Source organism: Hyperoodon ampullatus, assembly GCF_949752795.1.
Source record: "Hyperoodon ampullatus genome assembly, chromosome: 18".
In the NCBI taxonomy this organism is placed as follows: domain Eukaryota; kingdom Metazoa; phylum Chordata; class Mammalia; order Artiodactyla; family Ziphiidae; genus Hyperoodon; species Hyperoodon ampullatus.
In genome coordinates this window covers 18,827,339-19,058,336 of record NC_136931.1, presented here as the reverse complement: position 1 = coordinate 19,058,336, position 230,998 = coordinate 18,827,339, and the positions used below count along the sequence as shown (strand labels likewise).

The 230,998-nt window shown below is 44.1% G+C and overlaps 5 protein-coding genes across 8 annotated transcripts; 3 read left to right on the top strand and 2 right to left on the bottom strand.

Annotated features, from left to right (window-relative positions):
• Positions 1 to 6,075: 6,075 nt before the first annotated feature.
• DDX28 (DEAD-box helicase 28) lies at positions 6,076 to 7,913 on the bottom strand (the record flags this gene model as incomplete). Its single annotated transcript, XM_079723877.1, has 1 exon — positions 6,076 to 7,913. One exon carries the CDS (start codon positions 7,911 to 7,913, stop codon positions 6,270 to 6,272), a length of 1,644 nt encoding a protein of 547 aa, XP_079580003.1. The 3' UTR covers positions 6,076 to 6,269.
• A 7,340-nt stretch (positions 7,914 to 15,253) lies between these two features.
• On the top strand, positions 15,254 to 50,624 carry DUS2 (dihydrouridine synthase 2; the record flags this gene model as incomplete). 3 transcript variants are annotated; one of them, XM_079723879.1, is made up of 16 exons in its annotated part: positions 15,356 to 15,381; positions 18,746 to 18,860; positions 26,313 to 26,358; positions 30,424 to 30,515; positions 31,336 to 31,379; positions 32,555 to 32,615; positions 35,818 to 35,865; positions 39,602 to 39,667; positions 39,844 to 39,914; positions 41,907 to 41,993; positions 43,328 to 43,496; positions 45,935 to 46,056; positions 47,332 to 47,481; positions 48,629 to 48,716; positions 49,777 to 49,850; positions 50,085 to 50,624. In XM_079723879.1, the coding sequence occupies 16 exons, from the start codon at positions 15,356 to 15,358 to the stop codon at positions 50,320 to 50,322; spliced, it is 1,497 nt and encodes a 498-aa protein (XP_079580005.1). In that variant the 3' UTR covers positions 50,323 to 50,624. The 3 variants fall into 3 exon arrangements, with proteins under 3 accessions (XP_079580004.1, XP_079580006.1, XP_079580005.1); XM_079723878.1 differs by lacking the exon at positions 18,746 to 18,860 and having other exon boundaries at positions 15,254 to 15,381; XM_079723880.1 differs by lacking the exons at positions 18,746 to 18,860; positions 31,336 to 31,379; positions 32,555 to 32,615 and having other exon boundaries at positions 15,256 to 15,381.
• A 5,637-nt stretch (positions 50,625 to 56,261) lies between these two features.
• Positions 56,262 to 190,710, top strand: NFATC3 (nuclear factor of activated T cells 3; the record flags this gene model as incomplete). 2 transcript variants are annotated; one of them, XM_079723712.1, is made up of 10 exons in its annotated part: positions 56,262 to 56,364; positions 100,984 to 102,118; positions 103,806 to 103,968; positions 136,084 to 136,283; positions 142,678 to 142,850; positions 147,014 to 147,154; positions 152,999 to 153,054; positions 154,368 to 154,494; positions 161,350 to 162,348; positions 190,550 to 190,710. In XM_079723712.1, 10 exons carry the CDS (start codon positions 56,262 to 56,264, stop codon positions 190,669 to 190,671), a joined length of 3,219 nt encoding a protein of 1,072 aa, XP_079579838.1. The 2 variants fall into 2 exon arrangements, with proteins under 2 accessions (XP_079579838.1, XP_079579839.1); XM_079723713.1 differs by lacking the exon at positions 190,550 to 190,710 and adding an exon at positions 179,971 to 180,071.
• ESRP2 (epithelial splicing regulatory protein 2) lies at positions 185,903 to 200,177 on the bottom strand (the record flags this gene model as incomplete). Its single annotated transcript, XM_079723714.1, has 16 exons — positions 185,903 to 186,079; positions 194,532 to 194,706; positions 194,782 to 194,947; positions 195,264 to 195,450; positions 195,601 to 195,799; positions 195,906 to 196,118; positions 196,233 to 196,534; positions 196,696 to 196,738; positions 196,817 to 196,949; positions 197,025 to 197,135; positions 197,202 to 197,256; positions 197,478 to 197,576; positions 197,917 to 198,031; positions 198,147 to 198,260; positions 199,763 to 199,891; positions 199,980 to 200,177. 15 exons carry the CDS (start codon positions 200,175 to 200,177, stop codon positions 194,617 to 194,619), a joined length of 2,154 nt encoding a protein of 717 aa, XP_079579840.1. The 3' UTR covers positions 185,903 to 186,079; positions 194,532 to 194,616.
• A 6,630-nt stretch (positions 200,178 to 206,807) lies between these two features.
• On the top strand, positions 206,808 to 216,462 carry PLA2G15 (phospholipase A2 group XV; the record flags this gene model as incomplete). Its single annotated transcript, XM_079723794.1, has 6 exons — positions 206,808 to 206,922; positions 210,419 to 210,575; positions 212,842 to 212,960; positions 213,211 to 213,309; positions 213,665 to 213,889; positions 215,951 to 216,462. The coding sequence occupies 6 exons, from the start codon at positions 206,808 to 206,810 to the stop codon at positions 216,460 to 216,462; spliced, it is 1,227 nt and encodes a 408-aa protein (XP_079579920.1).
• Positions 216,463 to 230,998: the final 14,536 nt, after the last annotated feature.

The window sequence follows — 230,998 nt, the reverse complement described above, 5'->3', positions numbered from 1 at the left end:
CAGAGGGCCACCTTCAGCCCGAGGCCTCCCGGGAGCACACCTCGTCCCCATCTGCCTGCAGCCGGCCCCGCCCACCCCGAGGGCTGCGTGCGAGTGTCTCTGTGGCCACAAGTGCTCTGGGCTCCCGGTTTCCCGGTACTGGGCCATGGGGGCTGGTGTGGGGGAAGAGAGAGTTTCTGGAAATGGGGTGGTAACCTTGTGAGCTCTGGATTCAGGACGGGGCCCTCTGCCCCCGACCTGCTCTCTCCACCTACTTGACTCCCCAACCTGCAGGACCATTCTCTGGGGACTTGAACCGGCAGCTGGGAACTATCAGGAACCTCCCCCACTTCTGGCAGCCAGCCTCAGGAAAGAGCGCCCTCAGGAGTCGCTACACCTCTCCAGGGCCTGAATGGAGGGACTTCGGGGATGTGAACTGAACAACCTTCTGGGGAGAGTCATCGACCCTTTTACTCAACAGAGCAGGAACCCGGTCAGCAGGCTATTTGAGTGGAAGAAAATGAAGTCATTTCCGTGGCAGCAGAGCCCCCACCGCAGTAACCTTCCTCCCAGAGCTGCTGGCTGACCTTCTGGCCAGGATCCCTCCTACCTCAGCGTGAAAGGCCCGGCCTCGTGGAGAAGTATAGGCTCTGAGGAAAGACCTGGCACCTGGGTTCTGCTGCTACACTTGCCTTATCTCGTGGCCCCTGTGGCTCTAGCTTTCCCAGAAACCTCAAGGGCTAAGTGCCTGTGCTTGCTCAGAGGCCGCACGCCATTCCCCATTTCCAGCCTCAGGCCCTCCCCCTAGCTGCCTCCTCTAGGGAACCCTCCCCCCCAACACACACACACACACACACGCACACGCACCCACACTGGGGATGTGCCTTCTCACAGAAGCTCAACCACTGAGATGCTTTAGGGACTGTGCCCAAACTCCTTCATCCCCAGCCTCTCAAGTTTTTGCTCTGATCCCTGGCACCCCCTGGAGCTGTTCCACCTTTGGAACCTTTCCAGGGTGGCAGGAGTGCCTAGCACAGGGGGAGTGACCTAAGTCTGAGCACTGGCGACCCTAGAAATCTGTTACACAAAAACATTTTATTGAGCGGTAAGGGACCCCACTGGGGACAGAAAGGGCTGGCAATAAAGGAGCATGTGAATCTCAGGGCAGGGTGCATGCTGCTTGACTCTCCATCCTGTTCTTGCTTCAGGGAGCAGGTCTTCCTGGGTCTCTCTATCCTGCCTCCTGAGACCCCAGGCAGGAGGCTCTTTGGGAAGCCACAGATTTCTGCTTTCAGTTTCAAAAAGCCCAGCTCCCCCCTGGTTTGTGGTGGTGGCCGCTGACAATGGCTCAGGGCGGGAGCCCATGTGGTAGACTGCTAAGGCTTCTCTGCACCCTGTCTCTGCTCCTGCATCCTCCTCGGCTCGCAGAGTGTAGACTTTTCTTCAGCTCACAAAGGGGCCCCTGAGGATTGAGCAGAGGAACGTCAGGTTTTCTTCCGGGCCAGCTTCAGCCCTGGGATGTTCAGGGCAGACTCTCATTTCAAACCTCAGTTTCTGAGGCTCCTGGCTTATGGCCATTTAGTGTGGAAGGAGGCTCCTGGCTGGGGAAGGCTCAGACAGAACGACGCAGGTTCTAATCTGCGGCAGTGGGCAGTGGGGGGGCGGGGGGTTCACTGCAGGAAGAGGCATTCACTGCCTTAGGCAGTTAAACCATTGCCCTCTCTTCAGGATGGCTCAGCCAGCAAGATTCTGTGGAGTCCGCCTCCTGGCACCATGCTACAATCGCCAGATTTTGGGTCTGGAGCAACCCAGATCTTCATCAGACTCTTCCAGAGCATGCTTTCTCTTGGGAGCACGTCTGGGGACTGGCTTCTCTGCTTCCACCTTTGCTGGCGTGGCCAAAGCAACATCCCTGTAGGCCCGGTAGGTACCAACCAGGCAGTGTGTCTCCCCATGCCAGCCCAAGTGCATTTCTCCACACCCTCGGTAGAGGACATGGTAGTGACCAGGTGTAGGAGGAGAAACGGGAGCCACTGCTGCTACAAAGAAAATCAGAACTGATCAGTCACTTCTGCTGTACACAGTCTCCTGCCAGAATTTCCCTCTCTCATGTCTCTCCCAGTTTCTGGCTGAAGACCTTTTTTTTTTTTTTTTTTTTGTGATACGCGGGCCTCTCACTGCTGTGGCCTCTCCCGCTGCGGAGCATAGGCTCCAGACACGCAGGCTCAGTGGCCATGGCTCACGGGCCCAGCCGCTCCACGGCATGTGGGATCTTCCCTGACCGGGGCATGAACCCATGTCCTCTGCATCGGCAGGCGGACTCTCAACCACTGCGCCACCAGGGAAGCCCTGGCTGAAGACCTTTAATCTACTTGACATCCAAAACACAGCCTTGGCCCATCACCTCTATGAGTCCCTAGAGAAGGGACACTGGCTGCAAAAGCAATTCCTAGAGCCTATGGCTGCAGCAGATGAGGAAGATTCTTCACCGTTTCCAGAGAAAACAGTAGAACCCGAAAGTAATTGCAATCATGATCCTCTCCATCTCTCCCTTCCACAACAGAGAAAACATTTCTTGAAGTCTGTCACTTATGAGGCTTTAATGGAAATGCCTTTCAAGGTTTGGAAAAGAATAATCTAATATAAATTGGTTAAGAACCCCTCCCACCTTCGCGACCCCTCTTGGGCCCCATTTATACTGCCTGTTTCAACCACACGGAACTCTAGCCCTCTGATACTTTTATGTAGATTAGAACAAGGCCAAATACTGAGGCAGAGTGATCAGGAGACTCAGAACCGGGTTCTGGGTACCAAGTCTAGGCTCACATCAACCCAGCCTCCTGGGACACCATCTCCTCGGCCCTCCAGTCTCACTAGCACTTCATCACCCCCCTTGGTTCTTCCGGTCTTCCCATGAATATGGCACCACCCTCTCCCCTACTACTCAGCAGCTCAGTATGGGATGTGTCTGAGGGGACCGATATAGATGTCTACATGACAGCACAGAGGTGCCTGGGTTTGAAGGTGCGGTTCAAGAGTGGCCCTCTTCCTCAAACTGCTCCATTTACCATTTGCCAACAAAAATGCACTTGTCTTTTGCTAAGAGGCCAATCAGGAAAGGGTCTGAATGGAAGCATTCTGTAGCCCAAAGGGGAAGGCTACGTTATAGAGATTAGAACCATCCTGCACACTTGCCCAGGGGTGACCTTTCATTTGTCCTCAGCAGTGAGCACTGTGGGTCCCTGAAGGTGTCCCAGGTCACTGGTATTACTTACAGCTGGGAAAGTGCTCAGGTGTACGTGGTGAGCAAGCCCCACAGGAACATGTGGCAGCCAGGTGAGGTTGTGTGCACACGATACCGCTTGTAGAGATGCCCGGTCTGGGTGTACCTGCTGCACTGCCCACCCAGGGAACAGAGCACAGGTTAGAGTAAACACAGACGATCCAGTCAGAGGTTCTCTCTCAGACAACCAAGGAGATTGATACCTCGTGGAGAGCTGGTAGGAGGCTTCTCTGCAGCACGTTTTCACAGTTGCCCTGCCATTTATCCTGTGAGAAGGCCTGTGAGGTCATCACTACCCAGTGAGGTCGTAATAAGGAACCTGTGACATGGGGGGCAGGCTTCAGGAGGGGGGGCAGTTTTGTGGAGGAGAGCAGGGTGGACGCAGAGGTACTCTGCCTGGCCCCTCGCACCTGGGCCTTCCCGCCCATGCCCTAGTCTAGTAGACACCCCAGGTGGGGCGTGCCAGTGGGCTGGCACAACCCCAGGGGCCACAGGACGGCAAGAGAGACCCACATTCTGAGATTGGCTTGAGAGGCAAGATTAATGTAAGAGACAGCTAGGTTGTATGGCACTGACCCTAAGAGGCAGAGATTTGTGTGGACTGGGGAATCAGGGAAGGCTTCTTGGTAGTGGGCCTGAAGGACAAGTGAGATTTGGACCCATGGGGAAGAGAGGGAAGACATTCCAGTTTGGAAGAATAAAAGCAAAGACACAGTCTTCTCGACCTTGTCCTGCCCCAAATATAAATTCATAGCACCCTCACATTTTTACACCTGAGGACTTAAAAAAACCAAGAGGTTTTGGGCCCTACCCAGTGTTACACAGGTAGTGGAGAGGTGTTCTGCTCAATGGTTAGGTTCATGTCGGGGCTCCGGATTTACAGCCGATAGGAATGTGAGGACAAGCTCATGCCATTTCAGACATTTCCAAGTGATACTGAGAGAGATGTTAAAGGTGCAAAATGAGGCTGCTGAATGACCTCACAAAGTGGGAATGGTGGTCCCATTTTAATATCAAACTCAAAACAAATTCATGACAAAAGGACATAATACAAAACGACAACATGATCATTCCACTCCCCTCTCCCCTAGAAGTAAAAATCATTATAATCCTCTCTCTCTCCACCTTTGCTCAGCAGAAGCCCCCGTGAAAAACACGGTCAATAGTGTGGAGAGGTGTTACTAAGACGATTTGGTCCGACTCAGAGAAGGAAAGAGACAACTCTGCCCTTAGCCTGATCAGGCCCACAGGAAGGAACCACATTTGGGGCAGCCTTTGATAGTGTGGCAATGAGAGAGAACCTTCTTTAGGAGGGGACTCCCTGTTGCCGACCTTGAAAAGCAAAGATGGGACATTCGTTTACTGGGGCTGTTGCAGAGGGGATGTGCCCAGAGGTTGGGCCACCCTGCTTGAGAACCAAAGCACCTTGTATTCCTAAACTGCTTGAATCGGCGGGTGCACATTAGGACAGACGAAGTCAGGCCTCATTGGAGCGGACTGCCTTTGGGGGTGGTAGAAGGTAAAATGTGAAGGGAGATGCTCTGGAGGAGGTTTGTCATGGCAGGTGGGCCAGCGTGAGACCATTCAGATTCTCCAAGGCTCCAGAGACTACGTGGCTGGGAGCGTCCCTCTGATGTGGTGCGGGGACTCCTACCTTAACTGGACCTGGCTGGGCCTCTGGGGGAGGCAGAATAAGTGGTTTATTAACTTAAGAGAGCGAGAGACTCACCTGGGGGGTTCCACAAAAGCACTTAAAAAGACTTGTACCTGGATTCTTGAGCCAACCCTCAGAAAACTTATCTAGATCTGGAGTAGGGCTCAGGAAGCTGCACTTTTCATAAGCTTCCTCGGCAGTCCCACCACAGTGGTCCATGGATAGAGTGACCAAATTATTGTGTATTCTCGGTTGCTTTGGGGAGTCAAAGTGGGCAATATTAAAAACTGCAGCAGGCATACGTATAAACAGGGAATATTCAGGGCAAACAGAGGTGTATAGTTATTCTATGCATGAATCAGATTTGAGAAAAGCTAGCCTGGTGGTTAAAGAACACAACCCTCAGGACAGACAGACCAGATTCTGTCCTACTTACCTGTGTGATTTTGACCAAGTTCTTTTATCCTTCTGACTGTTTCTTCATATGGAAAAGAGCTGTGACTGTACATTTAGCACAGTACTCTCTTTTGGCAAAGGTTGCTCTGGGTCCATTTGTGTTCTCTGCAACTTAATCCCTTCGTGTGCAAGCATTTTTAAGTTGTTTGGTGAAGTATTACATTTGACTTTCAACTGTTCATTACTTTGGGTAAAGCTTATGTAGTGCTGCAGAGACTAGAACCTATACAGAGATAGTGAAAGGATGTTATAAGCTTATTCTGCCGGTTTATAAAAAGTTTAACCTTTTCTCCTCTTCCTCCACCTGCCACCAAGAGATGAGAAAGAAAGCAGAGCCTGGAAGTGCACACCAAGCAATACTTCTGTGTCAGTTTGCCTTTTATTCCTCTGCCAGTACTTCCCAGAGAGATTTCACCAAAAGTGCCTAAGCTTGCCATGGCCATTGTTGTGAAGAAAGTTTCTCTCTATTGCTAGTCACATCCCCTTTTCCTTCTCCTGGGGGCTTAATGGATGTTTGGGGGCAGGAAATAAAATTTAAATTAAAACATCAATTGAAAGAGCCTTCGTCCTAAGTGTGGTAGTTTGGAGTGTGAATCTTCTCAGAGTCTAGTGAATTCTGCCCCAGTGGAAGGAAACTGTTATTAAGGGACACCCATAGAAACATCGCTTATTGTTAGAAACCACGACACAATACAGAGTCAAGATCGACTTTATTCTTCATGTGAAAGACTACACAGAGCCATGCTCAGTAGTTCACCCTCCAGTGTTGGCCAGCAGCTTACCTTTTGAAGGCAGACAGCAGCCCGGGCCTTCAGAAGGTGACTAGGCAGCCCAGAGCACCCTACTGACAAGTGTGCTCACCCATCCAGCACAGAGGGAAAGGTCCCTGTTATGGCATCATATATAAGCCTGCTGCAATAAGGTTTGCTGGTGCAAAGGCTGTCTCACTGAGGACCCTAGTCCCGGAAGACTTCTCCTCCGGCGAGCTGCCAGCTCAATCTTCTGAACCAGGCTCACGTCCCAGGGATGGGTCACAAAGCTGACGACGGTGCCTGGCACCTCGCTCCCCACCCGGCCCACCCTCCCTGCTCTGTGGATGTAGTCTTGCAGGGTGAGAGGGAAATCATAATTGATGACTAGCTCCACCTGGGTGCTGTCCAGGCCCCGAGAGGCGATGTCTGTGCAGAGAAGTATGTCTCGGGAGCCCTTCTGGAAGGACTGGAAGATGCCTGCTCTCATTGAGGCTGGCATCTGTCCCTGCAGTCTTAAGTGTTGGATTTTGTGGTCATCCAGAATATACCCCAGCCAGTTCACAGTGCTGGAGCAATTACAGAACACCAGAACAGTTCCTGCGGGGCCAGTCCTATATGCTCTGTCATGCTGCTTGAGGATCTGCACCAACCCAGTCACCTTCTCTGTTCCCTTCAGTCTCATGAATGTATGTCTGACATGAGGCATGATACAGTGGAGCTTGTCACTGGTAACAGTGGTTAGAGAGTCTAAGCTGGCAACTTTACTCAGCAGCTGGCCTACACCTTCGGGAAATGTGGCCCCCACCAGCACTAACTGAGCTTTGGGATTGAAGGGGTCTTTTAAGTCAGCTGGGCCTTCTGCTATGTGGCTCCCCTCCAAGATGTAATCCACCAGTTCCAGGAAGCTTTCATCCAACAGCGTGTCTGCCTCATCCAACACCAAGAAGGAGAGCTGCTCCAGGCTGATCAGTTTAATTTTCAGGGCCTTCCACAGAGCCCCCGGAGTGGCCACTAGTATATCTGCTGGAGGATGTTTGGACAGTTGCAGCCTGATCCTACTCATGCCATGGCCTCCCCCTAACTCCCGCACCTGGAGGCCCAAGGAGCTGCCCAAGGGCTGGGCCACGGCCCGCACCTGTTCGGCTAATTCTCGAGAAGGCACAAGAACCAGGCCTCGAGGAGCAGGGATACGACAGGGGTCCAGGCTTGGCTGGCCCAAGAGCCGTTGAAGGAGAGGTAGCATGTAGCCGAGAGTTTTGCCACTGCCGGTTTCTGCGATGCAGAGGATGTGGCGGCCGCGAAGGAGTGGGGGAATGGTACTCGACTGCACGGTTGTGGGCCGAACAACTTCGGGAGCAGCCTCTTGTAGTGCGCTCAGAACGCGGCGCTCCAGACCCAGATCGGTGAAGCTGACCTTGGGCGAGAGGTTCCGCAGCGCTGGAGCCTCATGTTGCGCGCGCTCGATGGAGAAATGGTCCCCGTGGGCGCGCCGATTCCTCCAGCCGCGCGAAGCGAGTGGCGCGGGCTCCCAAGGGCCCAGCGTGAGGCGTGCCGGCTGGTTCAACTCCGGTCGCCGCGCTGAGATCAGCAGCGGCCCAGGTCGCACCAGCACCGGCCGCGGGGGGCTCCGCTGCCTGCTCTGCCGCTCTTCCTGCCGCCGCTGTAGAGCCCGCGGAATGCGCACCACGGGCAGGGGCTCGTTGGGACCGCGGACCGTCAGGTCCCGGCGAGGCGCCAGAAGCAACCGAGCCGCGAGCGACAACAGCCGCAGCCGCCGTGCTAGAGCCATACTCCCCTCACTGCGGGAGAGGCGCACGACAGTGACGTCACGGGCGCGCCAAGGCCTCGCGGACGGTGGCTGGCGTGGCTCAGTAAGGCCCGCGGAATTAGCGAACTGTGTGGAAGGAGCGGGATCTGTAGAGCTCAGCAGCGGCGAGGTCTGTAGGTCCGAACAGGGGATGGTGACTCCAGGCCCCGGCCAACCTTGGGGAAGGGTGCGCGATGGAGGCAGGACCGGGGTCCGGCGATACGCGGCGATGGGGCCCTGGCATTACGAACCAGGAGGGTGGAGGGCTTGTGGCGATCCGATGTCCGATCCCTGCAATGCTCTTTTGTCGCCCTCACAGCTCCTGTCATGGCTTGGCCAGTTCGGGTCTCCCCCTGTAACTTTACAAGTATTTATTGAGAGTCTGAGTGAATGGTCAGGCCTGGGGGCCGAGACCAGGAGTCCGGAGTCGTAGATCCAGGCTCACCCTTCCCTTAGAGCTCCCCAGAGAGCTGAGGGCCCCGAGGGCAAGCTGATGGCCCTCAGCGCATCTTCTCTTCAGTCAAGAGAACTCATCGCATGGTACTTTCCCCCTTTCTTTTCAGCTGAGGTTCATTCTCCCCTCCCTTGTCACCCTTTCCAACTTCTCATCCTGAACCCACTGCTTTCTTGGCTAGTTCACCTCCACCGGCTTTCCAGTCAGATACCTCAATTCCGTAAATAGCAGCGAGGAGGGTCCTGCTACAGGTTTGTGGCTTGTCTCACAAAACCATGGTCAGGCAGAATATTTTACTTGAATTCAGTTGTTCAGGTTGCCAAAAAGCCTTACACTACTGGTACTTCTTGAACGGATCCCGAAAATGGGCGTCAGATCATTTCTGTAATTTCCAGGGCCTGGGGTAGGAGATAAGGTAAATGTGGATTAACCACCTGGGAGGTTCTTAACATCTGGAGAAAGAGTTTTACTTTCATTAGATACCGTTATAGAGATAAATACTATTAAATTTCAAATAGCATTTTGATACACGATAGTCTTTCTGGAGAGTTACCTGTTAAGCCAACAGAGGAGAGAGTTTTGAGTACTCTTGGGTGAACAGAGTCATTGGATAGAGCAGTGGCTCTTGAGTGAGGGTGATTTTGCCCTCACCCTTCCCCCAGGACGTTTGACAATGGCTGGAGACATTTTTCTTTGTCACATCCGGGGGGGTGGTGGTGGTGCTGCAGGCCTCTAGTGGGTAGAGGCCAGGATGCTACTACATATCGTACAAGGCATAGGACAGCCCTCCCCACCACCCCAAAAGAATTATCTGGCCCCAAATGTCAATAGTGTGCTATGGAGAAACCTTGGATAGAGGCTGAGGACTGAAGAGAGGCTGAGGTTGTCACATGTACTCTCACTTCAGGTGGTCGGTCACATTTGCCAGACCCTCGTGTGGCCCTGCCCCTTTCCCAGAATCTGTAGCAGGCACACTGATGCCGTTGCTTGTCATGTCCTTGGGATGAGAAAACCTTGGGGGTTCCTGAAAGTCATAAACACAGGAAGGAGTGATTTAGGAGGGTGACGTGGGAAAAGAGAACTTTAGGAAGAACAAAATTGTCCTCATGTGTTTGGGAAATGTGCCAGATGGAAAAGAGATGAGGTGTGCCATGGGGTGTACCATTCCAGAAGGGAGACTGGGACTGATGCGTGACAGGGAGTCAGATTCTGAATTTGATATAGACTGCTGTAGCAACTAAAAATGCCTAGATCTGTCTAGAGAGTGCTGGGTTTTCTGTCACTGCAAAGTTCATGTATAGGCTGGTGACCACTGATTGGTGATATGATAGAGGGGAGTTGATATAAAGGATGCTCTAAGATACTGTGATTCTACACTACTTTTACTATTCTTTCCCAGAACTCAGCTCCTCGTTCGTTAGCTGAAGAGCTCCTTGGATGTCTGCTCTGACATGTTTCATCCATTTACATGTGCCACTCATTTTTCAGGTACAAAACAAAGAATCGCTTTGCACAAAGCCAGAAGGGATACACTGAAAGAATTATCAGAAAAGGATAATACATAGGTATGTATTTGCATTGACTTTCACCAAATATTTGAGGCAGGGTAGCTGGTTCGTGGCTGCTTTCTCATGCTCGAGCCCTTACAATGTGATCACCTCAGAATGTCATAGGGATTGGAGCCTGTCTGAGCCTGTCTGTCTCTGCCCATGGCCCCTAGTTTCTTCTTGTCATTGCTTTAGATACTGTGTAAGGCCCTTCTCTTCCTCCTGCTCACAGCAGACATTGAGTAACCTCTAGTTGTGACTGAGATGCATATTTCACAGTATAGTACTTTAGAAATGAGAAAGGTTTACTTATTGTGGAAACAAATGTAGGCTCCTGGGAGTGTTGGTGTCACTTGGTAATGTTTTTCCCAGGGCTGCCATGGTAACTGACGTTACCTGGTTACTCCCTAAGGTTTGAGAAGAATTCTTCCTTGGATCTCAGGTGATAGTGGTACATTCCTTCGTTCATTTATTCATTCAGTAAATATTTTCTGAGCACCATGTATGTGCCAGGTACTTTTCATATGGACAGTGAACAAAACAGACAAAATTCCTGCCTTAGTGAACTGTATATTCTGATTTAATTGGCTTGGGGTGAGGCCTGGCCATTGGTAGTTTTTAAAATCTCTCCAGATGATTCTAATGTATAGCTAGGTTTGAGAATCACAGTTATAAATGAAGCACTTTGGGAATTGCAAAGGCATTGCAGAAATAAAAAGTGGCTATTGGTATTCCTTCACTATTCCTGCATTTTCCTGCCTGCATCAGGACTGTTGTACAAGTGCTGATCATTTTCTTTTCAGCCCTTTTTGCTGTTTGCCTAGACTCTTTATCCCTCTTTCTAACCTAACACCTACCTCCTTCTTGTGTTTCAACCTCCAGTCCATCATCTGTTTGGGATTTATCCTAAACTTGGTGGGAAGCCATTGCAGGGTATAAACAGAGAAGTGGTGTTAGCAGAGATGCCTTTTTCAGACACCATACTGGCTATTGTAAGAGAATGGATAGGAGGGGGCAGGAGTAGATTTGGGGAGACGCATTAGGAGACTGGCTTTGTGCACAGTGGTGGCCTTGCAGATGGAGTAAAGCAGGCAGGTTAGAGTCATATTTGGAAGGTTAGTGATGGCTTGGAAGTGAATAGGAGATAGTGATGAATTGGATGTGGGGAATGTGGGTTAAGGATGTGTAATTGGGTAAATGGAGGTGCTGCTTACTGAAATGGGAAAAATTTTCTCCCCACATATTGGCCTGACAAACACCTCACCCTTTAGACCTTGAATCAGAGATTTTTTCTTGTTTTCTTTTATTATATTTTATTTTATTTCATTTTTATTTGGGCTGCAATGCCAGCTTGCAGGATCTTAGTTCCCCAACCAGGGATTGAACCCAGGCCCCCTGAACTGGATGGAGGCACAGGGTCCTAACCACTGGACCACCGGGGAATTCCCAGCAGAGATTTTTTCTTTCTTTTCTTTCTTTTTTTAATATAAGTTTTAATTAATTGATTAATTTATTTATTTATTTATTTTTGGTTGCATTGGGTCTTTGTTGCCCCGCGTGGGCTTTCTGTAGTTGCGGCGAACAGGGGCTACTCTTCGTTGTGGTGCACGGGCTTCTCACTGCAGTGACTTCTCTTGTTGTGGAGCACGGGTTCTATGAGCGCAGGCGTCAGTAGCTGTGGCGCATGGGCTCAGTAGTTGTGGCGCATGGGCTGAGTAGTGGTGGCTCGCAGGCTTAGTTGCTCTGCGGCATGTGGGATCTTCCCGGATCAGGGAGCAAACCCGTGTCCCCTGCATTGGCAGGCGGATTCTTTGTTTATTTTTTTAAACATCTTTATTGGAGTATAATTGCTTTACAATGGTGTGTTAGTTTCTGCTGTGTAACAAAGTGAATCAGCTGTATACATACGTATATCCCCATATCCCCTCCCTCTTGCGTCTCCCTCCCACACTCCTGATCCCACCCCTCTAGGTGGTCGCAAAGCACCGAGCTGATCTCCCTGTGCTATGCAGCTGCTTCCCACTAGCTAGCTATTTTACATTTGTTATTGTATATATGTCAGTGCAACTCTCTTACTTCGTCCCAGCTTGCCCTTCCCCCTTCCCGTGTCCTCAAGTCCATTCTCTATGTCTGCGTCTTTATTCCTGTCCTGCCCCTAGGTTCATCAGAACCAGTTTTTTTTTTAGATTCCATGTATATGTGTTAGCATACGGTATTTGTTTTTCTCTTTCTGACTTACTTCACTCTGTGTGACAGACTCTAGGTCTATCCACCTCGCTACAAATAACTCAATTTCATTTCTTTTTACGGCTGAATAATATTCCATTGTATATATGTGCCACATCTTCTTTATCTATTCATCTGTTGATGGACACTTAGGTTGCTTCCATGTCCTGGGTATTGTGAATAGTGCTGGCAGGCGGATTCTGAACCACTGCGCCACCAGGGAAGTCCCCAGAGAGTATTTCTTTTTTTTTCTTTTTTTTTTTTTTGGCGGTATGCAGGCCTCTCACTGTTGTGGCCTCTCCCGTTGTGGAGCACAGGCTCCGGACGCGCAGGCTCAGTGGCTATGGCTCACGGGCCTAGCTGCTCCATGGCATGTGGGATCTTCCCGGACCGGGGCACGAACCCATGTCCCCTGCATTGGCAGGCGGACTCTCAACCACTGTGCCACCAGGGAAGCCCCCCAGAGAGTATTTCTTAAGGGAGGCCCTCCTCAACCCCCATCAGTCTCTTCCCTGCTGACATAGGCTCCCACAGCCTTACGTAACTGCTCCTTCATAGCACCATACACAGTTTTAATTTCACACATATTTGTAAGTTCCCTTTCTATAACCCTCTGTTCTATTGAACCTTTCCCTCCTGCCTCATCATTTTATCTCTAGTGCCTACCAGTGCTTGGCATATCTTAGGGGCTCAGTAAGTGTCTGTTGAATAAATAATTGGAGACAGAAGACAAGGCTTAGGAGGGGAGATCAAGGCTTTGTTTTCTACATGTTGAGTAGAAGATGCCCTTAAGACATCCGAGTGGGGATGTGTTTTGAGCAGTTGGTGTGAGGTTGGGATGCCTTTGGAGATGATCATGGCCACTATTTTAAACCATGAGAGTGAATAAATTTGTGAGGGAGGATGTGTGAAATTAGAAGGGAAGAAGGCCCACGACTAAGGAGCAACCTCAACCTGTGAGGAGAGGAGGTGAAACCAGCAAAAGAGACTGAAAAGCAGGGGTAGAGAGAAAAACTGGGAGAGTGTGCGGTCGACGAACCCAGGGATGAGAGAGATCAAGGAAGAGGGGAGGCTCAACCATGCCATGTGCTGCTAGCAAAACAATTTGAGGAGAGGTCAGTGTCTCGTAGATTGAGCAACTTCGAGGTAATTGGTGACTTTAATCAGAGCAGTTTGGGGAGAGTGGCAGAGCGGGAGGCCAGGCCGGAGTAGGCTGAGGAGTAAAAAGTTAGTATCTCTGAGAAGCGCATCCTTGGCAAGATTTGTGGTTTTTAGAGGGGACCATGTTTACTTAGAATAAATAAATTAACAGTTATCTCTGGGACACGGGATTTTGATTTTCTTCGATTTACTCCTGTTGCTCTACCTTCAAAATATTTTTAGAATGTGACCACTTCTCACCACCTCCCCTACTATCTCTCCGTCCTGAGCCACCATCATCTCTGACATCGGTGACTGAAGAGCCTTCTAACTGACCTGCCTGTGTCTACCGTGGCCCCCACAGTCTGTTTTTCATACAGCAGTCACCGTGATCATGGGGAATGTGATCAGTCATGCCACTCCTCTCCTTAAAACCCTTCACTGGCTCCTATTGTGAAGAGCTAACAAAGCCTGCAGAGCGTCCTATAAGGCCATTCGGGGTCTGACCGCTGTGTCCTATCTGCTTACTGCTCTCCATCCATCGTGTATCTGACTTCCATTACTCTCTTCTCCTTTCCGTGCTGCAACCACAGTGGCCTCCTTCCTGTTCTTCTAACACACCAGACAAGCTCCTGCCCCAGGGTCTTTGCACTGGCCCTTTCTTCTCCTGTGCACTCTTCCACCAGATACCAACTTGGCTAACTCAAATCTCTGCTCAGATGTCATCTTCTCATTGAAGCTTATCTTGGCTTCTCTATTTAAAATTTTAACCTATGGGGATGAGGTTGGGGGGGAATGGGTGAAGGTGGTCAGAGGATACAAACTTCCAGTTACAAGACAGATAAATTCTGGGATGTAATGTACAGCATGGCAGCTATGGTTAACAATACTGTATTGTATATTTTTTCTTTTTTAATTTAATTAATATATTTGTTTATTTTTGGCTGCGTTGGGTCTTCGTTGCTGCACGTGGGCTTTCTCTAGTTGGGGTGAGCGGGGGCTCCTCTTCGTTGTGGTGCACAGTCTTCTCATTGTGGTGGCTTCTCTTGTTGCGGAGCACCTGCTCTGGGCACGCGGGTTTCAGTAGTTGCGGCACGTGGGCTCAGTAGTTGTGGCTCACGGGCTCTAGAGTGCAGGCTCAGTAGTTGTGGCGCACGGGCTTAGTTGCTCCGCAGCATGTGATATCTTCCCGGACTAGGGGTCGATTCTGTGTCCCCTGCACTGGCAGGCAGATTCTTAACCACTGTGCCACTGCGGAAGTATTGTATCCTAAAAGTTGCAAAGACAAAGAGGAAAGCTTGTTCCAGAAGGAACTGTCTGAGGGATCATAAGAATTTCTAAACAAGGCAAAGGAGGGAATAAATTACTGGTTGAAAATGAAAAAAAAAAAAGTTGCAAAGACAGTAGATCTTAAAGGTTCTCATGATAAGAAAAAAATTATGTGAGGTGATAGATATTGTCTAAACTTATTGTGGTAATCATTTGGTGATATATACATATGTGAAATCTTTGTGTTGTACACCTTAAACTAATACACTATCATATGTTAATTTTATCTCAATGAAACTGGAAAAAATTCTTAACCCATCTGCAGTGTTTTCAATCTCCTTTCTCCCTGCTCTTTTTACTCTATAGCACTATCAATTTACCATCATACTATGTAATTTATTTATTATGCTTATTGTTTTTGCCTTTTTCCCCACTGGAATGAAAGCTCTACCAGAGTAGGAATCTTTGTCTGTTTTCTTTTCTTATGTATCCCCAAAGACTAGGACAGTGACTGGTTCAGAGTAGACACTTAATAAATATTTGTTGGATGCATAAATGAGCATGCATTGTTTTTATGATAAGAGAAAAGGAAAACCAAATACTATGTGTTGGAAAGAAGAAGGAAAGCCTTCTCTGGATAACAGAAAAGATTTTCTCCATTTGAATTTCTGACTCTCTTTCTTCAGGAATGATTGTGAACAGCCTCTCTCTGTGCTACCACAACAAACTCATCTTAGCCCCTATGGTTCGGGTAGGGACTCTCCCAATGCGGCTGCTGGCCCTGGACTATGGAGCGGACATTGTATACTGTGAGGTAAGGGGCTCCTGATCTTCCCAGAGAGCTCTTCCACAGGTGCAGCCTCCCCATCTGTGGGTGGGAGTGGTCAGGAGTTAGAGGAGGCAGAATGGGCTCTCCCTTCACAGGTGCTCACTGAAGGCAGCAGAAGACAAACACACAGGAGTCCTGTGAGCCCTGCTGAGGACCAGGAGCCTGGGCAGCACGGAGGCATTGTGGGACACCTGGGCCAGATGGCTAGATGAGCATCGTGTCAGGTCACTGCTGTGGCCCCCATAGGAGTTAATACACATTCAGTACATGAATGAGTGAACTCAAGATCAGGAAGAGCAGGAAAAGGACCAGATTCAGGCCAGGGAAGCTGGAGGGGGTTGGTTTTGGGAACCATAGGATTTTCTGGTGGCAGTAGCTAGTGCACCAGCTACTGGCCGGCTGCTGTGGAGAATATTAAGACTTCAGACCCAGGTTTAGAAAGCATCTTCTAGGAAAAATAGACTTACAGGAGTAGCTGATATTGGATAGGGACTGGGAGCAGTGGTTCTCAGTTGGGCATGCATCAGAATTATCTGGGCAGCTTCCCCCGCAATCCCCAATCCTGATATGTCCCTCTAGTCGGTGTGAGAGGTTAGAGAAACTACCCCAGTGCTTCTAATATTTCCATCTTTAAGTGCCACCTGCGGTGGGGTGAGGACTGTGGTTATAAAAGGGAAACACAAGGAATCCTTGTGGTGGTGGAACTATTCTGCGTCAACATCCTGGTTGCGATATTGTACTACGGTTTTGCAAGGTGTTACCATGAGGAGAAATTAGGCAATGGGTACATAGAATCTCACATTCTTACAATTGCATGTGAACCTCCAATTATCTCAAAATAAAAAGTTTAATTGAAAAGAAAGCCACTGGTGTAGGGTCTTCCCTGGTAGTCCTGTGGTTAAGACTCTGCGCTCCCAATGCAGGGGGGCCGGGTTCAATCCCTGGTCGGTGAACTTGATCCCACATGCATGCCTCAACTAAGAGTTTGCATGCTGAATTAAGAAGCCTGCATGCCACAACTAAGAGCCCGCATGCTGCAGCTAAACATACCGCATGCTGCAACTAAACACACCGAAACAAAGATCCCACATGCCGCAAATGAGACCTGGCGCAGCCAAAATAAATAAATAAATATTTTAAAAAAAGTTTAATTGAGGGCTTCCCTGGTGGTGCAGTGGTTGGGAGTCCGCCTGCCAATGCAGGGGACACGGGTTCGTGCCCCAGTCCGGGAGGATCCCGCATGCTGCGGAGCGGCTGGGCCCGTGAGCCATGGCGCTGAGCCTGCGCGTCCGGAGCCTGTGCTCCGCAGCGGTAGAGGCCGCAGCAGTGAGAGGCCCGCATACCACAAAAAAAAAAAAAAAAAAAAAAAGTTTAATTGAAAAGAAAGACACTGGTGTAGGGACTTCCCTGGTGGTCCAGTGGGTAAGACTCCACACTCCCAATGCAGGGGGCCTGGGTTTGATCCCTGGTCAGGGAACTAGATCCCGCAGGCATGCCACAACTAAGAGTCTACATGCCGCAACTAAGAAGGCTGCATGCTGCGACGAAGACCCCATGTGCCGCAGCTAAGACCCAGCACAGCCTAAATAAATAAATAAATTTAAAAAAAGAAAATTACCTGATTAGGGGACAGCTGTGGCACATAGATGTGAACACTTGAGGGGTTAGTGGATTGAGGAGTAAGCAGCAAAGTGAGAAAGTAGAAATAAGGCTGCTGACTACCTCCCAGAAATTCAAGAGGTGAAGGGAGGAAGTGTATAGCTGGAGGTGAAGGAAGATGGATGAATGGAGTTGTTTGTTGGTAACTTGCTTGTTTGTAGCGTAGGAAGAAGGACTTAACAATGAGGGGAAGCCTGAAGATTTGGAGCATTAGGGGGATTTGTAGGGCCAGGTCTTGGAGGGGACAGGATTCTTGACGAGGTGGTAGGACCTGCCTTCCTCTGAGATAGGGCAAGGAGGAGAGGACGAAGATGATGAAAGGGAGGGAAACTGAGGGGTTTTGCCTGAGAGACTTGTTTTACAAGATGTAGGAAGTCAGTCTTCTGTTGGAAATGAGGGTGACAAGTGTGGGCTAGGGACCTGAGGAAAGGAAGTGAAGGTGTTTTGGTCCTATTCCCCTGGGGAATGGGCACTGGGAGATGTGCCTGGCAGGCAGGTGTGCACAGTGATACTGGTTTGCAGCTTTATAGGAAGGAGAGCTTGAGAAGCCTGGCAGGGGGATGCCCATGGCAGGGATTGGCATGCCAGTATCTACAGCAGGACAGGGGCAGGGGCATCTAGGGTGGTGACGAGGTGAAATGGGAAGGAGGGAGTATGTGTTGTCCAAAGGTGGGAGTCAGAAAGGGATTTTCCAGAGTTCAGGGTCACAGAGACCCAAGACCTGACTTTTTTTTTTTTTTTTTTTTTTTTTTTGCGGTATGTGGGCCTCTCACTGTTGTGGCCTCTCCCGCTGCGGAGCACAGGCTCCGGACGCGCAGGCTCAGCAGCCATGGCTCACGGGCCCAGCCACTCCGCGGCACGTGGGATCCTCCCGGACCGGGGCACGAACCCGTGTCCCCTGCATCGGCAGGCGGACTCTCAACCACTGCGCCACCTGGGAAGCCCCCCAAGACCTGACTTTTAAGTGGTTTGTCGAAGTAGAGGTGAGGAGGTCCCAAACATGTGAGCTGGGCTGTTAGTGTACATCCATAAATCTTCCAGGCTGGCAGAACGTGCCTACGGCTGGGAGGAGCCTGTTCCCAGGGGCCAGTCCCAGGGGAATGTGGTAGTGTGCTGAGCATATTCATCTGGTCACTCAACCCTTGAGCCTACTACACTCTGGCCCCAGGGTGGTCAGCCATGGGTTAGGTATAGCCTTTCCTGGCCAGCACTCTCCTTGGCCTCCAGAAAAAACCTCTTGGATTTGGAAGGGGATTGGGAGGAGGAACTATGAAGAATTGGGGACTCAGATTCTGAGGTCTGGGGAACCAAAAAGATGAAATCCCAGAGAACAGCTGTTACCTTTCATTACTTGTGATTCTCCTCCACCCCAGGACAGAGGGCGCATGCTAGCTCTTCATCCACTTAGTCCATGTTTACCAATAGGGTCCTGTGGGATGACTCAGACTCAAGGATGAAGCCCCCTGCTTCTTCCCTGCTGCCCCAACTCCATCTCTGTCCAGCTGTAGCCCCATGGTTGCTTCAAGGCCCGGGATGTATAGTGTCCCTCTCCTCTCTACCCGTGCTTTGCATACTGTCTCCATCAATTATTTGCTTACTCTGATGACCCTTCATGTCCCTACTCTCCCTAATCTTGTGCTGTCACGAAAAGCAAGAGTGGGTCCATTGAGTGCTAATCCTTTATTTTCAGATTCATTTATGTCTCTGCGGTGGCCATCCTGCTGGTTTCTTCTGTTAGACCAAGTGGTGGTCAGGGCTTCAGGCCTTTAAAGCACCAGCTCACCTGGGCTCAAACTTATTCTGGGGCAAGATTCTGAGGGTTGCTAAAATTGAGGAAAAGGCAGTAGTGCCTACATTGACGTATTCAGCCTCCTTGGCCTTCGCTTTTCCTGTGTGAGCAGCATTTTTCTGGGACCCCAGAGGGTGGAGTTATATTCACTTGGAGATAAGGTGGAGTGAAACACCAGGATGGAAGTGAGTGAGTGTATGACAGCACGGTGTCTGCTCTAGACAGCCACTATGTGTTTATAGCCCTGGGGGAATCAGTCTGTGATGAGGTCACGGAAGCTGGGTAGTGAGAAACAGAGCTGACCCGCAGATTCCGGATGCTTCATCAGCTACTTTGTTGAGAATTCTTAGGGTTGTTTTCAAGCACTTGGGAAGTCATGGTCCCAGGATTTATGTGGTGACTTCAGAATGTGACTCTCCTAATTGGTCAAAGCTTGGTTTTCCTCATGATTGTGACTAATCCATTCTTCCAGGGCTCTGCTTGAGTTTGGAGCAGAGTAAATACTGATTAAAACCCTTTGTATGTTTGATGAGCACTTGCTCTGGGAGAGTCAGTATAGCTTATGAACAAATTAAGGGACCTCTGCCAGAAGAGACCTAGGCCCTTTACCCAGACCTAGCTGCTGTGGAGCAGAGGCCGGTGGGCAGGCCAACTGACCCCTACCTGTGGTGAGTAGGTCTCTGGGAACTGGGCCCTGAGTACTGGGAAAGGCACAGCATGGTGCCTGGTGCCCCCTGGTGGATCCAGAGTTGCTCTGCAGGCGTGTGGATGATCTTACTGTGTTCCCCTGAGGTGACTCATCTGTGGGTTAGATCGTCAAACCACACCATCTACCTCTCAGGACCTAGTGTAGGACCTAGGGCATACCAGGCATACAGGCACCTCCTTAAAACGCCTGCAGAACCCTCAGCAGTTGGAGGTGAAGAAAGGATGAACCAGCTCAGCAAAGGTTAAGGGAGCAGTAGTCTGATTCCCTACCAAGGTCTGCCCTATTGACGGAGTTTTCTAGGGTTTCATCAGATGTCACTTAATTATTCGTTTTTAAAAAAAATTTATTTATTTTATTTGTTTTATTTTGGGCTGTGTTGGGTCTTCGTTGCTGCCTGCGGGCTTTCTCTAGTTGTGGAGAGCGGGGGCTACTCTTCGTTGCAGTGCATGGGCTTCTCATTGCGGTGGTATTGTTGCAGAGCACGGGCTCTAGGCCTGCGGGCTTCAGTAGTTGTGGCTTGTGGGTTCTGGAGTGCAGGCTTAGTAGTTGTGGCTCACGGGCTTAGTTGCTTCGTGGCATGTGGGATCTTCCTGGACCAGGGCTCGAACCCGTGTCCCCTGCACTGGCAGGTGGATTCTTAACCACTGCGCTACCAGGGAAGCCCCCTATTCCTTTTTATAAGAACAATGGATGGACAGACCATGGATTGTCATACTGAGTGAAGTAAATCAGACAGAGAAAGACAAACATCATATGATATCACTTATATGTGGAATCTAAAAAAATGGTACAAATGAACTTATTTACAAAACAGAAATAGAGTCACAGATGTACAAAACAAATTTATGGTTACCTGGGAGAAAGAGAGGGGGATAAATTGGGAGATTGGGATTGACATATACACACTACTATATATAAAATAGATAACTAATAAGAACCTACTGTATAGCACAGGGAACTCTACTCAATACTCTGTAATGACCTATATGTGAAAAGAATCTAAAAAATAGTGGATATATGTATATGTATAACTGATTCACTTTGCTGTACAGCAGGAACTAACGCAACATTGTAAATCAATTACACTCAAATAAAAATTAAATAAAAACAAAAAACAAAAAACAACAGGACTCCAGTGGCCCAGACATGAGAGGACACCTACCTTTTAATAGGCAGGATGAAGGGAGAAGGCAATATTCTTAAGAGACTTTGATTACCAAAATGTGTACTTAAGTTTTTTTGTGTGGTAAAAAACACATAACATAAATTTTACCATATTAACCGTTTTTAAGTGTACAGTTCAGTAGTTGTGAAACAGATCTCCAGAACCTTTTCATCTTGCAAACCTGAAACTCTATGCCCGTTAAACAACAACTCCCCTCTCCACAGCCCCTAGTAACCACCATTCTACTTTCTGTTTCTATGAATTTGAATACTTTAGCTACCTTATGTAAGTGGAAATATGCAATATTTGTCTTTTTGTGACTGGCTTATTTCACTTAGCATAATATCCTCAAGGTTCAACCATGTTGTACTATGTAACAGGATTTCTTTCCATTTTTAGGCTGAATAATATTATATTATGTAATATGTATACTACCTTTTGCTTATCCATTCATCTGACGATGGACATTTGGGTTGCTTCTATCTCTTGGCTATTTTGAATAGTGTTGTGAATGTAGGTGTGCAGATACTCCTTTGAGATCCATCTTTCAATTCTTTGGGATATATATATATATATACCCAGAAGTAGGATTTGCTGGATCATGTGGTAGTTTTATTTTTCATTTTTTGAGGAACTTCCATACTGTTTTCCCTGTCTTTTGCACCATTTTACAATCCCACCAGCAGTCCACAGTTTCTAAAATCTTTGCCAACGCTTGCAATTTTCTCTCTTTTTTTGATAGTAGCCATGCTAATGGGTATGAGGTGATAGCTCATTGTGGTTTTGATTTGCATTTCTCTGATGATTAGTGATGTTGAGCATGTTTTTATATGCTTCTTGGCCATCAGTATATCTTTTTTTTTAACATCTTTATTGGAGTATAATTGCTTTACAATGGTGTGTTAGTTTCTGCTGTATAACACAGTGAATCAGCTATATGTATACATATATCCCCATATCTCCTCCCTCTTGTGTCTCCCTCCCACACTCCCTATCCCACCCCTCTAGGTGGTCACAAAGCACCGAGCTGATCTCCCTGTGCTATGCGGCTGCTTCCCACTAGCTAGCTGTTTTACATTTGGTAGTGTATATATGTCCATGCCACTCTCTCACTTCGTCCCAGCTTACCCTTCGCCCTCCCCATGTCCTGAAGTCCATTCTCTACGCCTGCATCTTTATTCCTGTCCTGCCCCTAGGTTCTTCATAACAATTTTTTTTTTTTTAGATTCCATATATATGTGTTAGCATACAGTATATCATCTTTGAAGAAGTTTCTATTCAAGTCTTTGCCCAGAATGGGTAATTTTTTAAAACTTAGAAAAAAAATTATTTATGGAAAAAGTTGCAGGAATGGACAAAGAACATCCATATACCCTTTACCCAAACTGACCTACTGTCAACATTTTGCTTGATTTGTTTTATAATTTGAGTTCTCTCTTTAATATATGTATTTTCTCCTGAACTATTTGAGAGTAAGTTTCATACACTATGATATCTTACTTCTCAAATACTTCATTGATATTTTCTAAGAATAAAGTCATTCTTCTATACAATTGTTATACAGCCATCATCTTCAGTAAATTTAATACTGATACTTTTTTTCTGATCTATCTTCCATATTCTAGTTTTGCCAATCGACCCAAAATTGTTCCTCTCAGCACTTTTTTTTTTTTTTTTTTTTTGTGGTACGCGGGCCTCTCACTGTTGTGGCCTCTCCCATTGCAGAGCACAGGCTCCGGACGCGCAGGCCCAGCGGCCACGGCTCACGGGCCCAGCGGCTCCGCGGCACCGGGGCACGAACCCGTGTCCCTTGCATCGGCAGGTGGACTCTCAACCATTGCGCCACCAGGGAAGCCCCCTCCTCTCAGCATTTTTTAACATCTTTTTTTTTTTTTTTGCGGTACGCGGGCCTCTCACTGCTGTGGCCTCTCCCACCGTGGAGCACAGGCTCCAGACGCGCAGGCCCAGCGGCCATGGCTCACGGGCCCAGCCGCTCCGCGGCATGTGGGATCCTCCCAGACCGGGGCACGAACCCATATCCCCTGCATCGGCAGGCGGACTCTCAACCACTGCGCCACCAGGGAAGCCCCTCCTTTAATTTCTTTAAACAATATTTTATAGTTTTTAGTGTACAAGTCTTTCACCTCCTTGGTTTCTGGCTGTCATTGTTTTTCATGAAAAATCAGTTGTTAGTCTTATTGAGAATCCCTTGTACATGGTAAGTCACTTCTTTCTTGCTGCTTTCAAGATTATCTCTTTGTCTTTGATTTTCAGCTGTTTGATTGTGATGTGTCTAGGTGTGGATCTCTTTTAAGTTTATTCTACTTGGAGTTTGTTGAGCTTCTTGGATGTGTAGATTAATGTTTTTCATCAAAATTGGGAATTTTTCTGCCATTATTTCTTCAAATATTTATTCTATCCCTTCTCTCCTTCTGGACCTCCAATTATTCATTTTGGCAGTGATTTTTTTTTTTTTTTGAGCGGGCAATCACACAGTTTGTCAATCTGAGTTTATTTGTGTTTCTGAAAACAGAGATATACCAAAGATTCTTTAACCAAACTGGAGGTTAAAAGACTATGAAGATAGGCCAGAGATGGGGATGGAAAGGTAGCATGGAGAGACACTGGTGATAAGCAAGATCAGCTCAGATAGAGAAAGCAAGCCAAGTGGAATGGCGGAGATGAAGGTAGCAGGATGTATTAGGAACACAACATGTGACAGACAAGAATAAGCCCATATATAATAAGGCACTTTAAAATTAAATGCTGTTCAAACATTGGGTAGCCATATGAATAAAAAGTGACTTAGAAAGGGCCTTAATTTTCAGATAAGTTAAAAAGCAAATTAGTTTTAAAAGGAAGAGAAAAACCAATCAAAGTTATATTCTTTTTCTTAAATAAATTTATTTATTTATTTATTTAATTTATTTTTGGCTGCATTGGGTCTTCGTTGCTGCACACGGGCTTTTCTCTAGTTGTGGTGAGCAGGGGCTAGTCTTCATTGTGGTGTGTGGGGTTATTGCTGTGGCTTCTCTTGTTGTGGAGCATGGGCTCTAGGCACGTGGGCTGCAGTAGTTGTGGCACATGGTTCAGTAGTTGTGGCTCGTGGGCTCTAGAGCGCAGGCTCAGTAGTTGTGGCACACAGGCTTAGTTGCTCCGCGGCATGTGGGATCTTCCCGGACCAGGGCTCAAACCCATGTCTCCTGCATTGGCAGGTGGATTCGTAACCACTGTGCCACCAGGGGAGCCCTATAATTATATTCTTAACTATGATGGAGATAGATTTGGGAACTAGAAGGCATTGTTTGTGGCAAAATTGGAGTTGTCTCTTCTATAGAAATAAAATACGTATGATAAAAATTGAGGAAGTGATATTGATAAAGGAAAAATATTTGTGATAATTGAGACAGAAAAATAACATCCAATTTGACAAAAGATAGTTTTTTTTCTGCACAACTTGTATGGATGTAAAAGGCAGTTTGGTAGGAAGATGCATGGATGATACACTCTACCACATGAAAAAACAATGTTTGTTTTCACCAATTAAGGAAATGCAGTGGAAAAAAACCTATGAGGTTCTACTCTATAACCAAAGAGCTAACTAAAATGAATAAAATTGGTAAACAATACTGTTGGTGTGTGGGTAAGCAGGCACACGTGTGGTTTTATTGATGACAATTTAAATTAATTTCTCCACTTAACAACCAGGTGAGCATCTGCTTGCACGTAAGGCATTGAAGTGGCTCCAGCAGATGTTCAGTGAGCACTAGCAACGTGCTAGGTGCTAGTGATGCAAAGATGAATGAGACTGTGTCCAGGTCCCAAAGGCTCTTTCGGTGTAGTGGGGAGACAGAAAAGAAAATAAGACCATTCAGGGGCCATTTTGCCTCAACTCCTCCTCTTGGGGCCCTGAGGAGGACCTGGTCAGCGTCCTCAAAGCCCACTTTTGTGTGAAGTGAGAACCTTCCTCAGGGCGTTTGTTGTCTAATGGTAAAGGTACGACAGGTGCATCTGTAACTAGCATACAAAGAGGAAGTGGTCAGGCTGTGAAGTTAGACTGGGCAGGGGGTTTGAGGAATCCTGAGGAGGACAAGTTACTGCTGGCAGGGGTGGGGGCCCAGCAAGGTTTTGCCTCACTTTCTCCTGCTTGTTCTTAGCCAAAGCTCAGCCTGGCTGCAAACCTTCTTTTTATAAGCACAGGCCACTCAGTGCTGCCCACTTGTCCACCTGCCTTCTTGCCTGCCCCTGCAACCAGGATCACTGCCTACAGGGGCTCTGTGTTGGGGTCTGTCCATCCCTTGGGACACCACACTGATTCTTGGGGCTTGGATGCCAACCGTGCATCCATACTGCTTGGTGGTGGTGATTTGTATGGTCAGGCCTGGTGAGCGCCAGATACTTGATGACCCGGATGCAGCATAGAGAGAATAGCCACAGAAATACCCAGAGCATGTTTTTTTTTTTAATTCTTTTTAAAAATATATATTATTTATTTATTTATTTGGTTGAGCCAGGTCTTAGTTGTGGCAGGCGGGCTCCTTAGTTGTGGCTTGCCGGGCCCCCTGCATTGGGAGCTTGGAGTCTTAACCACTGCGCCACCAGGGAAGTCCCATAAAGCACGTATTAACCTGGATGGTGGATATGCTGGGGGGAGCCCCATGGATGCCATAGGACACCTTTGGCCACTTTAGCCCTAAATGCTCCCATGAGGGAGCAAAGGCCATTGTGCTCACCCGACTGGGGTTGTGACTTGCTGAGGCTTATAGGGAGTCAGTATGGCAATGAGTTCCAGGGCTGAGAGTTTCTTTCTATCTTCTTCTGGTCTCCCAGAACCCCTGAGCAGGAGCTTCTGGGCAGTGTGACAGGTTCCTGGCTCTTCAGATCTGTCGTCCACATCTATTGAAATGATCACTGAACAAAGCAGAGCAGCCTTGTCTCCCACCAAGAGGTAGAGGATGTCAACCCTTTAGGAAACTTAAATTTCCTTTCGTTTTTTATGATCCTGGTTTTGAAGAACTCCCTTTTTCCTTTCTTTCCTTAGTCTTTGAATATCTCCAGAGCTGAGGAGCTCACCCCTTTCATTTCCACAAGTGTGACCCAGGTTGAATAGGGGTTTTAGACTTTTCTTTCCTGTGTCAATCTCAAATCTTCCTCCCTGTGCTTCTGTTCACTGGCCCCACTTTTGTCCTTGGACGTTTCCTGGGAGCCCTTCACCTTGCCGTTTGCATATGGATGAGGTGGGAGGTTCTTTGAGGGGATAGACTGGAGCTGAGACTAGTAGGTGAGAAAAGTCCAGGTGTCCACATCCTACGCTATTGTCTGATCTCTGATTCCCTGAGTGGCTCAACCCTTCTAGGCCCGAGACTCTGCAAGGTCCCTGGGAAGAGCAGCTGATGGAGGGGAGCTCACTTAGGCCCATGCTTGCCATGCTTGGTTGGGGAGGACAGCACTACGTGTCCCCAAAGCCATGATTTGATGTTGATAGTAGGGTGACAGGCCAAGTAGCCCCCATCAGGTGTGTGATGAAGGTCTTCCCCACTATGCCCAGGACCTGTGTGTCCAGGACTGACATGTACCTTCTGATTCCTCTGCAGGAGCTGATTGACCTCAAGATGCTTCAGTGCAAGAGAGTCGTCAATGGTGAGTGCAGCTGTGGTCCCAGGACTGTGTGTATGCCTGGTCATGCCCAAACTGTGCTACCACTGCCCTTGCCTGGGTATCAGTTACCTCCAGGGTGCTCCTTGCCTGTGTAATTTTGTGGATCACATGCTCTCTTTTTTTTAAAGATACATTGATTATAAGCCACTTTTTAAAAATTAATTAATTAATTAATTTTTGGCTGCATTGGGTCTTCATTGCTGCGCGTGGGCTTCCTCTAGTTGCAGCGAGTGGGGGCTACTCTTCGTTGCAGCGTGCAGGCTTCTCATTGCGGTGGCTTCTCTTGTTGCAGAGCACAGGCTCTAGGCGCACCGGCTTCAGTAGTTGCAGCACGCGGGCTCAGTAGTTGTGGCACACGGGCTTAGTTGCTCTGCGGCATGTGGGATCTTCCCGGACCAGGGTGCGAACCCATGTCCCCTGCATTGGCAGGCAGATTCTTAACCACTGCGCCACCAGGGAAGACCCCACATGCTCTCTTGAGGGTAGTCACTGCTCTCCAGAGACCATGACAAATAGCCAGATGTGAAACAGGCTGAGAATGCCTTCTACCCACAGGCTTGCTGGCATATAAATAACCAGGTTTCATAGTACAGGAGGGACCTTTGGGGTCAGGATGGCTTTGGCACTGATCCTGGCTCTGCCACTTGCTAACTGTGACCTTGGGCAAGTCACTTGACCTCTCTGCCTCAGTTCCTTTAGCTGTAAAGGGAAAATCATAATCCCTGCTTTACTTAAATTACAGGGTTGGAGTGAGGATCAAATAAGATAAGGGACATGTAAGACCTTTGCAAATGGAAGTGGTTGTGCTGAGTTGTGGTTTTGCTTATACTTTATTGATGAGGCTGATTCTGCTTTGATGAGAGTTGTAGTATTGTTTGAGGTTTTTGAAAAGTATACACACTTGTGAAATCTTAATATAAGTTCACTAGAACTTTTGTCAATTTTGTCTTTTAATTTTTTTAGATTTATATTTCCTTTGTGTTATGAAAAATTCAATGTTATAGATGTATATAACCTATGAAAATCCCCCATAATCCCATACTTGAAGAGTAATCACAAGGAGAATTAACATGTACTTTTTACACATTTCGTAAAGTGTGTGTATAAAAATATGACATGTTGGGCTTCCCTGGTGGCACAGTGGTTGGGGGTCCGCCTGCCGATGCAGGGGACATGGGTTCATGCCCCGGTCTGGGAAGATCCCACATGCCGCGGAGCGACTGGGCCCGTGAGCCATGGCCGCTGAGCCTGCGCGTCCGGAGCTTGTGCTCCACAACGGGAGAGGCCACAACAGTGAGAGGCCGGCGTACCGCAAAAAAAAAAAAAAAAAAATGACATGTTTATATATACTCTCACCCCTATACACACACACACTTGGGATCATGATACACATTTTGCCACTTACTTTTCTCTTCTTTTTTTTGGCCGCACTGCGTGGTACACGGGATCCTAGTTCCCTGACCAGGGATTGAACCCATGCCCCCTGCAGTGGAAGTGCAGAGTCCCAACCAGTGGACTGCCCTGGAAGTCCCTGCCACTTACTTTTCTATTAGGACATTTTCCCATGTCAATACCTATAGATGACTGTGTCAGAATTGATTTTGCCAGTGCTTTAACAGGGGTTTCAGTATTTTGATGTTAAACAGAAAAGTACAGTATAAACACACTCAGTTTTTGTCGTTCTTCTCTCAGACTGCTTACTTCCAGTCATGAGAAGTCTCTACTGTTGGTGATCACTTCGATTACCTCTCCCAACATGTCACTGCCGTTACCCCACCTTTTTAACCTTCTAATCTGTTTGTTGCTGGGATGATAATAACAGCTTCCCTTTATGGAAGTGCTTTACGTGCATTAAAGATCCCATTTATTTCTCAGAATAGCCTTTAAGATAGGCATATTCTCCCATCTGCCACATTGGACCCTTCCATGTGGTAGTCATCTTTGAAAGCTAATAATGTTAGTACCTATTGTAGAACTTCATTATGAAGAGCCTGAGAGATTCTTGTTGTTTGCAATAGTTATGTTCTATAAAGTTGCTAAGAACACTAAATTAGCGAATAGGGAACCATTGCTCCTAGGGGAAATACAGAGTTAGATTCCTGTAAGCCTCTGGTCACGCTCTTTCATTATGTATTTCAGATCAATATATAACCTTGTTTTATGTGTCTTTCTGTTTAAAGACACATTATTTAACATATACTGTTAATTCATTAACATCGAACTCACAGCCAACAGTACTATGATTTCATGCCTGAATAAAGCTTGTCTAACACATGTATTTTCTCCGTAAGGCACACCACAGCTTTCTTATGCTTAGGAACACTAGATAGCACTTCAGCAGTACGATTGGGGCCATTTTAAACATTGAGATCACCAACAAAAAGCACAAAAATGCAAAAAAAAAAAAGTGGCATTAAATATACCACCATAAAGACACTTGTTTGGAGGATGAGAGCTGAAACAAGAAGGCAGACTGTTGCCTTGTTTGACCTCAGCTGAGAATGTGTGCATTGGTGACAGAAATTTTTTGCAGTCTGTGAATGACCACGAAAACACCACAAGTGTTGATTTGGGGGTTACAAATAAATTTAACAAGCAGGCAAATTTGCAAATACACAACTGCAAATAATGAGGGTTGACTGTAATATCGTAAATCTCCACTCACAGTACTTAGCACATGATAGATAAGTAATTAAGAACAGCAACTTTGCTGAACTTCAGAGTGACATCTTCTGGGAAAATCTGGGCAAAATCTGAAGCAAAGATAAGGTTCCTCTTATCTTTGTACATCTTTTTTTTCAACATTAAAAACATTGCAGGGCTTCCCTGGTGGCGCAGTGGTTGAGAGTCCGCCTGCCGATGCAGGGGACGCGGGTTCGTGTCCCGGTCCGGGAAGATCCCACATGTCGTGGAGCGGCTGGGCCCATGAGCCATGGCTGCTGAGCCTGTGCGTCCAGAGCCTGTGCTCTGCAACGGGAGAGGCCACAGCAGTGAGAGGCCCGCGTACCGCAAAAAAAAAATTGCAAAATGTCATTTGCAGCAACATGGGTGGGCCAAGAGATTGTCATACTAAGTGAAGTAAGTCAGACAGAGAAAGACAAATATCATATGTCATCACTTATATGATATCATATGATATCACTTATATGTGGAATCTAAAAAAATGATACAAATGAACTTATTTACCAAACAGAAATAGAGTCACAGATGTAGAAAACAGACTTATGGTTACCAGGGGGGAAAGGGGTGGGGGAGGGATAAATTGGGAGATTGGGATTGACGTAGACACACTACTATATATAAAATAGATAACTAATAAGGACCTACTCTATAGCACAGGAAACTCTACTCAGTACTCTGTAGTGACCTATATGGGAAAAGAATCTAAAGAAAGAGTGGCTATATGTATATGTATAACTGATTTACTTTGCTGTACAGCAGAAACTAATGCAACATTGTAAACCAACTATACTCCAATAAAATTTTTTTTTTTTAAATGTGAAGTACAGATGATTCCAAAGATTCATGAGGTCACTTCTAGCTGAGCAGAAAATTTTCTTCTAAAAAAGCTCATTTCTGGGTTTATAGACTGAAGGAAATGTGGGAAAAAACTCAATTATATATGAGAAAGATATTCACAATATATTGTATCTTGTGTTATTTTGAGGGTTCCATAATAAAGTAAACATTGCAGAAAGAAGGAATCCAAAGCAATGAATAATTCATTAAAAAATCTTTTTCTCAAAAAAAAAAGTGCAAAATGTAAACACCATGCAGATAAAGTGCCTAAAACACAAGCACACGGTTTAATAAATAACTGTAAAGCAAGGGACCATGTAACTCACCATCCTTAGGTCAGGGAATAGACCATCATTAGCACCTCAGAGGTCTCCCACGTATACTCTGATTTCTTTCAAGTATAGTGTACTTTTGGCATCCCATTTTTCCCTTCAAGGTGATATTTTTGTTGTGTTTTCTTCTAGGGGTTAGGTGAGGTTGAACCTGCTTCTTCACTGCGTGGCCATGTATGTTTGTCTTTTCTTGCAGAGGCGCTCAGCACAGTCGACTTTGTTGCTCCTGACGACCGAGTAGTCTTCCGCACCTGCGAAAGAGAGCAGAGCAGGGTCGTCTTCCAGATGGTACCATATCCCGGGACAGAGCAAATTTCCCGTCTCGTGCCTTGTGCCGGGCCAGTGTTACACGCCTGGGCTCCATTGCACAGTGGTCTTCAGTCTTCCTGAAGACCCTGCTTTAAACGGTTTTCAGAGATCTGCTCATGAGCGATTACACTGTTGGAGATGGTTTAAGCTATTAGCAGTCTGTTACGTGCCTCCAGTCTCAAATTTAATTTAATTTAATTTAATTTCCTTCATTGTAGGGGCTGTCTATTTGGCATGACTTATATATTTTTATTCCCAAGCATTGGTTGTTCAGATCATGGTCTTTGTTTTGTGTAATCTGTATATATTTCCCATAAAAAGAAATTAAGTTTCTTGAAGAGTAGTTAAGATTTGTGTTAGAATTGTAGTGATTCTCTAGTTCTCTTCTCTCGCTTTGGGCATTTCTCGGTATTTTTTCAGAAATACTTCCTGAATGATGTTTAGGTTTGTAAAAAATTGATAACAATGAGTAGCCTTATGATAAAGCAAATATAGCAAAATGTTAATTGTAGAATCTAAGTGGTGGGTATATGAATGTTCACTATAAAATTTTTCCAACTTTTTTGTATGTTTGAAAGTATTCCCAGCATTGATGACATTTTCTCAGCCTTCCCTGTCCACTTTTGGCCTCCAACAGTGAGCTAGTCCCATAGGCTAGCTGTTTGAGAGAATGCCAGCTGGACTTTACTTGCTGATGTGTGTGTGTGTCTGTGTGTGTGCATGGCGTGCCTGAGTGTGTTTGTCTATGCATATGGACCTGTATCAGGGCAGTGGTTGATATAGCCTCTTGTGTTCCCAGGGGACTTCAGACGCAGAGCGAGCTCTTGCTGTGGCCAGGCTTGTGTAAGTTCTTCCATGTTTGGTACTGTCTTTGCCTCTCTTGTGGGCTGTGAGGTCTTACTGTTCCTGGGGACTTTGGAGGTGACCACCCTCCTGCTTCCTAGTCCACTACTTTCTGTTTCCAGGTTAAAAGGCTCAGGTTCCCTTCTCTATTTGTTGTGTCGAAGGGCTGCCCTGGGACTCACGTGAATGCACTGTGTCTGGACCCCAGAGAACCTCTGGGTGGGAGCCTATTTTTTAGTGTTTATTTGTGAGATTTCCTTTGCAGAGACTCTCATGACTGTGAACTCTGAGGTTTTAAATCTCATGAAGTGTAGGTAAGACGTACTGTTTCCTAAATTAATGAAGGCAGGAGAGTAATGTGGTTAATGACCTTAATGGCTTTAGACTTAGACCTGGGTTGGAATTCTGGCTTTGCTACCTGCTGACTATGTGACCTTAGGTAAGTTACTTAACCTCACTGAGAACTTAGTTTCCTCATGTATAAAATGATACCAATAGTACCACCTCCCTCTGGCATTATAGGGAAAGGCAAATGAAATGATGCATGTAAATGTCTTTGCAGTACGTGGCATGTAGTGAGTGTTTAGTAAGTTGTTAGCTATTGTTATTAATTACAACAAGGGTGAGAAGGAACTCGGGCAGTAGTTGCTGCTGGTCACACACTGGTAACTGTGTATGTAGCAGATGATGAGGAAAGGGTCCTTTCTACATCTGAGACTTGTTTGGAAGAAGCCAGCTGTGCAGCCTAGCATGCAAAGACAGTCCTCCACTTCCTCTAGAACCAGTGCTCTGGGAAAGGGCTCTTGTGCTTATGTCACTTTTGTGCATTATGGCTTTCACTACCCAGTTAGAACTGGAACTCTGGGATGGAGTGCAGTGTGGCTGTCATTCAATATTCGAGTTATCTGACACAACTCAGAACTAGCAAAATCCTCTACAACTAGTCCTTCCTACATGTGTGAGCACGTTATGTTCTTCCTCTTTAGCTCTGCCCAGGAGGAGAGGCGGTTGCACATTTTAGAGACAGGATTTTTCAGCTTCTGTCTCTGAGGGTTGGTGTGTTTTAGAGGGCCAGGGAACATTAAGAATTTCATGAGCACAGACGCATACCTTTGACTTTATGTCCTACCCTCAAGTTGAATATTTATTACCTTTCCTCCTTCATGTTTTTCCAGAGAAAATGATGTGGCTGGTATCGACGTCAACATGGGCTGTCCTAAAGAGTATTCCACCAAGGTAAACTGATTTCGTTATACTCTTCACAAATATAGGGTGCAGATTAAAGGAGACTGACAAGAGGTGACGACTAAGTACAGTACCTGAGTCTGGACTAGATCCTGTACTAACGGGAAAAATGCTCAAAAGGATATTATTAGATCAACTGGCAAAATTGCAATATAGACCATGGTAGGTTAGCTAAACATACTGTATCAGTGAAAATATATGAAGTTGATAACTTCTGTGGTTATGTAAGAATATCCATATTCTTAGAAAATACACACTGAAATATTTAGGGGCCAAGGGCTATGATATATGTAATTACCCTCAAATGGTTCAGGAAAAATTTTAAATGTGTACCCAAACATATACATATATACATAAATAAATACACACACACACATACACACAGCACTCGTGCCCAAGTAATAAAAAAAATGATGTCAATGTTAAAAGAAAGAATAATGTGAACAGGGCTTTGTTTTTTCATGAATAAAAATAGGGGATGCAATACATGTGTCCCCACTGTCATACCAGAAGAGACCAGACAGGACTGCTACGGAAGCTCAGAGAAAGCAGCAGAAGGGCAGCCCTTAAACTCAGGATCCTGTGGGGAAATGTAGTCCTTGATGAGGAGGTTTGGGACTCTGCAGGCAGAGGGAGTGACACAAGCAGGGACCCAGAGGCCAATGTGAAGCAGAGGCAGGGAACCTTGATTTGACCAGAGGCTTGGGAAGTGGGTGGTGAAGAGGAAGCAGAGGAACACAGGGTTGAAAATCTTGGTTGGGCCCAGATTAGCTGAACTTTGAGTTTAGATACCTCTGATCTTTTTCGAACAGAGAAGGCTTGTGATCAGAAACTTAGTTTCTTCCCCCCAGGGGAAACCAATGTTACTAGTTTCTTGTGTGTCTTTGCAAATATATTCTATAAATAGAAATACTAATCTGAAAGCCATGTGTCTAGTGGATTCAAGTGGAAAAGGGCCAGAGGTCAGGATACAGATGTCGGAGATGAGTGTTTTGGGTCCACAGGAGAGACCAGGGATGGAGACAAGAGAAGCCAAATTGGAGCAGAATTTGATAGCACTTGGCTGGCAAATGATTGGACTGGGAGTGGGAGGCAGGGTGAGTGGTGGGGGTAGAGGGAGGAAAGACTGGCAGCCAGGAAGACGGTAGGTCTTCAGTGTCATCAGGACTGCTGGAGGAAGAGGATGTTTGGAGCGGATAACAAGGACAGCTTGGGGTTGGCTGAGTGTGAGGCACCAGGGGGATTCCTGCAGGGCCGCCCCTGGGAACCTTATCACAGGGTGCGAGGGTCTGCAGTGTAGACATCACAGATGTCCCCATAGCCCACTGCCCAGAGTTAGCCACTCTGCTCTCAGGAGTTACTTGGCCTGCGGACCTTTGATTTAGGCCAGGAGGCTGAAGACTGCCTGAGGGAAAGGCCCTTTGGATGCTTGAAAACCAGAGGGCCTTGTGGACAGCTGCTTCAAGGAATCGTGGAGGTTTGAAACTGTCTATGAGGAGTTGAAAACATCAGGCTCTGTTTTGCTACCTTCTCATTACTCCTTTGTGTGCCTGAGTTATGTACGGAGCAGAGTTGGAGTTGAAATTGTTGGAATACTCTCCCTGAGATCGTGGAGTGAAAAAAGCAAGGAGCAGAATTGTATAGGGTGTATCACCATTTATATATGGGGGATGGGGAATGAAAATATATATTTACTTTTCTTTTTATATAATATATTTGGAAAGACACACAAGAAACTGGTGACACTGGTTTCCCCTGGGGAAGGAAACTAAGCTTTTATTTGGTTTTGCACAGGGAATAAATTCCCCTTGCAGGGGTACTATTCAAAATAATTAACAACAGTCACAGCACAGGCACTGACCAGTCAGAACAGATACCTCCCAGTGTGCCGTACCAGTACCTGCCAGCTGAATATCTGCTCTCTTCTTATGGTTCAAAAACTGAAGTCATATTAAAAAAATTAATTGAATAGTTTTCCCTCCTTCTAAGGAGGGAGAGTTCTTACTCTTTATCCTTTTGAACCTTTAAGATTTTTAATATGTTGCCTATTCTAAAAAGCGAGTTAAGAAGTTAAGTAGAAAGGGAGGAAGGAAGGAAATACCAATTGGAAAAGCCATTGTTGTCGAAGGGGCAGTGAGACTGGATTTTAGATCCTGTGATTCAGCAAGGAAGGGCCGGATCATGTGTTAGGTGAAGGACAGTCGGAGTCAGGGTGAATGGCCAGGGCTTCCTGAAGGCCTGTAAGGTTTGTATCTGGAGGTAATCCAGGGCTAGTAGCTCTGTTCTTTTAGTTCTCCTCTGAAATGTAGGCTCAGTCTGCGCTGGTTCTCTCTGGTTCTAATGTATAGTTCTTAAACATGAAATTAAACTGTATAACTGAATTTAAACCCTCTGAGCACATTCCTTGAGCATTCATTAGTACGTAGTCTATATACTTGACAGCATATATTTATTGGATTTGTTTTTCTCCCCTTCACCTCACTCTTAATGGGTTCAGATTTTTAACATTCTCCCCTCCTCCACTTATTAAAGTAATTCATACCATTGCCCAGGACTTGGATAATATAGAAAAGTACAAAAAAGAACAATAAAATCACCAGTAATCACACCGTTAAGAGACAGCCCCTGGTGTTAATGATGAGATTTCAGTGACTCCAGGGGTTGTTGATTCCATTAGCTAGGGCTTTTGTTAGAGTTTGACATTGGTCTGGGTGCTCAAGACTGGGCCGGCCATTGTTGCTGGCAGGGGATCAGGGCCTGGACAAGGTTTGGAGGTTGTGTGCCTCTGAGTGGCTTTGCTGGTGGAGGTGGTATCCAAGCAAGTGACGGTAGGATAGGAAGAAGTTGCATTTGATCTCATTTCAAAGGAAGAATGACCCATTGTTTTTTTAAGGGCTTGGCAGATGGTGGGGTTTAGTTTATTAAGGCACTGAGACCCTGGGTAGGAAATGGGCAGTCCTAAAAAATGATTTTTTAGAACCCACTTCTAGATAGATCTGTGGGTCTTGCTAAGGGGATCAGAGTGCTGGGTTTTAGAATTCATCAAACTGATCCCTGATGTTGTGGGCACAGGCGATTGCCAGTGGACCTTGGTTCCTTGGAGGCAAGTGCTGGGGTACTGCCAGATTGCCATACCACAGGGAGGAGCCACCCTCCTCCAGCTGTAAGAGCCCCTCTGTGTGCTTTTCCTTAGGGAGGAATGGGAGCTGCCCTGCTATCAGATCCTGACAAGATTGAGAAGGTAAGTCCTGCATGAGTGAAAGCGGAGGTCCTTAAACAAGCCTATGAACTAGAGTTGCCTGGAACACCTCCCCTACCCTTCCCCCAGATTTAGAGAATCAGTCACTCCACCTGGGGTCTGGAAATTTTTTCAAAGGCTTTCCAGTGATTTTGACATATAGCCACGTTCAGAAACCCCTGAGCCAGCCTGCAGTAGCCTTGGAGTTCCTTAAAAGCCCAGGGCTAGGGACATGTCAGTAGAGAGCCAGGGGTCCTGAGGACTCATTTAGAGCCGCCTCTGTATTGCCTCTCTCCCTTCTGAGAAGATCATGAGAGCATATGCCAGGCTACCTGTGGGTGGTGGGCAGGCTCAGTGGCTGTGTGTGTCAGGATGTAGGGGATTGGCCTCTCCCCGGGGGCTTGATGAGAGCATCAGTGGGTGCCCTGCACACTGATAGAGTCCACCATCAGCATGAGAGCATGCCAGGCCAGGGCCATACAAGGTAAGCTGAAGTTAGTCTCCTCTGATCTCCTTCCCTTGGTGATTCTGGTGGCCATGTTTATGAGGCCTTAGGGTCAGGTTGATGTTTGCCACCAGTGTTGTGAGCTGCCAGTACATGTGGGAGTGACATTTTCTGCCATACCACACGCACCTTTTACTTTCCTCTCGCAGTTCACCAGCTTTCTCCTTGCTGCTCCCCTTAGCTCCTTTGATTTCGTTTTCATTCTCCATTCCCACTTCCACCTCTGGGCTTTAAGCCTCCTAGTGCCTCCCATAGGCTAGAGCAACTTGGGATAAGGCACCACCATTAAGAGCTGCCACTGTTGTGTCAGCAGCTCAACCCTGTTATTCTTCCAGCCCCACTGTGTCTGGGATCTAGGAAAATTCGCGTGTTTATGGGCTAGATGCCTCCTCATTTTTCCCGTGTGTGGACAGGAACAGATAATGACCTCCAGTCAGACACCTCTATGCAGGCTGGAGTGGATGTGGACTACTGTGGATTCCACACTTAGAGAAGGGGCCTCAGTAGCGGGTGGTTTGCTTCACAGCACATACATACAGGCATTTCTGTTATCCTCTGGCATCCTGGCTTCTCCCATCCACGCTGTTGGCTCTGTCCTCGCCACTGCCCTTCTTTGGGCACATTTCACACATGAGGCAGCAGAGTTAACACCCTCCCTCAGAAGCTCAGTTCATTTCGTTAATTCTCTGGTTGGCAGGGTGGTCGGTTGAGCCAGGTCGGGCTAGTGGACAGGGTTTGCCTCGTGAAAGAGAGGTTGCAGGCTTCTACAGTAAAGCCAAATGAAACTCAGGAAGAGTGGGATGGATTAGATTCAGGCTCAAATTGTGCTGGCAAACTGGGTGAGCTGGAGGAGAGCTTTGCAGGTCCTTCCAGGCTTGGTGTTTTAGGTGCATGGTTCCATCTGTGGGAGCATCTCAGGACCACCTTAGAGATTTTTCTCAAAATAAGACTGCTTGTTTGGGGGCAATGAAAGTTTTTGGAAATAGATAGTGGTGATGGTTGTATGACATCTTGAGCTAATGCCACTAAATTATACACTTAGAAATGGTTAAGACAGACAATTGTAAGTTATATATGTTTTACCACAATAATAATTTTTTAAAAAGGATGCTATCTATTGAGAATTCTGCATATTCTTGGGGTAGACAGAGGCAGGGAGGGGGTATCAGTCTTTTGAAAAAGCTTCCCAGGTGACTCTGGTGTACCCTCCCTGGATTAAGAACCTCAGTTTAAGACTCTATATCAGTAATAGCCTCTCTCTGACCCCTGCCCCAGATTCCCTGGGCCCGGTGCTGCTCAGGGCATCCCCTTGTGTGCACTGCAGTTGGGCCATGGCTAACAATCAGCAGGGCCAGGACTTGAGCTCAGTCCTCACTGATTCCCAGGCCTGTGCTTTCCTGTCCTCCTCCCTGTCCCCTCCCCAACAACCAGGGGAGCCAAAGTCTGCTTTTCCTGAGTCAGCCAGTGGATCTGGGGAAATGTGCCTGCCCATGGGTAGATGTGCCCAGATACGGGCCCGTCTCAGGTCCTTTTCCCCCACAGACTTTTCACGCCACAGAGACATGGGGTGTGGCTTGGATCTGGAAGAGTTGGGTCCAGGAGAGGTTCTGCTAGAGTCTGACCAAAAGACAGACTCTATATGCCCTTTCCTCTCAGTGTGACTCTTGCAAAGGGCTAGGACTTTTCGTTACTAATTTCCTTCCTGGTCCTGAGCATGCACGTGAAATGAACAGAAAATGAACTGAAGAAGGTGCTTAGAGTTGCTTGGATAAAATACACCAAGAGGAAGTTCTGCAAAACAGAGAACTGGGTCAAACCAGCTGATGTTGCTTAAATCACCAGACATCAGAGGATTCTGAGTCAACATTTGCAAAGGAACCCTCCAGAGATTGTATTGTCAGCTTGAAGGACAGGACTGGAGTGAGAAATTTTATTGTGTATCTTGATGGATCTGGCAGTCCTTCTTCCTCCCTTAAGGGTAGGTGCCCCTTTAAGCCCTGCCAGAGTCACCCTAGGACCTCAGGCCCAGTCAGCCTCCTGGGGCAGCGCCTGGGGACTGTTCCTTCCTGTCAGTCTCTGGCAGTTGTGCCTGGGGCAGCAGGCCCTGTCTTGCCCATCATCTGTCCTATCAGTCCAGGCTCTTGGTCTAATGTCTTCTGGAGGGGCCTGCCTTAGCCTGTCCCTGAGAGAAAGGCCTCCTTCACTGGTTCTTGTGATCTGGCTCTCTGCTGCCCCCACCTGCCTAGAACCAGACTGGCAGCTGCTGCCTGGATGTCCCCCTCTGCTCTGCTGGACAGGGATCCAGTTTCTTGGAAGAGGGCTCTTGGCATCACCTTCCCCCTAGCTTGCCTCGCCCAAAATTTTTGATGAGGGAAGAAGATAAACATAGCAAGGTCACAGACATGCAGTGTCATCTACACCTTTCTTGATGTCTGACTCTTTGTCTGGACTTGCTACTTCCCTGACACTTTCCTGTGTGACTTTCTTGATCTTTATTTGGAGTCCTTTGCAATCACTATGCAAAATAAACACTTTTAAATATGTTGACTATGTTGTCTTTTCCTTTGCCAGTTTCATTCCTGTATATCTGACTCCCCTAAAGAGAGGGGGTACCTGAGGACAGGGCCCAGGACCTGCTCAAACTTTCCTGCTCACTCACTTGGCAGATCCTGGAACAGCACTCAGGAAACATGCCTTCAATCAGGAATGGAGCTGTGAGCCATGTGTTCTTAACCAGGGATAGGCCTCAGAATCATTTTGAGGAGGGAATGTGTTGGGCAGAGTCTTTTGAAATCCCATATTCCTAAGCCCTGTCCCTAGAGACTCATTCAGGAAAGATGAGGTGGAATCTAAGATTCTGTATTTCTTAGGCTCTCCAGGTGATTCTGATGTTTGCCCTGGCAAAGGATCACTGTGTTCTGTACAAGCATGCATGCAGATCCATTCATGCATTCATTCACTCACTCATTCATTCATTTACCAAATATATGTATACTGCTATGTATCAGGCAAGGGGCTGCTGGTGCTGGGGCTCTAGCAGAGAAAAAGATGAACTCCTTCCCTTATGGAGCTTCCATGTATATGCGTGCAACAGACGCATTCACGGACACGTACATGGACATAAACATGTCCATGCCACTGGGCCGCACAGGTCTGCTGCAGAATTCATTAGTACAAGCAGTTGTGGTGTTTGTTCCAGAAAAGGCAGATGCTCTTGTATTCTCCTCGCTGCAGATCCTCAGCACTCTTGTTAAAGGGACACAGAGACCTGTGACCTGCAAGATTCGCATCCTGCCATCGGTAAAGATCTTACATCTGAAGGTCCATTTCTCTGGGGATGCTGATTTGGGGGTGTGAATGATTCTTGAGGGGCTGAGTTAGGTTTGGAGGAGGGGGTAGAGCTGAGCCCGCTTTAGGAGCTGGCAGCTGCTCCCTCTGTGGCTTCAGTAAACACCCTGTGTGGTCCTGTCCCTCAGCTGGAAGATACCCTGAGCCTTGTTAAGCGGATAGAGAGGACCGGCATTGCAGCCATCGCGGTTCATGGCAGGTGAGTGGTTGCCTTACTAGTGACTGACTTGCAAGGAGGTCCCTAGCCACCTTAATGACTCTTCACCAGACCCCAGGTGACTACCAGCTTCTCTTCTGCATACACAGCCTAGCTCTGCTTAGCTCATCGATATCCCCTAAGTTCAGAGGGCAGTCAAACTCTTTATGGGGGTTGCATTTTTCTTTGTTTCATTCATTGAGCATCTACTGGTGGTAGGCACTACACTGAGCTTTAGAGATACAGAGAGACCAATGGGAAGGAGAAACACCCCTACCCTCAAGATGTGTAAATGGTAGAGAATGAGTGATTTGCTCAAAATTATATCACATAGCCAGGAAGTGGTGGAATTAGAACTCTGACTCTGAATCTCATTTTCTTTACACTACATTCAGCAATAGCTCCTCCCTTGAATGACCCCAGGCAGATTGCTGTTCTTTCAAAGGCACTGCCTCTTTTGTCTGCCCTTGTTGGACTGCCAGCTGTCACAGTGACTACTTTAAACAGTCCTTGAATCTGCTGTCTACTGAGAGCTGAGGTATTGCTGAAGGCTACCCTTGGTTTCCCAGTCGAACTCGCTCCCCGTGTCCAGGATATACTTTTGTACAGAATCCCAGGTCAGCAAACTTTGGCCAGGGTGACCTCTCTTTTGAGTGGTGTTCCTTTTGAGTTCAGGGGTCTTGTAGGAACAGTGCATTTTTTGCTGGTTGTATCTATTACAGCATTTTCAGAAGGGAACCCAGAACTCCAACACATAAAAACAGAAAAGCAGAGCTGTGCTTGTTGAAGCCAGCAGGGGGTGGTGAAAGGCCACACATGTGTACACACAGGCCCCTCCTGGAGGCAGCAGGCTCTGGGCTCAGACTGCCTGGTTTCAAATCCCAGGTCTGGGTTCAAATCCCAGGTCTGCTGCTTGTTGGCTGTGTATCCTTGGACAAGTCATTTAACCTCTCTGAGCACCACAGTCCTCATTTGGAAATTAAGATAATTTCTGCTTGATAGGGTTGTCACGAGGCTTTTATGAGATTGTGAATATACAGCCTTGGCATAGTGCCTGGCATAGAGTGTTTTCTGAATAAATAAAGCTATTCCTTTTTCCCAGTAGTTGGAAACACTAGGAAGACAGATTTGGGCGAGTTTAAAGAGAGACTTTCTAGCCATCAAAGCTGTTAAGGATGGGCTAGAATTGGGCTGCTGGGGGTGCAGGGAGGTGGAGGTGGAAGCTGGGTTGATAGGGCTTTCTAAGGCCCTGTGGCCCCTGACACTTTTGTTGAGGAGTATAGCAGAGGGACACATGCAGATAGGACCTGGGCAAGGGCTTTCTAGTCAACCACCTCTCTGGCTTGTCCCTGTGCACAGCTCAAGTTAGGGCTTACCTTAGCATCCCTAAGACTCACTCACTCATACACAAGAGCTTCTTGCAGTTGACCTTGGGTGCAGGGGCCCTGGGTTGTGGTCTTGCCTCCCCTGCAGCTCTTTGTGACAGCCATGGTCTGTGGCCTGCTCTGGTTGCCGGGCCTACCCTGTGCCAGGTGCCTCTCCCCAGGATCAGCTGCCCAACTTGGCCTCAGCACACGCAGCTGTGTGGGAGTGGCCAGTCTGAGTGGTGGCAGCTGTTTCCAGTCCCTCTGGGAGGGCAAGACCGGGACAGTAGGGGTAGCATTCTTAAGGCACCGTCCCTCATCTCTGGCAGAGGCGAGGGGAAGCTGGGGAGTGGCGGTGTGACCACCCACATCGGCTTCCTGCAGCCATGCCTCACCTGCAGACCTTTGAGAGCTGGACTTGCCTTCTCAGCCTGGACCTGTGCTGCCGCTGCCCGGCACAGCAGAGGTCAGGGAGAGCCGTCCCCTGTAGCCCAGAGCCCTGTCCCTGCTGGCTACATGGCCTTCCTGAGGTTCAGCAAGGAGGACAGTAGGATTTGGCTGACATAACCCGGTGCTAAGTGTGACGTGACCTTTGGCACTCAGTCCCCAGCCCCATCTCTTTATCTCCAAGGAAGCGGGAGGAGCGACCTCAGCACCCTGTCAGCTGTGAAGCCATCAAAGCCGTCGCCGAAACCCTCTCCATTCCTGTCATAGCCAAGTAAGCCTCCCTTCTTCCTCGTTTATTTTTTTATGCCTCACTTCACTCAGAAGGGATTTGAACTGACAAATAGAAAATGGAATGCGATAGCATCAAAAAATGACTGTAAGAGAAAAGAAAAAAAGGGTGTGACAAAAATGAACTTGGCAGTGAGGCTGAGAAGGGCCCATTGTGTCCCTTGGTCTCTGGTGAGTGGCCGATGTAGGTATGCAGTCGACAGGGGCCCAGGACATTCTGATGCACGGGTTGAGGTGGGAGTGTTTAGGGAGAGCAAGAGAGTGGCTGCTGAAACAGGCCCAGGGGAAGGTGACCTCACACCCAGAGTTAGGTGTGTAGGGTGTAGGGTGAGGCGTCTCAAGCCAGAGCACAGAGAGCCATGGCTCAGGAGCATGAGGCAGGTCACAGACCAAAGCCCAGATGAGCATCCTGGACAGTGACAGGACCAGAACCTAGACTGGCAGGTGTGAGGTACCGATGACCAGCCCAAAGGCTTAGCAGTAAGACAGCAGTGTCCTGTCACCACTGGGGAGCTGGCCTGTGTGGGCCAGTCGGAAGTCCAGCACAACCCTGTACCTGCCTGATGGCAGGTTGGGAACAGAGAAGCTCTGAAGCCCTAAAGCCCTGACGAAAGGCATGCCTGACTGGAGGGAGGGATGGGGGAGCTAAGGGTGGGGTGGTCCCCAGGCCAAGGGGTGTTAGGGGTGGCTTGGAGAGAGGGTAGGGCTACTCAAGACCCTGGACCCTGTTGCTGCTGTTGCCACCTGAGGGGTGTTCCCCCACCCCCATCCTCACACACAGTGCTGTCTCTGGGCTGAGGCTGCTGCCTGGCTCCTAATGGAACAGACAAAGAGCAGTTTCCGAGGGGCTGCAGGGTGGCTGAAAGGGAAATTGCAACCAAACCGGGCCTCCTTCCTTCCTCTCATGACCACCACTGCGTCTGTTCCCTCTCTAGGGTTTTGACCCAGCCGTCAGTGGGCATATAGGTGCCCCAGCCTGGGGGTTTTCCTGTGATCCCTATATCCACATACAGACCCCGCCCTTCGGATGTGGGGCAGCTTTAGCCACTGTTCGGGATGAGGGGGAAGGAAGGTAAACACTCCGGAGTACCTCTTAAGTGCCAGGCACGGTTTGGACTGCTTTATTTTGTTATCTCACTTGGTGCTCCTGACCCCACAGTGGGGTGTGTATTATAATCTCCAGTGTCCTGAAGCTCTCGTAGCTGAAGGACTTGGCCAAAGCCACACACTGAATAAGTGGCAGATTTAGGAGTTGCCTTTTTCTGAAATTGCTTGTACAAGGATGGGGATACCCCTCACCCCACTGTTGCTTTTCAGTGGAGGATCTCACGACCACATCCAAGGATATTTGGATATAGAGGACTTTCGACAAGCCACGGCAGCCTCTTCAGTGATGGTGGCCCGAGCGGCCATGTGGAACCCATCCATCTTCCTCAAGGAGGGTCCACGACCCTTGGAGGAGGTCATGCAGAAGTACATCAGATACGTATGTCTATGCACTTTTTCAAAGCAAACATGTCTCACTGTCTGCCACATTCCTGCAGAAAGTGCTTTGGGTGAGCCCCCAGCCCCCAGCAGCTCTCTTTTGCTTTTCTTTTTTCAAAAATTTATTTATTTATTTATTTATTTTTGGCTGCATTGGGTCTTCGTTGCTGTGCGCAGGCTTTCTCTAGTTGCGGTGAGCGGGGGCTACTCTTCGTTGTGGTACGTGGGCTTCTCATTGCGGTGGCTTCCCTTGTTGCGGAGCATGGGCTCTAGGCGCATGGGCTTCAGTAGTTGTGGCTCATGGACTCAGTAGTTGTGGCTTGCAGGCTCTAGAGCACAGGTTCAGTAGTTGTGGCACACGGGCTTAGTTGCTCCGTGGCATGTGGGATCTTCCCGGACCAGGGCTCGAACCCGTGTCCCCTGCATTGGCAGGCGGATTCTTAACCACTGCGCCACCAGGGAAGTCCCTCTCCTTTTCTTTTTAGTGTAGCATTGGGTCTCCCTGGCTGCAATGTGAAGAGCAGGGTGCTGGGGAGGCATGGCCCTACCATCGCTCCCTTCTAAAGCTTTCAAGGTGTGAGGATCATAGCAAGGGCTTCTGGATCCAGGATGCTGTTGAGGCCCCAAACACATGATATCTTTCTCTTAGTCTCTGTCACTCCCTGCCCCCCTACACATACACACGCGTGCACAATGACAGTGGTGTCTGTGTCACTCATGCCAGTGGGTTGGCACCAGAGGAGCCACAGCAGGAGGAGCCATTGTAGCTGTTGTGAGGACAGATTCTCTCCGTAAAGACGTGTCAACTGGTCGTCAGTCATGGTCACTTCTAAAAGTCTTTTCTTGCTAATTCCCAGAATGCTTTAACCTCTGACTTAGGAAATAGCCTAACTTTGACCCTCTACTCCAGTAATAGCTTTTTCTTCTCACCCGGGGTTTGATGGTAGTGCCCGGGCATTTCCCTGTAAAGGAGTTTTTTGACACCTGCACTATTTCCTTGGCACTGCCCTGGCACCCTGTGAGACTCTGACCAGCTGTGCATGTCTGTCAGCAAAGACAGTGAGTGGTCCTCAAATTCCTCAGTGAGTTGGGCCTGAGCAGAGAATGCAGCCCTCACCCTGAGCAGACTTCCACCCTCCTCTTCAGTCCTGGAGCTCCTACCCACCTGGGGGGTCAGGAGCTTCTCAGATCCTCAGGCTGCCATGGGCAGTTGTGGCTGCCATGACATGTGGGTGTCCCCAGGGCTGTGCAAGCTGGGGGTGGTACGAGGCCCTGAGGCCTGTGCCCAGAGCTGGGCAGCCTCTGTTCTAGAGCCTCTTCTGCTGGATGCTGCAGCCTTCATCCCCTTGGTTCTGGGTGTCCGGTTGGGTAGGTTGGCTCTCCAATGGCCTGGGTCAACCAGTGGCAAGGGGGGCTTAGCTCAGTCTAGGTCGGCTGGCTGGCAGGTCTGTGGCAGGGAAGGCACGTTCAGTAGTGCCAAGCTTGCTCACTGGCTGAAAGGTGATGTTATCCTTCCTTCTCAGCCTGTCCCTTGGCAACTCCTCAAGAGGGTGTGTTGGGCCAGAGAAAGGGAGCAGCTTTCAAGCATAGGCAAGGCTGCTTCTGGTCCAGCCAGGTGTCTTCTGTCCCAAACAAGCTGAATCAAGGCCTTGCTGCCGGCCATGGCTTACCCACGTATCCCTGCCTTGTCCTGAGCATGTGGTCGCACCTCCAAGGCACTGAAGACATAGGCCTTGCTGGAGGTATTAGAAGGTTTGATAGGGGGCGAGAGGGGGAGAGGGTTCTGGGGGGCTGGGGCGCCCTTTACCCACTGCTCTCCTGCCTGCCCCAGCCAGGCCGACTTCCACTGGGTATCCCTGGGCGGTTGTCTGGCCTCCCTGAGCCTGCATTTCCCAGTCTGAGTAGTGGTAACTACTTGTTTAGCTCAATGAAGTGACAAGTAACACGTGCAAACATGCTTGGTCAATGGTGCTGGGCTTTTCCCATGTTGGAAGAAATTGGAGACAGGCTGTTTAAGATGTGGGAGGGGCAGGCACTCACCGTGGTTATAAGGAGTAGAAGAACCTCACCCCTGTCCCAGGACTGGTCCTGCCACACCAGAACTTGGCTGTTCCCCCCTCCCTGCCTTGGAAGATGCTCGGCAACAGGTCCTCTGTGGTAGCCGATGCAGGAGGAGCTCCCTGCACATGTGGACCTTAGTCAGGCTGTCCAGCAGAGTGTGCTCCTGATTGTGGGCCTCAGCTGTGACCCTCAAGCATTGTGCCACTAACTAGAGGAGTAGATGGCCAAGATGGAGAGGGCTCTTTTATGGGGTCTCACTGCCTCAGCTGCAAGCCCCTCTGATGCCCCCTTGGAGCCCCTTTTCCTGCCATCAGAGCAGAGCTCAGGCCTCAGAGCCTGCCTGGGCAGCAGGGGGGCTCATGGAAGTTTTTCTCTCAGGCTGTGCAGTATGACAACCACTACACCAACACCAAGTACTGCTTGTGCCAGATGCTACGAGAACAGCTGGAGTCGCCCCAGGGGAGGTTGCTCCATGCCGCCCAGTCTTCCCAGGAAATTTGGTGAGAGGGGCAATGGGCTGTTCATCTGTCCTTGCAGACATTACCCAGACTCGACCCTGAGCCCTAAGCTGACTCTACCAGGGGAGCCAGGACACAGCTTCTGGAGGTGGATGTGCCAGAGTGGGGAGGTGGTACAGCTTTGCCTCACAGAAGGGGGTACTTTCAAATCTTTAGAACTTTCCATCCCTGGACTGATCTCAGCAGCAGAATTTCGGGAACTAGGGCACTAGTAGGATGGAGGAAGGTGAGGGCTGGGCTGGGGAATCCCTGGGGAGGAAGGGGCTTTCCTGGTAACAGATCTGTCACATGCCAGGCCACCAAGATCCAATGGTTAGGAGAGTTGGGATTGTAGAATGGAGCCCCTGGCCTGAGCCAGCACCCACACCCCATCACTTTGCAGTCTGAGAGGCCACCCCTTGATCCTCTAGATCTGGTAGAGCTACAGCTCAGGTGGTTGACATTTGGGGCCTCTCACAACCTGGTCTAGTGCCTGTTCCCACAGCTCCCTGTCTGCCTGTGCTTGTACGGGGTCTCCTGCCTGAATGCTGTCTCCCCCGCACATTAGCTGTGTATACTCTCCTTCCTCCAGAGAAGCCTTTCTGGACTAGGCTTGCCCTCAGGCAGCCATCTTCATGAATGTCCTCCAGCCCTTAAGATGCTTCCTAGAGGGAAGAGCCTTGCCAGAACCTTCCTCCTCACCCTGGGCTTGTGGTATTCATTCTGTCCCTAGCCCATGTAGCTTAACCAGCTTGACCCAAGTATGTTGTGAGCTCAAGAGGATAACTCTCGAGTATCACTCTGTAGATCTGGGTGGTACCTCAGTTTAGGCTTGGCCTGTGTGTGGTCAGGGCGGGAAGTGGGGAACCAGTCAGTGGTCAGGCCTCCGTGTCTTCCTCCCACGGGCCTGCATGAGGACAAGGCTGTGCATACCCCCAGTGCTTGGTCAGTATAGCTGAACTCACTCACTGCTGGCTAGGGACACCTGCCTGTGTGTTCCTCCTCAGAAGAGAGGCTGCAGGTGACCTTTGGAATCTATTCCACCCAGCCCAGCCTGCCCTCCAGTGCTCACGCTCAGGGACCTGCATTCATTCTCCATCTGTCAGTTCAGGCTGATCACAGGGGTGTGTAGAAAGCACCTTCTGGTGGCTAGGCCCTGGTGGTGTTTGGGTATATGTGGGGGGCATTTCTCAGTGGTGGGGCCCTGGGCTCCTGCAGTAGTTTCCTGAATGCTGGCTCCACTAAGGGGCTTCCCCTACTCTGCTTGTCCCTTCATAGTGAGGCCTTTGGCCTTGGTGCCTTCTATGAGGAGACCACACGAGAGCTGGATGCCCGGCGGGCCAAACTCTTGGCCAGGAGCCCAGAGGAGGTGGAGGAGCCAGCTGAAGATACCTCTGGTATCATTAAGATGGCTGTCAAGTTTGACCGGTAGGTCTCCAGCTTGGCCTCAGCTTGGGCCAGGGCCAGTGTCCTTAGGTCTGACTGGGCCAGCAAGCTGGCTGCCGTCCATGGTTAATGCCAAGCTTAGGGACCACAGATCTCCTTGGTTTGGATGCTTGTTCTCAGTTTTCAGCAACCCAAAGAAGGCACTTTGGAGAAGACAGTCGCTGAAAGCCCAGGCAGTGCTGTCAGGGTTGTGCATGCTGTCCCAAGGGTGACTAAACTATACCTTTTTCCTGACCCACCCTTTCCCACAACTCAAGCTGGGGAGACCTGTCCCCTCTGTTCCTCAAAGTCTGTGTTTTCTCCTTGGCCCTCAGGAATTAGCTGCCTGTAGGGAGCTCCAGAATAGCAGCAGGACCTGAACCCTCATCTGGCTAAGCAGCCTACCCTCACTGCCCCTTGCTAGCCCTGTGGTGTCCTCTCTAGGCAGAAATAGCCTCAGGCCAATTATTGCCTCAGACTGTGACTCAGCTTTGAATGGGGCCCTCATCCTAGTCTCTGTGATCTGGAATCTGAACCTTTCTGGGGTCCCCAGGCCCAGACCAGGAGTCAGTCTTGTCTGGCAAAGTCTTGGGAGGAGGGATGTAGGCACAGCTGTTGGGCAGTCATATCCAGGGAGAGCTCCTGGTGGGAAGCTGGAACATGGCGCTTCCCACCCTGTCACCGCCTGGCTCTGAAACTGGAGTCCACTGTGCCCAAGGCAGCAGCGGATCACCCTGACACTTGGTGGACATAATCAGGGTGGGCCCTGAGCTGGATCCTGAGACCACTGTATGGCCGCCTGTATCCCCACTCCCACCCACTCCCTCCGGATATTGTCTTGAGAAACAAATTGTACCTTCCTTCTTGGCTGTTGAAGGCTGTTTTCCAGGCTGGAGCTCAGAGTGCTGGAGTTCACTTCCCATTCCAATTCCCCAAGCAACTGAAGCCCATCTTCCCTTTAGGTAGAATTCAGGCCCCAAGCCACTGGTGGGACAGAAATGGGAGCTCAAGGGAATAGGTGCAGGAGGTCCTAAGGCAGCAGTTTGCTGTCTCAGTTCCTGCAGCTCCTACCAGGAACTGAGTAGGGCCCCTGCTGAGGAATGGGGCGCTCATGGTAGGTGGGCCCTGACACCTTTCCCTCCTTCCCCAGGAGAGCATACTCACCCCAGATCACCCCCAAGATGTGCCTGCTGGAGTGGTGCCGGAGGGAGAAGTTGGCACAGCCTGTGTATGAAACGGTGAGTTCCTGCCTGTGGCCTGCTCTGCATCCAGCCCACAGCACTCCCACGGCTAGTGCCGCCACCCCCAGTCCACCCACAGCTCGTACCTGCACTCCAGACTGCTTGGCTGGAGCCTGGCTTTGCCTTCTAGCTCCTTCTCTTTGACAGTGGACCTGTTGTCTAGTTCTGGCCACTTCCATAAAACTGAACTAGAGGCCTAAGTAAGAGGCTGCTTCAGCCAGTCCCTTCCAGTGGCATTGCTTAGGCAGGAGAGACTTCTCTGGAGAGGGCCCATTGGCTTAGGAAGGACGCTCAAACCTAAAAGTTAGACTGACATGTTTTTGGACCAGGCCTCAGCCAATGGGGCACAGAATTGGACCCCATGTCTGGGGCCTCTCAGGGGAAACTTTGAGACAGTCTTGCTTCACTTTCTTTGGTCCCCATGGCCTGTTTAGGTTGCCTGGTCTCTTTTGGACTGGCCTTCTGACCTCCAAGCTTGTATCTTCTGGGCCTTGTGTTCCCTTCTGCCAGAGTGACTTTTCCAAAACGAATTTGCTTCTATCCCCCTTGCTCATGTCCTCATCAGCTCCTCAGCGCCTTTGGGATCAAGCCCTACTACCTCAGCACAGAGCACGAGACCCCCATGTGTCTTTCTGCTTCAGGTCACATCCACTCAGCTCTCTGTCCACCACATCACCTGGTTGCTCTGCCAGGTGTACCTTCTTTGCCCCAGTCCTTGTCCCCTCTCACCGCTTTGCCATCTGGTGAACTCCTTCTCATTTTGGGGGACCTGGCCCACCCAGATGTCAGTAGGAGGAAGCTCCATAGTCACATGCAGCTAAGGGCTCTGACGGACCTTTGCTTAGGTCCATGATAGAACTCCTGACACACTGGGATGTCACTGACTGTTTGTGTATCTACGTTTCTTCCCTGGAAGATGCACTAGGCACTTCTGCTGGGGAGGAGCATGTGATACAGGTAGGCTTCATTTGATTTAGGTGGGAAGTACTTCCCTCCAGGGCTTGGCCCTCTTGCTCTCATGCAGCCGTCCCTGTTTCCTTTGCTCTCTCTGTACCAGGTTCAACGGCCCCTGGATCGCCTCTTCTGTTCTGTTGTCACTGTTGCTGAACAAAAGTACCAGTCCACCTTGTGGTGAGTTTCCTTATCAGTGGGCATGAGGCTTGTCAACAGGGTCTGATCCTCGCATTGGCCTGGGAGGGTTAGGAGGATGGTGTACCTGGGCAGTGGCATCCCTGGGTGATGACCCCTTCCCTAGTTTTGTCAGAATCTCTGCCAAGGGCATGTAGAGTCAGGCCTCCCAGACTCTAGTCCTGTAACCAGTCTGCCTGTCTCCCTGCCTTATTGCCCCATGCCTCGTCTGCCTAGGGACAAGTCCAAGAAACTGGCGGAGCAGGCTGCAGCCATCGTCTGTCTGCGGAGCCAGGGCCTCCCTGAGGGTCGGCTGGGTGAGGAGGGCCCCTCCTTGCACAAGCGGAAGCGGGAGGCCCCTGACCAAGACACTGGGGACCCCAGAGCTCAGGAGCCAGTCATGCCTGGGGAGCTGTGCAAGAAGCCCTTTTTAGCCTTGGCAAGTGGTAAAGAGAGCCCCCTGGAAGGCTGGTGACTACTGTCCCTACCCAGGTCAGCCCCTCCCTGGGCCTGGCCCTAGGATGGCTATGGGTGCAGAGCATCAGCCAGATGCCACTGGACAATTTGCTGCCACTGCTGGCAGGAATTAAGAGGTTCTGGCCTGGGCCAGCAGCCTGGAGCACTGGCCAAGGTATCCCCAGAGTGCCCATCTCCTTTGGTGGGTCTGAGTAGCAGAGCCAAGTTCCCAGTGACCTCAGTATTTTCTTTGAAAACAGGAGCTTTTCAGGTGGCACCTCCCCAACCTGACACTGGTACAGTGCAATAAAGACACCCTTCACCCTTACCCACGGCTGGTTGCTTCAGCCTGGCACCTTTACACATGGACAGATGTCCTGGCATAATTATTCTGCTTCTACCCTCTGTGCAGAGCTGGGGCTTTCTAAAACATTTCTCCTACCCATCCTTACGAGTCTAGATGGAGGTGGTGGGTTGGTTATCACCTTTAATGCTCACTGGACTTGAGTTGAGCCAGGAAGGTCCAAGAAGCCCATTCTCCTGATGGTAAACCTGAGGTACCGGCCATCAGTTGGCTTTCCTGATGAGAGGTGATATGGAGTCTGGGGGAACGATTAGGGTATCTGGTGCCCTAGTAAGGGACCAGCTCAGGTGAGGGGGGGTGCTGGGTCTGACCCCAGCTAGAGCTCAGACCTGTGAGGTGCCTGCTCTGAGCAGAGGACACTGGAGACTGCTGATGGCAGCAATTTGGGGCCCTTGTGATTGCCCGCCCATGCCACTGCCCACCCCCCCTTCCGCCCCCACCATCCCGTTTGGGCCGGAAGGAAGTGGCAGATTCTCTTTAATTTCCTTCTGGCAGTGAGAAGCAAACAAACAGCTACCCCACATCTTATGGGGCCTCTCCCCCACCGCCCACTTACTGGGAGGGGCGTTCTGACCAAAGGTCCCTGCCCAGCACCGCCTCTGCTTCCTCAGCTGTAAACATGCTGCTTTTCCTCCCCTTTTCAAAGCTCTGTGAGGAGGGGGGGGATTCCCCTCTGGGCCAAGGCCTTGTTTCTCCCATCTACTCAGGGTCAGGCCCCTGTGCCAGTCAGTACCCCCAGCCCTGATGACCTGAATCAGGGGTTGGGCAGGTAAGACCCCTGTGTCAGTCCCGGAGCAGCCCCTCCCTGCACCCACACTTGCTCTTCTGTTTGCAGATAAGGATACCAATACCGGTGGCCTCCCAGAGCCCATGACTCTTTGACCTTGGGCAAGTCACTTCTAGTTCTTGCTGGGCCCAAGGGCCCTTCTCTGAGTGGCATCAGCTGTTCTCTTCCTGTTTGAGGCTGGCTGGAGGATAGCCTTGCCCTATGATAGCGGCACTGTGCAGCTAATGGGGTCACTCCATACCGAGGCTGCCCTAACTAACTTCCCAGACCAGTGCTTCCAGAGAAGGAGCCCCACCCAGGAGAGAGACTGAGGCTCGGTTCAGTCTCAGCCATCAAACTTTAGGCACAATTTATTTCTGATTTTTCTTACAAAAAACTGTTTCAGTCAAAATGCCCCCTTTGCCTTTCCTCATACCCCAACTGGAACAGGACAGAGAGGCCCCAGTGGACCCCTCAGGCATCCTGAGCTAGTCAGAGCTTGTGGGAGGACCCTGTGTGGGCCAGGTACCAAGTCTTAAGATCCACTTCCCTGGTGGGGTTGGGCTCTGTCCTCAGACCTCTTCTCCCACCAGTGTGGTTTCCCTGGGGAAGCCCCTTCTCTGGAGGGGTCAGGTTCATTTCTGGGCTATGGGGAAGGAAAGGCAGGGGTAGAGGTCAGTCGCTAAAATAGAGTTTAGAGTGTGGGGACTTCGAAGGCCCAGGAAAAGTAGTGGGGAAAGGGTTAGTCACAGGGGAGCAGGTGGGGAGGGGCCAGTGTGTGTTCCTTGACTGAGGATGTCTGGCAAAATCCTGGTTGAATATGTTGGCCCTCAAATGGTCTCACTTTAGCACACCTCAGTGATGCCTGCCCTGGTCTCAGAGAGACCTGCCTAAGAGCTGGGACCAACTGGGAGGGCCCAGTCAGGTCTGAAAGCTCCACCCACTGTTCTCATCATGCCCACCTTAAACTCAGGCCACTTAGATGCCCAAACCCCTCTCTGGTCTGGTAACCACCATACTTATCCATCCATTCCAGCCACCCTGACTGAGGACTTCCTCTTAGCTCATCATATTTTGGGGACACGTAGTTTTGATATGAGCACAAGAGGGAGGGACAAGGCTGGAGAGGGTGGCAGGTCTTCCCAAGGCCACAGCAAGCAGACTGGACTTGGTGCAAAGATGGGTGGGTAATCTCTTGCCCCTGCAGTCCGGCATACTCAGTCCTTCCGGGTGTCACTCCTGCTCAGAACTCCTCCATGGCTCTCAGTTGCCCCCTGGATCAAGTCCAAACTCCTCAGCCTAGCACTTGAGGACAAAGTGCTGACCCTGTCTTCTCAGCACCATGTGCTGACTTCAGCAACTAACTTTCTTCGATTGTAGTTGGCTGGTCATATCGCCTTCGCCCAGATTGGGAGCTGCTCAAGGGCACTCCTTGTGTCCCCTCTGGCCAGCCTGGGCATGGGGGTAGGGAGCAGGCACAGAGGAAAAATCAAACAAGAGCTTGTGTTGGGGGGATGTGTGCCATGGAGAGGAGGAACTTTTCTAAACTTTGACTTTCCTCCAAGGCTCCTATTTGCCCTAATGTGGAACAAGGGGGGCTGGACTGAGCTAAGCTGTACCATTCCATGGCTCAAGACGCCACAGGAGAGCCTTCAGCGATGAGAATTCAGGGCCAGGCCTGTGGCAGCTGATGAAAGGGATGGTTTTCCTCAGTCTCGAGCCTGGCTGGCATGCACACAGGAGGGAGAGGGGACCCACACAGTCCTTGTCCACCAGCCTGGCCAAGTCTGGGGTTCTGTCTGTTGCACTGGGTCCCTGGGCCTCCTGGTTTCACAGGGCTCTCAGAAGGCTGGAGGTGGGTCAGATGGCCTCCTGCCACCTAAGAGAGCTTTGGAGCTGACCTGACGAGGAGCTTATGGGGGAGGTCCTGGACCTGGCTAAGGAAAAGGGGTGGAGAGAGTTTGTATATTGATGTCTGTGTATTGATTCGTCACAGCCTGCAGAGCTCCCAGCCATTGCTGCCTTTCTTACAAAGGTGGTAACACTCTTCCTGCAGTTGGTGCCCACCCCCTGCCTCAGCCCTCATCACTCCAGGTTAGGGTTCTCAGTTTCCTCCAGAGCAGAAACCTTCCCCAAGACATGAGCCCTTTTAAGTGTTCTCCAGGTGCATGGTAGCTGGGAACGCAGTTGCATTGCTAAGAATTTGATGAATGGGTGAATTTTTCAAGCCACCTATAGCTTCTCTGTTCCCTTCCCAGTGGTGGGGCTGACGGGCCCATGATCTCCCTCTTGCCTTCCCCCCTGGCCTGGCTGGCTGAGCCCCTGGTTCAGGTAAAGTCATGTGTGGAGGGCAGAAGGGTTAGATGAAGGTCCATTTTCTCCAGATGATAACCTGGGAGGTATTGTTGGGGGGGTGGTAGGGGCACACATCCTGAAACTGCATCGTTTTATGAGGAGGAGAGGTGAGCTGGCTAAGCTTCTGGGGCCTTTTACTATACTAAGGGTCATGTTACATGTAGTACTAATTGGCAGACCAACCATCTGCCTGGGGCCGAAAGCTGTAAAGTTAGTGTGGAGTTTGGGCTCTAAATTCCACACTTAGGCCCTCAAGGTTGGAGATCCTTTGAAGGCAGGACTGCTTATTGGAAGGCTATTTCACCCACTCAATACCATTTGCTCCCTCTCCTTGACTACTGTTATCTCCTTCTGCCTCTAACCTTCCCCTCCCCCACTCCAATCCAGAGATTCAGAATTCTGAACATGGAAGTCTCCTGCTGGAAACCCTTTTGTGGCTCCCTCCTGCACTCAGGATAAAGTCCAGATACCTTGCAGTGGCTTGCAGTACCCTGCCCCTTCATCTGGCTTTACCTTTGGCTTCTGTTCACTGCGTGTACTCTCTGGTCTCCAAGTCTTTGGAAATCTGTTCTCTGCCTGGAACCATCTTTCTCACTTCTTGCCCATCTCTCCAATTCTTAGCCTTGTGGACGCCTGCAGTCTGGGAGATTATGAGCCTTCTCTGAGCTCTTGGCACAGCCCTAATCTCTTTGCACAGTGATTATAGATTTGCTTGCTTCCTCTCCCTGATGCCTGAAGGGAGATTAATTTATCTCTGCCTTCCCAGGTCCAGCACAGGTATGGGTACAGAGCACAAGGCAGGAAAAGTTTTCTGACCTCAGGGGTGAACCAATCCAAGATAAACGTGTCAACGGCTCTGTGCGTTCCCTGTCCTCCTGACCCTAGGCCTAGTTGGGCTCTCCCTAGGGCTCCCTGGTAGCTCAGGTTGTCAGTCCACATATTGAGACATCTCTGGAGGGTGCTCCACCTTGCCCTCTTCTCCAGCGGCTTTTGTGGACAGCGTGGGATGTGCCTGGGCTCTTGCACCTGCACCCAAGTTTCTGAGACATAGCAACTTGGTTCCTCTGGCAACACACTTCTAGGGATGCTATGCCCTTTGCAGCCTGGAGCTAGGGGAGTTGGTCACCGCCACCTCTTCCAGCTCTCCGTCCACCCTGTGCCTTGGAGGAGCCCTAAGTAAACAAGCCAGGCTCAGCGTCCCTGGGCCCGGCCTCTACCCCAGGGCCCAGGAGGAGGCATCTTGGGTAGTCTCCAGGCAAGACAGGCCCGCTGGGGAGGGGCAGAGAGTGAAACTGTTCTGACGCAGTGTCATTTCCTCCCTCCTAACAGCCACTCAGTTTGGGTAACACAATCCCTCCCGCTTTAACCGATGTGCATCGGGATTCAGAGGTCACAGAGCCCGTTGAATGGTGCGAGTTCACGACGGGGTTTTCCCGTTCAGTCGGCCTGACTTACAGCAGGGACAGGCCCTGCCCCGGGGGCTTTGCCGACGCCTCGAATGCGCCGGCTGTCCTCGAAGGAGCAGCTGCCTGGCCGGCTGACGGCGAGCAGACAAAAGGCTCAGCCAGCAAAGCGCGGGCCCCGCCCCGCAAGGGTGGGTCTGCAGCGACTGGTAGCTCAGACTTGGGCCTCGTTGCGCAACCCAGGTTTCCTCCGGCTCCGCCCCACCCTAGTTGGAAGCCCGACCCAGTCCCAGCCTTCTCGAGACTCCGCCATTAAGGCTGGGGTAAAGGGATGAGGGAGTGAGTGATGTCCACGTAACCCTCCGGGGCGCTTTTACCTTCCCCAAACCCAGCCAGGCAGGAATAACACTACAGCCGCGTGTCACCGCACCCTTAACCCCAAGGCTCTTGGCGCCCCTTCCCCAACGTGGGGTCTGCCTAATAAGGCAAGGGATCTCTGACTGGCCGGTGGTGGGCGCCTCAATATAATTAGAGGGCTATCGACCTCACACCCTGGTACCGGGTCCTGGCTTAAAAAGAGTTGATGCAAACTACGACTCCCAAGAGGTAGTACGGCTATCTGGCTCTCCATATTCACGTGACTTCCTTCTCCTGGAGAGGGAGTCACGCGGTAGGCCGGTGAGGGGGCGGAGCCATCGGGCTCGTCCGCGGCGCCAGTGGCCTATGGGCGGCCGGGTCAGATGGGCGCGCGGTAGGGGGCGGGACCGGGCTCGCGGCACGGCGCGGGAGCGCGCCGGTGGCGGCCGCTGTAGGGGGGCGGGGAATATCGTCTAAGGCGACCGTGGCAGCTTGGGCATCGACGACTGGCAGTGGTGGCGGCTCCTGGTGCGGTTCGGCGCGCGTCCAGTTTTAGAGTTCGGAACGGAACGCTCGACGTCGCGGTCCCCGCCCGGAAAGTTTGCTGCGGAGCTGCAACCTCCTGGCCGGCGCGGCCCGGCATGAAGCGGCGCTGAGGAGCCGCCGCCGCCGCCGCCGCCTGAGGAGGAGCCGCAGCACCCTGGGCCACGCCGATGACTACTGCAAACTGTGGCGCCCACGACGAACTCGACTTTAAACTCGTCTTTGGCGAGGACGGGGCGCCGCCACCGCCGCCCCCGGTCTCGCGGCCTGCAGGTGGGTGCCGGGCGGGGCGGGAACGTGGAGCGTCAGCTCTTCTCGCTCGCAAGAGCTCGCCCCCTCCCTGCCTGGTCCCTTGGTTGTCCCGGGTCTGGTAACATCGTGTGTGTGTGTGTGTGTGTGTGTTGGGGGTGTGTGTGAGTGTCTGGTAACAGTGTGTGTGTGTGTGTGTGTGTGTGGTCATGTCTGGTAACATCGTGGGGGGGGTGAGTGGTAACGTGTGTGTGTGTGTGTGGTGAGTGTCTGGTAACATAGTGTGTGTGTGGTGAGTGAAGAGCGGATTTAAACCGCTGAGGAGGTGTGTGGGTCGCAGCGACGTGGAGGTGGCCGCGGGCTAGGCTGGAAGCAAACTAGTGGGGAACTGGACTCCGGGACGCCTGTGGCCAGTGGACGCCCGGGGTTTGGAGGCCGAGGGTCGGGGCTGCTGCCCAGGTGGCGTCTGGGTTGTCGCTGCTTTGCCAGCGTGGTGCGGAGGAAATGTCCCTGTGAAGTGTAAGCAGGTTTGGTTTTTCATCTATTCTAGGTTTTAAAAACAATCTTCATTTGAAAGATGCGCATTCTGGAAGTGCAGGAGCTCTCTAAAATTAGTGCACATGTCTGTTTAAATCTACTTTGCTAGGAGAGTTACACTGTAGTGTTAACTTCCACTTGTGCAAGTTAATGGCCCACATTTAATTCGAAGTGTAACTATAACGGGACTTTTCCGAAAACTGGGTTTCTTTTTTTTTTTTGAGCTAAGTGTTTCGGAAGATTTTAAGAAGTGGGGTGCCGTGTTTGTAATTTCCCTAGAAAGTTCTGGAAGTCAGTTTTTAAGAAAAAGCTCACCTCGGAAGATGTTTTAAAGGAGATCATGAGTTGGGTTTTAAAGGAGAGAGTGAAAGGCTGGGCACCATAATGCTTGGAGGTCAGACCAATCAGGAAATAGAAACAGGATGGTTGGGGACTCTCCTGTGACCTGGTTTGGAATACTGTGGTTCATTAAGTTCAGTTTCCTTATTACTTATGCAGGCGAACTTCAAAAGGGAGATGGATAAGACTAATCCCCTTTTATTTTTTCCGGTGTTAGGTGAATTACTTTATGTTCATATTGATGTTCATTAGACTGTTCTGTAGGGTTGCACTGAAAAACATATCTGAACGTATGGCATAAGGATTCTCTGGGAAGTATTTGTACTGTATTATCAGCCCTATTAGTCTTTATATGTTAGATGTCTTTCTCAACATAGTAAATAATTTACAGTAGTTATTTGTTGGCTGCGTTTTTTTCAGTTCCACTGACATCATTTGAGCACCTATTATGCTCAAGGTAGTGTTAGGTAGTGTTATGATGGATGCAGAAAGAACTGAGGCCCCTCAAGGAGCTTGGGAAATGGAATGGGGGGCACATAACCCAAATAACTGTGCTACTAGGCTGACTGAATGGTGGTGCAGCTTATAATAGAGGTAGAAACGGGGAAAGTGGCATTGGTGGAGAGGGTTGCATTGAATTGTACTTAAATTATGGGTATTTAATAAAATAAAATCTTGTTTGAATGAGTATTTATAAAGAAGATAAACAGTTGATGATGTCAGCAAACCTTTATTGGGCACAAACTTGATTAGAGTACATTAAATACCAAATATATGATCAATAAAGATGTTAACCAAACATATGAGTAATAAGGGATTATCATCAAGTAGGAGTTGTATGTACATCCAAAATATTAAATAACATTTAAATGCTATAAAAACAGCTATTTAAGGAATTATTTTTGCCATAAAACCCCTAAAAATTTTTTTGATACTAAATGGGTCTAGAGGAGTTAAGGTTTGAAACTTGATTTACAGCTGATTTTCCCAAAGTTAAACTTGAGCAGTTTTGTTTGTGACAAAAAGTCCACTTTAAAGTAGTCTATTTTTTTTTAACATCTTTATTGGAGTATAATTGCTTTACAGTGGTGTGTTAGTTTCTGCTGTATAACAAAGTGAATCAGCTATACATATACATATATCCTCATATCTCCTCTAGTAGCTATTTTTTTGTAAATTAAAAAAAATTAGGTTGAAATACACGACATAAACCATTTTTAATTGAATGATTCAGTGGCATTTAGTGCATTCCCAGTGTTGTGCAATCACCACATCTAATTTCAACACATTTTCATCACCCCAAAAGGAAACCCCAAACCCAGTAAGCAGTTGCTCCTCATTCTCCCTTTTCCCCTTCAGGTCCCTGGCAGCCAAATCTCTAATCTGGGATCTATCTCTATGGATTTACCTATTCTGGATATTTCATATAAATGGAATCATACATATGTGACCTTTTGTGTCGGGCTTCTTTCACTTAGCATAGTGTTTTTGTGGTTCATCCATGCTGTAGAACATCGCAGTATGTCATTTTTTTTTTTTTGCGGTACGCGGACCTCTCACCGTTGTGGCCTCTCCCGTTGCGGAGCACAGGCTCCAGACGCGCAGGCTCAGCAGCCATGGCTCACGGGCCCAGCCGCTCCGCGGCATGTGGGATCTTCCCGGACCCGGACCGGGGCACGAACCTGTGTCCCCTGCATCGGCAGGCGGACTTTCAACCACTGTGCCACCAGGGAAGCCCCGTCATTCTTTTTTAATGACTGAATCACGTTCAATTGTATATATACTCCAATTTGTTTATTCATCCATAGATGGACAGGACATGAGCTATTTCTACCTTTAGGCTATTGTAAATAGTGTTGCTATGAACACCTAGCAGCTAATTTTTAAATTCTATTGAAAAGGATGTGTTATTCAAAACTAAGGTTTCAAAGTTATTTGTCCACAAAATTAATTTCATTTTTTAAATCCATTTCTTTTTTAAAATTTTTATTTATTTATTTTATTTTTGGCAGGCTTCTCATTGTGGTAGCTTCTATTGTTGTGAAGCACGGGCTCTAGGCGCACGGGCTTCAGTAGTTGTGGCCACTCGGGCTCAGTAGTTGTGGCTCGTGGGCTCTAGAGCGCAGGCTCAGTAGTTGTGGCGCACTGGCTTAGTTGCTCTGCCGCTTGTGGGATCTTCTGGGACCAGGGATCAAACCCGTGTCCCCTTCATTGGCAGGCGGATTCTCAACGACTGCGCCACCAGGGAAGTCCCTGATTTCATTTTACTATGCAAAATTATGAGTGTGTAGTTTGAAGGAACTAAGTGGATTAACTGACCTACATTTAGGATGATAAGATGAAGTAAAGTGAGCCATGAAAGTAAAATTGCTTACTAGGATTCAGATCAGTATTGGGTCATATCAGTGAGTTTACTTGTTTCTGAATTCTCTTCCTCACTGAAGCAGAACATTCCATGAGGGCATTGATAATGTCTGTATCTTGTTCATGGATGCCTAACACAGTGCGTTTAACATAGTAGGCAACCAGTATTTGTTCAGTTAATGAAAAAGTACCACTTAAGTTTTGAGTAAGTCCTTACGGTTTTTTTGTTGTTGTTTTTTGGTGGTAGGGGAAGTTTATGAGACTTGTTTCAGTTCTTTGACTTTTATTGGTCAATTCTGTAAGACAGCAGATCTTGGTAATTTGGGGCTGCAGGTTTTCCTTCTCTCTCAAGGCTTAAGAGTACTTGTATCACATCTAAATTTCCATACAGAAGCTTTTTGAAAAATATTTGGAGGTGGGGGGGGATAGTGGATGGAGACTGAGAACAAGCCAAGGGGCTTAATTTAGTGAATATCCTAAGCAAGCTTGTTAAAGTACAAATTAGATGATTTGACACTTGATAAGTTCAATATGTTGTGACTTTTTTTTTTTTTTTTTTTTTGCGGTACGCGGGCCTCTCACTGTTGTGGCCTCTCCCGTTGCGGAGCACAGGCTCCGGACGCACAGGCTCAGCGGCCATGGCTCACGGGCCCAGCCGCTCCGCGGCATGTGGGATCTTCCCAGACCGGTGCACGAACCTGTGTCCCCTGCATCGGAAGGCGGACTCAACCACTGCACCACCAGGGAAGCCCTGTTGTGACTTTTTTTTAACATCTTTATTGGAGCATAACTGCTTTACAGTGGTGTGTTAGTTTCTGCTGTATAACAAAGTGAATCAACTATACATAAACATATATCGCCAGTAACTGACTTTTTAAGTTTATTGCTTACCAAGGTGTTTTGAGATTTTTCCATTAAAGAAAATTTAAGATCCTAGTCTTTAGCTTTTTGTTTTTTATAAATAGGACAGTGTTAACTTTGATTTTTTTCCAGTTAAAAATGAATCAAAATACTATGTTTACATTTCTTTTACTTAATACCTAGTTTCAAAATGAAGAGCTACCTCAATAGGAAATAGAGAATTTAAAATTGCTAAGTGTTTAATGTATTTCATTAATATTATTTGCCATTATATTTTGCCATTATAAAGGGCAGTTTCTGGTGCTCTATTTTAGTGTATTGATTGTATATCTCTAATTTAGTTTGATGTTGTAATAATCTTTATGTTTCAAATTCAAAGTTTCATTCTCAGGGTTTGTTCATTACTAAACACTGACTTTTTAGTCCTGAATGAGAGTCACTGGGAGGAGGGTGTGCTATAGGTGTGTTATGTCTTATCTCCTGCTGCTTTTTGAAAGGGGAGAAATATCTTAGATACAATATGTATTTTTGTAAGAAAGTTACTTTATGATAAGTGTAGTTTCATCAGATACCAGTTTAGTATACACCTTTTTGACATGAAGTTGAGGAAAAAAATTTTTAAATAAAAATTAAAAAAATGAAGTTGAGGAACTTTTTCTAGATCATTGTCCTCGTCTTTAACCTGTAGTGTTCTACTCTGTTTAGTGCTTGGACATCTGATTCTGTTCTTTATAATTTACTGTCTTTTAGATAATTTCATTTTCTCATTTTTTTGTTTTTATTGATAATTTATACTCAGTGGTTTTGTTTTATCTCGTTTTAAATGAGCTACTATATTTAAAGCTCTTAGCACAGTCCTTGGCCCAGTGGTGCTCATTAAGTGATGGTGGTTAACATTTTTTTAAAAACACAAAAACTGACGATAGATTATTTTTTATTTCCTCCTATTTCCTAGACCTTTTTCCTATACTAAACTAAAACATTTAGAGAGAGTAGGGGCAGATGAGAGATCCTGTCTTAAACCTTTCTTAGGTGAGTTGGAATATTTGTCTCAGATATTTTTATTTTTTCCTCTTAATTCTATTATCTTTTCAATGTTACCTTCTTTCTCATATCTTACTAAACATAAGTACTGAAAGTCACTTGCTTTTAATTACGTTTTTTACTTTCTTGAATTAAGTTGTTACTAAGTATGGTGTGAAGGATGGTTAATTTGTTAACCATACTAAGTATAATTGGATATTTAAATCAGTATGAAAAAAGAGAAGTTGCTTGTATGGTTTCCTGTAGAAATTAATGGTGTGTTTGCACGGCGCATTAGATACTGTAAAGGAAGATTTGATTACTGCTGAACCTTACTTTCATACCATAGGTCAGCTTTCTTTTTAGACTCGAATGCAGTGAGAATATATATTAAGTGATTGGATAAACATTTCACCATTTCACTTGGAAGAATAATATAATATTCTGTTTCCTTGACACTTTTCCTGATGGGGTAGAGGATGCTCCTAAGGGTATTAGCAGAATTTTGTGATGGAGATTAGTGAATAAATGTGTTTTAGTGAGTATGGGGAAAAATTGAGGAAAAAATTTCAATGTCATATTGTTTTGTTAAAACTTTATCACTGTAAGAGCATTGCTATACCTGTGCTTTCTTAGATTTTCCCATTTACCAATACAGAAGGGATATTTTGACATATATTCTAAACTATTAGCAGAGGTAATACTGTGGTTTTATTAGATGATATGAAAATTAAAAGTTGGCATTATGTACATCGCTAAGAAATTGTGGGGGTCTAGTAAGGCCTGAATCTTAAGTATTTAAGGGCATTTGAGATATTAAGGTAAATTGTAGAATCAACTTATTATGACTTGCCTTTCTGTGGCAACCAGTAAACTTCACGTAAAATTACTGTATTTTTATTGAAGTATATCCCAAACTCTGCTTTTGAGTCTTGCTCTGTATTTATTTTTTCAGTGCAGTGTGATCATGAGGACATTTTTGGTAAGAAATTGTGGAGTTTGTTCAGAAAAAGTAATAAATAAAATACAAATATATAAAATGGAATATTTTAAGAGAAGATAATTAGTTGTGTTATTGATTGTGAAGTTTAACGCCCTTTACTTTCCTTCTTAGTATTGAGTAGTTGGTGATTCAATATGTGATGTTTTATTTTAAGTAAGAGGTGGGGTTGAGAAAGCCAGAATGCATTGAAGTCAGTTGCATTACTCCTGAGAGTTAGGAAACCTGAGTAGGTTGAGCCTCATTTGATAGTAAGCAGTAGTTTGACTGCTCACAGCAGTAACATAAATAAGGGAGGTGTTGTCTAAAGCTGTCCTGGTGGGTCAGGGGAGTAGACACAGCAGACTTGGCAGTAAGCCTGGCTTCTAAAACAAAATCCAAGTCATCAAATTTGCCCAGGCATGCCATATGAGGTTCAAGTAACAGTGGAATTTAAGAGGAGTGAGTTTGTTCAGGGAGGCTTAGGAGAGTCACAAGCAGTAGCAAGCTTTTTTAACAGCCATAATTTTAGCTCAAACATAGCATGAGTCTGCATATATTTCAGCATTTCTGGTAATGTTTATATAATTGTATTGCATGACTCTCACCTGTTTGCCTGAATTCGGTAAACTTGAGAAGAGAGGAACAATTAGACCTGTAATATTTAAGCAGAATGTTGTATGAATTGTCTGTGAATTGATAGCTGACATTTAATCGTTGGGACAGCTCTAGTTAACATATTGGTATTCCTGTGTGTAAGGGAAATTCATCTTTATGAAAGCCTGAAAGTCTCAGGTACACTGGAGAAGTAACCTGAAGGCTTCATTTTCCTACAAAATGTACAGTTTCCATATGTCTTATGTTTCAGAAGCAGGTGAGATTTTTTTTTTTTTTTTGCGGTACGCGGGCCTCTCACTGTTGTGGCCTCTCCCGTTGCGGAGCACAGGCTCTGGAGGCGCAGGCTCAGCAGCCATGGCTCACGGGCCCAGCCGCTCCGCAGCATGTGGGATCTTCCCGGACCGGGGCACGAACCCGTGTCCCCTGCATCAGCAGGCGGACTCTCAAACACTGTGCCACCAGGGAAGCCCAGGTGAGATTTTTAATATTTTAAAATACGTTTTCAGTGTCTTAAAATTTCTATATTTCTTAATTTTGTATTAAATTTTCATCAGCTTTTAGAAAATAGGTAGGATTATGTGAGCTTTGAAATTATAACTTTTTTCAATAATGTTGATTTATATCACATGTAAAAATATTTCTAAAAACATTTTTTTCCATCATTGGCCAGAACACTTTAATGGACAGTTTGTGAGATTGATTGATTGATTGATTTATGTATTTATTTATTTATTTTTGGCCGCGTTGGGTCTTCGTTGCTGCCTGCGGGCTTTTCTCTAGTTGCAGAGAGCGGGGGCTACTCTTTGTTGCGGTGCGCGGGCTTCTCACTGCCGTGGCTTCTCTTGTTGTGGAGCGCAGGCTCTAGGTGCGCGGGCTTCAGTAGTTGTGGTACATGGGCTCAGTAGTTGTGGCTCGCAGGCTCTAGAGCGCAGGCTCAGTAGTTGTGGCGCACGGGCTCAGTCGCTCCACGGCATGTGGGATCCTACTGGACCAGGTCTCGAACCCGTGTCCCCTGAATTGGCAGGCGGATTCTTAACCACTGCGCCACCAGGGAAGTCCTGTGAGTTATATTTAAATGTAAATATTTTTCAGTATTACTTTATTTTTTTATTTTTATTCTTTTTTTGCGGTAGGCGGGCCTCTCACTGCTGTGGCCTCTCCCGTTGCGGAGCACAGGCTCCGGACGCTCAGGCTCAGCGGCCATGGCTCACGGGACCAGCCGCTCCGCGGCATATGGGATCTTCCTGGACCGGGGCACGAACCCGTGTCCCCTGCATCAGCAGGCAGACTCTCAACCACTGCACCACCAGGGAAGCCCCAGTATTACTTTAAAATAAAAAAGACTTAAGTAAAAATGGCATTCAGAAATTGTTGAAGCTAGATGATGGGTGTATGGGAATACATATAGTATTCTCTGTACTTTTGTGTATGTTTTTAAATTTCCATAATAAGAAGTTTTAAAATGACATTAAAAAAAACTACTCAAGCTCTTTAATGTTCTAGATTAGGATAGAAAAAATATTCACTTAAAAAAAAACCAGCATTGTGAAGTTAATGGAATTTGCTGTTGCATGTAATTTTTTAGAAAACTGGTTTAACAAATAAAAATAAAAACTAGTTGTGGTATGTCTGATTTACAAAACTCGTTTCTCCCTTTGGGTAGAATTAGTAGTGGGTGTTAGTAGTGTACATAAATAGGAAGTAAAGTGATCTTGTGATGTGCTTTTGAGTAGGTATTTTTTAGTTTTTAAAATATTTTCTAAGTAACTATATGGGATCAGATAAATTCACTTATTGTTTAATGATTTAAGGGCTTAAAATTTTTAATGTTTTTTTTTTTTTTTTTTGCGGTATGCGGGCCTCTCACTGTTGTGGCCTCTCCCGCCGCGGAGCACAGGCTCCAGACGCGCAGGCTCAGTGGCCATGGCTCACGGGCCTAGCCTCTCCGCGGCATGTGGGATTTTCCCGGACCGGGGCACGAACCCGTGTCCCCTGCATCGGCAGGCGGACTCTCAACCACTGCGCCACCAGGGAAGCCCATTTTTAATGTTTGAAAAAAATTTTTAATGTTTGATCATGTTGCTTGTATCTATCAGTCTAATGTTTATTTATTTTTTTTAAAATTAATTAATTAATTTATTTTTGGCTGCGTTGGGTCTTTGTTGCTGCACGCGGACTTTCTCTAGTTGCGGGGAGCTGGGGCTACTCTTTGTTGCGGTGTGCGGGCTTCTCATTGCGGTGGCTTCTCTTGTTGTGGAGCACGGGCTCTAGGATGCGCAGGCTTCAGTAGTTGTGGCACACGGGCTCAGTAGTTGTGGCTCGCGGGCTCTAGAGCGCAGGCTCAGTAGTTGTGGCGCACGGGCTTAGTTGCTTCGCGGCATGTGGGATCCTCCCGGACCAGGGCTTGAACCCGTGTCCCCCGCATTAGCAGGCGGATTCTTAACCACTGCACCTGGCCCCTATGTTTATCAAGTATTGTCAGTCTCTTAAACTTTTAAATTTATGATGAAATGAAACTAGAGAACTCGATTTAATTTTAAGCTTAGAATTTTAATCTTACTGTATAATTAGTAGAGATTAATTCACAAAAATAATACACATATAAATCCTTTTGATTTGTAAACATTTCAGAGCAAAGAAGATCTGAAGTTTATATCTTACATTTTGTGAATCATATTGAATACTAAAGGAATACAAGTTTTAACCTTGTCCTTTATATAAGGAAAGTCTTTGGGGAAAATATACAAAGTTTTATCTAAATGTTACTTTTTAATTTTTTTATTGCTGTATACGCGTTTTAAGGAAACTTTATTTCCTCTGCCATCAACACTTCCTTAGAGTTTTTACTTCCTTTTAGTAAAGGTTTTTCAATGAAGAATGGCCTTCAGAAATTATTGAAGGTAGATGATAAATGTATGGGGACTCATTATACTATACTCTCTACTTTGTTTTCTTTTTTAAATATTTATTCATTTATTTGGTTGCACCAGGTCTTAGTTGTGGCAGGTGGGCTCCTTAGTTGCGGCTCGAGGGCTCCTTAGTTATAGCATGCAAACTCTTAGTTGAGGCATGCATGTGGGATCTAGTTCCCTGACCAGGGATCAAACCCAGTCCCTCTGCATTGGGAGCACGGAGTCTTATCCACTGCGCCACCAGGGAAGTTCCTCTTTATGTTTGAAAATTTCTGTAATACAGAGTTTTGAAATCTTTAAACCGTGATGCAGAGTAAGAAATACATTTTATGTTTTGAGCCAGCACACACATACATGTTTATACACAGAAAACTGAGATAGAAGTTTCAATAAAGTAGCATTTACCTTTACTCTGGCATTACCCTCACATTTTCTTTTTCATTATTTTAAAACATTGTTGGTCATGTCTTACTAATAGATCACTACCTTCAGTTTGAAAACCAGAGCTCTAGGAGATGGTTTCATAGTTCTGATTATATTAAAACTATTAGGTCATTGACAAGTTCTTGTTAGTCAAGCCATATTTCCCATGTCTGTAGTTCTTTAATACATTTTTTAAAAATTATTTTTTATTGTGGTTGCCGAGGCGGGGAGGGAGAGGGATGGACTGGGAATTTGGGGTTGATAGATGCAAGCTATTATATTTAGAATGGATAAACAACAAGGTCCTACTGTATAGCACAGGGAACTATATCCAATCTCCTGGGATAAACCATAATGGAAAAGAATGTTATAAAAAGAATGTGTATATGTGTGTGAAACTGAGTCACTTTGCTATAACATTGGCACAACATTGTAAATCAACTATACTTAAGTTAAAAAATTATTTTTTATTGAATTAGCTTATTGCTGTCTTTTAAAAAATTAAGTAATTAATTAATGGCTGCGTTGGGTCTTCGTTGCTGCATGTGGGCTTTCTCTAGTTGCAGCGAGCGGGGGCTGCTCTTCATTGCTGTGCACGGGCTTCTCATTGCAGTGGCTTCTCTTGTTGCGGAGCACGGGCTTTAGGCGCGCGGGCTTCAGTAGTTGTGGCTCAGAGGCTCTAGAGCACACACTCAGTAGTTGTGGTGCACGGGCTTAGTTGCTCCATGGCATGTGGGATCTTCCTGGACCAGGGCTCCAACCCTTGTCCCCTGCATTGGCAGGCGGATTCTTAACCACTGCGCCACCAGGGAAGCCCCTATTGCTGTCTTTTTATTGGATTAGTTGGTTGATAAATTATGCCACTTCCTGAAAATGAGTTATATCTTCCCCTTTCTCTGCTCTATGGCCAAAATCAAGTCTTGGTCACCTCCTGTTTGGATTTGTGTAGTTTTTTCTTCATACTTTATAACCCCCCAAATAAGTTTTGAAAGTCACAGCTAAGATCATCTTTGATTCCTGCTCCCTTGTGTCTGTAACCTGCCTCTTCACTCGTTTTCCTCATTGTGCTTTACCTTTTTTTTTTGGGGGGGGGCTGCGTTGGGTCTTCATTGCTGCACGCAGGCTTTCTCTAGTTGCGGCGAGCGGGGGCTACTCTTTGTTGCAGTGCACAGGCTTCTCATTGTGGTGGCTTCTCTTGTTGCGGAGCACGGGCTCTAGGCGTGTGGGCTTCAGTAGTTGCAGTACTCAGGCTCAGTAATTGTGGCTCGCAGGCTTAGTTGCTCCACGGCATGTGGGGTCTTCCCGGACCAGTGATTGAACCCATGTCCCCTGCATTGCCAGGCGAATTCTTATCCACTGCACCACCAGGGAAGTCCCCTGTGTTTTACCTTTTTTATATCCCTTACTCTTACATTAGTATCAAGTTCATCATCTTTGGTTTTATTTATCTCTTTTCAGTCCTAACATGAAATCTTTCCTTCTACCCATTTGTCTGAACTGCCTCTGCCATCCACATATTATTTCATAGTCTTTTTCTTTTGTGAGGCAATTTAGAAACATTATTTTGAGTAGTACTGAACTAGATCTGGGTTCTAAATTCATATCTATTGCTAGTTGAGTGACACCACTTAAAAAGCACAGAATAATTTCAGGCTAATTTAATTTTTTCATTTTATAAGAGAGGAAATTGAGGTTCAGGATGGTTTGCCCAGGGTCATTTAACTAGTTAGTTACAAAACAAAGACCCAGGATATCTGGCTCCTAGTCTTTGTTCTTCTCTAGTAAATTGCTTAATTTCTGCTTGAAAATCCTGGAGTTGTTTTTGCACAGCCTATAATTTTGATCATTTTTGTAACTGTTCCTTTTTTTGTGCCTTGTGAGGTAAATATTTAATCCAGTATTATTGACTACCTATTTATGTGCGAGTTATTTCTATATACATTATTTCTAAGTCTCATGATAACCTGAAGAGGAAGGTACTGTTTCCATTTTACCTGAGGAAGCAGAAATGAAGGTAGATTTGACCATCTAGAAAGTAGAAGGGTTGGGATTTGAACCCAGATTTTCTGACTTTGGCTCTTTCTACTATTCCTCTTGCCTCTCTCCTCCCAGGAAGAGTTTAAGTACAGAAATAGTTTTTCATTTGGTAAAACCAAGACTCATGGTGAAGCACATGGACTCAAACATGTCTGAGCCAGGGTTTACAAGTTACACTTGTGTTCCTGTGACTAGATTTTCTGCTTTTGGCTCAGAATGGCCACTTGAGGGATGCTTCTTACTCCCGCCTGCTCTAGACATTTTTAAATGGTAGCAGTGGGACTTGCCTGGTGGCACAGTGGTTAAGAATCCACCTGCCAGTGCAAGGGACACGGTTCTGTCCCTGGTCGGGAAGATCCCAAATGCCGCGGAGCAACTAACCCCGTGTGCCACAACTACTGAGCCCACGTGCTGCAACTACTAACGCCTGTGCGCCTAGAGCCTGTGCTCTGCAACAAGAGAAGCCACTGCAGTGAGAAGCCTGCACACCGCAATGAAGGTTAGCCCCCGCTCACCACAACTAGAGAAAGCCCGCACGCAGCAACAAAGACCCAATGCAGCCAAAGATAAACAAATTAATTAATTAATTAAAAGAAAAACTTACTGTGTCAGTATTATTATGTATGAATATGATTCAGTTTATTGGAGTGGATGTATATTAAATACAGCAGTAATACAGGTACAGAGAAGGCCCACTGAGAGCGTAAATGACAGAGTTTAACTTTGAAAGGTCACAGAAGAGGTTACAATTGACCTGAATCCAGTAGGATGATTTGCCTTAGGTAGATAGGGTAGGAAATACATTTCAGGCCCATTGATGACCACTCCCAAAAACACAAGTTAGCATGGTCCTTTCATTTTGGAAGGTTGAAGATCAGGCTATAATATCCAGATGTGGCTGGAGAAGGAGAGCCTGTTATGCTGTATTGAGGAGTTTGGATTTTAGATTGAATGAAGACAGGGAGCTGTCAAAGGATTCCAAGCTGGGCAGGAATGTCAGATTTGTGGCTTAGATCTCTCTGCTACACTGTGGATAACGGATTGAATAAGGCAGGAATGGAGGCAAGAGCAGTGTTGTTTCTGAGAAATGATAATGGGCAGAGGAGTGGAGATGGCAAGTTGGGAATGACGCTGAGATAGATTTAGGGGAAAGAAATCAAAAGGACTGGTATCAATTGACTAAGGAGAGGGAGGAGACTAGGATTATTTCTGTTTTTCTAATTTTGGTCAACTGTGATAGGAGAAACAGATTTGGAGGTGGGAAGGGGGAAAGATGATTCATTTTAATAAAATATACCAGGTACTATGAAAAGTCTGGGAGGCTTATATGCTGTTTTACCAAAGAGTGATAAAGTTTGGAGAAGAGATTAGACAAAGTAAAAAGGGGGTTTGGACTTATGGTGGGGTGTAAGTTGTGGGTAGGTGACTAGGAAATGTATGATAAATAAGGGTTGTTTTGTAAGATTTGTTATGCAGACAGGAGTAGTTCTCTTCCTGGTACGGGAGAGGGGAACACCTTTATAAAGGGAAATTTTTGCCCAGCTTTTGGGCAGAAAGGGAGAGGGCAGAGAGTTCTTCCTGTTTGCTGTTTTTCAATTGACTTCAGCTCAAATAATCCTTATGCCAAAGTTGCATATTTTGGAGTAGCATATTCTGATCCCCTTCAATAATAAACTGTTTGTTTAAAGTGAACAGTTTGGCAAGTTTTGACACATGTATATCTATGGAAATTTCATCACATTAAAGGTAGTGAACATATCCATCACCACAAAAGTTTCCACGTGTCCTTTGTCATCATTCCCACCCACACACTTTTCCCCTTTTCCCAGACAACCACTGAAATCACTATAGAAAACATATAAATGGGATCATGAAGTATATAGTTTCTTTGTCTAATTTCTTTCATTTGACATTGTTATTTTGAGATTCATCCATGTTAATGAGCCTATCAATAGGTCATTCATTTTTAAAGAAATATTTATTTATTTATTTGTTTGCATTGGGTCTTACTTGGGGCACACGGGATCTTCGTTGTGGCATGCAGGATCCTTTTTTTTTTTTTTTTTTTTTTGGTTGCAGCATGCAGAATCTTTAGTTGAGACATGTGGGATCTAGTTCCCTGACCAGGGATCGAACCCCGGGCCCCCTGTATTGGGAGCGTGGAGTCTTAGCCACTGGATCACCAAGGAGGTCCCAGGTCATTCATTCTTATTGGAGAGTAGTTTCCATTGTATGCATATCCCACACTTTGTTTGTCCATTCACCTCTTGATGGGCTTGGATTGTTTTGGCTTACCAATAAAGCTGCTGTGAACATCATGTATAAGTCTTTGTGTGGGCATATATTTCTTTTATCCTTGGACCTATGGTTGTATCATGTGGTAGGTATGTTTAACTTTTTGAGAAACTGATAAACTGTTTTCCAAAGTGGATATATCATTTCACATTCCTTACTAGCAGTGAAAATGTACATTTCCACATTTTCACCTATGTTTTGGTGTGGTCAGTCTTTTTAATTTTAGTCATTCTAATAGGTGTGTAGTAGTATCTCCTTGTGGTTTTATTTTACACTTCCCTAATGACTAATGCTGTTGAACATCTTTTTATATGTCTTTTTTGTGAAGTGTCTGTTTAAGTCTTTTGCCTATTGAAAAAAGCTTTTCATATTGAAATAATTGTAAATTTACAGAATGTTGCAAAAAATACAGAGAGGGAGTTTCTGGGTATGCTTTACTCAGTTTCTCCCAGTGATAAACTCTTGCATAATTATAGTATAATATCAAGACCAGGAAAATGACATTGCTACAATCCACCAAACTTATTCACTTGTCACCATTTTTTTTTTTTGATCACCATTTTTACATGCACTCTCTGTGTGTATGTGTAGTTCTGGACAATTAAAAAAATTTTTTTAATTAATTTTTATTGGAGTATTATTGATTCACAATGTTGTGTTAGTTTCTGCTGTACAGCAAAGTGAATCAGTTATACATATACCTATATCCACTCTTTTTAGATTCTTTTCCCATATAAGTTCTGTGCAATTTTATCACATGTGTAGGTTCGTGTATCCACTGCCACAATCAAGATGCAGAACTATTCATTACCACAAAGTTCCATCTCATTAATCCCTTTATAGCCACCCTACTTCCCTCCCACCTCCCCACCCCAGTCTCTGATTCCTGCTAACCACTAATCTGTTCTCTATCTCTATAATTTTATTTTAAGAAAATGTTATATAAATTGAGTCATATATTGTACTATTTAACCTTTTGAGATTGGCTTTTCCACTCAGTATAATTCCTTGGTGATCCTTCCAAGTTGTTATGTATATTAAATTTGTTCCTTTTAATTACTGAGTAGTATTCCTTGATACAGATGTATTACAATTTGTTTAACCTTTTACCCACTGAAGGACATTTGGTTATTTCCAGTTATTGGCTGTTATGGATAAAGTTACTGTGAACATTTGTGTGTAGATTTTTGTGTGGATATAAGTTTTCATTTCTCTTGTATAAATGACTAAAAGTGCAGTTGCCCCCCAACCTGCAATATGTGAGTTAAGTTTTATAAGGAATTGCCACACTTTCACATTCCCACCTGTAGTGCACAGGTTACCCAGTTTCTCCACATCTTAGGCAGCATTTGGTATTATCAGCATTTCCTATTTTAGCCATTCTGATGTGTGTGTAGCGATATCTCACTATGGTTTTGATTGATATTCCCCTAATGACTAACACTATTAAGCATCTTTTTTTATCATCTGTATATCATTTTTGGTCAAGCATCTATTGAAGTCTTTGCATCTTTAAAAATTTTTTTTATTGTTGAGTTTTGAGCAATGTTTACTTTTTTTAGACACAAGTCCTTTATCAGATACATGCTTTGCAAAGAGTTTCTCTTAATCTATGGCTTGTCTTTTCATTAACAGTGTCTTTTGCAGAGGTTTTTAGTTTTGATGAAGTTTGATTTATCAATTTGTTCTTTTGTGGATTGTGCTTTTGATGTTACAGCTGAGAAATCTTTGCCTAATCTGTATAACAAAAAAGAAGCAGACTCATAGAGAACAAACTAGTGGTTACCAGTGGGGAGAGGGAAAGGAAGAGGGGCAATAAAGAGGTAGAGGATTAAGAGGTACAAACTACTAAATAGAAAAATAGCTGCAAGTATATATTGTACAACATGGGGAGTATAGCTAACATTTTATAATAACTATAAATGAAGTATATAACCTTTCAAAAAATAAACTGCAAAAAAAAAATAGAGAAATCTGCTTAACCTTAGTTCACAGAGATTTTCTCCAAGGTTTTCTTTTGGAGGTTTTATAGTTTTGGGTATTGTATTTAGGTCTGGGTTCTATTTTGAGTTAATTTTTTGTGTGTATGGTGTGAGGTATGGACCCAAGTTCATTGTGTTTACATATGGATATCCAGTTCTTCCAGCCCCATTTGTTGAAAAAGCTATCCTTTTCCACTGCATTACCTTTGCACCTTTTTCAAAAATCAGTTGACCATATATGCGTGAGTTTATTTTTTGACTGTGTTCTATGTTGAGTTGTGTGTCTGTTCTTTACAGATACCGCACTGTCATTTCTGTACCTTTTTTATAGTAACTCTTGAAATCAGATAGTGTCATTTTTCCAACTTTGTTCTTTTCCAGATTGTTTTGGCTATTCTAAACCTTTTGCCTTTCCATATAAATTTTAGAATCTGCCAAACTGTTTTCCAGACTAGCTGCACCATTTTATATTCCTATCAGCAGTGTACAAGAGTTCCAGTTTCTCCACATCCTTGCTAATACTTGTTATTTTTCTATTGTGATCTCTCACTGTGGTTTTGATTTGCATTTCTCTAACGACTAACAATGTTGAACATCTTCTCATATGCTTACTGGCTATTTTTACATCTTCTTTGCTGAAATGTGTATGCAAGTCCTAAAAATATTTCCATTTTTAAATTGGGTTGTTTGTCTTTTTGTTGTTGAGTTTTAAGAGTTCTTTATATATTCTGGTATTCTGGATACTGTTTGAGACTATATCATATGCTTGTAACAGTACATTCTTTTCACATGGTGTGCATTCCATCCTAGAATCCCCCAAACCCCTCATTGATTTTTTATTTATTTTATTTTTAAAGATTTTTTTGATGTGGACCATTTTTAAAGTCTTTTTGAATTTTGTTACAATATTGCTTCTGTTTTATATTTTGGTTTTTGGGCTGCAAGCCATGTGAGATCTTAGCTCCCCGACCAGGGATTGAACCCTCACCCCCTGCATTGGAAGGTGAAGTCTTAACCACTGGACCTCCAGGGAAGTCCCCCTGGTTGATTTTTTTAAAGTTACATAGGTTAAAGTTTCATTCTTTGTGATGTATAGTTCTTTGGGCTTTAGCAAATGCATAGAGTTATTTATTCCTTACGCTAATACCATATAGAACAGTTTCATTATTTTAAAAATTCACCCACTCCCTCTTACCTTTATGTCTGGTTTCTTTCACTTCGCAAAATGCATTTAAGATTCATCTGTGTCATTGTATGACTAAATATCTAGTTCCTTTTTATCACTATAAAGTATTCCACTGTATGGATTTATCACAGTTTATCCATTTACCTGTTGAAAGATAATTTGGTTCCTCTTGATATTTGGCAATTATGAATAAATCTTCTGTGAAGAGTCACATACAGGTTTTTGTGTGAACATAAGTTTTTAATTCACTTGGTCTTCGCATAGAATCGTTTTGGTTTCATTAGTTTTTCTCTGTTCTCTGTTTTCTGCTTTGATCTTCATTATTGCCTTTCAAACAGAGAATTTTAAGAAAGAGGAGTGGTTAATATCTGCTTTTTCAAGGAGATTGATACAGGTACAGTGTATCCGAAGCCAGATAACACTGGAAAGTGAAGAAGTGGAGACAGTGACAGTACACTACTGTTTCTAAAAATTTAGTTTTTAGAGCAAGTTCTCTCAACTTTGGCATTATTGACTTTATTTATTTATTTATTTATTTATTTGGTTGTGGCAGGTGGGCTCCTCAGTTGTGGCACGCAGGCTCCCCAGTTTCGGCATGTGAACTCCTAGCTGTAGCATGCGTGTGGGATCTAGTTCCCTGACCAGGGATTGAACCCTGGCCCCCTGCATTGGGAGCACAGAGTCCTAACCACTGCACCACCAGGGAAGTCCTATTATAGACATTTTGGACTAGATAATTCTTTGTTTTAAAGGGAGCTGAGGGAATTCCCTGGTTGTCCAGTGGTTGGGACTTGCCCTTCCACTGCAGGGGGCATGGGTTCGATCCCTGGTTGGGGAACTAAGATCCCTCAAGCTGCGCAGTGTGGCCAAAAAAAAGGGGGTAAGATGTTTAGCAGCATCAGCATCCCTGGCCCCTACTCTCCATATGTCAGTTGTATCCCTCTAGCTGTGACAATCGAAAATGCTTCTAGACATTGTCAAATGTTCCCTGTGGGGCAAAATTGTCCCCTATTGAGAAACCAGTGTTTTAGAGGAAGGAGGACGGAGAAGACCCTAAAGAAGAACTCAAATCTCAAGGAAGCTTTTTAAAGGAAGTGAGAGATTGAAGGAAGCAGCCAGTGAGAGAAGGAGAGAAGGGGAAAGTTGAAGTTATGAAAAAGAAGATAGCTGATGGAATTCGGGGCTGGAAATTAGATCATAGCTGGAGAGAACAGCTTTATATCTGAGATGAGTCACTTTTTTTTTACGAAAAAGGAAGAAATGAAAAGGATAAATGTAGAATTTGTATAGATACATGTATTTTTGAGGGTGGCATAGGAGATATTGGCTCTTTGTCAAGTAGGGTCAGGATCCCTTGCTAAATGGGGTGTCACTATGGAGACGATGACTGAAGAGATTAGAAGTTTGGGATATGGAAAATAAGAGAGGGAGAGAAGGCAGTTGAAGTGATGGAATTTGAGATACAGACTAGATAAGGAAGGAAGTAAAGCCAGGAGGTGAAAGATAGTTTGAAAGAAAAGGGAGGGGTTCAGAGACTGTGCATCTAGATAAGGTAACACAGTGGGTATAATGGAATAAGAGAAGAGAGTGATGAATAGTTAGGGCTAGTGTTCAGAGATGGGAATTGGAGTTTTAAGATTACAGATGTTAAATGGGCTCTGGCAATATCAAAGTCCAAGTTAGGTTCCTGGGAGTTGGATACTAAAGTAAGGTGAGGGGTGAAGGGCAAGGATGTTGAAGACACCTAGGATCAAGTAGACATGGAGTGTCAAGGAAGCCTGTGTCAGATGCCAGTGACCTAAAGGCCATTAGATACTGGTAATAACAGGCGGAAGGTGATTTAGCTGGATGGTGTGGGCCTTCCAAAAACTGGTAGATGTTCCAAAAGCTGGGAGAGGTGTGTAGGAATAGTTGAAAGAGTGTTGACTCTATCTTTTGGGCCCAGAATATGAATTTCAGAGTTGATGGGTAGGCAGCCATACATTACAGTGACTACTAGAGAAGCAGTGTCATTAAGGGAACCAACTTTAAATTTGAGAGATAGGGATGGGAGGGAGTCTTCTGTTAAGAGATCGACAGCAGAGAGGAGTCGAGTGGAAGGTGTCATCCTTATTTGTAGCCTGAAGCCCAGGGGAAAAGTGAAGAGTAATAAGGGATTAAGAGAAGAAACAAGATGTAAAAGAGAATACTGGGTTTGGGAGAAAGGGAGTGATTATAATACATGACATTGCTTTCTAGACACCGTGGTTCTTGTACACTCATTGAAGGCATAAGGATTAGTATTCATATCACTGTGGTAAAGGACTTACTGGTGTGGTTTATTAGAGGACTACTTTTAAAATTCTTATATTATGCTTTTATTATTATTTGATAATACACTGTCAGTCTTTTTGTTTGTTTTTTGACTGTGTCGCACGGCTTGTGGGATCTTAGTTCCCTGACCAGGGATCGAACCTGGACCCTTGGCAGTGAAAGCATGGAGTCCTAATCACTGGACCATCGGAGAATTCCCTGCTGTTAGTTTTTTAAGTAGTGGAACTCTATCATTGATTTAAAAATTATAGTCAATAGTAATATGCAGATTATTGAGACCCAGATTTGTTTCTGTTCTGTTAAATGTTATATATAATAAGTCTGACATTTATTTGATGTCTGTTCCAGATATAATAATAGGTGTTGATATAGATTATCTAGAATCCTCACAACAACCTTTCAGTGTAGATATTATCCTCAATTTACAGATGAGGTAATTGAAACTCAGATTAATTAACTTAATGAAGGTAAGGCAGCTAGTAAGTGGTATATTTGACTCCAAAGACAGTGTTCTCCAATGTATTTTTCTCCTTTGATTTCCCGCCCCCCAGGCTTATTGAGTTAGTACATGCTATCTCCTAAATATGATACACAACCCAATTTTCGTCTAGTGTGGTCTTACTGTGTTCTGTATTTGTGTTGGAATCATCATAAGAACACTTCGTTGTTTTCTCTCTTCTTTTAAGGGATTTTTCCCCAGCTTCTCATGGTCATTTGAATTTTGTCTTCTGTAGTACCTGCCATTATGTATAATTAATACAGATAGTATAATATTGGGAAATATGAATATATATTTGATATCTTTATATTGTTTATTCAAAAGTAACTTGAAAAGGATAAGTTCTAAATGCTGATATCCATGTCTCTGTCTTCAAAACAATTTACCTAATTGCTACCATGATTTCTTGCCCTATTCATGAGAATGTCACATGGGATGGGCTCAAAGCCTTATTATAATCTAGGTAGATTTAATTTTTCTCTTAATTGTTTTCTCCTTGTAGGACACTATAATGGCTATCTTAGGAGAAAATTGTTCTCGCTTTTTTTTTTTTTTTTTGCGGTATGCGGGCCTCTCACTGCTGTGGCCTCTCCCGTTGCGGAGCACAGGCTCCAGACGCTCAGGCCCAGCGGCCATGGCTCGGGCCCTGCCGCTCCGCGGCATGTGGGATATTCCCGGCCCGGAGCACGAACCCGTGTCCCCTGCATCGGCAGGCGGACTCTCAACCACTGTGCCACCAGGGAAGCCCCTCGCTTTTTTTTTTTTTTTTTTAATATATTTATTTATTTATGGCTGCGTTGGGTCTTCGTTGCTGCGCGTCGGCTTTCTCTAGTTGCAGCGAGCAGGGGCTACTCTTCGTTGCAGTTCACAGGCTTCTCATTGCAGTGGCTTCTCTTGTTGCAGAGCTCGGGCTCTAGGCGCACGGGCTTCAGTAGTTGTGGCTCGTGGGCTCTAGAGCGCAGCCTCAGTAGTTGTGGCACATGGGCTTAGTTGCTCCGCGGCATGGGGATCTTCCCGGACCAGGGCTCGAACATGTGTCCCCTGCATTGGCAGGCGGATTCTTAACCACTGTGCCACCAGGGAAGTCCCTTGGCTCTTTTTTTTTTTTTTTTTTAGACAAAATCAGACTAGTACATATTCTATAGATGACTAAATTTAAATAAATAAGATGACCTTATTTTTTCCAACGTGTGGATGTTAAACTATGATTGCAGCCCCATTTCTATGCTATTGACTTCTTCCCTATAATCAAACATAATAGTGCTAAGTAAATGATTCTTCTGTTTTTTCTTCCCCTTGTGAGAATTCCTTTGGTCAACTGTTCCTTATTATTATTTTTCAGTAATGATAGAAGCTAAAGACAGTGGAGGCCCTTGCTTTTAAAAACTCTTCTCAGGAAGTATTTTCTTTCTGCTTTGGTGGGATATAGTGGAATTGAGTACCTGTTTGAAATTCCACATTCATTCTAGCATTCAGTGTACTAGCTTCTTAATATGTTCTTGAATGAAGTGGATTTCCTCTGCTTAATGAATTTGGGGTATAAATTAGTTCACTTTCTCTTGCTGCTGCTTTTTCTTTAAAAAAATATTTATTAACTTATTTGGCTGTGCTGGGTCTTATTTGCGGCCTGCAGGATCTTCGTTGCGGCATGTGGGATCTTTTTAGTTGCAGCATGCGTCTCTTAGTTGCAGCATGCGGGGATCTAGTTACCTGACCAGAGATCGAACCCGGGCCCTCTGCATTGGGAGTGTGGAGTCTTGACCACTGGACCATCAGGGAAGTCCCTCTCTTGCTTCTTTATTGCATTATTTTTTCTACTCTAGCTGTGCTAATATAATTTCATTCTACACAGAATTTTGCTTTTTTATTACTCATTTTTTGGTAATGTTTTAATTTTTCTTTCCGAGTTACTGAATCATTTTGAATTTAGCCAATAGCTGTTAACTCTAATTTTTCTTACAAAGTACTATTTTTTTTTTTTTTTTTTTTTTTTTAGTTATTACAAGTATTGTCAAAGTTATACATGTCTTTGTTTAAAGAATCAAATTGTTCAGTAAAGCTTATTCTGGAAAAAGTAGTTCCTTGACCCTGCCTCTACCTCACCTTCCTTCTTCCCCTTCTTCCACTGTCTTGCATATGTGTTACAGGTCCTCCTTTTGCTTGGTTACTTCACACTCATTTTGGTGGAGTATTTACTCCAGTAGCTTATGGAAAGTAATGGGAGGTAAATATTTGAGACCGTACATATTTTTAAATGTCTTTATTCTCTCCTCACACTTAAGTATGGCTGGTTTTAGAAATCTAGATTAGATATAATTTTTTCTCAAATTTTTGAAGGTATTGCTCTCCATTTTCTTCAGCTTCCAGAGTTGTTTTTGAGAAGTCTGATGACATTCTAATTCTCGATTCTTCATGTGTAACCTGTTTCTCTCTTCCCAGTCTTTTAGGTTTTTCTCTTTGTCTTTTGTATTCTGAAATTTCATGACGATGTGTATGGATCTGTTTTCACCCATTGTGCTGGACTTTCAGTGATCCTTTATTCCTCTTCATTTTCTTCTCTCTTCTTTTGGAACTTAAAGTTTCAACTGTGGGACTTCCTGGACAAATTCTCATATTCTCTCCAATTTCCTTTGTCTCTTTGCTGAACTCTTTTGAGGAGTTTCTTCAACTTGATCTTTCTTTTCTTTTAAATTTATTTATTTTTTAAATTTTTGTCTGCGTTGGGTCTTCATTGCTGCACGCGGGCTTTCTCTAGTCACGGCGAGCGGGGGCTACTCTTCATTGCAGTGCGTGGGTTTCTCATTGTGGTGGCTTCGCTTGATTACGGGCTCTAGGCACGTGGGCTTCAGCAGTTGTGGCACACTGTTATTTTTAATTTCTACGGGCTCTTTCTTATCTTTTTAAGTCAGCACATGTTCTTGTTTCTGGGTTGCAATATCTTCTTTTTTTCTCTGAGGTTATTGAGGATAGGTTTCGGTTTTATTGTTGAGGTTTCCATCTTATTGCATAGTCTTTTCCCTCCACCTTTCTTTTCTTCTCTTTTTGCCTCTGTCTTTAACGTTGAAGCTTTTCTCGGATCTTTAATGATCTTTGGCTATCTGTTTATTTTTTAAAACGGGGCACAAAAATCTTAATGGCAATTGTGTGATCACACGTGGCACTTGCTAACTGCAGGCCTCATCATAGGAATTGTACTAGGTTAACTGTGATGTCAGCCTATTGTCTGCAGAGTATAAGTCCATTATTAAACTGTGACGAGAGGGAAAAGTGCTGGGGGTTTCAATATACAAGTTTTAGAGAGACTTTTAGTTCATCAGTCTGTTTTCAGTATGGTTACCCTGGCTCTCAGTTAACCTGTTTTACCTATTCAGAAAATCTCTAGTCTTCTGCCTAGAGGGACAGTCATCCAGCAGTGCAGAGTTAGGAGGTGTGGGAAATTGGGGAGGTGGTTAGTGACTCACTAAATAAACAAACTTTGTGCCAAATCTTGTTTTCAGCTTTGCCTTCACCTCTACTTCCAAAAGTACCTGGTAGTGCATTTCCTGAGTGTTTGGAGTTCTTTGAAAATAAGTTTTCTTTTCACTGTTGGCTTAAGTTTTAGCTTTTTCAGGTGCTAAATCAGTTACCATGTGTCCTGCATTCCAGCTTCTAAAAGTTCTGTTGCCATGGTTTCATCTGCTGTTCTTTTTGTTCTTGTGAGCTTACACTCTTAAAAAAAAATTCTTTTACTATCCTTTAGTGGAGTTTCAGTAGGGAATGGGTAAATGTGTGTTTTCAGCTCTGTGTGTGGAAGTTCTTTCAGTTTGTTTTTGTTTTATATTGAGGTGAAATTTACATAACACAACCATTTTAAAGAATACAGTTAAAGTGTGTTTAGTGTATTTACAGTATTGTGCAACTGTCAGCTCTCTCTAGTTTCAAAACTTTTTCATCACCTCTTTAAAATACCTGATACCCATTAAGTAATCACTCCCCATTTCCTCCTCCCCCTCCATCCTCAGTAACCTCTAATCTGCTTTTGCCTATTCTAGAAATATCATATAAAAGACATCATACAGTATGTGACCTTTTTTGTCTGGCTTCTTTTCCTTAGTATAATGTTTTCCAGGTTCATCCAGGTTGCAGCATCTGTTAATACTTTGCTTCTTTTTATGGTTGAACAGTATTCCATTGTATGTATGCACCATAATTTGCTGCCCTATTGATTCATTGATGGTCATTTTTATTGTTTCTACCTTATGGCTATTATGAGTAATGTTGCTGTAAATATTTGTGTCAAAGCTTCTCTGAAGACATATATTTGCATTCTCTTGGGTATATACCTAGAGGTAGAATTGCTGGGTCCTGTGGTAATTTTATGTTTAACTTTTTAAGGGAATGTCAAATTGTTTTCCTTAGCATCTGCACCATTTTACTTGGCCACAACCATTATAAGGATTCCTGTTTTTCCACATCCTCACCAACACAACACTTGTTATTTTCTACGGGTTTTTTGTTTGTTTTTTCTTTCCTTTTCTTTTTGTTTATTTTTGTTTTAAAATTGAAGCCATTCTAGTGGGTCTGAAGTGGTATCATTGTGGTTTTGATTTGCATTTTCTTAATGACCAATGATGTTGAACGTATTTTCATGTGCTTGTTGGCAATTTATATATCTTCTTTGGAGAAATGTCTATTCAAGTCCTTTGCCCATTTTTAAAAAATTAATTAATTTATTTTTATTTTCGGCTGCGTTGGGTCTTTGTTGCTGTGCGTGGACTTTCTCTAGTTCTGGCAAGTAGGGGCTACTCTTCATTGTGGTGTGTGGGCTTCTCATTACAGTGGCTACTCTTGTTGTGGAGCATTGGCTCTAGGTGCACGGGCTTCAGTAGTTGTGGCATGCAGGCTCAGTAGTTGTGGCTCTTGGGCTCTATAGAGCAGGCTCAGTAGTAGTGGCACACGGGCTTAGTTGCTCCGTGGCATGTGTGATCTTCCTGGACCAGAGATCGAACCTGTTGGCAGGCGGATTCTTACCCACTGCGCCACCAGGGAAGTCTGTATTGATAGTATCTTTTTTTTTAAATTTTTAAATTTAATTTTATTTATTTTTTTATAAAGCAGGTTCTTATTAGTCATCAATTTAATATACATCAGTGTATACATGTCAATCCCAATCGCCCAATTCATCACACCAACATCTGCACCCCTCCACAGCTTTCCCCCCTTGGTGTACATACGTTTTTTCTCTACATCTGTGTCTCAACTTCTGCCCTGCAAACTGGTTCATCTGGACCATTTTTCTAGGTTCCACATACATGCGTTAATATACGATATTTGTTTTTCTCATTCTGACTTACTTCACTCTGTATGACAGTCTCTAGATCCATCCATGTCTCAACAAATGACCCAAATTCATTCCTTTTTTATGCCTGAGTAATATACCTTCGAATATATGTACCACAACTTATTTATTCCTTCGTCTGTCGATGGGCATTTACGTTGCTTCCATGACCTGGCTATTGTAAATAGTGCTGCAATGAACATTGGGGTGCATGCGTCTTTTTGAATTATGGTTTTCTCTGGGTATATGCCAGTAGTGGGATTGCTAGATCATATGGTAATTCTATTTTTAGTTTTTTAAGGAACCTCCATACTGTTCTCCATAGTGGCTGTATCGATTTACATTCCCACCAACAGTGCAAGAGTGTTCCCTTTTCTCCACACCCTCTCCAGCATTTGTTGTTTGTAGATTTTCTGATGATGCCCATTCTAACTGGTGTGAGGAGATAGCTCATTGTAGTTTTGATTTGCATTTGTCTAATAATTAGTGATGTTGAGCAGCTTTTCACATGCTTCTTGGCCATCTGTATGTCTTCTTTGGAGAAATGTCTATTTAGGTCTTCTGCCTATTTTTGGATTGGGTTGTTTGTTTCTTTAATACTGAGCTGCATGAGCTGTTTATATATTTTGGAGATGAATCCTTTGTCCATTGATTCGTTTGCAAATATTTTCTCCCATTCTGAGGGTTGTCTTTTCGTCTTGTTTATGGTTTCCTTTGCTGTGCAAAAGCTTTGAAGTTTCATTAGGTCCCATTTGTTTATTTTTGTTTTTGTTTCTATTACTCTAGGAGGTGGATCAAAAAAGATCTTGCTGTGATTTATGTCAGAGAGTGTTCTTCCTATGTTTTCCTCTAAGAGTTTTATAGTGTCCGGTCTTACGTTTAGGTCTCAAATCCATTTTGAGTTTATTTTTGTGTATGGTGTTAGGGAGTATTGTAATTTCATTCTTTTACATGTAGCTGTCCAGTTTTCCCAGCACCACTTATTGAAGAGACTGTCTTTTCTCCATTGTATATCCTTGCCTCCTTTGTCATAGATTAGTTGACCATAGGTGCGTGGGTTTATCTCTGGGCTATCTATCTTGTTCCATTGATCTATGTTTCTTTTTTTGTGCCAGTACCCTATTGTCTTGATTATTGTAGCTTTGTAGTATAGTCTGAAGTCAGGGAGTCTGATTCCTCCTGCTCCGTTTTTTTCCCCTCAAGACTGCTTTGGCTATTCGGGGTCTTTTGTGTCTCCATACAAATTTTAAGATTTTTTGTTCTAGTTCCGTAAAAAATGCCATTGGTAATTTGATAGGGATTGTATTGAATCTGTAGATTGCTTTGGGTAGTATAGTCATTTTCACAGTATTGATTCTTCCAATCCAAGAACATGGTATATATCTCTCCATCTGTTGGTATCATCTTTAATTTCTTTCATCAGTGTCTTATAGTTTTCTGCATACAGGTCTTTTGTCTCCCTAGGTAGGTTTATTTCTAGGTATTTTATTCTTTTTGTTGCAGTGGTAAATGGGAGTGTTTCCTTAATTTATCTTTCAAATTTTTCATCATTTGTATATAGGAATGCAAGAGATTTCTGTGCATTAATTTTGTATCCTGCAACTTTACCAAATTCATTGATTAGCTCTAGTAGTTTTCTGGTGGCATCTTTAGGATTCTGTATGTATAGTATAATGTCATCTGCAAACAGTGACAGTTTTACTTCTTCTTTTCCAATCTGTTTTCCTTTTTTTTTTTTTTTTTTTTTGTGGTACGCGGGCCTTTCGCTGTTATGGCTTATCACGTTGCGGAGCACAGGCTCCAGATGCTAAGGCTCAGCAGCCATGGCTCACGGGCCTAGCTGCTCCGTGGCATGTGGGATCTTCCCAGACTGGGGCACGAACCCGTGTCCCCTGCATCGGCAGGCAGACTCTCAACCACTGCACCACCAGGGAAGCCCCTGTATTCCTTTTATTTCTTTTTCTTCTCTGATTGCCATGACTCGGACTTCCAAAACTATGCTGAATAATAGTGGTGAGAGTGGACATCCTTGTCTTGTTCCTGATCTTAGAGGAAGTGCTTTCAGTTTGTCACCATTGAGAATGATGTTTGCTGTGGGTTTGTCATATATGGCCTTTATTATGTTGAGGTAAGTTCCCTCTGTGTCCACTTCCTGGAGAGTTTTTATCATAAATGGGTGTTGAATTTTGTCAAAAGCTTTTTCTGCATCTATTGAGATGATCATATGGTTTTTATTCTTCAGTTTGTTAATATGGTATATCGCATTGATAGATTTACGTATATTGAAGAATCCTTGCATCCCTGGGATAAATCCCACTTAATCATGGTGTATAATCCTTTTAATGTGTTGTTGGATTCTGTTTGCTAGTATTTTGTTGAGGATTTTTGCATCTATATTCATCAGTGATATTGGTCTGCAATTTTCTTTTTTTGTAGTATCTTTGTCTGGTTTTGGTATGAGGGTGATGGTGGCCTCATAGAATGAGTTTGGGAGTGTTCCTTCCTCTGCAATTCTTTGGAAGAGTTTGAGAAGGATGGGTGTTAGCTCTTCTCTAAATGTTTGATAGAATTCACCTGTGAGGCCATCTGGTCCTGGACTTCTGTTTGTTGGAAGATTTTTCATCACAGTTTCAATTTCACTACTTGTGATTGGTTTGTTCATATTTTCTATTTCTTCCTGGTTCAGTCTTAGAAGGTTATACCTTCCTAAGAATTTGTGCATTTCTTCCAGGTTGTCCATTTTATTGGCATAGAGTTGCTTGTAGTAGTCTCTTAGGATGGTTTGTATTTCTGCGGTGTCCATTGAAACTTCTCCTTTTTCATTTCTAATTTTATTGATTTGAGTCCTCTCCCTCTTTTTCTTGATGAGTCTGGCTAACAGTTTATCGATTTTGTTTATCTACCCAAAGAACCAGCTTGTAGTTTTATTGATCTTTGCTCTTGTTTTCTTTGTTTCTATTTCATTTATTTCTGCTCTGATCTTTATGATTTCTTTCCTTCTGCTAACTTTGGGTTTTGTTTGTTCTTCTTTCTCTAGTTCCTTTAGGTGTAAGTTTAGATTGTTTATTTGAGATTTTTCTTGTTTCTTGAGGTAGGCTTGTATAGCTATAAACTTCCCTCTTAGAACTGCTTTTGCTGCATCCCATAGGTTTTGGATCGTCGTGTTTTCATTGTCATTTGTGTCTAGGTATTTTTTGATTTCCTCTTTGATTTTTTCAGTGATCTCTTGGTTATTTAGTAACGTATTGTTTAGCCTCCATGTGTTTGTGTTTTTTATGTTTTTTTCCCTGTAATTCATTTCTAATCTCATAGCGTCGTGGTCAGAAAAGATGCTTGATATGATTTCAGTTTTCTTAAATTTACTGAGGCTTGATATGTGACCCAAGGTGTGATCTATCCTGGAGCATGTGCCGTGTGCACCTGAGGAGAAAGTGTAATCTGCTGTTTCTGCATGGAATGTCCTATAAATATCAATGAAATCTATCTGGTCTATTGTGTCATTTAAAGCTTCTGTTTCCTTATTTATTTTCATTTTGGATGATCTGTCCATTGGTGTAAGTGAAGTGTTAAAGTGTTACTGTCGATTTCCTCTTTTTTTTTTTTTTTTGATTTCCTCTTTCATAGCTGTTAGCAGTTGCCTTATTTATTGAGGTGTTCCTATGTTGGGTGCATATATATTTATAATTGTTATATCTTCTTCTTGGATTGATCCCTTGATCATTATGTAGTGTCCTTCCTTGTCTCTTGTAACATTCTTTATTTTAAAGTCTGTTTTATCTGATATGAGTATTGCTACTCCAGCTTTCTTTTGATTTCCATTTGCATGGAATATCTTTTTCCATCCCTTCACTTTCAGTCTGAATGTGTCCCTAGATCTGAAGTGGGTCTCTTGTAGACAGCATATAGATGGGTCTTGTTTTTGTATCCATTCAGCAAGCCTGTGTCTTTTGGTTGGAGCATTTAATCCATTCACGTTTAAGGTAATTATCGATATGTATGTTCCTATGACCATTTTCTTAATTATTTTGGGTTTGTTTTTGTAGGTCCTTTTCTTCTCTTGTGTTTCCCACCTAGAGAAGTTCCTTTAGCATTAGTTGTAGAGCTGGTTTGGTGGTGCTGAATTCTGTTATCTTTTGCTTGTCTGTAAAGCTTTTGATTTCTCCATTGAATCTGAATTAGATACTTGCTGGGGAGAGTAATCTTGGTATTAGGTTTTTCTCTTTCATCACTTTAAGTATATCATGCCACTCCCTTCTGGCTTGTAGAGTTTCTGCTGAGAAATCAGCTGTTAACCTTATGGGAGTTCTCTTATATGTTATTTGTCATTTTTCTCTTGCTGCTTTCAATAATTTTTCTTTGTCTTTAATTTTTGCCAATTTGATTACTGTGTGTCTTGGCATGTTTCTCCTTGTGTTTATCCTGTATGGTACTCTCTGTGCTTCCTGGACTTGGGTGGCTATTTCCTTTCCCATGTTAGGGAAGTTTTCCACTATAATCTCTTCAAATATTTTCTCTGGTTCTTTTTCTCTCTCTTCTCCTTTTGGGACCCCTATAATGCGAATGTTGTTGCGTTTAATGTTGTCCCAGAGGTCTCTTAGGCTGTCTTCATTTCTTTTCATTCTTTTTTCTTTATTGTGTTCCTTGGCAGTGAATTCCACCATTCTGTCTTCCAGGTCACTTATCCGTTCTTCTGCCTCAGTTATTCTGCTATTGATTCCTTCTAGTGTAGTTTTCATTTCAGTTATTGTATTGTTCATCTCTGGTTTTTTGTTCTTTAATTCTTCTAGGTCTTTGTTAAACATTTCTTGCATCTTCTCGATCTTTGCCTCCATTCTTTTTTCGAGGTCCTGGATCATCTTCACTATCATTATTCTGATTTCTTTTTCTGGAAGGTTGCCTATCTCCACTTCATTTAGTTGTTTTTCTTGGGTTTTGTCTTGTTCCTTCATCTGGTACATAGCCCTCTGCCTTTTCATCTTGTCTATCTTTCTGTGAATGTGGTTTTTGTTCCACAAGCTGCAGGATTGTAGTTCTTCTTGCTTCTGCTGTCTGCCCTCTGGTGGATGAGGCTATCTAAGAGGCTTGTGTAAGTTTCCTAATGGGAGGGACTGGTGGTGAGTAGAGCTGACTGTTGCTCTGGTGGGCACAGCTCAGTAAAACTTTAATTTGCTTGACTGCTGACGAGTGGGGCTGGGTTCCCTCCCGGTTGGTTGTTTGGCCTGAGGCAACCCAACACTGGAGCCTACCTGGGCTCTTTGGTGGGGCTAATGACAGACTCTGGGAGGGCTCACACCAAGGAGTACTTCCCAGAACTTCTGCTGCCAGTGTCCTTGTCCCCACGGTGAGCCACAGCCATTCCCCACCTCTGTAGGAGACCGTCCAACACTAGCAGGTAGGTCTGGTTTAGTCTCCCCTGGGGTCACTGCTCCTTCCCCTGAGTCCTGATGCACACACTACTTTGTGAGTGCCCTCCAAGAGTGGAGTCTCTGTTTCCCCCAATCCTGTTGAAGTCCTGCAATCAAATCCCACTGGGCTTCAAAGTCTGATTCTCTAGGAATTCCTCCTCCCATTGCCAGACCCCCAGGTTGGGAAGCCTGACGTGGGGCTCAGAACCTTCACTCCAGTGGGTGGACCTCTGTGGTATAAGTGTTCTCCAGTCTGTGAGTCACCCACCCAGCACTTATGGGATTTGATTTTACTGTGATTGCACCCCTCCTACCGTCTCATTGTGGCTTCTCCTTTGTCTTTGGATGTGGGGTATCTTTTTTGGTGAGTTCCAGTGTCTTCCTGTCGATGATTGTTCAGCAGCTAGTTGTGATTCTGGTGTTCTCATGAGAGGGAGTGAGAGCATGTCCTTCTACTCCGCCATCTTGGCTCCTCCTCCAATAGTATCTTTTGAAGCACAAAAGTTTTTAATTTTTATGAAGTCCATTTCATCTAGTTTTTCTTTTGTTGCTCATACTTTTAGTGTCAAATCTAAGAATACATGCCAAATCTGAGGTCATGAAAGTATACACCTATATTTTCTTCTAAAAGTTTTATGGATCTAGCTCTTATATTTAGGTCATTGATCCATTTTGAGTTAATTTTTGTGTGTGATGTGAGGTGGGGTTCAACTTCATTCTTTTGTATGTGGTTATTCAGTTGTCCCAGCACCATTTGTTGAAGGGACTTTTCTTTCTGCATTGAGTTGTCTTAGAACCCTTGTCACAAATCAGTTGGCCAGATGCTCAACACACTAATTATTAGAGAAATGCAAATCAAAACTACAGTGAGGTATCACCTCACACTGGTTAGAATGGCCATCATCAAAAAGTCTACAAATAATAAATGCTGGAGAGGGTGTGCAAAAAGGGAACCCTCCTACACTGTTGGTGGGAATGTAAATTGGTGCAGCCACTATGGAGAACAGTATGGAGGTTCCTTAAAAAATTAAAAATAGAGTTACCATATGATCTAGCAATCTCACTCCTGGGCATATATCCAGAAAAGACGAAAACTCTAATTCAAAAAGATACATGCACTGCAGTGTTCATAGTAACTCTATTTACAGTAGCCAAGACATGGAAGCAACCTAAATGTCCATCGACAGATGAGTGGATAAAGAAGATGTGGTGTGGGCTTCCCTGGTGACGCAGTGGTTGAGAGTCCGCCTGCCGATGCAGGGGGACACGGGTTCGTGCCCCGGTCCGGGAAGGTCCCACGTGCCGTGGAGCAGCTGGGCCCATGAGCCGTGGCCGCTGAGCCTGTGCTGTGCAATGGGAGAGGCCACAACAGTGAGAGGCCTGTGTACTGCAAAAAAAAAAAAAAAAAAAAGATGATGTGGTGTGTATACATGTATGTGTGTGTATATATATATATATATATATATATGTATATATGTATATATATATATATACACATGTATACACACACACATATACAATGGAATGGTACTCAGCTATAAAAAAGAATGAAATAATTCTATTTACAGCAACATGGATGGGCCTAGAGATTATCATATTAAGTGAAGTAGTAAGACAGAAAGACAAGTATCATATGATATCACTTGTATGTGGGATCCAAAAAAATGATACAAGTCAACTTATTTACAAAACAGAAATAGACTCACAGGCATAAAAAACAAATGTATGGTTACCAAAGGGGAAAAGGGTGGGGAGGGATAAATTAGGAGTTTGGGATTAACATATAGACAGTATTATGTAAAAAAATAGATAAACAACAAGAACCTACTATATAGCACAAGGAACTATATTCAATATCTTGTAATAACCTATAATGGAAAAAAATCTGAAAAAGAATAGATATATATAAGTATAACTGAATCATTTTGCTGTACACCTGAAACTAACACAACATTTAAATCAACTATGCTTCAGTTTTAAAAAAAGGAAAAAAAATCAATTGGCCATGCATTATGCTAAGTGAAATACATCAGACAGAGAAAGACAAAAGCTATATGATGTCACTTGTGGAATCTAAAAAATATCGGGTTGGCCAAAAAGTTTGTTTGGGTTTTCTGTAAGATGTTATGGAACAACCTGAACGAATTTTTAGGGCAACCCAATACAACAAACTAGTGAATATAACAAAAAAGAAGCAAACTCACAGATACAGAGAACAGGCTAGTGGTTACCAGTGGGCGGGGGGGGCAGTATAGGGTTGGAGGAGTGGGAGGTACAAAGTATTGGGTGTAAGATAAGCTATAAGAATGTATTATACGATATGAGGAATATAGCCAGTATTTTGTAATAACTGTAAATGGAGTGTAACCTTTACAAATTGTATTAAAAAGATCAATTGCCCATAGATGTTTTGGGTTTATTTCTGGACTCTCAGTTCTGTTTGTTCCGTTAGTTTATATGTCTTTCCTTGTGCCAGTACCACACTGTTCTGATTACTGTCATTTCATAGTAAGTTTTGAATTGTGAAGTATGAGTCCTCCTGCTTCGTTTTTCATTTTCAATATTATTTTGGCTGTTCTAGGTCCCTTTCAGTTACGTATAAATTTGAGGATTGGTCTTTCCATTTATGCAGAGAAAGCTATTGAAATTTTGGTAGAGATTGTATTGACTCTGTATATTGCTTTGTGGAGTATTGCAGTGTTAATAATATTGAAGTCTTCCAATTCATGAACAAGGGAAGTCTCTTACCATTTATTTAGGTTTTCTTTCATTTCTTTCAGCAAAATTTTTTAGTTTTTAGTGTGCAAGTATTTTTGGTTAAAATTATTCCTAAGTATTATATTCTTTTGGAGGCTATTGTAAATAGAATTTTCTTAGTTTCCTTTTTCGATTGTTCATTGCAGCATATAGAAGCACAACTGAATTTTATGTGTTAATCTTCTACCCTGCAACTTTCCTGAATTTGTTTATTAGCTCTAGTTGCATTTTGTGGATTCTGTGAGATTTTCTATATATAGAATCATGTCATCAGCAAATAGAGATAGTTTTACCTCTTCCTTTCCGAATTGGATGCTTTCTATTTCTTTTTATTGCCTAATTGCTGGCTAGGACTTTCCAGTATAATGTGGAATAGCAGTGGTGAAAGCAGGCGTCTTTGTCTTGTTCCTGATTTGGGGGGGAAAGCCTTCTGTTTTTCATCATTAAGTATGATATTAGCTGTGGGTTTTTTATAAACACCCTTGATCATTTTAAGGACTTCCCTTCTATTCCTAGTTTGCTGAGGTTTTTTTTTTTTTTTCTCATCATGATAGGGTATTGAAGTCTGTCAAATACCTTTTCTGTGTTAATTCAGATGATTGTGTGTTTTTTTCTTTCATTCTGGTAATGTGGTAATTGATTTTTGTATGTTGACCCACCCTTACATTCCTGGGATAAATTCCATTTGGTCCTTGTAATGTGGTGTTAGATTTGGTTAGTATTTTGTTGAGAATTTTTGCATCTGTATTTATAAGAGGTATTGGCCTGTAGTTTTCTTGTGGCATTTTTGTCTTGTTTTGGTATCTGGGTAAAACTGGGCTTGTAGAATGTTAGGAAGTGTTCTCTACTCTTCTGTTTTTTGGAAGAGTTTGAGAAGGATTGCTGTTAATTCTTATCTAACTGTTTGGTAGAAGCCATGTTGTCCTGGACTTCTTTTGTTGGGAGATTTTTTGGCTGCTCATTCAATTTCTTGATACAGGTCTCTTGAGATTTTCTGTTTCTTCTGAGTCATTGTTGGTAATTTGTGTGTTTGTAAGAATTTGCCCATTTCTTGTAGATTGTCTAAGTTGGTGGTATGCAGTTGTTCATAGTATTCTCGTACATATTTCTACCAATACCAGTTATAACACATCCTAACAGAGTACACTTAGGTTGTACTGAACTATTTTCTCAACTTTGAAAATATTCTTGCCTGAAGTTGTTCCATGCAAACTATTCATAGAAGGCTAATTTTTCAGTTTAGACTCTGCATTGAGTCTTCAAGTAAATAATAATTAAGTAAAATCAGTAACATTTGGTTACACAGCAGGAGCCAAGGAAAACCTTGAAACCTTTTGCCTTGTTTTGTAATTGCCTCTTGATGTTGCTACCAGTGTCCTCAATTTTTCAACCAACCATCCTTGCTGATAGTCTTTACTAGTTTATTTTCTCTGAAGTTTCTTCAGTTCCTGCAGTCAGACACAATTTAAGTAAATCACCATTAGTTAAGTGGCTTTCTTTGCTTGCCTAACAGACGAGCCATTCAGAAACTTTCTTTGGTTGCAGCCTCATTTTAATTTTTTCTTCTTAAGAAATCCTGCTGTGATAAGGTATTCTGTTTTTTCTCATTTTTTCCTCTTGTTTTCCTGTGAGTTGGGAGTATTGTGATGATTGCTTACTGGTAATGCTGATATATAAGGTATTCTTATAGCACAGCCATAATGTTATTGCACAATAAACATAATTCTTTGCCATCTAATTTGATAAGATAACTCACACTCTCCTGTGCCTTAAAAGCATGGCATTCAGTTTGAAGTCCACTTTTCTCTTTCCTGTTTTTTAGTGATAGGTATGTACCAGTAAGTTTTAAAAAATGTTGCAATACATCAATATGCTTTGCGCTCAGAATGCACATAGAACTGTGTCACTGCAGTTTGTTAGTGCACCAAGTAACAGTGGGAAGCATTATCTCTCACAGCTACTCAGCTCTACTTTTGTTCCATGAAAGTAACCATAGGTTGTATATAAATGAATGAGCATGGCTGTATTCCAATAAAACTTCATTTGTGGACACCAGAATTTGAATTTCACATTATTTTGTGTCATTAAACGGTACTATTTTTATTTTTTCCAACCATTTAAAAACCATTCTTAGGTTGTAGCCTGTGCAGAAACAGGTGGTAGGCCAGGTGTGGCCTGTGGGCTATATTTTACCAACCCCTGCTTTACAGTTTAAGCAAATACATTTGTAGGCAACCTGTGTTGCCCAGATTACTGCATGCTTGCCTGGGGCCCCCTGGTGGCTGAAGGGGGCAAATACGTCTCGAGATGGTCAAATAACTGAAGCACCATGAATTTGAGAATTCTAGAGTTGGATATCTAGATGTAGGACTGTTTATCATAGTGAGATTGTAGTAGCCGCTCATATCATTTCCAGAGCTTGGACTTTGGTGACATTTAGGAAAAAGATGAAATAGCACTCCCCCAAATTTTGCATGCAAATCTCTTCAATGCTTTAAGACATCATTCTGATATAGAATATTTCTTCATCTACAGTTTACTTGGGGGAAGGATGTGGATTTCAGCATTATTCAACAAAAAATGGCATTGGTACAATAATTACATTTTAATGAAACTATATCTTCCAAGGGTGACTTTCTTCCCTTCTCCCCCACCCTTTTTCCCCCCCTCAAAGTGTTGAAGTTTAATAAATTGATAATTTTTGCTACTTTATCAAGTACATTTCTTTTTCTTTTTCTTTTTTTTTTGCGGTACATGGGCCTCTCACTGTTGTGGCCTCTCCCGTTGCGGAGCACAGGCTCCGGACGTGCAGGCTCAGCGGCCATGGCTCACGGGCCTAGCCACTCCGCAGCATGTTGGATCTTCCCTGACCGGGGCACGAACCTGTGTCCCCTGCATCGGCAGGCGGACTCTCAACCACTGCACCACCAGGGAAGCCCATTAAGTACATTTCTTTTTTAAAAAAATGAATTAATTAATTTTGGGCTGCGTTGGGTCTTCATTGCTGCGTGTGGGCTTTTCTCTAGTTGCAACGAGTGGGGGCTATCCTTCGTTGCAGTGCATGGGCTTCTCATTGCGGTGGCTTCTCCTGTTGTGGAGCACAGGCCCTAGGCGCGCGGGCTTCAGTAGTTGTGGTTCGCAGGCTCTAGAGCTCAGGCTCAGTAGTTGTGGTGCACTGGCTTAGTTGCTCTGCAACATGTGGGATCTTCCCAGACAAGGGCTCAAACCCGTGTCCCCTGCGTTGGCAGGCAGAGTCTTAACCACTGCACCACCAGGGAAGTTCCTATCAAGTACATTTCTAAGTAAAATTGGATTTTTTTTTTAACTTCAAAAGTGTGGTGAAGAATTCAATGACAGTTTGTATAGTTGGGTGCTGCTGTCTTGCTTTGAACCAAGGTGCCAGCAGTTTTTTATATTTTTGTTTTTTTAATTTTAGTAAACTATACATAGCATAAAATCTACCATCTTACCCATTTATAAGTGTATAGTTTAGTGGAATTAAGTATAGTCCCATTTTTGTGCACCTGCAGGGGTGAGTTTTTTAATCTGTCATTTTAAACTTTTTATATATATATAAATTTATTTTATTTTATTTTTTATTTATTTATTTTTGGCTGTGTTGGGTCTTTGTTGCTGTGCGCGGGCTTTCTCTAGTTGTGGCGAGCAGGGGTTACTCTTTGTTGCAGTGTACGGGCTTCTCATTGCAGTGGCTTCTCTTGTTGCAGGGCACGGGCTCTATGTGCCCGGGCTTCAGTAGTTGTAGCATGTGGGCCTCAGTAGTTGTGGTTCACAGGCTCTAGAGCACAGGCTCAGTAGTTGTGGCGCACGGGCTTAGTTGCTCCGTGGCATGTGGGATCTTCCCGGACCAGCGCTCAAATCCATGTCCCCTGCATTGGCAGGCGGTTTCTTAACCACTGCATCACCAAGGAAGTCCCCATTTTAAACTCTTGATCCAAAAAATGAAACCCTCCTGTTCTGGTCAATCCCAGATTTACTATATATTTCTGAATGAAATTATCCTCAAATATAATAGAGATCATGCATTTCCTTTTTAAAACTTTGATGGTTTATATTACCCTTAGAATAAAATTTTTTTTTTTTCTTTTCTTTTCCCTGCGGTACGCGGGCCTCTCACTGCCATGGCCTCCCCCACTGCGGAGCACAGGCTCCGGACGCGCAGGCTCAGCGGCCATGGCTCACGGGCCCAGCCGCTCCGCGGCATGTGAGATCTTCCCAGACCGGGGCACAAACCCGTATTCCCAGCATCGGCAGGCGGACTCTCAACCACTGCGCCACCAGGGAAGCCCCTTTAGAATAAAATTTAAACTCCTTACAATGATCCTTCTAGGTTTTTGCTTCTTTCAGTTTTCCCCCTTCAGTTAGCTGTTGCCATAGTTGGCCTTTCGCTTCCTCAAAGAAGCCAAGGTCTTATCTGACTCAGTGTTTGCTTATACTGTCCCCCTGCGTTGGAGCTCTTATACCCATGCCTCTCCACCCCCACCTCCCTTTTCTTTCCTTTTTTTTTTTTTTTTTTTTTTTTTGCAGTACGCGGGCCTCTCACTGCTGTGGCCTCTCCTGTTGCGGAGCACAGGCTCCGGACGCGCAGGCTCAGCGGCCATGGCTCACGGGCCCAGCCGCTCCACGGCATGTGGGATCCTCCCAGACCGGGGCACGAACCTGTGTCCCCTGCATCGGCAGGCGGACTCTTCAACCACTGCGCCACCAGGGAAGCCCCCTTTTCTTTGCTTGCTGGTTCCTATGCTACCTTCTCAGAAAGGCCATCCGTGTACTCTTTTTAAAATAGTTTCCTTCTTTAGTCTCTTTCCCACCACTTAGTAATACTTACAATTTTTAATTTTTGTTTTTGTCGATCTCCTCTGAGACTGTACACTTCATGAGGGCAAGGACCATGCATGTCTTATTTATACCTAGCATCTAGAACAATTCCTAGAAAATACTAATCACATTATAAATAGTTGTTGAATGAATGAACACTTTCTTCACTTGGATTCTGGTATGCCACACTTTTGGTTCTTCCATTTCACTGACTGTCTCTTCTTCTTATCCATTCTTTTTTTGTCTCCCTGTCGCTGAAGTTTGGAATCCTCTATGCCTCAGTTGCCTGCTTTCTTCTTCTTTTTTTTAATAGATCTTTATTGGAGTATAATTGCTTCACAATACTGTATTAGTTCCTGTTGTACACCAAAGTGAATCAGCCATATGCATACATATATCCCCTCCCTCTTTTTTTTTTTTTTTTTTTTTGCAGTACGCAGGCCTCTCACTGTTGTGGCCTCTCCCGTTGCGGAGCACAGGCTCCGGACACGCAGGCTCAGTGGCCATGGTTCACGGGCCTAGCCGCTCCGCGGCATGTGGGATCTTCCCGGACCAGGGCACGAACCCGCGTCCCCTGCATCGGGAGGCAGACTCTCAACCACTGCGCCACCGGGGAAGCCCTATCCCCCCCTCTTGAGCCTCCCTCCCATCCTCCCTATCCCATCCCTCTAGGTCATCGCAAAGCACCGAGCTGATCTCCCTGTGGCCTGCTTTCTTCTATATCTATCTCTATCTAAACTCACTCCCTAGTCATCTCTTGTGGTCTTATGGCTTCAAATATTATCTATACATTCATAAGACTCCCAAATTTACATGGCCAGGCTGAGACTTTTTTTTTTTTTTAGGCCGCGCCATGCGGCATGCAGGATCTTAGCTCCCAGCCAGGGATCGAACCCGTGCCTCCTGCATTGGGAGTGTGGAGTCTTAACCACTGGACTGCTAGGGAAAGTCCCCAGGCTGAGACTTTTTAATGTAACTATCTACTTGATATCTCTACTTGGAAAGTTTATTGGAATCTCACATTTAATATGTACAAAGTAAAGTTTTTTATTTCATATCTGTCAACTCTTTCTCATTTTCTCCTTCATTTCAGTAATTAGAAGTACTGTTCTTGGGGCTTCCCTGGTGGCGCAGTGGTTGAGAGTCCGCCTGCTGATGCAGGGGACACGGGTTCGTGCCCCGGTCTGGGAGGATCCCACATGCCGCGCAGCGGCTGGGCCGTGAGCCATGGCTGCTGAGCCTGCACGTCCGGAGCCTGTGCTCCGCAACGGGAGAGGCCACAACAGTGAGAGGCTCGCGTACAGCAAAAAAAAAAAAAAAAAAAGAAGTACTGTTCTTGTAATAGTTCAGGCCCAAAACCTTGGTGTCATCTTTGAGTCCCCTCTTTCTCCCATTTAATTCATCAGCGAGTTCTGACAGCTCTACTGTAATTTAAAAAAAACTCACTTCTTAATGTTTCCTCTACTTGTACAACCCACCACCTCCTGGGTCCTTATGCTCCATTATTTTGCACCTGGCTTATAACAATAGTTTCTTAAATGTATATCAGATTATATATATCAGATCATGACACTCCTTTGCTTACACCCCTCCAGTGGTTTCTCATCTCGTAATAAAAACCAGTCATTCTACTGGTTTGTGAGGCCTTACTTGAGTAGCCAGTGCCCCCCCCACCAAGCCCTTATCATTTTATCTCCTCACTCTATTCCCACTGGCCTTCTTGCTTTTTCTCATAAACTCCAAAAATACTCCGTTCTCAGGCCTTTTGCACTCACTATTTCCTATACCCACAATATTCTTCCCCTAGATCTCTGTATAGCTCATTCCTCATATCCTTTTGGTATCTCCTCAAACATTGGAGAAAGAGCCCTTTTCTGACCTATCTAAAGTAACTTCCCCTCTTCCCTACTCCATTCTCCTTACTCTATTTTATTTTTCCTTATAGCAAATATCACCACCTGACATTTTACTAGAATTTAAATTCTAAGAGGATGGGGACTTTACTCATATGTAAAGCTTACTCATGTTTTCAGTGTCTACAACATGCCTGCTATATAGTAGCTACTCAAAAAATATTTATTAAATGAATGATCACATTGCTTCTGGTTTTAGGACAAAATACACATATATGGTTGAAAAGTGAATAGGACAAAGTTAGCACCTGCGAAATGGCAAAATGGGAATACAGAAAGAAACTGGTTAATGACTTTGTTGAACTGAAGAAATAACACCTACACTGGAGATGTTCTACCTTTGGACCTGGTGTTATTGTTGGATGAAAAATACTGCCCCTCCCCCTCAGCTACTTTGAGTTCAGTTTTCTGTTCTTTGCAGCCTACAAACATATTTCATACAGAACCATTTTAGTCCTAAATTACACTAAATTTTAAAATAACACCTTGGTTGAAGAAACTGTCTTATGTCCCTCCAATGTTGCAAATTAAAACAAGTCTTCTGAAACAAATGTCTCTATGTAGTAGGAGTGCTAAAAATGTGTGTGCCCTGTCATCTAGTAACTCTGCCCTTAATTTGTCCTTGAAGACTACTTCAAAAGAAGATAAAAAGCTATAGGTATAGAGATGTTCAATGCTACATTATTTATAAGAGTAAAAAGTAGGAAATAACTGTGATCATTGACTTTTGACATTTTATATGGCCTTGAAAATTGTTTAGAAACTTTATAATGCCCAATATAATACGAAAAAATTGAAAGACCAAGTTGTATGTTAAATAGGCAAAACAAATCTAGGATGTTAGAAGTCAGTATAGTGGTTACTTTTGTGGGAGAGGTAATAACTTGGAAGGGAGCCAAAGGGGGACTTCTGAGGTTTTTTTTTTTGAAGTATAGTTGATTTACAGTGTTGTATTAGTTTCTGGTGTACAGCAAAGGGATTCAGGTATTTATGTATGTGTGTGTGTATATATATATGTGTATATATATATATATATATATATTCTTTTTCAGATTCTTTTCTATTATAGTTTATTACAGGATATTGAATATAACTTCCTGTGCCATACAGTAGGACCTTGTTGTTTATCTACTTTTTATATAGTAGTTTGTATCTGCTAATCCCAAACTCCTAATTTATCCCTCCTCCCGTGTTCTTTTTTTAAAGGGAGCTATTACAGGGTGTGTATGTTTGTGACAGTTTACCCAAACTATATACTTACGATATGTGTACTTTTGTGTATGTACCTTATCCTTTAATAAAAGGTTTTTTAAAAAACCCAAAACTGTTATGGTCACAACTGTATAAAATATATACCCATGTAGACCAGGACATACATGAAAATGTTAAATGTGAGGTGATAGCACTTGTTTACAATTTCTCTGATGATTTTCTTATAGTCAGATAAGAAACAAATTTTTTATCTTTTAAAAAATACTTTTAATTGTGAAAAATATACGTATTATGTTCATTATATATTTATTACAGCTTTATTGAGATATAATTTACATACCGTACAATTCACCCATTTAGAGTTTACAATTTAGTGGTTTTTAGTTTATTCACAGAATAGTGCAACCATTACCACAGTCACTGTTACAACATTTTCATCACCCCAGAAAGAAACCCAATACCCATTAGCAGTCACTTCCCATTTTCCCCCAAACCTCTTCATTTTGTTGTTTATTTATTTATTTTTTAAAATAAATTTACTTATTTATGTATTTTTGGCTGTGTTGGGTCTTCCTTGTTGCCCACGGGCTTTCTACTCTTCATTGTGGTGCATGGGCTTCTCATTGCGATGGCTTCCCTTGTTGCGGAGCACTGGCTCTAGGCGTGCGGGCTTCAGTAGTTGCAGCACGCAGGCTTGATAGTTGTGGCTCACGGGCTTGGTTGCTCCGCGGCATGTGGGATTTTCCCGGACCAGGGCTCGAACCTGTGTCCCCTGCATTGGCAGGCAGATTCTTAACCACTGTGCCACAGGGAAGTCCTTGTTGTTTATTTTTAATAGCTTTTCCCTTCAGCTTTTTTATTTTTTTCAATAAATTTATTCATTTGTTTTTATTTTTGGCTGTCTTGGGGTCTTCGTTGCTGCGTGTGGGCTTTCTCTAGTTGCAGTGAGCGGGAGCTACTCTTTGTTGCAGTACGCGGGCTTCTCATTGCGGTGGTTTCTCTTGTGGAGCACGGGCTCCAGGCAGGCGGGCTTCAGTAGTTGCAGCATACGGGCTCAGTAGTTGTGGCTCGTGGGCTCTCTAGAGCGCAGGCTCAGTAGCTGTGGCACACAGGCTTAGTTGCTCCGTGGCATGTGGGATCTTCCCGGACCAGGGCTTGAACCCATGTCCCCTGCACTGGCAGGCGGATTCCACTGCGCCACCAGGGAAGCCCCCTTCAGCTTTTTATCTAAGTCACAGATGGGTTTTCTTCTTTGGCGTTCTGATTTCCTTCTTCTCTTGATTCAGTAAGTGGGGTGAGAGAGTGGAGTGAGTGGTATACTTAGAAAGGTGTTTCAATTTATTAGGAAATATTTCAGAATTAAAAAAAATAAGGTATGTATTGGGTTCTTGCTAAATATTAGTCATTGTATTAGGTTGCTTGCCTTAAAATGGTCCTGTGCATTTCAGGTAATACTCTACTCACAGCCTTCCAGTTTCATAGAAAAAAGTGCCTCAGAAAACTGAGGTTCAAGCAGGTTAAGTAACTTGTCCATGTTCACACAGTGGTGGAAAGGCAGAGCCAGGGTTTAAACCTAGGGAGTTTTGTTTTGTTGTTTTAATATATGTAAGAACTCTTTACTGAGTATATTCACTAACCACAGAACATCTTAAAAGCTCCAAAATCTAGGACTTATGGAGGCAGTTAAATTATAGGATGCTGGCTAATGACAACACCAAGAGTCTAAAGACATGTGTTTGTTATTTTCCACTGGTACTTATGTAATTAAATATGATCTACTTGAGTACTTTTGAGAAGAGGCTACAGACTTGTGCTTCTCTTTGTTGTATCTATGAACAGTTTTGTCTTTGGTTTCCCAGTGATGATCTCTTTGGAAAAAGTGAAGGTGTTCAACCAGTACCTTGTATGAGGGGTTAGTACTACTTCTGCCTCTGTGAAAATGGAAAATAATCGTTCCTTCCAAAAAGTGAAGTTGCAAAAAAACACCCTTATTGCTGCAGGTGCTCTCAGTAGGTAATTTGGCAGGACTTGTTTAGTGTTAAATACTCTAGCAAGGGGTACATTTTAAAAGTTCTGCCTTTATGAGGATTACTTTAACAATTAATCAATAGTTAAAAGCCCTGTTGAGTTATTTTCTATTTGAGGTAAAGGATCCAGTGGGGTCATGTGTCTTTTGTAACCTGGTTTGCCATGACCAAAGATATGAATTCTTGATGGTGTGACTGTGAAGGGAAGAACTCTTTCTGTTCATCATAAACATTTCCTGAATTTCATTGCAAGGAAACTGAGGCCTTGGAGAGGTTAAAATATGTGACTAAGCTCACAACTAATGGCAGAGGTAGGCTAGTGTCTAGGTCTCCTGAATTTCAGTCTGTAATACTTTGCATTAATAAACTAGTGTGTATACTTATAATTAAAAACCTTTCAAAGACTGCTTTATCCTTTACTCCATTTTAACCTGCAGACCCCAGATGAGGCTGAATTTATATGATCATATCATTGCATAATTCTGTGAATATGTTTTAGAATTATGGATATGGTTATTTCTTTTATAAAAGCATTTATTTTTTTCAGATTCTTATTTTAGAAAATACAGAAATACAGAAAAAGAGAAAATTAAATATGTGATAATTACGTATATCTGCAGAAATAATCAGATACATTAAAACACACACACACACCACTCTTCAGTGGAGCTAATGTACATTTTATGTCCCACTTTCTTCCTCTCAAGATTATTATTATTTACGTTCTCATCTAGTAATTATACATCTAAGATTTCTAATTTCTTGTTTTGTTAATTTTTTTCTTTTTTGCTCCCCCCAACCCCCATAGATCTTGAGCCAGATGATTGTGCATCCATTTACATCTTTAATGTAGATCCACCTCCATCTACTTTAAACTCACCACTTTGCTTACCACATCATGGATTACCGTCTCACTCTTCTGTTTTGTCACCATCGTTTCAGCTCCAAGGTCACAAAAACTATGAAGGAACTTGTGAAATTCCTGAATCTAAATACAGCCCATTAGGTGGTCCCAAACCCTTTGAGTGCCCAAGTATTCAAATTACATCCATCTCTCCTAACTGTCATCAAGAAATTGATGCTCATGAAGATGACCTACACATAAATGACCCAGAAAGGGAATATTTGGAAAGGCCTTCTAGAGATCATCTCTATCTTCCTCTTGAGCCATCCTACCGGGAGTCTTCCCTTAGTCCTAGTCCTGCCAGCAGTATCTCTTCTAGGAGCTGGTTCTCAGATGCGTCTTCTTGTGAATCTCTTTCACATATTTATGATGATGTGGATTCGGAGTTGAATGAAGCTGCTGCCCGATTTACTCTCGGATCCCCTCTGACTTCTCCTGGTGGCTCCCCAGGAGGCTGCCATGGAGAAGAGTCCTGGAATCAACAGTATGGACTTGGACACTCCTTGTCACCTAGGCAGTCTCCTTGCCACTCTCCTAGATCTAGTGTCACTGATGAGAATTGGCTGAGCCCCAGGCCAGCCTCAGGACCCTCATCAAGGCCTACCTCCCCTTGTGGGAAACGGCGGCACTCTAGTGCTGAGGTTTGTTATGCTGGGTCCCTTTCGCCTCATCACTCACCTGTTCCTTCTCCTGGTCACTCCCCCAGGGGAAGTGTAACAGAAGATACCTGGCTCAATGCTTCTGTCCAGGGTGGATCAGGCCTTGGCCCTGCACTTTTTCCATTTCAGTACTGTGTAGAGACTGATATTCCTCTGAAAACAAGGAAGACTTCTGAAGATCAAGCTACCGTACTACCAGGAAAATTAGAGCTCTGTTCAGATGACCAAGGGAATCTTTCACCATCCCGGGAAACTTCAATAGATGATGGCCTTGGATCTCAGTATCCTTTAAAGAAAGATTCATCTGGTGACCAATTTCTTTCAGTTCCTTCACCCTTTACCTGGAGCAAACCAAAGCCTGGTCACACCCCTATATTTCGGTGAGTTGATGAAAATAGATGATGGTCGTTTTTCATGTTTATGTGTTATTGGTGGCATGTAACTACATTATCTATATAGAATTATTTGACTGTTTTTCTTCCTCCTCCTTTTTTTTTCCTTCAGTTTCTTCCAGACAAAGTCCACATTTATTTTCCTTTTAGTCTTAAAAGTGTCTTTAGATAGGCTAAAGTTATAATTTTTAAAGTGTATAATGAATTGTAGATAATAACAAATTAATTACATTTAAGAATCCCTAGAAGGAATTTTCTTATCCACAAAAGCTTCTTGTAAAAGATTGATTACAGTATGAATTAAATTACTAATAAAACCACTTGGGAATAGGCTTTTTATATTTTTAAGAACAAGTGAAATTTGCTTTTTATATTTGTAACAAGTGTTCTTTTCCATAATTTTTTTTTGTCTTTTGACTTTATAAGTTTGTGATTTTTTTGTTGTTGTAGAGGAATTTTAAAATTTTATATATTCAAGTTTGTCTTTTCCTTCACGGCTTTTGGATTTTATGTTATATTTGAAAGCATACCCCACTCTAAAGTAACTACAAATAAAAAAATCTAACTTTCACAAGTTTCTAACAAAATTTTTATGTATAATTTTTATAATATATGTATGTAACATATGTAACATATGTAGACTATATATATATATATATATTTTTTTTTTTTTTTGAATCTTGAGTCCGGCTAAGGACTGGAGTAAAGACTATTGTAATGACTTTATTTTCTAAATGGCTTATCAGTTACCACAATGCCATTTATAGAATCAATCTAGTCTATAATTGATTAGAAAAGACAACATACAATGTATTAAATCCCCACACGGAGTTGGGTCTGTTTACTTTTTTTAAAAAATGCTTTTTTGTTGGTATGAATGTTTATTTCTGGATCTAGATCTTTAGAAAAATATAATATGGAATTATGGTATTGAAGATTCCTTTGAGCCCATCACTTTGCATCTGAAAATTATCTTAATCTTTTTAGGGGTTTGCTTGAACAAGTGCAGAAACTCGCTGAGAGTTGATGAAGTTGAGTTGTTGCTTCAGACTAATAAAAATTAATACCTTTGAGCTTCAGAGTAGCTGGTAAAGCTAGGCTGAGGACATTCAAGGAAGTAATGAAATGATTTAGGAATTTACTGTAGGCATGATAGCATTTCAAAGGTAGAAGAGACCTTTAAAGTCCCATTTCACCAATCATTAAGAAGATATTACATTCTAATACAAATCATTCTAGGTTTTGGTCCATTAATATTTGACCTGTGGACATAGAAGTTGTTTCTTTTCTAATGCCATATTTTCAATGCTAATATATCTAAATGAACCTCTCCCTTTTAAGCTGTTTAAATTATTTTGATTGTTTTTGTAATTATATACACATACTTGAGAAAGTTACAGTTTTATGAAATGTTAGAATTTATCCTTTTAAAAAATATATATATGAAACTAAAAAGTAGATAAAATTGATTTTATTCTTCAGGTTAAAGAATTATTTCTTAAACACCCACCATATCCAGTGTTATAACTTATTAAGTGAAGTTTTATTTATTTTATTTTATTTTTTGAATACTTTGCTTCAATGATCATGGGAAGAAATGTTGGTGCAAGTAATTTGAATCATTGCTTGACAATACTAGTGTGGTGAAATGCATCTTTGTGTGTTTTGTTTATAGCACGTCTTCATTACCTCCACTAGACTGGCCTTTACCAACTCATTTTGGACAATATGAACTGAAAATAGAAGTGCAACCTAAAACTCATCATCGAGCCCATTATGAAACTGAAGGTAGCCGAGGAGCAGTGAAAGCATCTACTGGGGGACATCCTGTTGTGAAGGTATGAGATTTTGGGGGTGTTTCTGCAGATACCATACATCTGTTAATGATACAGTTTATTCAGTCAGGTACTGCTGAGCCCGAAGAGAGAAAATTTTCAAACCTAGAAAGCTTACATTGAGATTTTGTGTCCTTGTTGATATAGCAGCACTTCCGCATTGAGGTTTTTTTTTTTTTTGCTAGGCTAAAAGATATTCTTCCTGGACTGACTCTCCAGCTGGTGAAACTCTGGGGAAAGATTATAATGGTCAAATAGTTGTTTTTCTGATTTAAAAAAGAAAAAAATTGTGTTATGTTTATAAGTACAATACATGCTTGTTTAAAGTCCAAATAATACAGAAAAGTAGAAAGAATAAAGCAATAAAATACCTAAAATCTAAACCCCTCAGAAATAAGCAGTTGTTAACATTTGATTAACATTCCAGATAATTCTCTATGTGTATGTTTAGTGGAAGACTAGATGGATGACTAGAAAAATGCATGGATTTTTTTAAAGAATAGGATTATGTTGAACATCTTTGTAATTAAATTAATTTTTATTTGAATTTATTAGAAGAAAATAAAACTAAAGTGAAATTATTATAATTTTATAATATTCAAGTATATAAAATATAATATGTAAGTTTTGACTCATAAGAATTGAATATTAACTTTAATTTTACTTGAATGAAACATTTAAAAAATGAAACAGAAATAAAACTATATGGGGGCTTCCCTGGTGGCGCAGTGGTTGAGAGTCTGCCTGCCGATGCAGGGGACACGGGTTCGCGCCCCGGTCTGGGAAGATCCCACATGCCGCGGAGCGACTGGGCCCGTGAGCCATGTCTGCTGAGCCTGCGTGTCCGGAGCCTGTGCTCCGCAACGGGAGAGGCCACAACAGTGAGAGGCCCGCGTACCGCAAAAAAAAAAAAAACCAAAAAAACCCAAAAAACAAAAAAACTATATGAACTACTGAATCTTAGATATTGTTCTTCACTCTAAGAGGTCCTAAAAGATCTTTCTAAGGTCAAAGAGATTAAATAAATTATTGAAAGATTGAATTTTTGTTTTAGATTTAGATGGTATAAATTGCTCCCTTCTCTGAAAATGAGGTAATTGTCTCTCTTAAACTTCTTTCCACTGCACTACCCTCTACCTCCTGAATTTTGTTGCTTATATTATTCTTCCTTTTAGGTCTATAGACATCTCCCTGCCTCATGTCCCACCACTCCTGTTATTTAGCTTAGTCCTATATATATTGATAGTTGGATTCAATGATTACTACTAATTCTTTTTTATTTTTTTCTTTTTCAAGTGTTTTTGTTTGTTTAAGGAGGGCTTTGGATTCTATATTCCTTGCATTCTTTCACGATTGAGAATGTTTATTTGTTGCCTTTATATACTCAAACATCAGAATGGCTATGTATAATAATCTTGATACTCATTTTTTCTCTCAGTACTTGTCTTATGGCATTGTGTATTGTAGTGGAGAAATTAATTATATCTGAAGTAAATTTGAATTAATACAGTTTATAGGCTATCATTTCCTACACCAGCCATGCTTTGTGATTTATTATCATTATCTAAACATGTTTTACAGTTCTTGACAAACAAACCTTTACATTTTAGGTGGGTTTTAAAATGACTTGTAGCAAGAAATGTCAGTTCTAGAAAAAGAGATCAGATTTGTGGTTACCAGAGGCAGGAGGTTGGTGGGGGGGACTGGATGAGGGTAGTCAAAAGGTACAAACTTCCAGTTATAAGATAAATAAGTTGGGCTTCCCTGGTGGCGCAGTGGTTGAGAGTCCGCCTGCCAATGCAGGGGACACGGGTTCGTGCCCCGGTTTGGGAAGATCCCACATGCCGCAGAGCGGCTGGGCCCGTGAGCCATGGCCACTGAGCCTGGGCGTCTGGAGCCTGTGCTCCGCAACGGGAGAGGCCACAACAGTGAGAGGCCCGCGTACCGCAAAAAACAAAACAAAACAAAACAAAACAAAGATAAATAAGTAGTGGGGATGTAATGTACAGCATGGTGAATGTAGCTAACACTGTTGTATGGTATATTTGAAAGTTGCTAAGAGAGTAGTTCTCATCACAAGAAAACCCTCTCCCCCATATAACTGTATGAAGTCGTGGATGTTAATTAAATTTATCATGGTAATCAGTTTGCAATATATGTAAATCAAGTAATTATGCTGTATACCTTAAATTTACAGTGCTGTATGTCAATTATAGCTCAATAAAACTGAAAGAAAAAAACGGTCAGGAAAACTCAACATAGGAATTTTACCCTTTGTTATCAGAGTTACAGTTTGCTCTTAATGACAGCTTAATTTAGGAGGTTTCTTTGCTTCATTTCTTGTATCTTTTTTTCTTTTCTTTTTCAAAAATTTTTAAAATTTATTTTTAAATGTTTATTATTTATTTATTTTATTTTATTTGTTTACTTTTGGCTGCGTTGTGTCTTAGTTGTAGCACGCGGGATCTTTGTTAAGGCATGCAGGATCATTTGTTGCAGCATGCGGGCTCTTCATGGCTTCTCTAGCTGTGGCATGCAGGTTTTCTCTTCTCTAGTTGTGACGCTCAGGCTGCAGGGCGCTTCGGCTCTGTAGTTGTGGCGCGCGGGTTCCAGAGCTCGTGGGCCCTGTAGTTTGCCACATGCGGGCTCTAGTTGAGGCGTGGGAGCTCAGTAGTTGTGGCATGCGGGCTTAGTTGCCCCATGACATGTGGAATCTTAGTTCCCTGACCAGGGATCGAACCAGAGTCTCCTGCATTGTAAGGTGGATTCTTTACCCCTGGACCACCAGAGAAGCCCCCCCCAACCTTTGTTTATAAATGGCTGCACCAAGCAGCTTGTGAGGTCTTAGTTCCCGGACCAGGGATTGAACCCAGGCTCTGGCAGTGAAAGCACAGAGTCCTAACCACTGGACTTCCAGGGAATTCCCCATTTCTTGTATCTTTGCCTTTTGAAAGAAGTTATTTACAAGTGTTAAATGAACAAAATCTTTTGGGAGTACAAGTGATTTGTTTCCATAGTATTCCTTTAATTAAAAACTGATTCCCTGCCAAAAAAAAGTGGGGCTGGGGCGGGGGAATTCCCTGGCAGCCTGGTGGTTAGGACTCGGTGCTTCCACTGCCAGGGCTCCCTGCTTAAGGGGAGACTAACGCTTTGAATATTATCAATGTTTTATATTCTCCTTGTGAGTGACTTATTATTATTTTTTAATTTGAGGATCTATAAATTTATTTACTTATTTATTTTTGGCTGTGTCGGGTCTTCGTTTCTGTGTGAGGGCTTTCTCCAGTTGTGGCAAGCGGGGGCCACTCCTCATCGTGGTGTGCGGGCCTCTCACTGTCGCGGCCTCTCCTGTTGCGGAGCACAGGCTCCAGACACGCAGGCTCAGTAGTTGTGGCTCACGGGCTTAGTCACTCCACGGCATGCGGGATCCTCCCAGACCAGGGCCCGAACCCGTGTTCCCCGCATTGGCAGGCAGATTCTCAACCACTGCGCCACCAGGGAAGCCCTATTTTTTTTTTCTAACTTGTTTCTTTAGAAATTATATCATTCATTATATTTGAAATTATTTACTTAACCAGAGTATGTCTGGAGGTTGATGTTTCTTTTTCAGTCTTCCCCACTACCTATGATGCTCCCTTTCAAATTGAGATTCTTCCTTCCTGCAAGAAAAATTTTCTACTTTATGTATCTATATATTTCCTGTTCCATATGTTTTGTCTTTACTTCAGAGGCTCCAGTTACTATTCAGATGTTGACTTCTTTGTCTGTCCTCCATATCTGTGTTCTTTTCTCGGGATACTTTAATGTCTTTATTTTTTTAATTTTTTTTAGTAAATCTATTTATTTATTTATTTTTGGCTGCATTGGGTCTTCATTGCTGCCCGAGGGCTTTCTCTAGTTGCGGCAAGTGGGGGCTGCTCTTCGTTGCGGTGCGCAGGCTTCTTATTGGCTTCTCTTCTTGTGGAGCATGGGCTCTATGCATGTGGGCTTCTGTAGTTGTGGCTTGCGGGCTCTAGAGCACAGGCTCAGTAGTTGTGGCCCACAGGCTTAGTTGCTCCATGGCATGTGGGATCTTCCCAGACCAGGGCTCGAACCCGTGTCCCCTGCATTGGCAGGCGGATTCTTAACCACTGCTCCACCAGGGAAGCCCCCTGCAATTGTGTTTTGTGTTTTGAATTTTAAATTGGTTCCTTGGCTCCACTTTCCACTCATTTGATATTTTATCATTATATTTGGTCTCATGATTTATTGAACTTATATTCTTGAATCTTTTAGTGTGGAGCATTCACCAGCAGTCAATTTCTGCGTTCTGTTTCCTGTGTGTGTATGTTGAGGGGAGGTTTTGTTTTCATTTTTATTGTATTTTCAACTGTCTTTTGCGTAATTTCTTACTTTTTTCCTTAAATAAAAACAAAAACAAACCATGTATATTATGGTTGCCTAATTGCCTTGTGTTTTCCTCCCATTTTGTTTGAGAGCTTTGGTCTATAACCTGAGGCAATTGGGGTAAAGAGGTAGAGAATTAGTTTAGGATAGGCCGTGTTGGGTTTGGCTCAAGAAAGTGAACAATATCATGTATGTGGCCCACTCCCAGTATTTTAGTATGTATCATATTTTCATGAGCTTTGCTTGTTCCTCTTGTACAACGCAGAGTTCTGGAAGATGTAAGCACTCCTGACCTTTTTTGCCTCTGCCAAAGGCCCTGGAGCAGAATGTAGGATCTTTTCTTTGAGAGTTTTTCCTTGACTTGCCTCAGAGTTGCCTACTTAGAACTTTGATCTACTTTGCTACAAATTAGTTAGCATTCTCTGCTCTTTTATTTTCCCACTTTATTACTTTTATTCCATTAATTTACTCTTTAATTTTATTTGCTCACTTTTCCTATTACCCTTCCTGGTGAGTGCAGGTATGGATTGGTTGGCAGCTCTGCCACACTGCATCAGAGTCTTCTGTTTCACAGTCCTCACCACCCCCTTGCCCTTGTGAAGTTTATAGCTCAAAGGTGTTCTTTGTTTGGTTATTACAGGTAGATTTTTGGCTGTTTCCTACCCCCCACACATATACATTTTGTTTATTTTGTTAGGTATTAGGGGAAGAAGATTGTGATACTACTTCATTTCATTGTCTTTATCCAGAAGTTCTTATTCTTTTTCTAATATCAAGAGGAAAATAAGCATTATATGATGAGAGCAGGTCATGCCAAATTGAAAACGAAACATTCCTGATTGTACATACTCTACCACACTTGCAGAACTGTATGCTTTGTATGGAACACTCTATTTGTGCATGCCGACTTCTGAGACCACATTTTTTCCACCAGCAGAGGTGGCCCCTCTCCAGGAACTAAGAAGAATATTTGTAAGGTTTCTACATTATTCTGAGAATTTTTTTTTATAATTTTTAATTTTTATTTTATTTTTTTATACAGCAGGTCCTTGTTAGTCATCAATTTTATACACATCAGTGTATACATGTCAATCCCAATCGCCCAATTCATCACACCACCACCACCACCACCCCGCCACTTCCCCCCTTGGTGTCCATACGTTTGTTCTCTACATCTGTGTCTCAATTTCGGCCCCACAAACTGGTTCATCTGTACCATTTTTCTAGGTTCCACATATATGCATTAATATACAATATTTGTTTTTCTCATTCTGACTTACTTCACTCTGTATGACAGTCCCTAGATCCATCCACGTCTCTACAAATGACCCAATTTCGTTCCTTTTTATGGCTGAGTAATATTCCATTGTATATATGTAACACATCTGCTTTATCCATTTCTCTGTTGATGGGCATTTAGGTTGCTTCCATGTCCTGGCTATTGTAAATAGTGCTGCAATGAACGTTGGGGTGCATGCATCTTTTTGAATTATGGTTTTCTCTGGGTATATGGCCAGTAGTGGGATTCCTGGGTCATATGGTAATTCTATTTTTAGTTTTTTAAGGAACCTCCATACTGTTCTCCATAGTGGCTGTATCAATTGACATTCCCACCAACAGTGCAAAAGGGTTCCCTTTTCTCCACACCCTCTCCAGCATTTGTTGTTTGTAGATTTTCTGATGATGCCCATTCTAACTGGTGTGAGGAGATAGCTCATTGTAGTTTTGATTTGCATTTCTCTAATAATCAGTGATATTGAGCAGCTTTTCATGTGCTTCTTGGCCATCTGTATGTCTTCTTTGGAGAAATGTCTATTTAGGTCTTCTGCCTGTTTTTTGATTGGGTTGTTTGTTTTTTAAATATTGAGCTTCACGAGCTGTTTATATATTTTGGAAATTAATCCTTTGTCCATTGATTCGTTTGCAAATATTTTCTCCCATTCTGAGGGTTGTCTTTTCGTCTTGTTTATAGTTTCCTTTGCCGTGCAAAAGCTTTGAAGTTTCATTAGGTTCCATTTGCTTATTTTTGTTTTTATTTCCATTACTCTAGGAGGTGGATCAAAAAAGATCTTGCTGTGATTTATATCAAAGAGTGTTCTTCCTATGTTTTCCTCTAAGAGTTTTATAGTGTCCGGGCTTACGTTTAGGTCTCGAATCCATTTTGAGTTTATTTTTGTGTATGGTGTTAGGGAGTGTTCTAATTTCATTCTTTTACATGTAGCTGTCCAGTTTTCCCAGCACCACTTATTGAAGAGACTGTCTTTTTTCCATTGTATATCCTTGCCTCCTTTGTCATAGATGAGTTGACCATAAGTGCGTGGGTTTATCTCTAGGCTTTCTATCTTTTTCCATTGATCTATGTTTCTGTTTTTGTGCCAGTACCCTATTGTCTTGATTACTGTAGCTTTGTAGTATAGTCTGAAGTCAGGGAGTCTTATTCCTCCCGCTCTGTTTTTTTCCCTCAAGACTGCTTTGGCTATTCGGGGTCTTTTGTGTCTCCATACAAATTTTAAGATTTTTTGTTCTAGTTCCATAAAAAATGCCATTGGTAATTTGATAGGGATTGCATTGTATCTGTAGATTGCTTTGGGTAGTATAGTCATTTTCACAATATTGATTCTTCCAATCCAAGAACATGGTAATCTCTCCATCTGTTGGTATCATCTTTAATTTCTTTCATCAATGTCTTATAGTTTTCTACATACAGGTCTTTTGTCTCCCTAGGTAGGTTTATTCCTAGGTATTTTATTCTTTTTGTTACAATGGTAAATGGAGTGTTTCCTTAATTTCTCTTTCAAATTTTTCATCATTAGTGTATAGGAATGCAAGAGATTTCTGTGCATTAATTTTGTATCCTGCAACTTTACCAAATTTATTGATTAGCTCTAGTAGTTTTCTGGTGGCATCTTTAGGATTCTCTATGTATAGTATCATGACATCTGCAAACAGTGACAATTTTACTTCTTCTTTTCCAATCTGTATTCCTTTTATTTCTTTTTCTTCTCTGATTGCTGTGGCTAGGACTTCCAAAACTATGCTGAATAATAGTGGTGAGAGTGGACATCCTTGTCTTGTTCCTGATCTTAGAGGAAGTGCTTTCAGTTTGTCACCATTGAGAATGATGTTTGCTGTGGGTTTGTCATATATGGCCTTTATTATGTTGAGGTAAGTTCCCTCTGTGTCCACTTCCTGGAGAGTTTTTATCATAAATGGGTGTTGAATTTTGTCAAAAGCTTTTTCTGCATCTATTGAGATGATCATATGGTTTTTATTCTTCAGTTTGTTAATATGGTATATCGCATTGATAGATTTACGTATATTGAAGAATCCTTGCATCCCTGGGATAAATCCCACTTGATCATGGTGTATAATCCTTTTAATGTGTTGTTGGATTCTGTTTGCTAGTATTTTGTTGAGGATTTTTGCATCTATATTCATCAGTGATATTGGTCTGCAATTTTCTTTTTTTGTAGTATCTTTGTCTGGTTTTGGTATGAGGGTGATGGTGGCCTCATAGAATGAGTTTGGGAGTGTTCCTTCCTCTGCAATTCTTTGGAAGAGTTTGAGAAGGATGGGTGTTAGCTCTTCTCTAAATGTTTGATAGAATTCACCTGTGAGGCCATCTGGTCCTGGACTTCTGTTTGTTGGAAGATTTTTCATCACAGTTTCAATTTCACTACTTGTGATTGGTTTGTTCATATTTTCTATTTCTTCCTGGTTCAGTCTTAGAAGGTTATACCTTCCTAAGAATTTGTGCATTTCTTCCAGGTTGTCCATTTTATTGGCATAGAGTTGCTTGTAGTAGTCTCTTAGGATGGTTTGTATTTCTGCGGTGTCCATTGAAACTTCTCCTTTTTCATTTCTAATTTTATTGATTTGAGTCCTCTCCCTCTTTTTCTTGATGAGTCTGGCTAACAGTTTATCGATTTTGTTTATCTACCCAAAGAACCAGCTTGTAGTTTTATTGATCTTTGCTCTTGTTTTCTTTGTTTCTATTTCATTTATTTCTGTTCTGATCTTTATGATTTCTTTCCTTCTGCTAACTTTGGGTTTTGTTTGTTCTTCTTTCTCTAGTTCCTTTAGGTGTAAGTTTAGATTGTTTATTTGAGATTTTTCTTGTTTCTTGAGGTAGGCTTGTATAGCTATAAACTTCCCTCTTAGAACTGCTTTTGCTGCATCCCATAGGTTTTGGATCGTCGTGTTTTCATTGTCATTTGTGTCTAGGTATTTTTTGATTTCCTCTTTGATTTTTTCAGTGATCTCTTGGTTATTTAGTAACGTATTGTTTAGCCTCCATGTGTTTGTGTTTTTTATGTTTTTTTCCCTGTAATTCATTTCTAATCTCATAGCGTCGTGGTCAGAAAAGATGCTTGATATGATTTCAAGTTTCTTAAATTTACTGACGCTTGATTTGTGACCCAAGATGTGATCTATCCTGGAGAATGTTCTGTGCGCACTTGAGAAGAAAGTGTAATCTGCTGTTTTGGGTGGAATGTCCTATAAATATCAATGAAATCTATCTGGTCTATTGTGTCATATAAAGCTTCTCTTTATTTATTTTCATTTTGCATGATCTGTCCATTGGTGTAAGTGAGTTGTTAAAGTCTGCCAGTATTATTGTGTTACTGTCAATTTCCTCTTTCATAGCTGTTAGCAGTTGCCTTACGTATTGAGGTGCTCCTATGTTGGGTGCATATATATTTATAATTGTTATATCTTCTTCTTGGATTGATCCCTTGATCATTATGTAGTGTCCTTCCTTGTCTCTTGTAACACTCTTTATTTCAAAGTCTGTTTTATCTGATATGAGTATTGCTACTCCGGCTTTCTTTTGATTTCCATTTGCATGGAATATCTTTTTCCATCCCCTCACTTTCAGTCTGAATGTGTCCCTAGGTCTGAAGTGGGTCTCTTGTAGACAGCATATAGATGGGTCTTGTTTTTGTATCCATTCAGCAAGCCTGTGTCTTTTGGTTGGAGCATTTAATCCATTCACGTTTAAGGTAATTATCGATATGTATGTTCCTATGACCATTTTCTTAATTATTTTGGGTTTGTTTTTGTAGGTCCTTTTCTTCTCTTGTGTTTCCCACCTAGAGAAGTTCCTTTAGCATTAGTTGTAGAGCTGGTTTGGTGGTGCTGAATTCTGTTATCTTTTGCTTGTCTGTAAAGCTTTTGATTTCTCCATCGAATCTGAATGAGATCCTTGCTGGGTAGAGTAATCTTGGTTGTAGGTTTTTCCCTTTCATCACTTTAAGTATATCATGCCAGTCGCTTCTGGTTTGTAGAGTTTCTGCTGAGAAATCAGCTGTTAACCTTATGGGAGTTCCCTTATATGTTATTTGTCATTTTTCCCTCGCTGTTTTTAATAATTTTTCTTTAATTTTTGCCAATTTGATTACTATGTGTCTTGGCGTGTTTCTCATTGGGTTTATCCTGTATGGGACTCTGTGCTTCCTGGACTTGGGTGGCTATTTTCTTTCCCATGTTAGGGAAGTTTTTGACTATAATCTCTTCAGATATTTTCTCTGGTCCCTTCTCTTTCTCTTCTCCTTTTGGGACCCCTATAATGCGAATGTTGTTGCGTTTAATGTTGTCCCAGAGGTCTCTTAGGCTGTCTTCATTTCTTTTCATTCTTTTTTCTTTATTGTGTTCCTTGGCAGTGAATTCCACCATTCTGTCTTCCAGGTCACTTATCCGTTCTTCTGCCTCAGTTATTCTGCTATTGATTCCTTCTAGTGTAGTTTTCATTTCAGTTATTGTATTGTTCATCTCTGTTTTTTTGTTCTTTAATTCTTCTAGGTCTTTGTTAAACATTTCTTGCATCTTCTCGATCTTTGCCTCCATTCTTTTTTCGAGGTCCTGGATCATCTTCACTATCATTATTCTGATTTCTTTTTCTGGAAGGTTGCCTATCTCCACCTCATTTAGTTGTTTTTCTTGGGTTTTGTCTTGTTCCTTCATCTGGGACATAGCCCTCTGCCTTTTCATCTTGTCTATCTTTCTGTGAATGTGGTTTTTGTTCCACAGGCTGCAGGATTGTAGTTCTTGCTTCTGCTGTCTGCCCTCTGGTGGATGAGGCTATCTAAGAGGCTTGTGCAAGTTTCCTGATGGTAGGGACTGGATGTTCTGTGAATTTTTTAATACTCAGAAAGAGAAAGAGGATGGCACCAATTGCCATTCCAGACCAGTCTGACCATTACACATAAGAGTGGTGTGCTTGGTTCTCAAGCCTGGGAAAAATGCCTTGATTTTGTTCTGTATGTGCAGACTTTTAAAAAATGTTTCATTGCTGTATGGGAAAGCATCATTAAAGTACACAAATCTTAACATGTATAGCTCAATGAATTTTTCATACACACACAGACACATGCACACACACACTCACACACAGGTAAAACTACAAACAGGTTAAGATATAGAATTTTTAAGCACCCCAGAAGACTCCCTTGTGCCCTTCCCAGTTTATATCTTCTAACCAAAGGTAATTGTGCTTCTGACCATTTATTATCATTGATTAGTTTTTTAATTCATGAATTGCTAATAAATGGACTCATGCAAAATGTTCAGCTTTCTGTCTAGCTTCATTTATTCAACACATGAGCATGAAATTCATCCAGTTTGGGTTTTTTTGTAGTTTAAAAAAAATTGCTCTATAATATTCCATCGTATTTATTTGCTACAATTTCTTTATCTGTCATTCTGTTCATTAACACTTGGTTTGTGTCCACTTGGTTTGAAATATTATGAGTAAAGCTGCTGTATGCTTTTTTCACACATATCTTTTGATGGACGAAGCATTCACATTTTTTTGGTATATGTTTATACGTCTCAGAGTGGAATTGCTGGTTTTTCAAAGGAGCTGTACCAGTTTTTATTCCTGACCAGCCATATGTGAAAGTTCCAGTTACTCTACATCCTCACCAATAATACCAGCACTTGGTTCTTGTCTTTTAATTTTAACCATTCTGACAGGGATGTGGAGGTATCACACTGGTTTTAAATTGTTGTTTCTTGATAACCAGTGATGTTGAACATCTTTTCATATGTTTATCAGACATTTGGCTGTCCTTTTTTGTGAAGTGTCTGTTCACATCTCTTGACCAATTTTTAAATTGTCTCTTTTTCTTAATGTTTTGTAGGAGTTTTTAATATTTGGATATAAGTCCTTTGTCAGATATATGTATGGCAAATGACATTTCTTTTCCTAGTCTGTTGCTTGCTTTTTCACTTTCTTAATTGTTTCTTTTGATAAATGGAAGTTTTTAATTTTAATGAAGTCCAAATTATCAGTCTTCTTTTCCATGGAAAGTGCTTTCATACCTTTTCAAGAATCTTTGCTTACTCCAGGATTATGAAGATAATTTCCTGTGTTTTATTCTGGAAGCTTTATTGCTTTACCTTTTACATATAGGTCTGTGATCTATCTCAAATTAATTTTTGTATATGAATTAAAGGTAAAGATTAAGATACTTTTTTTTTCTTACGGATAGAAGTTGATCCAGTACCATTATTGAAAAGCCCATTATTTTTCTACTCTACGACATTGGTGCCTTTGTCATAAATCAGGTGACCAGCCATATATCTGTGGCTCTCTTTCCTAACTCTTCATTCTGTGCCTTTGGACTATTTGTTCTATCTTAGTACCATTACTACATTGCATTAATTATAACTTCTTTATAGTAAATCTTGATATTTGATAGTGTGGCTCTTTTTTAAGGATTGTATTGGTTATTCTAGGCCCTTTGCATTTCTGTATGAATTTTAGAGTCAGCTTGTCAATCTCTACCCAGCACACCCCCAAAATTAAAAAAAAAAAAAAACCTGCTGGGATTTTGATTAAGATTACTCAGCGCTTTCATTGCAGAGGGCCCGGGTTCAATCCCTGGTCAAGGAACTAAGATCCCACGAGCCTCACGGTGGTGCCCCCCCCCCCACAAAAAAAAGATTACCTAAGAGTTTTGTAGTTTAAATCATACATTTAGGTCTTTTCTCCATTTGAGTTAATTTTTATATATGGTGTTAGGTAAGGGTCCAGCTTTATTCTTTTGCATGTAGTTGTCCAGTTTTCTCAGCATCATTTGTTGAAAAGACTCTCCTTTCCTCATTGAATAGTCTTAACATAGTTGTTAAAAATCATCCCTGGCGGTCCAGTGGTTAGGACTCAGCACTTTCACTGCCAGGGCCCAGGTTCAGTCCCTGATCAGGGAACTAAGATCCCTGTGTGGTACAGTCAAAAAGAAAAGAAAACAAAACAAAAACCTTTGACCATGTGTGCAAGGGTTTATTTCTAGGCTCTCTATTCTGTCCCATTGGTCTCTGTGTCTGTCTTTGTGCTAGTTCCACAGTGTTTTGATTGCGGTAGCTTTGTAGTAAGCTTTGAAATCTGAAAGTGTGGGTCTTCAGTTTTGTTCTTTGTTTTTGAAGGTTGTCTTGGCTATTCAGGGTCCCTTGAGATTCCATATGACTTTTAGGATGGATTTTTCTATTCTGCAAAAAATGTCTTTGAGATTTTTATGCAGACTGCATTGAATCTGTAGATTGCTTTAGGTAGTATTGACATGTTAACAATAATAAATCTTCCAATCCATGAACATGGGGATGTTTTTCCATTTATTCATGTCTTCTTTAATTTTTTTCAGCAATGTTGTATAGTTTTCATTGTGTAAAACTTTCACCTCTTTGATTGAGTTAATTCCTAGGTATTTTATTCTTCTTGATGCTATTGTAAATGGAATTGTTTTCATAATTTCCTTTTCAGGTTGTTCACTGTTTGTGTATAGAAATGCAACTGATTTTCATGTGTTGACTTTGTGTCCTGCTACTTTGTTGAATTCATTTATTATCTCTAGCAGTTTTTGTTTTTGTTTTGGTAGAATCATTAGTGTTTTCTTTTTTTTTAATTAATTAATTAATTTTTAGCTGTGTTGGGTCTTCGTTGCTGTGCATGGGCTTTCTCTAGTTGTGGTGGACGGGGGCTACTCTTTGTTGTGGTGCACGGGCTTCTCATTGTTGTGGCTTTCTCTTGTTGTGGAGCATGGGCTCTGGTGCACAGACTTCAGTAGTTGTGGCACGTGGGCTCAGTAGTTGTGGCTTGTGGGCTCTAGAGCTCAGGCTCAGTAGTTGTGGCGCACGGGCTTAGTTGCTCCACAGTATGTGGGATCTTCCTGGGCCAGGGCTCGAACCTGTGTCCCTTACATTGGTAGGCAGATTTTTAACCACTGTGCCACCAGGGAAGCCCAGGGTTTTCTATATATAAGATTATATCATCTAAGAACAGAGATAATTTTGCTTCTTCCTTTCCAATTTGGATACCTTTTATTTCTTTTTCTTGCCTAATTGCTCTGGCTAGAACTTCCAGTACTATGTTGAAAAGCAGTGGTGAAAGCAAGCATCATTACTTGTTCCTGACCTTAGAGGAAAAATTTTCAGTCTTTCACCTTTGAGTATGTTGTTTGCTGTGGGGCTTCCTTCCTCCCTCCCTCCCTTCCTTCCTTCCCTCCCTCCCTCCCTCTCTTCCTTCCTTCCTTCCTCCTTTCCTCCCTCCCTCCCTCACCGGGTCTTAGTTGTAGCATGCAGGATCTTCATTGCCGCATGTTTTTAGTTGTGGCATGTGGACTTCTTAGTTGCTGCATGCGAACTCTTAGTTGTGGCGTGCATGTGGGATCTAGTTCCTCGACCAGAGATCGAACCTGAGCCCCCTGCATTGGGAGCATGGAGTCTTACCCACTGGACCACCAGGGAAGTCCCAAATGGGTTTTTCATATATGGCTTTTATTATGTTGAGATATTTTCCTTCTATTCCTACTTTATTGAGTGTTTTTATCATGAAAGGGTATTGAATTTTGCCAAACGCTTTTTCTGAACCAGTTGAGATAATCATGTGATTTTTTCCCCCTCCATTCTGTTAATGTGGTTTAGTACATTGATTGATATTCATGTGTTGAACCATTCTTGCATTCTGGGAATAAATCCCATTCGGTCATGGTGTATAATTCTTCTAATATGCTGCAGAATTTGGTTTGCCAGTATTTTGTTGAGGATTTTTCATCAGTGCTCATAAGGGATATTGGTCTGTAGTTTTCTTGTATTGTCTTCGTCTGGCTTTGGTATCAGGGTAATGCCGACTCCATGGAATGAGTTAGGAAGTGTTCCCTCCTCTTCAATTTATTTGAAGGTTTGAAGAAGATGAGTATTAGTTCTTCTTTAAATGTTTGGTTGAATTCACTGGGTCCAGGGCTTTGCTTTGTCAGGAGTTTTTTTTTTTTTTTTGGCTGTATTGGGTCTTCGTTTCTGCGCACAGGCTTTCTTTAGTTGCCAGTGAGTGGGGGGCTACTCTTTGTTGTGGTGCATGGGCTTCTCATTGTGGTGGCTTCCCTTGTTGCGGAGCACAGGCTCTAGGCACGTGGTCTCAGTAGTTGTGGCACACGGGCCTAGTTGCTCCACGGCATGTGGGATCCTCCCGGACCAGGGCTCAAACCCATGTCCCCTGTATTGGCAGGCGTATTCTTAACCACTGTGCCACCACGGAAGCCCCTGTCAGGAGATTTCTAATTACCAGTTCAATCTTCTTACTAGTTAAAGGAATATTCATATTGTCTGTTTCTTTGTGGTTTAGTTTTAAGGGTTTGCGTTTCTAGGAATTTGTCCACTTCATGTAGGTTATCCAGTTTGCTGGTATACAGTTGTTCATAGTACTCTCTTATAATCCTTTTTTAAAAATAATTAATTAATTATTTTATTTTATTTTTTTGGCTGCGTTGGGTCTTCGTTGTGTGTGGGCTTTCTCTAGTTGCAGAGAGCGGGGGCTACTCTTCATTGTGGTGCGTGGACTTCTCATTGCGGTGGCTTCTCTTGTTTCAGAGCACGGGCTCTAGGTGCACGGGCTTCAGTAGTTGGGCTTGTGGGCTCTATAGAGCGCAGGCTCAGTAGTTGTGGCGCATGGGCTTAATTGCTCTGCGGCATGTGGGATCCTCCCGGACCAGGGCTCGAACCCTTGTCCCCTGCATTGGCAGGCAGATTCTTAACTGCTGCGCCACCAGGGAAGCCCTAATCCTTTTTATTCCTGTAGAATTGGTAGTGTCATTTCTAATTTTAGTAATTCAGGTATTTTCTCCTTTTTTCTTGGTCTGTTGAGCTAAAAGTTTGTCAATTTTGATCTTTTTAAAGAACCAACTTTTTGGTTTCATTGATTTTTCTCTATTTTTCTGTTTCCTGTTTCATTTACCTCTGCTCTGATCTTTATTACTTTCTTCTGCTAGCTTTAGGTTTAGTTTGTTCTTTTTCTAGTTCCTTAAGTTGTAAAGTTTTGTTCACAGCTAGAAATCAGATTCTCACCCTCTTTTTTGTTTTTGTCTTTTTGATTGTCATAAGCTGTTTTTTTGGGTTTTTTTTTCCGCCAAGGATCAGCCTGAGGTATAAACTTAAGGTCTTCTTTGGTCTTTTTTGAGCCTTTCCCTGGGCATGGGTGATTATTTTCTAATTTTCCCCAGAGATTCAGTTGTTTTTTAAATATCCTAGTCTTTAATGTGTGGCTTTTAGAAGGGGAAAAAGAAAAATGAGGTGCGGGTGTCACTACTTTAAATCCCCTGGGGGACTTGCCTTGTGGCGCAGTGGTTAAGAATCCACCTGCCAGTGCAGGGGACAGGGGTTCGATCCCTGGTCCGGGGTGATCCGACATGCTGCGGAGCAACTAAGCCCATGTGCCACAACTCCTGAAGCCCATGCGCCTAGAGCCCATGCTCCACAACAAGAGAAGCCACTGCAATGAGAAGCCTGCGCACCGCAACAAAGAGTAGCCCCTGCTTACCACAACTAGAGAAAACCCGTGTGCAGCAATGAGGACCCAACGCAGCCAAAAATAAATAAGCAAAAAAAAAAATTAAAAAAAAAAGAACCATACAGCCAGTGTCTACTTCTTCCTTGTATTTTCTGTAATCTAATGAATTTATAGATGGAGAGTACAAAGTAGAAACTGAATGTCCTTTTATTATCAAATAGGGCTGATAGATGAAAAATATATATAATCTCATTTCTTTTTATTGTTCATGGTTAGGGACTGTAGAATTATAGAGCACTGTTAAAAAACTTCTTCCAACTTCCCAGGGGGTTTTTTGGGTTTTACATACTCCACAATGTTTTTGTGTGGTGGGGGTAAAAAATTTCTGTAGGGCCTTCAGAATATACAAGCACAATAGAGAAATAGATGCAGTTTAAATTATTTTTATTTTTTATTTTTTTTTAACATCTTTATTGGAGTATAATTGCTTTACAATGGTGTGTTAGTTTCTGCTGTATAACAAAGTGAATCAGCTATACATATACATATATCCCCATATCCCCTCCCTCTTGCATCTCCCTCCCATACTCCCTATCCCACCCATCTAGGTGGTCACAAAGCTCCGAACTGATCTCCCTGTGCTATGCAGCTGCTTCCCACTAGCTATCTGTTTTACATTTGGTAGTGTATATATATATCCATGCCACTCTCTCACTTCGTCCCAGCTTACCCTTCCCCCTCTCCATGTCCTCAAGTCCATTCTCTACGTCTGTGTCTTTATACCTGTCCTGCCCCCTAGGTTCTTCAGAACCTTTTTTTTTTTTTTTTAGATTCCATTTATATGTGTTAGCATACAGTATTTGTTTTTCTCTTTCTGACTTACTTCACTCTGTATGACAGACTGTAGGTCCATCCACCTCACTACAAATAACTCAGTTTCATTTCTTTTTATGGCTGAGTAATATTCCATTGTATATATGTGCCACATCTTCTTTATCCATTCATCTGTCGATGGACACTTAGGTTGCTTGCCATGTCCTGGCTATTGTAAATAGAGTGATGCAGTTTAATTTAAAATGAAACTAACTTGTTTACTTGTCAGGAAATTAATCTTTAATAAAGTTAACATAGTGTATAATGAGTACTTAATCAGATTATTTTTCTTATCCAAATTAGGAAAATTGTCTGTTTAATTAAAGTCAATAGCTTTTATTGGAGTCCTCTAATGAAAATACACATTTTCAGTCCTAGGATTCAAAGAGACTTTTGCAGGTCTTAACTTTCTGAATTTTGTTTTAGATGGTCTAACATAGTATAGAGTCTCCATATCTTTTTTTTTTTTTTTTTTTTTTTTTTTTTTTTTTGCTGTACGTGGGCCTCTCACTGTTGTGGCCTCTCCCATTGCGGAGCACAGGCTCCGGACGCCAGGCTCAACGGCCATGGCTCACGGGCCCAACCGCTCCGCGGCATGTGGGATCTTCCCAGACCGGGGCATGAACCCGTGTCCCCTGCATCGGCAGGCGGACTCTCAACCACTGCGCCACCAGGGAAGCCCGAGTCTCCATATCTTTTAGAATAATGTTTAGGATTTAGAACAAATAATTTTAAAAGAATTTGGTTTAATGTTGACATTTATCCAAAAAATGCTAGACGCCAACATGCTCTTAAATTGCCTAATTTAGTGACATTTTGCATATTTGTTCTGTTGCTAATTGCAAAAATTGATTTTTTTTGTAGTTCTTTGTAGTTTACAAAATGTTTTCTCAGAGTTTATATTTAATATTTGCTAAAGTTTTTTGAAAAGGGCAAGGCAAGTACATTGTACAGATAGATGATTTAAGATTACACTTAATGTAATTGGTAGAGATCTTAAACCCAGGTCTTTTGACTCTGCTGTTCCACTTTCATTGTACCATGTTGCCTCTTATAGTTATCTTATAATTTCACGTGCTTTTCATTTTATAAAGTACTTTCACACTATCTCCTTTAATTCTCTAAATAAGCCTTTTTAGAAATCCTGGTGTTTGATTTAAAGACAAGTGCTGTTTCTACAACGTTTGGAGCTCCTGATAAAAATCTTGGACCTTGTTTACCATTATTTTAGTTTAAGCTCTTTTAGATTAATTGTGGTAGGCTAACTACTATGACTAATAATCTCTAGTTCTTGTTGGTTTGGGACAGAAAAGTTTATTTTCTTTTGTATTGTCACTCTTGAATACAAGGTCTGTCTATTTTTTGATACAGTCATGTTCATCACACAGCCTCCATGGTCCCTGGGAAAAGGGAAGAAAGTATAGGAAAGGCACATAAGATACATAAACCTGGAAATTACTACCAATTATTACTACTCACTGTCCAGGAGTAATCACGTGCAAATGAGTGGCCCTACTCATTTGCAAGAGGACTAGGAAAGGTATACTATACAGTTCTAGACATAAATCTTTGGTGGTCAGCTTGTCTTCTCGTCCACATTCCCTATACAGTGTTGGTCTTTAAGTACATTCAGGAGCTAATACTAGTAGCTAAATGACTGGTATGGGCTCTGCAGTCATACTGCTTGGGTTTGAATCCTGAGCTGTACTGTATCTTTGGCCAAGCAGTTTAACTTTTCTAGACCTTTTATTGAATCATTCATTGCTTAGTTTATTCATTCACCTATCCTTTCACTCATTCAATAAATATTTTTTGATTGCTCAGTACATTATAGGCAATATTGTAGATGCTGGGGATCCAGAGATAAATACGACAGAAAAGGTCCCTGCCCTTATGGGTCTTTCTTGCATTATACTGAGAAGAGACAATGAGCAAATAAACAAAATAATATTAGAATGTATTAAGGGCTATATTGGAAATTAGAATATGATGTGATAGAGGTTAATTATGGAAGGAACGTTACCTCCAATTCCTTTTTTGTAGAATGAGAATAATATCACCTACCTAAGAGCTGATGTGGGGATGCAATGAAACATTGCATGTAAAGAACATAGTAAATGTTCAGTAAATATTATTTGATATTATTACTTAGGCTTCTTTTAGCAGCTTGATCAATGTTCTGTGAACCCTGATGGAGAAAATGCAGCAGAATAAGATATCTACATTGGCATCTTAGAATTCAGCTGGGTTGATTGCTGTCATTTTAAAGAGCTGTGTTTGCATTCCATTGGCCAGTGTTGTATCAAAATGAAAAGAGAAAGAGCACTTAAGCACAAGTTCTATAAATCTTTCTGATACTCCCCAAAGGAGGATTTCAGATGTTCTCAATATAATTATATGGTGAGAGCCAAGAATTTTCTGAAGTATGTATTTCTTGAAATTTTAAAAACTCAAACTATGAAGCTGTTGAAAAATACCACCTACTTTCTAGCCAGCTAATAAATTAACTTTTTCTTTTATTCAAAGTAAATAATCTTATTCATTAATATGGTCTGCAAATATGTAATACACTCAGGGTAGTTTGTTATTGTAGCTGGGGATCCAAGAGGGGGAGTGGAATCAGGCATGTTTCCTACTCTCATGAAATTTCTAGTTCAGTGAAGTTTGCAAACAAGGTAATAACAAAAGTATGATAAAGCCTTAATGGGGGAAATTCAGATCTCTCTGAGAGCAAATAGGGACCTAAAACCCAGATGAAGGGGTTGAATCAGGCACTGCTTATTTGAGTGAAGTTCCTAGCTAATTAATAAACATTAGCCAGGGAAAAGCTAAATACTAAGAAAGTGAAAGTATTAAGCAGAGGAAAGGGTTTAGAGCTACACTGTCCAATCCAGCAGCCACTAGCCACATTTAAATTTAAATTAACTAAAATTAAAAATTCAGTTCTTCACTTGCATTAACAACACTTCGAGGCTTGGTAGCCAGTGTGGGTAATGGTTACATTGCCTTTTGAACAAATGATGCTGTAGCAATTGGATATCCATAGACAAGAAAATAAACCTTAACCTAAACTTCACACCTTACACAACAATTGATATGACATGGATCATGGGGTTTTTTTTACAATGCAGATATAGAATATTTTCATCATTGCAGAAAGTTCTGTTGAGCAGTGCTGATTTAGAAGGCTCTGAGACCAAAGGAAATATGGCATGTTAATGAATTACAAGAAATACACAACAGAATTTGATTTCATTTGTCCAAAAAGTATTAGTATTTTAGGAATTATCAGAAACATTTTATTCTCATTTTTCAAAATGTGAAAATCATTTGAAATTACATCAATTTTTAATTTAGTATAGGTAATGGCAACTGTATTTATATAAAAAATATACTGTTTATAGACCAAGATGAATACTCTTTAAGAGCTTTTACATTGTCTTTTTAACGAATGGTGCTGTAGCAGTTGGACATCTTTAAGCAAATAAAACCACCTTAACCTAAACCTCACATCTTATACAAAAATTAATTCAAAATGGATTGTGAAATTAAATGTGAATTGTAAAACCATAAAACTTTTAGAAGAAAGCATAGGAGAAAATCTTCAGGACCTCAAGCTATGAGAAAAGTTCTCGGGCATGATACTAGAAGAAAAAATTGATAAATTGGACTTCATCAAAATTAAAAACTTTAGCTCTGTGAAAGATCCTATTAAGAGGATGGAGGACTTCCCTGGTGGTCCAGTGGTTGGGACTCCACACTCCCAGTGCAGGGGGTACTGGTTCAATCCCTGGTCGAGGAACTAAGATTCCACATGCTGCACAGCATGGCAAACAAACAAACAAAAGGATGGCAAAGACAGGCTATAGACAGGGAGAAAACATTTGCAAACCACATATCTGACAAAGATCTTGTATCTAGAATATATAAAGAACTTTGAAAACTCAACAGTAAAAAAGCAATTCAGGGGGCTACCCTGGTGGCACAGTGGTTGGGAGTCCGCCTGCCAGTGCAGGGGACGCGGGTTTGAGCCCTGGTCCGGGAAGATCCCACATGCCGCAGAGCAACTGGGCCCGTGAGCCACAACTACTGAGCCTGTGCTCTAGAGCAACAAGAGAAGCCACTGCAATGAGAAGCCTATGCACGGCAACGAAGAGTAGCCCCCTCTCCGCAACTAGAGAAAGCCCGTGCACAGCAACAAAGACCCAGTGCAGCCAAAAATAAATAAATAAAAAAAATAAAATTAAAAAAAATGCAATTCAGTTAAGAAATGGGCACAAGACATGAACAGACATTTTGCCAAGGAGGAGATAAGATGGCAAATAAGCACGTGAAAAGATTTTCCACATTATTAGCCATTAGAAAAATGCAAATTAAAACCACAATGAGATACCACTATATGCCTTATGGAACAGTTAAATAAAAAAATAGTGATCGGGCTTCCCTGGTGGCACAGTGGTTGGGAGTCCGCCTGCCGATGCAGGGGACGCGGATTTGTGTCCCGGTCCGGGAAGATCCCGCATGCTGTGGAGCGGCTGGGCCCGTGAGCCATGGCCACTGAGCCTGCGTGTCCGGAGCCTGTGCTCCGCAACGGGAGAGGCCACAACAGTGAGAGGCCCGCGTACCGCAAAAAAAAAAAAAAATAGTGATAATACTAAATGCTGGCAAGGATGCCAAGAAACTTTATCCCACCTAAACTGCTGTTAGGAATGTAAAATGGTATAACCACTCCGCAAGATAGTTTGTCAGGTTCTTAAAAAACTAAACTTGCATTTACCACATGACCCAGGAACCACATTTGGCATTTATCACAGAAAAATAAAAACTTGTTCGCACAATAACCTGTAAGGTTCATAGTGGTGTCATTTTTCTTAGTCAAAAATTAGAAACAAGCCAAACAGAAGAAGGGTTAAACAAACTGGTATATCCATACAATGCACTAGCTACTATTCAGCAATAAAAAGGAACAAACTGTTGATACACACAGGTTGGAAGGTTCTCCATGGAACTATGCTGAGTGGAAAAAAAGGCAATCTCAAATGGTTACATACCGTGATTCCGTTTATATATATATAACATTCTCAAAATGGCAGAGCTACAGAGATGACACTAGATTAGCGGTTGCCAGGGAACAGGAACTGGTTGAAGACTGTGAATGTAAACGGGTAGCACAAGAGAGTTCCTTTGTGGTAATGGAAGAGTTCTGGATCATGACTGTTACGGTGGTTACTTGAATCTACATATGAGATAAAATTGCATAAAATTACACACATACTTTATTATACAGTGATAAGTTTTATGAAGGAATAAATATTTTGAGCCTTATCCCAAAAGTTACTGAAATTTAAAATGGAGATTGTAGTATTTTTTTCCATAACTAGACTTTGTATTTCATTATACACCAAGATTCATTTCCAGGTGATGATTTTTTGTATGATGTTGTTATATGTACATTTTCAGTTTGAAGCAATTTATATTTTGGAAATTTAATTTTGTATTTTTATTATCTCTACATTGTGTTGTCATGTTTCTAATATATTCAGATCCGCTCCCTCCAAGTAATGTAGCAGGACTGATAATAGAACTCCTCTTATTGAAGCTGCTTTAGTCTGTCGTATACCTTCAGGCTTTAACCCTCCAGCTTTAGTTAAATTAAGCAGGCACAGACCTTTGCTATGGAAACGTACAGAAACATAACAAACAACTTAGCTTACTTTCTTCTACAAAGCAGAAGGTGACCTGAAGAGAAGTATCCTGATACTAGATGAAAGATTTTAGAGAATAGTGTTAACAGTAGCAATAATTTGTTGCCTATAACATTGGCAGCAAATGGGATGGGATGGAATGATAGTCTAATTAATTTATTTGATGTTCTTTTAAAGTCCTTGAGTTGCAAAGGAGAACCCCTATTTTTCTTATGCTGTAGTATATATGCTTGGAGCAGATGTTGGCTGAAATATGTGTTATGAAATATATTCCCTTTGAAATCTTATATGCCTGATTACCTTCCCCCATCACTGGCTCATTTTACTATCAAAGTATAAAGGACAGGTGGCTTATGTCTTTGCCAAGCTGGTATTAATATGAGTCATCTAATATGACTGGGACACTTTGGAATATAGTACTTATGGTATGTTACGTGATATTTGGGTAACTTAATAGATAGCAATAAAATTTTTAGTTTGTATTTTCTATTTTAGATTTTACTACTTCATTTTAAACAGCTACTTTAGTGGTTATAATTCTTTTTTTTTTTTTGCAGTATGTGGGCCTCTCACTGTTGTGGCCTCTCCCGTTGCGGAGCACAGGCTCCGGATGCGCAGGCTCAGCAGCCATGGCTCACGGGCCCAGCCGCTCCGCGGCATGTGGGATCTTCCCAGACCGGGGCACGAACCCGTGTCCCCCGCATCGGCAGGCAGACTCTCAACCACTGCGCCACCAGGGAAGCCCTATAATTCTTATTTAAATAATTCTGTTGACTAACCTCGTGTTATTTTGTTCCACCAAATTGTACTCTCTCATTCCAAAATTCATTCATTCAGCAATGATTAAATGCCCATAACGTGATAGGTACTATACTAGGCTCTGGAGATAACAAGAATGACACTGCCCCCTTCACAGTACTTGGAGGCGAGTGATAAAGTTGTTGGTACTTCTTCCTCCACTACAAGAACAGTTGGTTCCATAGAATAATTTGTTCAATGTAAGATTAAACATGAAAGGGCAACAATAAGTATAGCAGAAAGGATGATTAGCCATGAGTTTGGAGTAGTTCCTTGATTTTTCTTAGCTTCAGATTCTTCATCTATAAACTGGAAAAAATGGCGTGTACTCCACAGGAGTTTTAGAATTACATAAGCTAATTTAGTTAAAGTATATTACCACTTTCTACCTTTACTTTTTCACCTCTGTATCCAAATTTGGATGACTCTCATTCTACATTATCACTTACCCCATCTGCCTCCATACAAACCAAAAGGGAAAAGTGACTGAACCATATTTGTGTGCATATGCATACATACACCCACACTGTTACTATTTCTTCTTTAGTTATTGATTTATTTAGGCTTTTTTTTTTTTTTACTGTAATCATGTTGGCATTTTATTTTTTATGGAATATTTTCCATTCAATTCAAGCTTTAACATTTATTAACTTGTTTATACCAAAATATGTAAAAAGAAATCAAAACTGAAATATTGATAGATTTCTTAAATACACAAATATTTAAATATTTACAGAAAACTGCAATTTCCAGTTAAATATACTAGGTTAAACACATGTTTTTACCTTCATTAGACATTAAACAGTTACAACTTAAGCTTGTTGGTTGGAGAGAAAGAACCAATAATTAAGAAGCACAAATCATTTTATACTAAAGAACCTTGGAAAGGCTCAGGGTGTTGAGGCACTGGTGTCTCTGAAAGTGGGATGTGGGCTTCCCTGGTGGTGCAGTGGTTGAGAGTCTGCCTGCCGATGCAGGGGACACGGGTTCGTGCCCCAGTCCAGGAAGATCCCACATGCCGCGGAGCGGCTAGGCCCGTGAGCCATGGCCGCTGAGCCTGCACGTCCGGAGCCTGTGCTCTGCAACAGGAGAGGCCACAACAGTGAGAGGCCCGCGTACTGCAAAAAAAAAAAAAAAAAAAAGTGGGATGTGAGCTGAGGCCAAAAACAGAAATATTGTTGAAGGTCTACAAAAGAAGCAGTTAAACTTCCCAGATTTTTCTCCCTTATGTGGTATAACGAAGTGATAACCAGTGGCTTACCTTGGGAGGATTCTGGAGATTTATTCTTTAGAGGGAGTGAAATAGAAGTTCTAGGTTCTAGAATAACTAAAGGCAGGGCTTGAGGATCTGTACAGAAAATGGGGTGGGGATGAAAGGGGAGGCATAACGAAAGTCTGTGTACTGAATAGGGAGAGCTTTGACTCCTCTTAACTCCCAAAATGCTTGCAGTAGGTTTATGTTCCCTAGACTGGAGACTGGAGGATTTGCTTTTAGCCAAACTGGTCCAAGGTAAAATACCAGTGTGCCTCTTGACTTGCAAATCTTCTAAGGCTAGTGGTTCTCAACCCTATCAGACCCAACCCCACTCTTTTAAAATTTTAAACAAATATTTTATAATACTTTATTTACCTGAAATGGAAATTCAAGGACAATATAATCAGCCTACACGTGTAATTTTAGAAATACCAATATAATACTTTTATTATTAAGGGGAAATAAATTTAGAAAACGGTTATAAACAAATTATAACAAAAAGTTATATTTCAAAATGAAAAGGCTTGGTAATGACTATAGAGAAAACAATGAAATAATTAGATACTTGTACCTACAGCATCACTACATCACACTTGCACATAGGCAAGTGTGTTGATCAGCAACCTAAATTCCACAAGTGAGTGGCATTATTAGCAATGACATGATTTTCTGAAATGATCAACTCTTGCTAAAGTTTACCTCGGGAATTCCCTGGCGGTCCAGTGGTTAAGACTCTGTGCTTGCAATGCAGGAGGTGCGGGTTCGATCCCTGGTTGGGGAGCTAAGATTCCACGTGCCGCGCAGAGTGGCCAAAATAAATAAAGTTTACCTCAGTTTACATGCAGTTGCATTCATGAAAAATTCATATGTGTTAAAACTGCGATTTGGGTGGTATTTATATATACTAAGGAGTTGGGTTCCAAGTTCGTAAACGTTTCTGTATACACGAATATATATGATGGGACATTCTGAAGTTCTGTGCAACATAGGCTAGTTCCTCCCTTTGAAGAACAATGATTATCTCGTGCATTGATAGGAGTTTGAATTTCTGGCCCCTTTCCATTAAATATCTATATGCACCTCACTCATCATGTTGCCATACTCATTCATTTATAAATTGACTGAGCCTGTTTTGCAGCAACAATGGCAGAGTAGTTAAGATAGAGAGTATACTGGCACTCTCATCATTTTACGCTGCTGCTCAGGGAGCTACAAATCACAGTGATGCAGTTAAAACTCAGTAGTGTTTAAAGTGCTATGAGTACTGAAACTTTTACAGTGCATACTCATCATGTCATCATGATGTCATCATTCTACTCATCATGTCAAAACAAGAAACAGAGGATTTCAGTCATCCTTTTAAAGCACAGTAGACTGTATGTTGTTATTGTGCAATAACGCTATGGCTGGGCTAAAAGAATGTATGTATTATATGGCCTCACATTTCCATCTAGATGTCTCACTGTTAGCTTGAATACCACATGACTAACATTGAAAACATTACCTTATCTTCCTCCAAACCTTTTCTAAATCAGTGACTTCTTCATTTCTTTATTTGCTAGTGATACCATCATTCTCTTGGGTACTGAAGCTCAGAACTTCTAATTTCTTTGTTCCCTTCTCTTTATTATTCTATACGTAGCCAGTTACAAAAAATCTCTTTAGGATCTCATAAGAAAGACTTATTGCATTAATCCTCCTTCATTTCTATTTTCTATTTATGTTCTCACTTCTACCCTTCTTTAAACTTTCAGTACACGTGATTTTAGTGCTTCAGCCTCTTAGCTGGTTTCCATGATTTCGTCTTTTCTCTCCTTCTCAGAGCTTTAATTGCTTTTTATCATGTGCTTCCCTATATCCTATATTATTATTATTAATAAATTTCTGCCTTTTAAGGTCTTCACTAATTCCTTAAAATTTGATAAATGCCACTTTGTTCTTTTTGTGTGTGTCACCTATATAATACTGGCTGAAGCAGTGACATTTGATATAGATATTTCCATAATGGATCCTCAATAAAAAGAGGAAGGGGTGGAGTGGTGAACAAGACAAAGTTTCTGCCTTTTGGGAACTTATGTGGTAATAAGGAAAACAGATATAAACAAATGTATAAAATAATTTTTAAAAATTAATTAGTTTATTTCTTTATTTTTGGCTCCATTGGGTCTTCATTGCTGCCTACAGGCTTTCTCTAGTTGTGGAGAGCGGGGGCTACTGTTCGTTGCGGTGTGCGGGCTTCTCATTGCGGTGGCTTCTCTTGTTGTGGAGCACGGGCTCTAGGCGTGCGGGCTTCAGTAGTTGTGGCATGCAGGCTCAGTAGTTGTGGCTCGCAGGCTCTAGAACACAGGCTGAGTAGTTGTGGCGCACAGGCTTAGTTGCTCCACGGCATGTGGGATCTTCCCGGACCAGGGCTCAAACCCGTGTCCCCTTAACATTGGCAGGTGGATTCTTAACCACTGCGCCACCAGGGAAGTCCCTAAAATACTTCTGATAGGGATAAATACTATGAAAAATAATAAAACAGGATAAAGGGATAGAAATGTGATGTTTTAGATAGGGTGGTTTTCTCTGAGAAGTTGACCTTTGAGTGTAGAGCTGAAGGAGTGAAGTGATATGAAGATCAGAGGGAAGAATATTCCAGAGGGACAAAATATTAAGTATGAAGGTCCTGAGGTTAGGAATGAGCTTGAGTGGTTCATGCAGTAAGGCCAAGATGGCCAGAGCAGACTGTGGAAGGGAGAGAGTAGGAGAAGGTAAGGCAACAAGGTAGCCAGGGCCCAGATCACACAGGACTTGTAAATCATCATAGGGCATTTGAATTTAGTTCTGAGTATGGAAGGAAGCCATTAGAGAGTTCTGAGCAGGGGTGTAAAGTTATCTGGTTAATATTACAAGTTTGTTCTGACTCCTGGACAGAGAATAGGCTATCAGGGAGCAAGAGTAAGAACAGGGAGAGCAGTTATAAGGCTATTGCAGTGGTCCAGGCTTTATTTGCTTCTCTGTAAAGGCACAGGGCTGAAAATCATCCTGGGTAAATTATTTTATCTGATAATAGGCAAAAGACTTCATGTCCTTTCCTGGGTAGAGGAGGATAATCAATAAATTATGATGTTGCTTGGTTACAAACTCCACCGTAAAGCCAGGGATGAGCAAGCAGGAGGGAGTAAAGCAGTCACCTGAAGGACAACATAATCAAATAAAACTCCTTCTACATATTTGAAACTGACTAGATTCCATACTTAGAATCTGGATGCACACTAATAGCTAACGTTTGTTAGGTACATGCCAGACACTGTACTAGGCACTCTATATTTGCTATCATGTGTCAGGATACTTTACAAAACCATAGTGAAGAAACAGAAGAGAATTTCTTTTAAGGTTATTAGGTAGCTCATAAAATCTCAGGTTTGGAAGCTATGTGGCCTAGAACAGTGTGCAGCCACCCTACCCAGTTTTGCTCTAGTGAAAACATCACTGACACTGTGACTCACAATCCCAACTTGTAGGGACAGTGCTTAGGACTGGGCATCAGAAACTCCACCACTACTGTCTTGAAGAGCTGGGCACTCCACTGTGCTTACCAAAAAATTGACTTTAGGCAGTCTGTGTTATCATATTGCACCCTTGCTGGTTCAATGGAATAAAACAGCCATAGAGCAGATCTTCCTCCCAGAGGCATTTGGGGCCAAAAGTAGGAGTGGGGATTGCTGAGCGAGATCTGTCTGAAACTTGTAAGATCTCCACCAAGTGCACGTAAGCCACCACCTCAAAGCAGAGGAATCTGACTAAAACTGCAGTAAAGCCGATACAGCTTAAGAACTGTGACCTGACCAAAAAAAAAAAAAAAAAAATAGCATGCCTCTTTCTGAAGGTAAATACTTGCTACTTCAGTTCCTAGAGTTCTTCTATACAAAATGTCTAGTATATGTTAAACTATACATACACACACAAGAAAGTGTGACCCACAGCTAAGAGAAAACAATCAATAGAAGCTGTCCCAGAGGTGGCCTAAATCTAACTCTGTGTCTGGGTTGGAGTTATCAGAAAGAGACTTTAACATAACAATGATGAAAATGCTAAATTATCTAGTAGAAAAGGTGGGCTAAATATGTGAAGAGATGAAGGAATTTCAATAGAGACATGGGAAAAAATTTTTCTAATCAAAAGGATAATGATAAGGACAAAGATACAAGAAGAGAAAACTACAGACTAATATCCGTAAAGAATATAAGCACAAAAATCCTCAACAAAAAACTAGCAAACCAAATCCAGCAGCACATTAAAAGGATTATACAGCATGACCAAGTGGGATTTACCTCAGAAATGCAGATGATTCAACATATGAAAATCAGTTGTTGTAATATGCCATACTAATAGAATGAAGGCATAAAAACCACATGATCATCTCAATTGACACAAAAGGCATCTGACAAAACGTACCAGCTTATCATTTAAAAAAAAAAAAGCAGCAAACTAAGAAAAGGGGGAAAGTCCTTAACATGATCAAGGTCATTTATGAAAAGCCCACAGCTAATAACATCATACTTAATGGTAAAAGACTGAAAGCTTTTCCCCTAAGATCAGGAGCAAGACAAGGATGCTTGCTTTCACCACTGCTATTCAACATTTGTGCTGGAAGTTCTAGCCAGAGCTGTTAGGCAATAAAAAGAAATAAAAGACATCCAAATTGGAAAGGAAGAGGTAAAGTTATCTCTATTAACAGATGACATGCTCACATACTTTAAAAACCCCAAATAATCCCCAAGAAAGCTGCTAGAGCTAATAAATGAGTTTACGAAGTTTCAGGATAGGAGATCAACACATACTTACCGATTGTGTTTCTGTGTATCAGTGATCAACAACCCTGAGAGGACATTAAGAAAGCAGTTTTCATTTACAATAGCATCTAAAAGTATTAAATACTTAGGAATTAATTTAACCAAGGAGGTATAAGGACTTGTATGCTGAAAACTGTAAAATACTTCTGAAAGAAATAAAAATAAATGGAAATATATAAAGTGAAAATAAAATCCGAATATACATGAAACAAAAATAAATAAAGACATTCCGTGTTCATGGAGAGGAGACTTAATTAACATTGTTAAGATATCAGTACTGCCCAAAGCAGTCTACAGATTTAATGCAATACTTACCCAAATTCCAACAACCCTTTTTGCAGAATGGAAAAACATGTCCTCAAATTCATAATGGGGACTTCCCTGGTGGCGCAGTGGTTAAGAATCTGCCTACCAATGCAGGGAGCAGGGTTCGAGCCCTGGTCCAGGAAGATCCCACATGCTGCAGAGCAACTAATCCCATGCACCACAACTACTGAGCCCATGTGCCACAACTACTGAAGCCTGCGTGCCTAGAGCCCATGCTCTGCAACGAGAAGCCACTGCAATGAGAAGCCTGCGCATCACAACAGAGTAGCCGCTGCTTGCCGCGAATAGAGAAAGCCCGCGCACAGCAACGAAGACCTAACGCAGCCATAAATAAATAACTCTATTTTTTAAAAAATTCATATGGAATTACAAGGGGCTTCAAATAGCTGAAACAATCCTGAAAAAGAAGAGTAAAGTTGGAGGACCCCCTTTCCCTGACTTGTAACATACTACAAAGCTACAGTATTTTACACAGTATGATACTGGCATAAAGGCAGACCAATGAAATAGAATAGAAAGCCCAGAAATAAGCCCTAACATGTATGATCAATTCATTTTTGATAGGGTTCCAAAACCATTAAGTAGGAGAAATGATAGTCTTTTCAACAAATGGTGTTGGGAAAATTAGATATCCCCGTGCAAAATAATGTAGTTGGATCCTTACCTTACATTATATACAAAAATTAACTAAAAATGGATCAAAGACCTAAAACTATAAAATTCTTAGAAGAAAACATGAGGAAAATCTTCTCAACAATGGATTTGGTAATGGTTTCTTAAGTATGACACCTAAAGCACAGGCAACAAAAGAAACAAAAAAAATTAGACTCCATCAAAATTTAAAAACTTTTGTGCATCAAAGGACACAACCAAGAAAGTGAAAAGACAGCCTGCAGAATGGGAGATAATATTTGCAAATCACATAACTGCAAGGGATTAATATTCAGAATATATAAAGAACTTGTACAACTCAGCATCAAAACTAATATAAATGCACACCCATATGTACTCCCAAAGAATGTTGAATTTTTTTGTTTAAGCAGGCACTTAACTTGGTTGAAGTCAACCTGTAAAATCTGTCTCCCTGTGGTTGGTGGTAGTTTATAATCTTATTTCAGTTATTTTAGCCTTAGGCTGCTTGGATCTATCCTGTTCTTGAATGGTTTACAGGTCAGCCAAAGGATTGGGCGGAGTCTATATATATATATAAAATTTGGAGCTCCTCCTCTCTGGCTGTCTCTTTTCTGGGATTTGCCTCTTTCTTTCCAGAGGTTGTGACAGACTGTCCTTGGTTCTTCAAGCCCTTCAGACTGTAGATTTCTTTGGTAGTTTTAGTCTCACTGTAAGGCATGGACTGTGGCTTTCCCTCAGGTTAAAAGCCTTAAAAACAGGAAACACACCTTTTGTTATTCTCTTCTTACATGTGTCAGTTTGTTTCCAGTATCTGCTTACTTTGGTGTTCTCTCCATTCTTTCAAGGTGGGTCCAATGGGTGCTACTCAGCCATCAGACTGGACATAGGAGTCTCCCTAAGTGCTTTAGGCTCTGTTTCTTTTAACTGCCTCCTTTCTTGTGGTCGCTGTTTTTACCTCCAGCACCTCCTGGTCATCACCCTTATTAATCCTGTGTAGCCATCTTAATCTCAGCAGTAGTGAAGGGTACCAAAGAAAGTCAAGTAGCCTAGCTTGTTAAGTCAGCTGAAATTTTAACTTGGAAACATGCAGTAGGATTTTTCAGATCCTTTCTACTAAAAGTGTCTCTGATTTTAACAGCCCATTAGAGGACCTTCCCACATACCCTGATCTTTAGGTCTGGTCTGGATGGTTAATGTTGCCTGGAGCACAGAATCAACATTTCTTTTGTATTCTCCACAGCACTCTATATCAAGGCTTTTCAAAATTTAGGTTGATCTAGATTTTAATAAAAAAAAACTCCCTCATCCCTTTGTAATATATTGCAGCATTTTATAACTCTTAAAATATTTCTGTGATTTAGAGGGCTGTTCACTTATTACTTGTTTTTATTATTATCTTTTTTGAAATAACATTTTATGTATCAATAGTATATGATACAAATATAATAGACTTACTCTTGTAAGCTTATTGTAAAATGCATGGATAATGAATTGTATTTTTCTGTGTTTGCTCTTCCAAATTAGCTCCTGGGCTATAGTGAAAAGCCAATAAATCTACAGATGTTTATTGGAACAGCAGATGATCGATATTTACGGCCTCATGCATTTTACCAGGTGCATCGGATCACTGGGAAGACAGTTGCTACTGCAAGCCAAGAGATAATAATTGCCAGCACAAAGGTTCTGGAAATTCCACTTCTTCCTGAAAACAATATGTCAGCCAGGTATCTTGAAACATATCCCAAAATGGACTGTTCTTTCTTTTCCTAAAATAACTTTCAGAAGAAAAGTATATTTATTTTTATAGTACAAAAATAAGTCATTGGGGCTTCCCTGGTGGCGCAGTGGTTGAGAGTCCACCTGCCGATGCAGGGGACGCGGGTTCGTTCCCCGGTCTGGGAAGATCCCACATGCCGCGGAGCGGCTGGGCCCATGAGCCATGGCCGCTGAGCCTGCGCATCCGGAGCCTGTGCTCCGCAACGGGAGAGGCCACAACAGTGAGAGGCCTGCGTACCGCAAAAAAAAAAAAAAAAAGTCATTGTTCTAAATTAACTGAATAACATTATGTAAATAATTATAGTATATTTGCTAAGGTTGGTACCACATTTCCATAAAGAAAATTCTATTCAGCAAAAGTTTATGACCATGTAGTACCAGCCAAGCATCATGCTAGGTGATAGAGACAAAAGTATGTGGACTTTTTTTCAAGTAGCTCACAGTCTAATAGGGTAGACAGTAAGTAAACAATTGCAGTAAAATTATGATTGTTAAGTTTCCTTGAGGAAAACTTCAACTCTACTTCCAGGTGTCCCATTTCACCCGTTTCCAAATAAAATGAGGTGGCCAACTTCTGAATGAGAATGCAGTAGAGTTTTGTTCAGGTGGATTAGTTAGGAATATATATAGTACCTGTAAAGAAACCTGAAATGCAGTGGCTTAAACAGCTAGAGGTTTAATTTTTTATTCCATAAAAGAAATATACACATAGGCATCTTAGGGCTAGCACAGTGGTTCCATAAGTCATTGGGGCCCCAAGCTGCTTCTGTTTTTTCTTCTCTGCTATTATTAGCATGTGGTTTCCATCCTCAAGATTGCCTTATGATCCACAATAGCTACTGGAGCTCTAGCCATCATAACTGTAATCCTGGAAGGAATAGGAAGAATGGGTAAGAGGAAGGGTAAGAGAGAACTTCCATCTGAGTCAGGCCTCTTTAAAGAGCTTTTCCCAGAAACGTATCCAACACCTTTACTACATCTCATTGATCATCCTTGTATATAAGGAAGACCTGGGTATGTTTTTTTTTCACCTGAGTGCATTGCCACCGCTAACAAGATGGGGGTCTGTTACTAAGAAAAACAGAAAAAAAGAATATTTAGTAGGCAACTAGGTTCTGCCACAACCAGGTATGTGAAACTTACAGTGTAGTTTGTTAGAGAAATTGGTTCAAACTATAATATAGGTCTTTCTTAAGATGGCAATGATATCTGTCCCAGGTTATTGCAAGAATAGTCCTATTAAAATCAGATTTCAGTCTCGAGTTCTTCTCTTTTAAATTTATATTTAAATAACTTTTTAGGTAAACTGAATATACCCCTGAGGACATAGTAACTTATGACATAATTGTACTATTATAAAATAAGAATTGCCTCTTATCTACTTATCACCAGAAAAGACAAGTTAATACTGATTTAAATAAAACCTTATCTTTGCCTGCTTTGTTCAAAGGAACAGTACTCGAGAACTCAACTCCACTAAGTCATTACACGGGCTACGATAGAGTTTTTTCATGGCAGAGGTAGACAGCTAGCTGATAATCTCTACTATTAAATTTCTGTGTTCTGTAATAATTAAAAAAAGAACTTTGAATTCTCAGCCAATCCTTTGTTCAGGTACTTGAGCAAAACACTTAAGAAAAACATTGAAAAAAAAAAAAGAGAGAAAGAAAAACATTGACTCCAAGCATCCTATTTGACCAGTCTTCAAATAAGGTGAGGTAGCCAGCCTCTGAATGAGGATACAAGAAGGCTTCCTCTCTTTTACTCTAGGATCTTACTTTTTTTTGGCCTCGCCACGTGGCTTGTGGGATCTCAGTTCCCCGACCAGGGATCAGACCTGGGCCCTCGGCAGTGAAAGCACAGAGTCCTAACCACTGGACCACCAGGGAATTCCCTAGGATCTTACTTTTTCATCTAGCATCAAAAGCAATATGAATATACTATTATTCAGCTGCAGAGGGGAATTTGAAACTCAACTTTGAACTATCTTTTTCTAAGAACTCATAAAAGTGATTCTTAGGTGACAGTTTGCAGACCATGTTTCCATTGATTCCTCTGGATAGTTCAAGCAGTGGACTTGAATCAAGTAAATAGAAATCACCAGAAGCTTATAACTTAATGGACTGTTAAAAAGATTTTATCTTTTAAGTTGGTCATTATTACCACACATACACACAGTCTTTTCATGTTAAAGGGAAAAAGTTGGTATTTGCTGACACGGTAGATTTTGCTTTACCAGACAAGGAGAGACCTACAAAAGCTTTATCATCTTTACTTTTTTTTTTTTTTTTTTTTTTTGCTGTACACGGGCCTCTCACTGTTGTGGCCTCTCCCGTTGCAGAGCACAGGCTCCGGACGCACAGGCTCAGCAGCCATGGCTCACGGGCCCAGCCGCTCCGCGGCATGTGGGATCTTCCCGGACCAGGGCACGAACCTGCGTCCCCTGCATCGGCAGGTGGACTCTCAACCACTGTGCCACCAGGGAAGCCCCATCTTTACTTTTTTTTAAAAATATTTATTTATTTATTTGGCTGTGCAGGGTCTTAGTTGTGGCACGCGGGATCTTCGTTGTGGCATGTGCGGCATGCAAACTCTTCGTTGAGGCAGTGGGACTCTTGGTTGTGGCATGTGGGATCTAGTTCCCTGACCAGGGATCAAACCTGGGCCCCCTGCATTGGGAGTGTGGAGTCTTAGCCACTGGACCACAAGGGAAGTCCCTATCATCTTTACTTTTTGCCTCAGCTTCCCAAAAGTTCATGATCAAGCTCAATTATAGTAATTATAGTAACTCATATAACCCTAGATTTGGGATATATTTATCTTCTGTTTCTTCTATTCAAAAATATTTCCTATTTCTTTCTTCTTGACCTTATTTGTATTTATGTTGTAAAATGCCTCATATCCTTTTTTAAAATAATGTATAAATCAATAAATTAAAGAAAACAGAGTACATGAGTTTCTAAGACATTCTCTCAAGAACTTGGGAGAGCCTTACCTACAGAATAGCATGAACAAATCAGAGCAGTAGGATCTGAACATATCTTCCTCCTCCTTTTCACATGGAACAGAGGTGGTTCTCAAGATTCATGTTCCCTTCTCCAACCAGAGCTGGCATATACTGCCTGCCTGGATCAGACCAGAAAGAACAAAGTTGTAGAAATACCATTATTACTAGTAGCAAGCAGCTTATCCCCCTTACTCCATCCTACTCTGCCATACACACACCTGAAGCTTCTCTGGCTATCTGTCCACTCTGAACTGTTAGATTGGGGAACAGGAATTCTATAGGAACCAAGGTTTGTGACAACAACATTGTGTGTGTCCAAGAAAGGGTTGAATAAGGAGCAGCTAGGAAGCTACCCAAATCTAAGAAACCTTTTCTAAGTACCTTAGATAACGGGGCAGCTAATGCTGAATGAGCCTGTTTTATCCAGGAACTAATTACTAGGATAAACTGTAGTGACTGAATGTAATATAGTTTCAGGTAGTGGTAGATTAAAAAATTGCGAATGGTAAGACCGTTGTTCAAAATAATTTATGCACAAGTGAGTTGTAGGTATGTATTAAAAGGCTCTAGTGGGGACTTCCCTGGTGGTCCACGCTAGAAGGTATGACTCCACGCTTCCACTGCAAGGGGCACGGGTTCGATCCCCGGTCAGGGAACTAGGATCCTGCATGCCACGTGGCATGGCCAAAAAAAAAGAAAAAGGCTCTGTTGTTTAAGGTGGGGAAAGATTGGTAGATAGTCCCCTTGTTTTGCCTACTATCACACAGGCTTGGTCATTTCAAACCTAATCTATCTTGGATGTGTAAGACCCTTTATTTAAGACCAGTATACCAACCCATAAACCATAGAGACACTCTACAAGATGCTTTAAATATAGCATGCTAGTACATTGCCTTACCGTACTCATAACTCCTCCCTGTTTTTAAAACTCGATGAATATGAATGTGGCAGTGTTGCACTCTGATCTAAAATATAATTGTGTTGTAAACAGAATTTAATAGTTATTTTCATTCCTATAAATGTAGTTTTTTTGGTGGTTTGGTAGCTTTGCTTTTCTTTTTTTTTTTTTTGCATTTCTTAGCCAGAGTTTTAAGATTGTCATTTCTGATACTCTTATTCCAAATCTTCTGCTAGAAACTTAACTCTGCTAAAATACCTTCCCTTAAAACTCAGTAAAATGCAGACTTCTCTGGTGGCACAGTGGTTAAGAATCCGCCTGCCATGTACGGGACACGTGTTCGATCCCTGATCCAGGAAGATCCCGCATGCTGTGGAGCAACTAAGCCCGTGTGCCACTACCACTGAGCCTGTGCTCTAGAGCCCGCGAGCCACAAGTACTCAGCCCGCATGCCACAACTACTGAAGCCCATGCGCGTAGAGCCCGTGCTCCGCAACAAAAGAAGCCACCGCAGTGAGAAGCCCATGTACCGCAACAAAGTAGCCCCTGCTTACCACAACTAGAGAAAGCCTGCGCGCAGCAGCGAAGACCCAAAGCAGCCAAACATAAATAAAATAAATAAATGTATTAAAAAAAACTAAAACTCAGTAAAATGGGGACTTCCCTGGTGATCCAGTGGTTAAGACTCTGTGCTTCCAATGCAGGGGGCCTGGGTTCGATCCCTGGTCAGGGAACTAGATCCCACATGCCACAACTAAGGATCCCGCATGCTGCAACTAAAGATCCCATATGCCGCAACTAAAGATCCTGCACACTGCAATGAAGATCCCACATGCAGATGCAGCCAAAACAACAAACAAACAAAAAACTCAGTAGAATGGATAATCTCTGGTATTTCCTATTAAATACTCATGTTGGCATATTAACATGAATAATCACTACTTTGATACAATTTGATCAATACTGCTTTGAGCTAAAGTGCAGTTTTTCAATATTAGTTAAATATAATTTATCCATAAATGAAAAGTGTTTATTTCCAAAAATATTTACTTTTTTAGAAATTTCTTTTCCTTTGTCTTTCCTAAGATGAAAATATTTATATTTTTCAGATTCTTCCTTGAGCTTTACTGGTTCTTATCTTGATAACCTAGCTTTGTAACATATATTATCCTTCAGAGTGACTTCTCTAACCTCTGAGCAGTGAGCGTTAGAGTTGGAACATTAGAGCATTAGAGTGGGTAGATAAAGTAAGAGGATGGATAATAAGGAATGCCATAAGAGAGAGTAAACTTTAACTAGAATGTTTGATTGTTAGTTACCTCTTGCTTTATTCTTCTAATATGTGAATAACAAAGATATGTTATAGGTACTGGTGTTTCCTACCATGATTGTGTGTTAAGCAGCTATACTTAGTAATAAATTTTGAAGATAATGAAATTTTAGACCTTAAATGCCAAAACTTTAATCTTATATGTGCATTTCTTAGAAATGTAAGCCTGGGAATTCCCTGGTGTTCCAGTGGTTAGGACTCTGCGCTTTCACTGCCGAGGGCGCAGGTTCAGTCCCTGGTCGGGGAACTAAGATCCTGCAAGCCTCGAAGTATGCCCCCCCCCCAAAAAAAAAGAAAGAAAGAAATGAAAGCCTGAGAGATTGTTTTTATTAATAAATGTATCATATAAAAGTTTAAATATGTTATTAATGACTTATTTGTAGTCCTATAAGTTAATCTTTTCTGGCCTAGTTATATTTATAGAATTAGAGTCTTTTACTTTATATTTCACTCATCTAGCTCTGTAACACAAACTGCTCCCCAAATTTAGTGGCTTAAAGTAGTAACTATTGTTTTTCATGATTCTTTTGGTTGGTTGGACTCAGCTGATCCACTCATGTGGTGTTGGCTGGGATCTCTCATGCCCCTGAATTCGGCTGGGAGCTCAGCTGGGGTAGCTCAAGTAGAGGATTATATGGGCTTTTCTCTCCAGCATGGTAGTTGGACATTTTCATGGTGCTCAGGGCTCCAAGAGAACAAAAGTGGAAGTTACGGAGCTTCTTAAGTGCTAGGCTTGTAACTTACACAGCATCACTTGGCCACATTCTGTTTGTCAAGGCAAGTCATAAGGCTCACTCTCAAGGAGAGGGGACATAGTTACTCCACCTCTTAATTGGAGAAGTGGCATGTGAATACAAGAATGGGAGGAATTATTGTCAGCCCTCTTTACAGACAATATGCCACACTTAGTATTACACTTTTGTCGTACAAAAACATTTTTAATCCTAAAATTTAAATAGCAGAAAATAGCAATCATATCTTTCTTCTTTGACCTGATTTTAGATAGTGATAGTTCTTCCTGGCAAATTAACAATAATTGTTTCGCTGAGTTGTTTAGAACCACTAATTTCTAGTAAGCAAATAAAATTTGTATATTTTTTTTCCTAGTATTGACTGTGCAGGTATTTTGAAACTCCGCAATTCAGATATAGAACTTCGAAAAGGAGAAACTGATATTGGCAGAAAGAATACTAGAGTACGACTTGTGTTTCGTGTACACATCCCACAGCCCAATGGAAAAGTCCTTTCTCTGCAGACAGCTTCTATACCTGTTGAATGCTGTAAGTGAGACTGTGATATTTTAAAGTTTTGTTTATAATAGGTTATTTTCTGTTTTGTTTATAATGTAATGTTTGGATCAAAAGTAAGCTGAGGGGGCTTCCCTGGTGGCAAAGTGGTTAAGAATCCGCCTGCCAATGCAGGGGACACGGGTTCAAGCCCTGGTCCAGGAAGATCCCACATGCTGCGGAGCAACTAAGCCCACGTGCCACTACAACTGTGCCTGCGCTCTATAGCCCGCGAGCCACAACTACTGAGCCCGTGCGCCACAACTGCTGAAGCCGCATGCCTAGAGCCCATGCTCCACAACGAGAAGTCACCGCAATGAGAAGCCCGAGCACCCCAACGAAGAGTAGCCCCTGCTCGCCACAACTAGAGAAAGCCTGCGTGCAGCAACAAAGACCCAATGCAGCCAAAACTGAATGATAATAAATAAAATAAATATTAAAAATGTTTCCAAAAAAAAAAGTAAACTGAGGGCTTCCCTGGTGGCGCAGTGGTTAAGAATCCGCCTGCCAATGCAAGGGACACAGGTCCGGGAAGCCCTGGTCTGGGAAGATCCCACATGCCACGGAGCAACTAAGCCCGTGTGCCACAACTACTGAAGCCACGCATCTAGAGCCCATGCTCCGCAACAAGAGAAGCCACCGCAGTGAGAAGGCCATGCACCGCAACCAAGAGTAGCCCCTGCTCGCTGCAGCTAGAGAAAGTCTGCATGCAGCAACAAAGACACAACGCAGCCAAAAATGAAAATAAATAAAATAAATTTTTTAAAAAGTAAACTGAAACCCAGGGTCTGGATAGCTGGTGTGATTTTCTTATATGGAAATAAGCTACATGTTTAGGTGGAGGAGTACTGATCTTGGAGTTAGAATGTGGCTTCTCATTATAATTTGACCCTAGGTAGCCTGTGTGGCTATAGACATTCTCTTGACCATAGTTTTCTTACTTGTAAATGAGGAAGGTGGGCTTGATGACACCTGAGGACCAAATTATGAAGCTATGATTCTCACATTAAGTGTCATTGATACTTGGTCATCTTTGTTTCATTAAAATGTTGGAAGATGCCTGTCTCTGCAAGCTGACACTTCAGCTGAATAGGGACTTACAGGATTTTGGTTTTTGTTTTTTTTTTACCATAGATTTATGTACAACACCAGGTTGAGAAAGTGAATGCTTTTTCCCTGGTTTTTCAGAGCCAAGAAATGAGAAAAGGCCTAGAACCTGATATCTACTCAAGCCCTTGAGAACTGTAGACCTCTGGCAGTTAGCTGATAGGACTGAAATATTGAGATTGCAATTTAGATTTTTAGAGCACAGACTTAGAAGTGTTCTAATTCCATGTCTTAATTTTGTGTAGGAGGAAACTGAGGCACAAGTATCTTAAGTGATCCTCCCAGGTTATTTGCTTGTTGGTGTGACAGAGCTGTGGCTAGAACACAGGTTTTCTTAGTACTCTTTTGATTATGTTATATCATTTTATTTCTATTAACCACATGCATTCTTAATTTGGGATCATACCTACTGTATTACTTTCCTATGCCTCCTTTTGCTGTTCACTGGAGTAATACTTTGTTTTCCAGTCGACTGTGGGAATCACTGAGCAAATCCATGGTAATAGAGTCACTGTAGAAGTAATTTTTGTATTAATTTTTAATAGATAATACAGGTACATGGTACAAAATTCAAAAAGAGTAAAAGAGTATAGAATAAAAAGTAAATTTTCAAGTCAGCTAGTTCCCTTTCTTAGAAACAGCTATCATTGCCACAATCTTTGTTACCCTGCCAGACAAATGCCCATTTAAGCATATATTTCTCTAATTTTTAGCAACATAATTTAAATAATTTAAGTTCATAGAGTAGTTTGAGTTTTTGAGATGAATTTACTCTAAAATTATTCTGTTTTCTCTTTTAGTTTATTAAATTATTGTGTGATTATTGTTGAGAGTATAGAAAATGCAAAATGGTACAAAGAGTAGCATTAGAATCTTTTTTGTAATAGTACTTCTCTGAGATAGTCACTATTAACCTTTTTTTGGATTTTTTCCTTTTTTTTTTGGTCTATGTGTGTGCGTGCGTGTGCACGCACACACAATATTTGGTAGTTTCACTTACAGTGGGCATTTTCTCATATAGTTAAATATTCTTCAAAAATGCTTTTAGCACATGCATAATATTTTATTATGGCTATGCCACTTGGTGAACACATTTTTGCTGTTACTTTGAATGTGCTTGTGATAGCTAGTTTCCACTATAAATATCTAAAATTTGAATTAGTCTTACTCCATAGGCTAGTCAGTGCTTGTTTTTATGCCCCTTCTTTGTGAGCCATTTAGAGCATAAGTAAGGACATAGTGTTTTCTGAGATCTAGATTTGTGCTTGGTACTTTCTAAGTTGTAGTTCATCCTAAATCCCAGACCCATCTCCTATGAAACATTCTCTTTGGGGCTGGGATCCTAATTCATATACCTTTTGTGTCTTGGTATTAAATAGTTGGAAGAGAGGGAATTCCCTGGTGGTCCAGTGGTAAAGAATCCGCCTTGCAATGCAGGGGACGGGGGTTCAATCCCTAGTCAGGGAACTAAGATTCCACATGCCGCGGGGCAACTAAACCCTCATGCCACAACTACTGAGCCTGCACACCTCAACTAGAGCCCGCATGCCACAAACTACAGAGACCACGCACCCTGGAGCCCACGTGCCACAACTAGAGAAGAGAAAACCCACACACCACAACTAGAGAGAAGCCCGCGCATGGCAACGAAAGATCCTGCATGCCACAACTAAGACCCAACACAGCTAAAAGTAAATAAAATAAATACATCTTCAAAAAAATAAATAGTTGGAAGAGGCATAGTGAACTGGGACTGCATGCTTCATAAAGGCAGTCAAGTTGTTTAAATTTCTTTAAAATGTTGTTCTGGCCAAACAAAACACAGCTGACCCTCAAAGCCACCAATTTTCCACCCAAGTAGTAGGACTAAAAGTAGACCTGTTTCCAAAATGTGAAGAAGAAGGTATAATCCACCCTTTTTGTTTGTTTTATTCCAGAGAGAAACCTAGTTATTGAGGCATTTGGCAGGAATAAACCCTTAGAGAACCTAAGCAGTCAAAAGAAGTATAATGTATAGCTTGAAACTCAAGCATTTTTTAAAAAGGAAAGAAAAGCCAGAAGTAGGATCTCCAGAAAATACAGCAACTTGAAATCAGTAGATATTAGAAAAAGGCAGCAACAAGGAAAAGTTAATAGTTTAGGGCTTCCCTGGTGGCGCAGTGGTTGAGAGTCCGCCTGCCGATGCAGGGGACACGGGTTCGTGCCCCGGTCTGGGAGGATCCCACATGCCGCGGAGCGGCTTGGCCCATGAGCCATGGCCATTGAGCCTGCGTGTCCGGAGCCTGTGCTCCGCAACGGGAGAGGCCACAACAGTGAGAGGCCCACATACCGCAAAAAAAAAAAAAAAAAAAAAAAAAAAAAAAAAAAAAAAAAAAAAAAAGTTAATAGTTTACATAATAACTTGTAGGCTTTAAGAAAAATTATGTTCACATACCCTGGGAAGGAAGAGTATAGTGCACTAAGAAATATTTATGTTCATTTTTTAAAATTCTGTATTGAAATGTGTACTTCATGTATACTTCAGTTATTTGGAAGATGTCCAAAATGTAATTCTGATGCCTCACTGATGATCTGGTTATTTTCTTGATGAAAGGGCTACTTGGTGTTTGTCCTTTAGAAACTTGTCTTCTTTTAATTGTATGCAATATAATTATGCATCTTTGGATTTAATTTGCTTTTTATAATTATATTAAATTTATCAATTGTAACAGACAAGTTGTGGGGAAGAAATGTACTAAAGACAAGCTAAAAAGAGAAAAGTGGATGAGGTGAATGTGTTGGAGTCAGTATAAGTTGTAGGCATTAATTAATTTCTCTTTATTAGTTTCTCTATAGTTGTAGTCTAAGAAAATTATGTAAAATCACTTGACTGTAATAAATGTATTTTGTTTTCTAAATAGCACAGTTATTTTAGTGGATATTGTTACCATTGCCTTGCATTTTAAAAACCCAAAGTTGCTTCTTTTATAGCTAGACTTTGTCATTTACATATCAAAGAGTGTAAACTAATATTTTGTTTCTTCTCAACTCTTAAAAAAACAAAAAAACAGCCCAGCGGTCTGCTCAAGAACTTCCTCATATTGAGAAGTACAGTATCAACAGTTGTTCTGTAAATGGAGGTCATGAAATGGTTGTTACTGGATCTAATTTTCTTCCCGAATCCAAAATCATCTTTCTTGAAAAAGGACAAGGTAAATAATATAAGATCTGAGTTGACTCAGACATAGAAAACAAACTTATGGTTACCAAATGGTATAGGAGGTGGGGAGGGATAAATTAGGAGTTTGGGATAAGCAGATACAAGCTACTATATATACTATATATACTGTATAAACAACAAGGTCCTAATGTAGAGCACAGGGAACTATATTCAATATCTTGTAATAAACTATAATGGAAAAGAATCCAAAAAAGAATAAATAAATACGTATATATACACAACTGAATCACTTTGCTGTACACCAGAAACTAATATAATGTTATAAATCAACTATACTTCAATAAATAAATAAATAGATAGATAGATAAGATTTGAGTTGATTGAACTCAGACTGAGGGGCAAAAGGTTAAAGTGAATTATTCAGATGTTTCACTGACATTAATCACAAAATAGTTTTCTTAAAGCTATAGGCATCAGGGCTTCCCTGGTGGTGCAGTGGTTGAGAGTCCGCCTGCCGATGCAGGGGACACGGGTTCGTGCCCCGGTCCGGGAGGATCCCACATGCCGTGGAGCGGCTGGGCCCGTGAGCCATGGCCGCTGAGCCTGCGTGTCCGGAGCCTGTGCTCCGCAACGGGAGAGGCCACAACAGTGAGAGGCCCGCGTACCGCAAAAAAAAAAAAAAAAAAAAAAAAAGCTATAGGCATCATTTACACAGATTTTACTGTAAACCAAACATTTATTAAATTTTCATATGAATATTAAGTTCTCATTAAGGGTATCTCAAAAGTAAAAGAATCCCCCAATATTTCTTCAAGAGAATTGAAAATATAAGTCACACAGAAATTTGGACACAAATGCTTTTAGCAGCATTAATCATAATAGCCAAAAAATGTAAACAACTCAAATACTTATCAACTGATAAATGGATAATCAAAATGTGATATATTCATACAATGGGATATTATTTAGCCATAAAAAAGAATAAAGTACTGATTAATGCTACAACATGGATGACCCTTAAAAACATTTTGCTAGGGACTTCGCTGGTGGTCCAGTGGTTAAGACTCCACACTCCCAATGCAGGGGGCCCAGGTTCGATCCCTGGTCAGGGAACTGGAGCCCGCATGCCACAACTAAAAGATCCTGCATGCCTCAACTGAAGATCCCACGTTGAGGCACGCTGCAACAAAGATCCCATGTGCTGCAACTAAGACCTGGTGCAGCCAAATAAATCAATCAATAAATATTTTTTAACTTACTAAAATTAATTAAAAAAAATAAAAACACGAAAAATCTCAAACAACCTAACTTTACACCTCAAGGAACTAGAAGAAGTACAAATGAAGCCCAAAGTTAGTAGAAGGAAGGAAATAACAAAAATTACAGCAGAAATAAGTGAAATAGAGACTAAAAAGACAATAGAAAATATAAGTGAAACTAGGAGTTGGTTCTTTGAAAAGAGAAACAAAGTTGACTTTTAGCTAGACTCACCAAGAAAAAAAAGAGAGGACTCATGTAAAATCAGAAATGAGAGAGGAAATATTACAGCTGATACCACAGAAATACAAAGGGTCATAAGAGACCACTGTGAACAATCATATGCCAAAAAATTGGACAGCCTAGAAAAAAATGGATAAATTCCTAGAAACATACACCCTACCAGAGACTGAATCATGATGAAATAGAATATCTGAGCAGACCAAATACTAGTAGGGCGATTGAATCAGTAATCAAAACCTCCCAACAGGGCTTCCCTGGTGGCGCAGTGGTTGAGAGTCTGCCTGCCAATGCAGGGGACACGGGTTCGTGGCCCGGTCTGGGAAGATCCCACATGCCGCGGAGTGGCTAGGCCTGTGAGCCATGGCCGCTGAGCCTGCGTGTCCGGAGCCTGTTCTCCACAACGGGAGAGGCCACAACAGTGAGGCCTGCGTACCGCAAAAAAAAAAAAAAACCTCCCAACAAACAAAAGTCCAGGATCTGATGAATTCTACCAAACATTCAAAGAAGAACTAATACCAAGCCTTCTAAATTTTTCCAAAAAACAGGAGAGGAGGGAACTATCCAAACTCATTTTTTGAGGCTGGCATTACCTTGATGTCAAAACCATTACAGGCCAATATACCTGATGAACATAGATGCAAAAATCTTCAACAAAATATTAGCAAACCGAATTCAACAGTACTTTAACAGGATCATATACCATCATCAAGTGGGATTTATTCCAGAGATAGACAGATGATTTAACATTGGCAAATCAGTCAACGTGATACACCACATTATCGTGATTAAAAAAAGCATTTGACAAAATTCAGCATCCATTTATGATTAAAAAACTGTTGGGCTTCCTTGGTGGCGCAGTGGTTGAGAATCCGCCTGCCAATGTAGGGGACATGGGTTCAACCCCTGGTCTGGGAAGATCCCACATGCCGCAGAACAACTAAGCCTGCATGCTGCAACTACTGAAGCCCACGCACCTAGAGCCCATGCTCCGCAACAAGAGAAGCCACCACAGTGAGAAGACTGTGCACCGCAACGAAGAGTAGCCCCTGCTCGCCTCAACTAAAGAAGGCCCACGTGCAGCAACGAAGACCCAACATGCCAAAAATAAATAAATAAAATAAATGTATTAAAAAAAAACTTTAAAAAACTATCAACAAAGAGGGTGTAGAAGGAATGTACCTTAACATAATAGAGGCCATATGTGACCAGCCCATAGCTAATATCTTAATGGTGAAAAGCTGAAAGCTTTTCCTCTTAAGATCAGGAAGAGAAGGATGCCCACTCTTGCCACTTTTATTCAACATAGTATAGGAAGTTCTAGCCAGAAAAGTTAGGCAAGAAAAAGAAATAAAAGCTATTCCAATTGGAAAGGAAGAAGTAAAACTGTCACTATTTGCAGATGATGTGGTATTATATATAGGAAGCCGTAAAGCTCTATCAAAAAAACTGTTAAAACTAATAAATTCAGTTAAGTTGCAGGATATAAAACAAATATACAAAAATGTGTTGTATTTCTATATAATAATGTACTATCAAGAAGAGAAATTAAGAAAATATCATTTACAATTGCATCAAAAAGAATAAAATACCTAGGAATAAATTTAACCAAGAAGGTGAAAGACCTATGTATCAGAAACTACAAGATTTTAATGAAAGAAACTGAAGAAGACACAAATAAATGGAAAGATATTCTGTGCTCATGGATTGGAAGAATTAATATTGTGAAAATGTCCATATTACCCAAAGCAATCTACAGATTCAGTGCAATCCCTATCAAAGTTCCAGTGGCATTTTTCACAGAAATAGAACAATCCTAATAGAACTGTAAAAGACCCAAATAGCCAGAGTAATCTGGAGAAAGAAGAGCAAAGCTGGAGACATCACACTCCCTGATTTCAAACTATATTACAAAGCTATAGTAATTAAATTAGTATGGTATTGGCATCAAAACAGACATATAGATCAATGGAACAGAATAGAGAGCCCAGAAATAAACCTACATGTATATGGTCAATTAATATAAAACAAAGGAGCCAAGAATACACGATGGGGAAAGAACAAGTTTCTTCAATAAGTGGTATTGGGAAAATTAGCCACATGCAAAAGAATGAAAGTGGGCCACTCTCTTAAACCATACACAAAAATTAACTCAAAATGAATTGAAGGCTTGAATATAAAACCTGAAACTGTAAAACTAGAAAAATACATAGGTGGTAAGCCATGGCATAGGTCTTGACAATGATTTTTTGAGTCTGACACCAAAAGCAAAAGCATCAAAAGCAAAAATAAACAAGAGGGACTACATCAAACTAAAAAGCATCTGCACAACAAAGGAAACCATCAACAAAATGAAAAGGCAACCTGCTGAATGAGAGAAAATATTTACAAATCATATATCTGATAAGGGGCTACTATCCAAAGCATATAAGGAGCTCATATAGCTCAATAGCAAAAAATCAAGCAATCCCAATTAAGAAATGGGCAGAAGATCCCAACAGACATTTTTTTCCAAAGATCACAGATGGCCAACAGATATGAAAAGACGCTCTACATTGTTAATCATCAGTGAAATGCAAGTCAAAACCATAGAGAGATACCACCTCCCACCTCTTAGAATGGCTATTATTAAAAAGACTAGAAAAAAACAAGTGTTGGCAAGGATGTGGAGAAAAGGGAATCGTTGCATACTGTTTGTGGGAATGTAAACTGGTGCAATCACTACAAAAAATATTTTGGAGGTTCCTCAAAAAATTAAAAGTAGAACTACCATATGATCTAGTGGTACACTTCTGGGTATTTATCTGAAAAAAACAGAAACACTTAACTTGAAAAAACATATACACCCCAGTGTTCATTGCAGCAGTATTTACAGTAGCCAAGACTAGGTTAAGGACCCTGACCTCTGTGCTCTTAGTACATCCAAAATGCACCTTTATTAGTTATTGTAACCACCACATTTCATTATAATGAGCTGTTTATATTTGCCTTTCATCCACAAACTGAAGGCAGGGTATCCTATCTCCATTATTATCTCAGCAACCCAAAGTGCTTGGCATGTTGGGACCCAGCAGATGATTGCTGAACTGAGCTGTAGTTCTAAGCATTTGTCTGTAGTATTTCTTGTGCACAAGGGTAGCTCTTAGCTATATTGGACTGGAAAGTGATAGTCACAATCTAGACAGAATTTCATTGAGTCTTCTGATATTTTCACAGACCAGATGAAGTCATGCTAGCTGTGAAGATACTTGTATGGGTTAGTCACTGGGTAAATGCCCATGACGTAAAAAGAATGCTGGAGTGAGAGCTCTAGTAGCAGGTGGGGCTTTCCCCAGGTAAATAATTCACTTGGGACGAAGAGACAGAAAATGAGCTGGCCAGATCTTTAGGTGACACAAATCTGGAAAGCCTAGGAAATAGTTCATAAGACCATCAGTATCTAAGAAGATCTTGACAAGCCAAGCAATCCTAGAAAATGAAGTCTAGTAGGGGGAACTTAACGTAACAAGGGTTGGGGGTTAAAAAAAAAAAGCCAGCTGCATAAGTACACAGTGTGGGAGCTTGAGCTTGGCAGTAGGAAATGTGGCAGACAGAGGGACACTGCTGGCCACACACTAAGTGTATGAGTCAGCATGGTGTAGCTGCCCCAGAAAACTTTTATTAACAGAGACACAGCATCTCCACAGAATTTGGCAAGAGCCTCAGTCACACTCTATCATTTCTGGATCATTTCTCACCTTTTCTACTCAGTCCTGAGCCTGGTGCATTTGGAGGGAGATGGTCACACTGGAGGAGAATTCAAAGAGAGTGACCAGGAAGGGTAAAATATTGTTTAAGAGATAAATGCAGAACTGGGGGTGCTAGCCAGCAGAAAAGGAGACACAGGCAAACAGCTGCTTTTAAACATCTGAAGTATTGTCTCACAGAAATGCTCAAGATTTTGGGGCGGTGGCTACAAGGCATAGTGCTTAGACCAGAGGTTGGATACTAGAAGGAGACAGATGTCGTCTATCATGAAGATAGATGCAATTTTCTAGCAGCAGTTACTATCCAAAGATGAAATGGGTTACTTGGTTAGGGAATGAGTTTCCCATTACTTAAGGCATACAAGCAGAAGTTGACCACCACTTGGTAGAGAGGTGTTTTCAGAAGATTTTCAAACATCACTTAGTAGAATAAACTCTCTGGGCCCTGCAAACTTGGGCAGCCCAAGATCTTTCTCCACATTTTTTCCCCATGGGTACACATTTTATTTTCATAATGGAAGTCAGCGGGGTAAAGATTCCTTTTGCCAATAAATTTGTGATACTAAATACATTAGATTTTGTATGCTTTTTGACTTGAATTCCTTTTAACTGTATATTGTTTCTGTCAATAGATGGACGACCTCAGTGGGAAGTAGAAGGGAAAATAATCAAAGAAAAATGTCAAGGGGTAAGAAGTTTACTTCTTTAGAAATATGTAAGAAACTTAATGAGAAAATTGGATAATGCTGCTTTATGGTATAGGTGAGGAGTCTTATCTGTTGAGTAATGGAAAAGTAAATTAGAATTTTTAGAAGTTTGGACGTGAGATAGATACTTTCCTGGTACTAAAATTAAAGTTTAAGAAAGATAAACAGTTGGTGTCTTTCTTCCCCTTTTTTGTGTATAGGAAAGGAGAAATTAGGAATGAAAGATTATTACAAGGTTCTTACTGAAGTTATTGATTTATTTCTCTGAATTCAGTGAAGAGATCAAACAAATTCAGTGAAGAACTTATACAGTGGGCAAAAAATAGGAGGAGGACAAGCCCTCGGGATTTTGTGTATTTAATACACTATTTCCAACTCCTTCACATTAAGCCTTCCAGGAATCAGCACTGAAAGTTGTGGTCCCTTCATCCTGGTTGGAATGGAGACAGAATTTTTTTCTGGGATAGACAGTACCACTTCCTACAGTGCTCTCCAAAGACCTAGAGAAGTTAGATTAAGGATTGCAGTTGAGGACTTCCCTGGTGGTCCAGTGGTTAAGACTCTACGCTGCCAGTGCAGGGGGAGCGGGTTCAGTCACTGGTCGGGGAACTGAGATCCCCACATGCTGTGCGGAGTGGCCGAAGGATTAAAAAAAAAGGATTGCAGTTGATTTGGGGCTAAAAGTTTTCACCCTGCATATGTAAAATTATTTTGAATATAGATGCAGATTTTGTGTATTGCCAGTTTAGAACATTTTGAATATAAAATTTAAGATAAGGGAGTTCCCTCGTGGTCTAGTGGTTAGGATTCGGTGCTTTCCCTGCCATGGACCAGGCTCAATCCCTGGTCGGGGAACTGAGATCCTGCAAGCTGCGCAGTGAGGCCCCCCCGCCAAAAAAAAATTAAGATAAGAAATCTAAACTGTAACACAACTTGGGAACTATTAAACTTGATTAAAAATTAGAACAGACTTCCACTTAAGATGTATAGTAATATGTAGTATTTATTAGAGCAAAATATCTGGCTATATAGTATGTAAGACTTTTGATTTCTGTTACAACTAGAAACCCAAGTGAGTGAGTGAAAAGCAATTTCTCCTTTAATGGTTTACTTGAAAGAGCTTTTCTCTGCTAAGACTGAAGTATCCATAGAGTAAATCTCCAGATGACTTATATACCAGTTTACTCACATAATGAGCCTGAATAGTTAAGACTCATGAGACGTGTTGAGTTTAGCAGGTGCATTTCATTTTTAGTTCTGAGTGTAACACAATCTTGCTTTCCATGCTCCTTAGGCTCACATTGTCCTTGAAGTTCCTCCATATCATAACCCAGCAGTTACAGCTGCAGTGCAGGTGCACTTTTATCTTTGCAATGGCAAGAGGAAAAAAAGCCAGTCTCAACGTTTTACTTACACACCAGGTACGAGGAGTTGTGATGGTTTACTATAGAGCTTTCTTTCATAATGAATAAAAAGTTATTCAATGAATCCTGTATTAGAGTGTTTAAAGGTAGGGTCCTTATAATCAATAAAAATCCCAACGCATGCTTAATCTGTAAAGTTTGTATTGACTTTAAATATTAGATCTGATAGCAATTGTTATTTTGTAGTCACTTATTATAAGGAAATTAAAAGATTGTATCAATAGATTTGAAGTCTGTTTTTCAGGAGTTACCAAAAATCACCAGCACTGTTGGAATAGTAGGTGTTTGTGAATATGTGTGAACTTTCCTTGTGCCCTTCCAGTGTCTTTAGCACTGCAGAAAGGCAGTGTGCCTGTTTCATAGTGTCTTCATCTCAACCATTCCCAATCAAAACGGAAAATCTCTCATTAAATTTTCATTTGACAAGCAGCAACTGTAGCATATATTATTGGCTTTGGGGGAATATAACATTGATGGCAGAATTCCTGATTTTATAGAGACACCATAACAAAGGAGGCTTTCACACCTCTTTCTGCAGCAGTTCAAGTGCTGTAATTTTCCAGATCTGGATTGTGACACATGAATATTATATGCACTAATTCACGCTGATGTTTACATACTTAGAGAACAGACATTTACAGAGGTCTTCTCTGTGTTAGGTGCTGCATTTGTCACCAGAACATATAATGATAAAAAAATCATAGTGAACCTTATTCTTCAAAACTTGTTGTAAAAACTTTTAAATGGTTTATAGTAAATGAAAAGAACAAACACATGAATTTGAGAGGGTATTGGTTATTAGTCATTCATTTGTCATCATATTCTTTAAAGCCTGGCTGTATTTCATTTAGAGCCTCTGAAAGCCACTTACATTCCAGAATCTGAAAATTATTATTACCTGATCGTGTTAATACATTACTTGGTAATAAAGTATTTCAGATAATTTTCAAATAGAATACAAACCTTTGAAAACAGAAGATTTTGATTAGCCATTTCATTTACTCATTAATTCAATAAGTATTTAAGGGTGCACACTAGTTGGGTAAAACCTCTCTTAGCTTCTCTCATGGAGCTTATAATCTAGTGGAACAAATAGAAGCTAATAAACCTCTAAATAAATAAATTACAAGTTTGTAATTAGAAACAGATAAGGAATGTTAAGGAAAGGGAAACAGTGCTGTTGGTGGAAATAACAGAGGGACCCTTGTCTAGGCTAACTGGTTGTGAAAAGACTTCTATGAGGAGTTGAGAACTGGAAAATAATAGAAATAGTTTATAATTATGTAACATTTACTATGTTTTAGTACTGTTCTAAGACCTTTCTGTATTCATTTAATCCTCTTAATAAACCTATGGGGGGGCTTCCCTGGTGGCGCAGTGGTTGAGAGTCTGCCTGCCGATGCAGGGGACACAGGTTCGTGCCCCGGTCCAGGAAGATCCCACATGCCGCGGAGCGGCTGGGCCCGTGAGCCATGGCTGCTGAGCCTGCGCGTCTGGAGCCTGTGCTCCGCAACGGGAGAGGCCACAACAGTGAGAGGCCCGCGTACCGCAAAAAAAAAAAAAAAAAAAAAAAACTATGGGATAGGTTATTCTCTTATTTTACAAATGAGGAGACTGAGTGGCTAAGTAATGTGCCCAGGGTCTCACAGCATAAGTCCTAGAGCCAAACATCATACACAGGCAGTCTGGTTCCAGAGTCTGGGCTCATAACGTATCCTAGTCTACATCTGTTTGTTCATTTATTTAGTAAACATATAGAGCATTTAGTGTGTGCTGGGTGCTATTCTCAGCAGTTTATACATAATAACTCATTTATCCTCCCATAACCCTATAAGGTAGATAGTGTTGCCCTTCCCATTTGGCAAGTGAGTGAACTGAGACCACACAGCTAATAAAGGCAGAGGTGAGATTTTAATCCAGGCAGTGTGGCTGTACAGTCTATACTGTTAATTACTGTTAGATAAAGTGTGGGAGAACATTCCACATAAAGGCAGTAGCATATGCAAAGGCCTTATGGTTGGTTGGATCATAGAGTATTGAAAGAGTTCTAAGAAGTGAGTTTTAATAGGGAGGTGACGTGATCAGATTTGTAATTCAAAAATAATTTTTCCCATGTTTCTTCTGTCACTTTATAAGATGTCATTGACCAGTTTAGTCTTTTCTCAACTTACTAACTGTGGAGGGTGAGATTTATATGGGAGAGGCCCAAGAAGGTTAAAAAGGTGATTCAGACAGCTAGAGTATTTTGAGTATACAGAGGAGAGAGCATCAGTGATGATAAAGAATATCAGGTTTCTGGGAAAGGTGGGAAAGGGTAGGATTTAAAATATGCAAGTTGGAATGGACCTTAAATGGGAGAAGGAACAAGAGCGAAGGTAAAGGAGATGAACAAGATGGATATACATTAGGAAGGTTTACAGATTTAGTAATGGAGAGTTTAGGGAGTTTCCATATGATAGCTTCAATTTTGTTTCTGTAAAGAATGACATGAAGTCTCCTATTGTGAGCAGAGAGAGGGGAATGTCGGTGATTTGGCAGTTTAACAGTGCGGAGAAGTTTGAAAAAGTTGTTGTAAAGAGGGAAAAGTAAGTTACCACAGAAATGTAATAGGATTCTAGGCATGATCAAAGGGCACCTTTGATGCTGATATTTGTTAATTTATGGATACTAATTAGCTCTGCTGCGTAACTTTCTTAAGCAGCACTCAGATTCTTCAGGGCAGGTGGTAAAATATGGATAGTAGAGCTCTTCCATGGTGAGAGTTACTAAAGACAATAGGGTCCAAGAATGTTAGAAAATTCTTTTGAGATGAGGAACTATAGAATCTTAACTTGAATAAGAAAGGAGAGAGCTTCTAGAATTGGGGTAAAAAGACAGTAAGGTCAGCATGTTAGAGGTGTTGATTACTACCATCATAGTGGTGGTAATAGGCAAACAGAAAGGAGCAAATATTAATGCCTTTACATTATCAGCTCTTGAATTGAGAGGACAATATAAAGGCAGAGTCCTAGAGGGCATTACATGTAAAAATGGAAATCAATGGGGCTCCAGAGTGCAGGGAGATATTGGATTGGACTGGACCTGTCATAACTGGCTTTATGGTTGACAGAATACAAATCAAATGGCACACACTAACGAAGGAAGAGTGGACACACAGGAGTGTTTGGACAGTCCTTATTCTGGTTGATTACTGCTTTTTGTCTGTAACATTTGGCTTTTTTCACTTTTTTTCTAAAATGAAATTTTGAATAAAGTTTTTACAAAGGCAAATACATAACTGAATTTTTTTAAAAGACAAGTTGAAAAAAAATTTTTAAAACACCCATATTCTCTTCCACTATGTCATTCTCTCCTTTTAGATCCTTTTGATCCATATATAGATACATCCTTTTAAAAATAGAAATGGGACCATGCTATATTGTATATACTAATTTTGTAACCTGAACATTTTTATTTTTCCTTAACAGCAGATAGAGTTTAACAGACTTTTGATCGCTTTTTAGTATTCTACTGTATGACCCTTTGTTATTTTAGAATTATTGTGTTTGTCTTTTTAATTTTATGAATTCTTTATATTAGAGATTTTAGTCATTTGTTTATGTTGGGGCAATAATTCCTTTTTAAATTTTATAAAAATTTTAGATATTTGTAAGTTGCATGTTTTTTATTAAAGGATTTGTTAATTTGTTTCCTTTTTGGCAACCCCCTAGCAATAGGGATCTGACCAATATCAATATCCAATGGAGGAATAATCATTAGCTGCAAGTGGCTGATTTAAAAAAAATTTTTTTAATTAGGGATTATGTTTAGTATTATTTGTCCCACTATCCATTTACTTTGTAGAATGAAGACAGTTAGCAGCATATGTGTATGATTCACAAATTACCCTTACCGCAGATGGTAATAGAGCACACAGCCCTTCCTTAGTGGTGCTGTCTGAACTTCTGCCCAGCTTCTAGCTTCAGAACTTCCAATGTGGGAGACTCTACCCCCACCCTAGAGGAAATGTGTCTCCCTCTGAAGCCCAGCAGAAGTTATTTGTACTTGGGGGTACCATCTGAGCTCTGGTTTTTTGGAATCATGGGGATTTTTCAGAGCAGCATTAGAGCCAAACTCTCGTGTATAATATTTTGCCTGTGGAAGGGTATATTCTGTGTTCCAAATAGTTGACTGGACAGACTGACTTTTGTATTGTGGTTGTTTTGATTGGGAGAAAAAGACTGCCTTACAGTCAGGAGATCAGATCTCAGCTCTGCCACAGACTGTACCTACTGATTAACCTCTATAAAATGAGGATATAATACTAAAGCAGTGGTTTTCAAATTGCTTAGGTTGTTTATTCTTCAAATAAAATGTTATACAAAAAGCCAGTCTATGAAAAAGGATGAAAGCTAGCTTGGGTGCTCTCTTTGCACTGGAAAAGGAAATCCAGAGCTCTTTCTCTTTACATCCTCTTCTTCTACATCCACCACTTCAAGAAGAGTGTGAGGCTTCTCATGGTTTGAAAACCACTAGACCAGTTGATTTTTTTTTTTTCTGGATGCCTCTGTTCATCAACATTCTGAGTTTGAGAATTAGCATGTATAATACAAAAGGTAGAGTTATTCTGTTTCTAAAACTCATCTCATTGTAGATATTATAAGATCTGTTTAACTGTATTTCCCTCCAAACAAGAATAAATTACCATAGACCAGCAGTGAGGACTTCTTATGGTTTGGTCAGGTTGGAGTCTGAATCTCTTATAGACAAAAAGAGTGATACTTGATTTGGCAGAGTGGAAATGCAGTCGATTTAGTAGAGCAGAATTCTCAATCTGGGTACCCAGATGTCAGTCAGGAACATAGAAATAAGGATTGGATTATGCAAAAAATATGGATGTTATGCTGTAGTTTTCAGTCTCTCTGTCTCCTTTTTAGTGCATGATAACCAACCACTTATGTAACCAAGGGCCCCACCTGTTCCATTCAGGATTAAGGGATGAGAGTAGGCTTTCTTGGATATTCTCCTTCCTTATGTAGAAATATGAGTCTGGATATAGGATTCACTGTAGCTTTCCTGAGACCAGAGTAGGAGCTGAAGTAGAAAACAAAAAAATCCAGTAGTCCAAGGACAAAGTTCTAGTTCTGCCAAAGTCAGAAGAAAAGTAAGAGCATCAAGACATTTGGGGGGGGGGGAAAAAGAAAAGAAAAAAAAAGACATTAGAGAGGTCAGGAGCCAATAGACACGGTGAACCATACTTGAAATACCTGAGCAATAATCAGAAACTGGATGGAGGTCTGGATCAAGAACATGAGCATTGTGGCAGAAGCAACAAGATTGGTGATAAACCTTTCTCTCGGTCCTTAGGGTTGTTGTCTCATTGTTAGAGGTGGGCTCACCAGTTGCCAGATTTAGAGGCTAAAGCAGATGAATAATGAACCCATCCTGTTCTTCTAGGAAGCCAGAGCAAAGTGCAGAACTCAAATGCACCCCAAACAAGTGCTCCATTAATTACCTCTTCTACAGTAAAATGTACTATCAGGGCTATCTTAATTCTTACCTTCATTTTCTCAGATTGAGACCATGCTTATGTGAAGAGACTTGCACTCAGCAAACGTTTGATAAATGGACAGATGAGATTTGACCTTGCTTTGGGTCTCGTTATTTTCCTTTGACATAAAATGGAGTTTCTTATATTTTGTGAAGATCATGAAAATTTTAATTATGTTAATTTTTAGTACAAACTTGGAAGGAACAATGAGATGTGAATTTAGGAAAATTATTTTTAAATGTATTATAGCACTTCAATAGGAGGCTAAAGTAGATAATTTTTAGAAAAATAGACTGAAGTGCTTGCTAAGAGAAACAATGACATCAGTTGTTTTGACACACAATAAATTAACTGACGGTTCTTTTCTGTTTTGATATGCATATTAAATAAAATAAGCAAAATGCATTGATTCCTACTTTAAGCAGTCCTTTCATCAAGTAGACTCATCCTAAATCATGGATCTGCTACTTTTCTAATGTCATAAAGGATGACGATTGGTATTTGTAACCTCTGCTTGCTTGGTGGAATGGTGAAGTAGAATTTCCGTTGGTAATACAGTATACTGCAATGAATAAAAGCATGGACTTTGGAGGCAGAAAAACCTGTGTTCAAGTCCTTATGATACCACTTAGCTGCTGTGAGATCTTAGTGTCTTTAATCTCCTCTTCAGTATACTCACTCATCTGTAAGGCAGGGATACTAATAATCCCTACCTCATAATGATCGTGGGGTTTTAAAAAAATTATTTATTTTTAAATAAGTAATATATATACATGGTGGAAAACATTCAAAAGGCCCCAAAACTTAGACAGTAAAAAGTAAATCTTCCTCATGCTCCTATCCCCTATTCACCTGGTTTCCCTTCCCAGCAATAAACACAACAGTTATCAGTTTCTTGTGCATCTTTCCAGAGATATCCACACATACATAAGCAAAAACATGTGTACATGTGTATATGCGTGTGTATATATACACACACAATATTTTACGTGAAATTGACATATACACATGTTCTGCAATTGACTTTTTTTTTTTACTTAATAACGTGTCTTAGAGATCTTTCCAACATCACTTCATAGAGGTCTATGCAGTGTTGGTTTTTTCTTTTTTTTAACTTGAATACTTTTGAAGCAAGAACCACTCCGTGTTGTCTTCTATTTACTGGTTTCACATATTTTATATTATCTGCCTTCCCTGAAGGCATTTGAGTTTTCAACCCCTGGCTTGTGTGTGCACTACAGCTCTGTAGCCTAGAATGAAGGCCTTTCATAATTATTTTATGTATTATGTAATAACATTTGCATTAATCACTTTCTTTTCAGTTTTGATGAAGCAAGAACACAGAGAAGAGATTGATTTGTCTTCAGTTCCATCATTGCCTCATCCTGTCCAGACCCAGAGGCCTTCCTCAGATACAGGACACCTACATGACAGTGTACTGTCTGCACAGAGAAGCTTGGTTTGTCCCATCCAGCTAACATACGCATCCATGATAACCTCAACCCATCTGCCACAGTTGCAGTGTAGGGATGAGAGTGCTGGTAAAGAACAGCATATGATACCTTCTTCAGTTGTGCACCAGCCTTTTCAAGTCACACCAACACCTCCTGTAGGGTCTTCCTATCAGCCTATGCAAACTAATGTATTCAATGGACCAACTTGTCTTCCTGTTAATGCTGCCTCTAGTCAAGAATTTGATCCAGTTTTGTTTCAGCAGGATGCAACTCTTCCTAATTTAATAAATCTTGGCTGTCAGCCACCATCATCCATACCTTTTCATTCTTCAAATTCAGGCTCAACAGGACATCTCTTAGCCCACACACCTCATTCTGTGCAGACCTTGCCTCATCTGCAGTCAATGGGATACTGTTGTTCAAACACAGGACAAAGATCTCTTTCTTCTCCAGTGGCCGATCAGGTCACAGGTCAGCCTTCCCCTCAGTTACAACCCATTACGTATGGTCCTTCACATTCAGGGACTGCTACAACAGCTTCCCAAGCAACCTCTCGTCCCTTGGCCAGTTCACCACTTTCTGGGCCACCATCTCCTCAGCTGCAGCCTATGCCTTACCAGTCTCCTAGCTCAGGAACTGCCTCATCACAGTCTCTAGCCACCAGAATGCATTCTGGACAGCACTCAACTCAAGCACAAAGTACAGGCCAGGGAGGTCTTTCTGCACCTTCATCCTTATTGTGTCACAGTTTGTGCGATCCAGCTTCATTTCCACCTGATGAGGCAACTGTGAACATTAAACCCGAACCTGAAGAGCAGGAACCTAACTTTTCTACAATTGGTCTTCAGGACATCACTTTAGATGATGGTAAGTTCATCTTTATGCTTTGAAGCAGTGAAGATCCAGGAACTTCCTTTCCTTAAGAGTCATGAGAAAGTTACATGGATTGTTTATTGGCATATGGTTGGGCTTTTTAATAAGTTGTTTTTACTAGAAATATGTTGATATATGACTTGGAAGATAGACATGAACATACATGCTTTAGAGTCTATTTTACCACTTATATCTGTTGGGAAGGGTGAGACCTTGAGTAATAACCTACCACCTATTTGTGATGGAACTGAAGATGTGAGCTTTTATTGAGCATTTTTCCTTTCAGAACATACAGTGAGGTCACAGTGTCTAGAGAATGGAATTCAGAAGTGTTAATTCATTAAACATTGCAGAATGCCATCTCTTTGCAGGGCACAGAATTAAATGCTAGGAATACTAGGAAGGTATGAGGATAGAGTTCCTGTCCTTGAGGAGACTCACAAAAGTAAAGAACCTGCTTCTCTGTGGCCCTACCACCTTGCTGAGTCAGACAGTGGTGATGGTACAAGACCAGACTGGTTTGCTGCTGCTGGTACAGCTGTTGGCACCATGATAAAAAGAAGCTATTTATGTAAATGTAGCAAGTTGGTATGTAGACCTCTGTTTTTATGAAATCATAAATTGGACAGCAAACTCTGGAAATTAATTATTTTAATAATTGAAAATTCCCCCAAGGTAGGATTTTCAGGTAATAATTTTAGAGTTTATTCTTGGCTTTGTCATGTATATGGTAGTGAAATTTTGTCGAAATAGGAATTCAGTGAAAGCTACGTGTGTAAGTGTTGTACAATATGAAAAATTTAAAACATGGACACAGAATTTTAATTCTCTCTCTGTATTAATCTGTAGAAAAGTAACTCTAGGTCAGCCATCTCCTTTATACATCTGGAGAGGCTATTTACTACTTAGTTGCAAAGCTGGTTTTAAATTCCAAATTCCAAACATAAGGGAAAAGGAAGGTATATAAAATGATAAAATGTGGGAGCCCCCACCCTACCCCTGACCTGGCACCAGGGCTTTACTGTCAGGTCAGTATATGACGATACAATGATGCAGTAGGTCTTAGTCACTTACAACCAAGATATAAAAGAAGCACACTGGGAGATCAGCAAAGAGATGTGAAAGATTCTATAAGAAGGATTCAGAGAGGCTTCCTTGAGGAGATGACTTTTAAGCCAGTCTTGGAGGATGAGTATATTTTTCAGTAAATAAGGATCAATCACTTCTTATCCTTTTGGCTAAGAACAAGTGTAGTATCAGTAAATGAGAATCAAAGGGAAAACCAGACAACAGAAGCAGAAACATAGAGCTATGTCTGGGAAAGCATGATTTTCTGTGGCTGGAGGGCAGATGGCATAGTAGAGGACGGCTTTCAAAGCCACATGGGGATATGCCAGGTCATTTGTGTATAAACAGAAGATATAGCTGTAAACAAGCAAAACCTACAATTTGCGTAGCATTGTTGTCTAATTTAACTCTTACTAATTCTCTAGATAGCTATATTTAGAGAATCAGACTTTCTGAAGGTCACGTAACTGGTAAGTAGCAGAGCTGAGACTGGAGGCAGGTCTTTTCAGTCTAGTCTTTTTCTTGCAGTACTACAGCTGCCCCCCAGCAACAGCAGGCCTTGGTGGTTAGAGCACAGCGCTAAAGGGGATCCCCCAAGCTCTTTTAATTCCTAGAGAACAGTGGAACATTCTCTAGGAATGCATGTGCAGAATTTCACTGCATGAATATATGTTCACAGCAGCATCTGATCTGTCACACTTGTATTGCTTTCAAGGTTTGTGTTTAGAATTTTAATCCCTGAAACAAGGGGTGAGACCTGGAGTGTGATAACCTACCACTTCAGTGATGCCACTGAAAACACAAGATTTATGCAGGTCTCTTAGCGCTGGGTATTCCAGCTCGTTTTCTTTCCAAATGAAGACTGTTTTTCTAAAAAGAGACCAAAGCTGGAACCTGCTCTTTCTAATTTACCACGGATTGAGTGATTTTTGGGGGGACAGCAAATTGGAACTTTTAGAAAGGTTTTATGGAATTTTTATTTATTTCATCTTTTGAATATGTGAAGGTATGTTGCAGAAACAGAGAATCTGGAAAAATGAGGTCTGTGCGGGCAAATATAAAAGCAATTTCATTTTTGTTCCGTTCACAATTAAGCAAAGTTCCCCACAGAGGACAAGGACTGACTAATGAATTTCCTTATTGCCACCTATCAAGAGACTTGATAGAAGCTCAGTGGTGGCACTTCCCTGGTGGTCCAGTGGTTAAGACTCTGCGCTTCCAATGCAGGGGGCATGGATTCAGTCCCTGGTCGGGGAACTAGGATCCTGCATGCTGTGCGGTGCAGCCACAAAAAAGCTTAAAAAAAAAAAAAGAAGCTCAGTGATGCTAGCAGTAATTAAAGAGGGGGTGGGAGAACTAAAATACACTCCTGGGCACCTCAGATTATTGGATGTATAATTTTTGCAATTTACATTTTGATGATATCAAATATCAAATGAATTTTTGATGTTTGCCAACTGACTCATTGATTATGTTATTTGGATTTGCCTTTGAAGGTAAACTAGAGGCTTAGAAAATCCTACAGTTCTGCAGAGTTTTAATATAAATTAATTAAAAAAACAATAATAACATATTTCATAGGCCTTGAACTCCCTAGTACTTGGAACTCTGTAGTACTTGAATGGCCCCTTTCTGGTAAGCTTTAAAAGTAAGCCATGGGCTTCCCTGGTGGCGCAGTGGTTGAGAGTCCGCCTGCCGATGCAGGGGACACGGGTTCGTGCACCGGTCTGGGAAGATCCCACATGCCGCGGAGCGGCTGGGCCCGTGAGCCATGGCCGCTGAGCCTGCGCGTCCGGAGCCTGTGCTCCGCAACGGGAGAGGCCACAGCAGTGAGAGGCCCGCGTACCGCAAAAAGAAAAAAAAAAAAAAAAAAAAAAGTAAGCCATAAAACATGCCAAAAAGGATTAGAAGTACTTAAAGCGAACTTAGCAGTTAACTTGAGCTCAGGTTTTCTTTTAACTTTTCTATATTGTGCTAAGCATTAAGTACAAAGTAATGTCCACTCCGCAACTAGAGGACACAAGTAATTTCTTTAAATTTGTGTTATACTAGTTAAATATACTTATCATCTAATCCTGATAACTTTCATTAATCCTATTTGTTTTATATTTATTTACCCCTTTCTTTTTTTATCAAATTAAAGATTAAAACATAAAATATCCTTTTTATTATTGAATTTTTTTTTTTTTGCGGTATGCGGGCCTCTCACTGTTGTGGCCTCTCCCGTTGCGGAGCACAGGCTCTGGACGCGCAGGCTCAGCGGCCATGGCTCACGGGCCCAGCCGCTCCACGGCATGTGGGATCTTCCCGGACCGGGGCACGAACCCATGTCCCCTGCATCAGCAGGCGGACTCTCAACCACTGTGCCACCAGGGAAGCCCGAAATTTTTAATTAAGATGGGGTCTGTCAAGAATCATTCAGGTATCACTTGACTGTTACTTCACCTTAATTTTTTATTATAAATTCAGTGACATTTAATAGAGAAGATATTAGTGCACCTCAGCTCAGAAATTCTAGACTTGTAGAACTAAAAATACTCTAATACAGCTCCCCCATTTTATAGATAAAGAATCTGAGTTTTACAGAGCTTAAGGTATTCACCCAGGGTAACACTGATTTAATAGCAGAGTAAAGACTAAAACCCGAGTCTCCTGGTTCCTAATTCAGTACTCTTAAGAGTTTTTTCAGTATCTGCCATCATGTTTTTCATCAGTCTGTGGTTTGAGACTGTGGATGTAGAGCAAGCAGAATAGATGAAAGAAAGTGCTGTTTTCTCAGCAGAGCCTTGGTTTGTGAGAGGGGCCAGGGCAATCTTAAAACTCTAGATCCTCAGTATAGATGAAGTTTTAAAGGCTGTCTACTCCATCCTCGTCTTTCACACTGGAATTCATACTCTGGTATTCCTAGTGATTTTATATTCCTGTTGGTCTCTTCATCTCCAGATTCTCTGGAACATCTCAGGGCCTTTTAAGTTCCAGCTGCCCTTGTTTTATGTGGACTCTGATGCCTCTGGAATCATGCAGAACAAATCTAATCATTGTTCTGTAATAATCCTTCACATGTGTGAAATCTTGATCTCTTTCCCAAGTCTTAAAAACACTCCAGCAATTTCATCCTTCCCTCAGCCTCACTAACATGGTAGTTCCCTTCTGCTTGAACCCTGGTGTTTAGTTCCTTTTCGTAGGGCGTATCCAGAAGGGAACACTCTAGCCAGCTCAAAGTGGATTGGGACCGACACCTTCCTTGTTCAGAAGACTTTATTTATCGGTTTGGTGTTAGGTCAGGGGATTTTCTTAGCTCCATCTTGCTGTTAATTTAGTGAGTCATAAGTGCTAGTCATTAGTCATAACTAACTCACATCCATTCTGTATCCCCACCCCCCACCCCTCCACCATGGATTTTTACATATGTTTTTAGAACCCAGGACTAAACTTTGCAGTTTAGTTTGTTCAGAAACTGAATCCTTGTTCAGTTTCATTGAGGTGATTTTGACCCCTCATGTCAATCTTCCAAACTCAGAAGAGTCCCAGAAGCGTTTCTCGTTTTCAGAGTAATGTGGCTCCCTCCTCAGGGGGATTATTCCTTGGGGTAGTAGCAGCAGCAGAATACTGACCTCTACCAATTGATGTTCTCTTTCAAGCAGTCTCCTTGGAAGGCTGTAATATATACTTACTCAACCAATTAGAGTATTGTTCAAAATTCTTATGCTACTTTCATTTTTCTTTGCTACCTAAGTGTACCATTGCCCCTGCTTGGAAAGCATGTGCTACTCTGTAAAATTATCAGTGAGTTTTTACTCAGATGTTAAAGTTTGTGTGCCTGGAGCTATAATTTTTTCTAAACACTTCTGTGCATTATGGTGTGTATGCCCCAGATTTGGACCAAGTGATATACATTAAAACAGTACAAAAATATAGAAATTGTCACAGCTGTGTTTTAAGCATTTTAATTAAGATTATAGTATTGTTAAATTAGACTGTCTTAGACTTTTAAATACAGGCCCATTTAATTTGTGATTGAGCTGAATCCAGTAAGAACTTTCCATTAGAGTCCCTCAATTCCCTCTTGTCCTCCTTTGTTCACAAACTAACAGAACCGTAACTACAGCTCTTCAGCAGAGAAGAGGGTACATGTTAAATATAGCCTGACCTGCTGCTGTGGTGAAAACTGACACTGCCACTTGCAGGCTCTGTGCAGTAACATGCTGATCCTGAATGTAGGGCAATTGCTAATTTGACTGTAAACAGGGACTCTAGACGTGACCTCTGCTACTGCAGTTCTATATAGGTGACAAGTAGATGAACCTGCTTTTCAGTTGCAGGGAAATGATAAATACAAGATTCAGGTGATTAACTTGGATGGGAAATCAGGAGACTGGTATGGAGGAGCAGAATGGTAAATATTATTGTCAGTGTGCTAGCCCACCTGTTGGATACTCGTTTACTGGTGTTTATTGTATTTAAATAAATAAAACAAAAGAAAGCCATGCATAGTCAGTGATGAGAATGGGTCCCAAATGAGGTGTTGAATCACTTAGGGGCTCAGTAGTGAAGGGAGGTAAATAATACTGACCTTTCTCTTTCAACTAGGACTCTGGGTAACTCATGAATACTCTTCTGGGAGGCATACATGTACCATCCAGCCTCAAACATATTTATGATGGATAATTCCAGAGGCAAAATGTCCCACAAATAATACCCATGTAGGCTTTGGATCATGGCTTATGCAGAACAGATCATGATGGGGATTCAGGACCTTAGACACAACCACTCTTGGACATATAATAAGAAAATTTAATTTTTAGACCCAGTGAAGCAAGGGCAAGCATTTGAGAAGACCTTTTATTTCTCATATCAGGTGTGTCTGTGTTATCTCACATGGCACAAATTAGTTATATTGTATATGAACAAAATTTTTTCCTTGAATCAACTTGACACTAAAATTTATACATAAACTGGGAAAAATCCAAGAGAGGTTACCAGTAAATAGCCAGCATATCACAGCATATCAGAAGTCTTCAAAATAAATTCACTTCAAAAAGTGTATTTAGGGCTTCCCTAGTGGCACAGCGGTTGAGAGTCCGCCTGCCGATGCAGGGGACACGGGTTCGTGCCCCAGTCCGGGAAGATCCCACATGCCGCGGAGCGGCTGGGCCCGTGAGCCATGGCCGCTGAGCCTGCGCGTCCGGAGCCTGTGCTCGGCAACGGGAGAGGCCTGCGTACAGCAAAAAAAAAAAAAAAAGTGTATTTAAAAATAATTAATGAATTAATTTTCTGTCTCACACGTATTGCATATATATTTTGCTAGTTCGTTTGTTTACCAGTTTTTAAAATAGTGTTTTGATCTGTAGAAATGTAAAATATTTAGGTGGTCCAACCTAATATATCTTTTCTTTTTGATTTCTGTTTGTTTGTTTGTTTTTATTTTTGGCTGCATTGGGTCTTCATTGCTGCGCGAGGGCTTTTCTCTAGTTGCGGTGAGCGGGAGCTACTCTTCATTGTGGTGGCTTCTCTTGTTGTGGAGCACGGGCTGTAGGCACACGGGCTTCAGTAGTTGTGGCACATGGGCTCAGTAGTTGTGGCTCACGGGCTCTAGAGCGCAGGTGCAGTAGTTGTGGCGCACGGGCTTAGTTACTCCACAGCATTTCTTATTGATTTGTGCTTTGGGAATCTTGTTTAGAAAGGCTTATCTCACCCCAATGTTATACAAAGTTCCCACTTATATTTTCCTCTAGGACTTGAATGATCTTACTGTTAATATTTAAATTTTTTATTTAACCTAGACTTTATTGGAGTATAAGACACTGAGTTGTAAGATATTGAGGGTGGGATCTAAATTTAATTTTTAAATACTTCGCTGGTTGCCCCAACACTATTTATAGTATTATGTATTTCATTGATTCTTTTGGGCACTTTTTATTTCAAACATGTTAACATCTCTGAAACCTGGATGTATCTGTGATAAATAAATGTTTTACAATCTAAAAATAATAATAATGAATTATGGTTACTGTTTCTTGATAATAAAACTTTTCTTTTGAACCCTGTGGTAGGCACTTTGCTAGTAGCTCATTAGTTCTTCCCAACAATCTGTAAAAAGTGAATTATTAACCTTATTTTCAGAGATGTGGCTCAGAGAGCTTAAGCACTTTACCACTGTTATATGACCACAGACACTGGGACTGGCATTTGAATCCAGGTCTGTCTGAAATTTAGATTGTCTTGCACGTGTTTAGTGGCTTCTGAAATAACTATAGTTGATTACTTTATATAATCTCACTTCTATAAACACAATAAACATAGTAACTTTCTGATGTCTGTCAAGTGTAAGATACAAAGCCAGTGTCTAAAGATGTATTCTAATTTAAAATTCATATTCTGTTTCTGAGTTCCTTTGGAAATGAATCATTCACAGGGACAAAAATATTTTATTTACTTATTTTTTATTTATTTATTTTTTTGGCTGTGTTGGGTCTTCGTTGCTGCGTGAGGGCTTTCTCTAGTTGGGGCGAGAAGGGGATACTCTTCATTGCGGTGCGTGGGCTTCTCATTGCAGTGGCTTCTCTTGTTGCAGAGCACGGGCTCTAGGCTCGTGAGCTTCAGTAGTTGTGGCACACGGGCTCAGTAGTTGTGGCACATGGGCTTAGTTGCTTTGCGGTGTGTGGGATCTTCCTGGAGCAGAGATCGAACCTGTGTCCCCTGCATTGGCAGCCAGATTCTTAACTGCTGTGCCACCAGGGAAGTCCGTATAATTTTAAATACAGTAAATAAACCTCATTGATGAGGTAACATTTGATCAAAAACTTGAAGATGAGACGAAAAAACCTTGAAGATGAGGAAATTACCAATGTAGATACCTGGGGGAAGAGTATTCTAGGCCAAAGGGACAAGCAGAGGAAAGACCCTAAGGTAAGAGCATGTCTGGCTTATTGAGGAATGGCAGTGAGGCCAGTGTGGCTGGAATATGAAGGATCTAGAGGGTAAGTAGTAGGAGGTGTGGTCAAGGAGGTAATGGGGAGCCAAACGTGTAGGGCAACAGTTCTCAAACTTTTTGGTCTCAGGACTCCTTTTTTTTTTCTTTTTAATTGAAGTATAGTTGATTTACAGTGTTGTGTGAATCTCTGCTGTATAGCACAGTGACTCAGTTATACACACATATACATTCTTTTTTTATATGCTTTTCCATTATGGTTTATCACAGGATATTGAATATAGTTCCTTGTGCTATACATTAGGACCTTGTTGTTTATCCATTCTAAACGTAATAGTTTGCATCTACCAAACTCAAACTCCCAGTCCATCCCTCTCCTTCCCCCCTGCCCCCCTTGGCAACCACAAGTCTGTTTTCTATGTCTATGAGTCAGTTTCTGTTTTGTGGATAAGTTCATTTGTGCCATATTTTATATTCCACATGTAAGTGATATCATATGATATTTCTCTTTCTCTGTCTGACTTACTTCACTTAGTATGATACTCTCTAGTTGCATCCATGTTGCTGCAAATGGCATTATTTCATTCTTTTTTATGTCTGAGTAGTATTCCATTGTATATATGTACCACATCTTCTTTATCCATTCATCTGTCGATGGACATTTAGGTTATTTCCATGTTTTGGCTATTGTGAACAGTGCTGCTATGAACATAGGGGTGCACGTATCTTTTTGAATTATAGTTTTGTCTGGGTATATTCCCAGGAGTGGGGTTGCTGGATCATATGGTAATTCTGTTTTTAGTTTTCTGAGGAATCTTCATACTGTTTTCCATAGTGGCTGTACCAACTTACATTCCCACCAACAGTGTAGTTCCCTTTTCTCCATACCCTCTCCAGCATTTATTTGTAGACTTTTTAATGATGGCCATTCTGACCAGTGTGAGGTGGTACTTCATTGTAGTTTTGATTCGCATCTCTCCAATAATTACTGATGTTGAGCATCTGTTAGCATGCCCATGTGTTTTCTGCCTTTTTTTTTTTTTTTTCTGTGGTATGCTGGCCTCTCACTGTTGTGGCCTCTCCCGTTGCAGAGCACAGGCTCCGGACGCGCAGGCTCAGCGGCCATGGCTCACGGGCCCAGCCACTCCGCGGCATGTGGGATCTTCCTGGACCGGGGCACAAACCCATGTCCCCTGCATTGGCAGGTGGACTCTCAACCACTGTGCCACCAGGGAAGCCCCTGCCCATTTTTTGATTGGGTTGTTTGGTTTTTTGTTGTTGAGCTGTATGAGCTGTTTATGTATTTTGGAGATTAAGCCCTTGTCTGTCATATCATTTGCAAATGTTTTCTCCCATTCCTTAGGTTGTCTTTTTGTTGTTTTTTTTTTTTTTTGCGGTACGTGGGCCTCTCATTGTTGCAGCCTCTCCCGTTGCGGAGCACAGGCTCCGGACGCGCAGGCCCAGCGGCCATGGCTCACGGGCCCAGTCGCTCCGCGGCATATGGGATCCTCCCACACCGGGGCACGAACCCGTGTCCCCTGCATCAGCAGGAGGACTCTCAACCACTGCGCCACCAGGGAAGCCCCTGTTGTTGTTGTTTTTTTTAATGGTTTCCTCAGCTGTGCAAAAGCTTGTAAGTTTGATTAAGTCCCGTTTGGGGTTTTTTGGGGTTTTTTTGCAGTACGCGGGCCTCTCACTGTTGTGGCCTCTCCCGTTGCAGAGCACAGGCTCCGGACGCGCAGGCTCAGCGGCCATGGCTCACGGGCCCAGCTGCTCCACGGCATGTGGGATCTTCCCGGACCGGGGCACAAACCCGTGTCCCCTGCATTGACAGGCGGACTCTCAACCACTGCGCCACCAGGGAAGCCCCCATTTGTTTATTTTTGTTTTTATTTCTATTGCCTTGTGAGACTGACCTAAGAAAACATTGGTATTATGTCAGAGAATGTTTTTCCTATGCTCTCTTCTAGGAGTTTTATGGTGTCATGTCTCATGTTTAAGTCTTTAAGCCATTTTGAGTTTATTTTTGTGCATGGTGTGAGGGTGTGTAAATCAACTTCATTGATTTACATGCAGTTGTCCAACTTTCCCAGCACCACTTGCTGAAGAGACTGTCTTTTTCTCAGGACTCCTTTATAATCTTAAAAATTTTTGAGGATCCCCAGGAACTTTTATTTAGGTGGTTTGTATGTATCAGTTTTTATTTGTATTAGCAGTTAAAACTGAGAACTTTTGAAAACAAGAATACACAGACACGGGCTTCCCTGGTGGCGCAGGGGTTGAGAGTCCTGCCGATGGAAGGGACACGGGTTCATGACCCGGTCCGGGAGGATCCCACATGCCGCGGAGTGGCTGGGCCCGTGAGCCATGGCCGCAGGGCCTGCGCGTCCGGAGCCTGGGCTCTGCAACGGGAGAGGCCACAACAGTGAGAGGCCCGCGTACCAAAAAAAAAAAAAAAAAAAAAAGAATACACAGACACTTTCCATCACCCATCACAGCAATGAAGTCATCACATACAATTTAATGTTTCCGAGTGGAAAACTCCACTGTAAACTCAGGAGAGAATGATTATAAAAAAAGCAAAAAAAATTAGTATTATTATAAGAATTTTGACCTCAAAGACTCCCTTAAAAGTTCTCAGGGAACCCCACATGTCCTTGATCACACTTTTAAGAACTCTTACATAGGGTCTTGTAGGCCTTTGTTGTAGAGTTTTGAACAGATGAGTCATCATGATCTGATACAGATTTCTTTTTTTTTTCTAAATTTATTTATTTTTGGCTGTGTTGGGTCTTCATTGCTGAGCACGGGCCTTCTCTAGTTGTGGCGAGGAGTGGCTACTCTTCATTGCGGTGCATGGGCTTCTCATTGTGGTGGCGTCTCTTGTTGTAGAGCATGGGCTCTAGGCGTGTGGACTTCAGTAGTTGTGGCACATGGGCTTAGTTGCTCCATGGCATGTACCAGGGCTTGAACCCATGTCTCCTGCACTGTCAGGTGGATTCTTTTTTTTTTTTTTTTTTTTTTTAAGAATTACTGTTGGGTTTTTTTTGTTTTTTGGGTTTTTGGGGCTGCATTAGGTTTTCGTTGCTGCACGCGGGCTTTCTTTAGTTGCATCGAGCAGGGGCTACTCTTCGTTGCGGTGCATGGGCTTCTCATTGTGGTGGCTTCTCTTGTTGCAGAGCATGGGCTCTAGGCGCATGGGCTTCAGTAGTTGTGGCACGTGAGCTCAGTAGTTGTGCAACGAGGGCTCTAGAGTGCAGGCTCAGTAGTTGTGGCGCATGGGCTCAATTGCTCCGCAGCATGTGGGATCTTCCCAGACCAGGGTTCGAACCCATGTCCCCTGCATCAGCAGGCGGATTCTTAACCACTGCGAGGCAGGCTGATTCTTAACCACTGCACCACCAGGGAAGCCCCTGATATAGGTTTTAACAGGGTCACTCTAGCTGCTGGGTAGAGAGGCAAGGACAGAAACAGGGAGACCAGTTAAGATGCTATTATAGTAATCCAGGCCAGAAATGATGATTTGGACTAAGAGATGGACTGATTTTTGATGTATTTTAAAGGTAGAGCCAGTAGCATTTCCTGACAGATTCCATGTGAGATGTGAGAGAAAGAAGTTAAAGATGACACTAATGGGGTTTTGCCTGAGCAACTGAAAAGATGGAGTTGCTGTCAGGTAAGATGGGGAAGGCTCTGGATGGAGCAGGTTTTGGAGAAAGATCTGGTGTTCAATTTTGGATGTGTTATGTTTATGGTATCTGTTGAACATTCAAGTAGAGATATAAAGTAGTCAGTTGGCTGAAGTCTAGAGTTTGGAAGTGAGTTATAGACTGAAGATATCAATTTGAGAGTTATTGGCATGCAGGAGGTAGTTAAAGCCACAAGACTAGATGAGGTCATTAAGTGATAATTTAATTGTCCTGCCTTTATCAATTTAGGTAATAATAATTGTATTTCTATAAAATGTTGCAGAGTACCTACACTTACATTTCAGGAGACTTTGAATAAATAAGTAAACAAATTCACAAGTAAATAAACAGATTTACAAGGGTTAAACAACTTCCCTTAGGTCACCAATCCAGTAAGTGATGACACTACAGTTCCAAAGCCTTTCTTTTCTAATACCCACCAGATCATTGTCTTGTTTGTATAAACCAGAAAAGCCTATATATCGATAAGGTGGCTAAAGTAAGCAGCTTGGTCAAATGGGGAGGCAGCTTGGATGAGTGGGGAAATTTTGGTCATCTTCCCACAGACATATTTCATAATTTATAAATATTTAATTTTTCAAAACTTTTTTATAAAAGGAACAGATTCTGGGACATCCCTGGTGGTCCAGCGGGTAAAACTCCACGCTCCCAATGCAGGGGGCTCAGGTTCAATCCCTGATTGGGGAACTAGATCCTGTATGCATGCTGCAACTAAGTGTCTGCATGACACAACTAAGCTAAGGCCCAGCACAGCCTAAATAAATAAATAATAAATAAAAATTTTTTAAAAAGGAACAGATTCCATATCCCAGATTTATAAATTTTAAGAGGGATTTACAGAAGTCCTCCAGGTGTTGCTTTGAGTTAATGGTTAGATCTGTGAAAACCTCATTTAGTCATTTCATGCAATGTTCTCCTATGAGAAAACCCAAGGTTTTTTTCCTTAATACTTATTTTATTTATTTATTTATTTATGCCGTGCCAGGTGTTAGTTGCGGCACATGAGATCTTTTAGTTGTGGCATGTGGACTTCTTTAGTTGCGACATGTGGATGCTTAGTTGCAGCATGTGGGCTTCTTTAGTTGTGGCATATGGACTCTTAGTTGCAGCATGCAGGCTCTTAGTTGCAGCATGCATGCAGGATCTAGTTCCCCAACCAGGGATTGATCCTAGGTGCACTTCATTGGGAGCGCGGAGCCTTACCCACTGGACCACCAGGGAAGTCCCATGCAGTTTGTTTTTGAAATTTTTAAAATTTGGTAGAATATACATAACGTAAAATTTACTATTTTAACCATTTTAAGTGTATGGTTCAGTGACATTAAGTACAATCACAGTAGTGTGTAGCCATCACCACTGTGTATGTCAAGAACTTTTTCATCACCCTAAACAGCAACTGTATACACATTAAGCAATAACTCCCCATTCTCTCCCCACAACCCAGCCTGTGGTAACCTTTATTCTGCTTTCCATTTCCATAACTTTCCCTACTCAAGATACCTCATATAAGTGGAATACAACATTTGTCCTTTTGTGTCTGCTTATTTCACTTAGTGTAATGTTTCCAAGGTTCAGCCATGTTGTAAGCATAGATCAGAATTTCATTCCTTTTTATGGCTGAATAATATTCCATTGTATGTATATGCCATATTTTGTTTGTCCATTCATCTGTTGAAAGACATTTGGTTTGTTTCCACCTTTTGGCTGTTGTGAATAATGATGCTTTGAATATTGGAGTATAGGTATCTGAGTCTCTATTTTCAGTTCTACTGGGTATTCTAGGAGTAGAATTGCTGGATCAAATGGAATTCTTTTTTCAACTTTTTGAGGAACTGCCAAACTAATATTTTTCCCACAGTGGCTGCACCATTTTACATTTACCGTGCATGAGGGTTCCGGTGTCTCCATATCCTTGCCAACACTTATTTTTTATTTAAAAAAAAAAAAGCCATCCTAAATAGGTATAAAGTGGTATCATTGTGGTTTTATTTTGCATTTCCCTAATTACTAATGATGTTGGGTATCTTTTCATGAGCTTATTGGTCATTTGTATATTTTTTCTGGAGAAATGTCTAGTCAAATATTTTGCCCATTTTTTTGGTTGAGTTTGGGTTTTTGGTTGAGATGTAGGAGTTCTTTATATATTTTGAATATTAAATCCTTATCAAATAAGTTATTTGCATATATTTTCTCCCATTCTGTGGATTATATTTTCACTCTCTTGATAGGATCCTTTGATGTTTTTAATTTTGATGAAGTCCAGTTTGTCTATTTTTTCTTTTGTTGCCTGTGCTTTTAGTGTCATACTTAAGAAATTGTTGCCCAATTGAAGGTCATGAAGACTTGCCCTATGTTTCTTCTTCTAAGAGTTTTATAATTTTAGGTCTTATGTTTAGGTCTTTGATCCATTTTGAGTTAACTTTGTATATGGTATGAAGGATGAGTCCAGCTTCCATTCTTTTTTTGCATGTCCAATAGAACCCTTGCTTGAAAGTGAAAATGAATTGACTGTATATTGTCATGGTTTGTTTCTGGGCTATTTTTCTTTTAAATTTTTATTGGAGTATAGTTGATTCACAATGTTGTGTTAGTTTCTGCTGTACAGAAGAGTGAATCAGTTACACATATACATATATCCACTCTTTTTAGATTCTTTAAAAATACAAAATGCTTCATGAATTTGCATGTCATACTTGCACAGGGGCCATGCTAATCTTCTCTGTACCCTTCCAATTTTAGTATATGTGCTGCTGAAGTGAGCACTTTCTGGGCTATTTTATTCCTTTGGTCTGTATGTCTGTCCTTATGCCTGTATCACACTGTTTTGATTACTGTAGCTTTGTAGTGAGTTTTGAAATCAGGAAGTGTGTCTTCCATCTTTGTTCTTTTTCAAGACTGTTTTGGCTTTTCAGGGTCCTTGGAGATTGCATATGAATTTCAGGATGGGTTTTTCTATTTCTGCAAAAACACTGTTGGGATTTTGATAGGGATTACATTGAATCTGTACATTGCTTTGGGTAGTATTATCATCTTAACAATATGAAGTCTTGAACATGGGATGTTTTCCCATTTATTTAGATCTTCTGTTTCCTTCAGCAATGTGTATCTTTCAGTGTACAAATCTTACACCTCCTTGGTTAATTTTTAAGTATTTTATTCTTTTTAATGGTATTGTAAATGGACTTGATTTATAAATTTCCTTTTTAGATTTTTCATTAAAAGTGTATAGAATACAACTAAATTTTGTGTGTTGATTTTGTATCCTGTAAGTTATTAGTGCTAACATTTTTTGTATGTTGATTCTTCAGAGCTTTCTATGTATTGGATCATGTCATTTGTGAACAGAGGTCATTTTACCTCTTCTTTTTATTTCTGTAGCCTGATCTCTCTGGCTAGAACTTCCAGTACTGTGTTGAATAGAAGTGGCAAAAGTGAACATCCTTGTCATGCTCTTGCTCTTAGTGGGAAAGCTTTCAGTCTTTAACCATTGAGTGTGATGTTTTCTGTGGGTTTTTCATATATGGTCTTTAACATGTTAAGAAAATTTCTTTCTATTCCTAGTTTATTGGGTGTTTTTATCTTGAGAGAGTATTGAAATTTGTCAAATACTTCTGAATTAATTGAGATGATCATGTGGGTTATTTTCCCTTCATTCTAGTAATGTATACTATATTACATTCATTGATTTTTCGTATGTTGGACTATTCTTATTCTTGCATTCTGGGAATAAATCTCACTTGGTCATGATGTATAACCGTTTTAGTATGCTGCTGAACTCAGTTTGCTAGTACTTTTGTTAAGGATTTTTGCATCTATATTCACAGGAGATGTTCTGTAGTTTTCTTTTCTTGTAGTGTCTTTATCTGGCCTTGACATCAGGGTAATGCTGGCCATAGAATGAGAGAGGAAGTGTTCCCTTCTCTGTAATCTTTTGGAAGAGTTTAAGGGTTAGTGTTAATTCTTTAAATGTCTGGTGAAAGTTTTTGTGATAGGAAGAGAAATCAGGTATTTTTTGGAGCTGTCACCAGTGTTTCAAGGAACTAGAAAAATGTCTCGAGGACTGCAAGTTTCCATAAGCACAATCTGAAACTACCACTGTATCACACAACTCACAAAAGCCCCCAGCGTCTGTTGGCCTGGGCTTCTTTCTTCTAATTTATGTGCTGATTTATGTGGACTCACATGTTCTACACTTTAGAATCTGTTTTGAAGGACTCAGTTGCGAAGATTGGGCAACCTCAGAAGGGAGATTTTTGACAGTATATCTGGAGTCTTTAAAATACTTCATACACACTGTAATCCTTAAGTCACCCCTGAAAGCTAGGTGAGTAATCTCAAATTTAGTAATAAAAAAGCTTAAGGCAGAAAAATTTTGCCTACGCACAAAGGATTTCTGGTTTTTGTGTTTTGTTTTGACCCCTTTAGTGAGACTGCATTTTGAACAGATTGGCTCCTCCTTTGTTTTCCCTCTTTTTTTTTTTTTTTTTTGGCGGTACGCGGGCCTCTCACTGTTGTGGCCTTTCCCGTTGCGGAGCACGGGCTCCAGATGCGCAGGCTCAGCGGCCATGGCTCACGGGCCCAGCCGCTCCGCGGCATGTGGGATCTTCCCAGACCAGGGCACGGCACGAACCCGTGTACCCTGCATCGGCAGGTGGACTCTCAACCACTGCACCACCAGGGAAGCCCTGTTTTCCCTCTTTTATCTGCCTAAGAGGAGGGTATTAATTGGTTCACAGAGACTACAGTTTCTTCTCTTCCAAGATAAAATAAGCATTCTTCTAGAATCTAATAAAAGGTTAGGTCCTTTTATTTGAATTCGTACAGCAAAGGCCAAAAATAATTCCTTATAGGTCAAAGGAGGAGGTTTTGCCTCATTGTATTTTGGACTCTTTAACTGGGCATCTGTGTGTGTCAGCGATTATCACAAAACTGGTAATAGTGACTCTTCTTGAGTACAGTGACTTTCAACATTTTTGACAGCTTCTAACAATAAGAAGTAAGTTTTATAGCATGATCCATTACATAACAAACAAACACAAAAAACATATACACAACTAACGTGAAAGGCTCACAAGCCAACCCTTAACCTTTATTTTAAAAAAATGTATCTTATCTTCTATTTTGTTCTATTTATTTTTTTAAATACTGATTTCAGCTTGCTGAATTGATTTCATAGCCTGCTAATGGATGTGAACTTCAGTTTAAAAAATATTCCTCCATGACCCACAAATTTACCTATGCATATAGTGTTCTGGGCTCGGACCCTTAGACATTTTGATTCTGTGCTCTGAAGTAGAGCCCAAGAGTTTATTTTTTTTTATTAAGTGCCCAGATAACTCTGATGTAGCCACAGACATGTATTTGGGAACCACTGATAGATCTAATCTAATAAAAACTAGCTTATTGGGCTTCCCTGGTGGCACAGTGGTTGAGAGTCTGCCTGCCGATGCAGGGGACACAAGTTCGTGCCCCGATCCGGGAAGATCCCACATGCCACGGAGCGGCTGGGCCCGTGAGCCATGGCTGCTGAGCCTGCGCATCCGGAGCCTGTGCTCCGCAATGGGAGAGGCCACAACAGTGAGAGGCCCGCATACCACAAAAAACAAAAAAACAAAACTAGTTTATTTAAAACTAAATCTGTCCTTTAAAATCACTGAAAACCATCATTGTAACTTTTTTTAAATAGCTGCCCTTTTAAATTTAGAAAATAAATCAGCGTTACCTAAACTCTCTGGACTCCAATATTTATATTATCTAATAAAATGCGGGGAGCCATTTTATGCAGTGTTTGACAGATAAAGGACAACTAAATTCCTCTTAATTATAGAAAAAAACAAGTGGGCATGTAGTAGATTGTTACCCTCTGGTTTGTGCCATTCAGTAGTGATGTTGTCTTCTTTGACACAGACCAGTTTATGTCTGACTTGGAACACCAGCCATCAGGTTCAGCAGAGAAATGGCCTAACCACAGTGAGCTCTCATGTCCACCTCCTTTCTGGAGAATCTAGAGGGTGAGTGTTGATTGAAATGTGTCACTGTTTTTGTGCCCAAGTCTGATATTTGCATGCAGTGGCCAGATTTGCATGTGCTGCAGAGGAGGGGGTATACATGGGCATCTTCTTGGTAGGGGCCCACTCATTATCTCTGGAGCTAAACTTTGACTGTAAGAGTGCTTTTTAAATTTAACTACACTCAGGCTCTCACACTTATAATTTTAGTCTGGGGTTGAATAAAAGTCAAGTATTGATTGGATTTATTGAACCAAAGCAGAGGGAGTCCTGTCTATATGAATTCTGTGGCTTGGATGCGGAGTAAATTTGGTTGCTGATAAGGTGTGTAAGCCTACTCATTTCTGGTCAAGTGCTCTAAGTTTTGATGTGAGGCAGTATGGAATGGAAATAAAGCAGGAAATGTTAGCCATTTGCCAGAGGCAACCTGGATCGTTTACCCTTGAGCCTGTCCTTTAAGCCCATGTTTGCACGCTGGTAGTTCATCTGGGGCTCCATTTGGAAGGAGTCAGTGCTTGTGAGGAGGGGGCTGGGCCTCAGGCCTCTCTGCCTCAGCAAGCAACCATACCACTCCCTCTCCCTCACACAGCTTCTTTCTTCAAAGACTCTCAAAGCCACGTGAGAAAGTCTGTGGTAGAAATTATAAACATACAGATTGTAGTTCTCAAAATGCCATTTGAATTTCATTTTAATGAATTTGGATTTGGAAGGGGACTTAGAAATCATGTCCACTACCCAAATCGTTATATTTAAGATACTAAAGCTTCCTGATCAGACAAGGCAGCAAAACCCTGGCTTCTCCCAGAAGCTGGGCCAGCCTACCCTGGTCTCACATCATTGGCAACTAAATTTCTACATATCTATAAAACTCTCAGGAAAGTTATAGAAGGATTTAAATGAATTTCCTTGTATCATAGTTGAGAAAATCAGTTGAAAAAAGATTAAATTGCCCTAGTCACATCACAGCTGAACCAAAATTAAAGCTTATTTCTTCCAGTGTTTACCCCACTGCCCTTCCTGTGTATGAAGCAACAAGTTGGTCACTAGTGATCTTGGTAAGAAATGTTTCTGTGGAGTGAAGGGATCAATGGATGACTAAGGAATGAACAGGAGGTAAGAATAGAGAAACAGGGCTTCCCTGGTGGCACAGTGGTTAAGAATCCGCCTGCCAGTGCAGGGGACACGGGTTTGAGCCCTGGTCCGGGAAGATCCCACATGCCGTGGAGCAACTAAGCCCGTGCGCCACAACTACTGAGCCTGCACTCGAGAGTCCACGAGCCATAACTACTGAAGCCCATGTGCCTAGAGCCTGTGCTCCGCAACAAGAGAAGCCACTGCAATGAGAAGCCCGTGCACAGCAAAGAAGAGCAGCCCCTGCTTGCCCCAACTAGAGAAAGCCCACGTGCAGCAACGAAGACCCAACACAGCCAAAAATAAGTAAATAAAGTAAATAAATTTAAAAAAAAAGAATAGAGAAACAGCAGGTAGTGTAGATAACTCCTTTAAGATGTTAAACAATGAAAGAAAAAAAATAGATATAGAGGGCCATGTGGGGTCTAGGGTTTTTATTTGTTTGCTTGCTTGCTTGTTTGAGATTGAGACTTACCCATATTTAAGCAATGATGAAAAGAATCCAGGAGGAGAGGGTTGGTGGGTAGATTGATTAAAGAGAAGAGTGCAGGAAATTGATGGGGCAAGGTCTTGAAGAGGCAAGCACGTGGGATTCATAGCATAGGTGTGGAATGAGTCATGTGGGTTTACAGCTCTGGAGCTCAGGTTTGGGCCCTGGAGACAACAGATGTGGGAGTCAACACTACAGTATATAGAAATGGACAAGATTACTCAGAGAAAATGTACAAAATGAAAAAAAATAAGGAAAAGGACAGTCTTCTGATAGGCCTAAAATTCAGAATCCCACATTTTAAAAAAAATTTATTTTTGGCTGTGTTGGGTCTTTGTTGCCATGCGCAGGCTTTCTCTAGTTGCGGTGAGCGGGGGCTACTCTTCGTTGCAGTGTGCGGGCTTCTCATTGTGGTGGCTTCTCCTGTTGCGGAGCTGGGCTCTAGGTGCGCAGGCTTCAGTAGTTGTAGCTCGCGGGCTCTAGAGCACTGGCTCAGTAGTTGGGGCTCACGGGCTTAGTTGCTCCGCGGCATGTGGGATCTTCCTGGACCAGGGCTTGAACCCATGTCCCCTGCATTGGCAGGCAGATTCTTAACCACTCTGCCTCCATGGAAGTCCCCAGAATCTCACATCTTAACCTAAGTTGAAAAGAAGTTTTTTGTTTTGGGGGTTTTTTCCCCCCACATTTCAGTTTTTACTAATACAAAAACATACGTGCTGATACTTGAATATACTTTCAAGTAACTGTGTACTGTTTACTCAGCTGGAGACTTAATGTTTGTAGAATGTTTTGAGTTACAACTTTTTCTAGAGGAAAGATCTGTATGGCACTTACTATAGTATCACATATATAAGAGGTTTCTTAGAAAGAAAGGACCCTTAATAACAGGACTGATCTCCCCCTCAGTCAGTTGTGGAAAAAAGTGTCATAATTTCCCTTTAGTAGTATTAAATCTAATGTTAAAAGTGAAGGGTATCTTCTGATCATTGTGCATGTAATTTTCAATCTGTCCTATGGTTGGAAGCTATCTAGAGTTCAGTGTAAAACTTAAAATAACTTAGGGAATTCCCTGGCGGTCCCGTGGTTAGGACTTGGTGCTTTCACTGCCGGGGCCCAGGTTCAATCCCTGGTCAGGGAACTAAGATCCTGCAAACCTCACAACGCGGCCAAAAAAATAGAATAGAATGGAATGGAATAAAATAACTTAGTTAAAAACTTGGTATGATAGAGCTCAAGCTGGTTATCTTGGTTCTTGCTTAAAATGCTTAAATATTCTTTCTGTCTTACCTTTATGGTGGTGAGTTTTTTTTATTTATTTATTTTTTGTGGTACGCGGGCCTCTCACTGTTGTGGTCTCTCCCGTTGCGGAGCACAGGCTCCGGACGCGCAGGCGCAGCAGCCATGGCTCACGGGCCCAGCCGCTCCGCGGCATGTGGGGTCTTCCCAGACCGGGGCACGAACCCGTGTCCCCTGCATTGGCAGGCGGACTCTCAACCGCTGCACCACCAGGGAAGCCCTTATTTTTGTTAATAATGTAAGCTAGGTTGTTATAACATAGATCCCAAAATACAGTGGCTTAACTACACTGGAATTTTCTCTCACACCTTACGGTAATTCAGAGATCAGGATTCCTGTTTCATTTAGTTGTTCCTCTACCTCTTCAGGTATTGTCAAAGCAGAGTCACCACGTTGACTGAGTCTTAGCCCAAAGCAAGGGGTGTGAAAAGGAGGGGAAGAGGTTACTGAGCAAGTGATGAGGAAGATGCACACATCACTTTTACTCACACTTAATTAAAGAAAGCAAGTTACATGGTCATACCTTGCTACAAAAGGGAAGCCAGGAAATGTAGTCTGTAGCTGAGTGGCCCTGTGACTAGTTAAACTCAATTACTAGAGAAGAATGAATTAGGACATTTAGCAGTCTACCATAGGTACCTTCTAAGTTTTCAGGAACTTTTTTCTGTCTTCAGCTCGAAAAGGCAAATTAATCAGATTTTGATAAATGCAAATTAATTCTTCAGCTCATTCCATAAATAGTTGAATTCAGTATTTTATGTATTTCATTTAGATGGTATTCTTATAACTTATCTAATAACCTAAAAGTAAATATTAGGAAAACTATGCTATAGAGTAATAAACCATAAAGTAATACTAGTTTCTCATCCATTTAAAATAATTTCTATTCCTTTACTTCCAAATTTCTCTTATTTCTTCATTTCAAGTGAAATTCGGAAAATGATTGTACTTATATATGGCCTTCATTTTATAAAAAGTAATATCTCCATAAAATTGTTCACCTTTAATCTTGGGGTGTAAGGAAAGGAAGAAAAGATGAATTTGCTAAACTTTAATGAATGTTCATTGCAGCTTTAAAATGAAATAGTATACATAAATGGAGACTGATTATACCAAAAAGTACTTTACAAAAGTGATCAAGGTGCTCAGATGCTAGTTATGAAGGCCCTTTGAACTTTTGTGTGTTTGACAATGTGCATCCGCCTATTCCAAAGGCAGTGCCCTGGGTTACCCTGCCCCTCCACCTGGTGGTGAGATTTCATACCCTACCATGCCTGCCAGTTCTAACTCTGAATCCATAAGCATTGGAAATAGCTCTAAATAAGAGGCCGGTTGTTACTCAAACACCTCATTCTTGTGTGTAGAGATAGCATTACAGTGGACTGTTAATTTGAACATTTCTTGGATTAAAAAAAAAAAGTTGTTTTTTCTTACAGCAAATATTGCTGCTGGCTCTGACTACTTCTGTTGTGGCAAGCCAGGTGTTGGGGTAATGGGAGTCAAGGACGGTAGCTGCCACAAGTAGGCCAAATGCTGTGACCTACATAACCTGTTACCACGGGTGTTGAGGGCTGTTGACCCTTGTTCTAGGCTTTTAATTCACTTTACTCTTTATAGGGGGGAAGTGATAAAATTGTACAGTAGGGGAATAAACAACTTCTTATGTTTTTACCTTAAACTGGTGAAAAAAAAATAAAGCCAACTCACATGCTTCGTGGAGTAGGACTTAAATAAATCAATAAATTCATGCATATATACATTCAAAAGGAAGTGAAAATTGCAAGCACTAATTTTTTAAAGAAATTAGTACTGGGCTTCCCTGGTGGCGCAATGGTTGAGAGTCCGCCTGCCGATGCAGGGGACATGGGTTCGTGCCCCGGTCCGGGAAGATCCCACATGCTGCGGAGCGGCTGGGCCCGTGAGCCATGGCCGCTGAGGCTGCGCGTCCGGAGCCTGTGCTCCGCAACGGGAGAGGCCACAACAGTGAGAGGCCCACGTACCGCAAAAAAAAAAAAAAAAAAAAGTACTGTATTTATCAAGATTGCTAATGATTTACATATAAATTACATTATAGATTTGTTTACCAGTAATAATTTTAATTTGCTCAAGTTGACAAAGTTTGGCCAGTCACATTAGAAGGCTATTTCAGGAACCCAGAGGTGGGAGCCAGAGCCCAGAGCCCCCAGCCTAAGTGTGAAGTGAGGGGGCAAAGGAGAGCAGTGGGCTTGGATACCACACTGTGCTCAAGTTACTGCTAAAGGATGGTGAAGGGACTGCTTTGTTACAGTTCTGACTCCCTGGCCTAAAATTTGTATTCAGTAGCTATTATTTGAGCATAATTTTTGTTGTTGTTTTGCCAAGTCCCATATTACATTAAAGATTCAATTGGCACATAATTTTAATCAGCACTCAATATTTACCAAGCACTAAGGAGTCAATGGAGAACAAGATAGACAAGTTCCTTGCCCTTTTGGAACTTAAATCTACTGACTGATTATTATATATTAAAGTATATTTGAGTATAGTTGGCTTGAGTGCTTCTTTGTGGAAAATCTTCTTAGCTTTATCCTAGTCTTAAAATCCTGAACTGTCAGGAACCTTGCAGGTTGGTTTAACCAAATGAGGTTATGCACATTAGGCAAAAGAACAGCAGAACTTTGGTAAGGGGGAACAGAAATAACACACCTTCGATCAGGCTTTTGCTATAAAGGTCACCAGCTGACTTCTTCAGAAAATGATGTGTTTATCCTTATCATCAAAGTGTACTTGGTAAGTGGGTGGATAGTGCTTGTTATAGACCCTCATCCTCAAGAAAATGTAAGCATTGACTTCCTCATAAAGACATAGGAAAACAATAAATCACATGGTTTTCGATGATGATAAAGCACCATTTTTAATCATCGTGTTTTAAAACTTGAACAATGAGACAAGATTTGAAAAAGGTGTGTTTAATGGCAGCCTGGAACATCTCTGAAGTTACCGTCTTTGGAAGGAATAAGCGACAGGAAAGATGACTTGAATGTGACCTGGGTACTTGATTCTATATTTGGCTTTTTGCCACTGCTGCTGTGAGACCTGTTTAAAATAGACACTGCCAAAATCAAAATCAGATACCTTGTGTTAGTCTTAATAACATTCTCTGGTCCCTTTCCAACCCCACCACCTAATGAACTTTCAGGGTACTATTCCAAATAGCTTCCAAGTAATTGTACTGAATTATCCATTTATTCAGTCATCAGAAATTGATGTTTCCTCGGTAGTAAAGTCCTTGTCCTTCAGGAGTTCACAGGCTATTCAAGAGACAGATAATACTGATGCCTACTGATAATCTAATGTGATGAGTAGTGTTAGAAGCCATGCACAGAGATCACGGGCCATCCTTGTGCTCTTTCTTAGCACGAGACTACCCCATAGACCCACACATAGAATCTACACTGAAAACACTGCTCCCTTGTTAAGACAGAGGTGCCAAAGGCTGCCTTGTCTATTTATGTCCCTTTATTTACTATATAAGAGGTTTTTTAAAAATCTCCATTATACTTATGAGGAAACTGAAGAGAAAATGTATTGTCATGCAGAGCATCCCCATAACTTTTCATTTACATAGAAACTATTTCAGTGAGTTATTTCTAACAGTCAGGAGTCAGTTTAGATTAATTCTATCCTTCTTTGCAAACCATCATGAATGGTCAATAAATCCTAGCCTGTAAAATTTACTTGAAAAGCATCCTCTATCTGACAAAGACCTTCATAAGTCTGTACCAATGACCTTCAAAAATTGATCTCAATTAGTGATTATTAGAGCTAGCCAACACTGCTTAATCTTCATCCTTTTGTAGTTAGATTCCTTTAACTTCTACTCCTACTTCTTTGTCTTGCTTTAATAAAACTTTTTTTAACATCTTTATTGGAATATAATTGCTTTACTAGTCCCACTTTACTATTCTACATTAAATACCACAGTCAAGCCATTTTTTTTTTTTTTTTTTTTTGCGGTACGCGGGCCTCTCACTGTTGTGGCCTCTCCCGTTGCGGAGCACAGGCTCCGGACGCGCAGGTTCAGCGGCCATGGCTCACGGGCCCAGCCGCTCCGCGGCATGTGGGATCTTCCCAGACCGGGGCACAAACCCGTGTCCCCTGCATCGGCAGGCGGACTCTCAACTACTGCGCCACCAGGGAAGCCCAAGCCAAATTTTTATCCTTCACTTCTTTCCCCTTCTGAGTATTGCCACTTGAAAATTTGTCTGATGACAAATCACAGACTTCTACAGTTAAAGAGACCTTATTAGTTTAACACCATCATTGTATAGCTAAGAAAATGGGAGTCTTAGATACATGAAGTAATTTGTCCAAGGACACACATGGAATTAGTGGCAGAGCCTGTATTCAAGCCAAACCTAATTTCCAGGCCATTCCTTTGCTTACATATTTGCTTTCCCAGGTCCTATTTTCTCATCAGATCACAAGGCTACTCCCACTCTTTTTTTCTTCAGCCTTTTGCTCCTCAGTGGAACTATGAAACTGCTCCCGTACTTCCAGGTCTCTAGTAAGAAGGTACATACATCTCTTCATGCTCTGGCCATTGAGTGTAGTCCCTTACCCATAGGATTTTTCCATTTGGATGTTCTAATTTCCAAATCCAATTCCAGACCTAACCTACCACCTTCCTCCTCTATATTCCTCCTCAGCTTATTTCCAGTAGTGACAGCACTATTCTTCCTAGACTTAAAACGTTGATGGTAGTGGCGAATCAATCCTTTCCTCTTTCCCTCTTCTTACCATCACCACACTCACTGTGAGCACCACATTTGTCCAGGTCCTTTGCATTATCTTTGTCTAAATGATTTCCATGCTCTTCTACTGTTTTGGCCTTCAAGAAGTTGAACAGGTGTTTTGAAACTGATTCTACCTTTTACTAAGAAAATTGTGTGAACTGGCAAAGCCTCTGTTAACTGATCTGTAAAGTGGGGTAATAGTGATCTTAAAATGCTGTGAAGATTAACTGAAATAAGATACAAATTTCGATTGTAAAGTTAACCTATGGATACTAAATAAATATTTGTGGAGTGAATGTTAGTTCCGTTCTCCTTATAGCCATGATGAGTATATGAGTTTGAAGAATTTTTTTCTTAACTACCTAAACAATAAAAAGATTAGATGGGGGGCTTCCCTGGTGGCGCAGTGGTTGAGAATCCGCCTGCCAGTGCAGGGGACACGGGTTCGAGCCCTGGTCTGGGAAGATCCCACATGCCGCAGAGCAACTGGGCCCGTGAGCCACAGCTACTGAGCTTGCATGTCTGGAGCCTGTGCTCCGCAGCAAGAGAGGCCGCGACAGTGAGAGGCCCACGCACCGCGATGAAGAGTGGCCCCCACTCACCGCAACTAGAGAAAGCCCTCGCACAGAAATGAAGACCCAACACAGCCAAAAAAATTAATTAACTAATTAATTAATTAATTTTAAAAAATATTAGATGTTAATATTTGAAGATTTTTTTAAAGGGGTTTGAAGCCATTTCTTTTTTTTTTAATTAATTAATTTATTTTTGGCTGCACTGGGTCTTCGTTGCTGCACAGGCTTTCTCTAGTTGTGGCGAGTGGGGGCTACTCTTCGTTGCAGTGGTCAGGCTTCTCACTGTGGTGGCTTCTCTTGTTGTGGAGCACGGGCTCTAGGCACGTGGGCTTCAGTAGTTGTGGCACACAGGCTCAGTAGTTGTGGCACGTGGACTCTAGAGTGCAGGCTCAGTAGTTGTGGGACACAGGCTTAGTTGCTCCACGGCATGTGGGATCTTCCTGGACCAGGGCCCGAACCTGTGTCCCCTGCATTGGCAGGCAGATTCTTAACCACTGTGCCACCAGGGAAGTCCTCTTTTCCTTTTTTTAATCTTTTCTTTTTTCTTTTTTTTTGGCTGTGTTGGGTCTCTGTTGCTGCACGTGGGCTTTCTCTCTAGTTACGGCAAGTGGGGGCTACTCTTTTTTGCAGTGCATGGGCTTCTCATTGTGGTGGCTTCTTTTGTTGTGGAGCATGGGCTCTAGGCACACGGGCTTCAGTAGTTGTGGCACATGGGCTCAGTAGTTGTGGCTCGCAGGCTCTAGAGCGCAAGTTCAGTAGTTGTGGCGCACAGACTTAGTTGCTCCACGGCATGTGGGATCTTCCCGAACCAGGGCTTGAACCTGTGTCCCCTGCATTGGCAGGCGGATTCTTAACCACTGCACCACCAGAGAAGTCCTTGAAGATTTCTTAAACAATCATTAGTGTCTCCTTTCCTCTATGATCACTTCAAATGCTAATTAGAGATTTTTTTTTGTCTTGGTCTGTTTTTGTTTATAACAGCTATATTGAGATATAGTTCATTACTATAAAATTCATCCTTGAAAATACACAAGTCATTGGTTTTTTAGTATATTCAGAGTTGTGCAATCATCATCAGTATCTAATTTTTAAACATTTTCATTACTCCAGAAAGAACCCCCATACCCCTGAGTAGTCACTCCCCATTCCTTCCTTCCTTCCCATTACTCCTGGCAACCACCTATTTATTTTGTCAGTTCTGGCCATTTTATATAAATGGAATCAAACAATATATGACGTCTTGTGTTTGGCTTCTTTCACTTAGCATAATGTTTTCAAGGTTCATCCATGTTGTAGCATGTATTAGAACTTCATTCTTTTTATAAGACTGAATGATATTTCATTTTGTGGAATAGACCACATTTTGTTTATTCATTCATTCATGGTAGACGTTTGGGTTATTTCCACTTTGGAGCTATTATGAATAATGCTGGTATGAACATTTGAGTACAAGTTTTTATGTGGATGTATGTTTTCAGTTCTTTTGAGTATATGCCTAGGAGTGGAATTAGAATAGAATCTTTAGTTGATAAAGCAAAGAAGTTTCATTTCAAAGCAGAGTTCTCATGGTGAGAGAACTAAAGTTTCTTATTTGGGGTGTTCCCGTCTATGTTGGTTCCTTAAGATTAAAACTCTTTGTACTGGACCTCACAGAAGACTGTGCTTCCTGAGGTGCTTGGCACATCATAGAAACCAACAAAATCAAGAGGCTTTTCTGAAAGGATCAGAAATAATACAAATGCCCCCACATGATAAAGGATGTTTGCATTAGCATAGGGTAACAAAATAACCCTCAAATCTCAGTGGTTTACTGTCATCAAAGCATTTATTTTCATTTACTTTATATACAGGTGCAGTGCAGGAATCAGAGAGGGAAAACCCTCCTAAAAGGATGAAATTAAGGAAAAGTTAGATTAAGGTGAACACATTTCAAAAGTATCCTATCTTCTGCTAGAGCAAGAGCCTTTAGAGTGAGGGTAAGAACGTTTACCTTTTCCCTCAGCTATTCCCCTTCCCAAACAAAACTGAACTGAAAGGTACTTTTGGAGTGATGTTGCCATCCAGTTCAAGAGCAGACTTTAAGCACTGCCTTTATCTTTATAGAAAGCGGTGGAAAGGGAAAAAATGTCTTTGAAATAGTGCTTGGCATTGAGCATCATATGGTCAGTCACACAGAGGTCACTAATCACTCTTCCCTTTCTTGTTTTTCAGTGAACGAGGTAATTGGGAGAGACATGTCCCAGATTTCTGTTTCCCAAGGAACAGGGGCGAGCAAGCAGGCTCCCCTCCCAGGTCCTGATTCCCTGGATTTAGGAAGATCCGACGGGCTCTAACAGCGCTGACTGCAGCCTTGTGTCCACCATCATGTACTTCTCAGCACGTTTCTCTCTTTGGACCTTGGGCTTCCAACTCTGCAACCTTCAGGATGGAGCCAGGAGTTGGGATCACCATATGTGGGGAAAGCAGCATTCCTCCAACTCAGGCCTTGGGTAGATTTTGTAAAAGAACAGGAGCAGCACAGGCTGTCTGATCTTTGGGGAAATGAGCTTTGCTTTTTATATTTAAATAGGATACTTTTATATGATGGGTGCTTTGAGTGTGAATGCAGCAGGCTCTCCATTTCAGAGGTGCTGCTTTTGCAGGTGATCTGGTTGCTTAGCTAGGATTGGTGATTTGTACTGCTTTATTGTCATTTGAAGGACTCTTTAGCTTTGATGATATTTTTAAAGTAGAAACTTTTGATAAAACCTTCCAGAGGCAAACATTAAAAAAAAATTATTCCCCCAAGCCCACACCTATGCCTCGGAAACTCAGCATGTGTCCTGAAGCCTTTCATAGATTCATAGGAAGTAAAGCCAAATGTAGCTCATACCTCTTTATAAAAGTAAACTGTTAGATAAAATGACACCATTCCAATCATTGAAGTGTTGGAATATAAAATGACATTCCAGAGCATAGCATTTTTGTAACTTTCTAGGTAATCTTCCTGCAATCTCTCCATGCTGTCTCCATGTTGAAATTGCTTTTTTCCCTCAGGGCCTTGGGTAAGATAACTACATGTAAGGGAACTTTGAAAGGTGGGGTTTCTTAGCTTGGTAGCTTTAATTTCCTGCCATCCTACAAACAGGTAGACTGTGGAGTACTCTTCCCTTTTATGTCCTCTGGTCCCAGACCTTTTCCAAGTGGAAGCATCTGCATTTGGTTGCCACAATCTTGTGATGATTTGTTTAGGCAACTTTGCTGCTTCTAGCTTATCGCTAGAGGCCAGGCTGTGTCAGAAGCTAAGTACAAATGAGCTATGCTTCAAGACAGGAGCAGAGAACATTCAGGATTCCAGATGGGATGCTTTTAAGATTTACACTGGCATGGAAGGCTTTTCCCTCATTCTGTTTACAGCCTAAAATGATTCTGGCCTACCCTCCCATCTGCATGGCCTAAAAAACAGCCTTTTTCTAAAAGGCTTTGAGGCAATTCCAAAACTGAGATAGCATTCTAAACCTGACCCTCCACACCAAAGATGTCCTGGTGGTGCTGCTGGTAAGGCTGGTGCCCAAGGCGGGGCCAGCAAGAAACTCCAGCCTGCTGTCTACCAAAGGAGGTGCCCGACTTGGGTGCTCTTTTCAAACCCTGCCCTTACCCCTCCCCTTAATGGGATTAGTTTCCCATTCCAAGGCTTGGGCCTATTTCAACACCCCTGAAGTTTGCAGTATGTTTTCAAATGAAATGTACTTTTGTTCAGGAAGCAAATTTTCTGAGTGCCTACATGTGAGACAGTGTGCTGGGCTGGTCAAAGGCTTTATGCTATTATTCCAGGGGATTGTGGGTCCTAGATGCCAGGACTGTCTACTGAGGCCAAGTGAGGCCTGGGTGGAGGGAGCCAGCTCATTGCCTACCACCTCTAGTCAACCAGTTAGGAGCTATTGACCGAGGATGAGGAAGTATGGTCCTTTTTTTTTTTTTTTTTTTTTAACCTTTAAGCCATGATGTTTTAGATTTCTCCCTAAAATTAGTTAGAAAAAAATGCCTGTACTTCAGCAAATCACTCTAGTCCTTCTTGGAGCCTGTTGTCACATTTTCTTTGAAAGTGAGTTTTGTGTCACAGTGTGGATAGTGAGATTTGCTTCAGGGCCTGTGGTTGGAAGCCCAGAGTTTGCTTTGGAGGGGTTGTGGCGGCTGGCCGCCTTGAGATGAAGTTCCAGAGTTGGCCAGACTTGCCTCCTCCCTCTTGCCCCTGGTGTAGCTGCCTCACATGGGGTTCTTGCAAGAGCTTCCCTTGCAAGACCCTTTGGGGGTTGCTCTGCTGCCCTCAAGAATAAAAGCCTCTATGATACAGAGTTGCTATGCACCAAATTTTGATGCCTTTTAAATACCTTGATGCCTGTAGCACTAGAAATGCTCTTTCCTATTTAAAATAAAAATTAAATTTTAAAATAGAGCTTTGTATACTATGTAAGCAGTTTTGTATCAGCTTTGTAAAAGCTTTGGTGTAAAAGTATTTTTTGGTTTTGTAGATAAATACCTTAATTTTTGTGCAACATAGTGGTGTTACAGCACACATCCATTGGACTATGCAAATTGATTTCTAGTAACAGCACTGAGCAACTGGGCATGTGCTAGGACCCACCCCTTCCCCCTCCAACCCATGCTATATCTTGGGTTGAGGAATGGGATGAGCAGCCTTCTGCTTACTGGAGATGCACAGAGAAACATGGCTGAAAACAGCTAGGAACAGATGTCTTTGGGTTCAAGTGTGGTGCTGCTGCCCGGGGTGCAACCCACCCCTGCCCAGGGTTAGCCACTATCACCAGAGCTCTGCTGAGTCTGGCTGTAAAGCCCTGTTTTTGATACTCAGATGGTCACCTGTAAGGCTCAGAAGGGTTCAAGTTGAAACCTTGTATTTTATAAAATGGATGATGTTCAATTAAGGAACTGATTCTCAGTTATGTTTACAGCACTTGAGATTGTGTTTTCTTGTACATTTTGTATTTTAAAACCTTTTATAGGAGTACAGTGCTCCTTACACAAATACAAAGGGAAGAAGAGCCAGCAGTTCAGGCTCCTCAGTTACAGTGCTGAAATAATAAACGGTGACAGGTCAACAGTCTCCTTGAAATCTGCCTGAGTGTTCCTCTGCATGGGGCTGGTGTGGAGCCCCTCACTCGGTGCCAAAGTGAAGGGCACTTTGGCTTTTAAAAAGTCCACTTGGTTGGGAACCTTTGTTTATTTTACGGAGGAGAGGGTAGAGTTCCAAATTCCTTCCGAAGCTTCAGTTCAGCACCCTCTGACGGGTGCAAAGGACATTCCAAGGTGTCTGCTGAGTTCAGGACAACTGACCTGCCCAAGGTGTGCATGAAAAGTAGGCAGAAGTCCCTTTAAAAGTCAAGCGTGAGGGGCTTCCCTGGTGGCGCAGTGGTTGCGAGTCCGCCTGCCGATGCGGGGGACACGGGTTCGTGCCCCGGTCTGGGAAGATCCCACATGCCGCGGAGCGGCTGGGCCCGTGAGCCATGGCCGCTGAGCCTGCGCATCCGGAGCCTGTGCTCCGCAACGGGAGAGGCCACAACAGTGAGAGGCCCGCATACCGCAAAAAAATAAAAAAAAAAAAAAAGTCAAGCCTGAGTTTTTGTGTGAGGGCCTCCTGCCCCCTATTGTCCTCTGGGGATATTGCAGTGCAGTCCATCAAAACAGCCTGTGATTTTTGCCATCTGTTATTCTGTGTCAAGCTAGAGGGGGGCTAGCATCCTTGGGGGGACCACCCCTGGCGCAATGTGACCACGGAGGTCAGTATCCTGGGGACTGGGGCCAGCGCTCTCTGCCACCCTGCCCCCCACCAGAAGGGACAGGGGAAGGTAGAACATTGGGATCTTTACTCAGAAGCCCCCTGGAGTCATACACTGAAGGCACCAGGGTTTACATTTTTTAAAAAGAAAGCAAGCCTGCTATGGACACCCGCCCTATGGAATCTGTAGGCATGGACCATAGCCAAAACAGAACAAAGGCTTTCTGATACTTAAGAGGCCCAGATCAGACCACTGGGATCAGGGTAGTGCCATTCCACCCCCAGCCCTGCATTCGGGGTCCAGCCATCATCTTTGGGATGAACAAGCAGAGTAATAAGTAGGGGGGATGGAGCTGGGGCTTGAGCTCCTCTGGGGGCCTTCTGAGAATTTTGACAAGCCAGAAAGAAGCTACCAACCAGGTTGAGGGCGCTGGTTCTCTGGATGCAGGAGAGTCCCGTTAGCTGAGGACATCAGCCAGCTCTTACCTCCTGGCTCCCTCACCTACAAACACACCCATTCTTTGGGGGCCTGTAGCACAGTGCGAGGTGGGTCACCAACAGGCATCAGACTGGTGTAGTCATCAGGGGCTAGCTGCAGAAGTGACAGATATTTAGGCAGGGAGCTCCAGGCTCAGCCAGGTTCCCAAGCCCTCCAGCCACACCTCACCTGGTAGGCCTGGAAGATGCTGAGCAGATCCTTCATACCAGCTGTGTATGGGACACCCTGCATACGGACCAGGGCTCCTGGCTGGGACAACACTGAGGTGGGAGCAGAGGCCAGGGCAGCAGGGGGCGTGGTGAGGTAGCCCACAGTGGTGGGGGAGACTGGGGGGCTAGGGTGGGAAAGGCAGGGATTTAGTAGTGCAGTGCCACCTGTGGCCTAGACCAAGACCTACCTGCCTCTTCCCTTGCCTCTGCCTTGTGTTTGGTTCATTTCCTCCTCCCTAATACCCCCGTCTCTACAGAGTCATCTCTGTTCTAGTTTGTAGATGGCATCAGGCAGCCCACATCTGTCACTCCCTTGTCGTCTCAGAGTAAAGTCAAAGTTCCAGCAGACCTTAAGTTATTTGGCCCAGGAAGGGGATCATGATCCTCCCCCAAACCAGGACAAGGGGGCAAGACTGTGAAGTAATCTTAGCAGCAGGGTACCTGGGGTAGTAAGCTGTGTAGTTCATGTAGAGTTGAGTGGCTGGCCCTGGGTAGTAGGCAACCGGGGTGGGGGCAGCGGGCACCCTGGCAGCTGGGAGCAGTGCTGAAGAGGGATACAGAGCTGCTGTCTCAGTGGGAATGAGTGTTGGGGTGGCCTGGAAGGTGGCGTAGGTGGGCGGAGAGAGGCCTAGAGGCAGAAGTAGAGAGCGTATCTGCAGGGAGCCCAGCACTGCCCTAGGTGGGGCAGCCAGAAGGGAGTCCCCACCGTAGAAAGTGAGGGTTATAACATCCTGGCCCCCACATGCCTCCTTCTTCCCCAGCCCCCTGGGACACTCACAGGGCAGCTTGCAGGGTGGAGGGGACATGCCACTGCGGCCCAAGGTGCCCCCCATCAGGACATGGCTCATCTCCTCTGTGGAGCAGGGGACCACCTCCACATAGCGTTCCTTCACTGCTTTCTTATGGCAACGCTGAGCAGCAGCTAGGGCCCGCTCTGCTGATGTCATCTGGATGAAGGCATCACCCGATGGCCGGCCCTGTGCACACCATCTTGTAAGCAGTCTGTCGTGTGCAAAAATGCCTTCCTCCCAATCACACACCCCTCTGTAACTAAGTGTGCTCCCCCACGGGACGCAGCTTTACCTGCTGGTTGAGTACCATGTGCACACCGTGGGGCCGAATGTCAGCCGCTGCCTCCCCCAGAAAGCTTAGGATGTCTTCGATGGTGGCTGTGTAGGGCAGGCCTCGAAGGCGTACACAGTCTCTCCCGGTCCCAGCTGCCAGTGGGAAGGGGATGGGCAGCAGTGGAGCAGTCAGTGTGGGAAGGAGTGGGCTGGAGGCATAGCGGTTCAGGACCTAGTAAGGAAGGAAGCAGCAGGCTGGTTATGCCAAGCAGGGCAGGGCCAGGGAGGGCATGGCAGGGGCACCCTGGAGAAGCACACGGGGGTGGGGGGGCCCTGGGCGGCTCACCTGCTGCACCTCGGCTGCAGTGCTCCGGAAGAGTTCAATGTATCGCTTACCCAGCGTGCCCTTATGCCTGCGTAATGCAGCCTGTGCCAGCTCCTCACAGGCGAAGAGGGCAAAGGCATCACCAGTGGGCCGGCCGTCAGGGTGGCGCACAAAGAGCAGCCCATCGGCACCCCCAGTCACTGGGCACTCTGGCCCCAGGAAGCCTAGCACATCTGCTGGCCCAGCCGAGAAGGGCAGTCCCCGCAGCCGCAGGATCACTTGGTCTTCCCGTGACAGGAAACGAGCCACCTCTAGTGAAGTGCCTTGGTGGGGGGCGTGGGAGTCACCTACTGACTTCATTTGTGCCCTTCCAAATACCCACCCACACCTAGCACACAGGGGAGCAGAAAGGCAAGGGGCGTCGGGGAAGCAGGACATGGATCAAGAACCAGGGGGATCTAGATGCTGTTGGGAGCACACTCACCCCCTGCGATCTTTACAAACTCCTCTCCTGTTGCTTTATATACCTGTGGGAACAGCCCATGAGTTTCATGCTTGCCCGGCCTCAGCTCTGCCCTGCTCCGCTCCCAAGCCCAGAGCCCCACCTCAATATAGCGGACACCCATGTGGTGCTTGTGTCTCTGCAGTGCTAGGTCCCGCTGCTCGCTGTCCACAAAACGGATGAGGGCCTCACCATTTCTGCGGCCCTGGGCGTTGAGGCACAGTGCTACACCACCCCTGTGGAGCCAGTGCTGCGTTAGTGCCTCCTGGGTAGGCCTGCCCTCCTGGGTCCACCCATGCTGCTGTACCCACCTGGCAATATTGAGCCCTTTGAAGAATCTAGCCACATCCTGGTCTGATGACTGCCAGGGCAGCCCACGAGCCCGAACCACAGTCTCGCTGTCCACCACGTCAGCCTTGCTGCTGTGGGGCGGGGCTCAGTCAGAGCTGTCCAGCTGGTGTTACCCCCAACCCTGCCCCCTCACTCACCAAGGCCCTGTCTCATATTTCTGCTTTACCACTTCGGGCTTCGAAAACAGTTGACCTGAGAGGAGATGGCATGGGGGTCAGCAGGGTCTGGTGGAGGGGGGTCTCCCCACCAAGCGCTGCAAAAAGAGGACAGTTGAGGGGGATGAGGAGGTAACAAAGGGGCTTTCACCTTGTGGTCTCTCAGAGGTGACAAATGGGGAGGGGAACTTGGAGGAAGTAATAGGCAGGCAGTCACCCAGCCCTGAGAACAGGTGAAAGGTGGTGGGGGAACCTTACCGCTGGGTCCATCAAGCAGGTGGAGGATGACAGCTACCATTGTCTTCACCTCCCACACCCCAAAATCGTCCTCTGTGGCATCTGTCTCCAGCCCCAAGTCTATGAGCAGAGAACTAACAATGAGGAAATCCCAGCATGTAAGGGCAACCAGCATGTCCCACCGAGGTTCAAGTCCCCTACATAGACACATGCAGAATCCTGGCAAACACATTTGTTTTGGCCCAGCTCATGGATCCCCTTAAAGGTCCCCAGCCCAGACATATGTAGACATATGCCCACATTCCAAATGTGCCCCAGCACAGGCACAGAGACGTGCAGGCAGGGACGCAGCAGGTAATGTAAACTTGTATGTGTTCATTCAACCCACCAGCATGCACATACTCAGAGACATTCAGCCTACAGCTGCCCCTCCACCGTAATCCTGCTAGGTCACAGATACCCTGTGCCATGGTGGCCACAGTGAGGTCCCTGGCAGGGCAGGTGCTCGGGTGCTGCACGTGGAACTCTCTGCGGAGGTCGTAGAAGGAGAAGAAGGTGTCGGGGAGCACCAGGTTCTGGGGGCACATGGGAATGGGGATGAATGGGGGAAACTGAGCTGCCCTGCCCACCCCCGTGACAAGAGGGGTCCTAGGAACCCTACCCCCTGTTGTGCCCTCAGTGGTGGCATACCTTCCTGGAGGCCTCAGGGTGCAGGACCTGTCGCAGCAGCTGCTGCCCATCAGTGCAGAGCATGTAGGGGCCCCCGCCCAGCAAAGCCACATCCCCGCTCACCAGCTGTGAGAACTAGGAATAGGGAGCGGAGAGACACAGAGGGACTCACAGCTAGGCAGGCAGGGGGAGGGAGGGCACAGGCTTGCAAAGCTGGTTCAGCCAGATGTTCAGCCCTACCCTGCCTGGGGAGGAGGTGGCCATGCCTGTTGGGCCTGGCTCTGTATCCTCCTTCTCCCCCAGTCCACTGTCACCTTCTCCAGGCCAAATGGGAGCAGTCACATATCACCCAAGCCCCCATCACACACACTCCAGGAGTCTGGAATGGGGCCAGAGCAAACACCTGGTGGAGTAGGACAAGCCAGGTGGGAAAGGGCGGGGCAAAGCAGGTTAAACCTGTCCCAGACCAGGCACCACCCTCAGGTGGGGGAGGCCCAGTCCTGCCTGAGGCCCGGCCTGCTCATGGTCAATGGCAGCCCCGCCCCTAGGTCTGACCAACTGAGGAGCAGAGAAACTCCAAGGACAGAACTGACAGAACTCCACACCTGGACGCCAGGGGCAGCATGAGCTTTGACCCAGATCTTATCGACCGGCTGGCACTGAGTTGTTTGCTCATAGAGGGGGCGGAAAGCTGCCTTGCCCCTCCCCCATCCTCTATCCCTGCTGGAGAACAACTGGTACAAGCACAAACCACAGGCCCAAGAACCTCTCCTAACCCCAGCTATACAATCTGAGGCTGGTAGAGCAAGGCAACCCAGCACACTCCTCAAGTGGGGGCTAGCTTGGGCTGGAACAGACTCAGGTTCGACATCTTTGTGCCTGTTTCCTCATCAGGAACCACCAGAGTTGTTGGAAGATGAAAGAACTTGTGCTAGTAAAGCACTTTCACTCATTCCACTCAAGAGTCAGGCACAGGGTGAGCCCAGTAATGAAGATAAGAAAAACAGCAAAGGGAACCGACTCCCACTTCAGCCAGGGCCGGGAGGCACCCCAGGCCTTTGCACTCAGGAGGCAGGTAGCCTCCAGGCGGGGTCCGGACAGCGCCCACGCCTGGCCAGCCGGCCGAGACAGGCCTGGACGAGCAGCTTACACCTGGCGGCGCCTGCCTCCTGGGCAGAAACCGCCCTACGCCCCTGCTGCAGCGTCTTCCTGGCGGGTGGGTGGGCCGAGGACGCAGGCAGAAGGGACCGTGACCTATGGCCAAGTCTGGGCCCCTCGGCCCTTTCAGCTTCCGGCTGCTGTTCTGAGAGACCTGGCCGGGCAGGTCCCCAGAGGCGTCTCAGCCTAGCTCTCCCGCAGGCCGGGGACTCTGGGAGGGGTCTCGCAGCCTCCATCTCCACCCCCTCAGTAGGAGTGGACCACTGAAAAGTCTGAAAAGACGCCCCCCTAGGAATGGCCGGCACACGCGGACACACGCACACGCGGGAGTCGCTGAAAGTTTCAAACAACAGGAACCCGTCCTACCGCCCCGGCCAGTTGGTTGTGGTGCGCCAGGCCTCGCCTCCTGCCGCCTCTCCCGCCGAGAAATGTCCCTGCAGCCCGGCCGGGCCTCCATTCACCCCGGCCCCAGCGCTCACCTGCTGCAGCACCTTGTCCAGCGGCTCGGCCCGCGCCAGGCTGTCGGCGCTCAGGCCGCTCGCCTCGCGGCACTGCGGGCTCAGTGCGGCCGCCTCGGCGCGCACCAGCGACTTATGCAATGTCCCCACCTGCGAGCGGCGGGGAAAACCGATCAGCCGCTGCGCCCCTCGGATCCTGAAGCTCCCTGGAGATCCCACCGCCCTCTTTCCACCCTACCTGGCGGCTCCGCGGCTCCACCACTTGCCAGACTAGGAGGATTAAGTCGGTCTCGTCGGAGCCCAGGTCCTGCCCCAGCGCACCCGCCGTGGCCCCGAACAGTACGACCAGGGGTCCAGGCCCGGGACGGGGGTCGGCAGCGGAGTCTGCGACGGGGTTCGGGCCTGGGGGCGGTGGCTGGGGTGGCGGCGGAGTCATGACCGCAGAGGGAGGGGGTGCTCGACCAGACAGACACACGCGGACCGACGAAGCGCACTTCGTCGCACTCACCGACCGACGGCAGACGCGGATCGGCTTGGGCGGGACACAGTGTGTTATGGGCGGCACCTGCGGCCCGGCTGCCGCAGTGGGCGCTGCTGAGACCCGCCCAAGGTGCCCCGCGGGGCGGGGCGGCTACCGGCCCCCGCCCTCTCTGGGCGAGTTACCTGTCGGCCCCGCCGGCCACGTGACCTAGGGCGGACCCCGGGAACCATGGGGGAGGGCCGCTAGACTCTAGTCCTGCACGCGCGCACTCACAAGGCCGGCCTGGGCTCGCGCTCCCCCAGCGGGCCCTGCCTGACTTCTGGGGCGACCCCCTTCCCTCTCCGCTCCCCCACCGGGCCTCCGCCAAGAAAAGTGCAAAACCAGGGGCCTTTTTTAGTCCGTAAGGGTCCTTTGGACTTGTGAAAATCACCAGGAGGCAGCCTGGAGGCTGCGGGGGTCACGACGGCCGGTCTGGAGGGGTAACAGGAGCCACCCAAGGTCAAAGGGGGCGGTAAGAGTTACCAGGTATCACCCAAAGGCTTGTAGGGGGGTCGCCAGAGGTCGACTGGGGTGGGGGGAGGGTGGCAGGAAGCACAGGAGATCATTAAACCCATTTGGGTATTCACCAGAGGTCAGTGGGCAGGGTTTGTGCACACAAGTGCGAAGGCTGGGCCTCAGCCTGGCTCCAGGAAGTGCCCGCGGTGCCAAAGAGCGGTCGGAGGTGCGCAGGCCTCGGTGCTGGGGAAGGAAGAAGCGCGTCTCCCCCACCCCCGGCCCCAGCTCCCGAGAGCGGCTCCCCGGCGCTGAGCCGGATGGTCCCGGCAAGGAGCCTCACCCCTACCGCACGTGAGGCCTGCCGCCTGTTTTCGCCCTTCCCCCTTGACAACAGGCATGTTGCCTGGAGATGTGAGCGTGCTGGCCGGTGGGGGCTAGAGGCAAAAGTGCAGTGTGCGTAAGGGAGCCGCAAATCCTGCATCTCTTCTCTTCTTCCGACAGCCCTTCGTGGAGGGCTCCCAGCACACTTTGGCCCTGTCGGGCTTGGTGAGGCTCCTTTACGGCGAGTTTCCAGGCCGCCCCGGACTTTCCCGAATTCTCCCGTTTATGTGACTGAGAAACTGAAGAAGAATCCGGCGGGAAGAAGGGGCTCCAGCCCGGCAGGAGCAGACACAGAGGGTTGCCAAGCCCGAGACGGAACTGGGGCGGGAGCCGCACCTCACGCTTTCGGACAAGCTGGGCGCTACGTTCGGACCTTCAGACAACTGAGAGCGAAAGAGCCCGGCGTAGAGGAGGCGCCTCCGAGGCCTTGCCCACTAATTCAAACTGCACCGCGTCCCCATTTGGCGGATAAACAGACTGAGGGCGCCCGGGACACGGCGGCTGGAAGGGAGAGGGAAGTAGACTGGTTTTCCAGCGGTTTCGAGCGACCAGCGCTTCCCTTGCGGTGTAGGCGAATGTCCACGCTCCGCTGTCCTTGGTAAGACCGCCACCCTACTGCCAACCCGCTTGACCCCACCCCCGAAGGCGCTAAGCCAATCAGGCCCGGGGGGGAGGAGGAAATGCGCTCTTCGGGTACCACCCTCCTCTAGATAAGCCTGGAATGTCAAATATTTGTTCGGTGGGCGGGGCGCAACTGCGAGGTAAGGCCCCTCCCCCACCCAGCCCGGAGCTCGCGTGCGCCAGGCTAAATCGGGCCTTCCTCCCGGCCACGCCCTCGCACCTAATTGCACTTCACCCCAACAGCACCCCAGCCTCTCCTAAAATTTCCCTGGCGTGCATTGCCCCTTGTCAGGCTCCAGACTGGGCTCTGCTCCAAGACGACGGAGCCCCGGGCCATCCCGGCGCTACCTGATCTAAATCTCACCCTTCCTGGCGCCCCCATCCATTCAACCTTTAGACCTTCGCGCTGGGCCCTTCCATATTCTTCCTTCAGCGCGGGTCTCAAAGCCGGGCTCCAGGGGAAGCCTCCCCCTCGAGGTGCCGTCCTGAGCGCATTCCCATTGGAGAGGCATTCATGCGTGTACAGGTCCCTGCGGGGTAGTAACCCCAAGCGTGGGGCGGCTCCCCCAAAACTCCCGTGCACCTGTCCGACCGCCTCCACCTACATGACAATTCCCAATGTTTGGACTCTTGAAAAACTAAATTCGTTAAAACAACGTTAGGCCCCCTGCTTTGCTGAGCTCCCTTACTCATCTTCATATGGGTCCTCCCAGATCACACCATTAATACTAAACAACCCGCACTCCTGTCCCCCAGCCGGCTCTCATGTCTCCTTTCTGCCAGCACTAAACCAGCTACTAACAAGATAAATCATTTATTGTCTCCCTACCCCACCATCCACCCACCCACGAGAATATCAGATCCTGGAGGAAAGGCTCAACCCCAGAGCCTATCACTGGGCCTGCCAGGCACATAGTAGTAGCTCAAGAATGAATGAATGGTTGACTAAGCTCTCTTCCCGTATCCATGAAAAGTAACCTTCCCTGGGGCCACAGGGCCTTTGCACTAGAGTCTCATCTGTGCCCTTTCCTCCCCTCCCAACACACCTTGCCCTAGTTAACCTCTGCCCTCCCTCCAAATATTCCCCTCTCAAGGCACATCCCTCCTTAGCAGGGGTCCCCACTGTAGTTTGAGATTTCTGTATTTCACTGATAAATGTCCCCCAGCCCCACACACCTACTAGCTAGTGTTCACGAACCACAAATGAGTGAATCGGAGATACGGTACGCGGGAGGAATCAGCGAGGCTCCAACGGCACATCCAGAGTCCTTTCCCAAACCGTACTCTGGATACCTGGGAAAAAGGAACTTGGTCCAACGAGCCTGCCCGCAAGCTAGCGGAATCCCATCCTCACTTCAGCCCTTGGAAGCCTGCCACTAAGACAGCCGGCGCTCCAGCCGCAGGTACGTGAAAGTCTGGGCAGATACAGGGTGGGGTTCCTCACCAGGGGAGTGTGGCTCTTCTCGTGGACCTCCAGGGCGTGTAGGAATGGTGTAAAACACCCTCCTCACTCCCTCCTGGGAAATATTCCGCTGTCGAAGAGGATTCGACACTGGGTGCTTGCTTGGCGATCCACACTCGCCGGCCCAGGCCCATCCCCACCCTCAGCGGTCAGCGGCTCCCAGCTGGGCCAGCTCCGACCCTTCCTTACCTCCCAGGCCTCCAGAGTAGCAAGCGCACTAGCTTCCCCTGGGGTTCGCATCTCCACGCCTTTGCCGCCGAATAGCCTCTGAGTACCCACCAGAGGGCGCACTGACTCTGTAGACGGAACCAGGTGTTGCGGGGCAGGGAGGAGGAGCTGGCTCTGGAAGGCTCGACCGGAGGACGCCCCAGGTGAAAGGGGAAGCCCTTGACACCGCCCCCCAGGCCACTTACCCCCCGCTTGAGAGTCTTCGAGGCTCCTGGCTCTCTGGACATAGGCCAGGATTTTAAGCTTGGTCTTCAGGGCCCTCAAACTGCTCTGTTCCACGTTCACCCACCACTGTGCTCTACACTGCTGTTATTCTTCTGGTCTACAGACTGCTGCTGCACATGCTAAGCTCCCTGCCTGGAGCACCCACCTACCTAATCATCCCTTTGTTTTCCTGGCACACTCCTACTTATCCATCAAGACCCATCTCTAATAATTCTTCTTCCAGGCAGCCTTCCTTGATGCCTAGACCAGGTTAAAGGCCCTGTTCTGGGCCCCTTGCCCCAGGGTTCTGTCATTATTGGGTCAGTATTGGCCTCTCATGACTCTAGGGAGGCTCTGGCAGCAGAGGAATAGGAGGCTGCTGAGCTGTGAGCTTTAGGGAGAATCATTTGCCTCCAAATAGACTTAGCTCTGGCTACCACACCAGCTTAGAAGCCCTGGTGTTGATTGGGTTGCCCCAAGCCCAGCCACCCACCTGGTTCAGGTAGGGAAGCTTGGAGCTGGGGCGAGGGAGGGGTGGTTGCAGAGGGCCCAGTTACAGAGGAGGGCAGAGGCTGCTGGCTGGATTCTCACCTGAGGAAGATACCACAACTGGCCTGGCTCCTCAGTCCCACCTCTAGCCTTTGCTCAGAATGTTCTGCTCCACAGGAACACTCTCCCTCTTTCCCAGAATTCACATCCAACCTGTGGACCTCTCAGTCCCTTATCTTCTTCTCTAGGTGTGACAGGCACCAGGACCCTATCTTGGAAAGAGGGAGGGTTATAGAGAAGGGGGTTCATCACTCATTGATTCAACATATATTAAGCACCTGTGGTGTGCCAGGGATTATGCAGGTGGTAACCGAGGAGGACAAATGAGGGGCTTGCTCTTCCAGCAATTATATTCTAATGGGAGCTAGGCAGGAGCTGCTTCAAAGCCAGTGATCATGTCTGGGTTGAGACCTAAATCAGTTGGATCCCCAAAAGTGGGGTCTGCAAAGTGGTCCCAGTGCAACAAGAGCAGAAGTCCTGAGGGACAATGAGGATGTCCTGTTCTAGGCAGCAAGGAAGCCATTGAGGCTGGAGATGAGAGAGTTGAGGAAGAGGGAGAGTAGAAGTTGGGGGAAACCAGAATACTCGCCAGGGTCCTCACTTACTGTGAGTGAGATGCATATGATGCATGCAATGAGAGGGTCATAAATGGGGTTAGGTGGACAGTGGTGGGGCCTGATTTAATGTTTAATGCCACATGAATAAGGGCATAAGTTAGGACATCAGTAAGGAGGCTAGTATGGAGATGAGGGTAATGTGGCTTTGGGAGGGTAGAGTTGGCAAAACTTGGTGACCACCTAGTTGTGGGTCTGAGACTCAAGGAGGTATCTTGAGTCCAGGATGACCCGGGGTCTGCAGCCCAGGGGATCATGTGAATGATGGGGTCATGGTGAAAATGAGGGAACCTCACCCTCTGACCCCTCTCCATAGCGCCAGCACTGGTTATTACTGACCAGACCTTGGCAATCCCTGCCCAAATGGCTATGGTCCTATCATCTTCAGGGCCTATGGGAGTGGGGCAACGGGGAACTGCTCCCAAGAACAGGGCCACCCTTTGAGGAGCCCATGGGCATCTGAGGCTGCAGGGCTGACAAGACATTCAGACTGTGGCCAGAGTCCAAGGCAGCCCAGGCTGTCCTGATCCATACCCTACCCCCACTTAACCCTTGGCTCTGGACTCCTACCTGTCCTAGCCCTGGCAGAAGGGTCTCTATGGTCTCCCATACTGGGCCTGCACCAGACTGGTCCTCAGCAGCCCCTCTGCTGGGGCCTGGGATGGAGGTGAGGGAGGCAGGGGTTTTGAAAGGGGGTCACTGGGCCAGGGTCTGAGGTGGGAGATAGTTGGACCTTAAGAGAGGAGGGTATTCCAACCACGAATGTGTTTCACTAAAAGAATATAGGAGGGACAGGCCAAGATGGTGAGTAGATTCATTGAGGGTCACTGCAGAGAGGCTGTAAAGGGTCAGCCACTGACCAAAAGGAAGAAAGGAAGGAAGAGAAGGAGGGAGGGAGGAAGGAAGAGAAGGAGGGAGGGAGGAAGGAAGGGGCAGGATAGAGGTCTTGGGACCAGCCAGGGATGACCAGGGTATTGACTGGCTCTCAGGAGTGGGTGTGTGAAGGATCAAGACCTCCAGTCTCCAAACATGCTTGTCACCCTATTCCAGAGTGACACATGGTACCAGAATATTACTGGTTGTCAAATCTTTGCCCACTCTATTCGCCCCCGATTCCATGCACAGAGAGTCTGTGTCCTCTCTGGATCCCCGGTTTGCGTGGGGTGGGAGTGGTAGGGGGACATGAGGTCCCAACACCCCTTCCGGTCTTCAGGGGAACTAACCAGATGGGCTGGCGCAGGATTGAGGCTCAAGCCCTCTCTTAACACGGCGAGCAAACTGTTTAGTCAGCGGGGGGGGGGGGGGGGGGGGCGGGGGGAGCGGGGTGGTGGGTGATACTGCTCTCCAGACCCTGAAACAGGCGGACTGAACTCTCACTGGGAAGCGAAACACGCTGACCTGGCCCTTTCCCAGGCAGACAGCAGGTGGCCCCTGGGCCAGTGTAGCTTGAACCCAGATGCCCTCGGGGCAGGGTGCAAAGAACCGACTTGGGAGTTGCCCAAAGGTCCTGGTCAGTCTCCTCAGGCTCGAGAACAGCCTGGGACTCACTTCTCCCCTTCTTCCTCTTGCTTTGACCAGGGTAGTTCAGTAGCGGCGAGCACTGGACCCTGAATTCCCATTCGGCCCGGTGCATTCTAGATCCCTCGTCAAGGAGGCGCCAGGAATCGGGGATGAGGGCTGCGCTGCGTGGACTCAGGGTACCAAGGGCTGGGCTGGGTACCCAGCAGACGCGAGCTGGGTCTGATCAGCTGAGAGCGTGCGCGAAAGCCAGGCTGAGCCTCGATAGATCGATGCGCTCGGCGTGCACCGCGGTTAAGGGAGTTGGCCAGGGATGAGTAGGGGCTGGTCGGCGAGCTCCGACTGGGAAGGAGAGTTCCTATTGGTAGGCCGTTTGCAGGAGGCGGATCCTGATTGGTCCGGCCTCTGTGAAGGCTGCGAGCGGCGGGGTTAAGCGCGTCGCCGCCGCCCGGGCCTAGGCGCGAGACCGCAGAGCTGAGTCCACGCCTCGGACTTGGAGCTACGGTCACTGACATGGGCCTCCGTCTCTGCCCTTACCGCGCCGCCCTGCTCCCGCGTGGCCTCCTGTTACTCCTTATGCTCACAGATCTGGCACTCCCGGCTGGACGTCCGCCACCGGTGGTGCTGGGTGAGGCGCGCGTCCAGTCGTGGGTCCGTTCGCTCGTGCGTCCGGTTGGATGGGGTGCGGGCGGGGCTGTCTGCATCTGCTCTAATCACGGTGTGAGGGAGCGTATGATTGTTTTGTCACCTGGGTCGGCCCATCCACTTTCTGCTATGCTGGGCGCGGTTGTGGTCAAACTCTTGTCACCTTACCCAATAGAATATGGGGGTAAGTGGGAGGGTTACCACCCGTTTGCGCATCGGTACGCCTGTTCATCTAATTCCCAAGCCTCGCCTCATCCCCATTTTTCAGCTGGAAAGACCGAGGCTCTTTGGCCCCACTCCTGAGGGCCTGTAGGAGGTAGGGTGGCTTCGGAGTTGGCCCCCAGGGGCCTCAGGGTTTACTTGGGCTTGGCTTGGACGTTGTCTTCCTCCACCCTTCCAGCCCGACACGTTTCAGAGGGCATTACTGAAAGGGAGCTCTTTGGGGAAGGATTGCTCTCCTAACCTGCCACCAGGGCTCTCCTCTAACTTATCAAATATGTGGCATTGGGCCTGAGGGAGGAGGCCCAAGGGAATCTGAGGATGGCTATAGACAGAGGGAGGGGTTGAGACAATGGCTATGAACAGATGTCATACTGTACCCTACTCCTGCCAGACCTACTTGGACTACATTATGTTGGGGCTAGGCAACCTCCCCTGTCTACCTCCTCCTTGCTGCTGGCCCAGGCAACTGTACAGGAGCCAGTAGTATTTCATTGTGGTGGGTGTGGCAGGGATGAGACCTCTCTGTCTTGGGGTCTTTGGGTGCCTCATTCAGGCCATCACTCCCACGAAGAGCTAGTGTGTTGGTGGCCATCCAGGGCTCCTAAAAGCAGAGGCATGCCGAGGTATACATTACATACTGAGTCTGCTGCAGCATGACCCCCATGCTCTTTCTGCTGGGAGTATTTTAATGGGGATGATGCAGATCACAGAAGGGTAGGGTTGGCAGGCAGTGTGATCCCAGGGGTCCTCCACCAGGAGCTCTGGGCCAGGAAATGCTCCCGGGGAATGCTGGGCCCAGGTTCACCATGGAGTTTGGGCAGATTTGGCCTTGCCTTCCCTAAGCTTGCAGGATGATTCCCAGAGGTGAGGTCTGTGCTGGGCAGGCACAGAGAATCCACTGACCCAGTCAGGAAAGGTTTCCTGGAGTACGCAGCTGGAGCTGAGTCCAGGAGAGAGTTCCAGGCAGAGGGAACTACGTATCAGAGGGAGGGAGCTAAGCAATCCAGGCTCTCTGGAATGGAGTGGGGGAAGGTAGATGGTGCAGGGCTCGTGACTGGTTGGGTCATCTGGACTTTGTCTTGGGGGCCTGCAGGGAGCCTTGTGTGGACCTAAGGAGTACTGAATATGAAGGGTGTGGCATTGGGAAGTGTGTGGTCTCTGACCGGACTGGTCCTAGGCCTTTTCACCTGTATTGGTGCTAAATGCACTCATTAATTCATTCAGTTCTTAGTTATCCTAGGTCACAGCAGAGGAGCCTCAGGTTGTACCTAGAGGCACTGAGCAACTGGAATCGTAACCTGCCCAGCTTCTCAGAGAATGAGGCTATTGGCATTAATCCTGGGAACCCCCATGGTGGGCAGCAGACAAGCTGTTCCTGGGCACAGAGCAGGGACCTAACCTTGGCCATCAGAGGATCAGCATCCAAGGGTGACCAGTCTCTGTGGGTGGGACTCAAATTGGTGATAGAGGAAGCAGAGGCTAGAAAAGGGATACTGAAGGCCCTGCGTGGGGGAAGGGACTATAGCAAGCTATTTCCACCTCTCCCAGCCTCAGTCTCCTTATCTGTAAAGTAGGCATAATAAGGATATTCTTCCCAGTGTTACTTGAGGTGAAAGGCATGTGGATGGCTCTTATCTAGTTCTAGGCACAGAGGGACCCAGGAAGTGACCATTGGTATTTTTAGAGGCCACACAGCCTGGCCAGGCAAAGGGTATCCAGGCAAAGCAGATCAGGTGACTTCCTCTTTCAGCTATTTTTTCTCTGGTGGAAACAGTGACCAGGGTTTCTTCACTGCCCTGTCTAGTCCACAAGCATCTCATCGAGAGGCTGTCATGCTGGGGACTCCCCACTTCTGCACCACATCATGAAGGGAGGTGAATGCAGGTGCCACACCTCTCTCCCATGGCTGCCCTGAGGACACAGTGGGATGGTGCACAAGGAGGGCGTGTCCTCTGCAGGGCTGTGTTCACAGCTGGAGGCCAGTGAATGCCCTCGAGAGCCAAACACTGGATCCTAAATGGGGTTTGGAAAGTGTCAAGAGAATGGCATGTGGGAGCAGGTGAGGCCTGAAAAGTCACTGGGAGTAAATGGACTGTGAAGGGCCTTGAATGTTAGGCAGTGAAGCAAGGGGGGAGGGGGGAGGGGTTTGAGTGTCACAAGTGCCCCAGGGCTCTGTATAGACTGAATAAGTAGAGTGAAGTCATCCTTGGAGCCTGGTCACACCCACCCCCATTGGGCTGTAGCTGGAATGGTATGTTGCTTCAAGAGAGCCATTTCCAACACAGGTGTGCCAAGATGCTAGGGCCCTCCAGGTGAGGTGCACTCTGGAACCTTTAGCAGGGTTTAGCATCTGGGCTCTGGCCTTTAGCAAGCCCTGAGGACCTCAGGAGGCTGGCAGGTGCCTGCTTCTCAACTGTGTCTGTTCTGCCGCCTCCAGAGCCTATCCTGGAGCGCCTTCTTTGGATTTATTTTTGGCTGGTTAAGTGGCCCAGTGCTCTGTCCTGTTTCCCAGTCCTTCTTTCAGAGTATACAAGACCCTGCCTATGAAGCTGAAACCACCGTCTGTACCCCGACACTGAATTCAATCTCGGAGACAGAGTTTTGGGTGAAGTAGAGAGGAATAGCTTTATTGCTTTGCCAGGCAAAGGGGGCCACAGCGGGCTAATGCCCTCAAAACTGTGTGTCCCAGCTTGCAGAGGGTAGTGAGAAGTTTGATAGTAATGGTTCAAGAGGGTGTGCTCAGCTCATGGACATTCTTCTCATTGGTTGGTGGTGAGGTGAGTGGGAGTCAGCATCATCAACCTTCTGGTTCCAGCGTGTCTGGGGTCTGCTTGCTTGTGGGCAGCATACCATCGTTAACCCATTAACCACTGGCTTCTCCCATCTGGTGGGGGTTTCAGTTTCTGCAGAACAGCTCAAAGATATTGTTGTGTGTATCCCTTGATGGGGAACCAGGACCTTGCCCCAAGGCTACACTATGGTTTCTCTTTGACTGTTTTTCCTTTGTCTTGCATCCCCTCCCTTCCCTAATTAGCAACTGCATGAATCTGCCAGTTGGAACTCAGGGAAGGTCAAGGAGGCTGAATGAAGCCTATTTCCTGTAATCAAAGAAATGGGGAACACAGAAAGGCTTTTGTGCCTAGGGAGCCCCACAGGTATCACCTACTCTGCAGCCTGGGATAGCCGTGGGTAGAAGGCCTTTGGGTTTCCAGCCTGCCAGGCCCAGGGTCTCATTCATGCTCTATGTCCCCCTTCAGTGCCCGGTGATTTGGGCAACCAGCTGGAGGCAAAGCTGGACAAGCCGACGGTCGTGCACTATCTCTGCTCCAAGAGGACAGACAGCTACTTCACACTCTGGCTGAACCTGGAACTGCTGCTGCCTGTCATCATTGACTGCTGGATTGACAATATCAGGTGGGGGCTGGGGCACAGGTGGGGCGCTGCTCGCTGACGCCTCCAGAGCCCATTTCTATCTCACCTGCGCCTCAAGAGATCTCAGGCTCAGCGTCATTGACCTCTCTCCCTTCCCATTTCCTCTGTGTGGTCCACGCCACCTTGGCACTCTCCAAGACAGAACTTTCTTCCCTTTCCTGCTGCTCCTGTCCCTACCCTGTCCAGTGCCTCAGGCCCTATTTGTGGTTTCTATGCTCCAGCCCCTATTCACAGCCTCACCTTGGCCCCCACCCTTTCCCTTGCCTCTGACTTGGCCACACCTGCCCCCTCCACCTACTTGGGGATTCCTTTCCACTTGGCTGTTCTTTCAGCCTGGAATCACCCTTTACACCCTTTGCCTGATAAACTCCCTCCCACTCACTGTTTAAAACCCAAGCCTGATTCCTTTGTGAAGTCTCCCTGCCACTCCCCAGAGCTCTTTTTGTTTGTTTGTTTGTTTTTTATAAATTTATTTATTTATTTAATTTTTGGCTGCGTTGGGTCTTTGTTGCTGCACGTGTTGGGTCTTTGTTGCTGCGCAGTAGTTGTGGCTCACGGGCTCTAGAGCGCAGGCTCAGTAGTTGTGGCGCACGGTCTTAGTTGCTCCACGGCACGTGGGGTCTTCCCGGCCCAGGAACCCATGTCCCCTGCATTGGCAGGCAGATTCTTAACCACTTTGCCACCAGGGAAGTCCATCTCCAGAGCTCTTAACCTCCCCTTCCCCCTGGCCACAAGGCTGCTCCTCTAACCTGCATTCCCTGCCTGCCAAACATTGTTTCCTAGGATATTTCTTCCATAATAAGATAATCATGTAATGAGAATTATTGCTTATTGAATGCAAACACTATACATTTTACATACTTTGTTTCATTGAGTCTTACAGCAATCTGGTGAAACAAGTGCTGTTTTTAGACCTGTTTTACAGATGAGGAAATCTGGAAGCTCAAAGAGGTTACAAAATTGCTTAGGGTCACTCAGCTAATAAGTGACAAACTAGAGTTTGAACCCAGAGTTGTATGCCTCTGAACTAAGGTTCCCGCCCACCCTGAGCTCCCTGAAGGCAGGGACTGTGTCTCTTTTATCTTTAAAGCTGTAGGACCAGAAACACGATTGGCTTTCAATAAATATTTGAGCTGAATGGAGTCTTTCAAATTAAGATTGTTTTTTCCCCTGGAGACACACTAGCTGGTTCTAGCTGGTTCTCTGGGCACCCTGCCTTTCCCTGTTGTTTATGACACCTGCTTTGTTGACTCTTTCCTCCCCCTTGTGCGATCAGGGTTATTTCTGGGATGTTGATCCGCATTTCTATTTTTGTTGCAGAAGCATGGTCTCAGGTACTGCCAGTTGGAGGTACAGGCTGATACTGAGAGGGGCTTATCTACTTCTGTTGGGCTCTGACCTGTTTAGACTTGCATCCAGCACAGAGTGCTTTGGCTTTCTAGAACTTTGCTCAGTGGCCATTGGGATGATCTACAGATTGCCCTGGAGAGAGTGGGTCCCCAGGACTTTTATTTGGGCCAGTGTTGGGTATCTTGTCAGCTTTCTGTGGCTGATCTTTAAGGGTGGGTGGGACTCAGGACCACTGGGGACTGCAGGTCTAGCCTGTGTTTTCTCAGGCACATTTGCCTCCTTAGTATCAGGGGAGGCCGGAGCAGGGTTCCTGGCCTGGCACAAGGCTTTCCTCCTGTCTTCCACCACCCTGTCCCCATCATGTCTCCAGGCCTTGCCCACCCACTCACACAGCAGCCACAGGTGCTCGGGGTTTCTCTGTCCGGTTCTGTTGTGTGTTGCATTCATCATCTCCTTTGCCCTGTGTTGTGTTATGGTGGGTGGCAGGAGCTGGATCCATGGAGATAGAGCAATGGGAGCCTGCGAAGTTAGGCTGCCTGCCTTTTGGGGTCAAGTGTGATGATGTTCATGGCAGAGCCAGGCCTGGCAGCCAGATCCCTCTCCCAACCATATCTAAGACCTGCATTAGACAGTATGGGTGACATTGAGGAGAAGGGAATATTGCCTCACAGGGGTCCTGGAGTCAGTCTCTGGAGTGAGCCTTGGTGGGGTCCTCATTTGGATGTGGTTACTCTGATCTGTGCTTTACAAATTTGCTTTGTTACTTTTTGGTCTCCCCTATACATCCGACCAGACCTGAGGATGGGAAGGGAATATGGCTCAGGACACAAGACAGTATTGGGACACACCAACTTAGGTGTCACCTCTGGGTCACTGGCTCAATATCCCCTCCTGGCAGGCTGGTCTACAACCGAACGTCCCGCACCACCCAGTCTCCTGATGGTGTGGATGTGCGTGTCCCTGGCTTTGGGAAGACCTTCTCACTGGAGTTCCTGGACCCCAGCAAAAGCAGTGTGGGTGTGTAGCCCTTCCTCATGGCCCCCAGGGAATGGGGATGGAGGTTCTGATGGACTCCGAGAGTGGGAGGAGCCCTGCTGGTTTGAGTGGGGGTAGCCTGTGAACCGTCTCTGCTCAGTGTGGCCACAGAGCCCTATAGCACTCCTTCGGGGATCTCCCGGCTGTAGGTGTCACAGTCTCCTTGGCAGGCGTGGTGTGGGCAGCTGACAATGACTGTACTCTCTCTAATCCTATGGATTTATGTCTGTAGGTTCCTATTTCCATACCATGGTGGAGAGCCTTGTGGGCTGGGGCTACACACGAGGTGAGGACGTCCGGGGGGCCCCCTATGACTGGCGCCGAGCTCCAAGTAAGTGGTTGCTCTCATTTCCTCCCTGAGGTCATGGGGGAGGGGGTTGGAGAGGAGGAGATCACAGCCACCAAAGGCCCTGGGCCTTTCCCTACTCCCGTGTCTCTGGCATCCAGCCCAGCCATCACAGGTCCTATCCTTCCCCCACCCTCAGCCCAGGATTTCTGGGCCTCTGAGGCCTGGGGAGAGATAATGAGGCTGAGGAGGGGAAAAGGAGCTTCTTCTCCCTTCATGGAAATTGAGGGGAAACCAGACGCTCCCCACCCACCTAGTCCTGGGTCTGGCCTGAGACACAGTCAGTGGTTCAGGCCCAAGGACCCTTCCTGCCTGACCCCCGCCTGGCTCTGGCCTGCAGATGAAAACGGGCCCTACTTCCTGGCCCTCCGCGAGATGATCGAGGAGATGCACCAGCTGTATGGGGGCCCCGTGGTGCTGGCTGCCCACAGTATGGGCAACATGTACACGCTCTACTTTCTGCAGCAGCAGCCACAGGCCTGGAAGGACAAGTATATCCATGCCTTTGTGGCACTGGGTCCGCCCTGGGGGGGCGTGGCCAAGACCCTGCGCGTCCTGGCCTCAGGTAAGACCCTGCCTGGCCCAGCATGGGGGGTGCTGGTATCAGAGATGACACACTTTCTTTCCCTCTACAGTGGCCTCCTGGGCCACCCTCATGTCTCTTCTCTTGGGTCAGGACCCTTCCTTCTCCAGAGTTGTGTTCTTTTCCAAACATCTCTTTCTAAAAGAGAATATAACACTACTTCTAAATTCACCTCTCCAGCTGATGACTCTTGTTATCTGTGTAAGTTTCTTACATGTACATGGAGTGGCATAACCGTTGGTCATAGGGCACACGTGTACGTACGTACACACACACACACACACACACACCCCACACACACCACCCCGCCTTGGGCCTGGCTGGCCTAACTTGGTTTGATCCAAAGTTCTCTGGAGGAGCCTTCTCCCTCTCTCTTACCCCCATCCTCACTTCTTCATCCCCACCTTCGCCCCAGAGAAGGAAGGTTGGGCTACAGTTTCCTGTTAATGAGTTACACCTCCCTCTGTGGCAGCGGGGAGCCTCTGTGGGCCACACAGAGAGGAAGCAGGTACAGATTTGTCTGGGCCTGCTTGCTTGGCAGTTGGGAAAACCACCTCCTTCCCTGTTCCTCCCCAATCCACCTGCCTTTTCACGACTGTTAGAACATACCAGCTGTAGCCCCAGGGCTTTCCTCCCTCTGCTAGGACTGGATGTGAGCCCCGTGACCGTGACCGCTCACTTTAGGAGCTGTGAGCCAGGGCTGTACAAGCATCTGATGAGCTTTCTTCCTCAAGTGACTGCCACTGCCTGACCTGCTTATTGGTCACCTGATCGTTGTGATCAGTCCTCTCCCAGTAGTGACCCTGGATTAGCTGGACAGTGAATCCAATTATAGTGAGGACTCATCACAGCTACCTACTCTGTCCAGCCTAGACCTGAAAGGAGAGATGTGGGCCCTTCTGAGTTTGAGACAGGTTACCATGGTGGGGTTCAGGTACTGGCCCTTTCAGAGCTTCCCCATGAGTCCCCTTAGAGCGGTGGTCCCCAACCTTTTTGGCACCAGGGAATGGTTTCGTGGAAGACAATTTTTCCACGGAGGGGGCGGGGGGCTTGGGAGGGGTGATGGTTCAGGCGGTAATGCAAGTGATGGGGAGCGGTAGGTAAATCGTCACTCTCTAGCCCACTGCTCACTTCCTGCTGTGCAGCCCAGTCCCTAACAGGCCGCAGACTGGTAATGGTCCGCGGCCCGGGGGTTGGGGACCCCTGCCTTAGTTAGAGCTTTGCCTCAGATTCTGGGAGACTGCTGTCAGGCTCTGGCAGTCTGGGAGTGGGGGTGGGACAGGACGGGTGGTAGTCGTGGACCCTTAGCTAGGGGTTCCCTTTCCTGAGGGCTCCTAGAACCAAGCCCCAGCAGGCAGAGCTGAAGGCCTGCAGTCAGTGGTGTGGTGATGGGTGGCCGTGGGTCCTGAGCAGGGCAGAGGCCCCTGTTCCCAAGTTCCAGCTCATCCTCTGGCGATCTCACTGGCTGGTGGGTGCGTTTGTGCTGTTGGCATTCCTATGTGAGAAAGATTCTCACTTTGTCTGCAGCCTCCCCTCCTGCCCTGTCTCCTGCAGTCCTGGCTGCCTAGGTTAGTGCCAGGCAGGTGGGTGGGATGAGACCAGGGCTGGCTGGATGTAGGTCTGAGCCTAAGAAGGGAAAAAATGTTTACATAGCTCAATGTAATAAAAGATTAAGAGGACTGTGACTGTGTCTTTGGGCTGCCCGCCTGCTGATTCACCTGTGACAAGGTCAGTACCCACAGGCCGGGTGATAAGTGCTCTGGGGAAGGTATTGTTTTTACCATAAATCACCCTGTGGGTTTGTGCTGCCTAAATCCCTGGTGACAAAATGCAAAAGGAAAGAAACAAATCTTGGTCATGTGCTTCCTAGATAGAGCAAAAATACAGGGAAATAGGGGAGTTGTCACCGCGTTAACAGCATAGAGATGCCAGAGTGCTGGCCAGGCCTGGGCTGGGGGCTGGCAGGGGCCCTGGCGGTGAGCATGCTGCCCAGCTGGCTTGCATTCCCGAGCACAGACGCTGACTGGAGCCCTCTATCCGCAGGAGACAACAACCGGATCCCAGTCATTGGGCCCCTGAAGATCCGGGAGCAGCAGCGGTCTGCCGTCTCCACCAGCTGGCTGCTGCCCTACAACTGTACCTGGTCACCCAAAAAGGTCTTCGTGCACACACCCACAGCCAACTACACGCTGCAGGACTATCGCCGCTTCTTCCAGGACATCGGCTTCGAAGATGGCTGGCTCATGCGGCAGGACACGGAGGGGCTGGTTGAGGCCATGGTGCCACCTGGCGTGCGACTGCACTGCCTCTATGGCACTGGTGTCCCTACGCCAGACTCCTTCTACTATGAAAGCTTCCCGGACCGCGACCCGAAAATCTGCTTTGGTGATGGTGACGGCACTGTGAACTTGCAGAGCGCCCTGCAGTGCCAGGCCTGGCGCGGCCGCCAGGAGCAAGAAGTGTCATTGCAGGCACTGCCGGGCACCGAGCACATCGCGATGCTGGCCAACGCCACTACCCTGGCCTATCTGAAACGCGTGCTCCTCGGGCCCTGATTCCTATGTTGGGCAGGGCTCTGGGATGGCCTGGCCACCACTGCTTCTCCTGGCCTCTAGGGCAACCATGGCCCATGAGTTGAGCAGTTTGTGACTGATAAGGCCCTGGATCTTGGGTTGTGAAGTCGGGAAATGCTGGGTTTTTTATCCTTCGTCTCTGGAAATGAGGAAGGAAGACATAGTCTGAACTTACTTGAGGGACCCTTGGAAAGAATGCTGCTGATGGTGGAATTGTGACCTCAGGACTGGCTCCGCAGGTGGATTGGCTGGCACCTGGCCCCAATCCCCAGTGCTGGGGCCTTGTGTTCCTCCTACCCCTGTGGCCTTTTCACACTCGCCCACCAGGGCCTGGCTCCTCAGCTTTCTTGTGAGGGATGTTACTGAACTGTGGTCCCTAGGTTGGGCTCCTGGTCCCTAGGGTGTACCTTCTCACACATTGGCCACAAGTCGGCCTGCTACTGGCCATGGGTGGCTGGAGCTGCTGTCTTCGCTGTGGCCTAGCTGCTCACACAGCCTGACTGTGGCTTTCTGGGGGCAGCCCGGTTCCCCCTGCAGGCAGGGGTGGGTTGTTATGTTCTCCATGGTTCCCAGGCCCTGGGGCATTCACTCCTACCTCCCTTACTTCTAAGAACAGCCTAGCTCAGGGCTGGGCAGCAGATGGACCCCCAGTTCTCGGGGCTGTGTCCCAGGAGCCCTGATCTCCTTGGTTGGGCTGTTACCCACAGTATTGATGCTGCCTCCCTTTGCCCTGGGGCTGTGGTTCAAGAATGAGAGCAGAGCCTGGTGCCATGCCCTTTAGGTACTCATGAAGAAAGAGAACTCAAGGAAGCAGCCAAGGCCAATCAGAGCCACCCTGAGCTGCCCTCTTGCTGACCCTCCACCACATTGCCACCCTGCCCAGGATCTCTCTAGCATTCACGTGGGCTGGCACAGGACTGAGAGGAGGTAGGACTCTTGCCCGCTCTGCCCAGCACACATCCCCACCAGGCAGCTCAGTGGTGTTTAGTCAGCAGGGACTCGCCCAGAAACTTGAGTGGGCCCCTGAGAGAGCCAGGTGCCTTAGGGGCCCCCTAGGGGTTTTCCTCCTGCTCCAGAGGTGCTGCATGGATCTCCCTGTGATAGCAGGGATGGAGGATGTGGATCTGCCTTGGTGGTCTCCAAGTGGGCAATGCCTAAAGGCCAAGACTTGGGTCTAGCCTCTGGGGTGGAGCCCCAAAGCCACAGTCAGGCTGGACTGTGCTTCGCTCCTACAAGGTTTCTGAGAAGCGGAATTTTCTCTGTTGCATTCATACCCAGCATCTGTCTCTCCCTTTGTTCCTGAGTGGCGGGCCCCACATGGGGCTCTAAGCAGGCTGTACCTCGATTCTGGCAATAAAAGTATTCTGGATGCTGTAAAGTGCCCTGGCCTAGCCTCTGCTCTGAACATGAGAGGAAGGAGGCAGTGGAAGGGTGAGGGGGCTAGCGAGGCAAGTAGTCAGAGGCTGGACCTTGACCTTCCTGGGCCCTTGATGGGTTCTCAGCACCAAAGCATGGCTCCTGTGCACCTCTTTGGGTTTTATCCTCCTTCCCCCTCTCCTGGGATCTAGTTCCCCTCCTAGGACTGAGAACCAGGACCTGAAACATTCCTATTGGAATGAAGCTCCTGCCCACCACCCCATCCTGCCGCTCCTATGTGGTCAACAGGCCCCAAATGCCACCCCACAGCTGGGAGCCAAGGACAGTCCTGACGGTCGCCCTGTCTGGACTCTCCTTCCCAGCCTTCTGTCCTCCATCAGCTTGCAGGTCTCAGCATCCTTTGAATTTTTTTAGGATGCTACCCTTCTACTTTGTTTCATCAGTTCATCTATCCGCCATCTGTCCCTCTTTGGGAACAGAGTGAGACTGAGGAGGGAGGGAGAGAGACCAAGATGGGCAGAGATAGGGACTGAGAGACTGGGGACCAAATGGAGATGGATAAGGACAGAGGACCAGAGTCTGAGACAGGAAAACGTGCCTAAGGATGGAGACTAGGCCAGAAGTCTGTGGTGCAGAGCCCAGAGCTGGGGGCCAGTGGGGGTGGTGGAAGCCCCAGTTCCTGCCTCCTCCACAGGAGCCTGGCCAGCCTGGGTTTTAGGTGTCAATACACCCTGGGCCGCTAGAGGGTGCTCTGAATCTTCTCACTACACCAGTTATTGGCCAGACCTGGAAAAATGGGTGGCCCAGAGGGTTAGGATGCCTAGGAATACATAGGTCCAGCTGCATCAATGGCCTTGGTAAAAAGGATGACAACATGAGAGGGAGTAAACCCTTACCCCCAGGCCCTGCCCAGCCTCTTAGTGCCCTGACACATACCCACTCATGGCCTTGCTGCCGCCCTCTCACCCCTGATCTGTTTCAACCCCACTTCTACCCTCAGTTTCACAGCTGTAGAGACAGGGTATGGAGTCAGAGCAGGCTTCAGGACCAGCAGACCGGGGTTCAAATCTGAGCTCTACCACCTCTAGCCAAGTAGCTTGGGGAGTCTCCTGACCTCCCTAAGCTTCGGTTTGCTCATCTTAAAAATGGGGATGGGGACTTCCCTGGTAGTGCAGTGGTTGAGAATCCGCCTGCCAATGCAGGGGACACGGGTTCGATCCCTGGTCCGGGAAGATCCCACATGCTGTGGAGCAACTAAGCCCGTGTGCCACAACTTTTGAGCCTGCGCTCTAGAGCCCACGAGCCACAACTACTGAGCCCGTGTGCCACAACTACTGAAGCCTGTGTGCCTAGCCCATGCTCCACAACAAGAGAAGCCACTGCAATGAGAAGCCCGCACACCGCAACGAAGCGTAGCCCCTGCTCGCTGCAACTAGAGAAAGCCCGCGCACAGCAACAGAGCCCCAACACAGCCAAAAAAAAAAAAAAAAAAAAAATGGGGATGAATAAATGTACACTGTAGGGTGGCCCTGAGGATACACTGATGGTTTTGGAGAACATTTGATTCAGTGCTTGGTTCATGGTGGCTTTCAGCTGGCAGGATGCTGTAACTGGCTGTGAGACAGTGAAGCCAGAGGTTCTGAGAGCTTGTAGGTCATGTATGCTGCTGATACAAGGACAAGTGGACTGGCTGTTACTGAGTGACACAAGTGTCCAGAGCCCTTCCTCTGCCAGGCCAGGGAGGCAGGAGGAACTGATCCAGGGGGCAAAGGGTCAGATTCTAATGACTCTAAATATATGCATGCAGACATACCTCAGAGATACTGTGAGTTCGGTTCCAGACCACCACAATAAAGTGAAGGTTGCAGTAAAGTGAGTCACATGAATTTTTTTGTTTGTTTTCTGGTACATCTAAAAGTTGTTTGCACTATAGCCTATTAAGTGTGCAATAGCATTGTCTAAAAAAACAATGTACATTCCTTCATTAAAAAATACTTTAGTGGACTTCCCTGGTGGCACGGTGGTTAAGAATCTGCCTGCCAATGCAGGAGACACAGGTTCGAGCCCTGGTCCGAGAAGATCCCACATGCCACGGAGCAACTAAGCCCGTGTGCCACAACTACTGAGCCTGTGCTCTAGAGCCCACGTGCCACAACTGCTGAAGCCCGCGTGCCTAGAGCCCATGCTCCGCAACAAAAGAAGCCACCGCAATAAGCCCGCACAGCACAACGAAAAGTATCCCCCGCTCACCGCAACTAGAGAAAGCCCGTGCACAGCAATGAAGACCCAACACAGCCAAAATTAAACAAAACAAAACTTTAGTGCAAAAAAATGCTATAACCATCATCTGACAAAACAGCATTGCCACAAACCTTCTATTTATAAAAGATGCAACATCTGCGAATCACAATAAGGCGCAGAGCGATAAGACATGTTATGCCTGTACTCTCATTCACACTTAGGGAAAGTATTCCAAGCAGATAGCACAAGGAGGGCAGCACCAGTGAACGCTCTTCAAGGATCATCACCTCAGGTCTATAGGTAGGAGTATGGAAGGGTTTTTAGGCAGAGGAGATACGAAGTCATTCCAATCTGTATTTTAGGAGCAGCTGTTACCCTGTGGGGATGGGTTAGAGAGAGCAGGATAGGGATTGGGAGGCTATTATGGCTGGGGAGAAGAAAACCATGAGATGCAGGGCCTGGGTGGGGGGCAGGAGGAGGAAGGGTTCAGGATGCTGCCCATTTCCTGCTGGGTCACTACGTGGTGGGGAGCAGGGTCTTGTGTGTAGGCAGTCTGGAACCAGAGGATGTGTAGTTGTGAACACGTGTCTGGGGGGAAAGGACTCCATGGCCCAGGAGAGAATCATGGCTTGAGGTGTGGACAGGAAGCTAAGGGGTAGGGCTCAGCTTTCCATGAGATCAGGAGGCCCTAGACAGAGCCCCAGAGCTACCAGAGGAAAAGGAGCCCTAGAAGGAGATGGAGGAGGAGCAACCACAGGGAGAGGAAGAGGACAGGAGGGTGCAGCTCCAGGAAGGGTCAGGCAGGATGAGGACTGAAAACTGTCCTCAAGCCTGGGCCCCAGGGAAGCCTGGGGTTGGCTCTGGAAGCTCAGCGGTGTCCATGTGTCTGTTGGGACCTTAAAGGATGCACGGTGGTCGGAGCTGTGACTCGGAGGACGAATCCTGGGTCTGTCTCCCTAGGGTCTCCAGGCGGAGGGTTGGCTGTGAACGGGGTATGGAGGCTGTTTAGAGCTCCTCGTGTGAGCTGTATGGGGTCCCCGGGAGTGCGGCCCAGGCCAAGGGCCACAGAGGAACCGGGTGTGGGGGCACTTAGAGGTTCCCGCGGGAGCGTCCCCGTATTGAGTCCCTCGGAGGCCCCGAGAGACTCCAGGGTCGGGGAGCAGCCAATCAGTCGGCTAGTGGGGCTGGGCCCGGGTCGCGGCCCGCCGGGGGCTGGGACCTCACCTGCGGACGCCTGAGCGCGGCCGGCGGAATTCCAGAGGCCGAAGCGGCCCCCTGGGGCCCGGAAGCGCCGCCGCCCGCGAGCCCCGCGCGGAGCCAGGCGCCCTGTCCCGACGCGGCGCGCGCTGTCGCGATCCGGCGGCGGATGACGTGGCGGGGGCGGGGCCTGAGCGGTCGCGGCGGGGGCGGTGGTAGCGCGACCGAGCATCCCGGAGGCGCCGGGCCAGCACGAGGTAACGGGCCGCGGGCAGGCGCACCGAGGGAGCCGGGCCGTGGGAGCGGGGCCGGGGGAGCCGGGCCGAGGGAGCAGGGCCGCGGGAGTCGGGCCGGGGCCGCATTCTGCTGGGGCCGAACTCTCTGAGCCACCGCTGCATGCGGGATGCGGTTCCCGGAACCCAGCACCGGGCAGGCGGGCCGCGGGCACGTGAGAGACGCTGCGAGTGAGCGCGTGCCCGAGGGGGACGCCGTGCGTGTGAGCGGGACCTTGAGCGTGAGGGGGACTCCAGGAGTGTAAGACTGAGCGTGTGAGGAGGACGCTGCGTGTGTGTGTGTGTCTGTGTGTGTGACTCAGTCTGAGGGTGACCCTGAGTGTGCGAGACGCAGAGTGTGAGGGTGACGCTGTTAGTGTGACGGAGACTCGGTGTGTGTGTGAGAGAGACCCTAGTGTGGAGGTGACTCCATGAGTGTGAGAGGGACTGAGAAAGGGAGATTGTGAGAGACTGAATGTGAGAGAAACCGCCGTCAGAGTGGCCCTGAGTGCGACCCTGTGAACGTGAAAGAGACCGTGTGAGATACTCCAGTGTGAGTCTGGTGCTGAGAAAGAACCTGTGCTGCGTGGGAGAGACTCTGAAAATGAGTAAAGGCCCGGGGGACGAGCCTGAGGATGTGAGCACCTGAGCAGAGCTTCCTGGGGCCGCGGGGAGACTGGCCCGTTGGAGGGAGGACGGTATGTGCTCCTGCTACTATGGCTCTTCTTAGTGTCTTCACATCCTGTCATCTTGTTTGATCATCTCATGTCGTAAATGGAAGGCGATATTTGTGAAACATTAAGAGAATTCTTCACAAAGCACTGAGCCAACAGTCTTGGCACCACTTGTGTTATAGCCAGTGATAAGCAGGAATCAATATTTAATTTAACATTTGTTTTTGAGTACCTCTTGTGTGCACTGGACTGTGTGCTTGGTAAAAAGAATTCAGTCTCTGCCCTTGATGGGGAAGAAAAAGCACTACCGGGCTAGCAGAATGCTCAGCCGCCTGGTGCTTATCTCTGAGAGCTGCTCCCTGATTTTGAAGATCTGGGAGGAGCAGACTTTTGAAAGCCTGTGAGAGCTTCCTGAGATCATTTTCAACTCTCTGTTCTTGTTGGGAAGCCCCTGAGGAAACGGCCCAGGCTGCCTACATTGCTGAGGTCCCACTGTGTGCTAATGGCTTTTGCTTCCCAACTTTGGTCTCAGATTGTCATTAAAAGTTCTTATATTTGATTTTCCTTTCCTGACAAATTTGTGGGAAACCACAAGCCTGATATTCTCCTGTCTGCCTCCTTCCCTGACTGTGGACATATTTTTATTACAAACCAAAAATAAATACCAGTTATGTGACTGATCTCTCTGGCATTTCTTGGTACAGGAAATTTCCTGAATTCTGTCCTTTGTCCTTCCTGCTTTAGTCTCCAGGATGTGTGGATACTTTACTACAAAAGTGATGCAAGTGGTGCTCATGGGACCTGGGACAGAGGGAACAGCAGTTGTCTAGACATGCGTGATTTGAAAGGACCAGGCTGGTTCTCAGGCACGTGTTCAGTTACACCCCACTGTGGGTGTGATGGAACTTCTAAGTAATTGAGTGCTACCCCTGCCGGGCATGTAAAAATTAGATTTTACAAAAGGAAATATCGTCCTGCTGCTTACTAGGTTCATTTTTTGATAAGTTGCCTCTCACTCTTTGTTGCAGAGATTAATTGGAGACACGTGGAATTAGGCCTGGCTGTGGAGACTTCATTTTCTTCTTCGTACCTGACCATTTATGATGAGGTGGCTTATGAAAGTGTGATGTTTGCTTATTTCCTCACAGGTGAATATTATTGCTCTGTTCTTCGTAAGTTTTCTTGGATCTTTGCGAGTTGTAAAGCGTTTTAGTTAGTTATTTGAGTACAATACTAGTAAAGAGAATGGCTCACATAATTAACAGTTATGTAACACTATAATTATTAGATAAATAAATTATATATTTATTATATCTCTTTCTAAAGAGTAATTGTGGTGGTTTATATTTAAAGATACTTGCAACGAGGAAGTAAAAATAGGAAACCAAAGCCATGGAAAAGACTAGATATCAAGTACTGTTGAAAAGTGAGGGTATCTATTCACTGTGATTGGGAGCTTAATTTGATACTGAGTTTCCTGGTGTCCTAGGTGAAAAGACAAATGTAAAGAGTCACATGATTTAAGTTTAAGCATAAAAAAAGTAATACATTTTCATTGTAGAAATTTTGTAAAACTCAAAGTATAAAAAAGAAAAAAGTCTTCTGTGTTTTCACGACATTTAAGATTTTGGTGTCTTTCTCAACAGCGTTTTTTTTTTTTTTTCATAGTCATCAATTATAAAAGTTTTAGAATACGACTTGTAAAATATTCTTTGTAATTGAACTTTGAAAGAGACAATTTTTCTCCCTGAAAATTGCATATGATAGTTTCATGGTTAAATTTTCATGAGGAAATTTTAGTGGTCTGGTGAATTCCTTTATTATCTGCTGCACAGGAGCTTGGAAAATATGATGAAAACCTGTTAGAAAGCTGTGTTATGTCCTTACAAGTGGGGTTTAACACTAGTTTCTCAAGGCAGGAACTTACTTATAGGGTGTGTGGAATTGTTTAATGAACACTGTCTTCAACAATGAGTTTAGAGGCTGTTTTGTTTTGGGTTTTTTTGCCGTGCTGAGGGGCTTGCAGGATCTTAGTTCCCCAACCACAGATCGAACCTGGGCCCCCTGCAGTGGAAGCACAGATCCTAACCAAGGGACCGCCAGGGAATTCCCAAGAGACTGTGTTTTCGAGAGAGGGAGACTGAGACACACACATGCAGGGACACAAGGATATGTGTGGAGAAAGAAGTCAGCCAGGATGTTGAGGAAAATGGTGGGAGAAGAAGGGTGTTAGAGGCAAAGGACTCAGTATGAGCAAAGATGCGTTTTTCTGATGGGCTCTGGAAACCCTGGACTACTCCAGGTTCTGGAAACTGTAAGTAATTCAGTGTGGCTGGACCATGGGAGGGACCATATGCAGTAGGGGGTCTAGTGATAAGGCCCTGATAAGAAGGTTGGAATTGATCCTAAAGACCTCGGGCAGCACCTGAGGAAGGGTTTCTAACTGTGCTGTGATAGCAACCAACTCAGTAGATAGTAAGGTTGGTATTCTGTTGTGAAACTTGAGGAGCCAAAGCAGTTTTTCCCTGTTGGAAGGCTGTCTCCCACCCCTGATCTGCCCCCATCTCCTGCATGGAGGTAAGCCCTATTGCAGGTGCCTTTTTTGTTTGTTTTTCCCCTCAGAATTCACATAATTTTAGACAAGAACTATGTTGGAACATTCCATTTTCAGGTGTTCTAGATCTTTGCTGATTTTATGTTTACTTGTTCTATTGATGACTGAGAGAGGTGTATTGAAGTCTCCAACTATAATTGTGGATGTCTATTTTTCCTTTCTGATCTATCACTTTTTGCTTCATGTATTTTGAAGCTATGCTGTTGGAGGAAATACACATTTAGGATTTTCTTCTTGCTGAATTGACCTCATTATCATTATATAATGTTCTCTATTATCCCTAGCAATACTTCTTATTCTGAAGTCTCGTCAGATGTTAATATAGTTACTCCCCCTTGGTTTTGATTAGTGTTTACATGTTTTTTCACCATCTTTTTACCTGTAACTTGTGTCTTTATAGTTCAAGTGGGTTTCCTGTAGACTGCATATTGGGTTTTGCATTTTTATCTAACCCAACAATGTCTGTCTTACAATTGGTGTGTTTAGATCATTTACATTTCATGTTATTATTGATATGGTTGGATTAAAATCTGCCACCTTGCTAGTTGTTTTCTGTTTTCTACTTATTTCATATGTTCTTTGCTTCTTTTTTCTTCTTTCTTCTACCTACTTTTGGATTGAGTATTTTTTATGATCTGTTTTATCTCCACTGTTGGCTTATTATTTATACCTTTTTTAACTTTCTAGTGTTTGCCCTAGTTTCACGATGTACATCTTTAATTAATCACAGTCTACCTTTAAATAATATTACATCAATTTTCACATATAATATTATATAAGAACCTTACAGTAGTATAACTCCCAGTTCTTCTTTCTTATCTTTGTGCTATTGTCATACACTTTACTTTTACCTATGCAATAAATTAACACTGCATTGCTACTATTTTTGCTTTAGGCAGTTAGTTATTTTCTAAGGCAATTAATAGAATCAAAAATGTATATTTTTTAATATTTACCTCAGACCATTTGATATTGTCCTACAACTCTTAGATGCTCTGTTCTGAATTTTTTCACATTTTGACTCGTATGGTTTTCATTTCTCTGCTGAAATTCCACATGTGTTCCTGCATGCTGACCAAATTTTCCATTAGAGCCTTTAATGTATTAATCATAGTTATTTAATTAATTTATTTATTTTTAAATTTATTTTATTGAAGTACAGTTGGTTTACAATGTTGTATTAATTTCTGCTGTACAGCAAAATGACTCACATATAAATGTATATATGTATATTCTTTTTTTTTTTAATAAATTTATTTATATTTGGCTGCATTGGGTCTTTGTTGCTGCGTGCGGGCTTTCTCTAGCTGTGGCGAGCAGGGGCTACTCTTCATTGTGGTGCGTGGGCTTCTCATTGCAGTGGGTTCTCTTGTTGCGGAGCACGGGCTCTAGGCACACAGGCTTCAGTAGTTGTGGCACACGGGCTCGGTAGTTGTGGCTTGTGGGCTATAGAGCGTAGGTTCAGTAGTTGTGGCACACAGGCTTAGTTGCTCCGCGGCATGTGGGATCTTCCACAACCAGGGCTCGAACCCTTGTCCCCTGCATTGGCAGGCAGATTCTTAACCATTGCACCACCAGGGAAGTCCCAGTCATAGTTATTTTAAATTCCCTGTCTGATACTTCAATATCTGGATCATCTCTAAGTCTTGTCCTGTTGATTAATTTGCCTCTTGATAGTGGGTTGTTTTTATTACTTTTTTTATGTTGCTTGTGATTTGTTACTGATTGTCAGATGTAATACGTGGAAAAGTAGAGATTGAGGTACATAGTCTTTATTCTGGGAAATGGGTACAACGTCTTCTTTTGCTAGCCTGTTAATGTGGGAGTTTGAGTCAGTTAGGAGGTGAGTTGGGTTTGGGTTTTGTTGTTACTATGATTACCTTAGGTGCACCAGTGGCTCCAAATTCCTCTGGTGTTTCATTGCCCTGAGGGTGGATTTTTCTGTGTTTATGCTCCACCCTCAGCATTAGGTCTTCTTTGTACACCTGTGCCTCAGCACACAGTGTACCACAGCCTTGTTGCTGGGTGCTTGCTAACCTGGTGGTGGAGAGTAGAGGGGTTCTCTGTTGTCTTGGTTCAGCCTCAGCCTTAGGCAGGCCCTGTTTCCCTGGGTCTGGGGGGTTGGATCTCTCTGGGTGAGCCTGCCAAGTCTAATGGTCTGGACCAGAATTTCCTGTTCCTCCCCCAGGCAGAGAGGATTGTTTTATTTTTTCTTTCACCCTGTCCCAGCTGCCTTGAGAATGACAGAGTTTCCCCATTCCCCAGGGGTTTAAGATTTTTAGAGAAGGGAGCAGGTGGACCTTCGTATTTTTCCCAGAGCCGTGACTGCTTTCCTTCTCCAGGCCAGCACTTCTGAGAGGCTTTCTCTGGCCTAGTATTTCTTGTGAGCACCCACTGAGGTCTCACTGGAGAAAACCCTCTAAGTGTCTACGGCTCTTGCTAACCCATATTTGACCTTTAGTAATTCATTAAAAATTGTTCCCGAATTGAATTCTTCTTTCCTGCCTGTATGGTGGTTCCATTGTTCTCCCTCCGCCACAGGTAAGCCAGAACTTGCATCTCTCTGGGAGGTATCTGTTTTTCCTTAAATCTCAGTCTGGTTGGTTGGCCTGTAACCTCAGCTCTAATGATTTCAAGAAAAGTTACAATTCTGTAGATTATCTGCCTTTTTCTTGTCGTTGGAGTGGGAGTGATGCTTTTCCCAGATTTCTACATCTTAAGTGAAAGTTAGAAGTCAAGGCAGTTACATTTCATACTATTTTTACATTTTCCAGTGAAGTGAGTTTACCTCTCTTTTTCCCTCCCTCTGATATTGTGATTATTTATTTGGTCTTTGTCCACTGTTCCTGTCCCACAGCTCTTGTAATTTCCTAATAAGAACTATAGAGGCATCTTTTGTTATAACATTTGTTTTGTTCCCAGTTCCTGAAATAGCTCCAGATCAGTAAAGGTTAAACGGATGTCTTTTGTTATTTATATAACCAGCCCCTTTCAACACACCTGAGTTTATGTTAATGAGGTGATTCTTTTGAAAGCATCTAGATCCTCTAAGGATGGGGGTTGCTCGTCGGGGGAACCAACCCTGTGATTAGAGGGTTTGGAAGTTTTAGTCCAGGTCCGACCTCCTGGGAGGGGAGAGGGTCTGGAGATTGAATCAGTCACCAGTGGTCAGTGATTTGATCAGTTATGCCTTTGTAATGAAGCCTCCATAAAGAACCCAAAAGGACAGGTTTTGGAGAGCTTCCCGTGCCTCTTCTCCATACCTTGCCCTCTGCATCTCTTCCATCTGGCTGTTCCTGAGTTATATCCTTTATAATGAACTGGTAATCTAGCAAGTAAACTGTTTTCCTGAGTTCTGTGGGCAGCTGTAGCAAATTAATTGAACCCGAGGAGGGGATAGTGGGAACCTCCGATTCATAGCCAGTTGGTCAGAAGCACAGGAACAACCTGGACTTGCGATTTGGCATCTTAAGTTGGGTGGGGAGGGCTCTTTTGTAAGATTGAGCCCTTAACCTGAGGAATCTGTTGCTATTTCCAGGTAGGTGGTGTTAGAATTTATTAAATTGTAGCAGACACCAGATCTGCTGGGTGTTGGCAGAATTGTTTGATAGAAAATGCACAGTCTGGTATCAGAAGTCCAAATAGAATACCTGGTAACCTCCTCCCCCTCCCCACCAGCTAGGGTCTGATGAATAGGGGGAGGCTGGAGTGACCACTGGGGCCGGGTTTCTCTGCTTGCCTCCATGTTAGGTTGAGGGGAAAAGGGCAACCTAAGTCTCTGTGCACTGACTTTTTTGTTTTTTAAAGGAATGTAAGGTGCGGGGCCGGGGGGGCACCCTTTCCCTCTACCCATTTTAGGTTCCTTGGCTGGGGCGTTGTAAATTAGACTGGCAAAAGCAGATTAACAAGAGAAAAACAATCAAGTTTATTAACGTGCATAGAGCATACACATGGAAGCACTCACTGATGAAGAGGCTGCACCTGACTCTTTTTTTTTTTTTATGGTACGCGGGCCTCTCACTGTTGTGGCCTCTCCCATTGCGGAGCACAGGCTCCGGACGCGCAGGCCCAGCGGCCATGGCTCACGGGCCCAGCCGCTCCGTGGCATGTGGGATCCTCCCGGACCAGGGCACGAACCTGCGTCCCCTGCATCGGCAGGCGGACTCAACCACTGCGCCACCAGGGAAGCCCTTTTTTTTTTTTTTTAATTTATTTTTGGCTGCATTGGGTCTTTGTTGCTGAGCGCGGGCTTTCTCTAGTTGCAGCGAGCGGGGGCTACTCTTTGTTGCGTTGCGTGGGCTTCTCGTTGCGGTGGCTTCTCTTGTTGCGGAGCATGGGCTCTAGGCGCGTGGGCTTCAGTAGTTGTGGTACATGGGCTCAGTAGTTGTGACTTGTGGGCTGTAGAGCACAGGCTCAGTAGTTGTGGTGCACAGGCTTAGTTGCTCCGCGGCATGTGGGATCTTCCCGGACCAGGGCTCGAACCCGTGTCCCCTGCATTGGCAGGTGGATTCTTAACCAGTGCGCCACTAGGGAAGTCCCTGCACCTGACTCTTATGTGAGACAGGCTCTTCAGGTGTTCCCTAGTTTTGTTTTCATGCATATCTGAGCTCACCTGACAGACACATGAAAACATATTTTCCCACGTGCCTGCATAGAGTCACCTTCATGGCTTGGTGCCAGGAGTGAAAGGAAAAGTGGTGCTGCCTTAAAGCCAGGCCTCATAATAAGCAGAAGTAGGCTGGCTCAACTCCTCTGGGAGTGGGGGAAGGCTTATTAATGGCCCCAGAGGAGCTTTTTCACTTGGGCTCAGGTCTAGACTCTGGCGGGGTACTGGGACAGGTAAGGCAGGAGGGTTTGTTTTTTTTTTTACGGTACGCAGGCCTCTCACTGTTGTGGCCTCTCCCGTTGCGGAGCACAGGCTCCGGACGTGCAGGCTCAGCGGCCATGGCTCACGGGCCCAGCCACTCCGCGGCATGTGGGATCTTCCCGGACCGGGGCACAAACCCGTGTCCCCTGCACCGGCAGGCGGACTTTCATCCACTGCACCACCAGGGAAGCCCAAGGCAGGAGTTTTGAGTGGGGCCTGTGGAGATTGGAATTTTCCCTGAGAACTACTCAGTCTTGAGTGGCTGTGGTTCACTTGCTCTGAGCTCCATGAGGCAAGATTCCAGCACATCCGTTGTTGTTGACTAGATGAGAAGGTTCTGGGAAGATGACGTACTGATCCCATTCTTATGGAGTTTTCCCTGAGAACTACTCAGTCTTAAGTGGCTGTGGTTCACTTGCTCTGAGCTCCATGAGGCAAGATTCCAGCACATCCGTTGTTGTTGACTAGATGAGAAGGTTCTGGGAAGATGACGTACTGATCCCATTCTTATTCCTGGAAGTTGTCTCTGTGACCTTAAAGGACTGACTCCTGGGAGGGAATCAAGTGGCTTACCAGATTCCTTTCTCCAGAAGATGAAGTAGGAGTTGGGAATCTGAATTCCCAATTCCTAGGGCACAGAAATTGAGGAAGAGAGAAGGTCCTGCTGAGTGCAGGGTCAGGAAGGTGCTTGTCTTCCTCCGACAGATTCTGGTTGGTGTGGGATCCAACTTCCTTGAGGTTTCTGGACTGGCCCAATGCTGATCCAAAAGAAGCAGTGTGCATGTGTGTACGTGTGCACACCATCTCCCTACAGGATGCCTTCCAATGCCAGATCTGTGGATAAGAGGAGACTTACAGCTTTGTTTTGGTGTCAAGATTACTGGGTCCTGTTTTGGGGGAATCTCTTTGCAGCCCCAGGTGGTAGTGAGAGGCAGGCTGAGGAGGAAAGCAAATAAGCCAGTAGCAGATGAGTCCCACATTAGGGTGCCCTCTGAATGTTCTTTCTTCATCTGGTCTTATTATGTTATCTCTCTCTTTTAGGCACTTTGGAAGAAGAAAGGTGTTGAATGAGCAAGCAGCAACGTGGGAAGTGAGGTGGGTGTTAATGGACATAGCGACACAAGGCTGTGTATTTTCATGGATGTTCTCTCCTTGGTCTAGTCTCTGCAATAGCGATATGCCCTTGTCTTAGCATCTTCCTAGCCCTTCCCACCACCTGTTCATGTTCTTTGCTGGCCTGAGAGTAGCTACAGACCTCTCCACATGTGGCTGGACA